Here is a 288358-nt window from a genome sequence, read left to right on the forward strand (position 1 = left end):
CCACACTCATTCTCTCTCAGAAATTGTAAGGAAGGGAGAAGATGAAAGAAATGCAGCATGTGACAGATCAGATTCATGGCTAGTGGTCATGCTTATTCTAGTGCCTGCCAGGTCCTAGGTGGTTTTTACCAGTGTTATCCCATTTTATCTTCTGAGATCAGTGTGAAATGGGTATTATTGGTCCCACCTGACAGGTAAGGGCAATAAGGCTCAGATCAAGCAGCTCACACAATCATGCTTATGGTAGGTAGCAGACAAGGGATTTGAATGCTGGTCTCCAAGTGGCCTACATTTAATCTTTATATAATGCTGCCAACCCACTCATCATTCCCAGTGCCCGGAAGTAAGAGGCAGTAATCTATAAGAAGTATTATATGTAAAAGTATCCATAAATGGGAATACTGTAACAAAACACTAGTAAATAAGTATGGTTCTATTTGCACACCAATCTGTACTTCCTTTACTTTTCTATGTAAGAACCTGTTCTTTGATTATATTTTTCAGCTCAGATAGTGTCTGATAAACCTATGATCCTTGCTATGGAGTGCAAGGCAAATTTTCATTTAGTGACTTACAATAAATAGTAGATCTGTTTTATAAAAACAAATCGTTGGACCCATGATATTACTGTAACTAGAACTAGAGTCCATAAATTAGCTAATTATGTTCTCTGAGGTCTCTGGAAAGACGATAACCAATTCTGTGACCCATCTCTGAGGCTCTCATCATCTTTGACGTTTCTGTCAATTTATTCTTCTCTGTATCTGTCAACATGGAGATCAAACAGAAGAGTGTGGACTTTATATTGCTTTCAGAACTTCATGAGTGGATAAGGACATTTAGACAATGGAATATGTTACCGAAGCACGTTATGAAGATTTTTTTTTTCCAAGAGGCTGAGCTGTCATTTGCCTGGGATGGTTCAGGACAGTTCTGCCTGGAGGCAGGACTATGGACTCATTAACCTTCTAGCCCTGCAACTCTGTCAATCTCAATTCTCTCCACAGTTTCAATCAGATACAGCTGCCTCTAGTTTCCTCCTGGTTGGTTCAGTGTGGCTGTGTGCTGTTGCAATTTTCCATATTGCAGGAGAAAAAAGCATCTTCAATATATGTCTGTAGCTGTGCACGAGGCAGTGTGCATGGTGGCTCTTTCCTCACCCAAAGTCTCAGCGTAAACTATATTGATGAGCCCACAGGGATATAGAAAAGCACCATGGGCCAAATATAGATGATTCTTATTATTTCTCTTTGCATATAGATGAGTACACAGCTGCGGTGCTCTCAGGAGGCCTAGGAGTCAACTTGGTCCAAAGGAATGACTGTGCTATTTTTGCACTTTCCCTCATATTATTTCTCAAGGCTTGAGGGAATTTAAATGTGACTTACTTGGCAATGACAAGTCTCTGTCCCCTCGGTACCTCCAGAATGAGCTCATTTACACAAGTCACTTCACCATAGCTCATTCTGTTTCTTCATAGAAAAACAGTATCACTTGGATGGAATCTAAAGGAAGGATGGGTTTTTTTCCCCTTAAAAATGACTGCTTTTAAAACATGTTACTATTAAATTCATGGTACTTGTGTGGTGATTAATATGTTTTCTTGAAAGAGACAAGAATCATTTCACAGAAGCTTAGTATTACTAGTGAAGGGAATGAGGCTCTGAGAAGTTGAATGACTTGGATACTGTCTCCCCATAAACTGGAGGCATCACCAGGACTAGAATCCAGCTCTCTGGTGCCCAGGTCCAGAGTTCAAACCTCACTGCCTTCCTCAAGACTCTCTCCACTCCTGAATGAAACTGATCTTAACAATAAAATCTCTCTTCAATTTAGTGCTACACTACTTTTATCATGAAGTAGAATTTTGAAACAAGTGAATGTACTTATTAGTACACATAATGCCTATTGCTATGATTCTTACAGAATTTTATTTATGAAACAATGAAAGAATTTTATTTACGAAACAATGAAACTTGTCTATTCTTTTGTGAAAATCCATTAAAAGGGAGACAGTAATCAAGTCAAGCTTAAAATGCACAATGAATTCAAATTTGGAGAAAAGGGCCATTCGGAGTCTTTCTCTGTAGAGGGAATAATGGAAGGCCTTGGAGGAGGTGGTGACTTGATTACAGCCATGGTGCTTTACAGAGTGGGCACTTAGGGTTTTAAAATAATAAATGAACTTGCTTATAGGAATTTCTAAGCTTGTAAGGGACTTTTACAAATACTATGGACAATTCCTGTGCTTTTTAATATATTGATGTGTATTTCTGATAGAATATGTTTAAATGGAAATCAAGACAACTTTGAACAAACTTAACCTAAATGATCAAAATTCTTTCTCTAGAATTTCAGGGACTCCTACAATAGCTGTGTCAAGATTAAGGTTTCATCATTATCATGCTGTCAATACAATTGGCTGTCACTATTTTCTTACATTTGTAGGGAGGTGGATCAATATTTCTAATGAGAGAGAGAAATTCAAATGATATATTTCTCACTTAGCCAAGATTTTAAAAAGCAATTTACTGACTTGCTCATTCATTCTTTCAACAAATGCTTAACATTGCATGCCTAGTATGATAGGCAATATAGGAAAGTGAGGACTCTGAAGTCAGAGTACCTGGGTTTTATATTCTGGTTTTCTATTTACTAGATGTGATCTTGAGTAATCTGTTCCTCAACATCCTCATTTGTAAGAATGGAGGTAATAATTATACCTATTATTATAGATTAAATGATATTAGAATGTTTAGAAGAGCAAATGGTAAGGACGAAATACCTGTTAGCTGCTGCAGTTATGTATTATGGACTATGGATGGAGGATAAACAGGATAGATATGGGTTTTCCCTTATGGAGAACAAAAGTTAATAATGGGAAAATAATCAATAAATAACTGGATAAATAACTCAAACTACAATTGTGTTAAGTGATAAGGAAAATATAATGTGAATAATACCACATGGATATAACATCTCTAAAGGGTCATATGTCATTTTCTTCTGCATTGCAACCCAGAGAAACCACACTTCGCTTTTCTTCTCCACACTTTGGTGACTGAGCCTTGAAATTGTTATTTCTAGGGTAAATCATACCCTTTCAAACAAGTAGCAAATGGAGTTTCACATCAGGACCATGGTGTTGGGCAGACATCCTCAGAATAACTTATTTTCCCACTTTTTCTTTATGACCATTTAAAGGTTTAAGAAAGCAATCCTAATTTTGTTTTGCTGTACTTAAGGCGTAAATCTCTGTGGTGCTGCAGAGACCTTTGTCCTAGTGAAGACAAGTACTTCTGGCAAGACATGAAAAGACCAACTGCCGGTGTTTGTTGAAGAGGAACCCAGTTCCTCCCATTGTGCAGCAGGTGGCATAGACAGCCTGAGAGCCGAGGAGGAAACATACAGTCCCATTCTCCCAAACATCCTTATCTCACTCCGCACTACTGTGCCGTAATTACCTAGTCCCGTCTCTTCTTTTTCTGCGTCTATTCTCAGCCTTCTAGGAGTGAGCTGATTTGGATAATCTGCAACAGTATTAACCAGATATCCCTAAATACATTTGGCATTTTTGGCCCCCACTCAGATGTTTGAGGCAGATTTTAAATTCATATTTAAATGACCGTCAGCTTGTTCCACAGATAGCTCATCTAGACAATGGTTTAAAAAAAGAAAGGAAAGTTGTCAAAGATTCTGTAAGAAATCAGACTTATTTTTCTGATTAAAAAAAAAAGATTCTCATATTAGGATTCCCAATATCAGGACTGGACAGAATGAGCGAAAATCCCAGGGTTACTAAAAATGACTTAATCTTATTTTTAGACAAGGTTTTTGAGATCACCTCTAAAATACAGGGGTCATCAAAATATTTTATTTCTCTTCTGGCCACAACATGGATATTCTTTATGCTAGGTGAACAGGAAACTTTGGACTCACCCTTTAAGTTAAGAAGACCCAGATAACATAAGCACGGGCCGCCTGCTAGGAGGGAAGGTGCAGTCCAGGGCTGCCATGGTTATACAGTGAAGTGTTAAAGCATTTCTGCCCTGTGGTACTTGAGTGCACTAAAAATAGGCAACCCTGAACTATACTGCAGTTGAAGGACAAGATAAAAATAGGAAATAACTTGAAAAATAATTGTATAAATAGAGTGCTGGGATTAACATCTTAACCCACAGGATTGAATTCACTAATAAAATTTATTTTTATTGAATGTAGGAAAGAGAATACCATTTAAATATTGGTTGTAGAAGTATATTCAGAATTTTTAAATAATTGACATCCAAGCAGTGGATTGACACTCATTTGGAATAGTTTCAGTTTTTCAGCTGAGCAGTCTCTTTATATCTTTTAATGGTACTCCTTCCATTATAGAAACAAAAACACACACACAAAAAAATCACCTAAATTTGGTTAATATGCATCAGCTAGATAGACATAACTAATCTAGCAGGGATAACCAGAACCCAGCAGTGGTTTGTGGCGTCACAGCTTTGCGCTTGAGTTCAATTCCCAGTGAATATTAAGTACTGGGAAGGACCCAAGAAATGGAGGCAGTTTATTTAGCATAAACTTAGCCATTATTGAGACAGCATCAAACAATTTAAAATTCTTTATGCCTCCTTAGAAGACTATACTTTAAATGTTGATTTCAAAAATTCCATTATGGAAAACTTGTCCTGGTTGATTAACTCTCGGCCTCGTACTTCCATCCTCTCATTTTCGCCTTCTGTATTGCCACCAGGAATGCTATCAATACTTAGCCCTGTTTCTCTTTCCTTCCTTCTCTTTATCTTCTTGTGCCACTGCCATGACTGTAGGACCAGAACTCGATCAGTTCACAAAGGAGACTTCTGAATTTCTACTTTTGTCCTCTTCCAGCAAATTCACTTAAACGTATAATGATGTCACTCTTCTGCTCAAAAACTTCAGAAGCTAACTTGCAGGATAAATTTGAAACTCTTAGCCTGGAATTCCAGAGTTCCTAAACTCGCTTTTATGATTTAACATTAATCAATTACACATCTGTTTCTAATTAACACATTTTAAAATTAATTTAACCCCTGAATCCACCATCTACTTCATAACAGGGTAATATTACCAATAACCTACCCATGTCTTCCTGCCTACCCTAATTCTACCCTTCATCCTCCCTTTCAGACGTAACCACTGTCCTAAATTTAGTGTTTATCATGCCTCACTTTTTAAAAGTTTTAACACATATGGTCTTTAATTTTATAAAAATGTTATGCTGTATTTTGCCTTCTATGACTTTCTTAAAATTTTTTTCTCAACATTTGGTTACTAAAACTCATCTGTGTTGCTATATGTGGGTATAGGTGATTAATTTTCACTTTTGTGTAATAACAGGCTGGGCAAATACATCACAATGGCTTTGGGCTGTCCTCCTCCTCTCCCCGCACGTGTTTGTTTCTTGTTTGTTTGTTTGTTTTTGCTATTACCAAAGTGTGCCAAGTGTATTGCAAACATTCTTGAACATGTCTCCTGGAAAGCATCTCTGCTTTTGGTTTCTCTTGGGTATATGCCTGAGTGAAATTGTTGAGTACCAATCAGGGTCCTGGCAGGAAGGAACAAGGTCAAATTGTGTAATTGAGGAAAGTTTAATAAAGGAACTATTACGGGATAATGAAGCATGCTAGCACTAGCAAGGGCAAGGAGCCATAACCATCCCCATCTCTGAAGAGGCAAGGAGCTGCAGCTGTGGGAGAGGATTACCCAATAGCTCTAGCTTTTAGTAGAAGTCAGACAATCAGCAGCCTGGCACAGAGGGAGCTGATCTCACTAAAACCCTGACTTCGCTCTCAACCCTTCTCTCCAGTGTTTTGTGAAGGTCTCTCTTTGGCTCAACCCGACCAGAAGCCAGAATGCAAGAGAGCCCACTGAAAAAGTCTAGAAAGGTCAGCTTCCACAGACACAGAGCAGGATAGAGAAGGCTGTTGACTGGAGGTAGAGAGGTAACAAGATATATGCAAATGTTAAATATTATATAATCCCATCCTTTTTTCCAAAGTATTTGTACCAATTTATACTCCCACCAGAGTATATGAAAGATTCTGCTGATCCATATTCTCTCCAGAACTTAGTCGTCTTAAACTTCTGAATGTTTGTCAGTAGGGTCAAATGATACCCCTTGTGATCATGAGTTACATTCCTTCCATTACTGATGAAACCAAGCTATTCTTCATGGTCATTAGCCAGACACATTAATACTTTTATAAAATTTCCATTCAAGTGTTGTGTAACTTAACAAGTTTATTCCAAAATTTATAGAGAAAGCAAAGAGCCAAAAATAGCCAAGATATTTCTGAATGAGAGAAAAAAGCAGTGACTTCCCTTCAACTTATAAAGGCTTATTATAAAGGTATTGTCACAAAGACAGTGTGATTTTGGTGCAGGAATAAGCATCTTGACCAATGGAACAGAAAAAAAGAGCCCCCAAACAGACCTATTAATTAAAAATAGTAGAGTTGGTGTATTAGATCATTGGGGAAAGGAATGGTTATAACAAATATAGCTTAGAAAAACCTGATTTCATATAGGGGGTAAAAGTAGAAATAGATTACTATCTCAAATCATACCAAAAATCAGCCTCAGTTGCATTCAGAGCTTAAATTTAAGATACAAAACTTTACATTTTTCAGAATAAAATATCAGTGAGAACCCCTTTCTAACCTTAGGGGATGGAAGGACTTCTTGGTTTTTTTTTTTTTTTTCCTAATTCATTCTTCCTAATAGAAGATTCTTTAAATTCTATAGTGTTTTACAATTTCCAAAAGTTTCACACACATGATTTCATTTAATTCCATAATAACCCTTTGTGCCCCTCTCCTTTCCCTCTCCCCACTGGTAACCATTAGTCTGTCCTCTAGTCTGTAAGTCTGCTTCTTTTTTGTTTTATTCTCTAGTTTGTTATACTTTTTAGATCCCGCATATAAGTGATATCATACTATTTATCTTTCTCTGACTTATTTCACCTAGCATAATGCCCTCCCAAGTTCATCTATGTTGCTGCAAATGGCAAAATTTCGTTCTTTTTTGTGGCTGAGTAGTATTCCACCATGTGTATGTATGCGTGTGTGTGTGTGTGTGTGTATACACATACATACACACACACACACACATATACTTATACATATATATATACACATATATCCATCTTCTTTATCCATTCAATTGTTGACGGACACTTAGATGCTTCCATACCTTGGCAATTGTAAATAGTGCTGCTATGAACATTGCGGTGCATGTGGCTTTTCGAATTAGTGTCCAAGAGTGGATTTCCCGGGTCATGTGGTAGTTCTATTTTTAACTTTTTGAGAAACCTCCATACTGTTTTCCAAAGTGGCTGCACCAATTTACATTCCCACCAACAGTGTGAGGTTTCTCGTTTCTCCTCATCCTTGCCAACCTTTGTTATTTGTGTTCTTTTTGATGATAGACATTCTGACAGGTGTGAGGTAATATCTCGTGCTTTTGATTTGCATTTCCCTGATGATTAGCAATGTTGAGCATCTTTTTATAGGCCTGTTGGACATCTGCATTTCCTCTTTGGAAAAATGTCTATTCAGTTCTTTTGCCCATTTTTTAATCAGGTTGTTCCTTTTTTTGAAGTTGAGTTGTATAAGCTGTTTATGTATGTTGGATAATAACCCCTTATCAGGCGTATAATTTGCAAGTATTTTTTCCCACTCAGTAGGTTGTCTTTTTGTTTCAGTGATGGCTTCGTTTTCTGTGCAAAAGCCTTTAAGTTTAATTAGGTCCCATTTGTTTCTTTTGCTTGTACCACAAAGTGCGGTCTATGTTTTCCTCTAGGAGTTTTATAGTATCTGGTCTTACATTTAGGTCTTTAACCCATTTTGACTTTTTGTATATGGTGTTAGATACTATTCCAACTTCATGCTTTTACATGTAGCTGTCAGGTTTTCCCAGCACCACTTATTGAAGAGATTATCTTCTCTCCATTGTATATTCGTTCTTCCTTTGTCATAGATTAATTGATCATGAGTGTATAGGTTAATTTTGGGCTCTCTATTCTGTTCCATGGATCTATGTGTCTGTTTATGTGACAATACCATACTGTTTTGATTACTGTAGCATTAATATAATCTGAAGTCAGGGAGCAAGATTCCTCCAGCTCTGTTCTTTCTCAAAATTGTTTGGCTATTTGGAGTCTTGTGTTTTCATACAAATTTTAAAATTATTTGTCAAATTCTGTGAAAAATGCCATTGATATTTTGATGGGGATTGCATTGAATTTGCAGATTGCCTTAGGTAGTTTGGTCATTTTAACAATACAGATTCTTCCAGTCCAAGAACACAGTATATCTTTCCATCTGTTATGTCAACTTCTTCTGTTTCTTTCATCAACATCTTACAATTTTCAGAGTATAGATCTTTTGCCTCTTTAGGTAAGTTTTTTCCCAGGTATTTTGTTCCTTTTGATGTGATGGTAAATGAGATTGTTTCCTTAATTTCTCTTTATGATAGTTCACTTTAGTGTATAGAAATGCAACAGATTTCTGTATATTAATTTTCTATCTTGCAACCTTACTGAATTCATTGATGAGCTCTAGTAGTTTTCTGGTAGAGTCTTTAGGGTTTTCTATGTATAGTATCATGTCATCTGCAAACTGATAGTTTTACTTTTTACTCTCCAATTTCGATTCTTTTTATTTCTTTGTCTTCTATGATTGCTGTGGCTAGAACTTCCTAAAGTGTGATGAATAAATGTGGTGAGACTGGAAATCCTTGTCTTGTTCCTGATCTTAGAGGAAATGCCTTCAGCTTTTCACTGTTGAGTATGATGTTAGCTGTGGGTTTGTCATGTATGGCCTTTGTTATGTTGAGGTGTCTTCCCTCTATGCCCACTTTCTGGATTTTTTTCTTCATTGTAAATGGATTCTGAATTTTGTCAAAACCTTTTTCTGCATCTATTGTAATGATTATTTGGTTTTTATTCTTTGGTAATTTGTTAATGTGGTATATCGCATTGAATGATTTGCAGATATTAAACTCTTGTATCCCTGGGATAAATCCCTACTTAATCATGGTGTATGATCCTTTTAATGTATTGTTGGATTTTGTTTACTAATATTTTGTTGAAGATTTTTGCATCTATGTTCATCAGTGATATTTGCCTGTAATTTTCTTTGTGTGTATGTGTGTGTGTGATAGGTTTGTCTGGTTTTGGTACCAGTGTGATGCTGTCATCTTAGAATGACTTTGGAAGTGTTACTTCCTCTGCAGCTTTTTGAAATAGTTTGAGAAGGATAGGTATTAACAATGTTTCTCTTCTCTAAATGTTTGGTAGAATTCACCTGTGAAGCCATCTGGTCCTGGACTTCTGTTGGGAGTTTTCAAATTACTGATTCAATTTCATTACTGATAATTAGTCTCTATATATTTTCTATTTCTTCCTGGTTCAGTCTTGGGAGATGGTACTTTTCTAAGAATTTGTCCATTTTTTCTAGGTTGTCCATTTTACTGCATATAGTTGTTCATAGTTGTCTCTTATGATTCTTTGTATTTCTGTGGTTTTGATTGTAACTTCTCCTTTTTCATTTCTGATTTTATTGATTTGTGCCCTCTCACTTTTTTTCTTGATGAGTCTGGCTAAAGGTTTATCAATTTTGTTTTTCTTGAAGAACCAGCTGTTAGTTTCATTGATCTTTCTATTTTTTTGTTTCTATTTCATTTACTTCTGCTCTGATCTTTATGATTTCTTTCCTTCTACTAACTTAGTTTATTCTTCTTTCTCTAGTCCCTTTAGTTGTAAGGTTAGGTTGTTTATTTGAGATTTTTCTTGTTTCCTTAGGTAAGCTTGTATTGCTATAAACTTCCCTCTTAGAACTGTTTTTGCTGCATCCCAAATGTTTTGGATCATTGTGTTTTCATTTTCATTTGTCTCTAGGTATTTATTTAATTTCCTTTTTGATTTCTTCAGTGATTCATTGGTTGTTTAGTAGCATATTGTTTAGTCTCCATTTGTTTTTGTTTATTGCTGGTTTCTTCTTGTAATTGATAGCTATGTCTCATAGCATCATGGTTGAAAAAGATACTTGTTATGATTTCAATTTTCTTAAATTTATTGAGGCTCATTTTGTGGCCTCACTTGTGATCTATTTTGGAGAATATTCCGTATGCACTTGAAAAGAATGTGTATTCTGCTTCTTTCAGATGGAATGCTCCATATATATGAATTAAGTCCATTTGGTCTAAAGTGTTATTTAAGGCCTTTGTTTCCTTTTGATTTTCTGTCTGGATGATCTGTCCATTGATATGAGAGGGGTGTTAAAGTTCCCTACTATTATTGTGCTACTGTCGATCTCTCCTTTTATGCCTTAATATTTTATAAAAGCATAATAATAAATTATAATTAATACATTAAATTATTAAAAAGATCTGTTAATATTTGCTTTACATATTTAGGTGCTCTTATGTTGGGTACCTATATTAACAATTGTTATATCTTCTTCTTGGATTGATCCTTTGATCATTATGTAGTATCCTTCTTTGTCTCTTCAATAGTCTTCATTTTAAAGTCTATTTTGTCTGATAGAAGTATTGTTACCCCAGCTTTCTTCTGATTTTCATTTGCATGGAATATTTTTTCCTTCCCCTCACTGTAGTCTGTGTGTGTCTCTCACTCTGAAGTGAGTCTCTTGTAGGCAGTATGTATGCAGCTCTTGTTTTGTATCCATTCAGCCACTCTGTCTTTTGTTTGGAGCATTTTGTCCATTTAGATTTAAGGTAATTATCAATATGTATGTTCTTATTGCTATTTTGTTAATTGTTTTGGGTTTGTTTTTATAGGTCTTTTTTTCCCCCTTTCTTTTGTTCTCTTGTGATTTGATGACTGTATTTAGTGTTATGTTTGGATTACTTTTCCTTTCTTGTGTGTAAATCTATTATAGATTTTTGGTTTGTGGTTACCATGGTTTTGTAGTCTATATATATTTGCAGTCTATATATAATATATAAATATAATTTATTTATATATACATAATCTATATATATAATTGTTCCAAGTTGCTGCTCTCTTAATTTCAAGTGCATTTTAAAAACCCTGCATTTGTACTCTCCTCCTCTCATGATTACTTTTTGATATCTTATTTTATATTTAATTGTTTTGTGTATCCCTTAACTGCTTATTGTGGATATAGATGATTTTACTACTTTTGTCATTTGACCTCCCTCCTGGCTTTGTGTGTCAGTGATTTCCTACCTTTACTGTATGTTTGCCTTTACCAGTGTGCTTTTTCATTTAGTAATTTTCTAGTTTTCTAGTGTGGTCTTTTCCTTTCCTTTCCTTCTTTCTTTCCTTTCTCCCTCTTTCTTTTTCTTTCTTTCTTTTTTCGCCTAGAGAAGTTCCTTTACCACTTGTTGTGAAGTTGGTTTGGTGATGCTGAACTCTTTTAGTTTTTGCTTATCTGTAACACTTCTAATCTCTCCATGAAATTTGAAAGAGAGCCTTGCTAGGTAGAGTATTCTTGGTTGTAGCTTTTCCCTTTTATCACTTTGAATATATCATGTTACTCCCTTCTGACCTGCAGTTTCTGCTGAAAAATAAGCTGATAGCCCTATGAGAGTTCCCTTGTATATAATTTTTTTTTGCTTTTCCCTTGCTGCTTTTTCATGTTCTCTTTATGTTTAATTTTTGTCATTTTAATTACAGTGTGTCTTCTTGTATTCCTTTTTGGGTTCATCCTGTATGGGAATCCTTGTGCTTCCTGGACGTGGGTAACTGTTTATTTTCCCTGGCTAGGGAAGTTTTCAGCTATTATGTTTTCAGATATGTTCTCAGCCCCTTTGTTTCTCTATTCTCCTTCTGGGACCCCTAAAACACGAATATTAATGTGCTTGATATTGTCCCAGAGATTTCTTAAGCTGTTCTCATTTCTTTTCTTTTCTTTTCTTTTTTCAGTTCAGTGGCAGTGATTTCCACTACTGTCTTCTAGCTCACTGACCCATTCTTCTGTATCATTTAGTCTCTTCTTGATTCCTTCTAGTGTATTTTTCATTTCAGGTTGTTGTATTCCTCCTTTCTGTTTGATTGTTCTTTATATTTTCTAATGCTTTGTTAAAACTTTGACTTCTTGTTCTGTGCACCTGTTCTTCTCCTGAGTTCTTTCATCATCTTTACAATCATTACTCTGAATTCTTTCTTGGGTAGATGGCCTATCTTCACTTCAGTTAGTCCTTGTTCTGGTTTCATCGTGTTTCTTTGTCTGGAACATGTTCCTCTGCCACATCATTTTGTCTAAGTTGTTATTTATATTTTTATGTATGTGTTGGGTTAGTTATGTTTCTTGACCTTGGAGAAATGGCTTCTGTAGGATGAGTCCTATGCATCCCAGCAGCACACTCCCCTCTCGTCATACAAGCTATATGCTCTAGAGATTTCCCTTAAGAAGGCTTGTGGGTCCTTCTGTGGTGACAGGCTGACTATGTGGATGGTCTTTTAGGATTGATTGTCCCCTGGCCCGATTGGTTGCCATGCCCTGCCTTGTGTGGAGGCAGTTGGCTGCTGGTCAGTGGAGCCTGGTCACTAGGTAGCTGACTGCAGAACCCCAGGGGACCCTGGGGCCAGTGCTGGCTCACTGGTGGGCAGAGGTCAGGGTCCAGAAGACTCCAGGGCTCTTGCTCCTCACTGTTGGGTGAAGCCAGGTCCTGGGGTTAGTGCTGGGCTACTGGCAGGCAGAGCTGGGTTTTGGAGTCTGGCTGCAGGGCCCAGGACCCCAGAGCTGGTGTCAGATCACTGGGGGGGGGGGGGGGTTGACACATTTGGCTATGGGGTCCAGGGCGTCCCAAAGCTTGTGTTTGTCTGCTGTTGGGCAGGGCCGAGGCCCAGCTGGTCCCAGCGTAGGGTCTGGCCTGCTGTGAGTGGGCTGGGTCTGCAGGCTGCTGGATTGTGGTTTTCTTGCATCTGGTGTCTACCGCCTGGTGCATGAGGTTGGTCTAGAGGCTAGTGCAGGCTTCCTGGATGGCAGAGCCGGCACCTGCCCACTGTTGGCTAGAGCTGAGTCTTGGCTCTCTGGTGGGCAGCACCATGTGTAGAGGCCTGTCTAGAGGCAGTTGCAGGCTCAGGAAGACTCTAGATAGCCTGTCAGCTGATGGATGGTGCTATGTCCCCACCTAATTAGTTCTTTGGCCTGAGGCATCTCAGTACTGGTGCCTACATGCTGTTGGGTGGAGCCAGGTTATTGGTGCTAATGGGCTAGAGGGAGGATCCCAAAATGGCAGCCATCAGCGCTAGCTTTTGTGTGGTAGAAAGAGCTCCCAAATATTTCTGCCACCGGTGTCTATGCCCCCAGGGTGAGTGGCAGCCACCACTGCACCTCTCTGGGAAACTCTCCAAGACCAGCATGTATGTCTGGCCCAGGATCCTACCAAATTCCTGCTTTTGCCCTGGGTCCTAGCGTACATGAGAGTCTATGTGCACCCTTTAAGAGTATGGTCTCTATTTCCCACAATTCTTTGGGTCTCCTGACGTTAAGCCCCTCTGACCTTCAAGGTCAAATGCTCTCGGGGCTTGTCTTCCTGGTGCAAGACCCCTGGGCTGGGGAGCCCGACATGGGGCTCAGAACTCTCATTCTTGCAGGAGAACCTCTGCAGTATAAATATTCCCCAGTTTGTGGGTCACCCACTTGGTGATATAGGACTTGATTATATCATGAGTCTGCCTCTCCTACCTATCTTGTTGTGGTTCCTTCTGTATGTCTTTAGTTGTAGAAGATCTTTTCTGGTATGCTTCAGTCTTTTTCATGGATGGTTGTTCTGCAGATAGTTGTGGTTGTGGTGTGCTCCTGAGAGGAGGTGACCTCAGGATCTTTCTACTCGGCCATCTTTATCTCATCTTCAGTGCTTTCTTCCTCCAAGTGCAAAACGGTTTTCTCATGGGTAGAATATTTGAGCTTTGCTAGTCAAGAGGTGGCTATTTGTCATACAGCAAGTTTCCTTGTTGTTGTTATTGCTGTCTTTTTTACAGTCCAGAAATATGTTTAGCAGTTTGTTAAAGGTTATGATAAAGGATACAGATGAACATCCAATGGAAAAGATGGATATCACAAGGTATAGGGAAGGAGCACAGAACTTCCATGCCCTCTCCAGGCACACAAATCTGTCCATATCTCTACTTGCTCACCAACCCAGAAGTTCCAGGATTTCTTAAATATAATACAAAAGAACTTAAGCATGAAATAAAATATTGATATATTCAATTACTTAACAAGAACTTTTCATTAAAAACACAAATAATGGGAATAGCAAGCTACAAATATGAAGAAATTTGCAGGGGGGAAGGTATAGCTCAAGTGGTAGAGTCCTGGGTTCAATCCCCAGTATGTCCTCTAAAAATAAACAAATAAATAAACCTAATTATCCCCCCCCAAAAAAAGAGATTTGCAATGCATATAACCAACAGTGGGCTAGTATCAAAAATACATATAGGAAAAAAATCAAAAAGGAAAAAGTCAAATAACCTGGTAGAAAAGTGGGCAACTTAATTTTCTAGCATAGTTTTCTTTATGACCGTATTTCATGAACTCTCATTAGTTTATAATGCTTAGAGGGACTAGACTTGTGTCTTATTTATCTTTGTTTCCTTATCACCCAGCACGGTGCCTGGTGGAAAGAAAATTGTCAACAAATACATGCTCATTGAGTAAAGGAACAAACTTGCCACTCTAGAATAGGGTACACACTGTTAACATAATTCACCATAAGCGCACCACTCTCAGAGACTTTGTTCCCATTCTCAATGTAAACATTTTCCCTCCTATGCTCACATTACCAACTCCTATCCATCTTTGAAAGTGCAGATCAGAATTTCCACTTTACGTCCTGAAGTCTTCACTGCCTCTTACATCTACCAGATGTTCCTCTGGGACATCTCAATGCAGTGTTGAGTTGTTTACCCCATATTTCTGCTTCTGTACCACTTCTCTCTGGCTTAGATTCTAAACTCCTTGAGGGCAGGGATGTACCCTTTTAAAGTACTTAGCACAGTTCTAGGAGGTGCTCAATTAATAGTCACTGGGAATGTGTCACAACACCTAGTACAAATTAACAACCATACTTTCTGTTTCAAAATGGCAGAATGACTGGTCTCAGAGAAATATTGGTCACTTTGTTTTGATCCCCCCCCGCCCCCCCCCCAGGTTCAGACAGTTGAGATCAGGTTACAAAGGCCAAGGATGTGCTCTGTAAGAAATACTCATTGCAAAGAAAAACAAAACTTTTTGAAGATTGGTTGTTCAGTACAAATTTATGACTGGAAAAAGGCAGCAGCCCCTAGTGGAAAAAATGGGGGCATGGAATCAAGTATCCATATTCAATCTCTGTATCCCTGGGGTGAGTTCCTTAGCTGCTCTGAGCCTCATGTGTAAAAGGGGATGACAAAACCTACCTCAAAGATGACCTAGCAGGGTAAATGGTGCATAGGTAGTACTTAAATTTCATTTTCCTTATTTCTCTCCTCCATCTTACAAATAATGCTATATTCAATCAAATCATGCTATGTTCAATCAAATCATGCAGTTTTTTTAGTTAAGACTTAACCATAAAACCCTTCAATAAACTTTGCTAACAGCAAGTTGCTTTTGCCAGACCCATACTTGCATCACATCATCTCCTCTGACGTGCCTAAAATTCTTCATTGGTGGAAATGAAACAAATGACCACAGATTAAATCTCCCTCCCAACATGTGAATAGTGCAGCTGGTTGCTATAAGGGGAGTGTCTCAGTTTATTTCCCAGCTTTGTTATGAATAATTTCAAACATGCAGGTAAGTTAAAAATCATGTATAATTATAACCCACATACCTCCCACCTAGTTTAGCAATTGTTACAATAAAATTGTTACAATAATTTTCATAATAATGATGTTGAGGTTAATGAAACATTAGCAGAATTTCTTAAGTATATCATTTCCCGATGAGTTGAAGGTATCTGAAGCCTACCAGCAGAAGTCATCCAAAGGGTTTCTTGACTGTAAACTCTTCAGTGAACCTTTTCCCACTTACTATACGAGGGTTTCTCTAATGGTGAACAATCAAAGAGAACAAGGGTTGAGCCACTCTTTTTCACAACGCTGCTTTCTGGTTTCTTGATTGACCTGGCCTGTGCCTGATCTCTTCTCTCTTTTGCACCTGGTGGGTGCTGCTTCTTGATTCATTTACTCCTTCCAGATTTTCTTGAAATGGTAAGGCTGCAAGATTTAGCAAAGAAAAATACAGGATGTCCAGATAAATTTGAATTTCAGATAAATGATTACTTTTTAGTATAAGTAGATCCCAAATATTGCATTGGCCATACCTATACTAAAAAGCAACTCACTGTTTCTCTTTGAAATTCAAATTCAGCTGGGAAGTCTGTATTTTAGCTTGCAACTATATGAAATAGACAAGTCCAAAGAGCCTCTGAGGGGGCTGTGGATCTCTTTGATAGTTGAGCTCTCATGCTCCCACTTCTGAAGATAAAATAGGAAAAGAGGGAAAGGGGAAGAAAATATTTCTGCACCACAATTAATAAAGGAATTATTAAGTTAGAATTGTTCTGAGCTAGTTGGGAGCTAGGCAGAGTCTGAGGTATATTTGTGTTGGACTTAGGAAATAAGTCTGTGGGACTCAGGGAAGCAGGGTGTGTGGGCCTGAACAGATTGAGTGAATTTTGATTTGGGTAGAGTCATAAATACATGTGTTTGTTTGAGAGGCTGTATTGCATCCATTGCCACATTAGTGCTGTCTAACCACCAATCATGGAATGACTGACTGCTCACACACCAGAGCCAGCTATGGGTGGCCGTGTGGACCTGCTGATCTTGACTGAACTTGCTCGTGTCTGGGGCAGGGGAGTGGGGGGCGGGTGGGGTCTGTTAAATGCTCCAGGCTGACCTCGGTTGGGAGCCCTGCTCCGTACACCTCTCATCCTCAGATCATTCAGCCAACTCCGAGGTGTTTCTCACCGCAGCATTTTAGGCACAGGAAGAGCAAGCAAAAACATGCAAACTTTGAGATCTAGTCTCAGAACTGGCATTTTCATCTCATTCTATTTGTCACAAAACCTGCTTCTATGGGTTGCGAAATGGGCTCTATCTCTTTAGTGGGAGGAAGTGCAGTCATGTGGCAAAAGGTGTGGATGCAGGTGAGGTGAAGAATCAGGGCCATCACTGTCATCTGCACAAGGGGTGGGTAAGAATAAATTGGGAGGGAAAGAAGTTGCTTGTTTCAAAACTGTAAGTTTGGAATTGTAGCACTTCCTCTTCAAGATGAGTAATTTGCAAGACTTCCAAGTGAATTTCTCCAGTTTGTGAAGCAGAAATGCCAACAGTTCTACACAAATTACCAGAATGTTTCACAATTCCTCTCAAAATACCTGTCAGAAAAGCTCTTTTGAGAGAGCACATGGTGGCATTTTTTCTTGCCATAAACAAAATCTATCTACCCCTATAAAGAGTCTGAGGTGTTAAGGATAAAAACTTGCAGGAAAGTGGTAACATTTAAGAGAAAAGGAAAACCAACTGAAGATCCAGAACAAGTAGGTTACTATTTAAGTATCCCTTGAAATCAAGCACCATTTTCTCCAGCTTTTGCAAAGTTTGGCCATCGGAAAGAGCAGACTGGAAATCAGATGTGGGGTTCTGCCACTTGTCTGGTTGCGTGACCTTTGTAAAGTAGCAATTTCTTTGTGTACTTTTTTATTGTTCCCTGTGTGGATCACATAACAAAAATTCTGTGTAAACTCTAAAACGCCAGATTAGCAATTCTTACATCAAAAATAATCTAAGAAAAACATTCAATCCATGGAAATCTTTGTTGTGACCCCTGATTGCAAAGCTCCCTTTTTTTTCATTTATCAAAGTCAGTAGATTTTAAAATGAGTTTGATTCTTAGCGCTTGTGTGTGTGTGTGTGTGTGTGTTGTGTTTTGTTTTTTGTCTCTACTGGTGGTGGACAGAAATGAACTGGCACAAGGCAAATAACTATCAGTGGGACTCTTTTAAGTATCAGTGATACTCTGGTCTCATTCAAGGACTTGGAGCTAGAAGCAGAGTGTGGATTCTGCTATCTCAGGTGGCCAAGGCCAAATCCGATCTTAAAATGGGAGGGAAGGTCACTCTTCAGGAGGATGGGAAATATATTAGATAAATAGTACCTGTTTGCTTATGGTACTATTAAAAATAGGTAGCTTTTTAAAATGAGCTATGTGCCAAACAACTAACCAATAGAATCTGGATAATTTGAAAATATGTACTATAAGAAAAAAAGGATAAGCAAGATGCTTAGATGCCAAAAATTAAATACGGAAATTTAAAGTTGATTCTAAATCAATCCTTGTCTTAATTTTGCTATTACTTAAGGACATGAGTAGTGAAAACTATGTCTCAAATTTCTTTCCCAATTGAGTAGAGGGAAGTTTTCCTACTGAAATACTGTGGCTAAGGCAACTTTTTCAGAATGTATGTGTATTAATGGTTTATGTGCATATCCCCCTAATCCTGTGTGACCTTTAAAAGACATTTTAATTACAAACTATCGCAAGTATGCTAAAATCTGGAGTAAAACTTGTGTTTAAACCACTGTTTATAAAAAGAAAATACTGCCAACACAGTTGATGACTCCCGTAAATCTCCCCAATCCAATCTTCATTTCTTGATTCCCACTAGTAAACCTGTTTATTTTTTCTATATTTACAGTCATAATATATAGTGTCACTTTGCGTATTTTATATTTTATACAACTGGTATCATAAAAAAAAGCATTGTTCCACAACTTGCTTTTCTTATTATTTTTGAGATGTATCCATTTGAGATGTTGTTATGCATAGTTCTAGTTTGTTCAATTTTAACTGTTGTACAGAAATCTGTTATATAAATATAGTACCAACATTGACTGCTGGTTAGGACTCCTTTCTGGTCTTTTAAAAATATTCATGGCAGCCTTGAATCTGTCTCCTTAAGTACATACATAAGTACTTCTGTAAGGTAACAAGGTAAGAGATCTTTAAGCTTGCTAGATGTTGCAAATTTGATGGTTGTGCTGTGTATTTTCCCCACTAACAATGAGTTTGTTTTGTTGTCCTTGACAAGTTGTCATTTTGAAACTTACATTTTTACTAATTTGATGGGTGTGATATAATATACTTCCTTTTGTTTTTATCTTGTATTTCCTTGATTATTAGTGAAGAGTATTTTTTCCAGATGTTTGGCCTTTCAGATTTCCTCTTGTAAGGAATAACTCTTCTTTTTTCAGTGTGTGCATATTTCTATTGGATAGACTTCTCATGAGTTTTAGGAATTTTTACATTTTCACAAATTAACCCTTGTATATATTAAAAACATCTTACTTATAACCTTTCACTTTTATAGTACTTAATATACATATAAATTTTAAATTTTAATATTTTTAAATGTATCAAATCTTTTATTACTGTGTCTTTTTGCCCTATTTAAATAGTTTTCCTGTGCTAAGGTACGAAAAATGTTGAATATATCCATCTAAGTTTTTAAAGTACTATTTTTAAGAGTTGTCTTTAACTCAAATATTTATTTATGGTTTGAGGTAGAGGTTCAAATTTACTTTCCAAGTGGATAATCAAACACAGTTTTTTAAGAAGTTGCCACTTTTCCTATTGGTTTATAATGACATAACATAGGTTTCAATATATGAGGTTCTTCAAGTCTGATTCAAGAAACTAGCAGCAACATGTAACTTTTAATGTGTACTTGCCATGTGTCAGGAACTCTGCTAAGCATTTTACATGCTTAGATCATAAATTGTGGAGTTAGAACGCCTGGCTTATGTACACTAGAAGCGCTGATAAATGGTAGGTCTTACTATTACTTGTTTATTTAGTGGCTGATAGAGATGTATTCATCAGGTGAAATACACAAATATACTGATAGACACAAACTGCATTTTAAAAAAAAGCATCCCAAATATATAACTTGCTTTTATTAAACAGGGGGAAAAAAATCAAGACATTTTTCCAAAGAGGCAGATATCCCAGTAGCTTTAGTAAAAACCAACCTAACATCGGTTTGTTTGTTTGACAAAGCTTTTAGAACAAGTGAGCAATTAGATTCTTAAAGCAGGAACAGAACATCAACAAGCTCTAGGCCCCAGAACAAGTTATAAGCCAACAAATCAGGCATTGTTTTCCTTAACAGTTTTAGCTTTAATGTAAATATATATTATTATTTAGAATATTAGCGTTTGAACTGCATAGTTTTATCACTGTAATTAAAACCAGGATTCCTAAAACCTCCAAGTAGCCTTTGAAGTTTTCCAATATGGACATTAACCCCTATTGCTCCCTACATATCGAATTTGAAATAATTGTCACAAAATATCAACATTTTCACAAGAAGATTTTTAAGGCTTCTGGCACATAAAATGTGTAATCTGTGTGACAATAATATCGTAATTATATACAGAAAATATTTAAAATTCTCCTTGTGCAATTTAAGTTCTAAAGATTAAAAAACTAAGTGTGTCCATGTTAATAAAATATTAAAATAGTATGAATTTCTATAAACTTGACACTGATTTTGTAATTACATAAAGAACACACAAGATAAGACTTGTTCACTAAGTGATTCATCACTGAAATTAACTGTTAAACTGAATATGCTTGATCATTAGTTTTCTAGATCATACTTTCAGCACAAAGAGGCTTTAAATATAACTTAAACATTTCCAATTAAACTGTAACATTGAGGCAGCAAATGTCAGATCTATGCCTAGCTATTTATGTGTCACACAAATAGAAGTCTATGAATCTTAATTTATCCTTTTGTCTAAGTCACCATTGTAGAGAATATGTCAATAAGTGAAATCAACAAAAGGTAACTATTTCTCTTTTGAAAAAAATGAAAGTCCTTAACACCTTGTCTTAAAGTTCTAAAGCAGCATATTCAGCTCTTAAGGCAAAAAAAGGCCAAAAACATTATTATAAATTATAAATTCTAGTAATTCTTCCTCTGGCATTAGAAGCCACAACACAAATTCTTATGCTTTAATAGATAATATATTAGTGTACATCTGAATATACATTTGCCAACATTCTCCGTTAGTATGAAGCTGTTCTGTGAAGGAGAGGTGCTGAAGTGCAGTATGGTGGGGCAAATTTTAATGGCCATCCTGGGCACCAGAAGACATGGAATGGCTGAGTCTTGACCTTCCGTTCACAGATACTGTAGTTGAGGGAACAGTAACCTGAGAAGGAAGAAACACACTTTGCACACATCAATTTAACATGGGAGAGCTGTCTGATTTTCAGTTTTCAACAATTACATTTTAACTTTTGCTTAATGGTAAATGCTAACATTTAGTATTTATTATTCAACAAATTTCAAATAATCAAGGATAAATGTTCATTCTACCATGAAATTAAAAATGAGAGAATTGTTATTTCCACAACAAACAAGTTAAATAATCCATTAACACATCTTAGTCTTTACAAAATTACCAAATCAACTCAAAGGACAAGAGCACAAACAGACTGCAGGCCAAGCTGTTAAAGTGCATTTTTAGCTAGATTAATTCTGGCTTCCCCAAAGTACCGAGGAGAATGCAGAAAAAGAAAGTGAATTCCACAAAGCAGTGAATTCTGCAGTTTTTGTATTGATGACACATATTAACTTGAAGTTACCGTCCCAGGTACCTCTTATGTATAAGAAAAAATAGCTTTGGTTTTTAAAATGCCTTCCTAAAGGGCTAAAAAAAAGTCAAATCTATAACTGCTATGCCAAAACAACTGCAGGATGGAAAGGAGGTTTCTTCCCTAGTAAATAAACCATCTTCCAAACTTCTACGGCAAAGTTTCCTATTGACAAACTATAAGTGAACAAAAACCCTAAAATAAAATTTCCTAAATAGCTTGAAATTCCAAGAATGTAAAAGAAAATCATCTTGATTCTGAATAGTAAATAGGTATAATATTTTGAAATATATATATAAAGTATGACCTTATTTTAAGAAAAACGGTTTATGTCTAGATTATATTTTGACTTAGTTTAGTTTTATAACCAAACATTATCCTCTTCCCACCACAAGAAAACTGAAGTACAAAAAGCCACAGATTCTGCTAGCAAGGGAGTAAGTTAGTGAAAAGGAAAAGAAAACTGGCAAATTTAGTTTGGCTTTGGTTTCCTGGTGCTTCAGTTCTTGCCTTTTACTAAACAAAGATTGTTCATCTTAACTAACCAATTTTCTTGACTGTCTTATGAAACTGGGATGGAGCAGAGCAGAGTGGCTGACACTATCCACCTGAAAGAAAATAGCTAAGAAGAAAAGTTGCCAACAGTATCTGCACCCTGTTCAGTATTCATGTGGGGTTTCTTTCCAAGTACAGTCGACAAACTGACAGGTAATGACTTTTTGTTATGTAACACTGGTCCAAAAATTCTATGCGTGAGGGGTTCTTTTTGTAATTCTTGCCAACATTACAGTTTTCATATTCTTTGTCAAGTAAAAGAGAGAAAATTTGGTTTAAGCTTTTCAAAAACATTCTGATGGTTCTAAATGTCTAGAAGTAGCACCATTTATAGAGTGAAAAACTAGAATCCAGTTAAAAGTCTACCAATATAGAACAAATAAGCTATAGTTCATTCACATAGTCAAATACTATGTAGTCTTAAAAGAACAGGATAGATATGTATGTAATGAAATGGGAAGTTTCCAAGAGACATGTTTATGAATGTTTTACAGAAGATTCCATTTTTATTAGAAAAACTAAATATTTATATATTACAAAAGCGGTCCAAAAGGTCACACTGTACTCTATCAAAAGCAATTACTCTGGGGGGAAGTGGTATTTTGTTTGATGTTTAAGAAATCGTTTACTTAACTTTCAAACACGAGAAGATATCATTAGAATATTATTCTATGAATTTTTTGAGGTCAGAGAACTTGCTATTTTAATGCCACTTTGTACCCACTTCATACTCATGTTTACTTTAGTGCCTGGCACAGTGTAGTTCAATGACTATTTCTTGAACGGAATAAGGTAAGTTTTTATGAACATTTATAAAGTAAAAAAGTATTGCTTGAATTTTTAGAACAATGATTACTGGACACTCGTAATAAAGATATTTTTAAAAACTAACATTTAAGAATTTACTGCTGTGAGCATCTTCTAGTTGACTATCTACCCTTGAAGTTTAAGGAATTTTCAGGAATATTCACATAGCTTTCATACTCCCATAAGGAGCAATAACTATGAAACTATCCTTTATTTTTACTTTAAAAATATATAGAAAGAAGAAAATATATATAGAAAGAGCTGCCAACCTGAAACACTTGGATTGCTCAAATTCAAACCAAAGAACTACGAATAAAAAGCAGACTAATTAAACAAACAAAACAAGCCAGCAAGATTCTGGGTGACTTACCCAGGTTTCTTCTTCCCTTCAGATTTCTATCTAAAGATAAATTTCACTTTCTGAGGAAACACTCAATACCAAGTACTAACTATCATTTGTCAGTTTATTTTCAGACTTTATTTTTACAAACTTTTATTCTCCTTGTAATAGTGGAATAACCTGAGTAAATGAAGCACCATCAAGAACTGAAAACAGCCAAAGAAATTCTTATGTCAACACAAGTCAATGATAATAGATGACTTAGTCTGTCTTCCTCTCTGAAAACAATTTTGCTGATTCATATACACCTGAACATCAAACACAAAAATACTGTGCTAGATTTATGGATGCTTTATATGAAGACAAGACAAATCACTGTGACTATATGGGTGTCGAGTCAGGGTAAGGTATGAGGAAAAAGCTTTAAGAAACATGAAAAAACATGGCATGTTCATGACTGCATTTACACCAGAGCAATCAACTAGACAGTTGATTCATATTAGAACAATTATTATAATGAAGGTTAATTGCTTGGGTATGAACAAGAGCCATAAGGCAGGTTGGTACCTGGAGTTAAATTGAACATTTGGGTGCCAAAATACAGGGAAACACGGAGCCAACTTTCTGATGAACAATCTAAACTCACTGTCAAAATCACTGGAGATTTTATTTGGCACCGTAACTGTTGTTCTATAAAAGAAATGTTAGAATTTAAAACAAACCAGGAGAAATGTTCAGTACAGGACAGAAATATGAGGCTTAAGCAGAGATCACAAGAAATGAGACCTTTCTTGTGTCCATTCCTACAACATTCTGCAATTTTTTGAAATATAATAATGCATGCATTACCAAATAATATTAGTTAGTTTTGCATGTATATTTTTATGTCTCTATCTACATTGTTTAGTGTATTTTTTCAGATTTATTGCTACTTGATAGTCCATTCTCTGAATATACTACTATTCTATTTTTGGATAATATTATGGTTATCTGTGTTGGGAGCTATTATAAACAACCTTCCACGAATATTCTTGTATGTGAGTCTCGGTACATAACAACGCATCTGTAGGGCATATAACTAGAGGTGAAGGTGCTGATCATGGAGTGTGGATATCATGAACTTTACTGGACCCTGAGTCTACCTTTAGTGGAAGAAAAGGGATTATGTAATGAGTTTTCATTAAACAGAATTTAGGAGCTGGCATTATGTAGAGTCAGAACTATCAATAACCTCCTACTGAAAGAAAATTTAGACTCAATAGAACCTAAAGTAATGAGTTATAAACAGGATACAATTATAGGATCATCACTTAGTGCCTGCTTTCTGTTGTTGATTCACATCCAGCTCTTTCTGGAAGCACTGTGAGTTTTATATGTGAAGAGGCTGCCAAATCAGCCCATAACACACCAAGCATACAGCTGCTTGCCAGTACAATACTGTTGGCCGGAAAGGCATGTCCAACTTAATGCACTGTTTTCTGCAATTAGTTCATTGAAACTGATTATTAAATCCACTGACTTAATACAAAGATACTGAGATTATTTTCTGTTCTCCTGTGGGCTGGATGTACCACTGTTTCTCAGTCCCAGACTATAAACAACCAGAAGGTAGAGGCTTCATTTTATTCAATTTTGTATCCCTGGTAATGTTTGGTGTTTTTTTGCATTAAGAAAAGATGCTTATCAAATTTACTGAATTGAGAAAACTTTAAACTGGAAGTGACTGGTTTGAACCTTATCCTTAATTTACAATATTATAAATAATTATTTTCATAAATGAGGATGTACAATGTTTTTTTTTTACAGGGGCATATAGTCCCCACAAAAATATAAATCTCATGACCTGTGAAATACCAAATTTTTTTTGCTGCCTGGCACCTAAATTCAAACTCTACAACCAATCTATGAAATTCATACTTAATCCCCTAAATTATTCCTTCATGTTTCCTCCACTCCTAAGAGCAAGCAATCTCTTGCCTTGTCTCTTGTCTCTATGTGGGCCCAGATGGGAGTGCCAAGTCCTCCATGAAAACGGCTGTCATTCACAGCTCCACCGAAACCTACGTGGGATGCTGGCTAGCCAGGCAAGGCTGGCCGTGTAGATGTGCCCGGAGGCCTTCCCCTTTCTATCTTTGCAGCATTCCTGTTCCTTCGCAGATTTCATTTCTGTTGAGTTCAGTGTTTTGCTCAACAAGTCTCTTACTCTTCTCTAAATAGCTTCTAAAATGATTAGAAAAGCAATTCACAAAATGAAATGCCTAGGGAGTCAGTGAAATAATAAGTACTTTTCTTGTCTCGGGTGTTGAGGAAATTGCAACCAAGATGACTAAGGGAAGAACAAGAAAGACATTTAGGGAGACATAGCCTCTGGGCAGTCCAAGTGATGATGCCAGACGCAGGGCTTTACCACGTCCTCTTTCAGAGGATGGAGGCGACAAAGGGAGGAAATTCATCTACAGATAATTCCCTGTGATGCTTTTTGGTGTTTGCCCAAGAAGGAGCACACCTCCTTGCTCTCCTACATCTCAGGAAGGAGAATCTGGACTCCTGCAGGGCATTATTAAGATCTGAATCTCTGCATTAGGTCTCATCTGAATTCTCTAGATTTTCCCTACATTTTTTGGATTAACCTATAAAACTCCCCACCCGCACTGCAACCACTCACTCCCACGTACGGTCATAACTTGGATCACTGGGAGCTATGACTGAAAACTTGCAGACTCCTACAATAGCGCAGCTTTTCTGGAATAAAGGAGGGATTTTCTTTTGCACAGAATCTCTCTTGCTGTGGTAACACAATTTCTTAAAATAAGAGTCCAGAGCACTGTCTATATATAGTTAGATAATAACGAGCAAAACTCGTGTTCTGCACCTGGCCTATGTTTTGGAAAATAGACCTGACATATTTTTAAGTATGTGTAATACTCTGGACTCTCTCAGCTTATACTTCAAAAATGACCGCTTGACATAAAAGAGTACCTTCTGGCATATTCCCTATTCAGATTTAAAAGCCAGAAAACAATTCCCCCTAAGTATTAGTTTGACAGTGTTGAAAATAAACCCCCTGTCACCCATCTGATAAAGAAAACTTACCCTTTTCAATTTGGCAGCAGCCTCTCCAGAACGAATTGCAGTCAGCAAACTCTGTCGGATCTGTTCTGGGTCAGAGCTTTGGAATGTTGAAGAATTTTGTCTCTTAAGGGTGAACGATGGGCAGTCAGTTGGAGATGGTATTTGGGGATTCTGTTCATTATGTGTAGAATTATTTTCCTATAAAAATAAATGTGAAATATTTATACGAACACCAAGTGAAGAATGGGCCATTATTCAAAACATTTTCATCATCAAAAGCTCTAAGCATCACTATTTGCCACAGTGGTGTTTTAGGCACAGCTCTATTTCCTCTTCCACTGAGTTATCTCTGCTGCCAGAGCTCAGCTGGAAGATGAAGGCATTATTTGCCTTCATTTGAACTCAAGAGGCTAAGGAAGAAAAGTGATACCTCTCATTGTTTCATGAATACAGTGGTAATTTTACTGTCTTTGAGTCAAATAATGCTGATATCTCCAATGGAGTTGGCTAGAAGAGCCAAAGTAATAATAAACAATTGAACAGTCTAAAAAATAACCGATTTGCATAATGCCAATATATTAGGGTTGTGAAATTATTTTTGACCATACAAATGGACCAATATTGGCAATTCATATTGGAGGAATCTAACATATCTTCTAATAAAGGAATATTAATGACTATGTCACATGTAACAGCTTATTTTGTGTTTCTGGAAGTCACGTGAACTCAGTGATAGCCACGTTTTATTTCTCCCATGAGACTAAAAATAAATATTAGGAATTTCCAAATTTAAGAATCAAAAATTTAATTAAACTTCATAGGAAGGAATATTTAGTAACTGATTTTACTGGCAACTGTATTCAAACTTAAAAATGTCTTTTTCAAACTGCCAAGTAAATATCTTTACAAAAGATGAGCTAAACAGAGCTCAGACAATGGCTCAAAAACTATTATCTAAATCAAGCTTCTGTTGTTTAGAAATGATATTCCATTCTAAGAAAAACTACAGGCTTTATTCCCAAGAATTAATCTCTATATCATATATCTCTCCCGGACATTATATTAAAGTAATAAACATAAATGTGAAATATATGAAGCAACATTCTTCAAGGTAGATACTGCTTTAAAATTATGGGAAAATCTTTACTTGGCAATATGGTTAATGCTCTGTTACTCTGGGAATGTTTGAAAAAATAGTAAAAATACTTCTGGAACTGTCATACAAATATGAAAGTATTCTTTAAACACTATCAGAGTAAAAGTATACAATGTAAGTATTTTTTTAAGAAATTGCATGGGGGTTATCATAATTCGTACTGGGAATTTCATCATTTCCTTTCACTATTTGAATCTAGCACATCATATCACTCAGTTGACCAAACACAAAGTCAACAAACCCCCCGTTTTTTTGTACCTTACTAAGGTTAGATGGTGGCTAAGGGATATTTTGGTCAACATACATATAACTTGAAAGTTGACACTGAATTAATAAAATGGGGAATTAAGAAAATTACATATTTAAACTCTGGTTTCAATTTAAAATATTTATATATAACAATGGTAAGCTAAGGTTGAGTGTATACGATAGAAAACATGTAGCTGAGAAATGTTTGGTTATTTTATCTAGTCTGATGTTGCTATGTTTCTTTTAATTAAAACTATTTTATTATGGAGACTTGGAGAAGAAAATAAACCAGAATATCCAGAAGAGTCTTAAATAAATTGAGATAAGCAAAACAGAAAAATAGAGTTTAAACTAGAACCCTATACACATTTACAAGCAAAGAAACTTTAAAATATTTGCTAAAACTGCAATTATATAATGATGCTCTTATAGTAATGATCAAGTTACATGAGTTATAGTAATTCTGAGTAAATAATCAGATTCTATGTATTACCACTCTTTTTTTTTAACAGTAGCTTGATAGTGGATTAATATGAATTCAGAGTTAAGTTACAAACATACCAACAAACATACTTGTTAACCCCATTTAAACCCTGTTCTGTAAGACTCCCTTATTTTTAAAAAGGTTACATTTACCTTATCACTCACACCTAGTTGTGGGACGTCCACAAGTGTATGTACGGAAGGAATCTTCCCTTCCTCTGAGTCAGTTGGAGTTTGCGAGTGTGCGCCCCAGGCCTCTTCACTGCACGACTCCTTACGGGCTTTGCTGAAAGACTGTGACCGTTTCACCACAGCGAGGGCAAACGGTGAAGGAGCAGAGCCGGAATATGGTCGAGGGGTACAAAACGTTTTCAGAGCCTTCAGATTCAGTGCTGCTGACTGACTCCCAGGAAGAGGAACAGGTTTGGGAGCTACTGGAGGGGGAGAGGCTACGGGTGGGGGAGAGGCTGCGGGAGGAGGAGAGGCTGCGAGAGGAAGAGAGGCTACGGGAGGGGGAAACGCCATGGGAGGGGGAGACGCCATGGGAGGGGGAGAGGCTTCAGTAGTCTGACTGCTGTCAACTGTGTGTTTAATGTGGGGCTGTGGAGGACAGTGAGTTGTTTTACTTAAGGGGGAAAGAGCTGGCTCTGGAGGAGGTATTGTATCCCTTTCCACCTCTTTCTTTGTTAATTCTTTTGGTGTAGGATTAGGCACAGGTTGAACACTCTTGGCAGCTGCAGATGTCACATAGTGACCTGAAACTCTCTTTTGCATCTGCAAGAAAAAAGAACTTGGTTTGGCCTGGGGATTTGAAACCCGAGATTTACGTTTTGACTCCAAAATATTGTTTATATCTTCCAAGTTTGGCACAAAAGGAGCCGTGCCGGTGTCTCTCATCATTCTAGGAGTAGGTTTCAGAGGATTCGCCATCATGCTGAGAGGCATGCTCTCCACGCTTTGCACCTGATGTTCTGTTTTTAGGGTAGGCTTTGGTTTCAGGTCTGCCTGTGGCTCCTTTGGGCTTTCAGAAATGACCAGATCTTCTGTTTGGATTGCAGTTTCCTTCACATTCTCATGAGTGTCCTTTTTCCCTAAAGCATGTATTTCTTGATCATTTTTATACCCTATGGTTTCAGATTCCCAATCTTTTGATATTTCTAGGGATCTGGGAGGCACTATTTTATAAGTAGTCATCCCAATTTTGGGTATGTACTCTCTTGTAATTTCATTCGAAGGTTTTGGCTTGGGATTGTAGTCTTGTCTGTAAAGTGGATAATTCTTTATATAAGAAGCAGCTGAATTTTTATCAGTCCCATCTACAGGAGGCAAAAGGTCATCATTACCATGTGCATAAACTGGATCTTTTATGGCTAGTTGATCTTCTGAATGTACAATTAGTGGGCCCTGACACTTGAATTCTCTTGAGGTATCTACAGAATCTTGAGGACTTAAAGATGAGTGTTGAGTTGACTTGTTGTTACTTGAAGTTTGTACACTTTCATCAACTTTGATGTCAGACGAATTATGATCTTGGTGATTCCCACTGAAACTGTCACAGGAAGGGACTGTCTGAATTGCTGCATCTTGCACTTTTGTCTTTTCGGCACTAGGTTGATTCAGTTTTTGATCTGGTATTGATGAAACAGCAAGATGATCTTCCTTGTAACTTCTAGCAGTATCAGTTTTATGTGCCTGATAGTTTGGTAGTCTGTTAACTTCCATGTCCACGTTGTTATTTTTGGCGACACCTCTTACATTGATTTCTGTTCTCACTCCATTTTTCATATTATCTTCTGTGTTTGTTGGAATGACAGTTATTTCATCTTGGTCTACTGAGAGAAAAAATGGTGAAGTATGTGAAAAGAGATAGAAAAACTTAAAGGTTTCAATGCCTGCCTCCCCCACACTGAAAAAGATTGGTTTGAATTCTACAGATAATTTTCAACTCACTAATTTTACAGAAATTACACAGGTAGTGGCATACAGAGAAAACAGCATGGGCTTTGCTATCGAGACTGAGTCTGGGATCTGGCTTGATTAATTACAACCTATGTGGCCATATCATGTTATTACTTAACCTCTCTGAGCCTCAGTTTGCTCAGATGTAAAAAGTGAAAATGTGTATTATATATATTATTTATTTAACATGCTTATTAGGATAGCATATTGCCCAGGAGACAGCTATGTTTCTTATTATAAGTAAAGACCGTATTTCAGTCATTGTTAAACATAACAAAAGACATTGACAAATTCAAAAAATGTATTTTTATTCTTCTGTTTTTTTCATTTTAATATACTGTCTTTTCTATAACCCCTACTTTATTTATATTTCATATCCAACATTAAAAGGGGAACAATCCCAGCAAATGCTATCCATTTTAATTAAGGCAGACAACAGAACCTTCCCTTTTAAGAGCTGAAATAAAAACAGAACCTAAGTTTACTGTTTTGTGTATTAGGTGTCCTGCTAGAGACTTTTAGAGAACTTTGTTTTCAGTCACAATATGGGTAGTTTCAACTACATGAAACAATCACGTGGGTTTTGATTTTTCTCTGCAAGAAAAAGTATCCTTATTTTTCTCATGACAGAATCCAGGTAGAGAAAACAAGCTCCCTCTCCCCAGCACTACTTTTCCTCTTAATTCTAATTCAGAACTCTTGAAAAGGAAACTCACTTGCCAGTGTCTAGGTTAACAAAGCAACAGTTGCCAGCCAATAGCATGATGGCAAAGAGTTGGACTGAGGCATCTGGAAGGAAACGCAGCTTTATGAACGTGCACGCGTGTCTTGTATTGAGCCAGGTGATTTATGTACTGTGCTCCTCTTGTCAAATGCCCTGAGGAATCCATTTTCCTGAATAACCAACTAGCCCTCATCTTCAAAATTCTCAGTGGCCTCTGCTTTCAGATATGAAAGTTTGCACAGCACAAGTGAAATGTGGGCCTTGGAAAACAAATTGTGAAAGGATATCAAGTATTTCTGTGTAGTTTTGTCATTAGTTTCATCTATAAGATAAAGTTCACTGCCTAAAATGTCATGAGCTATTTAAAATAGTTCCTTTATTCAAAAAAGAAGAAAAAAAAAAAAGGAAAAAAGGAAGATATGCATGCAAATAAAAATCATGTTGCCAGGTAAATTTGGATACAAATAATTTTTTAAAAGATCCTCATATTTTAAAACCCTGAGTAACTGCACAATTATTTGATTATGGTGGTTATATTTTATATTATGTTGCAAGGTTCCTGTATTAAATACATAATTCTAAAATGGAACTTTTATTCTTCCCAAATGAAATGCAACTGGATTATCAGAATATATATTGTCTATACAAGTGATTTCTTTTCTCAATGACTAATAATTATTAACTTCTGTGATTTATAAAATTAAGGACATGTGATTAGGAACCATGAAAGAGGCACAATTCTGCCCATGCTCTTATTTACTTGGTTCATAAGTGTTTTTAACACCTGTATGGAAATTAGTACACTCAATGCTGATATGAGCACAAAAGAAATTTAAAAAGTGGTCCCTGGCATCAGGAAATGGCCTAACTGTATTTCCTTCTCTCTTATTTCTAATTTTCTACCGAATATAGGTATTTTCCAAAAGAAAGTAAATCAACATAAAAAAAATATTTTAAATTAAATCCCCTGTAACAAACCCTAATTTGTTGGGGTTTTTTAGTTCTGAAGTTTTATTTTTCACACTTTCTGTGGGTTACACCTTCTTTACCATTGTCTAACTCTGAATTTCTCATCAAAATTTCAAAATTCTCAGTGATGTCAGGCCTGGACACCTAGAATCACTACTGAGTTTATTAGCTAGTCTATCCTCCTACAAACCTGATAATAATGCTAGAAATGTCCGTGGATAGGTCATTTTTCAGGAATGGCCAGTAGAGGGAGAAGGTATAGTTTGTACTATCCTGTCCTTCCTCCTACTCAAAACTGACACCAACATCAAAACCAGATGAAAGGATGGTTTGGGTAAGTGTACAGGGTAGGTTAAAAAAAGGAGAAAGACAAACAAAACCAGTTTAAGGATAACAAATTATTTTTAAAAATTACAAAACGTTGACAAACGTCATTGCAAATCAAGTGCAAATCAAAAGAAATGTTATTACAGAAATGTACTTGTGACCCTAGCACTAACATGATGCTTTAAAATCTTAGCAAAAATGATTTCATTTGACTATTTTAAAAAGGACACAGCTTTTAAATTATGATTTCTCAACAGAAATGCTATTGCCATCATAATATATACTGTTAAAAAAAATTGAGTCAAGAAGAAAAAAGGGGGAAATTATGTACAAATATGTAAGTTAGATCCTTGTGTCTCAGGATGGTATTGACCAAGGGAAAAATGAATCAGAGACCTACATATTCGAATTAACCAACTCATACCACATATATAAGATGATATATATCTATATCTATATTTACGTTTGGAAAAAAACATGGATTAGCCCAATATCACAAATACGAATATATATATTTCCCTATATTTTAACCTAGTTTTATATATTAACATACTAGATTGGACTATGAGAACTCATAAGCCACTTCCGTCATATTCCCTTATACAATTGTATACGTCTTGCACCTTCTATTTGTATAGCATCATTTATCTGAAATTCAATCCTAAATATATATATTTAACAATATCTCAGTATTCTGCTAGGTGCTATAAGGAATTCAAACAAAGTATCAGATATAAATTCTCCGATCCAAGACTGTCCAATCTAGTTGAGGAATCGAAACCAAAGAACTACATGGTTTCTAGTCATCAAGTAACAAAATAAGTGAAGTGGCAGGATTTGGATAACAGTTGAATGGCTGAAGATAGGTGGAAATGTATTTCCCAGGCAAAGATAAAAATGAGCATAGGCCTAACGACAGAACTGAGTGAAAGATACCATGAGAAAGAGAATAAACTCTTGGTTTGGGGGTGGGTAGTGGGAAATATTGGTACATAATGTTACATAAATTGATGGTTTGGGTCTGAAAAAAATCAGGCAGACAAGTTTCACCCAAGGTATAGCAAGTTGACTAGGAAGTAAAACAGGCTTGGACTAGGGAGTCAGTAGAAGAAAAAAAGAGAAATAGACCACAAGTGTGCACGGGGCATACATCTTTAAGACCTAAGTGAGATACCTTCTAAGATTTAACAACAGCAATGAAATTAGTACACATAGTGGTAAAAAGCACATTTTGGAGTGAACACATATAGAACACATACTGCCTGAGTTCAAATCTAAGGTCTGGATTGTGAGACCTCAACTGAGTTACACAGTATCTTTGTGGCTCAATCATCTGTAAAATGGGACTAAAGTGATAATACCCATAGCTGAGTTAATATACAAGATTACGTGAATTGACATATGTAAAGTGTTTAAGAAAGGTCCTTGGCACATAGTAAGTGCTATGAAAGTGTTAGCGATTAGTGCTTATAGAACTCACCGTTCTCCTGGTTTGGGCCCAGTGACTTCAAGTTTCTTACACTGTCAACCACCCTCTCTTCATTGCTTGCATTATACACCGTGATGTGCGGTCCACTGCAAAATATGACTATATGTTATACATTGATACTATTCAGACGCACATACACGTACATGATGAGAAAACAGGCAATAATTTCCAAAGACAGATGGGCTGAAATAATCATCTTTTTCTGCCAAATACTGGAAATTTAATGGCAAAGAAAAAAATACAACTGAGAGGAAATTCTGCTATGAAACATTAGTTTTCATATGGTGGCCCTGTTACAAAGAAAGATGTAAGAAGCTTGGTAAAATGGACATTTTCCCCAAAAGTGTCTTTTTGTTATTATTAATTATTTTTTAAAGAAAAAGGAACTACATGCAGTTTACCTTTAAAGACATTTTTCTTGCATCTGGCAAGGGCAGCTTCTGGCAAGTCAGAATGGATTGACCTCATTGTGTTTTTTGGTGATAGAAGAGTTTAATTTGGAGACAATCCCATGCATGTTATAGTAAAACCTTGATGAAAATAGTTTATTTTGCCTACTTGATTTCATCTTTATTCATGGTGTGGCATTTGTAACCTAATGTTAAGTGTACTGTACTATGACTTTTGATTCCTAGGACCAAGGGGAAAAAGCATTCTCTGCATCATAAAGTTGACTGTAAAAATAACATTAGTGATTTAACATCGTGTTCTAACAGGCAGAATTGTTTTGTATACCAGTTAGTAAAAATTCTTCAGGAGCATTTGGTGAAAATTGAAATCAAATAGTTAATTTAGGCCAAAAAGGTAATAAGCAAAACAAACACAACACAAAAACTCTAATATTCATAAAAAATAACTACATGTTGTGGTTTATCTAACACAGGGATACCAGAACTGGTAGCTTTGATTTTATTTTATTTTAAAACAATCACATATAAATAGATACTTTATGAATAAACATTTTTATAATGATGGTAAAAGGGTAACATACAAACTAAAGAAATGATTATGTTTGTGTTTAAAATATCAGTTGTATATTTCAGAAGACTAGTATCAATTAAACAAACCACCACCGGACACTTCTGGCATACAGACTACTTACTGTCCATCTGTGTTTCTAGTTTCTTGTTTTTCTTCTTTGGAGTTCTGTGAGGACTCTCCAGTATCACTGCCAAGGGCTGAGTCAGGATCGTTTTTCAGTGGACTTATTATATCAGTAGATCCAGTGGGAACGTCTGGCGACTTCACAGAAGTATGTTCAGTCTCATCCTTAGGCACTTCACTCAGTTCTTCCTTTTCATCTATCTCTTCAAGGCTGTAATCAGAGTTCATTCCAGCTGCAAAGAAATGAAGATATAGTCCTAAATATTAATTTTCCTCATTCGTCCTATGCAATCCTGGCAAGGAAGGAATTTTTAAAATAATAATTAGTTGGACTCTTAAATTCTGATTCAAAGCTAATATAGTAAAATACTTTTCTAATGGTGAATAAGTATGTTAAAATATAATCAGATTATCTCAGACATACATTTCTAAAAATAATATGGTGTCACTCTAAGTTTTATTTGTGGTAGGAAAGAAGAGGTTATTTAAGCTTATAAGCTTCAAGTTACATATCTCATTTAAGAATCTTTCAATTTAAATTATTTTACACTCATGTAGTAGCTTTAAATGTAAGTAACAAGTACACAAGATTTTTGTATCGGCTACAAGTGTACTTATATAAAGTTTGACTCAGTAGTTACCAGTATGCCTATGATTGAGAATTATCTGAGCATCTTTTAAAAATACTGATGCTCACACTCTACTCCACGTTTGTTAAATCAGAATCTCTGAAGGGTAGCACCAAGTTTTAAGGTTCTTCAGGTGATTCTAGTGTGCAACCGGGGTTAAAAGCCACTTACTTGGATGCTTAATATAATTTTAAAGATACAAGTCTACTTGTATCTTTAAGTATCTACTTGTATTCTATAAGAATTATACAATGAAGAATAATTTTAATTTCCACTCAGTTAGCTTCTCAGAGGCAACTTCCCTTAACAGTTTTTTCCTCTACATTATCAGAAAGTATAATGAGCAGATACGCATACTCACGTTTCCTTCTCTCTTTCTCTCTTGGTGGTTTATTTAATGTAAACGGAACTATACTATACCTGATGATTTCCACCAACTTTGTTTTCTCCACTTAACTGTATCTTAAAGATCGTCCCATATCAGAGTGTGTGTGTGTGTCTCTTTTCAATAGCTGTGGTTAATATTTCATTGTATAAAAATGTTTTATCATTATTTCTTAGCACTGACAACAAATGGCCAACTGGGTAAAAGAGAGGGAGACCTCCTAAGCAGTTAGTGTCCACAGTAGCTGTGAAAGTAAATTTAAACCAAAGAATGAGGTTCTGGATCTTTGCTTACGTATAATTCAATACTTCCACCTACATAATAGCAACTGAATGAAGTTTAATTTTACTACAACAGAGGGGGACAAAAGGTGGTATGGCCCTAGATTATAGTGATAAGCCCAGTTAGAAAATGTAATAAAAAGTTTGACATATTTGAAGAATATCTGAAATACTTAAAATGTCTTTAATCTTATTTTTAGGATCTTATTATAGATAAAAAAGTATGCTATTGGGCTTTATAATAAACAAATATGGGGAATTTTAATGACATTGTTGTAAATAAAAATAGATTCATATAAAAATATTAAAGAATTTGACTTTAATATATATAAATCTTTGACTTTATATATGTAAATCTTGTTTTATCATGACATGTGAAATAGGCATTTTGATACCAATGTATAATATTATGTCTTTATAATAAGTAGCCTATTGTACCTATATAGTAAGAGTATATTTATGTAACTTGAAATCTGTGTATTGAGAAAAATGAAAGGTAACTATAGTTTAGATGCAAATGTGTTTTATAAATGGCTCCTTGGTATATATTAAGCTCTTTTGAAAATTATAGTAACCTAGGTAACATTTAGCAAATTATCGATCTTTCTTCTGATTTCTCTCTTGACCATCACAAATGTTATAGAGATATACAACTTTAAGTATGAGGTCCTCTCTAAGAAACTGGTCTCAATTATTTAAAATATGAAGAATGAGTCACATTCTTCAAAAACCTTTTCAAATTACTTTTCTGGGGTTTTATAACTTAGTAGTTACAAGCATCATACAGAATTCTCTAAATATATATATATTTGAAATACATTCCTATCATTAAAGGTCTTACATAAGGCTGTGATTCTTCTAAAAAATTCTAATCATCCCAGAGAACTTTCACACTTTGCTGTTTGACTAGTTCAGATTTTCCCAAGCTTTATTAAATCAAGTTGGTTTTGTATGTGTTAACAGACTTATTCTATGGCCAAGTTTTAGGACTACAGCAACAACAAAAAGAAGTGGGGCTGTGAACACTGAATAATTTTCACAAATGTTATGTCGCAACTGTAATATTCCAGCTTCATATGTTCTAAAGGAAGAAAATTCACTTCTAAAGAACACAGAGTATCCAAAATCTTAGTGTAGTTTTAAGATATAACAACTTCAAAAGTATGTTTAAAAATTTTTAAAAAATCATTTGAAAGTGTAATTATTGAAATTCTTTTACAATTACTTAGCTTTATTTGAATATTTTTTATCTTAATTTTTCAGTCCCTCTAAAAGATTTGACTGAAACAAAAAATGAAATTAAAAAATTATTTAAAACTCACAAAATACAATATGTATAAAAGAAATTTAAATAATTAAACTTTCCAAAGATGTCTTTGTTAAGTTTGTAGCACTTGTAAGTTGTTAAAGCTTAAAATTGCACTAAGCCTTTTGGAATAGCTTGTATATTTTTCTTGGAGATGGTCAAAAGGGCTAAATTGTCTGACAAATACTACTCTTTGCTAAAACAGAATTGTTTTAAATCTAAACTCTGGTGAACTACTTTTTAACCAATTCATTCATTCAAAAAAAATGTTCACTGTGTCAGACACTATTATAGTTGCTGCCAGAGTTGTTTTCTCTTTCATTTTTAAAAACTGAGGTACAACTTATATTCAGTAAAATTCACCACTTTTGGAATACTTTATGGAATGTCCAGTTTTGATACACACACACATATGTCAAATACATATATGTCAAAACTTTGTGTGACCACCACACATAGATACAGAATAATTCCATCAGCCTCCAAAATCCCCCATGCCTCTTGGTAATCAGCTCCACCTTCTAACCCCTGTCAACAGTCATCCCTCTAGTTGTGCCTTTGCAAGAGTGTCATGTGAATGAAATATACCATGTAGCCATTGAAGTCTGGATTCCTTCACTTAACATAATGCATTTCAGATTCATCTATGTTGTTGTGTGTATTAATTATTTGTTGCTTTTTATGGGTAGGTTTTAGTATTCCAGTCTATGGACATACTACATTTTGTTTATCCATTCCTCAGTTTAGGAACATTAGATTATTTCTCATTTTAAGCAATTACAAATAAAAACTCTATAAAGACTCACATGGTGTTTGTATGCACATTGGTTTTCATTTCTCTTGGGAAAATTATTAGGAGTGGGATTTGTGGGTCATGTAGAAAATGAATCCTTGTTTTTATTTTTTTTAAAAACTCCTAAACTATTTTCTGAACTGGCCACACAATTCTTCATTCCTATAAGGGGTGTGTGATAGTATACTAATTTTAAATAACTGGTTTGAGATGATGAGGACCCCTTTCTGAGTCACTGAAAAATTGAGCGAAGTCACTTCTGATTGAATTCAAGTATTACCTAACTATAACGCTCTGCAATCTGGTAACAAAATAAGTCTAATAATTAAAATATAAAAATACCAATGTAAAGCAATACCATAGAAAATAAGCTGCATCTAGATAACAAAAGAGTAGTCCTATAAAGAAAAGATATATATGCATTTTTATATTTATATAGTTATACACTGAAAATCATAAAATTCAAACAGTTTTGCCAAAAAGCAAGCCAATAGAAGAGAAGCTGAAATCCTTCAGAGCCACTGATTTTACTCATTTTATATGTTGCCATATTTATCCACTATATGATTAGGAAAACATCAAACCCTAAAAAAAAGGTATAAAATGTCAAGTAAAAAGGGAGAGACTACTTTCGTTTTTTAACACAAGGAATCAACAAGTAACCAAGTCTGTATGTGATGACATCTGTCTGTCTTCACCAAAGCAGGCGGGGAAGTCCAGGTCACCTACACGGCAGAGATGCGGCGGCTGCCTCGGGGGTTGCAGGCCACTCGGGGAGGGGCGCCCCCGCCGGCAGCGTGGGGACAGCGCTCTGCTCGCGACCGGGGAGCCCAGGGCCAGGGGAGGCTTCTGCCAAAGAAGTAAAAGCTGTGGAAATAGCACTTAGACAACAGGGTCAAGGCAAATAGAGATCTTGAAAAGGATTTTGGAAGAAATCAGATTTGTTAGCTCACCGTTAGCCACGCATGAAACAAGAAGCGGGAAAAGGGGAAAGAGGGAAGAGAAGGAGACATAGCTATCAAGCAAAGTGTTAACAGCAGCCACTTTTCTCTAATACTTCAGAACCTTGTCATTTCATTTACCTAGTTTGATATTATTTAGTAGATTTCCTTTGTGAAACAGAATGGTATCATCGATACTACTCTGGGTAAGACTTGAGAAAAATCATTACTCATCATCTAATAACAGTGTTTTTAATCACAGAGGAAAGGAGAATTCTATGTCAAATTTCTAAAATTTCTTAAATTTCTAAGTATCAACTAAGGGTTAAAGATTCAGGAGCATTTGGGTGCTTCTGAGTTTTCCTGTATTTGTGAATATGAATGATAAAAATGAGGTAGTTATATTAAGAAATTTTCCTACCTATCAAAATATCCCCTTGCTGAAGTATGATACAGTAATTTCTATTTTTGATTAAACATTAGGCTGTCATATTCATTTACATCTAACTTTAAGGATTAAGAAACTTTATCATACTTATTCTTAAAATAGTTACTAATAGCTATTATTAAAAAATTAGGAAATAGGATTAGATTCAATTTATTTTAAACTGGCGTTTCATGTATTTCGAGAGACTCTAAAACAAAACCATACAATAGAAAATACTGCATAATAAATACTTACCACGAGGTTAGTACACTATGAATTCATACCTAGGACAGTTGCAGAAAGGGTGCTTTACACCTCCATGTAAGGTTTCTCCTGAACACACCAAGGTACATTCCTAAGATGTGTCATTCCTCTTAGGTAGAAGGTTAGTGAATGGTGACCTGACACTGCATGCGGAAAAGCAGGAGACCATGTAGACCATGTAGGAAAAGTACTCAAGGAACATCACAGAACTGAACTTTTGATTTCTGTATCCAACATTCTGAACTTGGCTTGGGGGCGGGGGGGGGGGGGAGTTTACTTCATAATATACAACATTTGGGAAATGGAGTCAAAACATCTGTGTCTCTTTCATATTCAGAGCATTACAACTAGATTCATTCCTCATCTATCCCGGAAGTGCTTTCTCAGTAGGTACATGATGCGGAATAAAGGTGCCATACCCGGGCTAGACAGGCCCTCAGGAAGGCTGGCTTCCAAGACACTGTCTGTAGGAACTGCAGGTACTGACTGCCCAGCTAGAAGACAGAAGAAACACAACTTATGAGCAAGTCACATTCACAAATGAAACAATTCCTCAGTAGCTTAACTTAGTAATTTTTATATAATTCAGAAAGAGATAGCCGTAACCTTGTTAGAAGCCATTTTACTGTCCAGCTGTGATACAACTAAAATCTACTTTCCCCATTCCTACATTCCAATCCTGAAAGGCAGTATCTTTCTGAACAGATTCACAAATTATAACATGCTCATTTTAGGATAATGGAGCTGTACAATTTTTTCATTTTATTTTGTTACGTTGCAGATTTTAAAAAGAGAATAATCAAGGACTATCTAAATATTATTGTTGAAATCAATTAAAAGCCTAGGATTAAGTACTATTATTATTTAATAAAGAGGCTTAATTTATGATCTGTTATTTCTACTGTCTACTGTATATTAAAAAAAAACAGCAGAAACGTAATGTTAACGGGGAAAGTGCCATTACCAGTCACGTGACTATTTTCATCACTTTGTTGCAGAGGTATTTTGGAGGGTGGAGAAGGTGCTTTCCGCTTTGTCCTTTTCAAAGATGAATTCCCAGTGGATGTGCTACTGAGCTGCAGAGAGCCTGTCCTCACTCTGCTTGCTCTGCAGGGATTCTGTGGAAAACAAAATGACCAAACATAATCTCTATTTAGAAATGAACAGCAAACTTTAGAAAGACACTGACCTTTATATCAAACACATCATATGCCAATATGGAACACAATGGCCATTCATTCAAAAAGCATTTATGGAGTATCTGCCCTGTGCCAGAAATGGATATGTAAAGAAAAATAAAATATGGTCCTTCTCAAGAAAGGTAGGCTAGAGTGGGAGGCTGTCATGTCAACAACTAATTAAAATGTAGAAGACTCATGGGCAACACAGTTAAAAACTAACTTTCAAAGAAAAATCTGGAGAAAACATTGAATGTAAATTAAAAAGGGGAAGAATATTTGTACATTAAGACTGGTTTGATTAATCTTTATCTTTTAGCAAAGTATCTCAATGACAAACATTTCAAAAATCTATATGTCTACCCAAGGCAAGGTCATTTGAGGTTGTCGGCTCCGTACACAGTAACACTCACACTCATAGCATGTGACTGTCAGCAGGCTGGCGGGTGCCTCCTGGCCCACTGCCCTGTCACCTTGCTCTTTCCCTTTACAACAAACCTGCTTCAAAGAGTTATTCATAGCTTTTGTCTCCAGTTTCTCATCTTCCACTTGAAACCCTTCAGTCAGACTTTTCCCACCCTTTGATCCATTAAAACTGTTCCTATCTGTGAGATAACAGAAAATATACATTGGTTTCTGCCTCTAGTTCCCAGCACAGAGGACCCTTGCAATTTCCTAAGTGACAAGCACACAGGAGCATCTTTTATTCTCATGTTGGTCTTGGACCTCGGTTCCTGACACACAGCTCCTGAAACGCTTGTGACTTCCTGGGTAATAGGAGTGTCTTTTGTTCTAATGAGGCAACTCTGGATGGGCTCCTGGATGAGGTCTGGTCATGGGAAAGTCACAATGAGAAGCCTGGAATTTTCAGCCCTGCCCTCATTCTCATGAGAAAGGAGAAGGGCTGAAAATGGAGTTAACGACTGATCGTGCCTCCTTGATGAGGCTGCCATAAAATCACAGAAGTATGGAGTTCAGAAAGCTTCTAGCTCCATGAACACGTGGAGGAGCTGGGAGAGGTCGTGGACGCTCTGTGCCCCTTCCCAGATACTCTGCCCTATATATCTCTTCCATCTAGATATTCATCTATATCCTTTGTCATATCCCTTAAGAAACTGGTAAACGTAACCAAGTGTTTCCCTGAATTCTGTGAGCCGCTCTGACAAATTAATGGAACCTTAGGAAGAGGTCCAGGGAACCTTTGATTCATAACCAGTCAGTCAGAAGTATAGGTAACAACAGGGTCATGTTATTGGCACCTCAAGTCCAAGGAGGGGATCATTGGAACCTCCAATCTACATCCTGTTGGTCAGGAGCACAGGTGATGACGTGGGCTTGTGACTGGTGTCCGAAGTATATGTGGGGAAGGGAGGGCAGTCTTGTGGGACTGAGCCCTTAACCTGCAGAATCAGATGCTGTCTCTGGGTAGATGGTGTCAGAATTTAGTTGAATTCTTGGACAACCTGCTGGTGTCTAAAAATTGCATGGTGGTGTAGGGGAAAACCTCCACACGTTTGGTGACCAGAAGTGAAATGTTTTGTGTGAGTAGCAAAGGAGACTCACAGAGAAGAAACACACAGTAGGGAAGAACTGGGTTTCCCCTACATGGGTACAAATCTGTCTTTCCTTTACACTATCAAAGTCATCAGTGCCCTCCCCCATGACTAAGTCAGTGGTTACTTCTTAGAACGCATCTATTTGACCTATTAGCAGCATTAAACGGAGTTGACCACCCTCTAAAATCTTCTCTTTTTTACTTCCAGGATACTTCCTTGCTCTGCCTAGATCTGAACTCTGTTTTCTACGTTTCTTTCTGGTTCCTTTTCAGCTAGTCCTTGGACATACCCTCTTTGGTATCTGTACTCACTCTCTTATGTCTCCACTATTCTCTGGGTTTTATGTTTTATATGTTGATAATTTCCAAACTTCTGCCTCCACCATGGACCTCTGATCTCCATTTAATGTAGAAGGCCATTTCAAACTCAGCATGTCTAAAACTAAGATCCTGCCAATTCCTCCTTTCCTATACCCCATTAAAAATAGTCCTGCTCTTACAGTCTTCCCTGTATCAATCAAGAGACATTCTTCCATTTGTCCAGGCCAGAAACTTTGGGGTCACCACCCTCCCATACACACATATTCCCTATCACGTCCATCCTGTTGGCTCATCCGGTTCGACTGCTACCACAGTCTGAATCATCACTAAGAACTTTCTAACTGGATTATCTTTTTCCACATCGCTTCCCTACAGTCCTTCCTCAATAGAGCAGCACAAGATTCTGTTAAAACAAAAATCAGGTGAAGGCACATTGTTCAAAACCCACTAGTGGTTTCCCAATTGGCACAGAAAAGCCAAAGTCCTTGTAGTGACTTCTAAGGCCCGCGGCGACCTGGCCCCTAGGCCTCTCCAACCACCTCCTTCTCCCGGTGTGGACTGGAGGGAGCCTCCCTGGCCTTCGTGCAGCTCCTCAGATGTGCCGGGGCGTCCCCACCTCAGGGTGGCTGCCCTTGCTGTTCCCTGCCCCTGAAAGGCTCTTCTGATAATTTAACATCTTATCCCCTCATCTTCCTCAGGTCATTTCTCAAATGTCACCTTTTCAGTGAGCTCCTTGACCCCCAGTGCTTCCTGTCCCTCTTCTCAGCTTCATCTTTATGAGCAGCATTTAATAACTCTCTACCATACCACTAAGTTGGCTTATTTACCTTGTTTATTATTGCTTCCACCAGGTATGCTATAAGGGCAGGGATTTTTTTTTTTTCCTTCCTAATTTGCTCACTGCTTATCTCCAGAACAAAGTCTGGCTCATAGAAGTTTCTCACTAAACATCTGTTGAGTGAATGGAAGAAATGAACCAAACACCGCCTTCTTCATTTGCAAATAAAAGGCCTTGATAAACTTGGACTTAGAAGAGTATGTAAAGCTTGGCCATTTGATCTTACGAGACAATGTAAGTACAGCTAAGGGAAGCCGCCTCGTTCATAAGATGTTAATTAGTCATTATGTCGTGCAACACACCACAGAAAAATCTGGCCAATTTACTATTTTGTAATATTGTAATATCTTGGCCAGAGAAGAAGGGAAGCCTGTCCCCACAGAGCAAAGCCTGAGTTAGCTGCCCTCCCTGCCAGCCGTGGGAGGTACAGAAGAGGAAGGCAGCTCATCTCCGGGACAGAAGCAGGGTCAGGTCCACAGTTGGGGGGCTCTTGGCAGAACACACCTCTCACTAAGGTTAACTCATCTCAACAAGGGGGCTGGACAGGGTGGCACCAGGCTGACCTTCCTGGTAGTCAAAACATTAAACTGCTTCCATACCAAGTTGGTAAATATAGTTACCAACCTCCTCTCCTCTCATTACTCTGGTCCCTTCTACAGAACTCTTCAGCTGTCTCCATAATCCAGCATGAGAAGAGTTAAAGCCTGCCACCCAAACCTAGGTTTTGATTCAGAGTCACTAAAGCCAATTCCAACTGCATCTGAGGATCACCCCTCACCCCCGGCTCTGCCTGGGTGGGTGTATGGGTGGATCCTCAATTGCTGCTTGGCCCTTGAAATAATTAGGAAAAGGCCCTCGGTGATAAAGAGCTGAGAAAGAAATGCAGTGAGGGACTGGCAGTATTTAAATATCATTTTGAATAGAACACAGTTTAAATAAAAACCTTCATACTGATGATACGGCTCTATGTTCAGAAACTTTCACTTGCTATCTTATAAAAGCAACAAATTTAGGGATCGTTAGGGAGAAGGCCAAACATTCTCCTAAAACAATGTGGCACTTCACTTTTTGAAATACCGATCTAAAAACATCAAAAGCAGAAGATGTCATTTTAATATTTCTTGATGAGTTTACTTCTGTAAAGCCCTGTTCACACCTCACTCCTGTCACAGACCTGGTTTATCAGCAGGAACACAGTAAGTGATCAGTAAGTAAGTAGCGAAACATGAAGGCATGGCAGGATTTGCTTTTCTTTCTAACGCCGCGCTGAAAACGCGTTTCCCATGTTTAGACTGACTGCCTCCCTGCAGTCTACCACGGCAAGCCCTGTGCCCCTTTAGGTCAGGTTTCCAGTCACTGTCATTTAATTGGCCTCTTCTATTACCTGATAAAAACAGTCACAACATGAATTTCTCAAGACAATAGTATCTGTTTAGGAGTTAGAGCTCTTAAATTTTGGTTATAATATAATAAAGCAGATAGCATAGAAATAAAAAAGGGAGGAATTTATATACACTGACTCACAAACTTATATGGACCTAATAACTCAAAGACAGAATAAAAATAAACTCACATATTTCATTTATTACCCTAGAGGTCTTAAAATAAGCTAACTTTTTTTTTGTACAGGATATTTACATTTCTATAGATAAAGAATTTAAAATTTGTCAAAATACACATATTTCAGCGTTACAAATGCTAAAATATCTTTAATAGCAATTGTGGAGACAGTTGAGGGAGAGCACATTAGAAGGGCAAAGCCATGAACATCTTAGGGGAGCACATATGTTACAACCTTATTCTGCAGGACTGACCCCCTTACTGTATTGCACGGCGTATCATGAAAGCAAACAGACTTATATTTCTAGACCTGCAATTGGATCACAGAGACTAGGAACAAAGACATCAGAAGAGAACATACTTGTCAGTAGTGCCACCAGATAAACTCATGTTACCTGCATAACTGGATTCAAGGGTGTAATTAGTGGTTACAACTTATGAAGTTTATGACAAAAATATAACTTTAACAACTGACTTAAGATGGGCCAAGGCAGGAGTTTTCGAGGAATAAGAATGGTGAGTTTAGATTATCAACATAGATTAATAATAGGAATATAAGTTTGGTTCTGAGATACGAATGATATTAGTATTAGCATTCAAGGAAATAGCTTAATATACATTTCTTCTTGCCTATAAGACAGAGGCAGGAGTTTTTAAATTTATTGTGGGTGGGTGTGTTTTTAGAGACTGTTACAAAAGAATTTGAATCAGCTAAGCAGCAGCCAGGAGCAAGTCGAACTTGGAGTTACTCTGTGTTAACTAAAATGTCACTATTAATAATAAAATGGAGGAACGCCTGGAATCCTGTATCTACTGAAAACATCCTTCTCTTGGGTAAAAGTCTGCAGGAAAAGAAAGGGTATTTAGGTAGAAGACCTAGGTGTTCCTAAACAGACTGAAGCCAAGAAAACCAGTGTATATTGTGGGAGACATACAGAATAATACAAACCCAGCACACAAGTTTGCTAAAAACCAGACGTACTCAACTACCACAGTTATTTAAGTAAACACATCATGAGTTCCCATATAAAATGTTGAAAAAAAGAAAGGAGAAAGGTGAGAAGGCCACCAATGCATTCTTAAACCCTATTTTTTTTCCTGCACACTTCAGTAGTATGCTGCTTACCAGACTCCCAGTACTGCTGCTCTTGCATTAGTCAGGGCTGAGCTACCCCAGGTTTTGAGTATGAGTCTGTCTAACTGGAGTGAAGCTTACAGAGGGTTTGCAAGTTGGAAGGCAGCCAGTGTAATGGTTACCAAACACAGAAGCTTTGGAGTCAATGCCAGGGCTTAAACCAGGAAGCGTGGCATTTATTGTCCCTGCAACCTTCTGCCTCCTCACCCACAAAGCAGGAGAAGTAACAGTACCGACTTCACGGGGGCTGGATGCTTACGTGAAGCGACCTGCGTAAAGTCCTTAGTGCTGCACCTGGCATCAGTGCACACTCCATGAACAGTAGTTGATATTACCACGTGTAATTTGTCTATTTTCAAGTATGTGACAGCATAAATAAGATAAGCAAATGACAGTTATAATGTGGAGGTTAACGAATGTGGATAAAAGGAGGTATTCATCTGAGACTGCACTCTCTTCAGTGACGACGGTGGTAGGAGTCCTATGAGGGTCAGCCTGAGTTATAATCACCCCGACGCTACTGCACGGACTGGTGCTCAGTCCATGTGTAAGACACATTCGCTGTGTGTAGACTCCACCTGGAACTCACCTGAGGCAGTTTCATCCTACCTTAAAGGACTTTAATAAAAAGCTAAATATCTTACACCAGTTTGTTAAATCTTAGTGAAGGGTACAGGGAAGTGTATTAGAGTATACCAATTCGAAATATTCCATAAATTTAATGTGAACAATTAAAATGAAAAGAACTGCTTATGTGGCTTTGGTTTTTACCACTTAGCTAAGGTATACTGCCTTTGGTCAAAGTATGACTGAAACTTTTAAAAGGAGTTGTGATCAAATTATATTTAAGCCCAAACGATTTACAAAACAGGAAAATAGAGGGGTTTCTTCTCACTACGGGAAAAACACTTGGGTTAATGATTAGAGATATTCAATTATTTACTTTACTTAGAGTCACTAAGTCTGCCTGCCCTCAGTGAAAACTGCACCTCTAACAGGAATGCAAGTCATTGAATTTTACGGTCTGTGAAAAGAAAAACACTGCACAGAGAAACAGAAGTCACTAATGAAAGTGGCGAGGTCAAGCTGAAAACCATGCCAGATAGTTAATCCCTCATAATTCACATCCAGATCAGAACTCACTGGTTCAAAATGGAACTAAATTTAGCTGAAGAAAATAGAATTTAATGGCATTCAATAGATTTATTTAGTACTAGCTCTGTACTGGTTATCAGATCACTTTGTTAATCATAATTGAATTATAAGAGGTGAGTTATTCAAATCAATATATTCTGTATAAAAGAGTTAAAAGAATACAAAAAGAAAAATAATTTTTAAAAAAGACTATATCAAAGGATGGAAATTCAATGGCCCAACTTGTTAAATGGCATTGTTAAATGTTTGTATTAGAAGCTTTGGATTTTTGTTTGTTTATAATATGATTCACAATGTAGGGAGGGGTGGGGCTAAAGAGAACCTAAGCCATCTCTTAAAATTGTCTTAAAACTCATATAATTTTGTTTTCTTCTTAAGGGACAGGCTCCCATTATTCTTCTCCAACCTGGACATTCTCAATAAATGCTATAAAATATTATAAAATAACCTTACAATTAACCTGAGGTTTTCCTAATTTACTATGAATTGTAACCGAAGGACTGAACTTTCATATAACTGAAGGCCAAGCTTTAACTCTTAACTCTAGATGGAAGAATTCTGAAATAATTTTACACCTTAAACAAATAAATAAATTTTCTTAAACTTCAAAACATATACTTATTCTATCATAGTGAATGCAACATAAAAGTATAAGTAACATTTTATTGAATTTTCAAAATAGGCAAAGTTCTGAAGACAAGTTTTTTTAAAATTATAATGACATCAGTTTCATTACTGATTTGATTATAAAATTAGCACAATCTTCTACGAGACGCAAACAGTTCATACGTTGATGAGGAAAAAAAGAAAAATCACTGTAAATTCCAACAAATATAGGTCACCTCATAGAAGTCTTGGTGTCCAACCTTTCACAAATATCTCATATCTGTCCACACACACACACAAACACACGTGCACATATTTTGACTTGTATTAGATGAATGCATACATGCCAGTCTGTCTCCTTCTTTGTTTATGATGTTTTTTGCCCCCCTAACATGCTATCTTTTGGTGGGCCCAGGGTAGTTTATTTTGCTGCCCTAAATCTCCTTATTCTATACCCTTTGCTCCCCTGGGTAGCACTTCCTCCTGACTTCTAAAAATCCAAGACTTGTACACTCTCTTCTTATTCTCTCTGTAAACCAGTTTTAAGATCCTTGATTGAGAGCACTGGAAGTCTTAGCCTGTCTGAGTCAACTTAGATTTAAAAAAATCATACCAGTAAGGGGTGTAAAACATAGGGGTGACATTTCAGGTACCAGATTATTGTAATTGAGAAAGGAGAAACAGGGCAGTAGTATTAGAGCCCACCTATTCTACTAATTCTAAGGGTGTTTCTATCCATCTGCTGAAATAAATTCAATGAGAGGAAGCAATGCAGTTAGAGCTGGATTCACTTATAGGTGTCTAAATTATCATCACCAACTTGGGGTTACTAACAAAAGTTAGACCTCTTCAGAGGATTCTGAGTGACTGAGCTTGCTGCTAGATTTCTCTCAAAATCATCTAGTTTTAAACTCACCATTAGCCAATGATAACATCTGTGTTCTCTGGTTAATAAACTCATTAACCTGAACATATCTTCTTCAAGTTTTATATCTTTTACCTCTTTTTAGTAATGCCCAAAACACTTGTGTTGATTCTTGTGTTACAGTCAGGAGTTCAGGAAAAAAGGTGGTAGTCAATGTTTCATTTTGCTATTGTATTCTGGGGTTCAAAAATCTTTAGAGGAGTAATATCACAATTAGGTACAATATCTGGTTAACACTGATCAAACCAAAGGTCCCTGCAACAGAGCACTTTCATTTGTTAAAGGCCAATATGAGATAACCAAAACAATTGTGTACTAGCAGAGAAAGAAAGTCTTGAAAAAGACTTTTGGAAATTTAGCTACAAAACCTTATTCTACAGAGGAGAAACCCAAGCCATAAAGAAGTTCAATGGCTTGTTTTTCAAGGGAGAAGATGAAGAAGACAATGAGAGAAATGACCCAAAACAAAGAAGAATTATAATAGACCTATTATAGATCCAAGACTCTCTCAAGCCGGGCTCGGGTTTCTTCTGCCCCAATATAATTCTTTCCAGCCCTTCTCCACGCACATCAGAATAAAACCAGAACACACATTTTACAACCTGTGTCACACCCTTCCTTGCAAGGGTTTTATCTTTCACTTCCTGAGGTAATCTGCTTTCATGTCACCAACCCTACAGTACCTTGAGAAAGCATATAACCAAGTCTTATTGGTGATAATTCCTTCCTTAGAGCATTTTTTTTTTAAATTCCAAAAATGCTAACTCATAGTACATCTTGGATGAAAAAAGACAAGATGAACCAGGAGAAGGCAGAGCTCAGGATTCAGTTAAAAAGACAGAGGATGGCAGTAACCACGGTTCTCTCTGGTCACAGTGATCAAGACAGAGGGGTGTCTAGAGGCAGGAAGGAGAACACTCAATATCAACAGGTAACTAACTGATTTCGGCCCTGGACAAGTGGAAAGCAGCAATCAAGGGAACAAACTGCGGCCAACTCAGTTCCTCCCAGGAAGGGAGTCCAGGTTGCATGACAGGCATTATCCAAGTGACCTCACCGTTTTATCACTGTGGCTCCAAAAAGACGCTTGCTTCTCTCCACCCTGACCTCTGTTAATACATGCTGGTCACCAAAGAAAGGCATGTCTCCCCGTGAGGTCCCAAGTGTTACAGCGGTAGAAAGGCTAAGTAAACGTCATACTATGAGAACTTCTAAAGGAAGACTCCTAACACTGATTATTTTCAATGGTATGTTATTAACTCAGTATGTACTTCAGAGAGGTACAACTTTTATAAACTATTAGATAAGGAAGAGAAATCCACACTAATTCCATAAACGACCTATTGTTCTTTGAACAGTATTGTTCTTTAAAATTTAACAACTTTATAATAAGCACAGTTCTTTACATTTAGATCAGAGGTAAAGCTGGCAGAAACCTAAAAAGAAATTGCTCAGGGGATTTTCATGAACATTATATGGGTAACGTGGTTGAGCCCTGTCTGAAACATTAGGAAGTGCCATATAAGCATTAGTCATTATGTCTGCTCTTGTGTGATTATGACCCTTTGAAAAATCTGATGAAAACTGTAACGCAAATTGTGTCTCATACCTGGGAAAGCCTTAAAAGAGGAAGCATATTAAATATTATACCGTGCTGGTGCATTTCTCGACTGAATGAAACAAGTCATATTTTTGGAAGTACAGACAGCTGTATCCTGTATATCAAGCTGAAAATGCCATGGCAACCACTGTTCCTAGGCAATTGTGGAATTATGTGTGTGGTCCACTTTCTATATAATAACTATAAGTGGCGAGTGGAGGTGAAAATCAAATGTTATATGGTAACCTGGAGGAAAAACTAAAAAGTATATTTCTGAAAAATTATAGATACATGCTCTGTTACAACACCCTCAATGACTCTGCATAAAATGACTAGATGAAACTCATTAAGTGAAACTAAGATGACATGTACACTTGCACATTTCATAACATATGACAATCTATCATCTGCTTGTAAAGCATGATAAATATTAAAAGATAAAATTGGGTAAAAGATGAATAATGTCAAATATTTTTAAAAAAACACATCAGCTGTTAAAAAACTAACAGTCTAAGTATTAAATTTCACTTGCATAATACTGTATGGCAAAGAATTTCAGTTTCTCAACATCTGAATGTTTGTCTGCAGCAGAATGCAAAATGAGACCAAGTAACATGCCCAATCAAGAGGATTCCTTATTGTTTTTCCAACCAAAAGCCAACACCCTAAAGAAAACAAGGTACCTTGCTAGTAGCCTGGGAAAAGCAATTTGTTGTTGTAGTCACACATGACTCCCAGCAGCAAAGCCACCCCAAATGTACAAAAATGAATTCTCCAGAAGGTTCTGTGAATTCTATGGGTCAAGATTACCAACAGCTTCTGTCCAGCTCTTCTTCCTCTTCTTCAAATGTAAAAGAGGCTTAAAAGGCTAATTTGTCAATAATACTAGGACATCCTGTCGCCACTGACTTCGTTAAATGTGCTCTTCACAGATATTTGGTCAGCAGACGCAGTGCAGAAACTGGATTTCTGAACTTAGTTTCAATCCCAGAGTTCTAAGTCACTTTTAATTTAAGTCAATGTCATTGCATTTCTGACTTCTGTCACGTATGAAACAAATGACAATCTTATGTAAATAACTGTACACGTTTTATGCAGTAATACATGTGAGCTAGTCCATGTAAATGACAGCATGGGCCAGCCCTTACATATGCTGTTGCACAAATGACATTTCACATCTTCAGGCAGAATCATATTCACAAAATGCTTAAAAAGTACCAAGAAAAACTGCCAGAGAATTTCTAATTGGATGGTTTTCTCTTCCAAATGAGTATTTCTGTACAAGATGGTATATTCACCTTTATAAGGAAAATGACATAAGACCTGAAACTGTGAAAAGAATACAGGGAAATTTAGGGACATGCAAAGGACACTGTAGCAATGACAGTAAACTATGTATTCTTTTAAATATATTCTTTAGGTGGGTAGAAATCATTTTAGATGCAGAAATGTTCCCCCAAAAGGTCAGGATAAGTTATTTTACTAACTGGGATCATCATTGAATCCTCTTTGGAAACTGCACAATCAGTTGCCAAAATTAGCTCAGAAAATCAGTGGCCTTTTATGTGAATATTTTCAGTTTAAGCTCCAAAATCATTATCCAAATACCTTAATTTGCCAGTACTGAGAAATGCCTTTGAGGAATAAGGCAAATTATTAAATACAGACAGCCAAAATGTATAAAATAAATGTGGTTCACAACATTTTTCCAAGCTACTGATAGACTGACTTATCTGTAAGCCTGTCTAAGGCAAATATAATATCAATGTTACTTAAAAGAACATTAAAATAAAATCTCAAAATGAATAAAACTGTGCTAATTATAAACCACTTTTCATGCATTACTGTTATTTATCTCTCTAGTTCTGTTTTCTGGCACTTCACCCAAAAGAGATAAGCATTTGCCATTTCTAATATAATTTAACTATTTCCAACATTTTCTTTCTGCTTTATTCAAAGGTTGCTTTGGGGGAAAAAATTGGAAAAATCAGAATGCTGTACTTCTGTTAAACAGCGCGCCCTTGTGGTTTATTTTACCTCCTAAACAATAAAAATTACAGGATAAGAATGTATCCAAAATTCTTCATGGACTTGGAAATGATTATGTCTTTATTTTTTTCCCAGCTTGATATTATTTTTAATCAGTAAAAAACAGTGCCTTTTTATAATTTCAAATTCAAAACTAAATTGTTAAAATAGATATAAAACGTGGACAGTGATAATGACTATTTCGACAGTCTTCGATTTTAAATTTAAAAAAGCAAGCAGTAAAATAAGTAAAATTCATACATAACTGTATATGTTTTGCTGAATCTCCTAAATATTTTCATCTGGCTATGTAAAAATTTCAATTCAGGGATCATTTGATTTATTGCATTGTGTAATAATATACACTACATTTTAGTTGTTGGTCCTTAAGCTTTCAATATAACCTTGCCAAAATTCTGGCTTTTCTGTAAAAGCTTAAGAAAATTATTGTCAAGAATTACCTGGGCCAATTAATATAAAAGTAAATGTAAGCAATTTTTAAGTTATCCAAGTACTTCTGAAAATTTACCAAATCACATGTGAAATACTAAAATTTTGTTGGACTGACATTCTCATTGTATATATTGTACATGTGTGAAAGCTGTGGTTAAAGTTTACTTATCACTTAAACACCTACTATGTTGCAGAATTTTTCTGGGGAACACAATTCCTGCCCTCTGGTTGAGGGAGAAAAAAAAGGGGGGAGGAATTTAACAATGCTATAAAATTTAGACAATAAAATAACTTTAATGTTTATCTTTACAGGAGTAAATATTATGCAGCCTTTAAAAAGGGAAGCCCTTTATGTACTGATAAAGATATCCCAAATACATCATTCAGTACCAAAAAGTGACATATAACATAGTATATGTAACATATGACCATCAAGAAAGAAAATCATATGTAGGATGTATATTGGTTTGAACATGCATCGACTATGTCTGGAAGAATGCACAAGAAACTGTTAGTGGTTGCCTCTAGAAGAATTTGGCTGAGGGCAGGGTAGGAAAGGAGAATTTTTACTGTATTTTCCTTTTTATCTTTAGAAATAAATATCATATCAATATACTACCTACACATAAATATAAATTAAAATAAAAAGGCACAAGAGAGACAAATTCAGAGAAAGTAAGATCACCCCATGACAGCATCTTTACAAAATTCTCTGTGAAGCAGGTAAAAGAACAGGTAAAATTTGAGTGGGTAAGTAGGAATGAGGAAGATGGAGCTGGGTGGGGGGGGTCACTCTATTCTGAAAGGATAGGAAGCAGGGTCTTGCACAAGTGATGTCAAATCTTTTGGACAGAGTTAGAAGCATACTGAAAAGGATGAGTAATTTTTTTAATGGTGCTTTCGAACAGCACTAGAAACCAATAACAAAATGAAAAGGCAACCTGCAGAAAGGGAGATAATATTTGAAAATCATATGTGATAAAGGGTTAGTATCCAAAATAGAATTCATACAACTCAAGAGTGGGAAAAAAATGGGCAGAGGAACTGAATAAACATTTTTTCAAAGAAGATTTACAAATGACCAATAGGTACATGAAATGGTGTTCAACATAATTAATCATCAGGGAAGAGCAAATCAAAACTACAATGAGATACCACCTCATGCCTGTTAGAAAGGCTACCATCAAGAATATAAGGGGAAACTGCTGGCAAGAATGTGGAGAAAAGGGAACCCTTGTGCACTGTTGGTGGGAGTGTTAAATTCCTCCCCCCTTTTTTTCCCATGGTGCAGCCACCATGGAAAACAGTATGGAGGTTCATCAAAAAATTAAAAATAGAGCTACCACATAATCCAGCTACTGCACTTCTGAGGATGTATCCAAAGGAAATAAAAACAGGATATTGAAGAGATACCTGCACTCCTATATTTCGAATTGCAGCATTATTCACAATAGCCAAGATGCAGAAATGACCTAAATGTCCACATATGGATGAATGGACAAAGAAGATGTGAAATGTTAAATATATATATGTGTATGTCACACACACACACACACACACACACACACACACACACACACACACACACACAGAGGAATATTATTCAGCCATGAGAAACAAGGAAATCCTGCCATTTGTAACAAAATGGATGGACCTTGAAGGCATTACACTAAATGAAGTAAGCCAGACAAAGAAAGGCAAATACTGTATCGTATCACTTATATGTAGAATCTGAAAAAAAAGTCGAACTCATAGAAACAGCAGAAAAAGGTTGCCAAGGATGGGGAGCGGGGGTGGTGATGGGAGGAACAGAAAGCAGTTGGTAAAAGGGGGCTAACTTTCAGCTATAAGATGAATAAAGCCTAAGAATCTAATGTAAATGTAAAATGTGTTGATTACAGTTGACAACAATATATTATATAATTGAAATTTGCTAAGAGAGTAGAACTTGAATGTTCTTACAGAAAAGAAAAAAGAAAAAGATAATATGTGAGGTGATGGATATGTTAATTAAATAGATAGTGGGAATTCTTTCATAATGTATACGTATTTCAAATCACCACAATGTATACTTTAAATATCTTACAATTTTATTTGTCAATTATACCTCAGTAAAGCTGAAAAGAGAGGAAGGGAGGAAAAGAAGGAGGGAGGAAGGGAAGAAGGAAGCAAAGTAGCGCCTTCCACCCCCGCCCTCAAACTGTGATCAGTTTGCAGAGGGCCTTGAATGCCCAGAAAATAACAGCCAGCTATCCAAACTTTCTGAACGGGGAAGTGATGATTACAAAATATTTATGTGGCAACTTGTCAGACTCTTTGTGTTCTGAAGACAAGAAGGGGCAAGACAAGTTATGTACTGACCTTCCCCTTACCCCTCTGGCCCTGGGTTTCCCTGAGGCATGACTTTAGCAGAGGGAATGAAAGAAAGGGACATGGAGACACTGTGAAAGGATACTGGATGAAGGATTGATTGCTAATTGGATGTGAAAAGAAAAAACATCAAAGATGATCTTGAGCTTTTCCATCTGGGAGAAAATAAAAAAGGTGAGTTTGATTTTAAGTACGGTGATTTCCAGGTAGTGATGAGTCAACAAGCAAACATCAGTTCAAACTGCAGGTACAACAATATTGAAATTGGAACAGAGCTGATGTATTCGTTCCTAGGGCAGCTGTAACAAATTTCTGTGACTGGGCGGCTTCAAACTACAGAAGTTTATCCTGTCACAGTTCTGGAAGCTAGTAATCTGAAATCCAGGTGTCAGCAGGGCCATATCCCTCAGAAGGCACTAGGGGAGACTCCTTCTTTGCCTCTTCCAGCTTCTGGAGACTCCTGGCCTTCTTTGGCCTCTGGCAGCATCACTGCACCCTCGGTCTCTGCTGTCACAGGGCCATCTCCTTTGCAACTCTGTGCCTGTGTCTCCCCTCTTAAACCAACACCGCTCACTGGATTTGGGCCCAACTTAAGTCCAGGATTTTCTCATCTCTAGATCCTTGACTTGGACATATCTTTGCAGGGGATATTATCCAAAACACTACAGTGGAGAACTCAACAAAGCATAGATGTTTTCTCTCAAAGAGTAAATATAGGCTAAGACCATGGATCCAGGTACCTCCAAATTTACAAACTGGAAAAGGAACTGGTAGCAAAAGGAAGAGAGAGCTGAGCTATAACAAAGAAGACAGAAACATCAAGACCAAGGAGTGATCATTCTCTTAAAATATGGCCGAGATATTAAGGAAATAAGTGTTGGGATGCCTCGAGAGGCATGAATTCCTGTGAGCATGCACATGTGCGTGTACACACACACACACTCACTCACAATAACACACAGAACCACAGCCTGTTAAGAACTTCTGCAATGAATAAATTTTTTTAAAAGTTCCTCAGCTTCTCCAGGAAAAAAACAAATACTTCCAGGTCCTATTAAACAATGCAGAACTATCCAGATGTCCAGATCAAAGGAAACAATAATTAGAAAATTATATAAAGATGTCTAGTTTGCCAAAGGCAACACACTAAAAAAAAAAAAAAAAAAAAGATTAGTACTTAACATGGAGGCATTACCTGGTCATAGAGCAGAGGGTGAGAGTGAAAAGAAATGGCTTTTAGTGAGGTCACTGGTAGCAAGGCCTAGAATTAAGAAGCAGACTATCAGAAAGATAACGCAGACCCTTCAGGATTCAAACACAAGGGACATTTACTGGAATAGACTGGATGAAGTCATCGGGAATAAAGGCTTGTCAGCAGGGGCTAAGATTTATTTCTATATAAGAAAAAGACAGACTTTGGTAGCCACTCAAGAGTATAATAATTTATACTCTTACAGTGCAGTTTTATGGTTGTTAAAAACATAAAACAACCCCAAAAGTGCTACCTTTCAAATGACTTACTATGAAGAAATGCAAAGTAGTTTTGCTTACAAAATGAAGTCTTTGAGACCCTGACTTGGTCTCCGCTTATCTCACTCAGCTCCAGCCTCTGTCTCTTGCTCCTGCCCAGGCAAGTCGCAGTCTTCCCACTCCCTCATCTTTCAACAGGGTTCCTCTGGCCTGACTAATGCAATCCCACACGGTTTTTAAGATTGAACCCAACTACTACGCAGTTGCCCTGGAAAACTCTATAGTAACTGATTCTATAATTTGAAAAAAAAAAATTATCCTCCTGATTTGTATGATGAGATTTTATACCACAACCATTAGATAAGAAAGTCAATAGAAATAATAAGACAGCTTAATAGATGATTTTCCAAGTAGCTACTGAGTTTCAGTATTTTTGGTGGGGGGGGACTTCATTTTTATCTAATCCAGTTGCTATTTACTTTCTAAAGATGCATATGATAGTTTATACATTACCATTAAAAACTACAGTTAGGGGGAAGGGTGTAGCTCAGTGGTAGAGCTTGCGCTTAGCATGCACAAGGTCCTAGGTTCAATCCCCAGTACCTCCATTAAAAAAAAAAAAAAAAAAAAAAAAATATATATATATATATATATATATATAAAATTACCCCCTCAAAAAAACCCAAAAACAAATAAAATGCATGTGAAAATATTTTTAAAAAACTATACTTAAAATTTTTCTAAGGTTAAGGAAGTACAGAAATGTTTATTAATTGGTAAGGAAAGGTTAATTTACTTGAACATTGAATTTACTAAGCTTCCAAGGGGGAGATAAAATCCTTCAACTAGATACAAGAAAACTTCTCAGTGTCTCAAATATCTCAAAATAAAATTTGCTCTCAAAGCTATTTAAATCATTTGTCTGATTGCAAGCAACAAAGTATATGGTCTTATGTTCACTTATATTTACTTAAATTTTACTTATAATTCACATGAATAAAGCAAGGAATAGACAGACTTTACAGGCATGAAAAGTTGTTTGCAAATGGATTTCTACAAAACAGCATGTCCAGGAAAATTTGGGATTAAAGAGAAGCAACAGTAAGAATGTTTGGGGGAAAAGGTCCACCTAGAACAGCACCTTGAACATAAGAGTACATGATAGTAACTGCAATATATTCAACATAAAAAGACTTTTTTTTTTTTTTTTTTTACTATAAAGTATCTATGTACCAGGCAGGCACAAGGATTTTCTCGCCTGAGAATCTCAGAGTCAGGCCAAGAAGACCTGACTATATCTAATAGTTAGAAACGCAATGTAAAGATTGTGTTGCTGTTTAAAAAAAAAAAAAAAGTGGTATTCAAAAATAAGTATTTTCATTCCTAATACATGCATCAAGCAAGAACCTCTGGTTGGGCTAATAAACTAAGACTTCAAGGTTTATGGACGATTTATTTGCTTGTATATAAACAGACATATTTATTCTTAAAATGGATGTATTTATTCTTTACTGCACTGAAGAACTCTACCTATATAATCTCTCCACAGTACCAATTTATTAGTAACTAGTTATTCATCTTATTACATATTAGTAACTGTTACTAACCTTATTAGCAGCCTGTGTGGAAAAGTTAGGTAAGAGGAAAAACAGATGGTCCCCTGCCCCATACTAAAAACACAAAACAAAACAAATTTACACACCTCATCTGTTTCATCCATACTCGAGGATTTCATCAGACACGAGGCTGGCCTCTCCTGGATGTGAGCGAGGTCCTGGGGGGCGCTCTGGGACCCTGGCATTGGAGGCAATGGAGCGCGCCTCTTCTTGGGTGCGTCCGATGGCAGTGTGTTTGAAATATACTGCTTGGAAATGGTATTGTACCTTGTAAAAGCTGGACGATGCTTGCTTACTAAGGGAGTTGCAGGGGCACTTGCAGTCTAATGAAAAATTAAAAGGCAAAATCGACAGGTAATTTCAAGAGAAAAAAATACATGCAATTAAAAACAGATTAGAAGAATCTTCTAAAATGCTATATAAGAAAATACGTACCTGCTCCCGCTTTTTCTTACTGCGTTGAAAAAAGCTGAAAAACCCTTTATTTTCCTTATCCTTCATAATGTCTAGGTTTTGTGATATTTGGCAGGACTCTAAAAATAGAAGAAAAGCACCTTACTTTTGTACACGGGGTTGTATGTTCACCTCCAAGGTTTCTCTCAATTACTTTCCCTTCATTACTTCATCTAATGCTAAAAGCAACTCATTATGGTTTACTATGAACCATGCACTCTGCTAGGCATCTTATATCTTATCTAATTCTCAAAGCAATAAGGAAATTTAATATTATTGTTCCTATCCCAGAGCAGAGGAAACTGAAGCTTACAGAAACTAAGATACATAGGCCAACAGTCAGGAAATGACACGGGTAGGACATAAACCTAGTTCTTTGTGACTCAGAGTCTGTGTTCCCTACACAATTACCAACATTTCAGAGGTAAAAAGGACTTTCTAATTAAATGAGATATAAAGTTGCTATCATACAGTTTGTCCCTTTATTTTGAATTATAATTTTTCTCAGAGCTAAACTATTATGAAATATTTAATTCTCCAAAACATGATTCATTATAATTACTCGGCGCACTGTTAAACGTTTAAAAAACATGATTTCTTTAATCCAGTGGTTCTCAACTGGGGATGATTTTGCATCCACCCCTGGCCCCCTAGAGGACATTTAAAATGTCTGGGGACAATTTTGCTTGTTACAGTTGAGGGGAGGGTGAAGAGAATGTGCTACTGGCAACTACTGGGTAAAGGCTAGTGATGCTGCTGAACGCGCTACAGTGTGCAAGACAGCCCCTCCACAACAAAGAACCAGCTGGCCCCAAATGTCAATAGTGCTAAGATTAAACCACATTTCTATCAGAAAGGCAAACACCCAACCTCAAGGCTGTACACATAATACTTCATTTTTAAAGAAGTATTTCCTAATGTCCACTAAAAGAGATTACAAATCCAGCAGTGCTGAGTCATCCTGGCCCAGACTGCCTCTAAATACTATTTCCCACTCAAAGGAACCATTTCAGGAGCCAATCTGATATGGCTTCTCTTGGCTGAAGTCAGGACAATTTGGGCATCATAAGAATAATTCAATAAATTGAATCAGGGCACATATGTTTAACTCCATGAATTCATACTAAAACTAAAAAGATAACTGATCCTCATTGCCAATTATTGAAAAAAACTGAGTAAGAGAAAGAATCACACTTTTATCCTGCCTTTTCTGAATGGATTCTATCTACGGAAACAAAACAGCTGACATAGAGAAATTTGCTTTTTAAAGAAATATCTCAATTAATAATTAAAGGAATATTTGCAACAGATTATAATTATTTTCCAACTCCTAATTAACTAAGATAGAGCTAATGATTACTGATGGACAACATCAAAAAAAGATACCTTGTAATTACATGTCTGTTAATGGAAGAACACAATACCACCTGTGAAGTATTCTTGCCAAAAATATCTCACCCAACTCTGATCAAGTCTCTAGATTTAAGAATCAATTTGCCAGAAATAGCATAAAGAAACACAGTAAGCGGGACCACGGGTGCAATCAGCAAAATTCTGAACGTGGGAAACACTATAAGACAAACAACCTGGTTTCTTCAACAAATAAGTCACAAATTTAAAAAAGAGAGAGAGAAAGAAACACACACAATGAGTGGGGATCTGTACATTTTAAAAACATTTCACCTATGAAACACATGGGTTTTACAGTAAACCACAATATGATTTCAGTGACTCTGGAAACAAAGTACTGTACACTGAAATCTGTGGGATGGATCTATAGCAGAACTTAGAGCTCAATGTATACTCTTAAATACATACCCCTTTCTTAGGAGTAAATGTATAGTCTATCTATTTAAAAGAAATGTTAAGAAGAATAAATAAATTATGACAAAGTAGGGGCTAGTCGAGGGAAGCAAAATTGATGCCAATAAATATATTAACACAATGTGTCTCAATAAGACATTAAAAGAGAACCATATTTCACAAATTCAAACTTCATAAATCTGGTGCTTCAAATACTAAATAAGCAATATGAATTCCGTACAGTGAGCTAACTGACAATTAACAACTAGTAATAATAGACCTATGGACAGTAGTTTATGGTAAAAGATTTTTTCACATGCCTAATTCATTTCTTAGAACAATCCTGAGAGGTAGATATTACAAGTTGTTATTCTGAGCTCTTTTTCAAAGTTTGGGAATATAAAGAAATAAAAGCAGATGGCATCACCTCATTATGTGTCTCAGTCCTTGGTGATGGTGACCAAAGTGTTTGAGTAACTTACATCAAGACGCACAGACGTTAAATGGTAGAACTGAACCCAGTATCCATTTAAAGATGATGTATAACACCTCTAACTTATTCTTTTCTCTCTTTTTTTAAAAGAAATGCTACTATTTCGTTTTAAGATAGACACCTCCACTAATCGAATGTAGATATACAATTAAATTTAGTTGGAATAGTAGATAGAAAATTCATATGGTGGTGCAGTGCAGTAACTACAGGCAGAGTATTCACGTATTTATTTTTGGTAAAGCAATTTCCAGGCACCCAGGCATCTCCTCTACTAGTTAACTCCTTCTTCACTTAAAGCTCAACTTCATGGATCACTACAAGTCAGAGTTAAATACTAAGACAAAGACTTGAGCTTACTTAGAAAAGCAACTCAAATATTGTAGTTTCCTGTTTCCCGAAGGGAGGCTGTAAATTACACACGAAGTTCTAAGCCTTCTGATAACATCAGACAAAATAAGGAGACAGGAGCATTTACAACATTTGGATTGACCTTGTAGATTCTGACACTGTAAAAGGAAATTTTTTTAAAATTTCCCATTCCAGTTTCTTCATATTATGTTCACAACATGTAATACTCTGCATAAACCATATACTTTTCTTATCTGGAAGGGATATTAGAAATCAGTGCATTCAGCACCTTCACAGTAAGGCCAGTACCAGTAAGTTATGGAATTTGCTCTGGGTTATGTATGTACAGAGTGGCAAAGTTAGAAGCAAAAACCAAGGACAAGTAACAAAATGTTGTTGCTGGAAAGAATCAGAAAACACTTTTCCCCACCTCTTTATTATTATAGAAGTGGACGGTGAGCTCCAGACAGACAAAGCCCTTTGTCCTATCAGCTTGCCAAGTGAGCTTGACAGCTAATGCTGTATCAGAATTACAATGCCTATCTTCTGGTTATTAGCCAGTGCACACTTTAATACATCAAAAGAATTTTCAGCTCCTTTGATGAAGCTCATCTTCATGATATCCACCAAAAATAAATAGTCACACTATTACTTATTCTTGGCTTAATTCTTGGATTTGAGAGGTTCATTATGTTATGGAAAAATGAGAAGAGGTAAAGAAGGAAGATTCCAATAATCCAAGAACACATAATGAGTAAAGTTTATTACTTTTTTTTGTAGGGTGGTAATTATCATAGTAATCAATTACCTGTGCCTGTGCTTTTTTAATGGGAAAACAGACTTCCAGACTCTATTATTATTGGCTAATTTTTAATAAAATTTTCATCTATGAAAGTAATACATTTCCAATATAAAATTCTATCCTATAAAGAAAAGAATGAAAAAAGCCACCCATATAAAAATAATAATTAAATAATTAATTAATTTTTAAAAAGCCACCCATAGCCCTACCACCCAAAGGCATCCACTATTAAAATTCTTCTATATCTCTTTTCAGAAATTTCATGTAAAAGTTTTTTCAACACACTGTATGAAACATTTAAATGCTTCAGCAGCTGATTTTAGCATAAGCACTTTCCATGTTATTACAAAATATTCACAATTTAATGACTGCAAAAATTTCCCATGATAATAATACTCTGATTATTATGAATACTTGTTTCAATGAAAATAATCTGAGACCCTTCCATGGAACCACCAAACTGTAAGCATTTATACCCAATAAAGATTCTAGCAAAATCATTTTTACTTGTCTGAGAGTCAAGATATGTTTCTCACATTCTTAAGACAATATTGATTTCAAACAATTATTGAAATGTATTAATTGTATTAAATTCAGAAATCAAGGTAGAGAGCTTATAAACTCTTTTTTGGGGACATAAAAACCAAGGACTTTCTAAGTTAAAGTCTCTTATGGAATATACATAATAGTAATGTTAAGAAAACAAGTAAAATTAGAAGCTTATTTTCAATTTACCCAATAGAAACAATGATTTCATATTATAATTTGTTTCTATTTATTTCACATTATAATTTGTTCTGTTGTTTCATATGTCTTACCTTGTAAAGATGAGTTATTGAAGGTAGTAACAGAAGTGGCTATGGAAGGAGGGGGTAAAAGAGGTTAAACTGACTGTAAAGATAATGTTTGTTCAAGTATAAAACATCACTGAGTTGAAACAGTTGTCTATGGATTATATAAAGCCACAATCTCAGAATAGTTTGAAGTTCTCTATACACAAAGGACGTAATCATTTTTCACTAAACTTTTATTTCTCCTATTAAAACAGATTTGTGTTGAACAAATAAACTTGCATTTATCTATAAGAATCACTGTAAGAAACCAGTACTATATAAGGTCTATAAATTTTAATACATTGTTATTTTTATAGATTAGTACTCCAAGCTATTTCTTTTTAGAAAAATTTTCAAATTAGACTGATTTATAAGGCAGTTGATTTTGGATACGGAACTAAGAAAAAGATTTGTTGAAAAATTTCCAAGTTTGAAAGATAATAAGATTCAAACAAAACCACGGTGAGTGTATCATAGTTCACACTTCATCAGAACAGTGATGAATTTACATGTAAATTTTAATATTCTGTTTAAATCTCAAAGCCACAAAGAATTAAGTTAAATTACAGCCCAAAATATTCATAGGTAGATGGAAAATGTAAAATGTGGATCTCAGCTAAGAAGGATAAGTTTTTATTCCAATTTTAATAACTGAACTCAAGTTAAATTTTATTACATTTAGTTTTCTCATCTTATTCCCAATGACACATATTGACTTCTAGCTATAGGATCCATATATGTGCCATTATGAATTTGAAAACACTCATACATAAACACAAAACATGCACATATATGCACATCCTGTCAAATGAATAACATGAAAAGTCTTACTTACCTCTGCTGACATCCATGGCATATAATTCTCTTAGTCCCAGGTCATTAAGAGATTTTGTCAAGTCAAGGGGCTCCTGAGACTGATAATCCTTCAACAACAGTGTATGTGATGGATCAAACTCACATTTGCTGCATATAATGGGGACAAGTTCTTGAAGTGGTGCATGTGGGCTAACTCTTACTATTGTCTTCTGCGTTTTTTTAAAATTGATCACTACTCTCACAGTTTTCTGAAACACAGATAAAAGCCATAGTTATACCATAAGTCACTGAAACCAACTTTCTACAATGGTGTCTAGAATAATGAGATACTCTACAATTATATATTCATATTAAAAAAACAGTATTTTCTATTTTGGTATAAGATTTTCTTTTTGATTAATGTTACTTCCTAAATCCAAACCAGATTCTTGGAGTTTGCTTATTAAATAATTTAGATTAAATTCATGTAAAGTACTGAGTAGATTTAAATCCAAAAAGAAATATAAAAGCCTCATATCTAGCACAAAAAATAGATGTTTTTGCTTTATCCCTTAAAATATTTACTTAAAATTAGCAAACATACTTAATAATACAGAATTATACATGTTTTATTCTATTTTTAAGTTGAGGAATATTTATCTTTCTAATGGTTTGTCAGTTCTCAATGGAAAAAGGACTATTTTGTTTAAAACACTTAATTTTTTGTTAATATACTAGTAAACAATATTAAAATATTCCTTACTTAGACCTTGAATCCTACTAATTTAAAATTATTTGAGATGAATTTAAGCATCTCAACATGTTGTTGTGATTGAATTAAATCCTGTAGTAAATAGAGTTTAGGAACATGTGACTATGCTAAGTAAAACCTACAGACTGCAAATCCTCAGCATATATTCATAAAACTAAAACACCATATATAATCTCATGCTGTAGCATAGATAATACTATTTCGATCTAGATAAATAATAGCATACATCTTGAGAGAAAATAGCCCTATACCCCAGTTAATATTTAATATTCAATCACATTTTGTAGAAAGCAAACATGTTTTAGTATTGTTAAAAAAAAAAGCTAACCTTTTGTAAAAAAGCTTCAGAAGAATATAAAGAAAATGTGAGAATATATGTACTCATACATAAATGAACTAATTCAATATATAAAGCTTTACATATTTTCTGGAGTTAAAAATGGTTGATACTGTTCCTAATGAAAGAGCATCTCTAGAAACCCATAAACTTCTATCCCTGTTGCTTATAGAAATGGAAAAGATTTTATAAATAAAGGAGAATTGAAGATACTAGAATCACTATGGTTAAAATTTTTTGCTTAAAATTCACACATTACAGAAAACTGAGCCATTGTGTAACTCAAATTAACAATAATTTAGAAGTTAGTGAGTTACAACCACCACTTACTAAGTAGAGACGGCAAAAATTTATTTGAATAAACTCTTAAAGGAATTTTATTAAAAGATTATAAAACCTTTTTAAAAATAAATATATTTTTAAAGTAACTTAAAATACAGATCTTTGACACAACATTGTAAAATGATTATAAATCAATAAAAAATGTTAAAAAAAATAAAATACAGATCATTCATAATTGTCAGATCCTGATACTGTCATACAGATCATTTTAGAGCATCTAAAAATCTATATTCCTCAAATTCTAGTTAAATTCAAGGATAAATAACCAAGTGAATCCTAAACAAAGTGGCCCAGGAAAACATGATAACCACATTCACATCAAATTTGACAAGGAAAGGCAATTTTTGTTTCATTTACAATGAGCTGCAGATAATGACTAAAAAATCAGCTTAGTATTTTAGTCATAAGATATTAAAATCTACAGTGAGAATCTTACCTCTGGTATTAAAGGTGTAGGTTTTTTCTTATCCAAAATTTTTGGCTTTAAAATTACTTTCTCCACCTCCAACATTCCTATTGGTGTGTTTGGCTTAAATTTAATGGGGTTGTTTTCAGCTGATAGCAGATCAATTGTGTGACTTGATGGATTTAAGTGATACTGTGCACAGAGGAATACCAGCAAGTCCATCATAGGTTTACTGTAAAACAAGAGTAATGCTGATCATAGAACAATGTCATTAACTGTCAAAGTCACCGTTTCAAACATTTTTCTTAGGACCTCTTTTCAGTAGATAAAACAAAGCTACAAAATACTATTTGTGAAAGCAGCTTAAAAATCTAACTACAAGATATTTAAGCAGACAAAATTATAATAGTTTAGAAATTCTGAATAGTAGTCAAGAGAGCTTGGATCCCTGTGTTGGTTTAAATATTACATATATTTTATCTGCTAAATTGTCTTCATATTATAGATTTCAGGGAAGGAAAAGCCCTTTCCTTACCCAAAAACTGTCACTTAGATTAGCAGATGCTCCTTTATAGTATCATTTGGAATATGAGAAGTCTTCAGCTTGTGAACTAGTAATATTCCAAAGTTCCCATAAGAATGAAGCATTAAGAACCACCACCACCCTTTGGGCTTTAGACAGCTTAGACAGTATCTACGTGAGGAAGTACACAAAATCCTAAAGAAGAGTGTCCTACAGATGTCTTAATTCATTCGAGCAGCATTTAATATTTTCTGTGCATTGCCAGTACAAGTGTTCTGGCATACCTTCTCTCAGAGATCTAACACTCTGCTCGACGGACTAGACCAAGTGTCTGCAAACTATGGTCTGCAGGTCAAGGTGGGCCCACAGCCTGTGTTTGTAAATAAAGTTTTATTGGCACACAGCCATGCTCATTTGTTTACATAGCACCTAGGGCTGCTTTTGTGTTACAACGGCAGATTTGAGTAGACGTGACCGAGACTGTGTGGCCCGCAAAGCCGAATACTTTTTACTATCTGGTTCTAGACAGAGAAAGTTTATGGACTCCTGTGCTAGACAATGAAAAAATCACCAAGTAAATTATGAGATAATTTCAAATAGTGATTAAATGTTAAATGCTAATGGTAATACAGAACCTATTTCAATTGGAAGTTGCAAATCCAACTTGAGATTCAGAGGCACTTCCTAATTTTTGCTTCCCTTTCCACAGAGTCCAATTGTTGACGCAGACTTGTTTTCTCATTCACACCATCAACAGAACAATGTGGTCTCTGAATCTTTTTTAATTGTCAGCCTTTAAAGCACACCAAAAAATCTTTTGTATTATGTGCTTTCCTCAAATATCTGGAGATCCTGAGCTGTTAGTTCATATTTAAGACTCAAGCACTAAAACAGTATGTAAAAGTCCTATTTTCATGAATTGAGGCACATAGGTTGATGAGCTTCACTTGAGGGTAATCAGGTGGCTAGCTATTTTTTTTCCAATGGGAAATACAAACATCAATAAAAAAACAATTCTCCAATTTCTTGACTAGATACATGAACCTGGCTATTGGTTTTTTAGAAACTCGACAGGGAAGTGAGGCTAAAAATCTCACTGTTCAGTATGCCCCTTTTAATTTAGTACAATCTGTTTTCATATGCACCCCACCCCCACTCTCCTAAGTGGAGTTCCCAGGTCTGTAGCCTCTCTGGTTCTGCCTTTCCAGAGAGGCAATGTCTGCTGGGGACGAATGAGTTGTCTGACACCGTGGGATCTTCAGGTCAAACACTTCATATAAATTTTCAAACCATCCCCGACCTCAGCCTCACCATCTGTGGATCTTGCCCATTCTTAAGCCACCCAGTTTCTATGGGATAAAGAGGTAAATTTCATAATGGGACTCTCACCCCCTTTCTCTCTCCCACATACCAGTTGCACCCCCATTATACATATATCAAGAAAAACAAAGAGTAAGTCCCTCAGGAAAAAAAATGTTCTCTTGAATATGTTTCAGTCCCAAAAATATATTTCCTATGTCTTTATTAAATATTTGCACAGTAATATTTAGGAGTTTTATGTCCTTCTCTTGAGCTAGTATGCTCACATAAATTTTTTATAATTGCCCAAATTTTGGCTTTGGATAGTACACATTTAATTCCATGGAGAGAATGACTAGCATACTGTTATTATTGAAGTTCACTTTTTGGTAGCAGTACTCTATGACGGCAATTTGATGCTACATACCAATTCTAGATTTGGAAATGGTGCTTCTTTCTCCGATGGTAAAGTTAAGAAGGATTAAATAAGGTCTAGGTGAATACAATATAAGTACAGTTAAGCTGGAAGAGGAGAGAATTTTCACTGCCAACCAAATGGGAGCTGTCCACTGTGGTCTATGAGTAAACAGTAATATGTTCAGATTCTATTTCTCCTTCTCTCTATGTATAAATGTACTAATGAATGTAAAAACTCTAAACTTTACACTTCAAACATCTTTTATTTCTTAAATGTACAGTTCTTTAGACTCTCTGCCAGAAATATACACTAAAAGTTAACAAGACAAAAATAGTTATTCGTGTAAAGTTTTGTTTTTGTTTTGTTAATCCCTTTTTGTGCTACCATTTTTCATCCCTTTATGTACAAATGTATTAACTTTTAAGGAAAAAGATATTCAGAAAATTTTTAAGATAAAGACAATTTAATACTCTTTATACACACCTGTTATTTAACCCTTCTGCTATGCCTTAATGAATTACTGTATTTCTATATGTGATATATAAGTTTTCTAACTTAATAAGGGGTAGTGGGTAACAGGCCAAGAATATTCTAATAATGGCCTATTCCCTTAGTCAATTTGGTCTTCTATAACCTTTGCACACTATACCGGATTTCATAGCAAAAAAGTTTCATTCTGACTAGAGCCATGTCATGACCTTTGAACTCACTGTCTAAATGTTTTCTAATAAAAACGACTCTTGGAAAGGCAACTATGAGTCATAGAACTTTTTATGATCTTATTCTCTCACTCTATAATTCCAGTTTCAATTTTTAATTCAGTAATTCCAGATCCCAATTTTGTCTAGAAAATATTCCTAACTCCAGACAGATAAATGCAAAAGACTAGAAAGTTCTATTACAGATGTAAATACAGATGGGAATTTAATACTGCCTGTGATAATGATATTTCAAATTTCTGGGATAAGAACTGAATTTTCAACAATTGGTACTGGGAAAAATCTGATGAAAAATAAAAGTTATGTATCTACCTTATTCTTTATACTAAAGTAAGCCCAATGGACCAGATATATAAATATGAGAATATAACACTGAGGGGAAAAAACAGAAAAGAAATCCATCTTCATGTAGTTTCTGTTCTAGAGCAGTGTTGCCCAAGAGAACTTTCTGCAGTGACGGGGATTTGCTGTCTGTGTGCTGTCCAATAGAGTGGCCAGTCACGACATATGGCTGCTGAAAACCTGAAATACATTGAGCGAGTGGACCAAAAACCTGAATTTTTCATTTGAATTCACTTAAATTCAATCTAAATACTTTAAATGTACACGTGGTGAATGGCCACTCTATTGGACAGAGTAGCTCTAGTGCACTGATTCCCTAAGTGCGATTCACCAATCTGCAGCATCAGTATTGCTGGGAACTTGTTACCAATGCAAGTGCTCAAGTCCCAGTCCAGATCTTTGAATCAGATGCTCTAGGGATAAGGCAAGGGAAGCTGATTCTGACACATACTACAGTTTTCAAACCAGTGATGTGGGGAGAAGAGAATAAAGAAACAAGTAAATTGTACAGTAATCAGATAACAATAAATGCTGCAATGAAAAATAAGATAAGGAAGAAGATTCGAAAATGTCCTAATTGAAAAAACAACATTAGAACAGAGCCCTGAATGGAATGAGATACTGGGGAAAGAACAGACCAGGCAGGGTTGACAAATGCAAAGGCCCTAAGGCAGAAGTATGCTCCCTGTGTTTAAGGGAAAACAGAAACCAGTTTGCTGGGGTGAAAGCTGTAGACATGATATCTTATAGAGCTGAAGGGCCTAGTGAAAACTTTTCATGATTTTATGAACTGAGATAGAAAACCACATAAGGGTTCTGAGGAGTGATGCAAACTACTTTACATTTTAAAAGGATTATATCCTGATTGTTGTATTCAGAATAGTCTGGGGAGAAGTTACAAAGCTACTGCAAAAAATTTAGGTGAGAGATGGTGGTCACTTATACTAGTCAGATTCCAGATGTATTTTGTAGGGAGGTGACAGGACTGATTAAATTCTATGCAGGAAGGAAAGGGTAAAATTACTCAAAAGACAGAAAATGGAGCCAACCAGCAGAAAGAGGCCAGGATTGTAGAGACACTACCAAGTGGCAGGGTTGCTGAAAGGACTCAACAGGAAGCCTAAAATGCTAATTTAAGTTACTTGCTATGCGATATGCTTACTAACCTCTTCCTGGTGACCCACAAAGCATTGCTAAGGTCCTGGTAGCTTTAAGAGGGGTTAATCAAGGAGAGGGAAAAAAATTTCAAAAAATAGAGACTAGAAACTAAGAATCCAAAAATAAGGTATAAAGTCAGAGCCAAAGGTAGTTCCAAGAACATAAACCTTTGGGAATTTACAATAATATTACAAAGGGTATTTGTGGAACAGGGGTTCAGGTCAACATTTTGGAGACTGTAAGAGCAGAATGTTCTAAAGATGTCAACTGGGTTCCATTGATACCTAGACATGAATTCCTCTCTAGCAGGACCACCTCTTACAGTCTTTCTTCCCAGGGACATAGTAAGGTGAATGTCACTGAATAAGGAATTTATAGGAACCAATGATTATCTATTAGGTAATTCTGCTTCAACACCCATGAGCTCAAACATATAGCAGACAATATGCATTTGATTTGTCTGTACAGTGTCTGCATGCAAAGGAAAAATTGCTGAAAGAAGATTCACATGCTTTAAAGGAAACCACATAGGTGAGAAAGCTGCTTTGGTTTTTGTTTTTTAATGAACAAACTTGACTAGTAGCCTTGTTGTAGTACATCTGTACAGAGAGGTGGGACATAGCATTAAGCTGGGCTAAGACCTTTCCCCTAGACGCCTCAGACCAGTTTAACTGGTTGAAGCATTTAACTGAAGGCTCAGCATTTGGCACTAAAAGCACAGATGAGGTGACCTTGACCTTGCTGATTTTGAGGGTGGGAATTATTGACCAGCCAGCTCTACATAAAGGAGCCCTAATACTATAAAAGTAGGACATTAACTTTTAAGCAGGCTCCACAAGCAGTGGGGCTGCTTTTGGGATTAACTAGTCACAAAATGCTCCTACGGAAAACAGTCATCTCTTGAGTATGGTTTAGAATTATCCACCTGGATGCCAAGCTACTTCTACCAAAAACAACAATTTTGGTTTGAGGATAATTATCCTAAGCTGATGCACCTTGCAGCAGTTGGCTAAAAGGCTCGACACGGGGTCACCACAGGAAGGACGCATGTTTTCCTGTTTGCTAAGGTGGGAGCACAGGCCAGCGGTCCACCTGAAACCCAGCCAAATAATTAACAGTTGAAAAGGACTGGCTGAATTTGATCATCATTTCCTCATTCAAATAAGAAACAGTCTTCTCTATTTCACTACATTACTTTGGATTTTGGTTTATATTATTTAACAGAGTCCACTTTGTATTAATATTATTTATGGATTTTTTCTTCTCTTGTAAAGTAAAATGATTTCCTAGAGGGTAGATTTTTAAAAAAAAATTTCTTAACTCTTCTGTGAAATGGAAGAGACTGCTATGAGATTTCCTACTCCTTTTAGAAATAACAACCCCTTGTATTAATTTCAAATTTATTAACTCATCTGAGCTCACGACCACCACAAATCTACTCCCACTTTACGAATGAAAAACCTGTGGTTAGAGAAGTCACATGACCAGATTATGAAGGGCATGCATCATATGAGGGTGCAGTCAGGATTAAAACGTCTTGACTCTTCATCCACCTGCATCTTAGCCTAATGACCCCATAAATCAGGATTCAGGATAGGGCGGATGGTTTGCAACAGGCTATCTGCTGTCTGCTGCAGTTTTAGTTCATAGATTGATGACATCACTAAATTAGCCCCTAAATCCACCAGTGACCCTGGTGGGGTCATAGCACATATTAAGGGTAATTTTGTCCTAGCTTTATCACCTGCTAGATAAGACAAGACTTTCATTTTTGTGTTTTTAAGTATCAAAAGTCAAAGTCACAGTTCATCGAAGAGGTTTCAGAGGAGCTCCACATCTGCCTTGGTGAGTTTCCAAAAGGACTGCTATGTAATTTATCATCCAATTTGGGACACCTGAGAGCGAAAGGGGACCACCGTTGGGAATTACTCTGGGATGATAGGTACAAAGAGGGACTGTCATAGGAAAATGAGGATGCATGATGGTAAGTACTTGCTATGACTAGATGGATTTCAAGCATCTGATAAGGGGCTGAACTCTATGAATAAGATACTTCTTTAGTATGATCCTTTAAATCTGCCCCAGTAGCTGATAAAGTATTTTACCCAATTTCCTCAAAACTGAGTTGAGTTGAATTGGTTCTAGCTGTCCCTTACAAGTGCATACCAACAACCCAATTAAACTTATCAACAGCAATATGGGAATTTTTAGAACATTCCCCACTGTTACTGATGTTTGTTTATCTTAAGCTAACCCACTTAGTTCAATAATGAGTTCAGGAATCAAGTAACGCTCTCTAACCATACTTGTGTGCATGAAATGAAGTGGATCTGGTACATAAAACAAATAAACCTAACCTCAGAGTTGAGAGTGCTTACTGAATTATGCATTAGGAAACATTTTGAAGAGAGTAACACAGAATTAAAATTTGAAGACAATGACAGATCATAGTAGTATTAAATTGATAAAAGGCCTTAAATATGAAAAACAGATATTTCTCAATGTAAAAAAAAAATGAAATTCCCCATTTTCAACTAAACTCTACCTGATCATTTACCTTGGATGTTATTTTCAAGGTTAATTATAAATAATTATCTTCATAAAAATTGTGATTTAAGAACATATCTGTTAAACACACATACACACACCCCTTATAAAAACAGAAATACTACCAATATATCTCACTTCAGTTGGGGCAATTCAAATACGGACACAGAATAAGATAAAATTTTATTGACATGAAAGTTAGAAATCATTCACTGAAAAAAAAGGCAGGTTCCAAGACAGAATGTGCAATATGATACCACACTGGCAAAGAGAAAAGGGTGCCTATAGAGGCAGGTACGTAGATATACATTCGTGTGTGTGTGTGTCTGTGCACGTGTGTGTGGATAAAAGGTTAGAGACAACAATGTTAATAGTTGTAATCTGTCTGCTTAATAATGACATGGTGTTTTAAGGTTTTTTTGGCTTATCTGTATTTTCCTACTTTCTGTAATGTCCAACTAGTGCATTTATAGGCATAAAAATTAAAAATAAAATTAACAAGGGTCATTGTTATAAGGTGTAGATGCCAGAGAAGGGAAAGTGATGAGGATGACCCTCCTAGGAATGACACTGGAGGCATCTGTGTGTATTCTGTCACCCTTGCCCAACCAGGAGAGCAATCAGTCACCAGAGGCTTGCGTGCACCCTGGCTCCAGGCTGCTGGGGGCATTACCTGAGCCTTGAGTGCAGGATAACCATCAGGTAGAAACTCGGGCAGCACTTTACATTTAAATAAGCTACCAGTTAAAATCCCAACTTTAAGCAGCTTCAGTTGAATAAGTATCTAAATCAAAATTTAAGCATTCTTAGGGCGTTCAACGTGAGCGTGCCATGCAATAGATTCTCAGCAATGTGTTTTTAAAATCTACTAGCTTATTACATAATGTAATTACCCTACATGTCATCTGACTCTTCTCAATAAATAGAAGTATATATGAAATTCTGAAACACTTCTGAAATCCATATCGTCTTTGTATCACTATTTTTTTAAAACAAAAATTGACCCACATTGATCCAGTACTATCTTGTCACTTTTCATAGTCTACTTTTTCCCAGTAGGTGGCACTGTAGTCCATGTAAAACACTCCTGAGCTGGTTCTCTGACCCACCCAGTGCGAGTCAAAACTCTGGCCAGAAAGGCCAGAGAGGTGAGGCGGCTTGCTTGAGGTCATATAGCAAGTTATGGAATAAACTATAGAGCCTGAGGTTTCTAACTTCAAGTTCTGTGCTTTCTTTATTTGTGTTTTCATTCCTAGTACTCTCGGATTTGCTCAAATCAAAACTAATTCCTATTTATAGCATTCAGGGCAGAAAATATCATAAATTACAGGACAAGAGAGTATGCTAGTATAGCCATGAATACTCTCCTTCTAGGCAAACAAAGAGGATTCATGTCAATCTTCTATCAAATTTCCCAAATGAGAACTGCTTTTAAAGTGTTCCAGAAAAAGAAAGAGGAAAAAGGAACAAACACTTACTTGATGACAAAGGATTACGTACTGGGCAGACACCTGACTATAATGTAAGGCCCTGGAGGGATGTGCACACATACCAACATGTTTTCTTTTTCTCTTGTAGTGTCTGGAACAGGTCAGCCTATACGCTTCTTTTCATTAAAAATTATCTTTTCCCAAATCCTGGTAGGCACCACTGTTTATGCTGTTCTGCAGGTATGACATTTTCTGAGGACAGCCCTAGGCAGCTGGTCGCTAATGCTCACAAGCAGGATTCATTAACCCTCACTTTTAGTAAAGCAGACAGCTGCTCTGTCTGGTGAAAAAGGCCATTTACTCGACCAGCACACACACTTATATACACGTGTACACACATATCTACCTATACTACAGTATAATGGATATTACATTTAACTAAAGTGTTTTAATTCTCTTTCATTCAATCCTGTTATCCATGATAGCAGGACACAGAAATGCTCAAGAGTTTTCAGGCTGGCACTGCAGCTACCCTCCACTGTAAGCAAAAGATCACGAAAGCAGGATGGCAGACACAGGGGGAGTTTTGGTCATTAAAGAGGTGGTATCATTAAGCTCTGGTACCAAGAGATTGTTAAGCCTGCAGAAGGCTACTAACCTGATTCAGGATAATAAGTTTTTAGTCTCCCCCGGAGCACGTTGACTACCACCTCCAACCTTATTGTGTTCCCTAATCTGAATAAGCTCTCTGGTGAAAAAAAAAAAAAATCAATGTACAAACAAGTACATTCTTCTGAAGATCATGCTGTGCATTACATTCTCGCAAATGGAACATTCTGAGCATACCTCTGCATGAGCTGTACAATAAGAGAGAGGAAAGCTTGCTAAAATCTTCCCCAAGAATACATTTTGAGGAAAACAAAAGTCTGAAAAGTTAAATGAAGTATATCAGTTTTCTAAATATTTATTTCAGTCTAATATTGATATTATTCTTCAAAGGAAATATACATGTATAATGCCATCAAAATGAATATACAAGGAATATTTATACAAATCAAGAAGAGATGATCTCAAAAATTATATTAGAGAACTTTCACAGTGCCATATGGAACTCTGATTTATCTGAGAAAACCTCCAGTCCTTAAACTTACTTAAAATTACTCTTCCCGACGCCCCCACCAAATTCCTGTATCATTTTGTTGAAATTTTTCCTATTCCTATTGTTATTACAGTAACAAGACCATAAAGAAATTTAGGTTATCTATGTCATGGGTCTTCACATTCAGGAGCTAACATTTTCCAGAAAGAATGTATTTTTCTATTTATACATTTTTGTTGTTGATGTTATTGTTAAACACTGAGTTTTTAAAAAATGAGCCAGCATTTGCTGCAACATTCAAGATACCCCCAAATCACAGTCTTAAGGTATCATGAATAGCACTCTGAAATATCTAGAATCACTCCTAAGATATCCAGAATCACAGAACCACTTTAAATCATAAACACTAAAAATAAAAAAACAAGTCATAGTGTCTACAACTTGAGTCAGTCCTGAATGATGAAACTATTAGGAACAAAGTCCCTAAATCAAAGCCCCTAGTAAAAACACGGATATGAAACAAATTCTACTCTCAGAAGTTTTTGGGCCCCAAACAGAATTTTAAAAGCAATCAGAATTGGGGGCATTCTTGCCTTGCACTCTACCTGAAGAAAGTATCTTTATTTAAAAGCTCCTGGGAAAGCAACGAGGGCCTACCCAAATGCTGCTTCAAGACACACCATTTAAGCTGCTACTTCCATCTACATACAATAGTTTAGGGAGACATTCTGAATTTATTAAATGCCTACTACATTGCAAGAAACTGTGCTAAGCACTATGAAGAAAAGTAATGATACCTGCATAGAGCTTCTGGTTTATTTAAGAAATAAGACACACATATAAATTATAGGATAGGACAAGATGTGATAACCATTCCTGGTTTAAAGTTTCAGTAGAGTTTAGAAGTCAGAGCTAACAGTTCATTCTGGGGAGATCAGGGAGCCTATATAAAGTGTCCCTTGAGCTACATGACATAACTGGAGAAAATGTGGGTGGCAAGGTACTCCAGACGGAAAAACCTTCCCAAAAGTGTGGAGGTAGAAAAAGCAGTCTCTGTAGGATGGAAGAGTCACATGCAGCAGAAGCTTAAGATATTCAAAGGGCAGTAGGCAAGGAAAGCCTGCCTCACCTCAGAGGAGAAGAAAATAAGGTGACCCAGCGTCCAGGCTTGGTAGCTTGGACTTCCTTAATTTGGTGCTGACTTGCCGTCCCTGCAGTCTTTTATCAAAGGGAGTGCCACAAACAGAGGGGTGTTTCAGTCAGATTAACCTGAGGGTGGAGAGTAAGTGGAGAGAGCCCAGAGTTAAGAAAAACAATTCTCAATACAAAATGGAGGAGACCAATATGTGCCAGGCACTGATAATATTTCATTTAATCCCAACAACAATTCAGTTATAAAACATTTTTATAGATAAGAAAACTGAGGCAATTCAACAACAGTTGGCAGCCCAGAAACAAAAAGCTGACTGATAGAAAATTACTCTGGTTTAGGAACCTGGGAGGCAAACACACCGGAAGGTCAAAAGGGTGGGGAAAATCTGGGGTCCTCTTAAGTATAAATGCAGCAGGAATGACCGCTGCAGAATCCAAGTCAAATATGAAGAACAATGCAGCAATCTGAAGAGAGGTCAGGAATTAGACTTTTAAGGAGGATGAAGAACAAATCGATGTAAGAAAAAGTGGATATGCCAGATGTCAAAACGGTTGTGTCAAAGAGGGAGCCCTAACATCTCAGTATCAGAACAACTTCAGGGTGACAAGACACCACCGTCCAGGTGCACAGGGGGAAAGGACTATGGATGTAGCTTCCCAGAGTTAAGGAAACGGAAGAAAAGCTAGCTCAGGGTAGTATGTGGAAAAGTCTAAAGTAATTATGGGTGACAGGCTAGAGAGGAAAACCGTGATTCTAATACTGCAGTGACTGAGGTTGAAAAAAAAGAAATCTAAAGGACACAGAAGGCTGACAGTAGGGTAGACAGCAATATAAACAGATGACTGCTACATTCAAGAAATAATGTTAAGAAGTACTGATGATGAAACCATTGTTACCTGTCAGCATCAGTGGAGAACTTGGAAAAATACTGACTTTTTTTTTAAGTTACCTTGAATTCAGGGAACATAAGAAGAATTGCCTTTATCATCCCTAGCCATATCCATTATCATTATTACTTTAAAACCAGAGTAATGGTATGATTTCAAGGACTGAAGATGATATGATGGCCATTGTCCCTAACTTACAAGATGCCTTCCTCACCCAGAAGAGGCACAACCCAGGTGTTTAGCTGCATCTGAGGTAGAAAAACTCCAAAGTCAGTCACAGGGTTCTCAACCTCCTAAGTGTGGTTCAATGTGCGATCTCCAAAACTACTTTCAATACAAAATAAATGGCAAAATGCAACTTACCTAAATTTAATGAGAATTTAATACACAATGCTATGTACTGCCTGCTAACGCTGAACTGTTCTATATTCATGTACTTCCATAAAGTTATACATAATCTTAAGGGTAAATCTTAAGATTATCTTGAATGAGTTTCTTTTAGACAAAACCACATTGGAAAAATGCAATACCCAATATGTTGCTTACTTCTTCTTTTATTCTACACACACACACACACACACACACACACACGTAATACTAAGGTCAAAACAGCTTAAATTTCTAAAACAGGACTCAATAACAAACAGGTAGTTGAGGTGAAAGGTGGAACAAGACCAAGTATACAACTCACGTAACTTTCCACTTCGAAATGAAATGGAAAATTACACTTGGCTTTATTCCATTTTTCCAATTTTTAGTCAGGTGTTAAAAATATAAATCTCCTAAATCACATCCTCCCTTCTTGCTGGGTTAAAGTTTAATTTTACATTTCTGTTAAATGTATCCACACTTTTAATAAATTTATTAAGTCATTCAATGACATGAAAGATCCTGCTAGTTTTACAGATATATTTATCTGTTTTGATAAATGAGAGAGTATTACATTTTAAGAGTAGTTTGTAACTTCTGCAAAATCAAATTTGGAGAAGCAGCTTAAAAGAGAAAGAATGATTTGGAAAGGACAGGAAAGGGTTTCTTCATGGATCCCTGGATTGCTTTGTAAGTTTGACATACAAAATCAATGCAACTGATTATCATTCCTCTGGGAAAGGCTATTAAAAAAAAAACGTATTAAATGACTAACAAAATATAATAATATAGTTCCAAATTTCAAGAGTCACTTCACTGGTGTTCATAGATCTGATATTTCAAACACTGTTAGAAAAACTTTTAATACCCTGCAGCATTTACTTTTTTTTTACTGAGTGATGAATGAAGTATTCTGTCAAAGAAAAAAAATCAAGTATACAACAGAGGGTTTCAATTACAGAAGAAGAAAGGGAAGTCCTGGTATTTCATTCACCCCATCGTACCTGCCATGAACAGTAGTAGATTTGATAATATCCCCAGGTAGAACCACTAAGAGTTCAATGTCTTTATCTATCGTGTTTTCTTTCTGTTCCATGATAAAAGTAGAAGATTCTACAGAATTGTCAACTGAAGAGGCATCAAGGTATTTGGTCTCAGCTGGAGGAAGTGGTGCTTTGGCTTTTGGTTTTCTCCTAAAATAAAAACAAAACACAGAGCATAAAATACATGTATTTTAAAAATAACTTGCTCATATGATCTATTTAATAAAAACACAAATGTGTGTATATGTTTTTCACATCTAGGGAAAAAAAGCATCAAAATGTTAATTGTCAGTTTACTAGGGATGATGGAGTTAATTTTTTTTTTTTGCCTTTTTTAATCAGCATATTTTGTTTGTTTTCTACAATATGCCTGCATCACTTGGCAATACAAAGAAACATGATCACAAAGAGATTAGATACTGGCCTTCATTAAATTCAACTAGTGTGTGTTCACCATAGAAAAGCAAAAGTATAGCATTTTCTCTGATGTGACAAATTATAAAAACCCTTACTGTCTCAGGATGGAGATCAGTATCTCATTCCACACCTCATAATAGCTCTTACTTTTGTACCATTCACTCTATTATTTTCCAACCAAGCGAATTCTGCCTCTCTATCCAGATAAACTCTACCTATCCTTCAAAGTCTAGCTGAAACCACCCTCCTCCCACCCCTCCATATTGAGTGTCTCCTTATGTGGCACATACAGCAGATTCCTCAAATGTAACATATTCTTCCATTTCTCCCCCTGGGTACCAGTTTCATCTCTCTGCCTATGTTTATTACTCCCTGTAAGAAAGATGTATGCTGTGTTTCCCACTGTGCTTAGCAATGAACAATGAACTGTGATTGGTTATTTGATAAATTATGTTTCTGTTTCAATTAAAAATGTTATAAATAATTATTCCAATAAATAAGTTTGTCACTTACTAGGACAACCCCTTCACTAATTTATAACAAAACAGTAGTAGGCATTCTTTAAAAAGTCACATGGGCTAATTCAGTGATTTGATGGGTTGAAAAAAATGAGACATGATGAACATAAAGTAACTATAAGTAAGGATATGGACTTTTTTTAAGTATTGAAAATTAGAGCTTTTAATTATTTATTTCATAATTGGAGGTTTGTACCTCGTAATCCCCTTCACCTATTTTTGCCCATCCCCCGCTTGCTTCTGGGAGAACAAATACTCCTGCTTTATATTCAGAAGATATAAATTTTAATTTCTCCGTCTTCCCTCTCCTAGGCAAAAATATAAACCAAGCAAGATAAAAGGACTTCTTTGTAAGTAAATATGTAACATCCAGCCATTCAGTACTTTCAAAATTTAAGGTCTCACAAATCTAAGCATTTTTGTGCACTCAGCATCATGAAAAAGCAGAAACAAGTTTCCTACATTGCACATTAACTTACTAAACTAATAGGCCTCTAGTTTTTAGGACTATAAACTACATAGCTATATTATGCTTCAGAAAAAATTTATTTTACAATAGTGACAAAAATGAACTTTTGTAAGTGTTTGAATATATATGTTTATAAAATCTATATGAAGAAAAACTTTATCCAATTTCTAAATGTTTTTAATCTGCCAAAACTGACCACTCATCTATTCAACCAATATTTATCCTATAACAACAATCATGTAGCAGATTCAGTTAAACACTGGAGATGTAAAGACAGCAAGACCGGTTCTCCTACCCAAAAAGGACTGACAGATACATACAAAATTAGAATAATGTTTGATGATTGTTCCAATATAGGAACACAGATGGTATAGCTGAAGCTCATAGGAAGAGAAACTCCCTGGAATCCAGAAGTGTTTTACAGATGGGAAACATGAGTTGGGTTTGGGGGAATGAATAGAAACTCACAGGGAAAGACAAGAAATAATTGATATTTTAGGCAGAGGAAAGCAAATCGAGCCATGAAAGTGGTCCTTCTTAGGATTGAAGAGTTGGGTGAAATTCCACAGTGAAGTCAAAGGAGAAGAGAAATCAGTGAATCAATTTAAAAGCTTTCATAAATAAGAGAATTCAGTAAGGTGGCTTGGTACACGTGCCAACGTCAATAGCTATGTAAACATAAGCAAAAACCAGTCAAAGTATAATGAAAGAAAAAAACTTCTTCCACAGTAGCAACACAAATGAATTTTTTAAATTGTTACAATAAATATAACAAGAATTTTATAAAATCTATATGAAGAAAATCTTAAATGCCAAATATTCAGCTTGGATCTCTCCCTTCAACTCCAGATTTGTAAACCCAACGCCTACTTGACATCTGGACTCAGATGACTAACTGGAATCTCCAACTTAATTTAACTTCCAATTCCTCTTCCCTACTTTTCCAAACCACATTTTTTCCTCTCCAAATCTTCCCATCTCAGTAAATCATAATTCTTTCAGTTGCTTGGGCCAAAAATCTCCTCTCTCACACACATCCAATCCAATCCATTTGACAAGTCTGCCAGCTCTATATTATAAATAGACCCAGAACCCACTGACAACTTTGATTTACCAAACACCTCTGTTCAAGCTGCTGACCTGTCTTCCTGCTCCCAGCCTTGTCACTTTACACTCCGTTCTCAACACAGCAGCTGGAGTGATCCTCTTAAAATGGTAAGTCTGATCACCGAACTTCCTTTCCCACCTTCCACTGGCTTCTGACCTCACCCAAAATAAGTCTAGAGTTTTACAATCCATCCTCACTTACCTCTAGACTCTCCAGTCTCCTCTCTCCCACTTTCTCCCTGGGCTCACTGCACTCCAATCCTATGAACTCTTGTCTTTTCCTTGAACACTCTCAGAACAATCCTGACTCAGGTCCCCTCTACAGGGTCTGCTCCAGGCCTTAAGAAAACACCTCTGTTTCTCTGCTTTACTTTTGCCTGAGGGCTTATCAGCAACTGACATATTTGTTTATCACATCTCCTTCCATTAGAGTAATTGATCCCATAAGTATAGGGACTCGTCCCCACTGCCCAGTGTCACACGTTTGCTAATGTGTAGAATCTCTGGAACAATGTCTGCCACATAGCAGGCACTCATATTTAATGAATGAATGAATTTAATGAATACTTCCCACAAAAATGAGCTACTTAAGCATATAACTGGGAAGGAAAAAAGTTCTTACCACCACGCTACATATGGATTGCCTGTATTAGATTTTAGAAATGAATGTATTATGTTTTATTTTTATTTTATTTTACACTGGATTTATTAGCAAAGGATAATTGGGAACCTCAGGACTTTAGAAGAGTTTCATGGGAAAGGTCAGAAGACAAGCCCAAGTGCCGCGTGCAGGGAAGTAAAGCATCAAGAGCAACTTGCCCACGGGGGACTTGGCTTTCAGGAGGAGTGGCACCATGGAAGGTCTGACAGGCACTCCTGCTGCCACCGTCACCTTCCCGCCCCCTGCTTCCATCATCGGAGGCATATTCCCATTTCCAAGTGTTGCTCCTCTTTGAATGCCCTCCCCATCCTCTCTGCCTTTACACATATTATCTAACCCTCAAGGTCCAGATCAAATCACAGTTCCCTAGGACATTTTCCCTGTCTACTGCAGACTGCAACAAACAGTTTTAATGTTCTATGTATGTATGACTTACTTCCTAAAGTACTTTGAGTCTATGCTGAAAACCCACCTTAAATTACTTAAGATAAGCCAACTTAAAAAAAAAAAAAGGAAAGCAGAACAAAGCACAAGTTGAAATATTATTTACATAGAACTACTGGGAACAGCTTAGTGTTCCCCATTACTTTAAATAATAAAGCATTTGTCATCTTTGGTCCTGAAATTTGGAAAGCATAGTGGGTATTAGCCTAAGATCCTTCCATGATGAATTAGAAACCCAACAGTCAAAATGCAATGTGTAAGTAAGTAAACATCAAACACAAAGCAAGGAAAGAAGTGGCGTAAAACTGATGGGTAACCTTGAAATTTCAGAGCAATGAGAGCAAGTTGAAATGAGCTCTGTGGGGGAGTGAGGCAGGTACGGAGTTACACTTCAAAGAGAAGAGATATGTGACTCAGTTCTTCAAAGAAAAGAAGTATTTAGGCAGAGAGAGCCTGTAGGATCATTTATAAATTGGTTTCCAACTGTGATCTATTTACATTAAATTCAGGAATGTGTCTATCTAGTTAAAGTTTGTTTACTACATTGTGTAGTCTAGTAAAGAGAATACCAGGCAGAGGCCTGGATTGGGCCTGAATCCCAAGTACCTTTAAGACTTTGTTAACTTATTTGACCTTTTACTCACCAGCAAAATCTTTAAAATGCCTTTTACCTACCCACATCTTTACCAATACTTGAAGTTTTTTTGGTTGAGATGCTTTGAAGCAGTAACAAAATCACATATCACCCAAAGCCAAAGATATTGTGAAAGTAATCAAAGTTTTTAACAATCTAAATGCAGGAAATTCGGGTAATGAAATGTAAGAAATCAACATGCAATAACAACTACAATTTATGGATTAAGAATACTAGTTTTCATTAATATATTAAAATCACAGTGACCACCATTGAAGTGCCCCACCCCTTATAAATAGGAATGATGTTTGAGCCAGTTTTCTACTCAAGGGATTTTCACATAAGCTCTTCTTCACTAGTAGCCCAGTTTGACTCAGTTTCTGCTCCTCAGAGGCCACTACCTTCAACAGTAATAACAGCAAATTTTACACAAGGGTGGTGGAGAGAAGGTTAAACTGAAGATATTTGGGACAGAAAACATTTCTGTATCAAGGCAAAAATTCATTCATCAAGCCTTAAAAATTACAAGCCACACTAAATTACTGCTTAAGTAAAGCACTGTTTCGTTCATTAAAATTGTCAACATTATACTCCACTTTCATCATGAAAATTAAGGTACATTTTCATATTATGCACTATTGAATACCCAAATTTAACTTTAACACAAAATTCAAATGGTATCCTGCTACTACTACTGATTTTTTTTTTAACCACTTGATTTACAAAGCACTTCAAAATCATGTGTCCATTGTTATCACTACTCCATCCCTGTCAATATTAATATCCTTAAATTAAATGAAAAGGGATAAAACAGAAGCTCAGCAAAACAACAGAAATCTACTCAAATACCTCTTCTTAGCTTGAAAGAAAAAAGCTTTCAATTGTACATGAGGTATACTTGCATCCTTAATAAGCCACTCAAGTCCAGTGGGATCTCATCTGTTTGCTATATTTATGTCATATCCCTACAGATTCAGAGAACTACTACACAAAAATACCACTTTGATATTAAAGACAAAATATAAGAATGGAATTATAATTCTTAAGACAATAGGTTTTTAAAGTATTACATTCTAATGACTGGAAGGAAATTTAACAGCCACCCCCTCTCAGGGCAGAGGGCTCTCAAACATTAGATGCACTGTGGTCAGTGTTGAGGAAGCGGTCCTTCTGGCAATGCTTTCATGGCCCCTAATCTATCCATTTCAACAATAAAGTAGAGACCGATATCTCAAAACGATTTCTTAGAGTCTCTTTCTGGGTTTAATGAAACAAGAGAAAATTTTATTAAACAAAAATTTGCTCCAGTGGTAGGCATAACATTGTGCTACATGCCTGAAGGTATGCAAGTAAGAACAAAAGGTCCCTTTTCTGGATGAGCCTTATATCTAATCAGAATGAATATATATACAGTAGCCTTAAAAGTTAAGCAGTAATGAAAGGCAATGAGGGGAGACCCAAGGCATTATTTGACTCTCAACAGAGATTTCTCTTGTCAAGGTCACCAATCACCTATGTGCCCAAATCTAACAGACAAATTGTACATCTTGTCTGGGTCACATTTGAGTTAAGTTCCTAAATTCCAACAAGGACACATTTCACTGCTGCTCAAGCCCTCTGCTGGGGATTCTCTTCCCTTGGCTTCTTTGTGTGACAGTACAACCTGCTGTTTTCTTCCTTTCTCACTGCCACTCTTCAGTCTCAATGCCCTCATCTCCTTGCCTGATTTTTAAACGTTGGGGCACCCCAGGGCTCCTTGTCTGCTCCTTTCTCTTCTCTTTCTACAATCCTCACCCCCATGTAATCTCATGAAACTCCATGGCTTTAAACACCAACTATAAGTCTTAAATTCACGTCTCCAACCTGACCTGTTTATTGAGCTCTGTCTTACATGCCCCAAAATCTCATGGTCTTCTCCATCTGAATGTCCCATAGGCATCTCACAATCAGAACTCTTGATTCTCCTCTTTACATCCAATCCCCAAACGCATCCAAACCTCCCCCAGTATTTCCCATTCCTGCAAACGGTTCCCCACTAACCATCCTGTTACCTCAAGCAAACATCCTAGGTATATTTTGATGCCTCTCTGTCCCTATCTCCTATTCCCCGTCATCAAGTCCTGTGAGATTTTAACTCTAAAGCATATCCTGACTGTGTGCTTTTCACCAGCTCCTCTGCTACCACCCTGGCAATTAAGCCGTCATCTCTTGCTTGGATTGCGCCTGACTGGTCTCTCCCACTTCTCCTCTTGTCCCTCAAGACCTGTTCTTCTCTGCAGCAGTCAAGAGGGATCTTTTAAAAATGTCAGTCAGATCACATCACATCCTTGATGCTTCACTTGTCCCTCATTGTTTTGAGAATAAAACCCGAATCTCATCCCTGGTTTGCAAAGCCCTAGATGAGCCAGCCTGGTGATTCTCAAAGTCAGATTTCACAGCAGCAGCAGCAGCACCTGGGTCCTTGTTAGAAATGCAAATTCTCAGGCCACACCCCAGGCCTAAATAATCAGAAACACCGGGGATGGAGACCTGCAATTCACCTCTGATAACTCTCCAAGTGACTCTGATGTACACTAAAGCCTAAGAGATCACTGAGCCAGCCCCCGCCAACATCTGAGCGTCCCTCTAATGACTCAGCTTCAACTCTGCGTGTAATTCACACGGGCATTCTGTCCCTTCCTGAAACAGCAGGTTCCTCTGCATCTGAGGGTCATGCAGAGCTGCTCCCTCAGCCCACATGCCTTTAACCAAAGAACTTCAAACGCCTGCTCCTTCAGCTCAGACTTCAGATCCAGTATTTCTCCTCATGCAGGTATTCTCTGACCACTCAAAAGCAGTGCCAACACTCACCGCCACCCATCTCTTCACCCAGTGGTGCTCAAATCTGGCTACACAATGGACTCCCTTGCAGAGTCTTACAAAATGCTGAGGCCCAGGTCCCACTCCCAGAAATTTTGAGTTAACCAGCTGTGGGTTTGGCTTTTTATTTTTCAATCTCTCCAAGTGATTCTAAAGTGCAGCCAAGTTTGAGAACCACTGGTCCAGCATGACACCTGATGGACAGTAGGCATTCCATTAGAGTTAATTATTTACTTTCCTAAGAAATTTTGTAAACTCTGAAACACTGTCTGAAGGTTGCTACTTAGGTCAATCAAGTTCGTGTAAATTCAGGAAGGTCTCAGAATCCTTGACTATAACAAATCTTAAAAGTAGTCCAGAGTTTACTAATAACTTTTCTAAATTTAAATCCCCATTATATTTTTACTTTCTTTTATCTAAGAAGGAAATTCCTTATGAAAGGAAGGAAAACAAATTTCCCTTGTTACTTTTCAGAGTTATATAATTTACTTACAGAAAAATGTACAAATATAAGTGAATATATTTTTACATATGTATATACACACTCAAGGAACCTGCCCACAGACGAAGATATAGAGTAGGAAAATGTACCTATAAATTAAAAATTAAATTTCTCACATCTGTCTTATAAACGTTGCTGCAATTTCAGCTTGTCTCTGGGCTTTCCTAAGTATCTTAAGTGGGTTGTTTATTTTATTCAGAGTTAAGAAAGTCAAACATCAACAAGAGGAAAATGAGGAAAGCCTTCAGTAGAAATGAGCATATCAAAGGAGATAAAAAAATTTCATCAAAACAAATGAGCAAAGTTGACAAAACAGACTTGAAAGCAATATAAACAATGAGTCATGAGACAGTCAACAACTGGGCACCCACTGTGTGCTCAGTGCTGTAGAAAGAATCTGGGTAGATTAAAGAAATACCACATGCGGTCCTCTAATATCAGTAGCTTAAAAATGAAATGAGTCCGTTCAAACCATTTCAAAGATGTCCTAAACAGACCCCACAAAAACTAAATTAACTGAATGTTTATCTAGTTCCAGGACCTGTGCAAATGTTTTACACAGATAATCTTTTAACAAGTGCTTGCGTTAAAAAATATTTATCTTATTGAATTCATAAACATTTATAGAGATTAGCAAATTTCTCTCAAAAACAAACTGAAACTTCAAAACCATGACCCAGCAGAGCTCAGTTGCCACCACATTCACTGTGTGCAGAGCCTTCTGCCCAGTAAGTAATAAATGGCAGTAGCAACTGCACTCGGCATCATCTACTGAAAGCTTCCTCTGAACTTTCTATTTGATGCCTTGCAGACAATGTATATGGGAAAGCCAGTGCAGTTTATGAAAATTAGTCTGAAAAGGTAAGAAATATGATTTACAATACAATTCAAACATTCAAAAATGAATAACACACATACAGGGCGAGAGAACTGCAGAACTTCTTGGGCTTCTTTTTTCTTTGGCACATAAAAATTAAGTATAAAAAGCTTTATAAAGATATATTTCCACTTTTTCAAATGAGGTTAAATATGTATTAAATTTAAGACAAAAAAAGTCATCCACAATTGTTTTACTCAGTATGCTCTCTGAAAACATGAAAGAATAAATGTAAAGAAAGACATTTTCACCCCTAAAAGGATGTTAACATGTTCTTAGTTTGCAACCCAGATGTCCTTCAGTAGGTCAATGGACAAATAAACTATGGTACATCCAGACAATGGAATATTATTCCATTATTTCCATTTTTCCACTATAAAAGAAATAAGCTATCAAGCCATAAAAAAAAAATGGAGGAATCTTAAATGCATATTACTATGTGCAAGAAGCCATCTGAAAAGGCTGCATATTGGACAATTCCAACTATATTATGTTCTGGAAAGAGTGAAAATATGGAGACACTAAAAAGACCAGGGGTTGCCAGGAGTTGGAGGGAGGGATAGGTGGAACATGAAGGATTTTTAGAGCAGTGAAAATATCTTATATGACACTATAAAGATGAATACATATCATTATCTATTTGTCCAAACCTGAAGAATGTACAACATCGAGTGATGACTGGTGTAAACAATAGACTTTGGGTGTTTATGATTTGTCCGTGCAGGTTCATCAACTGTGACAAATGTACCACTCTGGGGGGATACTGATACTGTGGGAGGCTATGCAAACGTGGGGGGGAGGGTATATATGAAATCTCTGTATCTTCTGCTCAGTTTTGCTGTGAACCTAAAATTAATTGCTCTAAAAACATTTTCTTTAAAAAAAGTTCTTAGTTGGGATGCTTTTTTCAGTTTTCAAAAGAATGCTAGGTAAGGAACTATATAAAACATTAAATGTGGATGTTATAATTATTAAAATATATGTACATATGCATATTAAATGGTGGGAATGTATATGTCAGCCAAGCAAGCATACTGGTACATTAACCAACCATAAAATGAAAGCAAAAGTTGCTTTCAAGTCACAATCTCAATAATCTACTTTCCAAAATGTACTTTGGTAAATACTAAACAGCATTTAATCATTAGTCTCTGTAAAGTTTAAATCGATGTTGGGGAGTGGTGTGAGTTGGAGTAAACCATATTCAAAAGCATAACATTCACTGCATGTGGATAAAGAAAACTCCTTGACATAACTTTTCCAAATCAATTTTCCTAGCTACAAGTTTTGTTAAACACTGGCTAGAAAAACTACTTGGAGATAATGTCTCAGAGTTTAGAAATATTAAAATCTAAACTAATACTTTATACAAAAATTAACCTAAAGTTGATCTAAATGTAAAACAAATGTAAAATGTTTAGATCAAAACATAGGAGAAAACCCTTGGGACCAAGGCTTAGGCAAAAGGATCTCAGACATGACACCAAAGACATAATTAGTAAGATTTTTAAAAATATCAATAAACTGAACTTCAGCAAAAATTAAAACCTTTTGCTCTGTGAAAGACCCAGTTAAAAGGATTAAAAAGACAAGACACACACCGGGAGAAAATATTTGTGAGTAACACAGTTAACAAAAAGACTTATATCCAGAATATAGAGAGAACCTTCTAAACTCAATAGTAAGAAAACAAAGAATCCATTTATAAAATGGGCAAAGGTTTGAACTCTTTACCAAAGAGGATATAAGAATGGTAAACAGGCACATGAAAAAATGTTCAACATCATTATCCATTTAGGGAAATGCAAATTAAAGCTATCATGAGATACCACCACACACCTAAATCAAAAACTACTGATAGTATCAAGTGCAGACAAGAATGTGGAGAAACTAGATCTCTCATTTGTGGCTTATATAAGGTGAATGCAAAATGGTACAGTCACTTTGGGAAACAGTTTGTCAGTATAATATGAAGTTAAACATACACAAACTATACAACCTAGCAATCTACTCCTGGGTATTTACATGAGAGAAATGAAATTTTATGTTCACACAAACCTGTACATGAATGTTTACTGCAGCTCTCTTCATAACAAACCCAAATAGGGAACAACCCAAATGTGCTCCAAAATGAGAATGAGAAAACTGTGATGCATCTGTGCAATGGAATACTACTCAGCAATAAAAAGTAAGCCTTGATACACTCAACACCTTAGATGATCTCAAAGGCATTATGCTGAGGGAAAGAAGCCAGTCTCAAAAGGTTACATACTATATGGTTCCATTTACATGAGTCCCAAAGTGACAAACTTACAGTCTTAGAAAACAGATCACTGGCTGCCAGGGTTGGAGGCAGGGTGTAATTAGTAAGGTAACGTAAGGGATCCTTTGTGATAACGCAACAGTTCTGTATTCTGATTGTGGGAAGTCACACAAATCTACACATGTAATAAAATTCCATAGAATTATAAATCAAAACAAATTTTTAAAAGATACTGAATGCATGTAAAAGCTGCTGAAGTCTGAATAAGGTCAGTACCTCAGTTAACACTATTATACCAAATTCACTTCCCTGGTTTTGATAACGTACTACAGTTATGTAAGACATTCTTATTGGGGGAAGCTTGGGCAAAGGCAGAGGGAAACGTTCTGCACTGTTTTTGCAACTTCTTCCAAATCAAACTATTTAAAAATTTAAAAACTTACTATAAAAATATATCTTAAAGTAGTGATTCTCAAAATTAGATGGGCATTAGAATCACGTTTGGGTGATTCTAAATCACACTTGGGTGGCCCCACACTATACCTTTTTAAATAGAATCTGCATACGGGGTCCAGGTGATATATACTGGTGATCCAGTACATATAAACAGTTTGAGACCCAGTGGACCAAAATAAAGGCAAAGGTACTGGAAAGAAAAATGATGATTGCCATCAATGTATATTATTCCATTTGATGGCTAATTGCTAAAGAATCTATACAGAACCGCATTCACAGACTATCTTACTGAACCAAGAGGCTCTCATTTATACTCAGTGAAAGACATACAAATGAAAATAATTCTTAATCTATTTGAAAATCTATTTTGAAAATATCATTATTCATAACACAAATCTGATATATCAATACAGAAGTGAAAATGCTGGTATTAAAAAATAAACCTATGCTATTAAAACAGAGGCATATAGGGAAAACACATTCTCATTAAGAAACAAAGGTCACATGTTTAAATGTCTACTAAAGGTGCTTACTTGTGCTTCCATGTGAAAACAGTACTGTCAGCAAACTACACACATAAACATAAGCATTGAGGTATTTGATCTAAAAGCTTCTTTTGTTGGAAAATAAACCATTAAAAGATCAGCCTAGACATTACCCTATATACGACAAAATAAGACTTCAAACCCAAGAAGCCTGGCAAAACTTACTTCAGTTATTCCCACCTCAGAGGTCGTTCACTAAGTGACACAACTCTCAAACCCCAGACCCATGGTTTCTGCATTTATGTTGGGGGTCTCTGTGTCTAACATCTGCTAGTCCCCTTTCACCTTTTCCTCAGGGAGGAATTAAATCACTGTTTTCCACTGTCTTCTATCTGTCTTATTACCAGGGGAAATATAACAGAGAATAAATCAAGTTTTAGAACACCTTAGGCTGCTCATTTCTGGAAGAATGCTAAACTATCTTAAACAGTTGCTACAAACTCTTAAATGCTAGCTCACTTGCTCTCAGCTCCACAGAAAATTAAGTCTTTTGAATGAAAAATTAGTCATTTCCTGATTATGCTCAAATAGTTCAGCTGTTTAATATAATAATTAGCAAACATAATAATTAGCAAAATCTAGAATGTGGATAGTCTACAACTCAGTTCCTCTAACAAACTGACAATGTGGGGGAAAAGCTGGGCAGAAGGGAGGCAGGTAGGACTTACATAGAGTGAGAGATTTAAGTGACATAACTACCAAAGTAATGTGTGAAACGGAATCCAATTTGGACAAAGTGACTGTTACAGAAATTTAAATGAAAACTGGGTATTAGATGAAACGCAGAAGGAACCATTCATTCTGTTGGGTACAATAATACCATGGAAGGTATGTTTAAAAATAAAAGTTATTACTTATACATACATAATAAAATACTTATGAGTAAAATGGTTATGGGTGGGATTTTTCTTTAAAAGAAAAAAAAAGAAGAAAATGCAGAGAGGGAAGGAGCTAGCTAAAGCAAGAAAGGCAAACATTTTTGAAGCTGGATGACAAGTAATAAATACTCCCTCCTTTTGTGTTTAAGAATTACTAAAGTAAAACAAAAAAAATCTTATGTTCCATGGTACAACAGAACAAAAAAAAATTGAAAACAGTAACTGAAATAAAAGAAACTACTGAGGTAATCAAAATATATATTTAGAATATATTTAGATCAAATATATACTAATCTCCTAAATGAAGGTCATTTCTGCTGCCTTTTCATGTGTAAAATGAGAAGCTTTAGCAAAAAATGTGTGAGGTTTCTTCCACCTTAATATTCGTAGTAAGTGCCTGAAGTAAGTAAAGATCATTTTTCTTTCTAGTATCTTTGCACTAACCCTAACCCATTTCAAGCCCTAGGCAATTACTGCCAATTCTCACCAGGCATATGAAAAGTTTAAAGTCATGATTTCCCAAAGTTATTTGAAGTCACTGGCATTTAAAATTACCACATATTCATGAAAGACCAATAGATACTCAAAAATTATAAGCCACACAGACTATACAAAACACAGCTTCAGACACAAATTGATTATCCAAGAAACATTTTGATTATAATTAAAACAGCTCGAGGACCACAAGATTCTGCTTTTCCATTAAACCACTCTTCTTTCAATTACAGACCAAGGGGTTAGTACAAATATTAAATATACAATCACTATAATATAATTAAACATATTTGTTTTAAGACAAGATACAAAGTAGCAATCATTGAAGAGACTAACATATCTAACAAAGGAAGGGTAGTTTGTATAATGAAAACACAAAACAACTACATTTAACTTACACTGGATTCACTACCTAAACCCAAGAAAAGATAGGATCCCTCCGTAAGTACTGCTTACACAACAATGTGTAGTTCAAAATTGTACTTTTAAACTCACACACAAAACTGCATAAGTATTTTTAGTATTTTCTTATATATTTAAATTCATTTGGGGAAAGAAATCTGTTGAGTTTTTAAATATGTAAGTAGAATACATATTAATATTATCTTACAGAAAACAGTCTGAGAAGAGTGATTTAGGATAATGATCAAAAAGGAATGCAAATATACCAAAAACCCTTTAATATTTCTAATCAGTAGGTTACTTTAAAAAGCCATTTAAAGTGAGAAATCAAAAGTTCAAGTAAACCTTTAGCACTTTATTTTAATTTAAAATAAACAGATATATTTTAACTCATGGATCTCTGATGCAGAGTGAAATTTTTATATTTGAACTGTACTCACTGATTGGATTTTCACCTTGTCTTTCTGGCATAAGCAGCACACAAAGGCTCGCCTTCCTTTCCCCTTTTTCTTTCTTTTTTTTTTTTAAGTGAGCTAAAGATTTCAAGACACCTGCAAGCAATTTGAATGCAAATTCCTTGATTTTATCATTTTATTTCATTCTTTAGTTCTCTCATTCACATATAATTCAACAGTACGTCTTTTTTTTGGGGGGGGGGGTAGGCACAGGAGGCCTACTCACCAAAGATTCTTTCTGAAGTACTTAACTTTGCTTTTACAGAAACAACTCTCTTACTGAATTCAAATCGTATGTTTATAATATTTAGGTAAATTTCATTATTACAATAAGTAATGGTAAAAACAGGCCTTAACAGGTTAGGAAACAGTCAAAACAGATTTTTTATAAAAAAGGCATGTATGGGCAATCTAGAAAGTACCTTATAGGCTTTGGGGGTTCAATGTGCCAAGGACAGCCATTCGGCATATTTTACTGAGGGAATGGAAATTTTACTTGACTCAGTGAATGATTTCACTGAAGTTTAAAAGCTTCTACAATCTTACTAGACATAGCATTGCTAGAAAACTCTGATCCATACACTGACAGATCTTTAAGAAACTGCGGCCCAGAACTCAATTTTGTTAGTTCATCAACTTGAATACTAGCAGGCCAATCAAAAATCACATAAGCTGCCTCTTAATTTTGTAAGAAAGGTAGTAAAAAATGAAAACACTATGGATCAGATCACACGTCACAAATGATACGAATAATTCTCTCAATAGAATAATAATCTAAGCAGTATTAAGCTATAAATACGTAAGTATAACTCTCCAGAAACTATCATTTTTATCCTCCTGTAGAAACAATCCCTTTTATTCAGGGAAGAATGATCTGAAACAATCCCTTTCTTTCTGTCATGACTATTATTTTCAATCCCAAAGAAAATAACTTAATAAAAAGTATAAATAATCCATTTGAAATCTTATTTATGTCATCATAACTAAAACATCACAATGAAATTAAAAACCAAGTAATACTTACTGACAAAGAGCTAGGTATCTCTGTGAAAGAGTTTACCTTCCTATTTCCTTATTTTTAGGTACAAATGGCATACTAAGCAAAGAAATCTCAGCTTACATACTCTTTATTTTTCATCCAGCGACAGTAATGTTCATTGGCTTCTTATAAATGGTCACAATTCTGACCACTAATTAGTTCAGATTAGTGAATTCTAATTAATGAATGGAAGCTGAGACCAGCACTTTAACTCTCTGGTTTAATGCTGTGTTCTAAAGGATCTAGAATATTTTTCAGCACAAAGAAGATGCTTAATAAAATACTGTTGAATGAATGAATTCTCCAATGAATTCTTTTTTTCAGATACACACAACATATACAGAGTCAGGTCCTCAAATCTTTTCTCAATTTAAAAAAGAATTCTAATTTCTCTAATTCACTCCTATACAACAAGCATTTATTCAGCACCTACACTGGCTTTGGATAGAAAAATAAATACATCAGTTCCTGTACTGGAAAAATAGTTTATTATTATACAATTTTGCTCAATTATGCATAGAAAGCCCCAGATGTTACCTTGTTCTCCCTTTCTCTTTCGGTGTCTTCGGTTTGATCGGTCAGTGAGCACTGGTAGAGCACACGTAACAATGGACACTGCATGCTATTACACTACGATGTGGGGGAAGCTATGCAGGTATCACAGCTCATTCTTACAACAACCTTGTGAGTTGCTGTAATCTCTATTTTACAGCATAAGGAACACATCCCCAAGAGGAGAATTAACTTGTCCTCAGTCACAGTAAATTGCAGATCTAGGTTTGAAACCCAGGGAAGTTCATTTCCAAGCCCATCTCCTTTCCCCCATGGCATTCTATTGCTGAATCTCCAACTGTGGGCATCCAGCGCTGGTGAAATAGCAATAGGAGATCTGGAGTGACAGATCCAAAAACAAACAAACAAACAAAAAACAAAACAAAACAAAACAAAACAAAAAATACCCCCCAACATTGTGTGAACCTATTCAATAAATACAATGTATTATTATTTTCTCTGGAACAACATCTAAAAGAAGCACTGACTCACCAGAAGAAAACCGTGAGGCATGTGTGTGCTAAAGACTAATTCACTCATCAGAACCATGCCTTCGTGCTCTATAACAAGCAAAGGAAATCACCCACATTCTAAAAAGTAAATTTTGTGTCATCTGCCTGGTTTAAGCAACCTAAAATACCATTTCTGGCCCTCTCAACTACCATGTATTTCATTTCCACAGAAAGGTAGCTAATCTAGTGTAGAAATACTGTAAAATCTATTGCAATTCTTCCTCCCAAGAAACAACAGAAGGAAATTACAAAGAAATACACAGTAGTCTCATTTATACAAACTTTCCCTAAGGAAATAGGTGGAACTAGAAACAAAGCCATACATAACATGCCAAGTACTGATGGTCAATGCAGCACAAAGTCTTAGCAAAGATTTTGTTCAAAAATAGCCCTTAGAATATCAAAGCCATTAAAACAACTTTTTTTTTAAGCACAAGAAGTCTAGTATAATAGGTGTGTTCCTGTTATTACAAAAGCCAAGATAAAGAACTGAAATAATAATGACACATTCACTTTTTGATCCTAAAATAAAAACCAATTGGATATATTTACTGCAATGATCTCCCAAAAAGATCATTACATTCTCTTTTGTCCCCCCAAATTTCTTAAGCACCATTCTCATGTTATTCTTACTTTATTTTCTTAACCTCTTTCTACCATTTTTCTTAAGAAAAACTAAAAATGTAAAAAGTAAAAACTAGAAAAGATAAAAATGTTATAGTTTATCTCAAAAGCAAAACTAATCCTTTAACTATTTCTCTTTGATGGATTATTGCTTATTTTCATGAACTAGGTGAGATATCTTCCAATACATCTGCACTTCAAGAAAAGACAGCTACCTTTGATCAACTGTTTTTCCAATTCATTATGAAAATTGGAAAGTCATCTTCATGTGATTCCACAAAATTAATTCTCCAAAAAAACCCCACCTCAATCAAATGTAACTAGCCATCAATTTAAACTCTTTCCAATATTTGTTTATTTAGACAACAGTTAATTACATTGTTTTCCAAAGAGTTTCTCTTTGGGGGGAAAAAATGAGCTTGGGTACACTTGTACCCAAGTGAAAACTATTAACAAGTTACCCCAACAAATAGACTCATCAGTGGAGTATCCATATTTCTTGAGAGTTCAATGACACAATTGACAATAGATTGAAGTTTAAAAAAAGAGGGAGTGTGATAGGGTCAATAACAGGGACAGCATTGTGGGCAGGCTGAAAACAGTAGGATTTAGAAAAAACATGTTTCCAGTTTTATGTCTCCATATGTATAGCTTATGGATAATCACTGCAATCTTTGTATGAATAACTATCCTCTTTCCTTTGACAAGGTTATTGAGTGATAGGAAGACATCCACACACTCCATTTAAAGTCATATCTCCAAGACTACAGAAAATACTCAAAGTTAATTCTAAAGATTAACACATAATTATTTCAAATATGAAAATGGAATATAATTATACTCTTACTGTTGAATGTATAATGGGTTTGTGTTAAATAATTCTGTTACTCACCTTAGTTTTTCCCTTATTCCACCTGGTTCAGTAATTTGTTTTCTAAAGAACATATGCTTAGTGGAAGTAAACAAGACACCCCAGAAGTATATTCTCTTCTTCCTTATTAATGGCATCATTAAATCTGCCTATTTATAGTCTCAAGTATCTGACCTCATGGCCTACATGGATAAATGGATTTGTTTAGTTTTTAATCCTCAGTGTGTGCTTAGCAGCAGTTAATCAGAGGGAGATAATAACTTGATATATCTTTTTGATCTTTAAAATAAAAAATGGTGATATTACATTTTCTGTTGTTTTGACTTATATGAACTTTAAGTATGATAAAGTTTCTTTGTGAGTGAAATTTGAAAAATATAAATCTCATGTATTTATTTCTTTAGGAAGACTAAATTTGAATTATGCAAGTCAGATTTCTACAAGGTATTTAGAAACTTAGCCCTTGTTAATTTAATGTAACTACTCTGATTTTATTTAACAAATTATTTTCTGGATTTAAGACATATTTTATAATAGCAAGTTGATTTATAATTTAAACACATAAAATATTTCCTAGGCACAAATAATTATTACTTTTCCTCTACTCTAATTTTTTAAAAATCTTACCACTTCTAAGAAGATTTCTTTAAAAACTAAACAGCTATGTTACAGGAAATAATTTTATGCACTCTTGGTGGAACTGTAAATTGGCACAGCCACTATGGAAAACGGTATGGATGTGTCTCAAAAAATTAAATATAGCACTACCATATGATATAGCAATCCCACTTCTGGGTATATATCCAAAGGAAACAAAAAGAGGATATCAGATATCTGCACTCACATGTTCATTTCAACATTATTCACAAGAGCTAAGATATGGAAACAATCTAAGTGTCCATCAATGGATGAACAGTGAAAAAAGATGTTGTATATTACACACACACACACACACACACACACACAATGGAATGCTATTCAGCTATGAGAAAGAGAGAAATCCTGCCATTTGTGATTACACAGACGGACCCTGAGGGTATTGTGCTAAGTGAAATAAATCAATCAGAGGAAAACAAATACTGTATGATATCACTTACATGTGGAATCTAAAACAGCTGAACTCAGAGAATCAGAGTTACCAGGTTCCTGGGAGCTAAAAACTAGAGAAAATGGGAGATGTTGGTCAGAGAGTACAAACTTACAGTTATAAGATGAGTAAGTTCTGGAGAGCTAATGTATAGCACGGTGATTATAGTTAATAATACTGTATTATATACTTGAAAGGTGCTAAGAGAGATCTTAAATGTTCTCATCATAAAAAAAGAAATGGTAACTTAGTGCTATGGCAGCAACCATTTTGTAATATATAAGTGTATAAAGTCAACACACTGAACACCTAAAACTTATGCAATATTATGTCAATTATGTCTCATTTATATTGATATAATGTCAATTACATCTCAATAAAGCTGGAAAAAAATATTTTCCACCACAAGACAACGTTAGCTCACATTTTTCTTCATTTTATTATTTCTTTTAAGCCACTAAACCTCCAGATATTCCACCTCAAAATTTGAGCATATACAAAAAGACTCATTTTCATATTTCATCTATGATTACATAATATTAGGTATCTATTTAAGGGATGAGGTTAGTGTGGTCTTTAAAAAAAAATAGTGAAGTTCTGGGATACACATTTTTTAAAAAGAAGTACGTTACTCTAAGCAAAGTGATGAGTCAGGCTGTGACACATTTAATGTGTCAAGGAAAATAAACAATATACTCTCCAAATCAAAAAACCATAAATTCTTCAGCTTTTTCTATAAAAATTTTGATTAAATGAGTTCTCACACATGTTTAAAAGTGTTTAAGAGTAACAGTAGTTCAAAGTAAAACATGAGACCATTTTGAAAAGCAGACAATTAGAAAATATGAAATGCTTTAAAACCTTTTACAAGTCATATATACTTGCGATCCTTTCAGGAAGTCTCATGAAATAGTCCCGTTCCTTTCGCTCTTTACACTTGGAGAACGCTAAACCGTCTGTGCTGTTCTGCTGCTAACACTACTGTTTATCATGCGTGGAAGTGCCAGGCACTCCTTACCTCTGGCAAATGTGTAAAAGAAGGAATTCACTGGTCTTACAAAATCATTCCGGGAATGATCATGTAACATTTTCACAGGACCTTTTTCTGAAGAGAATGTGTTTTACACTGTCATTTTAAAAAAATAACTTACCAAGCAATTTAAAACCTGGAGAATTCAATGTTTCTGTCTCCTTTATGAAGTTAAAATGCTTGCCAATTCTCAACCTATACAATTTTTAAAAATTTTGAAGCAATATCTCACCAGATAACTTAATCATCAGATATTAGCATTAAGAAACATGCCTATATATAAAATTAGATTTAAAAAAGCAATGAATATATATATAAGCATGTATATGCACGACTGGGACATTGTACTGTACACCAGAAATTGACACACTGTAACTGACTATACTTCAATTTAAAAAGAAAAAGAAAAAAGAAACACGCCTATATGATATTAAAGAAAAATCTTAAATTATTTGTAGGTAGTTTGAAGAAAGCTGGGTATGTGAAAATCAGATTCAGAGAAAAGATCAGGTATTTAATTTTGTAAAGAGGCAAAGGAACCAGGTAAACTCCCTGCGGATGCTCCAACTGGTTCAAGACAAGCATCGTTTTATGGAAACCCCACTACAGCTAGTGGAGGCTGATGCTTGAGTTACATGGCTTCACCCCACTAGTCCGAACGATATGAGCCCCGATATGAATGAACTAGAGTCTGAAAGGCTAGATTTTACAGTCAGTCCTTTTATAAATCAATGTTCACCTTTGCAACAATTCTAGAAATGCTCACAATCAAGTATGGATTATTCAAATAAAAACAACAGAAACCCTGATCCAAAATTGCATGTCCCATTATTTTCACTAATAGAAGCAATATTTATTCTTCCACGTGCGCAATATTAAATCTGATGCAGCTTTAGCCTAAAATAAAATGAAAACTTCCCCTAGGATGTCCTTTCCGGTTTTGATGGAAGAGACTCAACGATCTCTTATAGAGCTCTGGATATTTTTCACCTACATCCCTCTCCACAACCAAACCTCTTTGAAAGGGTATATGTAGTTTCCATCTCTATTTCCTTACCTTGTATCTACTTATAAGTCCACACCCATCTCGCTGCCACCCATTAGCCCCAAGAAGATAAGGCTGTCCAGGATTTTGATTATCACCAATGACCCTCATGTTCTCTGTCCTTATCTCACTTGACTTCTTAGCAGTATTCTAAACAGCTGATACTGTCAATCCTGAAATCTTTGCCTGGAAGCAGATTCCCACTGTCATACATTCCAATTTTGCCAAGAGAGTCCCAGTTTGCCTCTGCTGTCCCAGCTTTAGTATTTAAAACCTAAATCCTACTCCACTTTCTTTCACTCTCAAAAATGTCCCTGCTTGCACAATCACATGGTCATCCTACCTGGGTATTAATGCCAATTTTTTTTACGTCTCCTCTTGACTGTCTAAACTTGACAATGCCAAAACATGAAACTTTAATCTCTGCCCTTTCCAAACTCAATAAACAGCCCCACTAAAGCCAAAAACCAAAGACTTAAACTTAAGTCTCTCTTCCCTTACTACCCGTATTCAGTTCAAAATAGACGCTGAATCCCTACACTTAATCTCCACTACAGCCATCCCAGGTCAACCCACCATCCCCTCCCACCTGCACCACCATTACAGTTTCCCGCCATCTGCACTCATGCTGCAATCCAATCTCCTCCAAAAACTTCCAGGATGATCATTTTAAAACGTAAACTCCATCAATTCATTCCCCGTTTTAAATCCTCCAAAGGTTTCCTCTGGCTCTAAGAATGAATCCCAAAAGCCTCATCCCAGTGAATGAATCCCAGCAAGCCTGGCCTCTCTGGCTCTCGCAGTGCCTGCATGAGCCCCTGGGCTCCGGCAACCCCGGCTTCCTGCTAGGGCTGCCTTCTATGAGCCCTCCCAGGCTCCCTGGCTCTGCCTTTGCTCTTCTCGCCTAGGATGCTCTTCCCCTTGAACTTTCCTCATCACTGAGATCTCAGCTTCTTGTCAAGACTTTCAGGGATGTCGTCTACGGTAGCAAACCAGTTAAAATAGGGCTATCACCTCACTCCATTTTAACTCTCTTTATAGCAAATATCACTGCCATTCTTTCATTTATTTTGTCAGTCTGACTGTCCTCCCCAGCCAGCTCCCCTCAGAATCTAAATTCTGACAAGAGATATCTTGTCAGTCTAGTCTTTTCACTTGCAGGACACCTCCCAGCCTCCCACAGACAGTCAGGCCCAGGCAGGCTGTCTCCTCAGAGCAGAGGGGTCCCTGGTGAGCACCGCTACCAACAAGGCCCCCAGCTCCTGCAACAGACTGCACAGACGAGGGTCCCTCCACCAGCCACTGGCCCAGGAGTTCAGTCTGGGAGGTAAGAAGAAGCATGTAGAGGGTAGAGCTCCACCAGCTTAGATGCAAAATTAAAAGCAGGTAAGAGATGTACAAGCGGGAAATGTGGGTCAGGCCTCCACCTGTGGAACGAATTCCTCCTGCAGGTAGGCCTGAAAGGAGGCCTCTTGAGAACAAAGCTTGCCTCCAGCACTTTTGTAAAACCATGATACGATTACTTTTACTCCTTTTGTAGCTTAGATACATAATTACAGCATCACTCCCCTGTCTTACAATAAGCAAAGTGCTACTTTTGCTCAATGTGGTGCAGTCCAGTAAGACAGAGCTGACACCTGGTCTGAGTCCCAGCTTAGCCATTAAGTGGCTGTGTGATCCAGAGCAAGTCACTTATCTTCACTCTGCCTTAGATCCTCATCTGCACAAGGGGGCGATAGAAATGTGCACTCAGGGGGTTACTGTGAAAATTTAGTACGTTAATAGAAGTTCACTCCTCAGCGCAGTGCCTGCAGCACTGACATAGCTAATACTTACTGAGTGTTCTAATGCCCCAAAAAGAACAGCAGCAGACCTTCACGGTAAACAATTTAGAAAGTGAAGTTGATTCTACTCAATACCCCCTTTTAAAAAAAGGTATATCAGTAAAAAAAAAAATTTATTTTCTAAGTGAAGTAAGCCAGAAAGAGAAAGAAAAATACCATATGAGATCACTCATATGTGGAATCTAAAAAAAAATGTGGAATTAAAAAAAAAAAAAAAGAACATAAATAATGAAACAGAAACAGACTCATAGACAGAATACAAATTTGTGGTTGCCAAGGGGGCGGGGGGTGAGAAGGGACAGACTGGGATTTCAAAATGTAGAATAGATAAACAAGATTATACTGTATAGCACAGGGAAATATATACAAGATTTTGTGGTAGCTCACAGTGAAAAAAACGTGACAATGAATATATGTTCATGTATAATTGAAAAATTGTACTCTACACTGGAGTTTGATACAACATTGTAAAATGACTATAACTCGATAAAAAATGTTTAAAAAAAGACTAACTCAATAAAAATGTAAAAAAATTAAATAAAATATTAAATTTTTTTTAGTTTAGTCAATTTAAACTTAAAGATGCACACAAGCAACTACACACACACACACACACTTTTTTTTTTTTTTTAAGGATTCTGAGTGAGTCTCATGGAAAATTTTTGAGATTTTTCATACGGGTTTTTCCTACACCAACTTTTTAGTGTGGTTTCCTCTTGAAAAACAATTAATCATTAAACATTAGTTAAAGAGTTAAATACTATTTTCCTTAACTCCCAGGACACTGGGTTATGAGCGCCACAAAGACAGAGACACCATCACCACAAAGTATGGACAGAAGCTGCACGATTCATATTGATTTAACAACCACTGCACTTCTGTTTATTTTCAGCTTCGTGCCTTATTTAGAAACCAAATACTGTTTGCCCTGGGCGGTGCTGCCGGTGTCTCTGCCCGGCCAAGTGGGAAGTCCAAAGGCAGGGCAGGCAAAGACACAGTGGAGATGCTATGTTTTCATGAAGACATGCTGCCCCTTTGTGAGGTCTCCGGGCAAGGGGTAAATATAATCCCCAGTCAACAATTTGCTCTTCCACTTGGTCAAACTCTAGAACAGACACCCTTTAAAAGTATCTTGCCTGTGATGCTCATATTTTCCCCTGGGTGTTTCTTTCATCTTGAAGAGAATATTAAATACACACACACATCCTACCAGAATTTCACCAGCAGTGAGTAATTTCCCCTGTAATTTAATTATTGTATTTTAGGATTGTAAAAGTTAGGTTGTATTTTAATTGTAAAAGTAATTTCCACTACTCTAAAATTGAAAACATGAAAATAAGATTCAACACCTTGAATCACCATGAATAACAGAGAAAACAGCCATTTATCTTCTTTGCATTAAGTTATTAGACCTTTTTTTCCTTTTAACCAAAAAGTCTTTTTTTGGGGGGGAGGGTAGCTCAAATCCATATGACAAAAACATTACAATAATGAATCCAAAGAAAAACAATATGCGAACACTTACGGAGAAGGGTTGGAACAGTTTTGTGAAAGTGAAATTCTTCCTCAGGAGTTGTAGAAGTGTGGGGTTAACATTTCAATTTTTAGATAAAAGCAGGCTTTGGCATCCCCCGGTCCCCAGCAGCAGCTCACACACACAGCACACTTACAGCAGCGCATGCTCTCGGGAGAGAGCCTCTCAGGCCCTCTTCCGTTCTCCCTGCCAACAGCCCACCAACAGGCCCTCTGCTTATTTGCAAGACACTCAGGGATAAGAACTGTGCAGAGAGGCGGTCACTCACTGACGTAGTACAATGAGGGGCAGGATGGGAACCTAAGTGGCCTGACTCCAGACCTGCACGCTTATCCGCTAAACTTAAAGTCAAATCTAATTCTTAAATGTGCTCCAAATTAAATCTTCCAACCCGATTTTGTTTCAAAGGGCTTAGCTGTGAAACAGCTTATCTATAAGCACTGTACTCAAAACGCTAAAAAAAAAAAAAAAAAAGCATAGGGGAACTAGGCGCACAGAGAAAACCAGTAAAATAGACCTACTTTCAACCAGTATCGAGAGCATAACAAGATATTCAAACATCATCACTGCTTTTTAAGGAAGATGTGCAAATGCTTTCCTAAATAAGTTGATGACATTATTCATTATCAACGTACATAATTTTTAAACCTGAACAAAGCCACATATTTTATAATGATATTTTTTCTTTAGCCTCAGAGAAGACTATCCAGTAGAAAAAAGGGAATTTTTATTCTTGTAATTTAGGACATGTTTCATTTAGATGATACTTTTAATTCCTCGGTTACTCTGCATGGCCTTTTACTTTCATGCTTTACAATTTCAGAATTCCACAGGTTACAGAAGTGTGAATAATCTTCACGGCTAGCATGGTTATAGTACTTAATTCTCAGTGTTATAAAAGCTAAAAGAAATGCCTGACCTACTTATTTCCAATTTCATGAGTTTTTTTTTTTTACTCCATTAATAAAATTACTAATGTTTTAATGTTAAAGAAAATTTCTAAAGTACAGCTGCACATCCCTAAGGAAACTCTGTGTTGCTGAATGTTTTTTTTCCTTTAAAAATACTCACATGATCAGAAAATGAGTCTAACACACTGAATAGAAAAGTATTATTATACCACTATAAAAACTGAGCAATAAAGACCAAACTTAAGTACTTCCATTATTCTGCAAACTATGACATCAAAGTATATACATTAAAAACCAAACGGAAAACAGGTTAGTGGTTGCCAGGAGCTGGGGGAGGGAAGATGTGGAGTGATTGCTTGACGGTTACGGGTTTCCTCTTGGGATGATGGAATGTTCTGGAACTGGATAGTTGTGGTTGCATAACATGACACATGTATTAAATGCTACAATGCTGTGCATGTTAAAATGGTTAAAACAGTAAATTTTATGTTATGTGTATTTTATCACAATTAAAAAAAAAGCCATATATTTTAAGACTGCTATTAACATAACAAGTAGATGTCTGATGAAAGACTTACACTCCATAACTGCAATTAGGATACAAAAGTAACATGTCTATTAATATATTACTTATTAAATAATAACAATATGTAATTACTTATTAAATAATAATAACTTATTTAACAAAATAATGTTTAGCTTGTCTGAAATAGTAAGAAAATCCATTGTGAGTTTTATCTTCTAAAAAATTGTAACTTCCCAAAGAAAGTTATATTTTAAACAAAATGGTTAGGTTTAAAATGTTATCAACAGTTGAGTAGATTGTCTTCTTTCCAACATTGTTTCTTATATTCTACAAAGGTAAGATTAAGTCTTCAGCATGTGATTATGATGACTATGTATTTTTGGACCTCCATAGCAATAATCCAACTATAAACACCAAAATTCCACAGGTCTTTCAGAAAGGCAGGATGCACACCTCTCATGTTGTGGGCTGTGGCCCTGACAAAGGCCATCCAATCAGAGAGTGCCAGAAACACATGTCCTGGCTGGGCTGGCCAGAATCAAACACTAAATGCTCCTCCTCCACCACAGACATTTCAGACACATCCAATATTTAGAGACAGTGGTATCGGACACTTTACTCTTGTAACAAAGAGGTAAGAATGAAGTTTAAACCATCAAACACTACTGATAGGACTGGATACTGTCATACTCTTTCTACAGTCACCAAACCAAGCCATAAAGAGGAGGTGGTAAGACCAGGGTCCAGGCAGGAGAAACAGCAGGTCTAAGTGGACCACTGTAACCTTCTCAGGCTTCTTTTCTCTCTTCAGGTCATGACAAGTTCTCTCATTTCACAGTGTTCACAGCACTTATCTCTAATTTCATTCATATTAACTTTATGGACAGACTAAAATGCTAAGTTTCCATTTATGCACGTTTTACACTTTCAAATAGACTTTAAGACCCTTGAAGAAGGGATTGCTATCACCACAGGCAGGGCAGGCAGAAGTCACACCACAAATACATGGAAAGCTTATAATCTAGACCATCTTATTGTTATATTTTCAGGTCTGCATTATGTATGTGAAACTAACTTTTAAATTCTATCCTTTAAAAATAATTCTTAGATATTTCTTTAGTCCCCCAAGTTCTTTACACACTGCTAAAGCATGCAGAAGGTGCTCGATTCACATACATAATTATTTTGCATGGCTGCTTCCATGAATTCCTTGGTGATATGCACATATACATTGTTCAGAGCATTGGTTCTAAAAGGCCAGTTCTAATATTAACTCCTCTAAAAAGACATCTCAAATACGTCCCCCTTCCTCCCTTTGGAAACTCCTAGCCCACTGTCCTGTGTTCACTAAGCACTCAGAGGAGGCCTCTCATGGGTAACCAGAGCACAAAAGCTCTATATGATACTTACTAGGCCTTTATCTATTCCCTTCCTACATTGTGGATTCTTTTAGGGTAGGAAATTTGTCATTTTCATTTGGTACTAGAAGAGTCAATGAATGATTTTTTAAAAGATGAATATAAAAAGTAAATGGATATAAAAATAAGGGTATTTGTGCATTCATGAGAAAACTTCTAGAACCTCATGAATGAAGTCAAAGATTTAGAGAGTTGGGTTGTGCGTGGTTTTGTTTGTGTTGTTTTGATTTTTAAAGCAAAAAAAAAAAAAAAAAAAAGACAATAGGCAAACCTCTTCCTGATGAAACAGGGAGAGAGTCACAACTGCCAGCAGGGGAAGTGACACCAAACAATTTCATGTGAGCTAGGAGCTCCAAAATGAGAGACAATGTAATTGCTAGCAGTTGCTATGGTAGCAAAAATAAACCTTATACAGATATTTCAGTCATCATTTAACTATGCTATCTATTTACTGGGGGGTTTTCAGTGGTGGTTGAAGCCAAGAAAGGAAAAAATAACATCTGAGGCTTATTCGCCAGGAAGAAAATAGGAAATTGATATGTGGGCAACAACTGAGGTCTTCTTCAATCAAAAAATAGCTGGAGGGAATCCTAATCCCCTCCCCACAAAGGGGGGACATTCTTACACAGACAGGCATAGAACAGGAGGCTAAAGGAAATAAAGGGATGGAAGTGAAGCAATGGCATAAAAAGGATAATAAATCTAACTTTTCAGATAAATGTCTTAAGTTCAATTTACAGTTTTCCTAAGTATAAGAATATTTCTTGTTAACAAAGTCGACCTTGTTGCATGGAGAAGTGAATCAAGAATATTTGAACACATGGATGGTAACTGCAAACTGGAGGGCACTTTCTATATAAAAGGGACTCCAAATGGAGTCCATATTCACAAAGGTGTTTTATACATATAAAGGGCAAGGCACTATGTTAGTACCGGAAATGTACTAAAATATGCAGTCCAGCCATAAATACACACAAAATAACATGGGTACAAAGCATCTTAAAAGTCATGACAAATAAAACAGACAGTATGTATCTGGGCAGAAGTATGAAGAAAAACATCCTGGAGGAGGTGAGGGCGGACATGGTCTCATGGGCTGTGGATGTTAGATGTTGAGATGGACTGATAGAGGCATTTTTTGAAAACTGAATGTAGGAACGAGGTGTAAGCAGAGGCAGGCATCAGTGGGGCTTTAAGAAAAGAAAGAAGCTTCATTTACGGGGTGGAGTAGGAGGAATGACTCAAGCAACCAACAGTAATAACACTTATAAAATAAAATAATAACTCATCTTGAATCACACCAGAGAGATCCTAATGAAGAGCCTTTATTTCACAGCTCCATCTCCCTTAGGTCCACAGTCCATAATCACTGCCTCGAGTGGCCTGAGTATCACTCTCCCCCGTTCTTTCTCACCAACCACATACCTGTCTATCATACCTTTGGAACTGCTATCCAATCCCCAAGAAGCATGGTACACCATTCTTAATATTTTCTACGAAGATTCCCTCTACTTCCTTGCCTTAATGTATGTTGCCTGTTCCTCGGTTACACCATCTCCATCATAAACGTCTCAAACTTGATTCTCACCTTGCCTCTGCAGATCAGGGAAAGGGAGCAGAGTCGCATTTTCCTGAATCCCTTCTGCACCGTGCATACTGATGGATGACTCTACTTTATTAACAACCATGCCTCTTCTTCCAATGGTCTCACCATCTAGGCACATTGCCATTTTATCCATGTTAGTCACTTAACTCCATGTTGCCTTCTACAAACATAGAGAAGTTTGATATTTGGCTCACAGCAAACTTCCCTGCCTTTTGCTGTCAGTACTCTGTAAACTTCAGTGTGCATACTGATGGTTCATTCAGCATCCTACCTAGTGAACTGGCCTCCTTACACCTGGACTGCATCACCACAGGACCTTGTCACTGCCTGAAAGCTTGCCACATCAGAAATACCAAACTTTAATACCCCATCCTCTGATTATAACTTCTTATGCCTTTTCCACTCCTGCATCCCCTGCTCTGTGAACTTGATCCCTCAAATACTGTAGCCTCGTTTACTTGCCATCCATCATAGAACAACTTGGCCAATCACCTGAGCTACACTTTCACCTACAATCTCAGTAACTTTGCATCTTTGATCTTTCAGCTTATGGCTCATAAAATCCCAACTTGGAATTACTGTAGTAATGCCTTCCCTACTCCCTTAAGAGACCTCTGAGGAAAGTAAACCCTACAAAATTGTTCTATTATTGATTTCAGACTGTCTTCTCTTATGAATTAGTCTTAATTTCTGTAACAAAATCTGAAATAAACTATTAGAACTTGAAAATGTAAGAAGCCCTTTCTTTACACTGAATAAAAATAACTGACTCTTGTCAGTTGCTTCCTTAGCACCCGTTTCCTACCTCTTGCACAGGTTAGCAGCTCCGGTGACTAGATGAGATTGATTCCATAAGCTTGCCACATAAGTGGTCCCTAACTGGCATAAAACAAGCAGCCAACTCTCACAGCCTTACTACTGCGACTGGCATTAACTGAAGCCCAAACCAATCTGAGGCTGGCATGACTCTGGCTATAGGAACTGTTATGGGGACTGCGGCTTAAAGCTGGTTCAGGGTGAGGCCCAGGAGTCTTCTTTGACAATCAGGGTCAGATAGACTTTCTTCCCCAAGAAAGACTGATGTGCAGATGAGACACTTGGAACTGCAGCATCTATTGCTCAATGGCCTGGGATCATCAGAAGGCCTGGGATCAAATCAACTTTGTAACTTTGTATCTTTTTTTTTTGATCTAGAAAAAGATGGTAACAGTAACTTCATGGAGGGTATGAAAATTACATGAGAGATATGCAAAGAATCTGCCGTCAGGTTACCCAGGCCCACTTTCTCCCTCCAGTAGCACCCACCAGCTGGAGAACTGAAATGGGAAGATAGTATAATTTAGGCTGATTCAGTTTTACAGCTGGAGGCATGTTGAGCAAAAGTTTGTCTAGGGAGAAGAGAAAACTTGAAATTGAGCCAGCTACTGAAGGGGGTTAAAATGACTGATCCTTGAGTTTAGATGAACAAAGAAATAAATGCATAAGAAGCCAGACAACTAAATAAAAATACATATATATAAATATCTGGGAGATGCAAAGAGCAGTACAATAGGTTTAGTAAGAAAGGGAGGAAGACAATTTGTAGAGTGAGTTAAATTCCTAAATGTATCATTTCAGAGGTACGCTAATGCCAGTCAGTGATGAGGGAGACGGATGGCAGGATGAGAGAGGAGGGGTTTTTTGTTTGTTTTTCTTTTTAAAATTAAAAAAAAACACACAAAACATTAAGATGGAGTACCAGGTGAGTCGAATACTCCAACTTAGTAGAAATCATGATGACAATTTAGAGAGGGCTGAGAAAAAACTGGTGAGGGCTGGGCAGCTATAAACGTGGTCAGGAGTGTTTGGCCAGCCGATATAAATCTCCAAGGTCGTGAGAATTCTTGCCTTTTTATATCCTGACAAGAGTATAGGATAATATGAAGCAAAATTAGAGCACAGGGAAAGATAGTATTAATATTACCACTTTGATCAGGAAAACATCTTCCAAAAGAAATGCCATGTTCTTGAAGACAACGAGTAACACAGGCAAGGAGAGGGAGGTGTGAGGTGGAAGTTGTGTTTGTCACCAAGCAGAGGTTCAGAGGGTTCCGCTGAATACTCAGCCAATCCACTAGCTCTCAAAAACCTACGTATTTTCAGCATTGTATTATTTCTATTCAGATTTCAGAATAGGTGAGAAGATTAATCTAATTCCTACTTAAATATCTACTTGAAAACCTATAATCAGCAAGCCTATTTCTCATATCAAACTCTAGATTGTAATTGCAGATAGTCTCTCTGCAATTACCCCTTTTACAGGACGTTTTCAAAAATAAGTAATAATTGAGTACAACTGGATAATTCTCAGCTAAGATTACTACTTACTTTCCTGCCCTTAAATTGATGGATGTTTTATACATATTGGGCCAGTTACATAATCATGAATACTTCCAAAACAGCCAGCTGTTTTGTTTTTTTTAGCTTACCAGTTGTTTTTTTCTTATACTCAAATGCATTGAGAGGAAACAGATGAAGGTGATAAAAATATAAATACAAATTCTCTATAATTAAATGTGAACCAAAGACTGCCATTCTTATTCAATTTTTTTTCTTTTAACTTATAAACTGGTATCTTATATTTGCTCACTAAGTATAAAAACTTTTTAAGAAGGTAAGAAAAAATTAAAAAGGAAAGACTACGCAAGGAGCTCCAAAAAGAAAACATGGTTTACATAACACGGCCTCGATCACTGACGGAAGGGCTTGGAGGACACGCTACTTCTCTCTGGAAGCCAATTCAGCTTTTGACAGTTTTAGGCACCTGATCTAAAACAAGGCCAAAAGACACAATTCTAGCTTAGGAATAACTTCCTTCCTTCCCACGCTTCTGCATAACTTAAACTATCGCCTTATAATATGCTCTCCAAAAGGTAACTCCCATCAGAAATCTCCAGGAAAATCCACATCTAAATTACTTGCCATTCAGAAAAAAAGGTGCATACACATTTAAGTTTCTACTGTATACACACTTGATTCTCCGCAGCTTACCTTTGAAAAAGTACTCGGCAGAATACTCTCTCGGAGACATAATAGATTTAGGACACTTTCCTAGAGTTACGTTGCTAAATGCTTTTTTCTCGTACTTTGGAATTAAGAGATAAGAGTTTAGCTCTGGCATCTCTCGTCCCACTTTTTATAATGTCCAACCTCTCAAAATTAAAGAAAAAAGTATAACTGCACATATTAACCAAATATTTCTTTTAATAGTATTCATTCACTGAAACAGTTCCTAATGGCATGGTTTAAAAAGTATCTTTGTGTTTACCAGAGGAGGAAGTGGGAGGAAGGAGAATTGGATGAAGGTGGTCAAAGGTACAAACTTCCAGTTATAAGATCAACTCTACGCATGTAATGTACAACATGATGGATATAATTAACACTGCTGTATATTACATATGAAAGTTGTCAAGAAGGGAAATCTTAAGAGTTCTCATCCCAAGAAAAAAAAATTTTCTTTCTTTTCTTTAGTCTGTATGAGATGATGGATGCTCACTAAACTTACTGTGGTAATCATTTCATGATATATGTAAGGTTGATTATTATGCTGTACACCTGAAACTTACATGGTGCTGTATGTCAATTATATCTCAATAAAACTGCAAGGAAAAAAATGAACACACATCCTAACACCAAACAGATTATATCTAGGAGCTGCTAATACATTATGATGGCAGTTTCTCAGAAATTATTTTGTTAAAAAGAAAAAAAACTCATCATCTGTATGTATACCCACTCAAAACACTGGAAAGGAAAAGTCAAAAAATATTCCACTGGACCAGAAAGGCCAAAGGTGGCATTTTAATGAGGGTCAGAGGTGAGGACGGTCAGGAAATGTGGTCATGGAAAAGAAAGCAAGGTCTCCTCCATCGCAGGGATTCCTCGGTAATGGTATGGTGGGTATAGTGAACTGGCACTCAACCTCCATACCAACTACCTTCCTGTATGCCTTCCTGTATGACGGAGGCCAAAACCCAATACATTATTTTTTCCAGGCTCCCTCGAAACTAGGGGGCTGCTAATCACATATGCAGGCATGAGATCAGGAAGAAGAAGGTGGACTAAGCAAAGTCATGAGACACTGGGCTTTGCTGCCCAGCACCCCATTGCCCAGGAACTAATTTCATGAGTATGAAAAAGCAAAGCAAACCCTGGGACACTTTTTTTTTTTTTTTTTTTTTGCCCCCTGGGATGAATGCACAATGCACACAGTGGTTTCTGAGCCACATTTGCAGTGACATCATGGTGATTCCTGGTTCCCAGCTACACTCTGAGGGCAGCTTCTGACTGTCACAGAGGCAGCAGTGTGTCTGGCAGGCCAGACAAACAGTGTGACCACATCTGAAGGCCCAGCCTAGGTCCTGCTGCTCCAAACTGCCAACATTTTTATAAGTTTTATTCCCTTTTCTGTTTAAAATTGCGAGTTTTTCTTTTATGCTCTGAAACTGAAAATTGATCCCACACATTTATATTAAAATACTTAAAAAGATAAGTGCTCAATTATTTTATTTTTTTAATCCAAATCCTTCTCTGATAAACACCTAAGGGAGGTTATTTTAAGGAGTAGGTTCACTTCTGGAACGAATTCCCATTGGCTCCAGAAAGAAGATTGGCTCCAGAAAGAAGAGATAGGATCTCAGTTATCTTATAATTGAAAATGGTCAGCTTTTTAACAACAGGATCATGACTAAGAAACACCTACTGCAAGTTTAAAAGACCTAGGGCCCAATTCAGACTCACTATGTGACCTTGAGCAAATTATTTCATCTCTGTAAGCCTCAATTTCCTCAACCGTCAAATGGACCAATACCAACCACACAGAAACACTACTAAACACTGTGTATTAAAATTACACATGTAACATACCTTAACAAGCACTAGACATCGTGAGGGAGAAAAAAAAATTCCCTTTTCAAGTCTCTTAAAAGTTCTTTAGGCTCAGTAAGACTTTCAGAAAACATTTAAATTTTTGAAACATCTATTTTTACTCTTGATTTGTGTATGGAGAGAAGACTCATAAGCATATGCGCTAAATCCTGCCCTAAAATCAGCACTCAGAAACACTAAGTGACCCAGTGCTGCTCCACCCCAGGGTTAATCCTATGGTGTCCTGGATCTCTCCTTGGAGTAGACATTCCAGTGGGAGACACACCCTGCAGTTCCCACCCATAAACATTCTTACCACACAACTCCACTGAATTTCTAATCAGGGATCACTACTCATCCTGGGGTAAAAAGAATCATCAAGTTTATCTTCTGCTTCTAAATTCCAAAATGAAGTCCTGAGATAATAAGCTCCTAGATCCCCCACGAGGGGCAGAAATTCTGAAATTTGCCCTTATGAGCCAGACCCACCCCTTGTAGGATGTGATTCAAATCTCTAAAATACTCAATTTATCCCTTCCCAGGGTGACTTGTAGACTAAATTGTAGAAATAAATGGAACTTTTTTTCAGCAGCAACAAAACTCTGCTACATGATAGTGGTTTATAAACCCTTTTAAAGGAAGGGTTTGGTCTTTTCTTTAAAAAAAATAAAAATAACAAAGGCTTATACCATCTTAGATTTCCAGCACTAGTAAAACTGAACCTTTTACAAATGTGACATATTTTAGTTAACAAGACTTAATTTCAAGTATTTTCGCATGTGATTTTGACGTACATTTTATTTTGCCAGAAAATACCAGAGGAAAAGAAGTAAGAGACTTTTATGACAATGTTTCACCCTAATTAATCTTTGTTCTTGCATCAGATCCTTATGACTCAGATCGTTAGTGACCAGGAAACATGTACCTTGACAGATTTTTGTTTTTATAGCTTCCATGTTAAGTTCGATGTGAAATCTCCTTCCAGTATTAATGGGTCTATATGTGATGAGGAATACAATGCAAAAAAAAAAAAAAAAAATCCTAGTATGTCATAGAGTAAGAAGACATTTGCATGAGGAAGCATTCAGCAATTCAAAACCAAGTATACGTGCATATTTTACAGCAGGCTGAGATTAGCATCATCTTGCTTACCTGCAAAACTAGTAAGATAAGTATTCTCCTTTGTAAAGGGTTATAAAGAATGAAAATCATTAGGGTCACTTATTAGAAAAGCAATTTTCAATTACAGATGAGAGATTTGTGTGTCTATCTTAAAATTCATAATTTGAAAAACTTTGCAAGATGGTTAAAGCAGCTTTGACACAACTTATTTAATTATTCAGTCACAGTTAGGACCTTGCCCTCCCCCACTATCACATGGTTTTCCATTACAAGCACCAGGTCACAAATACTTAGAAGAAGAATGAATTTGAAGGAAGTAACAGCAGAACTGCCTTTTTAATGCACCAATTACTTTAAAAGGAAAAATTCAAACCTCAAAACTGAAGTTGAGCCACAGGCTTCTCATCTGTATCCTGGTGAGAGTAGTACCTATTCTTACCTGTTATTATAAGGCTTAAATTATGTATATGTAAATTATTCCATGGATGTAAAATCAAAGAAAACTGCCCTTGTCTAAATGCTACATATGAAGGGTGGGAGGAATGTCTTTGAGTTTTAGGGCTATCTTATACTAGGGGGAGGTCCGGATAAGAATTTTCAGAAGTATACAAATAAAAGTTCATTTCAGGTGATCTGAGGGAGGGGTTGGGGTGAGGCAGGTAAAGAAGACAAAAATCAGGTGAGGGATATGCAGACATCCTTAAAAGTTGTACGATACCATACTTAGAATTCTGACATTTCAGTGACGCTTTACTTTAGGTACCATGATGGCTCAGCAAATTTCATACCATTTGGCAAATTCCATTGTTGAGTCAAGTGCATGCTCCTGAACAGTACAGTCAGAGATGAAGGGAGGAGAAAGAACAGGACTAACTGGGGCTCGGGACAGACATGGCACAGGTACTTAAACTCCCCAGGAGTCACAAGGCAATTTCACCCCCAACACACACACATATACCAAGTGCTTTGGTTCAAAGACGCAGACACCCCTCCCAGCACCCCAGCCCTTTCTCCACCCTCCCTGCCTTGGGTTGCTCGAGTGTTTTCTTATTCAGCCAATATCATTTATACGCAAAAAAAAAGGCATTGTTAAACTCACAAATCCTTTCCCCACCCAACAAGTACTAGTGTTTAAGACCTAGTATTGTTCAGAAAAGCCAAGAATATGAATTCCTAAGCCTCCTAAATCAACGCCAACAGCAAAAGCCAATACAAACAGAAGTGAATGGTGAGAAATACTTATCACAGTCACCAGTCTTCACTAAGCCCACTTCCTTCTAGGACTCTCCTCATCTTCGTCTCTAGGGAAAAGCTGCTTCCACATATCAAGGAATCAAATGTGTTTATTTTGAAAGGGAAACTACCCAAGATGTTTCTTGTCAAGTTACTCCTTCATAACAACATCCTAAAAGGAGAGCCTTTACATTTTTTTTAAAAAGTGGCACAGTATTTTGAAGCATTGACAAGGCTGAAAGGATATAAGCTGAAAAGTCTTCAACAGAAGGGGATTTGTTACGCATATATGTGTGTATGTTTATGTATATGTGTATACACACATAGAGAGATAGATGGAGACAGGCAGAAGAAAGTACAGAAGGAAAATGACAGTTTTTACTTTTTGATAAAAATACACAATTCCCTCAGGGTTTAGAAAATTAAAATGAATTCAATGCCACTTAAATGTTTTTCATGTCATTACTACTAATCATTTCCACTTATTCCATATTATATTTTATTAAACTTACCATTGCAAATTTGTACTAACCCCTTCTTGCACCAGGAGTAGTTAGACTGCCCAATGACCACCTCCCCATAAAATAACCTCTCTCCAGGACTTCATGCAAAGAAAGCTGAGCCTGAGCTTGATGGCAGAAACCCAATGACTTCTCAGGATTCTTCCAATGGGCTGATCGACTTCAACAAGTAGCATGAGGCCAGCAGCCGAGAAACTCATGCCCAGCCGCAGTCTCTGCTGTGACTGGTCCTAGTCCTTCCTGCCCCGAGTCCACACTGCATGACCCTGCCCAGCGTACCCTGTGGTTTCAGGCCTGGATGACAAGCCCTTTGGAGAAAGCTGGTCTGGAATTCTACCATTCTCTCTCCATGTCTGTGCCCCCTCTGTTTTAAAACTGGTTCGAGTGTTTCAGTGTAGCTGATTTTTCCGACCCGTGTTCACATTGTTCATATACCAGGTAGAAAAATAAAGATGTCACAAAGGAGAAAAGAAAAGGGGGGGGGGGCTTTAAATTGCCATAATATCTTATTAAAAAAATCACACAGAACAAACATCTAAAATACCTAAGATGCTTCAGTATTTTCTTGAGACCGAATTTCCTACATTAAGAAGTCTAAAATAATACATGCTTAATTTTAGAGAAAGATCTGAAAAGCAAATAGTGTACTGACAACCTTAAAAATCATTTCAAAGTTTCTCCCGAGACAATGAAGAAAAGAACTTTGAGAAGAAATGTATAAAGGTTTTTATCGTGCTGAAACATTATGATCTTCCATATGCAATAAAGCCAAATACAAGAAATAGAAGCCGGCAGACTAAGAAAGCAGCAACGGCACTGTGGTCCAAAGAGCACGATGCCACATGAATGACGGTCATTCTGGACACTGTGCCTCCTAATGAGACAAACTACGGAATATATGCCATCGACAATATCTTCTAGTCCAAAACCACTCAACTTGAATCCATGTTGCCTAGATTTAACTTTTCCATACAGAGAGATTTAAGAACAAGCGAACACCACTAAAAGGAAGCAACAGAAAATGCAATATTTTGTAGGACAAATGGCTAGGTCCTTTCAAAAGTCAGTGTCATTACTTGAGAAGCTTATAGGACACAACCAGACGCAAAACAAAGTCCCAGATTAGATCCTAATTAGAACAAAGTATGTAAATGTTTTAGAGACAATTGAGCTAACGTGAGAATGGACCAGGTATCACACAAACTGAAAATGTACCAGCGTGGAAAGGTGAAGAGCACTAACAGAAAAAAAGCAGTTGATAAACCAGCATGACCAAAACAGCATTTCATCTGGGTAGGAACAGATGTGTGTGGGAATAAACAGATCTTGAATTCTACACATTGAAGGGTACATAGAGATAATCTCCAGATAGAAGAATGCATAATGTCTAGATTTGATACGCTGGCATAACCCCTCATAACCCTGTGAGTTATCAATTTAGTGCCTCTCAGTTCCAAATGCACTCTTCAATGCCCTGAGATAAACAACAGAATTCCTTTTAAGCATCCCTCCTTTAAAGTGGGCATGATACTAAGCTTTCATTTAGAGAGCATTGGGACACTGAAGAGGAAGGGGTTTCCTAGAATTTCCAGCCTGGTCTGGGGAGTCTGGGGTGCAGAGGTGAAGACATCTGGTAGACCCAGCCATGGGCATAGACCATCCCGGCATTACCTTGCTGCCTCCTTCTGAGGCTCCTTGCTGAGCACACCCCCCTAACCCAGACCAAATGTACTGAAGATCTCTTGCCTATGCTGGTGTCTGATTCTCTGGGCAAAGCCCCTCATGGCCTGCACACAGTCACCTGTGTGACTAACAACTCAACCTCCCCAACCCTTCACCACCCTCCCTATTCCCACCATCCCAGGCACTGGGAAGGACTTCTGCCCCCTCCAGCACTCAGACTCCCACTGCCAGTCCACACCTGCTCCACACCTACACTGTGAAGAGTAGCTTATTGCTTATCTAGAAACTCCAGAGCAGCTCCAGCTAGGCTAAACCAGCAAGCGTCTCCGCTCTCCAGGGACTGATCCACATCTTCAAGGAAGTCTGACCCCTTTGCTAGCTTGTCCTTCCTTGGTGACTCTCCCTCTGCCCTACAGTACTACAGAGTGTGCCCTTGTATTATACTCTTTGTTCATAGTTAATAATTCTTTATATTAAACTTCCCATTTAACCTACTGTGAGGTTTGTATCTCCTTTGGGGACCCACACAGATGCTAATTAATAGGGTCAGTTTTCTCAGGCACATGTAGTGAAAAACTCATACAATCACCACTTGACTTATGATGTTTTATTCTGCAACTTATTCTCCTATCAGTCTAATACCTTCACAAGCTCACCTGGTTGACAAAAATGTCCAAATAAATCCTGTGGGATCTTTCTGACCCCAGAGTCTATGCACCTTCCTTTCATCATGGCCATCTACCCAGTCCTCCCTTTAGACGCCCATCCTTCCTCAAAATGAGGCATAACTGAAATATTTGGTCAGCTAGACTTTTCAAGATGTTTCGATTATATTTTTTGAACCAACGTACATTTCTCTTCCAAGAAAAGCAGGAGAGAATATAGAGGATTCTTTGCCCACTTTTGAAAAAGCAAATGAATACTTCCTTCCCCCACCAAAGAACTGGCCTCTCCTTTGTTTTTTCTTTTTCGCCATCTGCTATAACAGACACAAATGTTACTAAGTATTTTCAGTTTCAGGGAAATCAGATTGAAACTGAAACTATATACTTTTATTCCTAAATGATTATGCTTGACTACAGAATTATTAAAATTTATAATGAAAGGATCTATTATTACTGGAGATGAGGTCAAGAATCCATGGTTGTATTGGTTTGTGCTTGGCACACCAAAAACAAACTTTAAACACAAAAATAGCCAACAAATTTAAAAGAAAATGTATTTGCACTAATTTCAACACAAAAATTGCTAAAACTCTTACTGCAGAATTTCTGGATAAACTAGCTGTTTTTTAAAGCAGTGAATGAAAAGTAAATAAAATCTGAAATGTTTATGCAAATTAAAGAAGTTCATCCTTCTCTAAAATATACGCCTCTACATCTCATTATTTCTATAAATTTTTTAAAATGTATAACATCAAATTTCCCACAATTTGTTTTATACACATAGATTTATTTTTAAAATATCAATTCTCCAATCCCTTCTAAAGTTTGCCAAGACTGCCAGCATAAGCAGTCTTAAACAACTCAAATATAATTTCTCATGACTTGTCTTCCTTAAGGAAAATTGTCATAAATATGTTACTCTGACATCACATATTCAATTCCAATTATTTAAGCCAAAAATGTTATATTTTCCTTTAGTAAATACTTTAAGAATATAAATATGAGTTGGGTATTCAGAGTTGGGAAAAGAGTTGTGCTGTAATTTTCCTAACAGAGAGTAGACAAAGGAGAAATGTTACAAGATCTCAACACACAGATGGACTGCCTGCTAATAACAAACAAAATTTGATATGTGATACTAAAAACACTTAATTACAGTCACTTCAAGAGAAACTGGTCTCGGTTCTAGTTGTAGGGAAAATGAGGTAAGCACACTCTACTGTCTTTCCAAGAAAATACCACTATGAAACTTGGACAGAATGCATGAAGCAACAGTTGGAGGATTCTGAGAGTAAACTGGAGCAGGTAGACTGAAGAAGACCAGAAGTCAAAGTACCATTGAATTGGCAATGAGTTAACCACTTTTTCCCATCAGTATTCCCCAGCCAGGACTCAAAGCAGCCCAAAACTCAGAAGCAGATAATGGATGCAAAAAGAGAGTGCAAGGAGAAGCCCCGTAGTTCAGGGTCAAGGATCAGGGAAGGAGTCTCTTAATGCAAAGAAGGAAAGTTATCTTTTTGTAATTTCCTTTTGCAAAAATAAAAAATGTTTCTATTTAATAGCCAAGAAAAATTTACAATATCACAATAATGAACTACTTGGTTATAATTCCATAAAAATCTACATAGGATCTATATTCTGAAACCTGTATGCTACTGATAAAAGAAATAAAAGAAGACCTAACTAAATGGAGACGCATACAATTTTCATGGATTAGAAGACTCAAAACTGTAAAAAGGTCAATTTTTCCCAAACTCATCCATACATTTAACACCATTCCAGTCAAAACTCCAATGGACTGTTTGTAGCTATAGACAAGCTGATTGTAAAATACGTAGTAAGGCAAAGGAATGAGAATAGAAACAATTTTGAAAAAGAAAAGAAAGCTAGAGAACTTGTATTACCCAACTTTGATCTTACTATAAAGCTACAGTAATCAAGACAGTGTGATATTGACAAATGGACAGACACACAGATCAACAAAACACAATAGAGAGTCTAGAAATAGAGCCACACCAATAGGAAGAACTTATTTTTGACATAGGATCAAATTCAATAGAGAAAGGATAGTCTTTTCAACAAATGATGTTTGAATAATAGGACATACATATGCTAAAAAAAAAAAAAACCCAAAACCTAAATTTTATACTTTTAACAAAAATTAACTCAAAATGAATAATAGATCTAGTTACAAATGAAAAGCTGTAAGGCTTAAAACACACACACACAAAGGAAAGTATCTTCATGAACTGGGTACCAAGTTCTTAGACAAGACACCAAGAAACAATCTGTAAAAGAAAAATATTGACAAATTGGACCTTATGAAAATAAGATATTTTTACTCTCTAAAATACACTGTTAAGAGAATAAAGGACAAACCACAGCCTGGGAGAAAATATTTGCAACTCACATTAGACAAAGTACTTATATCCAGAATATACAAACAACTCTTACTATTCAGCAATAAGAAAATAATCCAGTTTTTAAAAATCAACAAAGGACCTAAATAGGAAGTTTACTAAAGAGGATCAACAAAAGGCAAATAAGCATATGAAAAGCTCTTCAACATCTAGCACCATTAAGGAATTGTAGATTAAAAACAAAATGAGCTATCATTACACACCTATTAGAATGACTAAAGTAAATATGGCCAATACAAGTGCTGACGAGGATGCAGAGCAAACAAAACTCTCATGCATTGTTGGTGGAACACAAAATGGTACAACCACTCTGGAAAATGGTTTGGAAGTTTCTCACAAAGTTAAGCATACACTTACCATATGACCCAGCAATCACTTTCCTAGATAGAAGAGAAATGAAAACCTACGATTTACATGAAAACCTGTACATGATGGTATCCTTAGTTGTCCAAAAGCTTTTAAGTTTAATTAGATCTATTTTTTAACTTTTGCTTTTATTTCCATTACCCCAGGAACTGGTTCAAAAAATATATTGCTGTGATTTATGTCCAAGAGTGTTCTGCCTATGTTTTCCTCTAGAAGTTTTATAGTATCTAGTCTTACATTTAAGTCTTCAATCCATTTTGAGTATATTTTTTTGTATGGTGTTAGAGAATGTTCTAATTTCAGTCTTTTACAGGTAGCTGTCCAGTTTTCCCAGAATCACCTATTAAAGAGGCTGTCTTTTCTCCATTATATATTCTTGCCTCCTTTGTCATAGATTAATTGACAAGAAGGCATGGGTTTATTTCTGGACTTTCTATCCTGTTCCATTGATCTACGTGTCTATGCTCAACATCACTAATTGTTAGAGAAATGCAAATCAAAACTACAATGAGACATCACCTCACACCAGCCAGAATGGCCATCATTAAAAAATCTACAAATGATAAATGCTGGAGAGGGTGTGGAGAAAAAGGAACCCTCCTACACTGTTGGTGAGAATGTAAATTGGTGCAGCCACTATGGATGACAATATGGAGATTCCTTTAAAAACTAAAAATAGGCTTAGCATATGATCCAGCAATCCCACTCCTGGGCATATAACCAGAGAAAAATATAATTCAAAAAGACACATGCACCCCAATGTTCACAGCAGCATTATTTACAATAGCCAAGACATGGAAACAACCCAAATGTCCATCAACAGACTGGATATACTACTCAGCCAAAAAAAAGAATAAAATAATGCCATTTGCAGCAAAGTGGATGGACCTGGATATTGTCATTCCAAGTGAGGTAAGCCAGAAAGAGAAAGAAAAATGCCATATGATATCACTTACATGTGGAATCTGAAAAAAAAAAAAAGACACAAACGAACTTATTATTTATAACTTAGATGACTGATTTCTTGAATATGTGTAAGCACTTCTGACTGTTCTTTATGATTGGATTACTGCATTCTGTTGATTCTTATTTTGTGGTTAGATTTATTCCTTTGGTAACTATGTAAGTATAAAAAGCTAAAGCTCTAAACTGTTCTTAGAAACGATGAACAGTACATACATGTAAATTTAAAAAAACCAACTGTACAAGAGTGTTCTCTTCACAGCAACTCATAACTGAAAGCAACTCAAATAGCATTCAATGGGTGAATGAATAAACACACTTGTAGTACATCCATACCCCATAATATTACACAGAGCAATAAAAAGGCACACTTAAAAATTGGATGACTCTCAAAGGCTTATACTGAGTGAAAGAAGACGGTCTCAAAAGGTTATGATTCCATTTTAATGACACTCTTAAAAAGCTAAACTATAGTGAGAGAGAACAGATCAGTGGTCACCAGGTGTCAGTCATGGGGGAGGCTGTAACTACAAAGAGTTTTTCTGGAAGGATGGAACTGCTCTGTGTCCTGACTGTGGTGGTGTATTCATGACTCTGTGCATGGGTCAAAATTCCTAGAATTGTACGCCCAATAAATGTGAATTTTACTTATGTTAATCAAAAATCATTAATGGCTTTTACTGATATCCAGACTGCCACATAATTTTTTATCTGTTCCTGCCTCCACTCCACTTTAAAGTAAAAACATCCACGCCAGGAGAAGTAATTGCACAATTAAACAGCACATTTACTTCCCTTACCTGTGAACGTGCAGTAGATTTCTAGCATAATGATGGCTCTGGAGGCTGAAGAGAAACTTAGCTACAGTACACACTCTTACAGACACTGCCAGTCATTTGAACCACACGTTTTAGTTCCTGTGCACTCAAAAAGAAAAATAAAAAGGACAATATATTTTCCTGATTCTTTGTAGCTACACTTGAAGTAGGTGTGAGAGCTCATTTTAGCTTGGAACCTGGAAATACAGAGTTTAGGAACTAAACAAAAATGTATGCAAAAAAGGACAAAATATTTAACGTCTTTTATATTTATTAGTTACAGTCAATGCTCAATTATGTAGACAGAAGATGAAACACAGAAACTAGTAACAAAACAGAAAAGCTGTGGGGAAATTAAAGAATCTACAAAAAAAGTAAAAGACTTACATTTTTGCGACCTCACAGCATTCAGCACAGTATCTGGCACATGGGAAGCACTCACTAATTCCACCAGGTGCCATGTAATGAAAAGGAATATCCAACATAAAGCCCACAGATCAAAGACGTCCCTCTACGTTGAAGGCTAATCTTTAAATTTTTGTGCTTTTAAATGTGTGGGAGCAGCTGCCAGTAATAAATTTGGGGGCAGGGAATGATTTGAATGTGGAAAAACTGAGTTACTTGGCCCAGAACAGCAGGAAAAAGCAAGGAATGGGGGTGACTGAAGTCAGGAGAAGGCTGTACGCTCAGCTTCAACTGCACCACACATCAGACAACGCTGTCTGACTTTCCAAGTAAGGTGCACTGGAGGATGTGGTAGAGGAAGTTAGAGCAGCGTACGTATGTTCAGAGACGTAGGCTATAGGAAATTTCAGCAAATTAAAGTAAAATTCTGAGATAGTTTTATTTTAATACTAACAGCTTTCATTCTTTAACATACCAGTATTTTGATATATAACTGCTTTTTAAAGTCTATACCATTCTAGAAATATCCAATTATATTTACTATCAACAAGTTGGGAATACCATTTAAAAATCAAACATAAAATAAGGGGGTCAGGAAGGAAAGGGAGGGAAGAGAGACACAGGCAAACAGAGAAATGAATAATTAAGGGAAGACATGATACTGTCCAAAATCAAACAATAATCAGACAACATTACATTATAGAACTAACTGGTCCTCCCCTTTCTGAAGAATAGAAGTTGCCACTTCGATCAAGGACTAAAGGTTGCAATATACTAGGGGAGGGAAGGGGATTCCTCTACAATAAACTGTTTTAAACCAAGGAGGGAAAGAAGGGTAATATCCAAAGGATCAGGAGACACGTACTATGATCACTAATACTGAGAAGTAATCGTGTGGAAAGCAGCCCCAAACAGTATGAAAAATATTGCCACACCTCACCACATACTCCTAGAAGCCCAGCCTCTACTAGTATTTAGTTTTATGAGCAATCAATTCTAACTCATGCAGCAGAGACTCAACTCCACAGACCAAGGGCCCTCCAAGAACCGGATTAAAGAAGCTCCTATGGCTGCAAGTTTCCACCAAGAGCTCCAAGACGCATCAGACTCAAAAACACACATTCTTAAGCGAGGTCCCACCTCCACACACAAAAGAGTGCTTTCCTGAAAACATCAGGTACGGGAATGGGGTTGGGGGGAGAGAGAGAAACGTCCATCTGTTTGTCCATTTGTCCATTCCTCTTTGTAGAACCCAGAAAATAACCCACCCCCCAAAATGTCATATTTACCTTCTGGTCATCAGCCACGCAGCTTTTCCCACAATGTAGGTTTAATTTAGTTTTTATGATGTAAATATCTCCTTAAACATAAGAAAAAAAAACTCCCACCATCTAAAGCCTTAGTGATCCTTATCATAGATCGTAAAACTGGTCACAAAGACCAACACTTTCGGAGGAAGTTAGAAAGTAACTTTTAACTATTTTACACTAAGTTAATTTATTGCACATTTCGCTGCCTTTCAATACATGTATTATTAGTAACAATACGTGATGTTACCTTTAAAAAGTTATCATAAGAGTTAAGAATCAAAGTTTGGCAAAAAAAATAGCATTTTTTATAATCCTTCATCTAACATATTTTAGATGAAGGGATAAAGAAGCTTATATCTTTTATCAATTAATTACCAGTGTACAAAGTCCTTTTCCCCCATCATTTTCCTTCTAAAACAGGCTTTAATGAACTTATCTACTCATATGTGTTACATACACTGGAACAGTCATGGTGGTAAGTCCTGAAGATCCTTGCTGAAGTTTGTCACAATGGAGACAAGCAAACAGCAACAGTCTAGACCAAGCAGATGGGGCAATGGGCTGCCTGAGGGTGTACCTCACCTGGTTTAGGGATTAAAAAAAGGTCTCTTGGAAGAAGTGACAGCTCAACATGCCCAAATAAATAGAAAGATAGAGCCTATTGAAGGGAGAGACGAAAGTCGTCTAGACAGGACCCCCATATCAGCGTATCTTACAGAACTGAAGTTGGCCCTTAGCATAAAACACAGAAATAAACTGTTTCAAGCAAGAAATTGATAGAATCAGAGTTACATTTTAGAATGCTTTCCCTGGCTGATATGGAGAACAGATTGAAGAAAAGCAAGACCAGAGGCAGGAAAGCCAGGCAGACTAACCCAGAGCAGCAATCTCCAAGGGAATCTGATCACAGAACTCTATCAGTGAAAGGAAAGAGCTGACTCCAGTGCTCATAACTGTAAATAACATATGCTATTGTATTCATGGGTACTTTTTCAAAATTGAAATTGAAATGTATGATAAAGTGAAACAAACATTTTATACGTTTTAGCTATTAATGGTATATTATTAGTAAAAGTAGATGTAAATCTTTATTTCAAGTAGTCTGATAACTTCTTTTGGGGCTCCAATTCTTATCAGATCTCATTGTGTCTTACAACATGGCTGACAAAAAGCTTACACTAAGACCATAACTGTCGACTTTGCTATTTTCTTGTAGTTCATGGTGCTTATATTTTTATCATAGTCAATGTGCAATGTCTTTGCAGATATGCACACCTTCCCACCATGAAGATTAGTTTATAAATAACATGACATGTACAACAGCATGAGGCTAGCAAGGGGGCCCCAGCCCGGCAAGCTCATACTCTCCTCCCTCAGCACGACTCCTGCACCACACAGACTCTGTGACCCAAAAAACTGAGTGATATCCTCAATGCCTATTCATGCTTTAAATATTGGAAAAAAATCCTTTTTTTAAAAAAATTACACACTAACAGACATTCTAATATTTTCTTTCTCACACCAGTGAGTCATCTATTCCCCCGTCCCCTGCAGACTGCACTGATCTGGAAGCAGATGATGGTGGCCTAAAATGGCTAAGAGGCAAAGATGCAGATTTTTTCCATATTAAATTTTTTAGTTAACAGACTTTTTAAAAAACAATTTAAGTTAGATTTATAGAAAAACTGATCAGACGTAGAGTTCTCATGTCTCCTGTGACCCTCTCCTCTCCCGATTCCCCTATTATTTACATCTCACATTAGTGAGGTACGTTTGTTACAACTGATGAACTAATATTGATAAATTATTATTAACATTATTAAAGTCTGTAGTTTACATTAGGGTTCACTCTTTGGGTTGTGCAGTTCTATGGGCTTCAAAAAAACATAATGACGTGTCCATTATTACTACATCATACAGAATATTTTCACTGCCCTACAAAATCCTATGCTCCACTTTATCTTTCCTCCTTCCCCATCCCAAACTTCTAACAGCTGATTTTTTTTTTCATTGTCTCATTGTTTTGCCTTTTCTGGAATGCCATATAGTTAAAATAATACTGGATGTAGCCTTTTCAGACTGGCTCCTTTCACTAAGCAATATACATTTATATTTCCCCCATAACCGTTCATGGCTTAATTAACTCATTTCTTTTCATCCTTGAACAAAATTGTACGGGTATACCACAGTTTGTTTATCCATTCACCTATTGAAAGAAATCTTGTTTGCTTCCAAGTTTTGACATTTATGAATAAAGCTGATCCGAACAATCTTGTGAAGATTTTTGTATGAATATAAAGTTTCAACTCAGGAGTGTGATGACTGGATTGTATGGTTAAGAATATGTTTAGTTTTACAAGAAACTGCCCACCTGAGGTACTATTTTGCATTCCCAACAGCAATGAATGAGGGTTCCTACTGTTCTATACCCTTGCCTGCATTTGGTGTTATCAGGGTTTTGAATTTTAATCATTCTAACAGGTGTGTGCATACTAACTTTTATACCCAGACAACTTTCTAAAATTTTTCCTTAGTTTTAAATGTTTTCCACTGATAATTTTAGATTTTAGGTAGCTTACTTACCAAAGAGGGAAAAGAAAGAAGGAAAAAAAGAGGTTGGGGAGGGAAAAAAGCATACTCCTTTGAAATTTGTGTAACTCTCATTGCCCTATCTTATCTAATGGCACTAGCTAGAGCTTTCAGGAAAAGTTATATAGTAATGGTAATGGCAGGCATCTTTGACTCATTCCTGATTTCAATAAAACAGCATATATTTCATCATTAACTATAATGTATTTTATTGGCTTAACAAACATATTATTTAATCAATTGTTTAATCAGTATCCCTCCATGTCTAGGTTTCTGAGTTTTTAATTTTCCATCATCTTTTGAGAAAAGCTATTCAGTGGTGGAAGGACCAGACTTAATGCTTTATCTCTTTAGAGAAAAATTATATTTAACTATATGTATGTAACTGTATATAACTATAAAGCAGAAGCTATAAAGACACACAGACACACTTCAGTTCCATAAAAAATACTGTTCTCACTGTCTGAGCTCCCAATTATACCATATGATCTTTCCCAATCTTTGTTTCCTTTCAAGGTTTTCCCCATATTAGTGGAATATTAATGTTTTATTTATGTATTTTACTCAATTTAACTTTTTATTTTAAGCAGTAACGCATCAAATCCAAGAACTGATAGATACTATTTTCTAATATAGAATAAAAATGACCATTAAAAGGAAACAATTACATCCTCTCAAAACTAGTTTCTTACAGTATGGAGAAGTATTGATAGTCCAGGAACTTTTTCAGTAAAGAACCTTTGTCTCCCCAGATACGAACACAATGGCTGGTCCTGAGCAGACACTCAGTAATCACTCACAGGACAAATGGACAATATGCAGTCAGGAACCTAGACTGGATCAGAAGATTGTATGCCTCTTCTCTTGGAGCTATTTCAGCAAGAGAGAGGAGATAAAACTGGGAGATAGGGCACGGAGATAAAACTGGGAGACAGGGCAAGGTAGATGAACTCAGAGAAGTCTAGGATAAGTGTTTTAACTTGTAAGGAGAAATAAGAGTGACTTCCCAGGGATGAACAGTGACTGGCTGACTTTTGCATCACAAAACTGAGTTTGACACCTAGTTCTGCCACTTATAAACTATGCAACCTTGAACATGACTTTCCCCTGATTTACTAGTGTGATATATAGTTTCTAACTATAAGCCATTTTTTAATTCCTATAATAATCCTACTTTGTGACAGTTAAATTTTATTATTTTATTATTTACTTATTTTATTACTAAAGATTCTTTTATTATTTTATTTTGAATTTTTATAGTTACACTTATAAGAGAGGATGGCCTCTTTCATTTTGTGGGATTTCTTTGTAAAACATCAGTCAAGATGTACTCATCACATAAAAATAAACACAGAAGCTACATAGTTTTTTCTATGCTTTGTAAATCTTTAAAGAATGTTATCTGTTCCTTAGAAGAACAAATTAGCTTGTCTCCTTGACTAATCCCAGAGCCTTTTGGAGGACAGCCCTTTAATAACATTTTTCTTATTTTTTAATAATAGTTTGATTCAACAGCTCTAATTCTTGATTAAAATTTTAATTTATGTATTTTCTAAATGGTCATGCATTTCATCTGGAATTTCAAACCTACTACCATAATTTTTTTCTTTTAACTTAAAAACTCTTCGATTCTATATTTTTGTTCTCTTTTTCTTTAAAATCCTAAAAGAGCTGTGTTGCCCTCCCCCACTCATAAAAACCTAGTTTTTCAATTCTGTATTTGTTCAATCACTAATTTCTGCTTATTTATGTGTTATTTACTTCCTCATCCTTTCATGTTTTGTTTTAGCATCATGAGTTAAGTTCTTACTTCATGCTCTTTCATTTTCCAGTTTGATAATGAAAATGCAGTATAAAAATACTTAAGTGTTTGCTTCCGAATATAATTTATTAATATATTAGTATTTGTTTTTCTAATAGTCAATAACTGTTATTTTGATTTCTTCTTTGTAACCCGAAGAGCTTATGAGAATTTGATTATTATTTCTATGTGGTTAAGTGGTTCTTGTTTGAGCTTTATTTTAAATAGTATCTTTGGGTCAAGGAATGTCTCTGTACAATTCATACTTATGGAAATAAACTAGGTTTTCCTTCTGGTCCAGCCTATAATTAGTTTTACAACCTCCTTAAGTACAAAAAGCACATTTTACCTTAGTTTGATGCCTTATGGTCTCTTTTAACTTGGTAAATATTATTTTCATTGCTCTACCTTGCTGGATTACATAACACTTCGGGGGCTTACCCATACGTGTGGACCCTCACGGTAAGGTCTGCAGAGTCCTCGAGTCCAGGTCTAGTAGGTTTTGTCTCTTTCAGCCATCACCATTCGCTACCAGTGTGTCACACCTGTGGTAGTCTACCTTCACTATTCTAAATCACTACTTCTAGCATCTGCATTTGGTTTTGAAATCAAAGAGGCTTATCTGTTAGCATCAAATGTTAAATAAAATTTGATAAAGTTGGAGTAAGGAATCTGTCAGTGCCATTAGAGAAAAATGCTTGACTTTTGTGACATCTGCCTTTAGCTACTTTGACCTCATATTTACTTAAGTCCTTATTCCCAGTTTAGTTTTCTAAGGTACAGTGTAACTTTAACTAGTATTTGAAGTTTAGTAAAATACTTTAAAGTACTCGGGTACTTTATTTTTAAAGATTTTACAAGTACTTAAGTACATTGAAAAAATAAAATACTACACATTATTTTTTTAAATTTTGTGTTTAAGTATAGAGCACAAAGGTCCACAGTACTTTAAAAGTAGTGTTTTCTATAAAACTGCATTTGAAAGACACTTATCACTAAGTGAAATTGATTCAAACCAGAAACAGCTGGTTTGTTGTCCCACTCTTTAAAAATAAGAACAGTATTTCTTTTTATAGCGAAACAATGTGGTACTTTCTACAACATTCACTGAATAGCCTCAGTGTACCTACGTGAGAGAACAGCACTAGACCAGATTTTTAATTCTTCAATCATCAGACTATGCCATCCTCAAAAAATAACAATAATTAAGAAGCTCATATTCCCATTTTGTCTAAAACTGTATACTCTGACTTAGAGAATAAATTTTGTCATTTCAGTTGGGTACAAATAAAATTTATACTTTATGAATTTCAAGAAAAGAAGTAACCTTCAGCATTCTATTCCCACATATGTATGGAAACCACAAAGTTGAAAGATATATGCAGTTTATACATTTTAATATTCTGATAAGTATATTTAATAATATTCATATAAACCATGTGGTATAAGTACCCAACTACAAAGGAAATAAATATTCACCATTAAATAATAAATCTGATGATGAATTATCTACATTGCATAATCAAAATTTCCCTGGACAGCAAAATTCCTGTTCCTGAGAAAGTCATGCTGGGGGTCCCTATTTCTCATCTATAAGATCAGAAGATTAACATGAAAATAACTTTGTGGTCTAAAATTCTACAGGATTAGTTGCTTAAGGTAAATGTAAAACACCTCAATAGTACAGAATTGGTCTTTCAAAAACTAATAGCCAAGGCTCAGAGTATGAAGAAATGACAATATTTAACCTTTACATTATTAGTTACTAATGACTTCATCAGTAAATTACAAATTTGGGGGCTCTAAAGAACATAAATAGTGACAAAACAAACTTGCAGTTCTTTCATTCAGAGATCTGTCACTTATTATCAACTTTAGATAGTAATGTATTGATGTATTTATAATAGGACACAGCATATTCTTGGACTGTTACAAAATTGAACCTCATCAATACATACAAAAAAACCTTAAGTATCTGAATAACTCATCGAATTACAGACTAATACTCAATCATTTTTATTAAATATAACACAAAATTATTTTTACTTTTGAAACACCTAGAGTCAGTATTTTTGTAGTATTGTGAGTTGTTCCGATTATGATATATAATCTTTCAAACCTAGGTACCGTTACACACCTCAGCTCAAAATTTCATGCAGTAAATATATTCACATGACATTCATATCATATAACTAGAATTTTGTATTCAGAGTCACAATTCTAGAAATACTCACTTAAACTCTCTAGTAAACAATTTTAACAAAAAAGTTGTCTTTAAAATAAAAGCTAAATAGCATCTATCTCACTTTACTTTGAGATGTTCAGAAAATTTTACTTAATCTCAGAAAAAAGTAAAACATCAGATTTATACCACTAGATATATTTTCATACACATGAAAGAGAAATATATCGCTGTATAAGAAAAAAATTCACTTTCATAGATCTCAACCTAAATCTATATCATCTTTCAGTTATAAGATTTTTAGCAACTATATGTCTCATGAAAAATAAACATATTTTTGGATGCCTGCCTATGGAACATTTTCCTTTTCTGGTATTTGAAATATATTCAGTTCAAGATTTTTTTTCTTAAAAAGAGATTTGAAAATTGGATTGAGGGAGGGGTTATGTTTTAAAAATATAAATATGTCACACATCATGTTTCCAGAGCAAATATTTATCAGGAAATCTTATTTTTAAAAAAGGTTGATTCTGCATTGTGCTGTACACCAGAAATTGACACAACATTGTAAACTGACTATACTTCAATTAAAAAAAAGTAAAAAAAAAAAAAAAGTTGATTTCTAAATATGAGTTATTAGCAAATAATCTAAAAGTAATTATATAACAAATGAGCCACATAAGAGTTAAATAAATGATACAATAATGCAATTGAATATGATATAGTTATTAAAGTTTTGATGAAGATTGGAGCAATACAGAAGTATTTATGACTGTCATAAAAACACAGGATCAAAAAAATTTAAAACAGCTAAAGGAAACACCCTAAAATTCAAATTTTTTTTGGATAATTGTTTATTATCTATGCTCTGAATAGATTTTAAAAACTGATAATTTTCCAAATCACCAATGCTCAAAACTCTTACAGTTGATTTTATGCAGTTCTCCAAATGGAATTCAGATGTCAGAGATCGAGTTCACAGTAGAAGCTTTAAAAAATAATATCTATCCTAAGCAAAAGTTGTTTGAAAAGAAATATAAAGAAAAATACAGAAATATATGAAAAGGGTGTATCAGCTAAGTAAACTGTAAAAGCATCCAATATTATGTATTTCTTACACTTACATAAATATAAAAATTAGATCAGAAATAAGCACACCATTAACCCATTTCGGTCACTTCTTGGAAGGTGAATAGAACAGGAGTGGTGCTTAAAGAGGACTTTATCTGTAATGTTTTCAGCCCTAAAAAAAGTTGGTAAAATGATATGAAAAAATGCTCAATGATTTCTGGGTGGTGAAAATTTGAATGAGTTTTATAACTTCTAAAATTCATCTGTGTTCAATTTGCAAAACAAAATACAGAGAGCAAAGCAACACAAAATCCTTTAAACTTCTGGGCAGTCCTATGCTGAAGTGACTTCTTGAATTGGGGAGCTGCCATGACTTGTGGAAGGAACTACCAAGGGTATATTTCATGTCAGTGGTCAAACTCATGGATTTTTCTGTCATAGCAGAACACATTACACACACAGGGACCGCAGAATTTCAGAAGATGATAGAGAAGCTTAAAATTCTCAAGGGTTATAAACCATAGATTTTGGGACAATAGATTTAATTTCATACAAAGGAAGAAAGTGTGGAGAGAAGAGAATAATATTTTTTGATGCTAAAAAAAGAGAAGTAATATGTCCAATCTTTTATGCAAGTATTCACTAATCACACAATTCTCTGAAGTAGGTATCATCATCACCCCATTTCTCAGATGAGAAAAATGAGAGACAGGGAATAACAATAACTTCCAGAGTCACAAGTTTGTAAGTGCAGAATCAGAATGCGAACAATCCCTCTGTCTGAACACCAAGTCAATACTTTTGCTACCACATCAACCTCCTGTTAGATCAAAGCATCTCACCCAGAGGTATTATGAAAAGAACTTCGAACTAGCAGGCAGAAACCCAGTGTCTGGCCCCAGCTTTGCTCCCAAAGATCTCTAAGACCCTAAACTAATCCCTGTGTACTTCAATTTCCTCATGCATAAAAATACGCAGTGGTGTACATAAAACTATATTTTGCCAATTTTAGTCCACACTTTTTTCACTTTTTAACAAACATGAAATCTAGTTGTGTCTTATACTCACTGGCGTCTTACACTTGCTGTTGGCCAGATGAGAGTCATGATACAGGTATGCCCACATGCCTTCCCAGGCATTCATGTTTTTTCAATCCCAAGGAATTACATGCACAGATGCAGTTACACATTTGGTATTGCCAGCCAAGCAAAACAATAAGAGGTAGTGAAACTGCCAAATCTCTTGGAGAAGATGAAGATATTTGAAAGCAACTAACGGCTGATGAAACCGTTAATGCATCCAGCAAGACTAACATTAAGGCTTCAAGCATCAATTTGTGTGAAAGTTCCTACCGACTTTAAACAGAATCTGCTTAACTTCCAGTGACATATTACCCACTAAGGAAAAAACAAAACCTAGAGTTAGTCAGATAAGGAAATGGTAGCAGAAACTTATGTAATGGACATAATCAACTTGAAAGAAAACCCCAGGAGCAATAGTAGAATATGTTTCCAGAAGTGCTGTATCATTGTCCACCTTCTGGATTGCAGAGGACAAGACTGAGTGAAGTAACACTCACTGACAACTCTGAGTTCAAAAGAAGAACCAGAATATGAAGTTTAAGGAAAAAAATTTTTTGATTATTTTGTTTATATGTTCCTTTATACGACTGCACAAGAATAATATAACAAAAATGTGTCAAATTAATTTAAAATCTCTTTCAATTTCATTAAATATAATACAAAAACTAAATGGTAATACATTGTGTATGGATTTTTTTCTATATCTCAGTTTTGATGGTGGTTGTGATGGTGTGTTATGACTGCAGTTGTCAAAACTTTCAGAACTAAACATTAAACTAAGTAAATTTTACCATATATAAATTATGCCTTAATTTAAAAAATTAAGAACATTGTACTAGTTTAATTGGCAGTGTTTTTTTTCTTTTAGTGGCACATAAAATAATGCTGAATCTAAAATTTGATTGCATTTTACATTCAATGAAATACAGTGTATCTAAAGACTATTAGAGGGCTAAAAGCCATCATGTGTGACCAGTGTTCTATACTGAGTTAGACTTCCCATACCCAAATGCAAATATGTGCACCAGTTTCTCTCTCAATTTCTTGCCCGTCTGACTACTGATTTTAAAGAGATATTCTGAAAAAAAGATATGCTAGAAAAAAATTAACGTTGTATGTTAAAAAATCCTTATCTGAAAGACATAAAGGATGAATCAACAAATTTAAAAAATGGTACACCTGAAAAGTTTAAGTACAAGTGTCTGTCAAGTTAAGGCTAAGAATAAATCAAGAATCTGAACAGTCTCCAAAAATTCAGGAAAAGAACAGTTTTTGTTTATAGTTTCCAAGTCAAACTCTAGACATCTACTCACAACTATTAATATAAATTTATAATCCTCTGTGGTAGCATTTTTGCAAGACATCGCAACTATCTAGAGGTACTCTGAGACTTATTTTTACCAACAACCAGCACCACAAATAAAAGAGAATAAAACCATTATAATTTCTGGCATTCGTGGTATCATATAAGAAACTAGACCAGTCAGTCAAGAACACTGAATGCCTTTATCGTGAAAGCCTGTTTTACAGAAAAAAATTTAACTCACTATACATATATAATTTTTTACATTACCATTCCACAAAAATGTATTTTAACTGATTTAATTTTTAGAAATCAGTCATCTGGCCTACTGTGTGGTAGGCATTTGTGATCTATGCAGAGAAGTAGGTGAGGCATACCTCCCTGTAGTCCGAACATTTTATAATCTACTTAGTTCCCATCTATTACCTATCTACTTATATTCTAGAATAAAATATTAAAGATAAATTTCATGTAAATAGAAAAAATCTTCATAAAATGGTGAACATTTGTGTCAATACCACAGAAGCATTGGTGACTAGTGGTTGAGAGGGTGAACAAGTCCCTGTCACTGCTTCTACCATCTTCTATGTCTCTAACCTTGACAAGATCTCTCTTTTCTCTGCCTAAAGTCCTCCAGTTGTTAAACAAGCATCTTAGCACCCACCTCTGAGTTGCTACAAAAATAAAATACATGCTAAGCTCTTGGTGCAATGCCTGGCTTACAGTCAGTACACACTTGGTAATTGTTAGCTGGGTTTTGTTAAAAAGTAGCACCCTGATTTATTTTAACACAAAATAGACCTTATAAAAAGAAAGTCATGGTTTAAGTTTTATTATGCAGTTACAACCCATTGTGTACCAAGATAGAAAAAAATCTTTTTTGTATTTTCCTAATAAGTATGGCATAACCCAGTAAGGTTCATTTATGCAAATTCAAATTAATTAAGGCTTGCTTATTCCCCTCACCCAAAATTTCACCGTTGATTCCTTTAAACAACTTCTTTCAGTACATATACAACCAAAAATTAAATTTCCAAATTAACAAAAACTACTTTTAAACAACTTTTCCAGAATTATATTTTAGAAAGTGACAGATACTTCTAGTTATGAGTCATATAGGTATATGATCAAATGGATTGGTATATGTGATTAAATTAATACAGTATTACACTTCTTCACTGTAGTCAGCTGCTACTTTAAATCCAGCTTTTCAAGACAGCTAAACAGAACAATATGCTAAAGAAAGTCCACACTGTCATATGACATCGTTGTTTAATCAACAACAAAGATTTCGTAATCATGCATTTACTTTAACTACTGGGTAAACAACCAAGTACCTTGAAAAGATCTCACGGCAGTAACCAAATGTTACAAAATTATAAAGTCAAACTGGGCACTCAAGAAGCTTATCTGTGAGGAAAGTTTTTTTTTTTTTTTTCTAGAATTATGGTGGTTTAGTTTAGCTTAAGAGATAGAAACAGTCTTATTCCCATTATGTAACTGACTCCCACCATCCAAACAGAGCATCGAGGGTGTGGATTATTTCTCTTTGCCTGACTGCAGAGTCGGTAGCCCTTTCAAGCATCAACAAGTAGTAAAAAGTCATGAGGTAATTATTAAATGAAAGCATTTCCGTCCCTCTTAAAATAAGAAATGGACAGCAAAGTAGCAAACTAAACACAGGACTTCCAATTTCTAGCCCAATATTTTCTTTCCAACATCACAACTAAACTTACTGGGTTGCTGGAACGCCTCAAGTTGTTTACAAGAAAACTGTTAGTGCTCAAGGTAAAAAAAATCAGTACTATCTTTTTCATATGGTTTCATAATTGTGTTGAGCCATTTTACGAAAAAGTAAGAGAGAAAAAGAATGGGAATTAAGATTTTAGGGTCCTACTACCTTGTGCTTTTACACACACATGAAAATGTGTTTTAACCCCCATTTTATGGGCAAAGGAACAGAGGCTCTGAGAGGTTAAGCAACTTGCCCAAGGTTACCCAGTTAGAGAATGTCACATCTTCAATTCAGACCCAAGTCCATGTGACAAACTTAGAACAGGCAGATGGAATGTTATTTTTAAAGAAGTTTTGGAAAACTAATCTCTGGAGAAAGTCACATGGTGTATACTAAAATCACATAGATGTGAATGGCTGGATCACAGTAGCAAGGCAGCAAGTGTAATCTTGGAGAAGTTGCTTTCTCTTCTCATTGTCTCGGGTTTTGTTTTGTTTTGTTTTTTCATTTGATAAATAAAGACAAAGGCTCAGTATCTCTCACACAGGGTTGTTATAAAGACAAATGCTCTAACATATTTAACAAACTTAGCATTAAGACCAAGTGTCTAATAAGGTCTTAACAAATGCTGCTCAATTTTTGTACATTCCTCTTGTTGTCATATGTAAACTTAAAGAGTCTTTATCCTTTGCTGGGTCACCACTTATAAAGTCTCTGAGGAAGTCACTGGGCCTGTCTTATTCCCTGTCCTAACAGAGTCTAGAATATAGTAAGTGCTCAACAGACATTGAATAAATCACCTAATCATTTCCCATTCACTTTTATCTCAGTGCATAAATATTAATGGATAGTAAAATAATATGGTATCCTTTTTGCTGGTTTCTTTTTCCCCACAATGATGTCTTGATTCAGAAGTTCTCTGAGGACAAATGGTCCTTCACAGGAAGTCCTACTTGGTCAAAGAGGGGAAAGAAAGAAAAAAAAAAAAAAAACCCAGAACTTCCACATATTATATAAAGAAACACTAAGCATACATACATCCAAAAAGGATCTCAATTCATAGCTTTTCCTGCTCCACTTGAAAGTAATCACTCCAAACTCTAGAAAAATGTGTAAGTTCTCATTATCTTCTGAAATCTACCATCATCCAATAGGATCTAATTACCAGTCCTCTAATCATACAGCAAAGAAGGAAAAGCCAAAAATCTTTTTTGTGTGTGTTTGTCCACTGACTGACTTTATATGATAAATGTCTTTGAATTAATATTTACATTTTAAACTTATCTTCTGTATAACTGAATCCGATAGGTTAATTTACCTTGCTGACACCGTAAGCATCTATAAGCTGATAAGCACTAGTTTGGAGAAGGGCACACACTGAAATCATTTTTTCCACTGCGAGCTGATCTTGAAGCTGAACTTGATTTGATCTCTGCCACAGGAAGGTGGGGTCAGAAATGCATACTCTCAAATGTCCAGGTAGAGCAGGACAGTACAGTAAAGAAGAACATAGACTTTGCAATCAGACAGACCTGACATGAAAACCAGGTGCTGTCCCTTCCTTAATCTCAGTTAAGAAAACTGTATGAGCCTCAGAGTGTCCTCCTGGGTAAAGGGGATGAAACGTGAACCCACATGTTTGTTGGGAGGATTAGGTGAGCCAGTGCATGTGAATGTGCTGGCACAGTACTTGGGTTTAACAGTATCAGTAAATAGTAAGAATTTGATCTATTTTCAATCACCTTTCAAAGACAGCATGACAATTTCCTTAATTAGTTAAAGGTCAATGGGGAGTGTTCCCACACTATTTCTTTTACAGCCTCAAGCATTCACCCAGATTCCTGTAGCTGACACGTACAAGAGGGAGAAAAGGGGAAGGACAGGTTAGAAGATACAGGCAACTACTGGAAAAACACAAATTCTTCCACTGCACCCCTCTCTGCAAAAAGGAAAGTTTCTTAGACTACCAAAATCCTAATGTGGACAAAGCAATCACTAAAAGCCCACAGTGAACAAAACTATGTGAGCAAGTGCTAGTGTGGATAAAAATATGAATAAATCTCACTCTGAAGCTTACAACTTATAGAGAAAAAATCTCATAAACAAAAATAGAAGACAGTAGTAACACATGCTCTGATGGAGTTAGAGGCAAAGAACCATGAAAGCAAAAGGGAAGAAGTATATCTGGCTCAAGGATCTATAAAAACTTAGAGGGGAAAGTGGAATTTGCAGCTGAGCCTTGAAAAAACTGTGTGGATTGCTCTGTGCAGTGAGCTGGGCCAGTAGAATTCCACCCTGAAAACACTAGACAAAGGCAAGGAGGCTGAAACTTCCTGGTATTCAGGAGATGCCACAATTTGCCTCCCAGGTCTGAAAAGAATGCGGGTGGAAAGAGATGGTGGGAGACAAGGCCAGAAAGGAAGGTTAGGACCAGGCACTTGTGCATTCCCAGTGCCGACTGCAGAGTCTGGCCTCCACTGTACGAGCAACAAAGACCTTCCAGATGAGAGCGCAGGAGCTTGATACCAACTGTCTCATGGTTTGGAAATATCCCTACAGTATATTAAATTCTAAAAAATAAAACCTCAGAGCAAGAAGGGGCTATCAAAATAGCCCAGAACTAAAACAGAGCATCAAGAAATGGAAATTGAAAAGGACATTATATGTGTGTGTGTGTGTTTTTAAACGGAGGTACTAGGGTTGAACCGAGGACCTCGTGCAAACTAAGCATGCGCTCTTCCACTGAGCTATTTTCCTCCCCGCAGGACGTTATATTGTAAGAGTCCACAGGATTTAGCAATTTCTAATCCTTATAATGTACAAACACATTTCTTCCACTCAGGATAAAAGTTAATAGTGGGCTAAGCGGAGCTGGGATGAGAGGGGCTGACCAGCATGTTGAGACCAAAAGTCCAAATAAACCCCAAAAGCTGCTGAGTACAAGTTCAATATTGGTTATAAGGGTATCTATACTATAGTAAAGGGGTATCCACTGGTGGATGAAACATAATAGCCAGGTCTCAAAGCACTTGTGGAACATCTAAAAGTCAGGTTGAGGATGTGGCAAGGTTCCTGGTGGGTCTCTCTGGTTATAGCAAGCTCACGGTTAGTTAGTGAGGCTACAAAAATCTAGGCCCCAAGAGAAAAAGATTAGCTAGCCAGGGAGTCAGGACCCAGACAAATGGCCTGAAGTTCAAGGCAGGACTCCAGTGAGGTCTAAGAAACATCCATGGGCTCAGTGGGGGAAGCCCTGGGTATATGGATGTCAAGAGCACACAAACATGGCAAGTTAGGCAGCAAGAATAAGTCTAGACCACACCCACTGGTGGAAGAGGCTTTGTCTAAACTACTTTTAAACTACTAACCAACTTTTAAACCCACAAGTTGAAAGCCTCTAATACTGAGAAAGGCTAACTAGAACCCACATTAAAATTGTGTTATATGAACATGAACTTGTAACACAAATATTCTTCTGAACTCAACCTAAGTTCCTTATGAATGTAATGGTATAGGTTACAAAAAAAAAAGATGAAGACCTACCACCAACTGAGAACTTCCACCCAAAAACAAGACAAAATATTAAAACAAAAAGCCTTTAAGTCCACCATAATCTTGGGAGAATTTGCACAATGGGGCCCAGCTTCGCCGGTAGCCTCTCCTGCCCCTGCCCAGCCCATATGCTTTACTCACACTGGACTCCTCTACATTCTCCAATATTCAAGGCCTCCTGGTCTATGTAAATCTCCATTTACAATGTCCCTCTTCCTTTTCTGGTTTGGCAACTCCCATTCATCTTTAAGACACCTTCACTGTAAGAACCCTGGTGCCATGCATCAGAACTAATCACTGGGGGAGTTCTTACAGCATTTTCTACATACCTCTCCTGGAGTATAATCTACCTGTCTTTCAAGATCACCTCAAGAGTTCCCTCTTCCAGGAGGCCTCAGGGCTCTCACAGCCATCCACGTGTCCATTTATTCTTAGCCTTGCCACCAACAGTATCACATCAACTGGCTATTTCTACTACCCAATCATGAGCCACTTATAAGCTATCCCTAAATCTTAATCATTTTATGCTTACTACTTAGTCCAGTTTCTGGCATAAAGTCATTCCATTCACCAATATGTTGAATAAATTAACATATTTCCAGTTTCCCAATAATTGATAAGGTTTTATATATTTGCTTACGTTTGTATCTTATTAATCTCTACCATTTGAATGAAGATATGAATCCTCATTTCACTTGTGTACCCTAGCTATCCTTCCATAAATTTCTTAGAAATTTGCTACAATAGATTTTTTTAAACTAAAGAAATATGGCAAGTTTTATTTCATTCAATGTAACAGTGGAACTGTAATAATTTAATCCTACACATATCGTTAAGATGGAATTCGGGGACTTCAGTAATAGTAGGCTATTGTGTCCACCCACTTAAAAGGCACGAACCCTTAACAAGACTGAAAGTGTTTATCCTCACCACCCCACACCAGGAATTTTTATGCCCTTCTTGGCATCATGCATTATCTAGAACCCATCAAAACCAGCAACACCCCTTGCTGTCCAGACCTTTCCCTCCATCCCTAGACACCACCACTACTGTGCAATACTCACACAGTGCACTCCTTTCAGCCCTTATTAGAAAGGAATCAAATAACAATGATAGCTACTCAGCATCTATACCCTTTGCTTATGGGCACATATAATACTTATATATACAGATGAGGATAAGCAGCCTTAAATATACAAGTAACTTACCCAAAAATTTCATTGGACTAACAGCTTAGAGTGGAAATTTATAGCTCAGTTGACCCTTGAATGAAACAGAGGCAGGGGGACTGACCCTCCACAAAGTTGAAACTCCAGGCATAAATTTACAGCCAGCTCTCTGTGTCCTTGGTTCCACCTCCATAGATTCAACCAACCAGAGATCAAGTATTACTATAGTACGTATTTAGTGACAAATGTTCACATACAAGTGGATCCACACAGTTCAAATCTGTGTTGTTCAAGGGTCAGCTGTATGACTCCAAAGCTATGCTCTATCCACTACACCAGTTCTCAACCTTTCCCAGGAGTTAGAATCACATGGAGGGCATATTAAAAAAGACTGCTGGGCTCCACCCTCAGACTTTCTGATTAAGCAGGTCTAAGAAATTGCATTTCTATCAAGTTCCCAGTTGACAGATCCTGCTGATCAGAGACCACACTTGAAAACCACTGCACTACACCATAATGATCAAGTAACTTACTTAATTGAAGACAGCTGGTCAGTTCAGTAGCCCTCAAGATGATCTGCTATCAACAGAGGGCACCTGAGAAGGCATACCTCCCTAACAGTAAAATCTACTGTTCTGTGAGAGAGAGGTGAGAAGTCAGGGGAAGAAAATAGTGCTGGGGACATGTTCCTGAATGAGAAAATTTGACAGAGTAGCAACATTAACTCCCTAAAAATTTTATGAAAACTGAATACAAGTAATCAATTCTCATTCCCAATGCTAAATTCAACATGGAAAAACAAATGCCTGAGAGCAGCCAGGAGAATTTCTAAAAAGAAAATTGACCATTAAGACTTACCTAACCAGATCATTATAACATACTAAAGAGACACTTAACACATTCAAGTAAAACATTCTGGATTGATAGAAAAGCAGAAAAATCAATGGGGCTGAATAGAAAGCCCATTAACAAATACAGGAATAAAAATAAATTTAGTACATAATAATGGTGCCATTTCAAATTAATGGGAAAAGATCAATTGTTTAGTAGACAGTGTTGAGGAAATAACTTTTCAAAAAAAATTTAAACCCTATTTCATACCATTAAAGAATAAACTTTGGTTTGTTTCTGTCAAATATTTCAGCTATCATAAATTTAAGATAAAGGAGTTAAAGACTCAGAATGTATTTCTAAGAAAGTACACTCATTTCCAAGCAAGACAAAGGAAAATGCATGGAATTGTCTCTCAAATAATAAGAAACCAGAATGCTAAAAATGCTTCCATAAACAAAGCTACATGATAAATGATAAAAATGAGGAAATATTTAGAACTTAAGACATAAAAAGTCAGTAAGTTTTCCATATTGAGAGCAAAATACATATTAAGAGCTTTTACAAAATCAATGAGAAAGATGAATACAGAAACATAAATGAGATAAACGATACGAAATAGACTTTTAGGAGAAAAGTGAACGAAAATTAAACATTTTAAGAGTTCTTCAAACATCATGAATACATGATATATGAAATATAAATTTAAAATACCCATAATCAGGAAAAGGGTGATCATAATCAGGAAAAAGTATATTTATATATATGTATAACTGAATCACTTTGCTGTACATCTAAAACATTGTAAATCTACTATACTTCAATGAAAAAATAAAAATTTCAAAAAGCGAAATAATCACAATCATTTTCCCCTATTTGACTGAAAACCATTAAGTTTTGACAATGTAGAAAGTGATTTGTTTTTTAATCAAACTGAAAACTGGAAAAAATGCAGTGAAGGCTCAGTGATGTCAGAAAAGATGCCAAACTGTCAAACACGAAGTGAATATTAAGTAGAGAAGGAAACAATTGCTCAGAAACTTGATAGGTGTCTTCTGTTTATAATCTTGAGACCAGGTTTCCACTAACTCCCATTTAAAGTATGTCCTTGAATCTAAAAAATAAAAGATTTTTAAAGGTTTTTGTTTAGTTATTTCAGAAGGGGTTGGGGGAGGAACGGCTAGTTTTGCTCTTTTTTTTATTAATTAAAGTATAGTTGATTTACAATATTATATTAGTTTCAGGTGTACAACACAATGATTCAATATTTTTATAGATTATACTTAATTTAAAGTTATTATAAAATATAGCTATATCCCCTGTGCTGCACAATACATCCTTGGTTCTTATTTATTTTATACATGGCTCTTGATTTTTTTTTTAACTTCATGAACTCCTTCTGTACCTGGTACAGTTTAGTGCCAAGAGCAAGATGCTGTTATTTTCATAAAATATACAAGTACTGTCAGCAAACTCAATGATGCTTGACAAATCTTTAAGAATGCCAATTTCTTTGAAATCACAAAATAGTAATGTGCTACAAGTATTCATACTGTTCAGACAGAGTCAGTTTAAATAAGAACATGTACATTTTTAGAAAACACACCAGTCAAAATGTGAACACACTATAGTGTGCTACGTTCTTCCATGATCATACCTTCTTTCTTCATGACCTTGAGGGGTCTCACCAGTTCTCAATAGTTCATGACCAGTAGTAACCTGGTTGGGATACCTTAACAAGAAAAAAAACGCAGCTGTTTGCTTTACGACCAAAGTCATAATCTTCCTTCCTTCAGAAGTGGCACTGACAATTTTTAATTGAATGCGTATCCATGTGGAAATGAAACTGGCAATGACATAAATATGGCATGAACAAGCAGGATGAGAAGGAACACCTTCTCGCTCCACACCCAGCAGAATTTGTGCTGTCAAGAGAACTAACCCTATCAAGAATTTAGAAAGGAAATGCATCATCTATTCAAACAATTTACTTCAAGACTTGTATCATCAACAAACAATTCATAAGCGGTTCTCATCCAAATATAATTTTTCATGTAAAGGGGTAATTTATAGTTTACAGATGTGCAAAGCATGTGACCATGTAGTAAGAAGTAGTAAGACAATGTGTGACCTGTATTCTGCTACTGCAGCTCCTGAAAAAAAAAGGATGAAACCCAAGCAGTGGATAGGGAAGGTCCAAAATATTAATCTAGTCTTCTTATACATGAGAGGACTGACTGTCTTGTGGTCTTAAAGACTTGTGGTCTTTTCATTGGGAAACACTGCCTACAATAAAGTCCAGTGAAAGAACATATTTGGTTAGTTGGTTACTTTTTTGTGAAGGAAAAAGAATAAAGGTTTACAATATACACATTGTGTGCTCACTATCTCCACATCTTACCAGGTAGAGGCTTTTCTACTGATTGTAAAGGGTCAGAACACCTGCTTACAGAGAATCACATTCTATGAACAAATGAGTTACAAAACAACATTATTTATATCTGGGGAAAAATGGTCCTTAACCAAATACTAATTTACTTGTTAGAAACCAAGAGTTGGCAGCTTAAAACAATCTTAGGAACTTTTCATGTGGCTGATGTTCAAAAACCTTAGTAATTTAGCTACAGACATTTACTTGTGAAATTCAAATCACAGTCAATGAATTTTATTATTCATCAATATTTCATAATTTCACATATAAATACTCCCAATTAATCCTAGTCATGGGCCTATGAGGTAGGTATCTTCATTTTCAAAAAAGAAAAAAGATAACAGAAAAAAAAGAGAAACAGAGGCAAAGAGGTGAGATAATTTGTCCAAAATTTCCTAACTGTTCAGTGACTGAGCTAGTGTTCAATACCAGATCTCCCTGAAATGCCATGCCTTTGTCCCTTAGACTATTCCCAATGCTTCTTGATTGTCACTTCACACAGATAAGTCACATGTTTAAGGCAACAAAGGTGACTGCTGGAGTCTGGTCAAATAAAGAACAAACTCCACTGTTGCCTGATGTCAAACTGGCAGCTCTGCCCGGTGCCTGCTGAGCTGGGGGCCCCGGGAACCCCTGGCAGGGAAAAAATAGGCCAGAGTCAACCACCTCTTGCTGCCATAGCAACAATCCGAGAGCCTCCTGGGTTGCTGGATATTCCTTTTAGGAATTTTCCCTTTGGCACCTTACCAAGCCTTGAGGTCCACTGCCCTGGTGAGGGCAGCATTCTCCAGTCTTGCCATCAATAATCCCAGCTGAGAAAGATAGTTTTGATATTCAGTCCTGACTAAGAAAAGTCAATGCTAAGAAGTTCCCAGAGTCCACTGTGAAGAACTAATCTCAGGGAGAATTTTCATGGGGGTAGGGAGAGGGCACATTCACATCTACACGTTCTATATTCAGGAAAAGCTGAAACTGGATAGTAACTGGCATTTCAGAGATTCAGACTTCCCTTATTTTAAAACAGAGAGGGTACTGTTTACACTGCCTTGGAGGTTGTTCAAAGATGTGTATTTTTTAATAAGATTGAATCATATTTTCATTCCAGCCCAAGTGACTGTATTCTATGAATATAACTTCCATGTACTGTATATTTTCAATACAATTAACTGCCAATGCCCAGCCCAAAACCTGACACACAGTTAGCCTTCAATAAGTACCTGTTGAATTAAAAAAAAAATCAATGAATTGTTGATTCTTTCTTGGAGATTTCTTGTTCTCCTTGTTGTTACAATGGGTTATCTATAAAGTAGCTTCAACCCCAAAGCTCTCCAACTAATCCAAGTTTAAAACTACCCCTTCTCACAATTCAAACCTGTCCACAAGACCAGTTTTGCCACTCTTCAAAGAAGCCTGAGACTCCCAGCCCTCTCACCCTCTGTGACCCCAGCAAAGATTAATAACCAGAACTCCCCATGTGCCCAGGCTCCCCCAGTGCTGCTGGGAGGAGACCACATCTGGCCTGGGGACCACACAGGCTGCACTTGAAGAAATGCATACTTCCAAACCAAGAGAGGAATTACACACACAGACACCTAACTTCCCAGCCCGTTCTAGTAACTGACTACTCCTATTTCCTCCTAAGAGTGTCCTTTCTTTGGCACGTCTCCCTCAGATGGCAAGTCATAGGGCCATCCACACAGATTTCTCTGAAACTTATAATGGCTTTCACAGTGTCCAGCTGTAACAAACCCTGGGCTGGTTTTCTCACTGCTACAGATTTTGCAGTCTTTTAGTCCTGGAATCACGTTCACCCAGATCTGAAACTCCAACCCTCTCAAGGTTAATGATTTCTTTGGAAATAGCCCACATGTTTAACAATGGATGAAAGATTAAAAAAAAAAAAAATGCAAACACACACAGGCACACACATGGTTTCTTATACAACTATTTCAAAAAGCATTTTAAAATGAGTTTTAAATAACTGAAATAACCTATAATACAAAATCCTGGAGAAAAGGAATATAAAAATAGTATTTCTACTTAAAAATGTAAATGTTTAATCAAAAGTCCAGAAGGATATGTTCTACCTAAATTATATCTGAAAGAACACTGATTTCAAGATACAAATCAGTATTCTTCTGATAAATAAATTTGGAAAATAGTACTTTCCATGTTTCCATTCTGGAAGTGCATTATGCACATTAGCATAATACAGACTCTGAGAAGACGTATAAGGAAGAAAACAGTTTAATTTGTTTAACCCAAACTTTCCCCAAATTATTTGACCATGGAAGTTGTTCTTACGGAAAACATGTTAACTTGTGTCCTATGCAGAAAGCACCTTAGAAAATGCTAAAATGCAAATCATATTAACAGTGGTTATCTCCAGGTGGCCTAGATACTGATATGTTTTCTTTACATATTCCTATTGTTTTCACATATTCTATGGTAAGCATGTCAATTTAATAATCAGAGTAAAATAAAAAACAGCAAAAAAAAGGTTCAGTCCCATTTAACATCACTCTACTATTACCAATTACATTGGCTTTGTCACCCCTAGGGGAGAGAGGGAGGGAGGGGAGCAGAACGTAAAGTGGTCAAAGCAATGACATGTGGGTCCCACACTCAGATCTGCCACTGCCTGGCCACGTGACCCTGGACAGGTTACACGCTAAGCCTCAGCTTCCTCTTCTGCACAACCTGGGTAACAACTACACTGATTTTATAGAATGGTTGTTGACTGTTGAATGCAGTAGCGCATGTCACGCATTTAACACAGAACCTGGTGAACATCAGTGTTCCATAAATGCTCATTGCTTGTATGACCAGAGTCACTCAAGCCCTCATCCACTGCTCTTTAGCAACTGTGACCCTGATCCTTTTAATTAGTGGAAATCTGAATGAATTTACATTCATTCAACCTCTAAAGCAATTGAGGCTTCATATGTATGATTTCACATACTATCTTGTAAAACATGTTATTTGAAAGTAAATTTACCAGAACACCTTACTGCTCAAGAAACCTTCCAAGTGCAGAGTCTGTGAATAGGTATAATTTATTCTTGTAAAACACGTTATTTGAAAGTAAATTTACCAGAACACCTTACTGCTCAAGAAACTTTTCAAGTGCAGAGTCTGTGAATAGGTGTAATTTATTCTGCCTGAAAATTTTCATTATACTTACAAAGAAAAAGTGGATATTACATTAAGAAATTTTAAATTAGTCTTTCCTCTTTGACATTAAAACTTACCTCCAAGAATATAGAAAATATTCCTATATTACATAAAAAAGTGAATCCAGAGAAACAAATAGGGCTAATTTAACTGTATTTTCTGTACTTCAGGCTTTTAGTCAAGGGTGCCGCTGGGTTAATTTTCAGACTATGTATCATGCTGCCATGAGACCCTAAAAAGTTACAATATTACACAACCTGGATAAATGCTACCCACTGCCTTCTCTGTGCCAAATGATGTGGTCACAGTCACCCTTAAGGCGGAGAGTCAACAGTTACAGATCCCTCTTCCTCTTACCAATAACTAAAGGCAATTCCTAGATTGCCATTTCATTCTGCAGCATTGGTGGTAAGGTGTAATGGCTCAATTTCTTGTTTCCAGGAGGTGAAAGATCTTATTTTAATCTCTGAAAAAAAAATTCTCTTCAATACATGACAGCCTATGATTGGAATGGTGTCTCAAATTCTGACTCCCTCTTTTGAATAATGATGTTCTTGTGTATGATACTACAACTGAACATTTTCAGTCACTGCATATCAGTCCTAACAAAATCAAAGAAATGCAGTTAGAGTTACTGTCATCTCACACAGGAGAAAAGTGCCATAGTAAAAGGTAAGGCAATTCCCACGATGGTGAGGCGAGGAACCAATGAGAGTTACAATCACCTTGGCAGCATATTCCTAATCTCAGAGAGGGCATTTCTCGCCTCTAAAAGGGAACGGGGTTTTCACTAAGATTAGTGCCCATTTTGTACTCAGCCTTCCAAGAACAACTCCCCTGAATGTGTCACAGAGACCTTCACAGTGGACTTAGGGAAAAAACTAACCCCATCACCCAGTTCTGGGAGAGGAAAATAAGAACAGAGCATGTTCCCTCATTCCTTGGTCTCCAATTAGCATAATGATGCCAGTATTACAAAAGGCTGTTTCCCAGCAATGCAGATAATATTTAAAATTTAATAGACATAAACTGAATGCCTGGTGTGTGCTGGTGTTACTTCCACACTTTTGTTCTGTGCCATCATCTCCTTCCACCACAGAGGAAATGAGGCTCAATGAGAGGAAAGAAAGTGCCTCAGCCAGTGAGTGGCAGAGCAGAGATTCGGTTCCATGTCTTCTGCCTCCAAGTCCATTCGACAACAGCTGCCTGCCAAGCGCTTATTCTGACTTCTGGCTGGACCAGCTCTATTTGAAACCAAAACCAAATGCTGTTAAATGCCAGAGAGCCAAGTGTACTGGTTCGCTGCTTCAAACAACAGTGAGCTAGATTGCTGAGTTAAATGGAGAGTATCCAGCTTGCTTAAAATGCTTTATGGAATGTTCTATCACCTGCCCATGCATTAAATGGTCACTCTTTAGCTAAAGGTTTTTTTTTTTTCTGATGAGTTCTGCCTTAGAATTTCATCTTATTTTGGAACAATGTAAAATGCCAATTTGTTGCCAAAAGCATTCTTAGGGGAAAAAAATGCATAAACTTCTTTTCCACTATAGTATTTGCAGCTCTGTACCCATTTTGAAGTGTAAGTCTCAAAAACACTGGGAGAAGGAGCACTCACACTGATTTTCCTTTCCTAAGTGCCTTTGTGACAACGTAATTTCCTTCATTCATGATACTTCTAAATTCTCAATCTCTTCTTTTGTGAACTGGAAGAATACACCCTCTATTATTTGGTCTCCCTTTTCAGCTACCACTGTTCACAGCAAAAGGCTAATTTCTTCTACCAATTCAAGAACTGAATCAAAACAGCAGCTCTTGACAATTTAGATTTCAGGGTGTTGGCACAAATGAGGAGAAATCTCATGCACTAATTAATTATATAATGACTAATTGCTTCACTCTCAAAACCTATGACCTATTCTGTAAATCAAATGTTACTCAGCCATCACTATTGAAATAGGACTATTTAGGCTGCAAATAATAATACGGCACTTACATCCTGTTAAACAACTCTACCCAAGATGGCCAAAGTTTTTGTCTTCTAAAAGTGTAAGATGGCACTGTCATCACTGGGAATTTTCACTTATACTACTAATGAAATGCATATATCTCTTATAAATACCACTGCAGGGGTTAACGCTAAAAGAGAACCTCAAACCAAGAACAAGAGTTTTGAGGTAGAGTGCTAAGAGACAGTGGTTCCTACGGGAAGTACTGACTACAAGAGAGCACGAGGGAGGTCTCTAAGGTCCCACAAGTATTCTATATCTTGATCTGGTTGGTGATTACATGTTTGCATATATAGAAATTCATTGAGCTGTTTATGATTCCTGCACGTTACTGTGTACAATTTTCTTAAGTCCTATCAAAATTTTTTTAAAAAGAATATGGTCTCTGCTTTTTAGGGTCTCACAATCTGGTTAATTTAATCAAACATACAGGAAAGAGCATTAGTGCAACAGATTGTACACTGCTAAAAGGATGCTAAAGTGACCACTTAATAGCAGCAAACGGGAGAAATAAATCCAAGTATCCATCGATAGGGAGACTGGTTATATAAAGTATGGTTCATTCTTATGGACATAATACACACCCATGGGGGAAAAAGAGCCCTTTATATAATAAAATGGAATAATAACCAAGTTATATTATTAAGGGAAAAATCAAGGTGCAAAGTATTACCAACTGTGCATAAAGAGTAAGAAATAATACACATACACACATTCATTTGCTCCTAACTGTAAGGAAATGCTCTGTCCAGTGGAGTAGCCACCAGCAACATGAGGCTTTTCAGCTCTAAAGATGTGTCTGAGGTGACTAAGAACCTGAAATTTAAATGTTACTTTATTTATTTAAATTGCAAATCTGACAGTATCAAATAATTTTTCTGTTAAAGACAACTTCATTGTTTTATAGAACTAGAAGCATGTTAACCACTGCATCATGTAATGTATCATTTAAATGGAATTTTTCAATCTGTCTCCCAGAAAATTTAAAATTGCATTTGTGGCTGAAGTTTATTTCCATTGGACAGCACTGGTATAGAGTATCCTATGAGGATTTACAAGAACCAGTAGCACTACCTGCCTCTGGGAGAAAACCTGGATGATTAAAACCAAGGGGCATGGGGAAGGGAGAGCTCTCACTGTTTTGTCATTTTTCTCATTTGAATGTTGTGTCATTTGAATATATTGCCTATTAGGAAAGTAATGAATAAATGATGTAAACTATAAACACCACTGTAGAAAATGATTGCCACTGGCATAATCACCAATTAATTTTGGATGGAATCTCTCCCCCCAAAAAGCATACATGGTATTTCTGAAGAGGTTATATATGGTTTTTGGCAGAAAATGTTTTGTAATAACCTAAGATCGCAGAAGTGTTTCACCAACCAACAGTACCAGAGTTACCAACTGAACATGAGAGATTAGACTTCACACCTCGAAGTGCCGTTTCAGTGCCAGCACAGTCCAGCAGTTTTTCACCACTGCCTTTTCTTCCACCATCAGAGACTCTTCCGTTTTTCATTTTTCCATCATTGACTGTATTTTGCCTGTTTTCCTGTTCCTTTCTTCATCTACATCCCCAAATAAATTTTTAATTATCACTACATTTCCATTTAGCACAGCATGCATGTACTTGGCTAACCAAAGCAGGATAAATGCCAGAAAAATTCTCCCCTTCACAACCCATGAAATTAATTTTTTTTTCAGGAAGCAGTAGTATACAAACATAAGCAGATCACAAGAGGCCCAAGGAAAGGGAGTAAATCAGTATTATATAGACAGCTGAGATACACTTAATGTATTTAAATATAAAATTAAAAATCAAATTGCATATGTACAGGGTATTACCATTTCTCCGAAAATTTTCCCATTTTATTTTAAAAATAAACACTCAACATTTTTCAGCTTTGATATAGCCAATTTGGGGACTTCAAATGCATCTATCAATGAAAACTGTTTCTCATTAGCAGTGTTAATTTGAAGCTGATTGGTTCTCTACGATTCAGGAAGGAAAAAAAAAACCTCCATTCTCAACTCCTAAGAGCTCCCCTCCTTTTTTGCTCACTCACCTACCGCTTCCACAAGAATGGCTGACACAGGGCTGCATTGGCGAGTATCATTCTAAGGAAATACTCCTAGGGCCACAGAGATAATGTGTGCAAAGCTCAGCCCCTGAGACAGGTCCTCACTAGTCACACAAATCATGTGCCAGAATGAACAGTCATGACAATAAACAACGGCTTTGACTAGGTCTGATTGGAGAGTGAAGCATTCTAAATAGCTTTAACTATTAAAACAAAATGGCTAAGTGCCAGAATTTTTAAAAATTGCTTCTTGACAGGAAATTGTATGCTATCCTCTGCAAAGACCGATAAAGTGGTGAAGATGTCGATGATGGAATCAAATAGCCAACAGTGTACTTACTCCCTGCCTCCTAAACTATGCATGCCTTCAGCATGGCCCATCATTTCTGCGTGCTCCAAGGCTATTCCTTTAATACCAATGATACGTGGGGTATTTTTTTTGTATTCAAACCATTACAACTATCTATGGGGTTCCAGAAACTTGGTCTCTACCTTGCCTAGGTGATAAAAGGAAACTGTGAATGCCCTAAGTCCATGATGTTCAAAGATTCATGACAACCAACTTCAACTTTTGATGTGCTTAATACCTGGAAGAATACAAAAATTACAGCAAATATTCATTCAACATCTTTAGATAACTTTTAAAATTGCTACTAAATTGAGCTTGCATAATCTGCTTAGTGTCCTAAATAACTATCATCCACACAAAAATGAAAATCCCAAGTGATGCACCAAATATATATATAATACATGTATATGAAATCCTGAATTTGATTAGAAAACTCTGAAAATGCCCGTAAGTAGGTACATTCTAGGTTTTACCACTTATAAGCACTACGTTAGTTGGGAGCACGTTCCTAGGCTTCACAAAGTTACCAGCACAAACTTCAGGACTGCACTGTCTTGGCATCATCTTGGAGCCAATTTCCTATGTATTTCTACATACATACAGAATCACAAACAAATATGAACTACTCTTAGACATTGCTCCTTCAGACCAGACTGTATTTCAAAAATAAAACTGTGGTAAACTAGAGTAGATTACAGGTTGGACTAGGTTCTAGATACAAAAGTTGCCCTAATTAAACATGAGGGGGAAATCCGTATTATTTCCGCTTTCAGATCACTAGCGTTAAATATTTTTCATTCAAAGGAAGTCACACCTAACTTTCCTAGAAGAGGGGAAAAGTTCATAGGAAATAAACTAACACAGTAAAACTTACCCCATTTCAGCAAAAGAGAAAACTGAAGAAGACTGGAATCATAGGATCGCAACACGGAATGTAAAACTTAGTTTCCTTCCACCTGCTAAGATTCTTTGCCACTGTCAGGGCTGCTCTCCTGAAGCACAGCAAAAATGATTCTTGCTTTAAGTTAAAGCATCTAACTGCTTTCTGGGAATGACCACCTTATATGGAAACAAAAGACAGGAAGAAATCACTCGCATAACCTGGTAGGACACTCTGCTCAGTAGTTTTGCTGCCAACTACTAACCGAATCATGGACACCTGGGAATAATGAGCACTGCCTGAGACCATGTAACACAGATGTTGTCTGTAAGACAAGGACCCTGTCTCTTTACTGGAGCAGTGATACTTGCCTATCGGGCATAAAAGAAGAGACAAACAAACGGTTGCTCCTCTCTTTGCCACTTCCACTTTGTATATAACATGCATCCACTTTAGCACAAAGAAGAAAATCAATTCAATGGTTGTTATAATTTTCTTGGCTATTGTGGACTCAATTGGTCTAGAAACTACAGCACATCCATCAGACCTGGGAATGGCAAGGTGGTAGCCATTTTCAGACTTAGTAACTCAATTTCCTGTTTTTCCAGCACAACTAAATTGATACACGACTCTAGCAGCTGTTAAAACTCTGGGTATTCCCCTTGGGGTTATCTAATACTTCCTCACTTCCATCTCTCCAGAAATAATAGCATGTGTGTGTGTGCATGTGCATGAAACTGCAGGTGTTCAGGTTAGAGAGACACAAGTCCACAAGGACTGGTGATAAATGTCCCACCTAGATTTGAGCATCTTAACTACCTCCTTACACATATATCTCAGCATAAGAACAGAGGCCGCAATGGTAGGCTACAAAGTGAAATAGTGTATTTAATTTTTTAAAATACACCAGAATGTGTACAAATTAGTGTTAATCTCTCAAATTAATTACACTGAGAAACAATGCATTTTCTAATTATATCATCATTTAAAAAATATTCTGATTCCTCTGACATTCAATCCTATCTAAAGTCAACCTACACCCCACACACAAGAAAATCAGAATTATTGTTTTAAAAGCACAACCAGATTTTGGGATCAAACTATTGTACCTCAGGTTCTTTTTTGACCCCACTTCAGAGGCTTGCCTCTGAACCACTTGTTATTTTTAAAAAGCAAATCCCCCCAAATATGGATGGTATTTTCACTCTTTTAATTCTATCCAAAGTAATCTTCTACAAGCCTGAGGCAATTAGAAAGGAAAACCTCTGTCCTATTAACCCATAGTCTATTTTAAAAAATAATTATTTGTATTATCTCTAAAGCTCTGACTTCAATGAGGGAGGGCATTCAACAGGAAGGGAACAAGAGTAACTAAAAGAAATTAAAATGAGTGATTTCAGAGATCATTCTTCTCCCTGTTCACCTAGCACCTCCATTCTCATCATCTCACAACCACAAACCTGAAAGACTTGATGGGACTACACTTTTTTTTTTCCTAGAGAGTAGGCAGTTAAGAAAACGACTCAGTTCTGCAGTGCACAGTCCTCCCACCAAATTCCTGAAGGCCTGCCTCTGAGCCACACAGCATGAGAAGGCACAGCTATAATCAGGACATTGCCCAATGTGGGGCACCGCACATGCTGGAAACCCGAACACCTTCATTTTATTTCCTGTGAAACATGGAAATTCGGATCTCTGTATAGACTTGTAACTATTTAAAATACGTTAAAAGCTACAAATAGTACCATTTTCATCTTTCTATATATGAGATAACCATCCCAACTAAAGCATTTTCTTTGTCAAACTACTCCACAATTCAACTCCCCGGCTTTCTTATTTTAATGTCTGAAGTCAATAAATAGTTTTAATGTATTTAAATTTATAAACAGCATTGTGAACTTAAAATATATGAAAAAAAGAAGCTCACTCTTTCATTCTTCTAAAGACTAGTCAGTCTTTGAGATTCTTTTCCAAGGGATTCATTCCTCAGATATGAAGTCTTAACGAAAACTGAAGACATTTGGCCCTTTATAAATAGTCATGGGAAACTTCTTTCTCCCATACTTTTAGTTTGTTTTTACTGTAACAGATGGGGAAAAAATTTAGCAAGGTCATTAAAAAAAAAAAAGGTCTTATATAACAACTATCACCCTAATGATAGAGCTCTAAAAGCTTAAGGATTTGAAATATCTTTAACAGCAACAACAAAAACACTTGCTGAAAATTTTAAAGACAGTTTGCTTAACTCATAAAATAGGCATAAACTGAAAAAGGCTAGACAGGAATTCCTTCTACCTTTAGTCCAGCTTTTCTCAGGCACATTTGTTTCTAACACCTTAACCATACATCGGTCATTTTTCATGAAAGTGTCTTCAAGACAGAAGTTCAGAATTTCTCTTTAAGGTATATTCTGATATCATATAAATGTTAAACTTTTACAATACTTGCCAGCAGGCCAAGCCTACGTCTTTACTTTGGGGAGGGGTTAAAAAGAGACCACTAATCATCATTCTGCAAAATCTCTTACTGTAAGATATATCTTGCTTTATGTAAACAAAACATCATTTTGTTCCAATTTATACTTAAGTTCAATATTTGGACACCCCTTATAAACAAATTTTGTATAAATAATAACTACTTCATTACCAATTTCATAAATTAGCCCATGGGGTTAGCAAACATTTTCTGTATATGGACAGAGGGCAAATAGTTTTAGCTTTGAAGGCCATAATATCTGTGTCTGGACTACTCAACTATATTATGAAAGCAGCCATAAACAATATGCAAATGAGTGGGACTGGCCATGTGCCAAGAATACTCTTTATGAAAACAAGTAAAGGATAAGGGATTAATATCCAGAATATGTAGAGAAACTCCTAAAACTCAACAACCAAAAAATCAAACCCAACTGAAACACAGGCAAAGGACTTAACAAACATTTCTCAAAAAGAAGATTTACAAATGGCCAATAAGCACAATTAATAATGCTCAACTAACTAATCATAGGGAAATACAAATCAAAACTACAATGAGATACCACCTCACATTTATTAGGATGGCTGCCATCAAAAATAAATAAATAAATAGGAAGTGTTGGCAAAGATGTGAAGAAATCGGAAGACTTGTGCACTGTTTTCAGTAATGTAAAATGGTACAGTCGCTATGGAAAACAGTATGGGGGTTCTCAAAAAAATTAAAAATAGAATTACCATATGATCCAGTAATTCTACTTCAAAAGAACTGAAAGCAACTACTATATACAAAATAGATAAACAACAAGTTTCTACTGTATAGACAGGGAACTATATTCAATATCTTATTATAGTAACCTATAAGGAAAAAGAATGGGAAAACAAATACATGTATATGTATGACTGAAACATTATGCTGTACACCAGAAATTGACACAACATTGTAAACTGACTATACTTCAATAAAAAAGAATGCAAAAAAAAAAAAACTGAAAGCAGAGTCTCAGAGATATTTGAACGCATGTTCCTAGCCATATTATTCATAATAACTAAAATACAGCCTGTGTCTATTGATAGATAAATGGATCTAAGTAAATGTGCAACACTATTTAGCCTCAAAAAGTAAGGAAATTCTGATATGTGATACAATGTGAATGAACCCTGAGAACACTATGATAAGTCAAATAAGCCAGTCACAAAAAGACAAAGACTTATATAAAGTAACCAGAGTAGTCAAAAATCATAGAGATAGAAAGGAGAAGAGCAGTTGCTAGGGAGCACAGGGGAGAGGGAGTCACTGTTTAATGGGTACAGTTTCAGTTATGCAAGATGAAAAGTTTTGGAGATGAATGGTGATGATTGTTGCACAACAATATGAATGTACCTACTACCACTGAACTACACACTTAAAAATGGTTAAGCTGGTAAATTTTATGTCTATTATACCACAATAAAAACAATGGGAGAAAAGAAGAGAAAAGATAAACAGGTGGAGGGCCCGTTTCAACCTTCTAGACATAGTTTGCTCAGCCAAAGTTTGCTGACAAGTGAGCTAGGATATTACATTTTAAGTTCTAAGCATAGCTATAATACTTTTAAAGTTAATGTCAAACTACCACTTCTATACAATATCCCCTTCCTTTGTTTTTTCCCTTCATAGTTAGTTTTTTTTTTAGTAAAGCTCTTAATATCAGGAGCCAATCTCTCAGTGCCTAGAAAAACATGTTTTATATAAAATAAGGGCTCACAAGTTTTGACTGATTAATTATATAAAAGCAGCTGTCTCAATAACATGAAGCTTGACAATTATTATTATATAAATATACCTGGCACTTCAATAATGAGGTTAAGTGACAATGTTATTCAATTATCCTTTAACACATTCAGGGGAAACTAGACTTTGAACAAAATGTCTAGAATTGTCTTAATAAACAATTTCATTTTTCTTATTTGGTAGTCAAAAACCCACTTTCGGAATTATGCTATAATAAATTTAATAGCCGCCAAAGAGCAAAAATAAGTACAGATATGACTGTCATCTGACAAAAGAAGGCTGTCAATTTACTGAGTAAAATTAAATCATACCAAACACGTGAGAATGTTAAATACGACTTTAAAGACATAAACCAAATATTTAAGCTCCTTTCAAATGCAAGGCACTGGGCTTTTTCTTATGCATTTGAGTATGTAGGAGGTTTCTTTTTTTTATTATGCTATGAACATGATTTTAAGAAGAATCAAGACAATGCATCTATAAAGCCACTTTGAATAATACATTCAGTATAGTCCGTGGTAGCAAACATACTGGGTGACAGGCCTAGTGAAGAGCATAGGTTTTGGGATCAGACCTAATTTCTATTACTCTTGCATCCCTTAGCATTGTATGACCTTGCGTATGTTAATTAAGCTGAGTCCCAGTTCCAAAATTGTAAAATGGAGTTAATATATTTCCTCAAAAGAGAGTAAAAAAAAAAAAATTAAACAATACTGTAAAGCACCTAAATGGAATCTTTTAAAAACTAAAATAAAGCTGAAAGTTAGACTCTTGAGTTTCGGAAAACTGATTAATACCAACCTCCACTCCATTTACAGCTTCATCTTTACCCCAGCTGTTGAAATCGACTTAATCAACAGTTTGGTTCGCAGAGCTGGTTGCATATTAGAATCACCTAGCAGCATTTTAACCCCCACCACCCCCCATGCCCTTGTCCCCGCCCAGGCCAATTAAAATTAGAATAGATAGGGGTGTGAGAGCTTGGGTGTTAGTTTTAAAGATACCCAAGTAATGTTGAAACCTCAGCTAAGGCATTCAACTTTTAAGTAGTGAATAAATGTTAGTCAAGAAGTACTCAAGTTTATACAACCAGTAAAACTTTAGAACCAATAATGCATCCAAATAAAAGCTTAAGACAGTGGCTGAAATGAAATCATTTCTTAATTTTTACTATGTCTTCAATCAACTCCATAGTGCCAGTGCTGCAAAATTATTTTAAAAAACAGGCTCTTTTACCCTAACCCATTTCTGAAAATTTGTTTCAGAATCAACACTAAAGGCCCTCAAAACAAGGTCAACTACACTTTTGACATTTAAATTTCATAGGGTTAAATATATACATATGTATTCTTGGGCAAGAAAAACCAGTACTAGTAGTTCTAAAGATAAGGTTCCCAACTGACTCTGAAATTTATCATATTGTGGTTAGGAAAAGATTAAATGCAGTTAACGCAATGAACTGGGCAACTAAAGTCCTGGGTTTTCCTTCAGGTTTTGCCACTAATTTGCTCCAGGACTTCAGTTAAATCACTGCGTCTCGGCTTCAGATTCTCATTTGTAAATTAAGGAGTTGAACTAAATTCCTTCAAGGTGACCTGTTACAACGATGTAAAACTTGGAAAATTACACACAGAGGGATTCTTCAGAACAGTAATATCCAAGGATTAGGACTAAACTAGGCCTCATAGACTACTGGAGTAATAAGTCATGATTTAATTAGTTTTATAGTACGGAATTTACTTTCCAAACCTAACAATTTATTATAACATATTGACTGGATTTCCTCTGCCACCTCCCAAATACCTGTATCTAGGATAATTTTTTTCCCCACAATTAAAACCTTTTTAATGTTCTGGGGTTCTGAGAAAAAGAACAAAAACAACACTGAATACTGAACAGTCAACAAATATTATATAATAGGCACCTGGAATATGCCAAGAGACAAGACAGACAAGTAAAAGAAAAAGTAGAGAGGAAACTCTTTTTTACGTTTATACCTTTCCGATATTGTTAACTTCTCCGGATAGAATAATGCAAAGTAAAATGATACATTAAGGAGGTGGTATTTTAGATAAGATGTTGAAGCATTTTTCCAGATGTCCTTCCTTAAATTTTGAAAGGGCAAGGCAAAATTCCTAAAAAGTATTTCCTTCATATTTGAGAAATTAGATAAAGCAGTTTTGTACATTCTTTTGAAGCAAAGAATTTATCAGTTTAACCTTTAAATTCTCAAAAGCAAAATCTGACATATCTTACTACAGTCATGATCATCACTAGAAAGCTCTTTCCGTTTCCTTTATCTCAGAACCATCTGATCTCACTTGACTATTTCACTCAAAAGTATTATTTAATTTCTGAACAACCTGTAAGTGTATTAGTGTATTTTGTGTATGTGTGTATGCTGGGTCCTTTTTTTTTTTTTAACAGTACCTTAACCTAATCCATCTTCAAATCCACCAATTTAATACTATCTTATTTTGGGGTACCTGAATACATCTGGGTTCCATTTGCAGGTCCTTGCTTTTATGATTAATATGTTTCTGCCAATATATGTCTTTCCTCATAATCCTAATGTGACAATATATGAAAGAATATATAATATCTAAAAAATGAAAAAACTGAGGGAAGAATAGGAACGAAAGTCAACAGAAACACAGCTATTTGCAGAGGGGAGAAGATAACTAATTGGAACAAAATGAAAGAATTAATTCATACACTACATGTTTCCTCTACGTAAGCATTATTATAAATATCTTTTACATTAGTCATGTTGCTTTGAGACTTTTCCATGTTTCCTCTAGACAACTGCCAATATTCGCATGGTCTCTGATGAATAAACATGCTGTGACTTGCTTCTAAGGAAACACGTGTCATGTTCCAGGGAAAAATGACTTCTCTACTCTTAAATCAGGAAAACTGTATAACTCTCATTGATTAGTTACAAAGTCGATTTTTCCTTAGCGTTTCTTTTCTGAAAAACTCATATTTTCTTTAGGGCATTTCTGTGTTCCGATTAACTATCAGAAAAGAAATTGAGTTGGGGGGACACTTGCAGAGAAACGTTACACCTCCTCAAAGGGGTTTCCCACTTCGGAAGCTCATCTAGCGCCCATGTTAAGTGTTCACTGTTTACCAAGACCAAGGTTATATTCAGGTTCTCCCCTTCTCCTGCAGAACTACCTGTTCTCATTACTGTTTACCCAAACGCTTAGCAAGTGATTATTAGCATATCTGGCAGGAAGAAGTGCTTCATTTAATATTAACTCACCATGTGACAGCCCCTTCCCCTCCAATCTCCTCTAAACACGTGAGGATACGATGAAAACTATTGCTTGTAGTCTGACTCTGCGCTGGGCTTTGGCACCAGCAATTGGCCACAAGCACACACACCCCCAGTCAGAGGCGCGCACCCGGCCCGGTCCCGGAACTGTCATGCGGGCTGACAGCTGGCACACCTTCCTGTTGCCCTCCACCCGCTCGCAGAAAGCCCCTTCCCAGCAGTCACCCTGACACTGCTCACCTGCTGGGCCTCAGCCCTCGGCCAAGGAAACTTTTCTCCCCCTTCCCAGGAGCTCACTTACAGGTATCCTCCTCTGCTCTCCCAGAGCCCCAACAAGGAGCTCTTTGTTACCATTTTTGCTCTCGGACTCCTCGCTCAATTCCTGGCATTCAGCTGCCCTTAGGCAACTCACAGCAGCCCGGGTAGGAAAGCAATCGAAAATGACCCGAGCCCCGACCCCGGGCAGCCTCGGAGGAGGCCGGGAGGAAGCAGCCTCGTCGGTCGCGTGTCCCGCGGAGGGAGAATCAGGCCACCGGCGGGGCGGCGAACTGCCAGCCAGGTGACCGGCTGGAGGCCCGGCTGCCCTCGCCCTCCCCGTCCCCGGTGATCGGCGGCGCGGAGCGGGAGGCTTACCCTGCGGGGGCCGCCGGCTGGGGAGCCGGCGGGGAGTCCTGAGCGCGCGGGGCTCTGCCGTCCATCGCCCTGCGGGGCGCTGCGCGGGCTCCGGTTCTGAGGCGGCGCGTCACTGCTGGAGTGGGAGAGGCCGGCGGGTCAGGGCGGGACGCGCGCCTTCCCGAGGACTGAGCGGGGCTGGCCGCACGTCAGCAGCCCGCCCGAGCCGCCCCAGCCTCGGGCCCGCCCGTCTCCCGGGTGCGCTTCCACCTGCGGGCCCGGCTCCCAACCCGCGGGCGCGCCGCCGCCGGGTCTAGCGGCTGCCCGGAGCGGCGGCGGCGGCGGCGGCGGGAGGCGGCGCTGCAGCCCCCGCCCCGTGGGGTTACTGGGTAGCCATTTGGCGCCTCGTGGGGAGGGAGCGGAGCTGCCCTGGCTGGAAGGAGGAGGAGCGGGGCGAGGGGCGAGGCGCACAGGCACCTCCGCCACGCCGGCAGTGCGATCCCGGGCTCCTCCGGCCGAGTTTGCACAAGCAAAACGCCCTGGGAAAACTTTTCGCGAGGAAAAGTTGGGAAGGCTCCTACTTTCTTTTCAAAAGGAGACAGTGGCTCCCTGTTCTCTCCCGCGGCTTCCTCTCCCACTCCTCCCTCCCCCGGCCAGCGCGCTCGCTTTTGGCTCTCAAGCCGCGACTGGAAGGAAGGGGAGAGCGTCAGCCTTTCCGAGGCTCAGCCCGGTGCCCGGCCGGCCGAGGCAGCGCCTCTCCTTGCCCCGCGGGCGGCTGCCGGGCCTCTCCCCGGGTCGGCTCACTCACCCTGCCCCATTTCCCTGTCCAGAGCCCGGGAGCTCGCAGCCGCCTCCGCCGGACGGCCACCCAGAAGTGGCGACCGGGCTCGGTGGCATCGGAGCGAGACAGGCAGCGAGCCGGAGAGAGAAACGGGGCGGGAGTGGGCGAGAACCGAGTGGTAATTTCCTTCCCCCAGGGCTTGGGGGCTTTTGGGTCCAGCGAGGGAAGCCGAACGGAAAGGAGGCTCCCACGCGGAGTGTTCCCATTCCCACCGCTAGGGCGTCGCTTCGGGAAGCCCGACGCTCCCCGGCCGCACAGGTGGGGAGGAAGGGAGGGCACCTGCCCTGCGAGCAGCTGAGGGGAGGACCCCGGCGGCCGCGGAAGTGCCTGCAGAAACTCGCAGAACGGGGCCTACAGCTTGCCCTCCCTGCGGGCTGACCTTCCTCGTCCGGGGTGGTGGTGTGTTTTTATTTTTCAAACCTGACCTCTAAGGTGGCTGTTCTGTTAAAAGCATACCTTTGACACTGTAATCAGGGGCAGGTTTAAGCTTGCCCCGTTTTTAAAGGCATATATATATATATTTTAAGCCTATAATAGCTGTGACATGAGGACTGAACAATATTATGTCTGATGACAGTCTATAAACTAAGAATCGAATGATAGATTTTATTCACCTCAAGTTTTACAGGAAGAAAGGAATCACAAACACAACCGTGTACTTGTTTGTACGTTTTAGTTCCCACGTGCCTGGTCTTTAGGTGTTCTTTACACCTGACAAACTGGTATATTTGCATATCTTGTATGTTATTATAAGTGCCAATTCTTGTCAGGTGCAAGCCATTTTTGATGGGCCCAAAGCTTGCATTCAGAAAAGTAATGTGAAATTAATTAAGAAATTAACTTTACAGTTTAAAAATATTTCAATAAACTGTAGTAGAGAGGTTAGGTGAAGGAGCATCCTAAAGCAGGCCTCTACTGTGGTATTAGTATCAAGTAACACATCTGTGTTAGCCAATTCACCCTTAGTAGAGTAACACATGGTAGGTGGTAAAAATTAAATTGATACTTAGAACCAGTGCTTGACTAACTACTCCTTGTAGCAACCAAAAAGATTGCTGAAACTAATGTAGGAAGTACCTAGTAATATACCATTTGTCTCTTATGGACAGTCATTATTATTTATTCCTTCTTGTGCATAATATACTCCTTTCAGTGTATCTCTCCCTATGAAAAGAAAAAAGTGGTTTATTTGGGTTAAAATATTGGAACCACATGAGAAAAAGTTGCTTTTTAATATTTTACATAATATTAATATCTAATCAATTCCTTTATCTCCATCTGGGTTTTATTAAACACAGGTTAAACAATTCATGAATCAGTTATGCCTCTAAATGACTAGTTTTTACAGTTGCTCACACAGACAATAATGTAAACATTGAGTAATAGTGAAACTACTTAAAGTCTGTAACTTTCCATCACCAGATGAAGATTAAACATTTGTTAGTTTCCACCTTAATTTATGACATGCTAGTAATTTTATTGACTCCATTAGTCTAATCTGAAACATAAAACATTACCATAACATTTCATAACTGCTGAAGGCATTTTTGAGTGCTCACCAATCTCTCCTGCTCTCCTTTGAGTTTTAGGCATACGGGAGGATTATACTCTTCACCCCACTGAAATTAGGCATGGTGACGTAACTTGCTTTGGTAAGTAAATGTGAGCAGGTATAAAATCTTTCATTACCTGGTAGAATCACTTAAGGGCCAGTGCTTGACAGTCTATACTCTCCTCTCCTGCTGCTGCAATCATGGAAGTTTATACTAAGATGAAGGTGGTTCAGGACTGAGGGATCCTGTACAATTGTACTATTACCCTGAGCACAGCTGCCCTGGAGAGCCGCAGAACCTACAGCAGAATCTGTATAAAGCAAGAAATAAACTTGGGTTAAGCTACTAAAATATAGAGTGGTGTGTTGTCTGGCATTCCTTAGCCTACCCTAGATATAATTATGTTTGACAACTTTCAGAATCCCTAATAGGGTAGGCTTGGTGTTCTCATATGGCGGGCACTAAACTGTCTCCCCTGTAATCTGCTGCTTACATAGTTCATTAGCAAAATAGCAATGGACGTTGTTATAAATCTTTGTACATAATAGTGGGAAACTACCCCACCCCCAAACACACACACATCCTTCCCACTCATTGTGCTGAACTGTTGCAAAATTGCCCAAGTTTCCAACATTCTGCTCAAATTCTCTGTTTGGAAATCTCCCCTCCCCCACTCCATCCAGTCATTTTTAATGCTTGTGCTTAGGTGTTATCTCCTCTGGAAGATTTTCTGGACTGTACATGGAGAATCAGTCCTTCCCTTTCTTAGCCTGCTTTAGATTCTGCCAGGTGGGGCCAGGCCCCATGACACTTTGTTTTAGTTATTCATTTACACAGTAACAGAGTTGGACGGCTTAAGGGGCCACTCTCATCCTTTGTGTCCTAAAAGGATAGCCCAGAACACAGGAAGCTCTCTGCCCATATTTGTGGAATGAATTAAAGAGTGAGGGAATCTTTTAAAAACTCCCCTCCTCAGAAGACTTGTAAGAGGCAAGTGGGACCTCATGTCAGAGAACAATTGAAAGCAGCTGGTAGACCATTTTAAATGGAACAGATAAAAGTTGAGTTTATCCTGCTAGGGAGAGAAGATTTATTGTCCACATGGTTACCTTATGGATTTAATTTCAAAATCACCAGGTAGAGAAAAGGTCTATTTAGCTATATATGTCTCTGGATGATAATCTAGGTTTCAGATTTCTGCTGGAGAATATTAAAAAATAAACCGGTTTATATACTTAGCAAATACATATGTATTTATATAAAAAGCAGACATCCACAGGTTCAAGTGGGCAATGCAAAACTTGTTAGAAAATGAAATTGGGGTATGTCTAAATATTTTGTAAACTTTGGAACGATGAAAACCTTTTTAATGTTCAAGTATGCTTTTCTTCAAGTAAAAGTGCCACTGAAAAGATTTATTATTTGAAGTGGAAAAAAAAGATCACACTTCTGAGGTGGTGAATGTCCTCCTATGCATTTCATTTCTACATATTACAACATAAAGGAAGTGATTATTTTATATCTTCCTAGATTGTGTGTGTGTGTGTGTGTGTGTGTGTGTGTGTGTGTGTGTGTGTGTGTGTGTGTGTGTGGCTTTCCATAGCAAGATCAGAGAAGTTGCAAGGTAGGATTCAATTTTAATGGACTTCTTCATTCAGACTTCGTATTTCTAGAAGCTACTTAATCTCAGGCAAGCATGTGTATCATTAAGGTATTTATGCATAAGTTTATTTATGACAACAGGGAGCTAAAAACTGGGGTTGTGGCTTTATTCCCAGGTCTGGAATATATCCATAATAGTTTATTATCATTTCATCTTCATTTAGCGTTTTATAATTTACAGAGTCCAAAAAATAGGTTAAAATTTTGCAAGTGTTGCTAACATTCAATGTTCCCTATATAAATGCTCCATGAGAAAGTTTTACATGTTCTATGAGAAAGCTTTATCTCAAAGTACCAAAAATCTTTCTTTTTCTTAGCTACCAGGAATCCTGGGCCAGGGTTTTTATTTGGTCACTACCGCCTCTCTCTGTCGTTGGCATATCTGCTTTTCCCTCTTCTCTCATTCTTATTTATAATTTTATTTACTTATTTATTGTATATATATATATTTTTTTTATTGAGGTATAATCAGTTTACAATGTTGTGTCAATTTCTGGTGTACAGCATAATGCTTCAGTAATACATGAAAATACATATATTCATTTTCATATAATTTTATTTTAATATCCTTTACTTTAAAACTGTCCAACAATTGTTTCATAGGTGAAAATAAATAAATTCACTAGATATAATTTTTTGCAATAATATGATTTCTTTAATACAGAAAGCACCATTTTATGAAAAACTTTCTTAATTTCTTTTATTGGAAAACTTTTTTCCTTTTTACATTGAAGACAGAAATATACACAGGAAAATTTTTAAAAAATTAATTTTTTAAATGATTTCATGTTTAGTATAATGTCTAGTGTATGTGATTATAAGAACTTACAGAATTCACTTTGTCCATTGAAATTAGTTCAAGAGCAATTTTTTTTTAAGAGCAATTGCTAATTAAATTTATTTTAAGGGAAATACAATACCTAAAAGCCCTATTGTTTATATAGCTTTTAATAATCATGGTAATCATAGTTATTTTTATATGTAAAGAATGCTCATGACATTTATATGTGAAATACATGACATACTTGAATGAAGTGTTGATACAAATCTTCAGGTTATCAAGTATTTACTATAATGTATGCCTCCTCTTTATTGCATACCACATGTATGTTTTTGAAGGGTCAGTGTGGAAGATATTACACTTTTTATACTGTTAAGTAGAAGAAAGAGAAGTTGTATTTGGCTATTATATTCCTAAAATACAAGTAAAACCCTTTTTTCTCTAAAAAAAATTAATATTTACTTATATCAAGTTTAAAGAAAATAAGAACAATACTGTCTATCAAGTAAAAATGTAAATTACACTTTCCATGGCCCTATGTTTAGAATATAATTATATTATCATGTTATGCCTTTTATCTTTTGGAAGCTCACTTATAACCAAGCATTCTAGAGATTAAAGGTACAGAAATACATGCGCTTTCTGGTTAATTTTAATGTGCTTTTAATTCATCAGACTTTATATTTTGAAACTTAGACAATCACCGAACATTTTCTTAAAACAGACTTTCCAAGTAGATTGCATATTCATAAATTAAATTTTATTTCAATAAAGGGACTATTTACTGAATGTCTGCAATATAAGCATTGTCCCCGGGGAACAAAGATGGCAAAGATATTGCCACTGCCCTGGAGGGGCTCACAGGCCACTGGGATCATCAATAATATTTTTGTGGCCCTCAACCAAGTGAAAATTAAAGGAAATTGGTCAGTAATCAGTGTAGAATCCTCTACCTCTCTTCAAAAAGATAAATGTATTTTCAGTCCTATATATCAAAAGAAAAAATACCTAGTTTAGTATGCTATGTCTCTTATAAATGGCACTGTAGTTCTATATTATCATACCCATTTCTAGGCAAAGGCTCTCCTATTCCCATGCCCACATTCCAGGACAGAGGTGAAGCCTACAGAAACGTGCACAGGCACGCAGGCGTGTAAATATTCAGTACAGTGGACTTGCAGGAGGGCTTAGTTTTCAGTACCCATCCACAGTCTAAGCTACAGATTCTGATATGTCAGCATTAAGTTGTCTAAAATTCTCCTTCTCTCTTTAAGGTGTCCTTTTGCCAAAGTGAATTTCTGTTTCTGGATTATATAATCTGTTCCTGGTTGGCAGTAAATTTCTTACTCGCTGGAAGAGAATAAGCCCTTTTATGTCACTGAAGTATCAGCGTTGTTAAAAAAAAAAATACCCTTGTGATTTAAAGTTTAAACATCATTCAAATATGTATATTTCCTTGCTTGAAAAAAAGGCTAAGGATGAAAAATTAATTCGAGTTATATTTATTTGATATAATAAACCTAACAAAATCTTGATGGTTAGCATTTTAATATTGCCTATTGAGTTGTAACTATAATTAGGAGCTACATTTCTCCCTTTGTAAGTCTTAAAGAGCTTGGTAAACTCTTAATTGCTTGTCAGTTTCCATGTATGTCAAAATGTACAATTTTGAGCCAGGCAGCCACCGACTCTGGCTTTCCAGGCATAAAAGCTAACAAGTCTCAGCATATTTCCTTCTGGCAGGGCTCGCCACCCCTTCCTCCGTCTTTTCTCATAGGAGGCTGAGCATGTGTGTGGTTAACTAAGTTCCACAGCAGTTAAGAGCTCAGGATCTGGAGCCAGATAGATTTGAGTTCACATCCCTGGCTTGGCTGCTTATTGTCTGGGTGACATGAGGTGAGTTACTATTCCTGGCAAAGAAAAACCACCAGTGAAAACAGAGTAAGTGTCCAGTGAGGGTAATGGAGACCCTTTTCTTAAAGAATGTTACAGATGGGAGCCCTCTGTGTCTTGGTTAAGGCTCGGTCTATGAAGCAGTTGTCTTTCTGCTCCAAACTGAGAGTTCTGGCTTCTTGTACTTATGATGATCTTGATCAAATGACTCAGCTAGGGAATCTTCCATTTCCTTTATCTCTATAATGAGTCTATAAATATTCTATGATCTCTGAGTTCTTTTTGTCTCTGTGTTGAGTAATCAATCTCACTGTGTCAAAAACTATTGAATTTATATACATGGATGATTACTAATAAGACTTTGCATTGTAACACCTTGCAAAACACTTTCATTCACTGAGTCTAGTTTGAGCCCTTCAAGAGCTTGTGGAGATAGACACTCGTATCCCTACTTTACAATTCTAGGAACTGAAGCAAATGGACTGCCTAAAGCCACAACACTGGGTTTGAAAGTTCCTTCTTCTGGTGTCTATTTTTTTATTTTTTTAGTGACACTACAGCTACCTTGCTGCATGGATAGCATTGTTTAAAGTTACTCCACAGCAAATTAATGTTATTGCATAAAGAACATGCAGAACATCTTTTCCCATCCTTGAACTCTAGGTCAGTGTTAAAGATACTGGCTACCTAAACCTGTCTTGTCCCAAAGAACCCACGTTGGCCTGGGGAGACGTGGAGATTGTGGATGTTTCCAGTTTCATCCAAGGAATATGAAGGTCCGGGAGGCAAAACACAAAAAGTTCAATGATCAGAAATTCAGGTGCATCCTGGAGTGAGCTACCTACCCTTGACCAAACGAAGATCTAAGGCACTTATAAAATGTAGAATTTTGTTATTAATAATCCATGCTCTACCGTGGGATGACAGAACCATGCAAGACACTCTGAAAACTGTACAGAACAAGTGTAAGTTGAATTAGATCCCTCTGTATTCTTAGCAAGATCCATCCTGTGAAAATTTTTCAGCTAAATTAATTACACTGCGTATTTTCCTCTACTTACAAGGAGAAAAGATCTCTCTGGGAACATGAAAGGCAGCCAGACAAGGAAAATAAATTACAAAATGTATATTTAGGATACTGATAGTTGGATGGAAAGCACGTACTACCACAAGTCCATCTTGTGTATAGAAATTACCATGTCTAACACACGTCAGGTATGGTGGGGTTTTTTTTTTAACATTAATTATTGGCTATTTTAGCTAATTCTCTCTAGTAACTATAGGAGAAGTGGAAAGATATGATAGGAAAGCAGAAAAAGATGGAGTTATAAACTGGTTTATGTATGTGAGTGTGTCAACTTTGAGGCTTTTTTTTTAAAGCTTATTTAGTAAATGGGAAAAATAATACCCATTTCATTAAGACTTAGTGGAAAGTCTAGCCTATACAGAGAAGCAGCTCTGGCCATACCAGTCTAAGTCTGCAATTTAAAAAGATACAAGAAGGACCTCTGTAGATCACTGTTGACTGAACTATTTTCTCCTGAGTTTACAGTATTTATCAGACATCAGAAGACAAGTAGATAGAAGATAAGATTACTTGAATAAAGTGATTTTCCTTATTAGGTATGTTTTTATATGATTACATATTTACATGAGCTTCTGTATAAATTTCAGGGATAATAATACATATTTCCTAGATCTTTACTATTTCCTGTTGTAATAAATAAAGTGAATGATTTTGGTCAGAAAGGAACAAATATTCTCATACAGAGATCTGGGAATGTTCTAAGTAAATATAGAGTTATTTTTGGAATAAAAATATGAAAATGGGATTAAGATGTTCTTTCTGAGGCTGCTAATGAAAATGATATACAACCCTATCAGTTGTAACCTCTTAATTCCCTGACTGCATAGGAACTACTTACGATAATCAGTGACCTTTTATTTGGAGTGTTACTCAAATAGAGTTTTACACATGGCAAATGTAAGGCTACCTTTCTCTCTATATATTTTGATTTGGATTAAGTGTTGTCTCATAACTCCAGGCATGATTCTTATGCATGTTATAAATTTTGCAGTCTGTCAATGCTATCGAACAGGCTGAGCTATTGCTAACACTGCTATTTCAACACCCAAGAGCTTCCTTCCAATTCTTTCTGAAAGATCTCACCTTTTTTTTTTACCCCAACGTTAGAGGAAGTTGACGAATTTAAGAGTAAGTTGGTGGAACACAGTAAATGGTAGTTTTGGAATACAATCCTTCTGTTTAAACTTGAAAGTCAAGTCAGTTCAGTGAAGCTAGTAATTTTATAATTATAATAGTTTTATTAGTGAGAGTTCAAATCCCATATATGAAGGAAGTTTTGGAAAATAATTTTGTAATTTTTAGTTTGTTCATCAAGCAGATGGTGATAAATTAGTATCATATTCTATGTTGCAAGATTTGAATTAAGAATAAATATTTTTTTAAAGTCTAACCATAATAGATAGGGATCATACAGTGTTAAATCTGAGAAAGACTAGAGATTATTCACTCAAAGCATCCATTACATTTATTAGAAAACATAAATAGGTTGCCAGATTCAGTAACTACAAATACAGGATGCCCAGTTAAATTTGAATTTCAGATAAACAATAAATAATTTGGGGGATAAGTATATCCTATGCAATATTTAATTATACTAAATAATTATTTGTTTTGCCTTTGAAATTCAAATTTAACTCAGTGTCCTGTATTTTATCTGGCAGCCCTACCCACAGAGGTGTCATAATTCTTTTCAAAGGGTATATAGCTAACTATACACTAATGAAGAAATAGAATATGAATAGTTAAGGGGTTTACACATAACTCTTACAAAGAATTAAGTTCTATAGTAGAATATTTTAGAAAAGCAAAATGACCGTATGTCATACCCATAATTTTATAAGAAACTGGAAACAATTGAATCATTTAATTGGAAACCTTTGATTCTGTCGACTCCAGTTACTAAGCTCTGAATTACTTCATCCTCTTAGAATTTGAAAAGTGTTCACATTTAAAAATCAGAGTTTCTTCTTGTATTTTTGCTAAGACATGAATAACTCAATGGGTCATCAATGTGAACCAGAGCTGAATAGCAGCTATTCCTGTAGGCATATTTTCTGAATACTTCAAGTTAATGATTAATTTTTAAGGGTAGTAAAATCTTAGCTATGAAAAACTAAGAATGAGAATGATTTAGTATCATCTTCTAGCTCTATTCTAATATAAACTTGATGGTTTAGATTGTTATCGCTTATTTTATAATGTATTTTTTTTTCATCACAAGCTACCTTTATTCATTTTTGTGTGTAACTTACAACAAATCCAAGACTTTAGCACTGGCATGCTGGTATATTAACCAGCCTCAGTTACAGAGCAGTAGACAGGAATGTCGCATGGGGAGCTTTCTGGAAACTGATGCAGGGCTCTTGAGTTGCCTTACCTAGTGATGGCATGTGCACCAAAGCTCTTATTTAGGCTTCTCCTTTTCTCCTTGTCTAAATTTATCTTTTTCATATAAATGTATAATATAATCACTTCATAAATTTTCAAAATTATCAACATAAAGTTGATAATACTCTATTTGTTTAGTCTTGAAAAAAGCTGTAATTGTCACATTTTTTCATTCCAAATGCATTTACTTATGTCTTCTCTTTTATTATTGTTAGTCTTGCCAGAAGTGTAACAATTTTATAAGACTTTTAAAATAATTGGCTTTTGACTTTGTTGATCTCCACTGCATGTTCTTTTTCCCAAAATTTTTAGATGCAATGCATTGCTCTGGGAAATGGTCCCTGGAAAAAGGTCAAATTGGGGTTAAAAGTCAGTTTATCAGGCAGGTTATAGAGAGGATACTTGCTATGAGTGGGAAGTTAGGCCAATATTTTAGCTATCCTCCAAATCTAAGAATCTATGTTGTTTAGCAAGAGTAGTAGTTGTAGCTAACTCCAAATTATAATTTTCTTTTATAAACATATTCCTTAGAAATATGAAGTAAGAAAATATGGTTTAAAAAGATCTTAAAATTTATAAAGGAGATTTTATTAAGAATGCAAACTATAACACCATGGTGCCTTTCAGCAAACCATAAAGAAAGAAAATCTCGGGCTAATATTATAGTAATAATACATTTGATATTTGTTATATTTACTTGCAAGGTAGTAAAGCGCTCTATATATTTTAAAGGTGTAATTAATTCTTGCAACATGCTTATAAGGCAAAGAGAAGGCATAATTATTCTTATTTTAAAGAGAAATAAAATGCAGCTCAAATTTATTGTAGGATTACCCCAAGGACACACAAATTAGTGGAAGAGTAGTGCTGGAGTCTCCACTTCTCAGTAAAGAACACAGTACATTAGCTTACCTTAACACCAGGAACCATTTTTAAATTACTTAAGGAATATAACATTATTTTCAGTATTTTAATATTAGATTAAGGTTATTCTAATTAATAATAATAATATTAGAATCACTGTATAAATAACAAAGTAGAGTGAAAATGGATTGGAATGGCCTTCACATTTCTCCTTAAAATAATCAGTCATGCCAGGATGGCATTATCCAAAAGTACCACTTTATAAGAAAAGTACAATATAAAAAGTGTTTTAAACTGTAAAATGCCCCTCAAAGTAACTATATACTTAGAAATCCTTTAAGAAAGAATGAATGGGTAAATTGTTTTTAAAAAGCATTCATCAAAATGCTGTTCCCTTTTGTCATATAACCTTCCTAAATAGATAGCACGTTTAGAGGAACAATCTTTTTCTATAGTTATCTGAATTCAAGTTTACTAAAGCTATCCTTACTGGGTAAAAGCTCATAGGAGATGATAAATACCTAGTAATTTGGGGGAATTTTTGGTTGCTAAATGTGGAGAGGTTGAGAAGCTGTTAAAACAACAGCTGAGTGGTGAATGGGAATATTTGCAGAGCCCAGTATTAAATAGCATTATACACTTTGTTTAATTTGTACACTTCATATTATTTATAAATTTAAGTATTATAATAGTGTTACACATCTACTATTTAGTATTATACATTTACTATTTACTTATGTTTATTTATACTTATTTTTATCTACATATATTATTTAGGTTTTTAATAAAAATATATTTATGAAAATTAATATTTAGACCTAAACAAAATGTGGTATTTGATAAATGCCTCCTCTAATGATTTACACCAATAAACAATTGAAAGGGAGCAGGACGCTGTGGGACACCCCCCACCCCTGCCTCTTGTTTATAGAAAAGCTGAAGTCTCCCAGGCCTCCCTGAGTCAGAGAAGAACAGGCCCCAGCAGCTGATTAGGACAAACTTGAAGGCATTAGATGATGGCAACAACTCTGACCACCTATCTCACGATTAACTGAGATTATTCTTCATTTCCCTTTAAAACTTTCATGGCTGAAAAGAATCTTTGGAAATGGTGTTTTGGGGGGATGCTGATCCACTAGATTACAGGCATTCTGGTTAAAAGCAATTTTCCCTTTTGTTACCAAGACTCTTACCCCCAGGATCATACCCCTGCTTCTCCCTCAAATAAAAAAAAAAAAAATGATTATTCTTATCCAAGTGTTAGGAGGCAGCTGCAGAGAAGAAACAAGAATGGGTTAGGACCCACCCAGACCAAGATGGTGGAGGATTTATATTGTATTAGCGTGCTAAGTGACACACCCACCAGCACCATGACAGTTGACAGTTGCCATAACAACAGCCAGAAAAGACTGAAAAACTGGAACAAGGACTGATTGGCTCATCATACCCAGAAGAAGACATGATGGCAGAAGCCTCCCATAAAAGTCTATGTGGCCCAACCTGGGCTGAGCTGTCCCTATGGCCCATCTTGGCTGACAGCTCTCAGCTCAAGTGCCTCTTCCCTGCTTGAGTGCTTTTATTCCCTTCTCCCTGCTTGAGCACTTTCCTTCCATTTCCCCTTCTGAGCAATAAAGCAGCTGTTCACTTCATCCCTCTGCCTCTTCTTTGCTGTGTTAATTCTTTCACAGCCCGTGGCAAGAACCCACACTTTGGTGCGCTTCTTAATTTAGGAGTCCCTCCATCTGCTAACACAATGTTGAGATTCAAATATAATTGACAAAAATCCTGCAGGATTTCCTTTAGTCTAATCCCCATTTCTACTCTCTAAGAGTTTAAGATTCTATGTCCGAACTTCTAGCTTAAAGGGAAGAGCAATATAAATTCAAAATGTTTAATTTATCATCAGCCACTAATTATGTTAACAAAATCCTGCTTAAAGCAGAGGTTAAAAGAAGTATATAGATAAGGGTAACTACTGGAGTTCAGTAATTCTGTGACACTTCTAGGATTTGGTCTTTATCAATGGCAGAGGATTTTATACTGGCTGAGCAACAGAATCCCTGAGTATACATGTTACAAATATTGATTCCTAGTCTTCTCATCCTCTCTCACCCTGCCCTTCCAGCCCAAGTATAAAGTACACCTCAAAATATGAGAACCTTTGAGGTAAACCATTTTAAAAAATCTTTTATTGCCCCTTATTTGTCTCTACTGAGACCAAAATTGGAGGATATACTGAGTAACTGTGAGATTCCTAACTGTACCTAGAAATTCTTAAGGATGACAGTATCCCCAGTGTTTAGCATAGAGTTTAGTATGCATAAGGTCAATCAGACATTTACTGGGCATGGTTAGAGTTAGACACATGAGCCAATAGAGGCACACAAATATATCCCTATGTGCAAAACAGGTGGCTCAGAAAGCTAGTGCTCCAGAAGTTCTGAGTTGGAAGAAATCTGTGGAAGGCTTTGTTAACAGATATAAATTTGGATCAGTAAAATTCGGGTGCAAAAGTATTCCTCACTGTGAAACAGCTTGGCCTAATGTGTGGCAATTGAAATAAGTTCTCAATTTGAGATTCAACATGGACCCGGACCGGGAGGGCATTTGTTGTTAGAAAACTGAAGAATAAAATGTTGTCAAAACTAAAGGGGAACTTTGAATTCAATGGTAGGATGTGTATATCATATCAAAGGCCAAATTCCTTTGATAAGTGATAATTTTAAGAATGTGTAACTGAGCGACTATTCAGGAGACAGTCTTGAGAGTTTTACACACAACCAGGAGAGGACAAAGGGAAATTGCTGGCTTCCCAAAGCAGGCTTTTTGGGAGAGGGAAACGATGTTGTCCTTTTTGCCTGTGTACACTAATGTTTAGAAGTGGTGAGACAAAGTTCAGAATTCTGACATTTCTAATGAGTTTCTATTGTCATGTATGTTTTGGTTGAAATGAAAAGAAAGTGCACTTTAAAGTGCCTTAAAAAGAAATTGATGTGCTCCGTAATGTTTTTGAATCTCTCATTCTTCAGATCTTTTCTCATCTCAATGTCTCTGTCAAGTGTTAACATTTGCTGTTTTACGTAGCATCTCTGGATCACCGTTGACTGCTACCTAAGCAAACTGCTCCATAAGATGACCCACAGGAGGCACAAATTCACATTTTCTTTACCACAAGATGTTAAAAACCAGCCACATAGACTCTGCAAAGATTTTCTCTCTTGAAATTGAAATGAACTTGATGCTAAGACAGGCAGTAGCCTGCATGTATGAGTTTTGAGTCAAGTTACACAATGATTCCCGGGGGAAAAGTTTTAAGAAAAGAAAGCAAACCCATTTTTCACAAAAATCTTATTTCTTGGCTATCACTGTCATCATTTTGAAAACGTGGGAAAAAAATAATGGAGAATTTTCACTTAAGACATTTTCATTTAAGTTCAACCAATTGCCACAGCTGTGACTCTATTAATGAATTCAGACTTGTCCTCCTTGGCCAGCTCTGTGTCACAGATTGTGGATGCACTCAGGGAACTCTGGATTGGCACTTGAAAGAATTGCTTGTAGAAACAGACAGCTCTGATGCAACCGTGAACAATACAAATGCATAGTGAATTGTAATAGATAGTGCCAGCCAGCGCCAGGGAGGATGGAACTCTAAAAAAGATTATTTAAATCGTCCAAGGTGGCTTCTCTGCAGTCACTTTTGAAGCAGTCTTTCAGATTTCTTCAAACAAACAATCTCAAGTTCTGTATCTTCTGCAGAAAAGCCAAGAAAACAATAGCAACTAATTACCATATATTTAAGACTTATTGGAGTTCCAGGCATTGTGTGAAGCACTTTGTAGACATTATTTAAGAGTCTTAAAAACACAGTGTGGTTAACATTATTGCCTTCATTTTACTGATAAGAAATCTCACAATCATTATTGCAAAAAGCATTTCATCATATTATAGTATAATGAGGATGAGCCACTAGTATCTCTTTCACAAGTGTAATGCAGGTAGCACAGGGCTGTAACAGGCTCTTATTAGAAGATGCTACTGATTTTCTATTTAAATAGTAATATTGACTCAGAGCATTTCACCTTCAAGGAAAATAAGCCAAGGCCTATGATCGACAAATAAAGGACAGACCCTTCACTAGGCTTTTTCATTTCTGTCTCTCACTCATTCAAATGTGCTTTTATTAAATATCCATGATTGCCTTTACATAAGATATTTAAATAAAGGAAGTACTGATCAGACAAAATGGAAAGGAATAACATTTATTCTTTTCCAACTTCTTTTTAAATTAAATATGTCATTGAACTTGTGTAATTCTAGGCTAGTGTCCTCACATTAGTTCTCTACTGTCTGATTTTAACTGAACATACCCCACACTTGTGCTGTGGGGTAAGTTTAAAGGTTGTCCAAAGAAAAATTTCTGGGAGGTCTGCATTTGCACTGAATTATTAATCAAATTGTTAATCTTTATTAGAGCTAGGCCTAGCCTTTTTAAACTACCATGTAAGATAGATGTTTGTTGGACTTCTGTTACCAAGATTTGTCTCACATTTCAGCCACTGGACCTGTATAGTTATAGGAAATTATGTTCTTTTATTTTGTAGCTGTAGTTATAGATTTCTTCCTAACACAAACAAAAAGCCATGCAGATACCTTCTCTTTTATTTGTAATTTTTACTTTTCTTTTCATTGTTACTTTCATTGAGGAAATAATACTCATAATAATTATTATTCTGCTCATTAAAAAAGCAACATTCATTCGAGGAAAAAAAATACATAAATGACTTTACCTGTACAATCATTTTAGGTACGTATGAGACATGAGTTGTCCTTCCTTGAGAGAGATCATGATCACCTTTCTCTATGTTGTCCTGCAGCACATGAGGTATTTATCTACTGTCTACTTTAGAGAGCAAAGTTGTACAATTGTTGTTTTATATTTATTGTTTATACTTAATACATAAGCCCAAGTGTCTAGCTTTCACGATCCATCATAGATTAAAAATAAAGTCAAGCTAAATTGAGGTAGGTGCTTCTGACTGAACTTTAACACCCTGTATTTCTGCCAACTTAAACATTTCCCTCCACCAAAAGACTCTTGCTGTATGCAAGTTACGTGTGAAAACAAATCATGGTCATGCCACTACTGATTTGTACCTGCCAATTTATGATTACTGGTGTTTAACATAATTATGAATAATCATGATTCAGAATATGGAAAGTCACACAAGGGAAACGGGCCAATTCCGATAGGTATCATGTGTAACCAAGACAACCAGTCTTGTTTGCCTGCTGGTTATGAAAATGTTTACTCCATAAATGACTCTAATACAGCCAACAGCTAACCTTGGTATAACTTTAACTGCAGTTTGGGGTAATACTCTCTCCCATAACAATTATCTACATTGTTTAGTTCTGAACTTCTTACAGAATTAAAACTGGAGATTCAATTCAGCCAAAATCAGGCAACTAGTCTATACCATATGTATTTACAATATATTTACTTAAAGAATGTATATGGCATGTAATCATACCTGCAACTTTTAGATACTCTATCCTGGTTTAAGCTCAATTTTTCAGTCTATCTTATAAAAACAAGTACAACAAACAGCATGAGAAAGTGACTTACAGTTTAGATAACTACTATGTCTTAGGACTGTTGACTGTGTAATTGTGCTGTTATGTATAAAGATGAAATAATCAACAAACCAATGAAGCAAAAACAGCCAGTGGCACTGGGAAATTGTCTTCCAGATCAGATGGCTTAAAGCGTCTTGTGTATCTCAGTGTTTTTTCTTTTAATGTTAATTATTGCACATTTATATAAAACTAGGTATAAAATCAGCCTAATAATAGTACAGTTAATCACTCTGTCATAAACTGAATACCCCCTGAAGTCTTCTGCCACTTTTCCATAATCCCACACCTGGCCCTTGATGGGATAGAAGAATTCATAGTCTAGGACACACACGAGATAAATTAACTCTGTACTTCTACAAAATCACCCTTCCCATATTTTCCTCTCTTTGGTGTCCCTCCATCAGCTTCATTTCAAACTCCTTCAGCTACAGAGCACCTGGAATTTAATCCCTATTGAACTATAGATTATGCTGGAAACTTTTAAGCGCCTTCAACAGAAATACTATATTTGACGTAATACACCAACGTATCTCCGTGCTTAGTCATCTTGAGAGCTAGGGTGACAGCAGCTTGCATTTCAAGCACATGTCTGGTATGCCCAGGTCTTAAGGTTTCTTCTTCCGCTGAGGAGAGAAACACAACACCTACCATTAAGGCTAAGCCAACAGGCTAAGGGATCCATGAAGAAGGAGGCTGTTACTAAATTGACGTACTTCCAGAGAGGAAGGGCAAGTAGAGAAAAGCTTTTCCAGTCTAAGGGAGTAGGTAAGAAAAACTGACAGAGCCAGGGAAAAATCTGTGCATCCTCATCTCCCCTCTTCAAAGGTGGAAAGTCCAGAAAAAAAACTGTATTAGAAAAACTCAGATGAGTGTAAGATAACCTGAGAACACAAAAATGTGTGGCCTGCATCCTGAGGCCTCTGGTAGGAGCCAGCTTGGTGACATACAAATATGGCACAATGGTGAGAGGGGTGGGTGGAGAAGATTGGTGAGATCAGTAAGATCAACACGGTGCTCCTTCCATCATGCTGTCTTCTTTGGCCAGGAGCTCTTAGAAGGTGTTGAGAGAGCCGGGGGGCTGATACAGGCTGGCCTGGGATCTTGACAGAGCACTAGGGCTTGAGGATGCCTTGAATGCAATAAGCATCCTGTTGCATCATAGTGGTAACCAGTACAGGAACCATCCCGACCCAGCAGGATCCAGAACATGGCACATGTGTGGATTTTTGACACCATTATCCCTTTCCTCCATGAGTTCACAGAAGTCCCTATATGCCCAGAAGCCACACTGTAGAGATAGAAATCTACAAAACTGAACCTTACTTGAAAGAGACTGAATCATTTCAAAGTGATACACAGAGCAGCATGATTACTTCATCACCTCCTGCCATGTTACTCTCAGATGAGGGCGTAGGAGGATCAGAATGACTTGACCATCCTTCCATTCAGTACACAGAGGCTTCAAACAGAATAGACTAATTCTTTACAGCAAAAGGGACAATCAACCACTGCTTGCTTCAGTCTGGAGAGAGAATTGAGAGTGAGGAAATTGGTACCCAACCTTCTGATTCTGTATGGTTATTTCCATTCTCACCCTCCTTTTAAAACTGTCCTCTTTCCACTTGACATGGTTTGGCTGGCAGTAAACTGGGAGAGGTTTGGCTGACAAGGCAGGGGTGGCTCTCTTTTGATGTCTTTGGTTATTAAAGTTTTTTTTAGTGAAGAAACACTCCAGCAGCTGCCAGCTTCTTACCAAAAAACAAAACCACAAAACCAAGATGCCATTTTTCAACAACTGTATGAATCATTCCTTTTTCCTTTTTATTCTAAACTCTGTCTAAAGCTACTTTTTGTCTTCTTACATTGCCATTTTTTTCTCTTAAAAAAAAAAACAAAAACATTGCACCTATAAGAACTTGCCTGGGCAAAGGAAAGAGGGAGTTGTATTACAGTTAGTTCTAATTAACTAGACAAAAAAAAATCTGTAAAGTAATAGATGATCTGTATCATTCCATAATCCATTAAAACCTAATCTATATTTACAATCCACTAAACCCAAGAAATGCAAAATACACATTTTCAAGTACATGTGGAGTGTTCACTAGTTTAGGGCATTTGCTGAGCTATGAAACAAAACTCAGTATATTTTAAAAGATTTGCAATCATACAGCATATACTCTCTAACTGCAATGGAATCAAACAAGAAATTAGTAACAATCAGATATTTAGAGAAAATCTTAAGTACTTGGAAATTAACACACTTCTAAATAGTTCATGGGTGAAAAAAAATAAACCACTAGGGAAATTAGAAAACATTTCAAACTATGTTAATGGAAATACATCATAGGAATATTTGTTGAATGCTAACATAGTGCTTAAGGGAAATTAAAATTGTTACTTACTGTTGCATAACTTAGGGTTGGTTAGCTACCTTGTCTAAGTTAGAGAAAAATGTCAGTGGAAATGTAAGCAAATCTTGAGAATGTATGTGATATGTGTGTAGAGAGGGATTTTTAAAGTAAATGCTAGGATTAAATGTGCTGTAACAATATTTTGGGATAAACTTTCTTCAGTGATTAAGTATCTCTGAAATATCACTATAAGGCAATGAGAAGATGTGATGTTATACCCTGATGTTTGTTTTTTGAGAGCATTTAATGGCATTCATCTAATGCATAAAGCAAAGTTAAATATACGATATACAGATGAAAACCTTACCTACTTACATAGCACCTAGTTTATTACTGTTGTTTGGTACAAACATCCCCTTAGAGTTAGAGCTTCTTACATACTAAGTATTCACAGCACAGATTGAAACACAGTAGAAGTATTGTTCGGATGGAAATTCATTGGTTTAGAGACTGGATTGAATTGAAGGGAGAAGTAGATGGATTTTTCTGGGTGTAATAATTAGTAAATGCTGCTAATTTTTATAAATGCACGGAGGCTTTTCAGGGCTTTTAGGGTAACTGGAATACTTTTTGTGCTTTCTGACATTTGAGTTCACGGATTATTAGTGGATAAGTATCATTTGTTAAGAGAAGAGGGGATTTGGACATGTGCACAGGGTTTGTTTTTTAATGCAGCTTCATTAGCTGCATTATAACCAGAATGTCCTTGTTCAATATTTAACACTGATATTGTTCTCCTCCTATAAGCCCTCCTTCAGGCAGCCTTCACTGAAAGCCAGTCCGGATCCCCAAGCGGAGGAGCTCTTGCCTTCCTGCCTAGTCTCTTAGTTACTTATGTCTGGTCCTGTCTTTATTTGTGCTTCCCATGTTCCTTTTTGATATATATATTCACAAAGCCTAAAATACTCACTATCTGGCTCTTTTCAGAAAAGTTTGCCAATCCCTGATATAGTAGGTTATCATGTCAATATGTCATATCAAATTTTCTCTTTAACATTTATATTGTGTAACTCTGATAAAAAAAAATCTAGGCAGATTTTCACACTAAGTGAAGTAAGCCAGAAAAAGAAAGAAAAATACCATATGATATTACTTATAGGTGAAATCTAAAAAAAATGAGGCAAATGAACTTATTTACAAAATAGGCTCACAGACATAGAAAACAAACTTATGGTTACCAGGGGGAAAAAAGAGGGACAGTGAAGGGATAAATTGCAAGTTTGTGATTTGCAGATACTAACTACTATAAATAAACCAGATAAACAGCAAGGCCCTACTGTATACCTTGTAATAGCCTGTAATATAAGGAATATGAAAAATTACATCTATATACGTTAAAAACTGAATCACTATACTGTATAACAGAAATTAATACAACATTGTAAACCAACTATACTTCAATTTAAAAAAAATCTAGGCAGAGTTATTTGAAATATACTTTTCTGGGGAAAGACAACGAACACATCCAGTGCTGCATGTATTTGAGTAGGCTACAGATTCTACCTCTCCTGGACTACTTTGTTTCATGATCTCTAACTTCACAGTGAATTTTGGATAGCAATCATAAAAATATAGAATATAAAACTGTAAGTGGATTTGTGTAATTTCATCAGCACTGAGTAATAATTTACTGTTGTCTGGACAGTAAATTAATTACTGAGAGCAATTAATACCATCATCTTTGGGAACAGAAATGACACCTTTTTTTGAAGCACCTCTGACCTTGTGGGCTCTCAGTAAATATGAGCAATTCAAATATCTTTAAAGCCCTTAAAAATAATACAGCAGTATTTGTTCTCTTCTAATGCAGGGAACTGTGTACTTTGTGGATGATGAGGAGGGACAATACAATTGTGAATCAAAAATGAGAGACAGGGACAAGAAGAGAATAATGGACTATAAGACAGGAGCTTGAGGAACAACGCTTCTTCCTTTTAACAAAGAAGCTTGTCCATAACAGAAATTGTTATTACCTGGTTGGTTTTTCAAAAGAAAATAATGTTTTGCTATGACTGGCGGCAAGAATTCAAAGGAAAAGAAAATGGTGGGTAGCTAAATCTTTAACTCCTTTTTTCTCTTTTAAAGTCTTTTGTGGGGGTGACAGAAAAAGGCTGGGGGAGGGAAGCTGTGAATTGGGAAAGAGGTTCATACTCAAACCCAGCATCTTCCATGAGGTAGAGAGAAGTTTAAGAACGATGTGAAATGATGTGTAAAAATCTCCCACACTAGTATTTTTTAATGACTCTGACTGCTCTGAAAATATTTAGATAAGGATAGATAGGGAGTATTGAGCATGAAATTAGGCCACAGTCTGCTTTTGTGAAGTTGTCCTCTTCAGAGCTAAAAAGAGTATCGAAATTCCAGACTCAGTCTTTTAGTACCATCTGACAGTCTAAGCGGTGACAGTTTATGATCCACATTCTACACCTGTTAAGTCTATATCCTGAAATATTAACAGCCCACTAGAGAAGACCAAAGGTGAAACCAATACTCATAAAACAGTCCCAGAATATTGGCCTGATATTCATTTTAGAGCTTTCAGGCTGTAAATTATGTCACTCCTTGGTAGGCCAAATAGCTCATTGTATTTTAGGGACCTTGAAGCAAGAAGAATTTACCCAAATTTATAGATCTTAACAGGTGAACTTTGTTGAGGTGAATTTCTTGATTTTGTTTTCTTAGTCTCAAATAAAACAGTCAATAAAAGCATTTTAAAAACTGTATCTGCAATAATAGAGCCTATTGAAAATACAATCTGAGATTCTTTGGGGGGGGGGGCCTGACCCAGGCCTCAGAAAGAGGCTGCTTTATTGGAAGCTATTCTGACATCATTTTTCAGACTGCCTTGCAGTCTTGGGACCAGGGATGGGAGTTGTCTTGTAACTATGGGGTGTGGATAAGGGTCTCCCATGCCCGGGGCTCAGTTGAGGGTGCTCCTGCCAGTGGCAGATGTGGTCCTAATGGAATAGGCCTTGAGGGCTCTGGGCCCTCCGCCACTGGAGAATCTCAGGGCATTGCTGCCCATGGTTCCCCCGAAGGTCAGCTGACTGCCAGCACTGCCGGTGGAATTCACCACAGAGATGTTCATGGCTCCCACTCCATCTTCGGTCAACCTGCTCTCCTCGCCCTCCAGCAATTTGCGGTAGGTGGCAATCCCGATGTCCAGGGCCAGCTTGATATTCATCAGCTCCTGGTACTCCCGGAGCTGCCGGGCCATGTCCTGCTTGGCCCGTTGCAGGGCAGCCTCCAGGTCTTCCTGCTTGGCGCGTGCATCCTTGAGTGCCATTTCCCCACGCTCCTCAGCCTCAGAGATGGCAGCCTCCAACTTGGCACGCTGGTTCTTGATGCTGTCGATTTCAGCCTGCAGCCTCTGGACAGCCCGGTTCATCTCCGCAATCTCATTTCGGGTATTCCGGAGTCCATCCCCGTGCTTCCCAGCCTGTGCCTGGGGGTCTCAAACTTGGTCTGGTACAAGGTCTCGGCCTCGGCCCGGCTGCGGTTGGCGATCTCCTCATACTGGGCCTTGACCTCGGCGATGATGCCGTCCAGGTCCAGGAAGCGGCTGTTGTCCATGGACAGGACCACGGACATGTCTGAGACCTCGGACTGCAGCTCTTTAAACTCCTCCTCGTAGAGAGTCCTGAGGAAGTTGATCTTGTCTTTCAAGGCGTCCACCTTGGCCTCCAATTCCACCTTGTTCATGTAGGCAACATCTACACCCTTCTTCAACACCAGGAACTCATTCTCGGCAGCCATGCTACGGTTAATTTCATCTTCGTACTTATTCTTGAATTCTTCCACGATGTCCTGCATGTTCCGAAGCTCCACCTCCAGGCGGCCCCCATCCAGCTGCAGCGTCTCAAGCTGCTTCCACAGGCAGGCAATGTAGGCCTCAAAGATGCCCGGGAGGCGGCTGCTCTTGGTCGACTTCTGCTCCTGAAGCAGCTCCCACTTGGTCTCCAGCAGCCTGTTCTGCTGCTCCAGGAACCACACCTTGTAGATGAAGGAGGCGAACGTGTTGTTGAGGGTCTTGATCTGCTCGCGCTCCTCCTGGCGCACCTGCTGGATGGAGGGTTCGATGTCCACCTGCAGCGGGGTCAGCAGGCTCTGATTGATGGTGACCTCGCGGATGCCGGCGCCCACGGGGCCCCCGTAGGATGAGTGCATGGCCACGCGCGGCCTCAAGGCTCCCAGGCTGTAGAGGCGGCAGCGGCTGCGGCGGCTGCTGCGGCTGCTGCTGCCGCTGCTGCTGCCGCCGCCGCCGCCGCCGCCGCCGAAGCCGCCGGGGCATATCGAGCTCAGGCGCACCTGGGTGCCGCGCCCCGGGAAGGCGGCGGAGAGGGAGCTGAAGTGGAAGTACATGCTGGCTGGACTGGGCTGGGCTGAACGGCGGGCGACAGGGGGCCGAACTCCCAATCTGAGATTCTTTATGAAATTTTTACAAAAGTTAATTTTCTGGCCTGGATAGTTGTTCAATGCTATTTGGCTGTAGAGGAGCTGAACTCAGCGAGGAGGCTTATAGTTAATTATCTCCTCCTGCTATACTCACATGTCAAAATGAAATAAGACAAGCCTCCTTTTATTTTATTTTATGATCCAGGGATAATATTTGGGGATCATTTGTTTTGTGTTTGTTTGTTTGTATATTTGTGAGTTCAGATGAAATTGGAACATACTTTACATCCACTAAAAAGAACAAGTTTTTGAGATCTGGACTGGTAATTTTTGGTATTTCTGACTCTGGAACCAGATTTAACATCTTGTTTCCTTAATTAATGAGCTAAGTAAATCTTTGACGCATGTTTATTCTTTTGCAGACAAAAAAAATATTGCCTGCCATTCTGATAAACAATAAGAGTTGCCCACCATCAAGCCGTTAGCCACAGCAGCCACCAGGACGGTGAGGCCTGGAGGAAGTTCAGGATGGAGGAAAACAGGATATTGGCCCTAGATAGTTAAGATGCATATCTAAGGAATAATTTCAATGAGCCCAAACTCTTGCTTCTACTCATGCATAGAAAAGCAACAAAGTCATTAACTTGAAATGTCTGTCTTTTGTGATCGGCAATAATCTTCTGGTGTTTGACTACATTTTTTTTTTCTAGCAAAAACTCTGATGTATCCTGGCTCCTCCCTCTTCTTTGAAGCGATTCCTCAGAGCCGTCTGAAAGCCTGTCTCCCAGACTATAGTACGCAGTAAGTACTCTATGAATAACACATAAATTGCAACTTCTAGGTTATGTGTTTTTCTTCAGTTAACACTATATTTGTATTACAGTCATGTTTTCAACTTTTAAAAAGTGATATATGATCAAAAATATAATTAAATCTACTTTAGGTTTCATACTTAACTTTTTATAATTTTATTCTGATAATTTTTTCACTTTGAAATTTTACTCCAACATGTTGTTTTAATTTTCTTTTTAAACCATTAGCTTTTAAAAATCTTAAAATGGCAACATTTGATGATTACTTTGCTCTTGGTCCTGGAAATTTCTGTTAAATGAGAGGAAAATATTAAATTTCTCTAAATCAGCTAATTAATTTAGGTTATCACTCTGTTTGAACATAAAAATCACTGGGTCTATTTCTTGGTAATTTATCATTGTCTTACTTGTGTTAAATTTGCAACAGTATTTTCCAATCAGTAAATTCATTGATAGCTTTGATATCTACATTCCCTTCTAGTCATTCCTATACTAAAGAAAGCTGAGAGAATATGCATTTTGACTATGATATGCTACTTATTTAGGAACAACTGTGACTGAGTGAGTGAGAGCTGGAACTGAAGGAAGAGGAGTAAATATCAATGGTTGAGTGTAGAATGTGGTCAGTAGGAGTAATAGGAAGATAGTGGTATTAACAGTGAAAAAAATTTATTTTTAAATTATTTTTCATAAGGAACATGAGCTAATTATTTTTAGTAAATTGCACATGGAAAAAGAACAATGAAATATGTATATATTTTGCTTTACCTTTGGATTTCTTATAGAATGACTTTCATTTTTATGTACACATTGAAACCAGTTACAGTATTTTAAATGACTTGAAAACCAGGATCAAATTATATTTTGTCAAATAATATTTAAATTATTCTTGCCTGCCTTATTCTGGAGATTTTATAAGCTGGATAGAATAGTTGGTCTTGGTTAGTCAATAAGTCTTCATGACCATCAATTTTCTTCAGTAGGTCTTGGATACCAATCTATAATTTAAGTAATTACTATGGTATTAGCTTAATTGCTTAGCCAGGAAACTCTTCCTAACCAGTTACTGACAAACAAAAACAACAACAGGATATAACTCCTATTTTTATTTCAAAAATAGCAATTAAATTCAGCAAATGACAGGTTCAACTTCTTTATTACATGATCAATGCAAAAGCTGAGATCCTGTTACAGATGACACTGAACTAGTCTTTTCCAGATAAACACAGAGTTAAAGGAAGAAATTGCCATTAAATAAAAATAAGATATTTTATATTATTTTCAAGGAAAATACTTTCATTCATAAGTATTACATTTATTAAAGGATATCCTAATTTGTACTTTTTACCTGCAGTCACAGGACCATATATTTGGGTGGTGTTCCATTTAGAAACACTTTAGGGTGTCAGTTCCTACTTTATGTGTTGGTTGACTGCATGATGAATATACAGAAAATATATCTGAATTTCATTGGAACCATGGGAGAAGAAGAAAAGAGACTTAACTATGTGTGTATTTTTTTCTACATATATATTTTTACATTTGATACATTCCAGATTATGTTGAGAGCCAACATTTCCATTACTGTGAAAGCTTATTTTTCTTGTCTTTAAGTGTAGACTCTAAGACTCTGGACAGAGTTGAAATTCTATCCTGTCCCTATAATTATTGGTATGAAGTAATGTATGAAGAATTGATTAATTAGGTTCATTTTGGATCGACCATAGTATTTTAATTTCTGGTCAGGTAGGTAAGGGATGATGCTTCTGCTTTGTAGGGTAGAAAATTCATTATTACAGGGATGTACCCAAAAAATGTGTGTGGCTTTTTATTTACCTATAATGGATACAATTCATCTGAGACCTCAATAATTCAGTGGGGATAACTGGGGTGGGGAGAACTTCAATTTGCAAATTCAAAGTATATCATTTTCTTTCAGCGTAGATAGTTTCTTTCTAGTTGAAACAATTTAATTAGATAAACCATTGGTCAATTCAAAAATCAACTTTTTTTAGTCAGGACTATGTGTCCTGTGCCTGTCTCCTTTATAAGAGGGCATCAAGATGAAGCGGAAATTTAGGGTCCTCATTGGAGGGATGGAGTGCCCCATTATGGTTTTGTGCTGGTTTGGATTTGCAATGGTTGATGGCTGACATCCATCGACTTGTCTGACCCAGTCTGATCCAATCCATGTGTGTCTTGTTGGTGTTCATCAGTGAAATCTATGGCTAGGAAATTATGGTCTATTTGTATTGACTAGGGCAGAACCTAATTATTTTCCCTCTTACTGCATGCTATCTTGATCTTAGATGGCACTACAAATCCCTTATTTGTTCTAGTTGTGTCTTTCACTTGCTCCCTGGTACCTGCCTTGAAGTTCTTTGCTTTGAGGAATGCACTGATTTCCTCATTGTAACTACCTTTTTAACCATTTCCACCCACTGCCTCAATCAACACTGTTACAACTCTCCTCTCCCTGCCCCAGCGAGAGGATGGTCTCACGGTACCTACTGGTCCCAGAGTACAAAGTGAAAGATAGGGCCAAAGCTCCTGCTTCCAGTTCTCCCTTCAACTCAACTAGTACCTATCTCCCATGATTTTCAGCCTGAGAGGTGTAGGTAGATCATAATACACATCTGGAAGGTTATTTTCTCTGCCTCTCCTTTCCTTCCCAGTATCACCTCTTCAGGAAGAGAAAGGCTTTCTGCTCTTTCCTCCTTTCTGAAAGAAAGTTGCTGATGCCAAATCATGGGTTCATGGTTTGTAATAAAACCCTGCCATGCAATTTGCTCAAACCTATTCTTAATACATTAATGGGAGCTAAAGAAATTTGTAAAATATTTTGTTTCTTAACATATTTTGACATTGAAGCCTATTGACTAGCTGAAAAATTACACCTTGGTTGTCAAAAGCTGAATGTTTTCTTTTTCCCTGGATTTCTACTGTCATCTTCATAACTATCCTGGAGGCAAATGGATGTCTCTGAAACTATTTGTTTATTCTTTTATTTGGCAAAAAATTTTTTGAGCATACATTATGTGCTTGGCACTGTGTCAGGTGCTTATGTGGTAGTGGTGGAGGCAGACAATAAGTCAGAGATAAGGAAGGTATTAGAAAGTGACAAATGCTAAGGAGGAGAGTGAAGCAAAGAAGGGCAACTGGAAGTGTTGGGCGGGAAATTTGTGCTAGTCCTCAAGCTGGGGCTAGGAGTGGGGAGTGAGTGGGAGGTGGGGTCAGGGGGCACTGAGAATATGACATTTGAGAAAAATCTGAAGGAACTGAAGAACATCATTATTCAATATCTGGGGGAAGACCATTTCAGACAGGAAAAATAGCAAGTTCAAAGGCTTAAGGGCAGGCATTGTATCTGCTTGGATCAAGAAAGGAGTTGGAGATGAGGTCAGAGAGGTAATGAGTAATCAGAACATACAAGACCTTGCAGTCAGAGATGGACTTTGGCTTTTGTATGGGTCAGGAGGACACTTTAGCCTTTGAAGTGAGGAATGACATGATCTGAAGCAAATTTTCACAGTCTGTAGGAGAGTAACGGGGAAGTAAGGAGACAGTCGGAAGTGATTGTGGTAATAAAAGTAAGGGATGATGGTGGCTTAAACCAAGCCCCTGGCTAGGAGGAAGTGGCTAAATTCTGCATCTATTTTGAAATATAGAAACATGTGTTTTGAAATGATTTAATAACAAGCCAGATATGGAAATTAAAGGAAAGAAAAGAAACAAGGATGGCACCAAGATTATGGTACTGAAAACTTGAAAAAATGGAATTGTACTGACCTGAAAAGTAAAATGAGTACATTTGCAGTGAGGAGGACATCAGGAGTTTAATTTTGGACTTGATAAGTTTGACATGTCTATGGGATATGCCAGTGGAGATGCTAAGCCCGCAATTAGATCTGCAGGTCTGGAATCAAGGGAGAGGTTCTGGGTTGGAAACATTCTTTACATTATGACCGTGTTGTTCTTAATTCCTTACCTAAGAGTGATAAAAGGTTGCCTTATTTGACATGAAAGAAACAAAAACAGAATAAATTGAAAGAAGTTAATGGAATGCCTAAAAACCAAACCAAAATTTTGGTTAATAATGGATTTGCATGAACACTTAAAATCCACCTCTCACCCCCTCAACCAGAAATACTAAAGTAAAAAGATCATAGATGGAAATTATTCAACAGTTCTTAATAATTGATAGTACTCAGATTATGTTTAAGTTACAGTTATCTCTGTGGCTTGTTCCTTCACCTCCTTCAGGTCATTGCTTCAATCACTTTCCTCTTAATGAGGGCTACCCTGATCAATGTATCTAAGTTTCAGACTAATTTTTTCAATCCTTCCATTACAAACCTCCTTAAAATGCTTTATTTTATTTTTTGTTTACCAATAGCATTTGTCACTTTCTCAATTACTATGCGATTTACTATTGTTTGTTCATTGTTGCAGTGAACACAGTTTGTGCAAAGCTCTCCATTCTGCTGGCCTCACCTATGATTCCAGCTTTGGCCATGGGCACTGGTTCCCTGAGGGCTTTGACCAGCTTCAGATAGCTTGTCTGAAATCTGACCCTGCCTCATTGTAGACTCACATCTTAAATTCCGGCCTTAGGGCTTCTTTGCAGACTTCCTTTGGGAATCAGCTGGGTACAAAATCAGTGTAACCTGAAGGTGGGGGAGTTAATCTTGTAGGGCTACCATTGGCCAATGGGAGGTGAGCATTTTCTTCCCTCAGGCAGATGTTCCTGGACGCTTTTCATAAAGTATCCCAAGGGACAGAACAGTACTCAACCAGAGAGGTGGCCAACTTAGTGCATCCATTAATTGATTCTTCCACCATTCTTCTTTTATCCCAGCCTCATCCCACATCTAACTCCTGTCCACTGAGATCATATTCCTAAATTAACCACTTACACTTAATTAACCCTTGGTCACAGGCTTTGCTTTATGGAGAATTCAGGCAAAGAATTTTTTTTTTTTCTGTCTTCTACCACTTCATCTGTCCAAAGGTAGCTGATAAATCCTAAGCATCCAGAAGACTGGCATCTGACAGGTTCTCAGCAAGTATGTGTTGAAATGAATTGAATGTAATTTGGTTCTCTAATTACTAAATCAGGTAGAGAATAGGAGTTTGGGACCCCAGTGCTGAAGTACAACTATCAAAGTGATCTATTGCCTCATAAGTCATTGAACTTCACTGTAGGGGAGTTCGAACTGGTACAGCAACAGAGAGTAGGGTTAAAGGGTCTGCATTCAGAGGCACGCTGCTTGGGTTGTGTGTCACTTGCTACATGTGTAGGCTTGGAAAGTTCTTGAACTTTCTGTGTGATGCAACTTCCCCATCTCTAAAATGGAGACAATGGAAATCTCTAAATCAACTAGTTGTGAGAAATAAGTAGGTTAATATATATAGAACATACATGGCAGGTAGTAACATGTTTGAGTATATAAAACATACATGTTTTCTATTATTATTATTATTATTATTATTATTATTATTATTATTATTATTATTATTATTATTAAATTTTCACCACACATATTAGGGAGACCCAGCATCAAATTAAAACAAGAGGACAATGCCAAGTTTTAAAGAAATCTAACCAAAGGTCACCATTTTCCTATATTTTACTTGTTTTAGTTACAATTAATATTTACTCTGATAAACATTTAAACAAAATGGAAATATATAAAGTTCCACAATATGTTCCACTGCCATAGCCCTGCTAAAGTTTCATTTTATTCAAGTATAAATTTATTTGTTTGCTAATACTATCAGCCCGGTTTATAAATTAATTAACCAATTCATGATAAATACTAAAATTTTATCATATACTACCTTTTATTTGGGCCCCAATGCCAGAAGCAGACAATGTCAACTGATTTTGCTACTCTGAAGCTTATGGATAAGACATCACACTATGTTTCAGAATCCTGAAATTTCATCATTTGTGAAGTGGAGATTGCCATGCCTACCCCACCATGTTTGAGGGAATATTAGGTGTCACCGTGTTCATGAAGGGGTCAAGCACAGCCTCTGACATGTAGTTGAAGATCAACAGCATTAACTGAAATCAGAAATAATTGGAATAAAACTGCTTGGAATCCCATCCACGTCCCCACACTTCTCTGAGTCTAGAGCTGTGATTTTTCTTAAGAATTCAAACACAATGTTTGAGTCCTACACATGTCTCATTAGTACTTGGCAAATGGAATATTTCCATGAAAATAAATGTTCTGGAGATGAGTATTTGAAATAGAAATCTTTTCATTAGTCATAACAGCAGCACCAGTGACAGAGTTATTTCAGCTGTATTTCAATTTGCAATTTAATCTAGTAGGTCATAATGAGAATTACTAAAAGCAACCAAATCTGAGTTCTTTAAATTCTTTTAACTCAGCATTATGTGCTGAGCAAATGCGCTTATTAAACAAGCTGCTTATAAGGCATGATACCTTGGTTCAGATACTAACTTATATGCTGAGTGTGATTTTTAAGGTAATAAAAATAAGGTAATAAATGGAACATTAGACTTGTGTTAAAAAATTAATCTCTAACTGGATGACCTTGACTTAACCCTTACTTTTTAAGTCTATAAAATATGTGGTTATGGCAATGTAGAAGAAGATTGTAACAGATAGCTCCTATTTCCTACATTGGCATTTTTGCCAAAAATTCTGCATGGAAGGTCCTGTGTACCTTTGAGACATTGTTCCTTTAGCAGTTGGAAACCTCAGAGTGAGATTCAAAGACTGAGTATCTCCATGAATCTGAAGGAGGAAAGAAATCTGCTTAGTTTTGTTGCAGATGGCTGCCAACTTCAGGATGTGCCACAGACTTTTTCTACTATCAGGTGATTTATGAATATCAGCTAATACCCAGGTTAGCACTTTTACTGCTTTTAGGTTAAGTGCCATAAGTTCATGGGTTCTGTAACCTCACATGTAATAAAAATCAAAAAGATGAGAAAAACATGATTTTTAATCCATCCACCCTCTAATGTGAATTTATTTATGATCACTTTGACTCCTGAAACTATTCAGTCCTAATCACACATTATTAGTGAGATGATTTAGCATAATAAAATTGTGCCTTTTTACATCAGTGCTAATTAAGTGCCTGAGGCACAACAGGTACTAAATTAAATACTGTAAATTTAATTTACTGTAGTAAATTCCTGTGGAGTTTCATTCAGGGAGAAATGATTATTACTAAAGTAAACCATAATACTGAAAGAAAACCCATATGATGACATTTTTTAAAGGAGTTTCTGTTAAAATGAACTAACATTTTACTTGAAATAATAATGAATAATTAATGAAAAGGATTGCAGCTGTATAAAAGCTTTCACTAAAATCATTTTCAGAATAACTCTTCAAAATTATGATTCTAGAATCTAATTATCCCTTTCTGCAGCCTTAAGAATGTATTTAGATGATTTGAGGCTACATACAATGTTAAATCTCAATAACCAAAAATCCCAGACATGGAGATGAAAGCATTCTATTAACTCTAAACTGGGATTATCATTTTTCAAAGGTCTTTCCTGCCTAGTTTTAAATGTCTGGCGCTAAAAATGATAAGCAAACAATTCTGTCAATAGACCTCTTGTGTTCCTTAGTCTGTTCTTCTCAAAGTGACAAAGTGCCTTGATTCCAGCAGCGATTCTGCAGTCTGCTTTCTCCTTGGGTTTCCATTGTGACCGTTTAACTGCTGAAACGGAGCCCAGAATGGAGAATCAATCATACAATCTGAACATTGCAAGTGATACCGAAGAGGTAAATGAACTCATCCCTCTGCCTCGAGGAAGGACAAACTGTGCCCAAATATTTCCAGAGGCATAACTTTGCATCCTAATGAGAGAGAAAAACTAAGGAGTGGGAATTCCTCAGGAACCCGTTTGCATGCTTTTGGTCTATTTCTATGCTAATCCAGTTGGCAAGTACTGTTCTAAAGTGTACAGGGTGGAGCTCCCGGTGCAGCCAGATTAGCACGTGACTAGGATTAGGCATCTAGCTGGTGCAGATTCATTCATTTGCCTGAGAAAATTCTTTTTACAGATTAAACAACCACATAGAATACAACTACTTTTATACATTTTACTTTACATGGATAAACATTTCTGTTCTCAGTACTTTTCCATCTCTCCCCTCCCTTCAATTCCCTCTCCATTCTTTCACTTTTAAATTTGGTCTTCTTTCTCCCTGGCCTGCTCTTTGACGCTCCACCCTGGGTAATGACACCACTAAACTGGAAGTTTAGCTCACTACCTTGGCACCATCTTTTTTTCTGACCGTTTATATCCTACTGGATGCCAAACTCTGTCATTAGTGCTTTAAAAATGACACCTGCATCAGTCTCTCTTTTCCATTTTGTTGCTACTATCTTACTTCAGGCTTTTATTACGTTTTGCTTGGATACAAATTAATTTCCCTGCTCTTCCCCTTGCTTTGATTTCTCTCCAGCTCCTAAGTATCTTATACATCGCTGTCTGGGTGGTCAGGATAAAGCACAGCTTGGACTTTAATCTTGGATTGAAACCTTCAGAGATTCCTCACTATCTTCCCAGACATCCAAACTCCTTGACCTGGCTCTTACACCCCTGTCCCCGCCACTGCCAACATTCATCTTATGACCCAGTTCCAACCTAACTTTCTAGCTTGACCATCCACTGTTTCTCTTTCACATGGGTGAGTCTTCCTAAACTACACAAACTTTTCTCAACACACTCTAGATTTTCTTATGTATTTTACCTAATTCCACGTTTTTGGCATCTTGCTTCCTTCATCTGAAATTTCATTTTTCCAATATTTACCTACTGAAATCTGACTCCTCCTTCAGTTCCTAATCAACATAGCAACTAACCAGCCAACCAACCAAACAGTAATAAAAGCAGCTGCATGTGACCCTGTGCTGCTACCATATCAGGACCATCCTAAATATATAAACTCTAATCCCTACCCAAATGCCGACTAGGAAGATATTATTATAACCAGTTCACAGGTGAAGAAACTGACATTCAGAAGTGTTAGTAATTTGTACACTGGCTGCACAACTAATAAGTGGTATGTGGCATATCCAGGTAGTTACTAACCTAATACTTTCTTCCTTTTTTTTCCTTTAGCAGAACCCTGATTTTTTGGGGGGGAAAGGGTAAAACAGTGTGACTAACTAAAACAAAAAAGAAAGCAAGAAACTATGTATCTCAACCTCTCTTGTAGCAAAAAGTGAGCTTTCTAATGTCATTCTAGCCAAGAAGATTTAGGTGGCAGTCTGCTAGGCATTTTGGCAATATTGTGTTGTCTCTTCCATGTCCCTTCTTCCCTCCTTATTCTTTAGGAAGTAGGGCTGAGAAGCCTGGGGAAGCAGGGACCATCTTGGGACTACCAGGTTGAGAGTCTAACACTAAAATCGGTAGAGAAAAACGAGAGGAGCCTGGGACTCTGATGGTACTGGGAAGGAGATTCTGCACTGTCAGCTGTCCAGAAATTCTTGCTGGGTAAAAAGACCAAAGCTTAATTTATACCTTGGGGTTTCTGTTGCTTATACCTGAACACAATTCCTAACTGGTACACGATAGAAATGGATTTCATACCTGCATCTGTGTTACCTGGTTTCTCCTTTATACTACACCAGCACTACATCCCTCACAGGTCCACTTAAATCTTACCTGAATCCCCATCTCAGAAACACATTTTTCTTTTTTCTGCGCTCCCATAAAATTCTGGGCTACTTTCAAGGGCCTTATGATGTCCTCTTTTTATTTGGAGTTTTTACTATAGACTGCGAATTTCTCAAGAACACAGGCTACAACTTCCTTCTTTTCCTATACTTAGAAAACACTGAACAAATGTTTACAGTGTTTGATTAAAATTCAGAAAATTCACTGTGTGGTTTCCTATTGTCTGAGTCTTCTACAAATTTGTTTTAATCTTCTTTAAATTTGTTAGGGACACATGTAACCCAAACCAGACTGATCTGGGTTCCCAACGAGTCTGCCAGAAATGAGCTCCCTCAGCTCTTCTTGTGAATTTCTCGGTTTACTGCCCTAGGGGTGCTTAGAAACAAAGCCCTCCAGTTGGCTCATCTGCCAGGTCTCCTCATTCCCCCCCCCCCCCCCAGGGGCTGCTCTGGGGCTGCTCTGAGGCTGCTGAGACCACCACTGTGCCCATTCCAGACTTAGGGGAGGAAATGCTGCTCTTAGAACCTTTTTACTCCATACTGAACACAGATCTTTTCCTAATTACTCATTGCACAACTGAGACCAGGCTATGTCTCAAAGAAAACAGCAAAGAGAGTTGTGAATGATGCAATGGGAGCACACAGATTACATTCTGGATACTGTACGTCATAACTGGTTTCCAACAGCTGATGAATTTTCTTAGTATTGTAACAGCATTATTGCCAATTTTGTCAATTGCTAGAGATACAGGGGAATTGTCACTAATTTTAACAAATAACAGTTGAAATTTTTTAATGTGGTGATAAAGTCTTGATTTCAAGTATTTTAAAGAGCTAGGAAGTGAGTGTAGATATGTTTTTAAGGTACTTTGTGGAAAAAGGAAAGGAGTGAATAGCAGGACTGGGGTTGGAACTTAAGGAAGTGTTACAGACCAGGTTTTTTGCTAAATAAAGAAACATAAGAAGAAGGAAGAGGGAGACTGAAAGGAAGAGAAGTAGAATTAGAAAGGCGAATGATTTAATTAAAGACCTGTGAGTAATATCCTGGTATTCTCCTACGTAGTGTACAGACAGTGCTCTGTGCTGTTGATCGGAAGAAGAGGCTCAGGAGATATGTCTTTGGAGAAAAATTACTTAGGAATTAATGTGGAAAGAATTTAAAATCAAATATTTTTTTCAGGCCCAAAAGCAATATAATTAAGCCAAGTCCTTTTATACACAGCTAATACTCTATACCAGACATATATTTTCACAACTTTCTCTTAGTCAGTTTCTAACTTTGTAATACTTTTTGATGTTTTATTATCAGCTTCAAACTGAGGTAGACTTTGATTACACATCCTGATTTTAAACTACTGCAGTAGAGCATTGTAAAATCTATTATTATTTTAAATCTTTAAAAATAGGACATGCCAAGTGCGCTCCACCGGACTGAGGCTGATGCAACAAGGAATTGCAGAGCTGTTTGGCCTTGGGATTCAGTCGTTAAGAAGAGCTGCCAACTCTGCCTGACCAGCGGGAGTGAGTTTGTTCACTCTTCTCTGGCCTCCAGCACGGAAGGCGGGCTGTCTGCAGCCTCTGTGAAACTTAAGGTAGTTCTTCCCTCGGAGTTGGGTTGAGACCCTCACTTGCTGTTTGATCACTTTCTGGAATCTTAAGGTGACACAGACTAACAGGAAAACAAGTAATGAAGAGATACTAAGGAATGCAGCTTAATGATGAGTTTTATAGATGAATTAATGATTATTGGTTGGCTTATAGACTTTCCTGGTTGGCTAAATGACAGATGTGATAAACTCTACATTCTTTCAAGTTCTAGAATATTTTATATTTTTTGAGGTAAGTTCTTTCAAATTGAGTGATTCTTGTATATTTAATTATTTATATTTTTGAGGTCTTTGGGATTTATCAATTACCATGAAGAATACAATTGGTAAGATTTAATTACAGCCACGTGAGCTGGTATTCTTATATACAATGTACAAAGAATGTTCTACGCACATGGATAACAAGACAAAGGTCAAGAGTGTCTCTGAAGAGAAATTATTTAGGAATTAAGGTGGAATATGAGGTTGCATACCTCAGTGTATTTCAAAGGAATATATCTATTCTGCCCCTGGAAGGAACGATCTCTCTCTCTCTGTATTTTCTTGTTCATCTGAGCAGAAAGCTCCTGGATTACAGAGCCTGCTTGTTCCTCCTTAGTAACTGTCACCGCCTCCTGCTGGTCTTTCATTCAGCAGACAAGGGGTTCAAAAGAGTCTTAATAAATCCTCATTCCTTTCCTCCCCACCTCTCTCAAACTCTGCTATCATAGAATTAATGTTAAGTTGGTATCTATGCTCTCTTAAATAGCTCAGATCTAACAAACTGAAATTTAATTGGTTAAATATGAATACTGCTTCCCCTTGTGCCCTACCCTAAGCACTATTGTCAAGTACCCAAGTACAATACAGGAAAGGTATATTAATAGTAACTAATAAAAAAGGTTTTATTTTTGACTCTTCTCTGTTTTTTTTTTCTCTAAAATAAGTGGCTATTATCTTTATAACAAAAGTTTAGGCATTATTTAAAATTATTGTGGAAGCTCATGGTAGATAAAGTATTCCCCTTGCCATCCACCTATGAGATTTCGTGCCTCCGAATGTTTATGTAATTCTATGAATAGCGGGCTCTGATCTTTGCCAATGTGTTCTGCTTTATCAACTCCATGAATATACTGACGCCATGAATGTTCTATCATTCAGCATCTTGCCAGGAAAACAGAAACCACCCTCAAACTTTCAAATAATAGGATTAATACAGGGACTTGATTACCGAGGTGACAGAAAACAGAGAAGCTAGACAAGGGTTAGTGAAGGCAACTCAGAGAAGTTCTGACCACCTTCAGACTGTAGGACATATGAATGTGTGGTTACCAGGAACCAGCAGCTGGACTCAGAGGAGACCCAGCACCATGCTAAGTGGTGGCACAGTGATCGCCGGGCAAGGGGTGAGGGTGCTACTAGCAAGAGCTGGAGCCGTGGAAGAGACATGGGCACTATCAGAGATCCTGTAGGACTCAAGGAGAGAAGGGAAGAAATACTCTAATTTCTCCCTGCAAGGATAACTCTGTTAGGATAACAAAATCTTGCTTGTGTCTTTCAAAGGCTCCCGTGTTTTGACTCTGAGGGCAGGAATCAGCCATGAGCTAAACTGAATTTTGTTCAATAGAGACATTCATAGTGCTGCAAGGCCAGAGTCAGTAATTAGGAGGACTAGCTCATCACAGATCAGATATTTACCAGTGCAGTAAAGCAAGGTTGTCTTTTTATCCTTCACGTTATATTAGAGTGACTGAAAGACTTTGATTTATGCCCTCCCATTTGTCACTTTGTAATAAAGTTAATAATAATGGCTGTATTTATTTGTACTCTACATGTAAAACCCTGTTCCGAGAGCTTTATAGGTATTGATATTTTTCATTCTCAAAATAACCTCATAGGCAAAAGTACTACTATTAGCTATTATTTTATGGAAGAGAAAATTGAAGCCTGGAGGGGCTAGCTAATAGACACAGTGTTATACAGAGATAACACAGCTGTATTCGGGGGTGGCCTTTGTGATAAGCTCTGCTATATGATTATTGCCACAAAGAAGGTCCTCAGAGAAACTCTTCTGAACTGGAGCACTGTTTTCCTATTGACATTGCCCACATGCCAGTCCCTCAGACCAAGCCACCATCTTCTCTTACCTACACCACTACAGTGGACGCTGGACTCATCCCCTCACTTCCATTCTTGTCCTCTTTGATCTGTATTCTATAGAGCAGCCAGAATAACCTTTTAAAAACACATCTCCTCTTCTCAAAGCCCTCTGGTGGTTTTCCATTGTTATTTAATAAAGTCCTACGTGACTTAAAAATATTACACCATGGGTTTTAGTGGACAGGCATAACCCAGTGCATCTGGAGTCCTGTTGCTTTTCTGGTGAGACTAGGCAGCCACTTATTTACCTACCTGGCTCCTCTTGAAGGGACATTGTCTCTGCTTCTCATATACTCAGACAGAGACCCATAGGCAAGCTTGGTAAACGAGCCAGAAAAGTCATCCTGAAATTATCTTCACCTCCTACCTACAAGAAGAGCATTGATCCATAGCAGCAGAGAGCTCCAGAAAGTCTGGAGATTTGTATATGAGGCTCAGCTCACCCCTAGAAACCCCCTGAGGGCTTGTGAGTCTGCTGGAGCCCCTGGCAAAGTGACAGACATTTTGTAATGTCTGTCAATGGTGCTATTTGTTTTGGCCTTTCCAGGGTAAATTTGGTGGGAAGCCAGGGCAACAAAGGACACTCCTCAGACTAGAGTTGGAAGAGGCAGCTAGGGTGAATCTCTAAGTAGTCGAGAGAAGTGCAGGGCAAAGGAAACTTGCCAAGGACAAATATGAACTAAATTCACTACTTGCTTATATACTTGCTTGTATTGAACAGACAGCAAAAGCTAAAAGAATGTTACAACGGGCCTTAACATGCTGGAAAAAAAGCTTGGTCCCTGGGGTGCTCTACATTTCATCCCTGTGGCAGTGAACCATGCCAGGATTTCAACCTAAGTGCTACACTTCACTAGCAAAATCTCTTAGGTGTTTCATACGTGTGATTAATAAATAAGGGGCTGTGTGAAAAGCTTGGCACTGTCTTTGGCCCATCCAGTTGCATTCATACTTCTGAGAACTAAGGTAGAAGATTAATTGATATGTAAATATAAGGAATATTTACTGGCTGGTAAATAAAGGGCCTGACAAAGTATCTTAGAAGAAAATGTATGTTCTCATACACTAGTTATAGCTGATCAAAATTACTAGAATAACTATAGAAAAAGTTTTTGGTTTTCTTTTTAGTTGCTTCACAAAGTTGGTGAAGGTGGATTGTGCATGATGACTACAGCCAGAATAATCTTTCTACTGGTTGTTATATTTTAATTTAAATACGTAGCTATGATTCTTCCCAACACTTCACTGCTTATAAATTGTGTTGAGTCCTATGGGTTCTGTAAAAATCTTTGGAACTTCTTTCTTGGCTTTGGACTTTATTCAGCCGAAATAATTACTGGGGCCATTTCAACCTGCCTTTTTTTTTTTTTCCCCAATTCAAAGGTTGTTCACACTGACTTCTCTTGCTTTGAATTCATGTAAGATATCATTAACTACGCGTGCTCTTCAAATGTTAACTCTCCCTTCAGATACTTCAGTAATGTATATGTGTGTAAGTATTTATATATACTTTAATCTGAATCCATGAAAGTACCTCTTAGGTGAAGAAAAGCTTGTTTTACTGCACCTTAATTGCAAGACATCACATACATATTTTTCCTTCTGAAATCATTGCCTGGAAAATCAATTTTTCCGGTTTCACTTTTTCCATAAAGCTAAAGCTGTAGAGGTCAAATTTTGTAGATGACACAGAAGAGTTTCGTCCATGAATAATCACAAGATCATGCTATTAGAAAGGTCTTCAAGAAATGACACAGTTCAGCCTGAATCCAAATGGGTCCACCACACACTGACAGTTCTTCTATTGTTCAGACCCCTGAGACAGACTACCCAGAGCCTCTTGCTATGGTAGCCTAGCTGTTGCATGGTAATTGTCCTTTTTTTCTGGAGGGGATGGGGTGGAGTGTTTGTTCTACTAAGCTTTTTCTTTTTTCTAAGCTTTTTCTTTTTTATTTCTTTTACCAAGAATTATGTTCATTCTTACTATGGTTTTTCTCTTGGCAGACAGAACAGCTGAACGAAAGAAATGCTATGATAGTGATTCCTGAGTGAAAATTAAGTGGGAGCTAAAGTTTGGTGATCTTTACTATTTTAGATGTTTTAGTGCTTTTGAGTGTTGTTATAGAGATGTCACACATTTAATTTATTGGAAACAAATTTAAGGGAAGAATAATTGTGCAACCTCTCCTACAAATGACTGAAATTCTTACATCAACACTAAGTCATTTTTTATCTCCTGTTGATATGAGAAAACTCTTTTCTCAATAGAAGGGCTCTATTTCTTAAATTAGCACCATAAATCTCAACATTCTTTCCAATGTATTAGGACAAGTTGGCATTTGAAGTATGAGGACTCTGAAATTGAAGTCAAAGTGACTCAACAGTATATAAAGCACTTTCTAGACCAAAAGTTTAGTTTTGTTAGGACTGGTATTAAAAGCAGTGACTAAATCTGTAAAATGATAGCCAGATTATCAATGAGTGTCAATCTCCAACACAAATCATTACTTTGCATTTAGGGAAGACAAACATTAAGCTCTTGTATCTTGCTTCTGCTGAATGTTCAACCTGCTTATGTAAACAGGTTTTTCCTTGATTAAGGGCTTTTACATGTGGATATGAATTCTGAATCTCTATATGTTATATAAGCACCAAAAAAAAAAAAAAAAACCAAACTTGCCTCATACCCTAGTGATGCTCATTGTGACATATCTTGCTTAATCAGTTAATGAACGCAAAGCTAAATAAAAGCTTTTTCACCATAAAATATAATTTATTTGGCAAACATGAATTGTGCTCTAGTATTAGGCAATCTACTAAGTGGAGAAATCATAGCTTGTGATTTCCAATATAAACCACCATAATCTAGAATATTTTCTTTGTGGCTTAGTAAAGGAGATGTCTTTAAAAAATCTATGAAAATTATGTGAGCTTACATATTTTTAGAAGTTTTGTTTTTTAAACATTTCTATTTTCTTTGATTTTATGCCTAGTTGTATTTAAAATTTATCATTATGAAAATATTCTCATGATAATAATCTCAAAAATACGGACAAGTAGAAAAAAGAAAATATCCTAACATAAATATAGCATTTTGGAGTATTTCCCTCCAGATTTTTTACACATAGTTGAAAAAATGTTTATAATGTATTATATTCATAATTTAGAAACATCAGAAAAACTAAAATTAAGGTAAATTTATTCACCATAAAAATGTCTGTTCATTAATATATTTTTTGATGTATTTAAAATTTTATTTGTAACAAAAAAAGCTTTAAGGATATAACATTAAGTGAAAAAATTCAAATTATGAACTTTATGTACCTGGTTACAAGGTTTAAATATTTTATAATAAACTTAGAAAGGCATTAGGGTTTGACTTATAAACCAAATTAATTGTGTGAAATGGCTTCTGGAGCTGATCATATTTCTGAACCATGTGGTATAAAGAAAAATAACCCAAAATATTTGGGAGCAAAAATACAAGTCAAGAGATTGTATTCAGGTTACTATATGGATAAACTAAAATCCGTCTCTTTTCTGTCTAATTTATACTTAAAAAAATCCCACATAAATATTGATTCTTAAAAATATGAAAATTGAACTGAATTGAATATGAAATATGAAAATATGGGTCTTTTAAAAAGCCAATACCCAAGAAAATAATATAATATGAAAAATTAGCAGGGGATAATTTTACCTTTAGAGTTTTGGGAGGCTAGAATGGAGGTACAATCTTTCTCCTCCCAAATTTTGGTAAATCTCCCAAATTTGGATCACTTTTACAGAATTCAGGGGATTGTTTGTAATTAAATGTTGGCTTTTTTATGGCATGGACCAGTTTGAATTCTTCAGAAGCTGACCTTGAGATGAGGATTGATGTATCAATTTTCAAGATTTAGGAGGTGCTCCAGGGAGAAGCAGGTAAGGAAGTGGAGAAAGCAGAACTGAAAGGGGGGAAGAAGGCAACAAGAGAGAAATTTCTGGTGATTTCTCAGCCTTAGATTCCATGAGGTGCTCTGGATCCTAAGTGACATCTTAGATTTGTCCCACTTTGAGGCAAACGATAGGCTGTCCAACCGGCACACAGGTCAGTACTTGGCTGTAACTTTTCCCAGGAATGCAGTGCCCCTCAGGAGCTTCTGCTTCACTCTACAGAGAGCAAATGCAGAAGGGGCTCCACAGCTCACGGTCAGCTCTCAGGATCCACATGGTTCGGGGTGATCCCCAGGGATGTGTGCTACACGTGGCTGTCACAAAACTGCCATTTAAGTTGGGAAACAGAATTCTGCACAGTTTGCTGGGCCAAAGCATCTGTGATAAGGACTCAACTGTGAGGCAGAAGTTACAATTACAAGGATGCATCTAGAGCTTGGGATTTTCAGAGAAGCTTCGATTAGAATTTAGAGTGGAGGGTGGTGGTGGGGAATCCTTAGGTGTATGTATCAGGAGTAGAAGGAAGAGGAGAACACAAGTTCTTTAAAATTTTGAAACATAGGAGGAAGAGAGGAAAAATGTAAAACAATTAAGAGGAAACCCAGAACGTACTGATTGAGAGGATGCTTAACTCAGGAAACTGTATCTTTGCCCAGACTCCAGAGGAAGTTTGGTCAGAAAATTCTCAGCTCCTATTTGGAGCTACTAGAACAGTTCTCCCAAGAGTGCAGAGAGCTTGACTTGGACCCCTGCCTGGAAAGGAGCCTGGTTCTCTAACGATCTAGGAAATCTGTAGAAGTAAAACTCAGAGGAGGCCTGGGATGATGGTAGGTCTATCAAGAAAGGACAGTGACCCTGGGTCAAGGCCAAAGGAGGAGCCAGCTGCCTGTAAGGGGAATAAAAGTGAAGCCGTCCAAGAACAGACTGTTTAAGGCTTTAAACTTGTGTCAAGTTTACTGAGGAATGTGAGACAGTGTACTTGAAAATTACCTCAACACTATGTAACCTGTATTCTGAAATTCTCTCCTATTGTAATAGAGATTCGGAGCCTTTTCGAATGATTTAGTCTCTGATTCTAGGTTCCTAAATGAGTTGTGTTAAGTTATGTACCCAGAGGGAGTTGTGCTCCTGTGGACAGCACGAGGGTTGGGCATTGCTGGGAAGAAATGTAGAAAAAGAAAAAAACGGTGATCTTCCCTGTGTGGTCTTGAGAGGAGCTATCCCGGCTGTGATTACCCAGAAACTTGTCTGAAGCAAGTGTCAGAGGGAACTCATTGAGGAGAGACTTATTTATGCCTTATGTTTGAGTGCACCATCTGGAAACTGTATGTCTTTTAGTCACATTTGTATACAGGCAAACTATGTTTACCAAAAAAAAAAAAAAATCACAGCAGACAATAATTATAAATCTACAACACAGAGGGTAAGCTTGCTTATTCTATATTCTAGCCAACTACATTTGTAACATTAATAATAGAGAGCTACGAAAAAATACTTGATGATCTTTTCACTTCCATTTCATTTTCCTCTTTTTTTCACTTCCATTTCATTTTGAAAATAGGGAAATGAAGTATTACTAATTACTATCATTTGGGTTCCAAGAACTAACTCTATCATCTTATACTCCTTTAAGTTGGGCACGGATAACATTTCTTTCACAAGGACCAGAAGATTATGAGCTCACATGGTTTTGTTGTGTGTGTTTGAGTGTCTGTGTGTGTGTGTGTGTGTATGTGTACCATGTTTTATTTATTCATTCAGCAATTTATAGATATTTGGGTTATTGTGAATAACGCTGCTATAAACACCAGCACACAAATATCTATTCATGTCCCCACTTAAAATTCGAGTGTTTTGTCATGATTTCCCCCTCTGTATCACACAATTTTTTAATACTCAACAAAAATAGTTCCCGAAGAGGTTCAAACTATTTTGTATAAAATAAGCTATAAGGGTAAAGTGTACAACATAAGGAATATAACCAATATTTTATAATAATTATAAATAGAGCATAACCTTTAAAAATTGTGAATCACTATGTTGTACACCTGTAACTTATATAATATGGTACATCAACTATACTTCAATTTAAAAAATTAGTTCCTAAAAGGGTCAGACTATGCAATTTCTTCCCTATAGGCCTGGAAAGTTATTTGTGATTAGATTCATTCCCTCTTCTCCCCTCATGGGGGATACTCCAAGTGTTTTGTTCTTTTAAAAGTATTTTTATTGTGGAAAATTTCTAACACATACAAAAGGAGAAAATAGCATAACAAATGCCCATGTCCCTGTCACCTATTTATAGAAAAATGATCACTTAATGGACAATCTTGTTTCATTTATACCTTCATCCACTATTTTTACCCAGTGGATTATTTTGAGGCAAATCTCAGATATTTCACCAATAAACAGTTACGTGCATATCCATTGAAGATGAGGTTCATTATGTCTCATGTTTTATTCAATTGATAGTCTCTCTTCCCTTCTCCCCCGTATCTCTCTTCCCCTCTCCCTATTCTTGCCTTTCTTCTCCTCCCTTCCTTTTTTCTCTGCTCCCCCTTTTTAGTTTATTTCTTGAAGAAACTGAGTCATTTGCTCTGTAGAATTTTCCATGTCTGAATTTTGCCATTTGTATTCCAGTGATGTCATAACAGATTTCTCTGTCCTTCTTTTCTAAAAATTAGAAGTTAGATTTAGAGGCTTGATAATTTGAGTTTGATTTTTTTTTCTGGACTATTTGATAGGGGGGATTGCAGTTTTCCATTGGTAACAAACAACATTGGGTTATTTTGATGTTAGAAGCTATTAATGATCAATGCTTATATTTATTCAGTCATCAGGAGTCAAAGAATGGGGATATTTTCATTCTATCATTCCCTTTTCATTTACTATTTTACTATTTCATTTACTATATTAATATTTTAATAAAGAGAAACTTCCTTTCATCAGTTCTTTGATTACCTAGTAGTACAGACTGTAAAGACTATAAAAATGCTTGATTTTCCTCTTATTTAGTAGCGTTCAAATAATGCACTGGTTCCTTTGAATCCTCCAAAGATGATGAATGAGTTTTTTTTAAATTTGAGCACATACAGGATTCATTTTAAACCACTGCTATTATTATCCTGATTGATGCTCATATTGTCCTATCAAATTTTTTCAAGCTGACTTCCATGTTTTTTTGATGGTTCTGCTTTGTTTTTTGTCATCCATTTTTTATCTTGCACATCTTTTTCCCACTTCTGCATTGAGCTGTTTCTTCAAAGAGCCTTGGTTCCTTTTAGTGGGAAAGGTATTTGGAGCCCACAGTTTTGGCATTGCTGTGCTCAATATATTACACATTGGTCATTGCTTCTAGGCTTTTCCAGTGGACAGAGACAAAAAATGTTTTTAATTCTTTAAAGATAACATAGTTTTTGAATTTGTACAGATATTTTCAATTCAATTTTAGGGCTACAGAAATTTTATAAAATTTTATAGATGTTACATCTGCATCCCATGTCCAAAAATCCTGATTTTTAAGGACATCATTATAATTATGCATTTGCCTTAAGCCACAATACCCAGGTAAGAGCCTTGGACTAACAATGCCTACATTACCAAAAATGCCATCAATAAAGTTATATAAAAGAGTGGAGTTTTATTAATGTTCTTTTTGTTTTTAAAGCAAATCCTTTTAGGGATGTACAAAGTAGTCAAAATATTGTTTTAAAGTCATTTAGAATAGCTCTTCTCTAGTGGTTAACAGGTTTAAATGGTAATATATAGTGTTAATGTGTGGCAAAATGGAACTTCATGTACAACTGTGAAATTTTAGCTTACCTAGATTTCAATTCTGCAGCAAGAAAAAAAAGTTGCCTTAAAAATACTCATATTATTTAACTCAATAATTCTATTCCTAGAAATTTATCTTAAGGATATAATGAAATGTGGTGCAGTTTCACATTAAAGAATGCCCATTAATGTTATTTACAACAAAAATGAGAAACACCCTAAAAACAGAACAGGAGAATAAATATGGGAACATATGAAATGTGGAGTATTATGTAGCTGTTAAAAATCATGTTTACTTTATGACAAGAGAAAATACTCATAATATTATATATTAAAAATTAGGCCTCAGACTTAATAGATAGCTTAAGGAAAACCTGCTTCTCTGATAACACTTCTTTAGTCACCAAATATATGAGTCTTTTTCTCCACACTGACCAATTCCCTGATGCCAGATTGGTGTCCTACATTTCAATTCAATTCTGACACTATCCACTTGGAGTTAGCATCAGATCCCACAAATAAAAAGCTCAGTCTCGTAAGATCACCCCTACTTTAGATTCTAATCACAAGTCCAGAACCTCTGTATTTCCGACTGACCCCCTATATATCACGAGTTTCCACAATTCCCTCCTCAGTGAGATAATTTGCAAGAATGGTCACAGAACTCAGGAACACAGTCTACTATTACTAACTTATTATGAAGATACAACTCAGGAACAGCCAACTGGGAGAGATGCATAGGGCTGGTGGGTGGCACCAAGCCTCCATGCCCTCTCCACGTACGCCACTTGCCGAGGAGGAAGCTCTCAGAAGCCTGTTGTTTAGCTTTTGGGAGAGTCCATTACTTAAGAATGACTGATTAAATCACTGACCATTGGTGATTAATTCTATCTCCAACCCCACTCCCCTTCCACACTTATCTTTCTAGAGATGCCAAGGGTCTTAAAGGCTCTTATGTCAGGAATTTGGGTCAAAGACCAACTCTTAGGACAAAAGATACCTCTAGAACCCTGTTACTTAGAAAATTGCAATGGTTTTAGCAGCTCTGTGTGAGGAACTGTAGATAGAAACCAAATATATATCCAAATATATATTTCTTGCTATGTCACAATAGCATTATCCCAACCTTGGAGAAAATATACATAGAAAAATGGCTGTATGGTAATAAACCAAAATATTAACAGTGTGGTGATTTAAATTTTCCCTTCATGCTGTTATTCCATTTTAATTTACAATGTGTGCTTTCTAATTTTATAATAAAAGTATTTTAAAAGACATTAGTGAACTATAATTCAAAACTAGAAGATTTGTGTAAAGTATTACCCTAGATCTTCCTCAGCTTATGATGGGGTTAAGTCCTGATAAACCCAACCTAAGGTGAAAATAGTGCAAGTCGAAATGCATTTACTACACCTAACCTACACCTGAACATCATAGCGGAGCTGAGCCTATCTTCAATGTGCTCAGAACACTTATATTCGCCTACAGCTGGGCAAAATCATCTAAACACAAAGCCTATTTTATAATAAAGTGTTGAATATCTCATATGGTTTATTGAATACTGTACTGAAAGTGAAGAACAGAGTGCTTGTACGGGTACAGAATGCTTGTAAGTGTACTGGTTGTTTACCCTCCTGCTCATATGGCTGACTCGGAGCCTTTGCTACACTCAGCATCACCAGAAGGATCGTCCTGCACAGGGCTACCCTGAGAAAAGTTCAAAATTCACAATTCAAAGTACAGTTTCTACCGAATTTTTTTCACTTTGGCATAAAGTCAAAAAATTATAAGTCAGAACTAGTATGAATCAGGGGACTGTCTGTACATTTGAGTAGAACAACTTTTACAAAAACTATTTAAAAATATATTTGGCTATATAAAGCAAAAAACCTCATCAGGTAAATAATCAATCACAAAATTAAAAGATAAATACTAAATATTGTTTAAGTTACTGAACACATTATTCACAAAGGCATGTCATCAAGTCATCAAGAAAAAAGCAACTCCAATGGGAGAAAATAAGTAAATGAAATACAGTAGATAGTCATTCGAATGATCAATAAATGTAGGAAAAGCTCTCACAGAAACCCAGGATATTGTGATTTCATTTTACTTTTCATTTATTACATTATTAGATTTCATTTGCTTACTTGGAAAAGGACAAGGTTGAGATACATCCTTCTAACCTTGGACTCAGACCTCAAGCCTTGTCACACTGGTGACTGAGGAAACCCAGTGGCCCTCACCTGGCTATGACCTTTGGTTCTTGCAGTCAGAATGAGGAATATTCTCCCTTCTCTGGTTACCAGACCCTCACTAAATTTAAATTGTGTGACTCACTTACTGCTTAGTTCTAAATAGAGCATACTTCTTCCATAAAGTTTTTAATGTTGACAAAGTAATTGCACGTTCATCTTTATTGAACAAATTTTAAGCTGCTTTTCAGTCTAATTAAAGAGCACATCTTATGATAGTGAATATTTTGTTTAATCAGCTACTTAATCTAGAAGCAACAGAAAGAGTACTTTTGATGACTTTCATAATTTATTGAGTTGTCCTCTTTATGCATTCAAATATAAATATTATGCTCAGGCTTTAAACATTTATTGCCCATTATATTCCTGACTCCATTCTCTCTCCCCTCATTTGTTTGATGACAGATGTAAACTCAAAGCACATTTCTATGCTAAAAACTTTCTGACTTACTCATTAGGGTTCTTTACATACAAACTAGAATCCAAAAGGATGTCTTAAGTTTTCTTCATTTGTAGCATTGTTTCTATCTTAGTTACAAAAACAAAAACAACATTATGATCTAAAGAAAATGTATGGCTAGTGTGTTTAACTTTTAGACAGTTTTGGAAAATCTTTTTTAAAATGCTTGATTATTCTGAAAAAAACACAATAAACAGAAATGGGCTTAATTTTTATTGCCACAAATCAATGATTTACAGTTGTTTTCCTCCCCAAAGTCCCAGAAATGTGTTATCACACATTCTCATCAGTAACAGAAGTCCTGACGTGGGCATAACAGACTCTCTGGGAGGTGGTTTTGTATTTCACTAAGTTTCCTAGCTTATTCTGATAATCCCCTTCACAAGGACATGGCCACCTGTACACTAGTGCTTTTCAAACTTGAACATGAATAACCTGGTGCTCTTACTATAATGCAGATTCTGTTCCAGTTGATTTGGAATGGGGCCTGACTGAGATTCTGCATTTCTTTCTCTCTTTTTATTTTAACAGAGCTACTGGGGATTGAATCCAGGACCTCATACATGCTAAGCATGTGCTTTACCACTGAGCTCTATCCCTCCCAGTCCCCCGATTCTGCAGTTCTAAAGAGCTCCCAGGTGATGCCAATGCTGCTGGTCCACAGACCGAACTTCCTGGGCAGGGCAGTATATCCACCTCCCGGCTCTTAACCACCAATAGATGCTGTACATTTGTGAACCCAGTTATGGGTTTGATGCATTTGTCTATGTCTTGTCCGTGGTTGGTTTCTGGTCTGCTTTTAGAGAATTTCCTCCAATTCAAAGGGGGAAATCAAAGAATTTACAGATCTATTTGCAACAATTATTAAATAGTTTGTTTAGTGTCTATTGCAAATATCTTCCCCATAAATTGAAAACCAGGAATGATGATGAAGAAGAGGATGAGTATTGGTCTCACATGCTCATCAGCAGTGGCAGCACTAATTCCTGCCCAGACCTGATGGTAGAAGACATGAAGCTGTTGAAGGAGCCCTCTAACTCTCTGTGAGCTCTTGTTCTTCAGTGGAACCTAATTCCTAGAAATTTGGAGCTTGGTGGTGCTGCTTCAGATCTGCTTTATCTTCTCCAGGTTGTCCTTCCTTCCCTTTCTTAACCTCCTTTCAAAACCAGCTTTTATGGTTTAATCCAGAAATTTTTCTGATTAGGTAATTTGTGCAAGGTGGTCTAAGCACTGAAAAGTTATGATTGACCACTTTTTAAAAGATGTTTACTATTTATTTAGAAAAAAAAAGACATGCAAAAATAAGTAATGAAGGAATTCCAGAAAAGCTTTTTATTTTATTTGATCAGAGGACACAAGGCAGTACCCAGAAGCTCAGCATTTAAGGGGAGACATTAAAGATTGTCAAGTTCAGTTTTTATCCAGCACATGAACTGCCCCCACCACCTACCACATTGTGAGCAATTGTTCATCTAACTTCTAAGTTGTTCCAGGCACAGAAGGATCACTAGGTCCCAGGGTAGCCCATACAAACAGCAGTTACCTCCACTGTCAAAAAGTTCTTGTTTACACTGGATTGTTCTTTCTTTTAATCGTCAGATATATACCCATTGTCTTGCAGAAGAAGAAAAGTTACAGCCTGCTAGAAAAGGCTGGGAGAACTTTCAGAGTGTTACCGAACACAAGTTCATGTGCCTGATGCACAGTGAGACCAAACAAACCCAAACACCAGAGTTTGGAGCAGAGAAAAGTTTATTACAGGGCTGAACAAGGACAAGTTGGTGGTGGTGGGGTCATGTCCAAGAATATCCCGAACTCCTTGAATGGTTTCAGCTGAGCATTTTTAAAGGCCAGTTGAGGGAGGGGCAGCCCAGGGTATGTGATAAGCTGTGCACAATTCTGGTTGGTGGTGATCAGTACTTAGGCACCAGAGGTCTGGGGGCTATGTGTTCACGATCATCAAGTAGATAATTTCTTCCATTTGGTGGTGGTTTTTAGCACTTGAAAAACTCAGAAAATATGCATAAGGTACTATTATCTGGGTACTTCAGAGAGGAGCTACAACAGAGGATATGGGGGAGGGGCCTGTCCCAGGAAGGCCCCATAGGGTCCTGCTTGGTTATAATTCCCTCCTTTTCTTGGATACTCCTCATTCTTGAAGAGATCAGGTGTTGGACAAGAAAGGGAATAATATTTTGGATAGAAAGGTTAATCATAAATGTGGCAGAGGAACCCGATTTTAGGGGAACTGAATTTCAATCTATAATCCTGTTTCATCTGCTCCATCTTTCAAGGAATGAAGCAGTGACAACTCTGGCTACTTCGTGCTGAAATGGGGCTGTAATCCTGCCTCAGTTTGGGGAATGGACACTGAACTGGGAAATATTCCTGAGTTCCAAGTCCTGGGTCCAAGTCTTGCATGATTAAGATCTCATTCCCTAAGGAATTCAGGAGAATAAGCCTGAAAACCAGTCTGGACTTGGCACTTTGAGGGAGACCTGTAGCCAGGTGGCCAGTGGCCTACTTTTATCTGAGTAGGTTTTAACTTTTGATGTGGTATTAACATATATATGAAGAGCTGTTGGCCACTACACATCTCTCCTTTTTTCTGCTAAAATTTGATCTAAAGAATTTTATTGTCTAAATTTAATAGTTACAGGAAGAGACCTTGAGGTCATGAGATTGTAGCTGCTACTTGCCAGCAGACACTGCTTTGAGAATGGCTGGTGGCATATGGAATACAACACAGGCCAGAAAATTAGAGTTCTCAACAATATGGTATCATGTCTGAAATCACATCCACAAGGGCCACCTAGCTTTACCTTTGATGTCTGAAGCACAGCTGCTCCATTTTGACTTTCAAATACATTCCCCTCCTCAAGGCTAAGGCAGATGTACAATGCATGTCCAAAAGGCCATAAAACAGGCATCGTTGGTCAGTAAAGTTTAAGTCAAACCATGCATAAGCCAGAATAACTTCCCCATACCTCAGTATGTGCAGATTTCCCCATCTATTTTCTCTTTTGATTATAAATCTTTTAATAGAAAGCACTGATGATCAAAATCTATCCCTCTGTGCTGGGGAGGTGGCTCCAGCCCCAGGTTCAGATCATATCCCTGGTCCTAGGGCTCCTTTATATTTGCCTAGTTATCCACATTGGGGGAATATGAATCAGGTATCCTGAGCAGGCTTGGAAGTACGTTAGTGGTGAAATACTTTATAGGCCATACATTTTATCACTTATACCAAATTGTTACACAGCATCATACATGTGCTTTTAGCAGGAGACTTAAAGCAAGCATTGTTATACATCACGAATTGTTGTACTCTGTGAAAACGCCATTATCTTACCCAACTCTGCTGTATGATTTAAAAGAAACCTATACTTGTCAAGAAGTTCTTTTTATGAATCTTCTTGAAGATGAAGCAGTTTTGCAAAGCATTCTTAACTGTCTATGAATATCAAAAGACCCAAAAAGGGAAGGTAAACTATCCAATTACAATGTTTTGGCAAAGAAGCTTGATCAAGTTGCTGCGACGTACAACAGTCCAAGATAACAACTAGAATGACTGACAGCATTATACCAGGACATAACCAAATTTCAGAAACTCCACATAATTTCTAGAATACCTATACTGACAACATTTATCCATATCATATAATCTGAGGAGGCTTATCATTCATTTGACAATGCTCCTTATGTAATTAAACATACCATCCAATCCCAGTTAGTTTAATGTTTTTCTCTGCGATGTCTCAGGGACCCTCTGAAGCATCCCAAAGCCAGCAGAAGTCAAAAGAAATTTATTTAGGACTTGATGGGAAGTTTGTCAAAAATATCAAAGTTTTACACAATCTGTCGTCAGAAGCACTCTAAGTAAACTTGTTCTCTTCACAGAGAGGAATGAAATCCAGTCCTATACCAGCTCACTTTTAATAACAAAGTCCATTTACCTAATTAAGTTTAATCTAATCTCAGCCTACCACACAGAACTCCTGTTTTAGGGCTCTCCTTCTACAAACATTCTACAATTTTCTGTATCCATATTAATTTGTCCCTTATTTTTTTTCCATCTAGAATCAACCAATTCTAGGATGAAGTTACTTTCTTTCTCTTTAAACAAAATGCAATTCCATTCCTCATACTTTTTTTACTCAAAACATATATCCTACTTTTCTACTGTATGCCAAAATGTTTCCTTTATTACTTCTAATAGCCGTAATTACATATTTAAATTAGAACCCTCAATCCTTAAAAATCTTAACTTCTAGTGAATATTTCAGTGTCTTATTTTGTTTGGAAATGAACTAGCTATTTAACTATTCAATAAATTTCCATCATTTAACCCAATCCAGCACAATTTTAAAATTTCAAGTCACCAAATACCTGGAGAGAGAGATCACCTTTAAGAAGACATCTCCAAAACATAATCATTTCCAAAGAGTTTACCCAAAATCTCTTATCCCACATGCATTCAATTCACCCATAAGAATTTCATCACACCAAGCTAATTTTTTTGTTGTTGTTGAAAAACTCTGTAAAAGAAACATGACCTTAATGACCTTCAGTAAATCTAGGTACAGTAAAAGACATGTCTGTATTGATTATACCAACAAGCTTAAGCTACTTTTAATACTGATATTAATTCAGTATTGAATAATCCCCAGATCACATGAATCTGAAATTTGTTGCCTAGCTTCTTTTAAACTTAGAATTATTTAATTTATATAATTTGCAAGCACTTACTTTTAAGTCGATTAAATAGAGCTCATTTACAAGTTAATTTTCTAAGGCAAAGACAGACAGAACCAGAGATCTCACAGTATTTCCAGGTTTTTAAAAAACCTTGTGTTTTTTCCTTGAGAGTCCAGGTAGATCAGCTACATCTCAAAGGCTTAGGAACAGAAACGCAAATTCCTCCTCTAAGTGCTTTTATAAAACCCTACTATCTTGACTATTTTTAGGGATTGTTGTTTTCAGTTCCCAAATATCCACTTCAGTTTAAAGAAATAATAGTAATAGACAATAATATATGTATCATTCGCTTGCATCACATGTCTCATTTTCAGCAAAACCAGGAAGAGAGAACAGGACTTGGATTCAGGTACTGAGATACTCACACACACACCCAAAATAAAAGCCAAATTGCAAATGTCCCACTTTGACATAATAGCAGAGCCATTAGGGAACATTGTTCACCAGATCTCAAGGAGTATTGAGCTCACACAGCATTGCAATAAAAAATATTTTCTTTCATTTATAGGAGCATAGCTGAAGATCTCCCAGTTTTGCAAAATATACCGTAGGGGGACTATGAATTATTCAAGGTCGATGTTATCAAATATCAAGCAAATAAAAATTCAAAAATGATCTCTCAGGGTCCCAGTTCCCCAGCCCAAAAGAGAGATTTCCAACTGTGAACGAAAATACTGCAATGTGAGTGAAAATACTGCAAACATATCAGTAAACAAAGAATGCTGAAACCAAGTCATCAGCAGCTGCTGCCACCCCCCAGTGGGGACAGGCCTGCACTCCAGCCTCTGCAGCCACTCACAATGGTGCACTCTAAGCGGACTCAGAAAAAGAAAGGACAGGATACTGGCCCTAGATAGCTAGGTGCTTGTCAAAGGAATGAATTCAGTGGGCCCAAATGTTTGCTTCCTCCCATACATAGAAAAGCACTAAATTCTTTAACTTGAGATGCCTGGTTTTCTTTAGATAGCAAGTAATCTTTTATTGTTCCTGGTCTTTGTTGTAAAGCTCCTATATATCCTAGCTCCTCCCCTACCTCTTCGGAGCAGTCCCTCAGGGCGATCTGAGAGGCTGTCATCCTGGCTCGAGTCCTCCCGCCAAATAAAACATAACTCTTAACTTTTAGGCCGCACGTTTATTTCAGTCGACACAACCAATGCCCCATCAATCCAAAAGGGGAGAACCCCAACCAATGCCCCATCAGAGATGAAGCTGAATGAATGACCAAGGCTAGTCCTAAAAGGGAAAATCCCAACCAAAGGCATAAGGCAGTGCAATAGGGAAGGACACGCTGGTGTCTTCACACATCAGCCCCGTTACTCACCAAAGACCTCTCAACTAGCCAAAGCACACACACACAAACAACACTACCAGATGGAGACCTCCAGAGCAGCATGGCTCCTGAAAGACAGCAGACCCAGAGTGGCTCCCAATGAGCCCAGAAGGACTCACTCCCTGAAAGGGAATGAGCCCAGGTGAAGTGCGTATAATTTCCCCATCCTGCTCAAGCCAGAGTGGTTCACCTCCTATGTGACACACACAAAAACACAAACAATAAATAAGCTATGGTTGCACAGACAATCAGAGGAGGTGTAGTCTAAAATGCCACTTCCACTCCCAGACATGCCTCCAAACAAACGGGCCCAGCTCTCGAAAGAGAATGGAACCAGAGTGGTTCACCTCCCGGTGGGATTGAGCCCACATGGAGTGGAGGGAATTCCCAGCCTGCGCTGAGCTGGAGGGACTCACCTCGAGGCGACACCGAATGGGGACCACAACTCCCAATGTTTCTGGGCTCCAACAGCCTCCGGCCACGGGGCAGCCATGCCTGTTGGGGAGAGTCCCTCCCAGTTCACGGGAGCAAAGTGAGCTCCTGCAGCTGCTGGGACCCAGGGAAGGGGATGCCTCTGGCCAGAGTTGACCTGCCATAGGCACAGACTCCTGTGCTTGTTACCAAATGCAAGTTCACATGCCTTACACACAGTGAGGCCAAACAAACCTAAACGCCACAGTTTGGAGCAGAGAAAGAATTACTGCAAGGCCGAGTAAGGAACAGCGGGGTTGAGGGTGGGGAGCGGCTCATATTCAAGAAAACCCTGAATGCCCCTAGGCGGTTTCAGCTGATCCTTTTTAAAGACCAAATGAGGGAGGGGCAGCCCAGGGTACATGATCAGCTGTGCACAATTCTCTGATCGGTTATCAATACTTAGGAGCCAGAAGTTCTGGGGGTTACTTGCTCACAATCATCAAATAGTTAATTTCTTAGATTTTGTGGTGGTTTTTAACACCTGAAAAACTAAGGAAGTATGTATGAGATACTATTGTCTGGGCACTTCAGAGAGGGGCTACAGCAGAGGATATGGGGGAGGCCTGCTCAGTTATAAGAGGAGGAAGTATTTGGGCAAAATCTTGAAGTGCTGCTGGAATTTAGGGAGGCAGAGAGAACTGCAGAGAGCAACATTCTCATCCTCTTAGAGCTACACTTTCTAATTGTTTATCTGGATCCTCTAGTTAATGCCCCAGTGTTAAGGGATGTCTCTATTATAATTAATGTAGATTAATCAACAATATATCTAATACCATAGTATCATTTACACAAGATATTTGAGAAAATGAGTAGAGAGACTTTTCAGACTCTCCTCCCTTATAAAGCAGATGATTACCCACCCACTACAGCTGGACCTGCTCTAAGCTATTTCAAAAGGCCAGTTTTATCCAACGTGCAAAGGAAGTAGGTAGACACCCATCTGTTGCTTGGAGAACAGTACAGGTGATAACTACAATGGCTAGAAATACACATTAGGGGCCCACGGGAACACAACTGTAAGCTACGTGTGTTCGCTATGTTGGGAAACCACAGCAGAACTGGTCAAGTTTCTGTAACCCATTTGGATGGAATAGTTCCTATTTGAAGCCATGAACCCAAATTTTCATTTTATGCAAGGCAGAAGTCTTCTGGTCTTCTCTTTTTATGGAATGTGAAGTCACCAGAAGTATAATTCATAATATAAATGGCAGAGTACATATTTGTAAGGAAATGGAAAAATATGAATATGCTGACAGCTTTCACCTGAATTCTTCCTAGGAAGAGAATGTTATTAGTGTTGAAAAAAATACAGTGACAAGTATGGGGTAAAGTGGCATAAGGAGGGGTCTTCTAGAGGCCTGGAGGTGCTGGCACCTCACTGGGGATGTCAGAGGGAGACAGATGCTTGTTCATCTGGAGAAAGAGATGAAAAATAAGGAATAAAGGAGGAGTTTAGAAGGCGAAACCTAATGATTGGTCAACGCTTCCTTCTAAGTACTCTAAATCTGCAGAAGATGCAACAACAATACAAAATACACTCACTGCTTGATGTGAATAGATTTTGATGGAAATTGATGAAGGGATTGTATTTCACATCTGGAGTATTTTGGAGTTTTTCAGACACAGAGCAAAAGAACACTGGCTTTTAGTGGCATAGAGAAGCGTGAGAAAGTAAGCCAGACTAATCTGCTGAAATTGTGGAGTAGGCTCCTGAGTGCGGAATGGGGTTTAAGATCAAGTTTAACCAGTTCACTTGGGGGTGAGGAGTCCCCAGCTGGCATTTAGGTTACACATTTAAAAGCATTTGTTCCAAGAAAATTTCCACCCAAAAGAAGCTAATATTTTAAAATTTCTTAATCCCTTGTTTAAAATGTCTACTTTGAAAATTCAGATTGTCTTCTAGAACAGGAAGCATCTTCCACTGTGTGCAATCAAGTAGCCTCTTCTACAAAACCCAAGAGTTTTCTAAGCCCTATTTTCCTAAATGTTTACATTTCCTTCCCTGATTATTCTTGCAGTGTTTAAAACAAATCTAAATTCATTTTGAAATGCTTTGAAACATTCAGCACATAAAACTCAAGGTCGTATTACTCAGCTTCCAGTTTGTCTACCTCTTGCACGTGGAGAAACAACAATTAAAAAGTGTAACTTAGAAAATTCTTTTTAAGACTTTACAAGAATGCAAAATTGTGTAAGAAAAGTCAGAAGTTATCCAAAGGGTGCTGTTTTGGGATAAAATAATTTTTCTTTTTTTCTTAGAAGACGTTTTACTATTTTTTTTTTCTCAGAGCCTAAAGAATTAAAGAACAATATTGTTATGAGACAAACCTGATTATAAGGAGCCTGGACTGGATTTGTTTTTCTGGAACTGGCTTTGTTGTCCTCTGACAAAACAAAATTAAAAAATGATAAATACATAGCTGCCACTGTGCCTTGGAAATAAAATTTTTCAGTCTTTCAAATTTTAAACTGCAAACTCATATGTTGCCTGAGGTGTTTTTCTTAAATTGCTGCCTGTGTGTTCCTAAACCACCTCTTCTTTTCAGTGCTCTGTCAAATTACTGAGCTGCCTGCTGAGATTCAACAAGGTGATAATTGTATCTGAACCATAAACACATTGTGCTTTAAAGTTTTGACTGTTTCTTTAGAAATAATAGTAAATGAAGGAGTTAATGTAAGTTTTTCTGGTAAATTGTAAATTTTAGTTAAATGTATCTAAATAAGGTAAATTCATGTCATCAAATGTTTAACAAGGATCTTGAATGAGTAAGATATATGAGCATACACTGGCAAAAAAAGAAAACTATATATGACATGGTCTTAAATCTCAAGGAACTTATAATTAAGAAAGGGATAAGTAAATTTTTATTTAGCAGACGAAAGTGAAAAGATACGTGCTGATTGGTATGCACTTGAAGAGTCCTTTTAAGAATATTCCAAATAATTTCTCTGAAGGTTCTATGGTAATAAAGCAAAACAAGACACCCAACTTAATTATCTAAACCGGCTGATTGGATAAATGACTGTATCACATTAAGTTGCTACTTTACCAAATGACAATCATTGTAGCTGAAAAAATCCAGTAAAACAATATGTATGGCCATTGGTACAATCAGCCATTTTCCCTTTTATACCATCAATCTCCTTCAAATACTTAAGTGTTCACAACATTCAAGGCACCATGCCATGGGCTACGAAGAGTAAAAAGAGGCTTTAAAACACACTGTCCTCAAGGAAATTTTAGTCTAGTTGGCTGGACATGGTTTCTTCATATAACATAACTACAAGAATTACAGAATTCCAAAGGAGGAAGAACTAACTTGCAGCTAGACTTGTCAGGGATGGCACAGGGAGACTGAAGGATTGAGAGAATTTTGATGGAGGTAGGGGAAAAGGGTTTGGATATTTCAGGTGAGAGAATGGCGCAAATTCAAGTGTAATGCAAAAGGGGCAGAGAGCAATTTTAGTGTAAAGCGATGCTTTTGTGAATGTTAGAAAAAAGGGTTCCTTCCAGCAGTCATGGGAGATGAGGCCAGAGTGAATGCTGAGGCCATATTATAAAAGCTTTGAATACAGGCCGGGAAGTTTGTACTTTATTCTATAAGCACAAGAGTTTCATGGAAAGCTTTTGAGCAGTCAAGTGGTGTTATCAAAGCATCTGTTTAAGAAGATGTTTCCTGGAGTGATGCACAAATCATTTTGAAGACAGGACAGTCTGAGGGCAGAATGGTCAGGTAAGAGGCCGTGGCATCAGTCTGGGTGTGAGTTGGTAAGGACCAGAATCAGGTAGGAGTTAGGAATTAAGGACAGGCGAAATCTGTATGTGCCTTTGTTTTTTGTTTTGTTTTTTTTCTTTTAACGGAACATTTAGCATATGACTATAAATGGACAACATCATAAAAATTCCAAAGCTAATTTTTTCATAATCTTCATTGTCAATGAGCAAACATTAGTGGAATGATTATTGGAGTGTCCTGTAAAAAAGTTACATGCAGTCTTTTATCTGCATGATGTTATTATAAGTATAACCCAGTTTTACTCATGTTCCAAGTAAGATTTGTTTTCCAAGTAAGACATTTTGTTGAGTTTAGTGCTAGGAAAACTTGGTGTCCTTTTGAGGATCTGGTATATTTTCTTCCTTCTCATAAGAGCTATGAAGCTCATGCAGCCTTCCCTGAATGCCTGTAGGTTCCAAACCAGACTTTCAGCTTAACCACTGCAGCTGTGTTGATTTTAGACCGTAATCTCTGTTTTCTTCTTTGTTAGGGCTCTTCCCCTCCCTTGTCATTACTCTTCACTAATCTTACTGTCTTGGTTTCTCCTCTCCTCTCTGTAAGCGCCAAATGATTTTTCAAAGAGACAAAGGATATGTACATTCCATATGCCAATAGCTCTCCCTCCTGTCTCCACTCAGTTTCTTCCCTGAACTCCAGCATGGCATTTCTACACCTCGCTTGCATTTTTGCACAGCCTCTAAAGAGATGGCCCCATCTAGCATCTCTCTTATGTCCAATCTCCATCCTTATCCAAATGTGATCTTTCAAGCAACAGCGGCCGCATCCCCTGGGGACTTTCAACAAAAATGCAAATTCTTCGGCCTCAACCCAGAGTACCGAACCAGAAACACTGCAGGTGGGGCCCAGCACTCTGTGTGTAAGCAAGCTCTCCAATGACTCTGAAACATGTTGAAGTTTGTGGACCCCTGCTCTACAGAAAGACTGCACTCTTTTCTTTCTCTCCCGGTCTATGTGTTCTCTAGCTCACGGTGTCTCTTGTCCACTCTGCAGGTCTACTCTGTTATCCGGGCAAATCCTTTATACACTTCTTAGAATCATTACAAGTTCTTAAAGGAGTTTATCTGATTACTATAGCTAATAATTACCTCCACCAAAGTCAGTTAAGCATTTATGGATACCTTACCTCATGGTCACTGGCTGGTCCATGCTTGAGAATACCTGACAACACCTGGTCCTGTCAGTGGCCAGCTCTTGAAAAACAGACCAGCACCACTGCCCTGGGAAGACTGCAGCAGATAAACCAGAAGAAGGCTGGTTCCTGTCCAATGAATTAATCTTTAATTAGGTAGATGTGTGCAGTATGTCTTCAGCAGAGGACTGGTTAGGATTTTCCTAGTGGGATCACTTGGATTTGAGTCCTTTGAGGAGAAACAAGAGGCAACAATTATTGTTTGATACCACTGGAGCCAGTCAGATGCAAGGCAGGCTACCTGTTGTGATATTTGAAGATGGTTCAAGTTAGGGTTGAGATGAAAGATTCTATTGTACATGACATGAACAAGGGCCCAATTTATAAGTTATACAGATGCCATCCAATCTATATCTTTAAAGAAAATGTATTGCTAGGCTAGATGTTTACATCCGCGTGTGAAGATACTATTCCTTTCCCTCCTTTTGTAAATTAAGAAAATCTTTATAAAGTCAAATGTAGTGACAATTTCAAAAACTGGATTAAAGATTCAAATTGCTCTGTCAGGGGCAAGAAGTAGCAGGGAGGGAATGAGCTTCAGTGGAAATCTCTTATTAAATTGAGGCAGAAAATAGATGGGGGAGGTTCTTGAAGTTCTGCATGTTGGTAACATAAAAAACAAGTATTCTTGCAAAACAGATGGGAGTTTCTAACATTTATTATATCATAATTTGAAAGATGTTGGTAATCCTTGTAGCTAATAACTAGGTCGAAGGTAGTCTTGTCCTACAGTGAGTCTGGAAAACACACACACACACACACAGAACAAATATTTATTAGGCTTTAATGCATCACTCAGTTCCTATCAGGAGCTTTTCACTTACTTCAGTCAAGGTTAATGTATCTGAAGCAATACCAAAAGTACAAGATAATAGAAGGTTAAGTACTAAATTACGTTATCCTTGACGTACTTCTCTTTGTACACCCTTGCAAATCTCATCTCTCATGACTTTATCTAACAACTATGTGGGTCAGTGTTTCTCAGTCCTGAGTAATGTAGGGATGGACAGCTGCAAAAATGTCTCATATTCTGCCAGGAGGGAATGAAATGATAATGAATTATTATTATTACTTTACCAAAACATGTATCAGTCTAAAAATGGACATGAATTACTTAACCTTATGATTCTTAAATGACTATAAAAAACCCACAGTTCTACAGATTAAATACAGAAAAGCTATACAGCCAACAGAATTTAAATTAATTTAGTGGCATGGATGATGTTTTGTTGAAGCAAGTATCACCACTCAAAGCCTGAGAGTGGCCCTGCAAAGGGAGCTTTCAATAGGCCTTTCTTATTGGGAGTCACATGACAACTCAGCTCTCACCACTTCTTTATTCCAACTGCTGTGAAACTATCCTTCTACAGATCCTGTGGGATTATTTTTCTTTTTTTGCCTGTGATTTGTACAAACACATTACATGTGTATTAGCTCTGCTGGTGATATTTTCTCATGATTTGACAACAACTAATACAGTACTATGGATTGCCAACTTGATTGAAATACAAATGAAAGGTGAGAAGTGAAATCTTGGATGATACTTGATTTAAGGGAGCCACGCAGATGGTTCCAAATTTTCTTGTGACTTTGAAAAAATTGTCATAGATATGAAAACATGAAAGCTCATTAAGAGACATAAAAAATCCTCATTATAAAATGAGGCAAGCTGTGGAGGACACAGCTGTGCCTCCCGAATCCTCTACAAAGAAGCAATGGTGCCCCAGCCACCAGCAGACCACCTTCAGCTCTCAGTTCCTTTAGGGTTTGCTCAGCTGCAAAGAGCTGCCCACATTCAAGGACTGATGGAGGCAGCGGTATGAAAACTTGGCTATTTCATTTGAACTGGGACAAATCTGAGGGGCCATGCATGCTCGAGACTCCTTGCGGACTTGACAGAGGCTTTGTCAGCCTGCACTGAAGTTCCGTGTTCCTTGCCCAATCCCGCTTCCCCCTCCCTCCCATTTTCTCCCTCCTTCCTTTATAATCCCTCATATATAGCCCCCATGCCAAACTCTGTCTTAATGTCTGCTTCTGGAGAACCTAGTTAACAAGAGCTCCCAGGAATCTCGAGGATCCCCAGGAGCAGTGAGAATGCCACTTTGGTAGCCCTGATTCTTCCTGCAAGCTTCCAGTCTAGAGCTCAGCTTCCGAAGATAATTCATGCCAGCACTTCACATTCAACAGGTGCAAAGCTGATGCATAACTGATCTCTTGAGCTTGTGCCTCACAACATCTTATGGTTTTTCCTTGCTTTATAATATATTTAATGGCACTACCATCATATTCCCACAGGATCAAAACCTGAGAGGTAGTTTTGATTCCTCACACACCTTACTCTCTACATCCAGTCTATTATTCATGCTTCGTAACATGGGAAGAAGTTTACTTATTTCTCCAGGGATCCAGTACCCTCTAAACAAGGAATGCAGCTGAAATTATAATGGAGAGCTTACTTTGCTCCTGAGATGTCTAGTCTCATTAATAGCTTTGAGTTTTCCTTCCCTTTGATTACACAGACTTTAAAAGACAAAAAGCACATTTTTCTCATAAAGGACACATACACAAAATTCCAACCCACAACCATCCACTTATTTTAGACAATATATTAGCTCACATATTACATAGAGAATAATGCTTTGAGAGGACGGCAGCAAATGCCAGAGGCTTCACTCTTCCTTCTGCATTTAAGATTAGTTAGTGCAGTGCATTAAAGCGTTTATTTTGTCCCAGTTTAAGATAAAAATACATTCAATTTTCTTTGCCTTTTTAATTTTTACACTGGACTAAAGAGTAAAGAAAACCAAGTCTTCACCAATGCCCCAGTAACAACTGTATAATATAGAGACTAAAACATGTGTTAATGTTATTATGCAGTTTAAAAGTCTACGAAAAATCCATGTCTTTTAAAGCAGTCACCTCACTGAAAGGTACTGATGTTTAGAATGGGAGGTTGTGTTGTCAGTTGAAAGTGAGACACTGAGATGTTTGTGAGGGAGGAATTGTCGGGAAAGCAGTAGAACATCTCCTGCCCGTGGGTGCAGTCTTGAGGGTTTGTGACGGCCATGACGAACCCAACAATCATCACCACAGCACCGATAGGAAGCATGACACACGACATAATCTTATCTGAGTGTGTCCTCCGTTCTTCAGACAGTTTCAGATAACATGCTGATGGGATGATAAAAATCAGGGGAGCTGCACACAGCACACCCTGGGTATTGAAAACAAGAGACAAGATAATGTTACCATTTAGAGCATTCCTTGGACAGTTTTAAAAAATATTTACAAAATGTATTTATCATTGTACATGCTAAAAGTCTGATAGGTTCAGTTAAATCAAATGAAGGAGAGAAAAATAATTCCAAGAAAGACTTAGGAATAGGTTTTTCCCTTTTGGATGGTATATTTATAAATGGGAAAAGTTAAATAATATACTAGTAAACTAGACTAGAGAAAAATAATCAGAAAAAATATAGAAAATAAAGCAGATGGTAAGACTGACTCCTGGCAAACTCTTAAAATTTCCCATATTTTCAGTCACATTCTATTTCCTTATAATCTTCATTCCAAATTGCTATGTATCTACCATGTCATTCACATCAGAGAGATCTGTTTATCAATTGTGAACAAAAAGGGACTACTGAGAGGTGCATGTAGGCCTTATGACTTCTCTCTCCTTTACTTGAGTTTCTGTGAAAGGAGGTGCCTGGCTGTATGAGGAAGGAAAACTGTAACCCTAAGGGCACTTAGCATGAAAAAGCATTTCTAAATCCTCTTTCAAGTCAAACTAAACACATTAATTACCCTAGAAAATTGACAGCAGAACTAAATAACTATGATTCATTCACCATCCCCCACACTAGCTATGGATAAGTCCAACCTGAGGGGGGAATGTCAGACTGAAAATTATGGGGAGTAGTGTTGTCTATTATAAAAAGACCATGAGTTATTCACTTCAAAGGGAAAGAGACTTTCCCCTTGAGGAGGCCAAATCTGCACTAGCAGCTTTGCAAAAAGAATAATGTTGAAATTTAATCCATTGTAGGTAATATAGTTTTCTTTTTATGTTAAATATTAATTATATAGTAAACAAAATATAACATATTAGCAAAGTATATTACATATAATCATATGACAAATAATACTTTCTTAAATCATAAAACATAAGTTTTTTAAAACAGATACAATAACAAATATATGGTTTAGAATTAAAAGGAAATCTTCCATAAAATACGTATTGTCCATATTTTAAAAAGTTATCACAGAAGTTTGTAAATACTCAGAATAGTAGGAAGAATAGAATAATAAAATCTTATACACCAATCATCTATACTTTGAAAGGTTTTTGACACATTATTTTGGTAGACTGTCCCCAGGGAAAAATCATAGAAAACTGATTTTGAAATTGGATGATTAAAAGAACACATTATATAAAAATAGTTTTAAAAGAAAGATTTTTAAAGTATCATCACATACTAAATTTATTGTGTTTTATACTAAGTACTATTCTCATGCCAGAAATATACAATTATGATTTTAAAAATATAACTTTCTTATTGTTTATAGAAACAGCAAAAGTCCAGAGAGATACCAATTAAGGTGGGGCACACTTAAATCAGACTAGCCTGGCAGCATCTAAAAATCTGGGGAAGAATAAAAGGGATCATACTTAATGGAAAATATTTCTACCGAGATCAAATGTGAGAAAATACTAAGAAGCACTAGTTTAAAATATATAGACAATATAATTTTGCCATTCACAGCACCTGAATACAAACGAATACCTACAAAGTTACACAGTGCATAAAGGATTAATTTTCATATGGCTGGAATTCAATGAATTATGGATTCCTTAGGCTCCATCATGACACTTGAAATTGATAATGGTTTTAAAATTATGCAAAATATTGTAGAACTCAATCTGTGCTTATAATATTTATTATCCTCTTAATTCTATGAAATAATTCTGAAAACAATAATAAAAACATATATGTAAGTGTGTGTGTTGAGTGTGTGCGTGCATGTGTGTGTAGGGAGTGTCTTCTCTTCACAGGAGCTAACATGTGAAGCTATGTCATCTGGACCTGTGGAGTGTGAAAGTGCTATCAGGATGAAAACTGCCACCAGCTGCTGCTAAGAAGCTGCCATCAGTCAGCATCCTGGGACTCTTCCAAACCTAACTTGCTGGGCAGTGCAGAGCATTGGGTGTTCTGTTTACGTCGTAATTCTTAAGTTGAGAAAGTAGCAATTAGTGGGAAAACTATATAGCTGATGTTTGTACTGGAAGAAGTCCAGTTGAGTATCTTGTCTAGAGAGCGGTTACTTTCCTAATATTTGAAAGCTCCGTCTTGCTAGAGATTGTTGTTAGGATCCAAGATCATTAATAAAATGATAGAACAGTTCCATCTGCTCTATTCTCTATAAATTAGTCCGACTAATTTGACCTGTTTAATCTAGCTTTGCCAAGGATATACCACTGGTTTTGGAGTAATTTTTGAAATTTCTTGACAGGACATAAATACCATAGCTGTTTATTAAAAAGACAGTAAAATGTAGCCTTATTTATAAAGTCAGGGTAGCACTGTCCCTTGATAATAACACTACTGATGCCTGGATATTTTGCAGTTTGCAAGAGGGAAATAAACAGAAGGTGTCAAAGATTTTTACTGGCAGTACAGAGTAGAACAGTATCTGAATTCTCCTACCTGAATAGCAACCTCTCAAATGATGCAAGGAAGCTGAAAACTAAAAGAATGCTATACATCTTTAAAATTTTTACTTTGTAGTCAATCTGGACTCATGAAATGTGTTCCTATACCTTAAAAAGCAACTCTAGCTCAGGAGGTCTTTGACAGCCAAAGCCACAGCTTGCTCACTCTGTATGTGGGCTCTCGCTGGGTACCTGGTCTGCTTCCTTCCTTCCCCTGCAAGCTGCACACGGCACTGATTGGGCTGGTTACTCTGGCCACAGGCACCAGCTGCTTCATCTGTTCTCTTTGTACTGCTGCAAGCAGAGACCCATAGGGCCCAATTACTGCAGGTGCCTCTTTTTTCTAACAGCAACACTAGTGCTGAGGGGCTGGATTCTTATTGCTCAGAATGGAACTTAGATTTATTTTATTTGTTTCTAAAATGAATCCTTTAAAATGGAAGGTGTGTTTGCCTTAGAAAATATGTCACTGTTGTCTGCAGCCATGAAAACAATGAAATAAAAGGGAAGCTAAGTTCTAAATGGGGTTTGGCTTCTTAGTAAATAACTAATATAACCCTGAATAATTTATATTATTTTAGTTATGCTAAGTATAGCATTTCCCTAACTTTGCAAGTTGAAGGTCTGATTCTATTACATGTTTCATCTGTAAATATCCTTATTCTACTTAGTCATGATTCAGAAGCCACAATAGAAAAGAATTCCTAAAGTACTACAATTATTAACTAAGGTAAAAGCTATTAGCTAAAAATTATGAACTTAGATGAGAAACTTTTGATTTCATCTCTTCGTATTTATTTTAACCCATTATTAAAGTCTATGCCTATATTTTATGAATTATTCTTAACCTCACTTACGGGTAAACTCAATGCATAGATTTTTTTAACTTAAAAATGCGTAGAGAAATAAACACACATTTTACACAGTTTAAAGCCTTAGGAAACCTCAGACTAGCATAATGATTAAAAATGTGGGCTAGAGGGTTCAAAAGCCTGCATTCACATCCTGATTCTACCACTTAGTGTGACCTACTTAAGTGTCCATTAACAGATGAATGGATAAAGAAGAAAATGTGGTGTGTGTATATACAGAGAGAGAGAATGGAATATTACTCAGCCATAAAAAGAATGAAATCTGCCATTTGTAACAATGTGGATGGACCAATAGAGCATTATGCTTAGTGAAATAAGTCAAACATAGAAAGACAAATACTGTATGCTATCACTTATATGTGGAATCTAAAAAAAAAAAAAACCAGTGGGTATAACAAAAAAGAAACAGAGTCATAGATACAGAAGATAAACTAGTGGTTCCGTGTGGGGAGAGGGAAAGAGGCAGGGGCAAGATAGGGGTAGGGAATTAAGAGGTACAAACTACTATGTATAACATAGTAAGCTACAAGGGTATATTGTATAACATTGCAAAATATACCCATTATTTTGTAATAACTTTAAATGGAGTATAATCTATAAAATGTTGAATCACTAAGTTATATACCTGAAAGTAACATAACATTGTAAATCAACTAATTTCAATTAAAAAAAGAAAACTAGTGTGACCTATTTAATCACTCTAATCACTCTGTGCCTCAGTTTCTTCATCTGTAAAATTAATGCGATTAAGGAAGATAATGCATGCAAAACACTTGTCACATAGTAAATACTCCACACACGTTAGCTCACACTATTGTTCAGAAGCGAAACACCACATGCTTTAGTTATTCTAAAGTGTCGCATGACCTGGCTTGCATTACCGACAGACATGATGCTTGATCTGGCTTTATTAAATATGACAAATGCCCACACAAAATGGAGTTGAATAAAGACCTGAATATGACATTGTACATACCAAAAGACTGGAAAAATACACACTCAGGTAGTCTTGAAGAGAATGGAAATCTTAGATTTTATTACTTCCTACAAAGTGCTTTAAAACTAGTGTAATTGAGTTATTAGATGATGACAATTTAGCACCTTCCCTGTATTTTACGAATGTTTATATTACCAGGTTTTAAAAGAATCTAAGGACCTAGAATCATGTTTTAAATGCTTAAAAATAGTTCTCCAAAGCCAGCTCAGATCTTGACTTTATAACAGGTATTAACCAAATATTTTTCTTTGATTACTCTACAATACCAGAATACCATCTTAACCACAAAACATTTTCAACATAACTGTAACAGGGAATAGTTAATGTGATTATGTGCTTATAATTTTGTTTCCCAAGTGTCAGGAAGATTCACAATTGACAGAGTAATGGTCAAATTTACAAAAACATATCATTCCTGGAAAATAAGCAACATGTGTATGCTTGGTTAACTTAAAGGGAACAAAAAAATTCTTTAGGCTATCAAAATAGTGAGTGGTAAAGCAGCTGATAATCATATTTTCTCTCATGTCAAAGTCCTACAATATTCCAACAAAGATGCAAACTCAAATGAGACATTACACAAAACAAGAAATAACAGAGCTGGGAATCATGCTGATCATCTCCTCAGCATAATTAAAGGATTACCATTATTATTATCAACACCAACAATTTTTTGTAACACTTAATTTCCTGGTGCTACACTAAAGAATGTCTCTGATGTCTAGTAGCATTTGTAGAAAGAGTTCCTCAGCTGTGTTCCCAAGGGGCAATTGCCCACATGGTAATTTGAACACTGTGTTCTCAGCCCTGTGCTATATACTGAAGAGGATAGAGAAGGCAGCTAGGTACCATTCCTGTCTTCAAAGAACTTGCACTTTGGTAGGGAAGGCAAGTGTATGGACAGCCCAAATAATACATGATACAAGATAATACAAAAATCATGTTAGTGCATTAAGTTAGCCATTATCCATTTACCTAGATCAAGGTTGGAACATGAAATGATTCTGAGTGACCCTACTAACCTATGCAAAATTAGGAGGCAGGTAAATGTTACCTTTGATAATTGGCCATCCCTTCTATGAGCTTTCTATCTGTTGCTGGTGGAATAGATGTCTCCCTTATCCTCTGTGGTTTGGGGAAGCTGCCTACTCCCTACGTTCCACATATGCTGCGGCAAGAAAATTCCCAATAGTGTGTTCCTGACTGAATCTCCCACTGCCTTTGTTGAGAACTTCAAATCCAAAGGACATTGGGAGGAAATAATATCTTGCGCCCTGACAATAATACCTTCACCTACCCCTTAACTCTCAATGGAGTGAATAAATGATAACTTGGGATCCCATTTGTAAAAGCCTGCCCTCCCTGTGTGCATGATTAACAAATGCTAAGTGGTGTGATTCTGAGTAGAATTCCATGAGGACTGTTGAAAGGGAAGATTAAAGACTATAAAGTGGGAGATTCACTTCTATTCATGTTTCACCAAATGGCATCATTATCTTGCTTCCACAAAGCAGAACTAAGGAGTCACTCTGTTTTGGGTCACTTTTAAAAACTGAAACACAGTTGACATACAATATTATGTTAGTTTCAGGTGACCTGACATTTACATACTTTATAAAATGATCATTTTAGTAAGTCTAGTAACCATCTGTCCCCATACAAAGTGACTGCAATATTACTGACCATATTTCTTATGCTGCATATTACATACACAAGGCTTATTTATTTTATGAATGGAGCTTTGTACCTCTTAATCTCCTTGACCTATTTCACCCTGCTCCCCACCTTCCCTCTGGCAACCACTCGTTTGTTCTCTGTATCTATGAGTCTGTTTCCGTTTTGCTTGTTTTTTTTTTTTATTTTTTTAAGATTCCACATATAACTAAGATATTACAGTCTTTGTCTTTCTCTGTCTGACTTATTTCACTTAGCGTAATACTCTCTGGATCCAACCATATTGCTGCAAATGAAAAGATTTCATTTTTGTGGCTGAGTAACATTCCACTGCACGTGTATACCATATTTTCTTTATTCATTCATCTATCGATAAACACAGTTTGCTTTCATATCTTGGCTACTGTAAACAATGCTGCATTGAACTTCAGGGTACATACATATTTTCAAATTAGTGTTTTCATTTTCTTTGGATAGAGGAATTGCTGAATTCCAAAAAGTCGTTCTTGATGTGTCTCTCTATCCCCTTGTCCTCTCAATTAAATCTGTTGCCAAATTCTGCAATCTCTTCTCAAAAATGTCTTTTAGGAGTCCACCTACTTCCCTTTGTCTTCTTCATTGCCTATATGGTGGCTGAACTTTTAAGTTTATTTGTGAGATTGTAAGCTCCAAGAAAGCATGGATCTTTTCTGACTTCCATCCTTGTGACTCTACTATGTAGCACATAGTATAATTGACCCTTAAACAACGCGGGGGTTAGGGAGTTTCTGAGCAGTTGGAAATCCATGTATAATTTATAGCCAGCCCGCCACATACTCAGTTCTTCCATATCTGTGGATTCAACCAACTGAGGATCATGTAGTACATAGTTATCGAAAACAATGTGTATAAGTGGACCCGCACAGCACAAACCCATGTTGTTCAAGGGTCAACTGTAATTATTCATTATATATCTGATCAACAAATAAACAAGTTAGCAGTTGCCCTAGACTTTAAATCTTTGTAAGATTTGAACAGAAATGAAAGGAAAATAATAATTATAGGAAAGGATAAACATAAACTGAAGGATAAAAGAAAGAATTAATATGGCTTACTTATAGGTCAAAAGTAAGACTGACTAGAGCTGAGGGTAGATTTTGGGAAGTCAATGGTAAATAATTTTCCATAGAAGGCAGATTATAGAAGCAATAGAGTTTATGCTTATTGGGAGGAAAGTGGAGATTTTTAAGCAAGATGGTGATAAATTGGAAGCAGAACTTAAATATCTGCTAGTTGAAGCAAAATGCCAGCATTAATTCAGATGTGATATGATGAGGACCTGGATTTGGGGGGTAGAAGTAAGGATTACAAGGGAATGGCCTAGAGAGAGTAAAAAACATTTTAAAGAAAAATAACTTGGGCCAGGGTAGGTGAATGTGGGGTATGGATATAAATCTCTTGACGGGGGGGGGGGGGGGTGCAAAATTTCCCCCACTGGAGAACCATTGCTCTAAAATTATACAGTCCTATAAAGTACACAATATCATCATTATAAATATTTACTATAATATAACAAACACATTTTTATTCCACATCAGAAAGTGATACCTTTCTTAAGGAAAAAAATATACCTTTTGTTGAATATAAACATTATTTTAAATGGGGTTTTTAGAAGGGAAAGAGTAATCTTCAAATGTACTTACATTAAGCTCTAAAACTATTCCAAGGCAATCAATCAGCAATGACACCAGTGTGGCTACAGTGATGATAATCACTGTTATGATTATGTGGAAAAACAGTGAAAGATTCCCACCAAAAAACACGTTGGCAATTACCTGCCAAATATAAACAGATTATTTAGAGAGGGATTCTCAGAGTCATGCAGGATTGATTAAGAGAGTATTTCATATTATAGTAGTCAGGACTGTATAAAATACTACCAGTAAGGCAATCAATCAAATCTTAAGCCATATGAATAAATATTCTATCTTTTCCAAAGTAATTACACATACACACACAGATATCAATAACAAATATTCTTTGTTGAACTATTAGACAGGCAGTGGATTATATTACACACACAGAACATGTCATAATAATGTGTGAATAAATACATTTCTCAAGAGAGACCTTGGGAAGTCAGCTTATCTTTCTTCTTTGAGTCCAACAAGGTTACCACTAACTACAGACGCTATTTAGATTGTTTGAATGGTCTCTAAGGAAGGAGTTACCACAATATCCTTTAATAATAATGGATGTGTAATATCCTTTACTAACAGGAAATTAATTTCATATAATCTAAATCTTATTTGATACAAGCTAAGCCTACCTTATCTTGCCTTTCCTCAACAAAAATGGAGAAGAGTTGATTACCATTTTCCATTGACACTCAGATTAGGAAAACGATCAACAGTTACCTGTTTAATGTGTCCCACACTGTGTTATGTTTTGCTAAGAGAAAATGTCTAGGAGATGGTTCCTATTTTCAGGAATTAACATCCTAATTGGAGAGAGCCAACTAATCTAATGAAACAAACAGTGATCAATTTTTGACAGGATAAAAAAGATCAAATACAATGTAGAACTAGAAGGAGCTTTAGTTATCTAGATCTGTCTCCCTGAGAGTAATCAGCTCTACAGCATTCCTTAAACGTGCTTGCCTTACCTTGACTGGAGGCAGGGCTTGAAACATGGATGGGATTTAGACCAGAATAACAGACTGCAGCAACAGTGTGAAAAAGAGCAAAGAGGTAAGAACAGGAAAAATACCCTAGGGGGACAAGGAGGAGACAGTCTGAATAGGGTGGTGATTGTGCAAAAGAACCACAAGACGAGAAGCGAAAACAGCAGGAGAGGGTCAGATGCTGGGGGACCTTAATGAAGCCAACTCTACAAGCTGTGCTAAGAAACATTCCTAAGTGAGCAACATTCCCCACAGCCTGGATGCTGTCTAACTCTGTGAATAATTTACTGGGGATACTAATCACTTTTACTCAGTTATGGTTTTACAATTGGTAATATCCTTCCAAATATTATCTTATCTAAAGTTCATTCTTACGGATGCTTCTAAGATATGATTGTAATCATACCTTAGTGGAAGATCACTTAATGGGGCAGGCTAGTGAGAGATACTTATTAGGGGTAAACAGGCTTTCTGGCTCCCTTGTACATGGCCGGCTACTTGACCTATGAATAGAAATGGCTTTGATTATATTTATGCCAACTGTATATTTGTGTGTGTGTGTGTGTGTGTGTGTGTGTGTAGAAAGGAGAGAAAGAAAAAGGAAGTGAGTGGGTGAGGTATATACAAAGTTCCTCTGCCTAGTATTTGTTATCATGGCAGAGATCTTGATTTAGTTCTGTCTTCCTGTCATGGCAGCTAGAAAGGAAACACAAGTTCCAAGTACTGAAGACATAAGCTGTGCAGGTGGAGTGACTCAGACCATCTACGAGCAGTTCACCAGAAACCACAGGAGAATGCACCATCTGTTATTGCTGATCTAGAGGTCAGATTTGAACTTAAAGTGCTGGGCAGAAGCTAAAATAGAACCATTTCCTGCATCTAACAATAGTTAGCAAAATTTTTAAAAGTGCTTAGATTTAAAAAATATTCATAAAGTTCAATCTACGTCTCCCTGTGTTCCAGGAGGAGAGCTGTCCTGTGAGTTACGCATTTGTACGTGGGGACAAGTGCTAACTGTAGAGGATGCTCATAGGGCTGAACATTTCCTTATTCCTTTTCCCTGTGCAGTTGCCTATCCTCAGAATCGGCATAAAAGGTAACCACTGGTTTGCCTCTAGAAGCCTGCCCATTAGTTAGTGAATCTGAAGCTCTGTAGGCATTTCACTTCACACGTGAGACCCAAGGACGTGGTGCGCTGTGTAAACAGCCTTTAGGAATAGATCCTAAGACTAAGCCTTTTCAGTGCAATTCCTGAAAGAACCACTATGAAGCAGGATCATGTTTTCTGCTAACTTGCGCAGTATATTTTTAGCTTACTGCAGCAGGGCTTCCTGACAAGCCATGTCATCCAATTTTACACAGAAATAATTAGTTCTCTTTTACCTAATCTTCCTCCACAAGTCTAGGTGGACTATATAAAATAACTTGGAGGTGACTTTATAAGTACAAATATTGATATATAGATGTAAATAAATAACATACTCTTTATATTATTTTATATGGTATATAAATATAAATAAACATTTATATACACATACAAGTAAATATGTGTAAATATATAAATAAATATATCTATATAAATAAATATATAAATGAAATATATCTATAAAACTAATGGTTTAAATTGAATTTTAGTTTTTCATGAAAAATAAGGTATTTTAGTTTTTTAAAAATAATAAAACTGATCAGAATCTGTTATATGGTGCCTTTAATACATACTGACTTATAAAATATCTTAGCAAAAAGACAATTTTGTAAAACATACTTTAAATCGTAGTACTTACTTTTTTTGAAAGAACGCTTAAAAAAACATTTTGACTCTATTAAAGGCTGGCATTCATTCTGGAATGCATTGTATAAATATTTATACTTAATATAAACTAAACCACCAAACATGATTTTCAAATCCAACTTTTGAAAGCTTATCTTGTAAACATTTCAATATTACTTACCACGTGCTTGGGAATTTGCAGAATCAAATTATTTGTGAATCTTCCTAAGTTAATGTAGTAGAGAGATCACCTAGGTAAAGTGTCGGAGAGAAACTATGCTTACCTCTCTGGTCACAAAGCATTCAATTGGGTACGTCAAAATGACAGTGACGCCATAACAAAACCTTCCAAATGTTACCAGGTCATCATTTCTGCAATAATTTTCAAATAAGTCTCCTAGAGAATAATATAAAATAGATTTATTTTAACAGCTACTGGGTATTTGAAATAAATACCTGATAAATGAGATACTGGATATTTATTAGATAAGAGAAGCTACATAAATGTCATTTAATTTAATTAATAGAATGTAAATGTCATTTAATTTAATTAATAGAATAGACTGCCAAGTCTAAATATAAGTTTTGCATTCAATAACTATGTAATTACTGCTGGATATTAAGACTAGCACAAGTTCAACTTGAAAGTGAATTCATCAGTTTTTCTCTTCTTCTTCTTGTTTGTTTTTAGTAGATAGCCTTAAATTTGTATCAACTTCTGAAAAATACTTTTATCCATTGTCTTCTTACTCAAACCAGAATCAACTCCCTAAATTCTTGTGCATTGGTTTTATAAACTTGCTTCTGGTCTTTGTTTCTCGTAAGTAAGTGACTTCATTATTAAAAAAAAAAAAAGTCTGTTAAAATAAACAAATTTCCTTTTGAAATGTTATTCTTAGATCAAGGACAATCCTGAAAGGAAGAGTAGACTACTGCAGGTGGGGAGCTGAGTTTCCTGTATATCATGCTATAGGGTTTAATCACAAACTCAGGGCGACAGCGAGGAATTACAAACATGCAGGATCTTCCATGGTCTCTGATGAACCCAAGTGTAAATGCACTGATTCAAAACTCTGAAAATATGGTTATTTCCCAGGCAGAGTATTATATTTCATCAGTTCCAAACTAAACGATGAACCATGTATGTGAACCTTGAACTGATTCTTATTTAAGACTGTATTTTCTTGGATTCCTATAAAGAAATACAGGATCCTAGTGAGGGCACAGAGGTCATGTCAGTAAAAAACTTCCCCATGTGGAAACAAAAGATATTTGGGACTGTTTATTTCCTAAATATAACATGCTTACATTTTAAAGTGTTGTTCATATTTTTCAGTTAGACTGAATAGAAAATTAGATAAAAGCCACACTACTACACTGTTTACAAAGAAAACAAAACAACAATACTTTTCTACTTTTTTTTCATTAAAAAGCTAAATGACCTGCCTCTTCCAAAGACTAACTTTGAGTGACTATTTTCCCCTTCCCTTATTAACTGGAGTAAATGTACATTAGTTTCTAGCACCCTTTTGGGCAGAATAAGCTTCAACCACAAAGCAGTAGTGACAGAGGCCCGCTTAAAGGTTAATTCAAAGGGTTCCAACACTCTGAGAAGAAAAGAACTCAAGCTCTGTGTTCACTAACCTCCACTAAACAATGGGCCTGAACCTTTTCAAAAGTCATTGGGAAATCAAGAACAATCTAGAGTTCTTATTGCCTCACAAGCCGGAATTCATGTGATGAAAGGGAAAAGCAGCATGCCGTTTACACAAACAAGACTAGATCTGCCTGAGGCAAAGTGGCCTGAAGAACCATGTCAGCTTATTCTAGCTTGAGTCTGAGTGTATTTTAGGTAATTACAGCTAGAGAGAGAGAAAAAAGAAAGACAATTAAAACCAACCTGTCAGCTTTGTTATATAAAGACTTAACTATATTTGAACAATTGCCGATAAAAACACCAGGAAGGTGTGACTAAGAGAGTTTATGTCTCACAGAAAAGGCTTTTAAAACCAAGATTCTGTACAGCCTGGAGCCTATAGGCCATCGTCTTTGCAAACTATGTAGCAATAGTGATACATGGCTATCTTTTGAAATACAATTTTTATCAAGATTTTCAAGGTCACTTCATTACTGCCTTCTAACAATACACACATGTATTATGTTTTTGATGGCACTACAATTATGTTATCAATCTTTTCTGAAGCCATCTTTCTTTATTTCTTGAGCAATCTGTCCCTATAATCATAGTCACCTATAACCTCCACTTGGCACAGTGCACCATCCACCCAAGAGTACCACCTCAATGTCATCTGAAAAATAAGCTAAGAAGAACTAGAGCCTAAGAGACAGCTTTTAATGGGTCATACGTGACCAAAACGGGGTAGACAGCAAGATGGAACGTCAAGAAAACGGGACTGAACGTCAGGAGACTTGATTTCTACTTTGTCACCAGCCAGCTTGGGCAAGTTACTTCACCTCTCTGTGTTTAAGCAGGGGGTAAAACTAGTTATTCCACTTACCTTCCTAGGGTTGTCTGAAGGACACATGAGATAATAGACCCGCACAAGCTGTGAAATGCATGAACCAGCGCATTTAGCAAGCTGTCCAAATACCCTACCACACCACATAGATGAGTGAGTGTAAGGGTCAAGGACATAGAAGAGATGACCACTAAGTTGTTGGGCCGGGATTAACGGAAGAAAAAAGAGGTGTATTCAGTGTGGGGCACTGCCATGAGGGTGGGGGCGGGGAGAGAAGAGGCTGGTTTTGTGGGAAAGATTGTTTTGTGTTTAAGGCAAGACTGGAACAACTAAGTACAAATGTCCTGTAGGCAAGAGGCTGGAGATGAAAAGAAAGTTCTAAACTACAGTTAAAACAATAAAAATTCCCAGAGAATTTACTGAGAGAAAAAAGCCAGCTTGCCCGAGCCAGTTAATGAGGTGGAAGGGTGGGGGAGAGGAGGTAAGAGAGAGCAAAGATGACTCACTGAGAGAAAAAAATTATTAAGGGAGTGAACGATGGGACGGTACTGCTCTTTCTCTATGTGAGGAAAGAAAGAACGTTCAGGATTGTTACGTGATTCAGGGAGGTCCATAAGAATCAGAACCCAGAAAAAGACCATTAGCTTTGAAGACTGAGAGAACATTGGTGTCTTTGGAAGGGGCACCTCAGTGGACTAGCAGAGGGGGAAGCCAGGAGGAGTGTGCTCTGAAGTGAACTCATGGAAGGAGAGAGCATGGTTGACAGAAAAAAGTTCAGCAGTTTCAAAAGGAGGAAATTAGGAAAATTAGGAGAGTCAGCAAGGTAGGGAGAGAAAGGGTTCTACTTTGAAGCAGAACATGGGGTATAATTGTACTTAAAATGAGAAGTGAAAGCACCACTCCACATGAGCACCGAAGTATGATAAGATTGACTCTCTCATTTTACCTTGGGTGAAGCCGGTAAACGTTAAGTATCCACATGTAGCAAAGAGAATACTGATAAATACGGAAATCAAAGTGGACACATGGATGATGCGGGACCACTTAGCTACTGTGGGTTCTTCCAAAGAACCATAAACTAAGAAGCAGTTATGGTGGCAAATAAATGCTGCAATACAAGAAAAAAAAAGCATTGTTAAGGCAAGCACCAGGGTTCTCTTTTTACTTCTGAAAATTCAGAGATCTATGCTACCTTGAAAACACTAATGAACTGAAATTCAACTATACTAATTTACTAGATATGTCAGAAATAATCTTTCTCACAACTCTAGAAATGAGAGATTTCATACACATTAGGCTTATGTGATCTCTTCATGTCACTCTTGATATAAACCAGGCCTATCCAACTTTCTCTCCCATTTTCCATTTCTTAGTGGCCTTTCCAATCTTAAAGGAAATCTAAACAACACCATATTTCCAGTCCTAGACTTCCTTTCCCATCTGGGATATAACAGACTTGCTTTAGATGTCTGGCCAATTCACAATACTTCATGTGCAAGGTTTTGAAGAAGTCCGTAACACATGCTAGAATTTCAAGTTAAGAAACAAGATGACTTTAGTTGAATTTTCTGCATGAGCAAAAGCCTGGTCCAAATTGAAGCAAATTTTAGTGATGAGTGAGAAAAGTTTGAGACTAATTTTATATTGGCACAAACTAGATCATATGCTGCTAATAGGAAGTCTAAAACTTAGGACATCTGCTCTCCAGACACAAATATGAAACACAGCACTTTTTCATGGCACAGAAGACTCCATATTGAGAAAGGGCCTTTGAAACCATGTACTCACCAAACGACATCACACCTACAGCCTGAATCGCATTGGGTTTTGCAAAGATCCAGGCATCTTCTGTTTTTGGTCTAGAAGAGAAAGCAGTTAATTTGATGAATGATTAAATGAATGCAAGCATAAGCACATAAAAGAACAAGAAATGATGCCACAGTACAAACTGAGTATCTTTAAGTCAGATTTTAATAAGGGGCCCCTATTAATCTTTTTTAATTGTAAGTAAATTTCTGAGGAATATCAACGTTATCTGTTCACTCCAGTCCTCAAAAATGCATCTCAAACACTTGGAAAGACTCTTAATTCTACATATTTAAAACTGATGACAATTCTGTGACTTCATTTGCTTACCAACTTAACAACAAACATTTGTTATGCACTCATCAGTTGAGATATTCATTGAGGAAGATTCAAAAATTAATAATGCAATGTTCTTCCTCAACTAATCAGTGCTGCCCTTTATTTCGCTTTAACTCATTCTTCCAGGCTCATCCTACCCAAGGGAGATTCATAGTTGGCACTACTCTTTATTGAGAAAGGTAGACATGAACTAATATTAACTGAAGAAGTACTTTGTGTTCCAAGAGCTAGCTCATGCCATCTTAATCATCGCAATAGCACAAGTATTATTATCAGCATTTAATTTACTAGGAAAGTCAAGCTCTGGGTGGTGACATAGCTTGTCAAGCTTCCACAAATAGTAAGTAAAGAAGTTGAGATTTGTCTCTTTGATCTGTCCATCTCTCCTGTACTGGACTGCCAGTCATCTCAAATTCCCAGCTGTGGATACACTTCTCAAAGAAGTTTTGGAAATACATACACTTTAAATAGCTTAAATAAGCCTCTCTCTTAGTGGAATTAAAATGTTTGCCAACCTGTCTCTAGGCAGGGATTGGTCTCCCTGATCAACACATCCCTAGGTAATAGTGAAGAGCACAGGCTCCAAGGTCAGAAAGTCTGTGTTGGTCTTCTGTCCCCAACCACTTATTAGCTGTATGATCTTAGGCAAATTACTTAACCTTTCTGTGCTTCAGTTTTGATATCTATAATATGGGGATAATAATAATAGTACCTAATTCATTGAGTTAGTGTGTAAATTAAGTGAAAAAAATATGTAAAACTTTGGAAGAGAGCCTAGCATACAGCAAGTGTTCAATAAATGGTCACTAGTATTAACAGCTTATGTATTAATATTGTTATTATTATCCACTATTATTTAATAAAAGGTAGCAAAATGTTCAAAAGTATGGCCAGCTTCTCTGAAAAGGAAAGGCTTGAGTGAGACCCAGAAGAATACACGAAGATAGGAGAGGAGGACAGGGAATACAGGTCCTAGAAAGCATAAAGGCACAAGGTATAAACCCATCTATTTCAGAAGTTTGTTATTCATTCTCAAAGTAGACACAAGAAAGTCTCATTTGTTTTGTCAGAGTTAGTGGCGTTTATGCATTATATCATTTCTTCCCATATTTGAAATGAGCAGTTACAGGCACAAAGGAACTAAGTAGCCCAAAGAGAGGCATCCTGCTGTTACAAGGTTTGCTCAGAGTCTCGCAGTTTTTTGAGTGGGAGCTGCTGCCACCTGCTGCCTCCTCTACTCCTGTTGCAGTGAACTCCTATCACAGCATACCTGTCCAATCGCTCCTCTATATGTGTTTTTGTGCTGATGGAAATGTTCTATATCTGCGCTGTCCAATATGGTGACCACTAGACATGTGGCTATTGAGTATTTAAAATTATGGCTACAGCAACTGAGGAATATTTTTAATTTTAATTAATTTTATCTAATTTAGATAGTCTCAGGCGGCTGATTGCTGCTGTATTGGACAGCACAGATCTAAAAGGAGTCCTACAGGTAATTTTTGTTGCAGAAACACTAATTATCTTCTAATGGTCTAAAGTTGTTAAAGAAACTACTTAAAGGTGTTTCATTTTTCCTACAGTGTAGCCTATGCCCTAAGTTTCAGCTACTATTTACCACTTGGACTTTCTGAGAAGCAAGTAGAAGAATGAGTTGAGTATGGCCATGAACAAGAAGAGTACTTGGTTAACTTATAAAAGACCATGGTTACTAGGGAATCTGCATGTAAAAAAAAAGAAGAATGAAAAAAGCAACAGACTAGGAGAAACAAATAGACATTGTCATTATGAATAAAGACACGGGAAAAACAGTACACACTAGTCATATTGAAATACTACAAAATATGAATCAACTAAAAACTTTGTTATTACAAACTATAGGATCAGCATTTCCTTTTTTAAATTTTAAAGAATAATTTACCTGTAAAGAAGAAATGGTTTTCAAATAATTTTTCAAAATCAAACATCTTAACTAACCTACAGAAGTATTTCTTTTGTACAAACAGAAGCTAGTTTTCTTCTGAAGAAACTAAATAAGAGCCACTGTCCAATTTCTTTTTGTTTTAGATTCTTCTGTTGCCACAGTCAAAGTTCATGTCCCTGAGGAACTGAAACCAACTGCATTCATTGGTATGTGTCTAGAGTTTGCAATGGAAGCCAGTAGTTCTGAAATTAGCCGTCTGCTGTCCACAGCATCTTTTCAGCAAGTGTTAATGGACCAGCTCTTTACCCTCCTTTGGCTCCTACCTGCTTCTTTAATTTAATGGGATTATTTGCTGGCTACAGGTCAAACTGTGGTTGGTATTACCAATAAGTGACAACTAGGACAATAATGAATTTAACTTCCATTGTGAAGGACAACTTTTGTCTTGACTAAGAAAAAAATATATGGAATATAGCAAGCTGAAATGGGAAAAAGTAATGGGCTTTGGGGTCAGACAGACTTGGATTCACATTTTAACTTTATGATATACTAGCAGGGTGACTTTGGGCAGACTACCTAACGACAATGGTCTCAGTTTTTTCTGCTGTAGAACAGAGACAATATTAATAATTCTATTTTTAGACAGAAGGCTTATGAGCCAATTAATGACAGAGTGGTGTATACTGGACAATCAGTGTTGGACGGGACAGCCTTCTACTTTTTCCCTTTCCTTATGTTATCATTAAAATAACAATACAGGTCTTAGTCTGGGTGTAAGGACCTGCAAGTACATGAAATGCAATCTTCATCATGGTGTGCATATTCTTCTAGAGAACGAAGGGACCTTGGGAAAGGCAATTTATCTTATTTTAAATAAGTGAATAATTAATCTTGATAACAGATCACACACATCCAAGCAAAAGGGTAGCCTTTGGGTTTTGATAATGAAAAAGACAAAAAGGTTCACTTATGCTTTGGATAGTCACAGCAAATATTCAGTGCTACTCTAATCCACACCTCATGTCCCAAACAATTTTCTGCATAACTGTGTCTATCAAGTGGGTGCAAATTCCAGCTGCATAAAGCCACTTAGAGAATCTCAGCGTTTTCGGAGCTTCTCACCTCATTCCAGGGTTTGTGTCTTGGCCCAGCCATCAGTTTTCTCAGCAAGGCTGTAGCTGCTCTGTGGTGATATGATAAGTTTTGCTATACTGGTGTGCAGATCACCACCAATGGAAGATAATTAAACGTTTGAATAAAAGAAGGCACTCATTAAACCTTAAGATATTTGACATCTAAAATGGATAGAGAGGCAAATTGCCTGATTATTTAATCACTGGATAACGTCTTAGACTAATCACTTGAAAGGAAAAAAAAGTATAAAATTAACCTTTTACATTTTTAAGATCCTATCTATACACACACACATAAATTAAGGGTTATTCTTGTTACTAATTTTTTGTTATATAATTTTCTGATTATAGAAAGGGTTTTATTCTGTCCATACTGCAAAGATAAAATGTCTTTCTTTTGTATTTCATCACAGGGAAATATTATGAAAGGATATTTTTATATTTTATCTTTGAAATCATTAAATGTAAGTACTGGGACATTCAAGTTCACTTCTTGAACACTTAACACTACCTTATTACAGAGAGACAGAAGCTACCTTACTTGATTAGGAAACATTCACTTTCAGGAATTATTTTCAGGTCCTGTATTTTGTTTTAATAAGGTGAAATGGCCTTGCACCTATTATAAAATCTTGAGGTGTGTGTATCTGTGTTTGTTTCATTGCCTTTGGAAGCAATGTAAAATTAATCTTTCATGATTTTTACCAAATTGAAGACACAGTAACTTTCACCAAATGCATAAATAACAGGCAGGAGTAATCAATTCCCAATTTTGGGTGTTAAATAAAGAAACAGCTTGCAAAACAAGGTGACATTGTATTTCAGTCATTGTTTTTCACAGGTATCTCTTCACAAGCTTTCAATTAAGTACTAATACAGGTAGTGCTTGTTCTTTTCTCTTCCTAATCTCTCAGTCAAGTAGACAGCAATAGCAGCTGTAAACTAAGAGGCAAAGAAGGGCACTAGATAATTCAAAATTGGATAAATTTTAATAATTCTCAAACTATCCTCCATGGCATAGTGCAAGCCCCACAAACAATGAAATAACTTCCTTAAAGATGAAAATATGTTTTAAATAAAATACTTGAATTTGTACTTTAGTCTGCAGGCAAATTAAAAATCAAGTGTTAAACTTGGACATCCAGTTCAACATGGTGGACGGGACACATACATTTATCTGATTTCTCCTCAGATCTCACTAGGATGCTCTGATGGAATTTAAAAGGGGGCTAAATCCACAGGGAATAGGTTAGTAGAAGAAGAGACATCAGTGGAGAAGACATTTTGAAAATAGGAAATCAGATGTTTACAAAGTAACTGCTGAGAAGAGAAGTTACAACAACACAGAGGGAGCTATGATGTGAAATTCACCTCACTAACCCCCTGTGTGTGTAGGACTCAGAGACACCACATACTCAGATGTCCAGCAAAAGGAGAAAATAAAGAAAAAAGAAAGACCCGAGAAACTAGATACAGGGTATCTAACACAAAAAAGAGGTGAAAGGAAGTCCTAGAATGGGGCAGCAAACTGAGAAATCACTCTGTCCAAAAAGGAGCAAGAGGAAAAAGGCTCAGAGAGGGAAAAAAAAGCTCCAGGAAAAATATTAAGATTAGTAGATTTTCTTATATGTTTGAGCATTTGGAAAAGGAGTAATAGAAACAATCAAAATCAAAGACTAAACTAGGAGAAAATATTTACAAAAGACACATCTCATGAAAGACTCATCTATCTCCAAAATATACAAAGAACATGTAAAAGTCGACAATAAGAACACAAACGACCCAATTTTAAAATGGCTAAAGATCCACTGACACCTAACAGACCCCTCACCAAGGAAGATACTCTGAGAGCATCAAGCATAGGAAAAGATACTCCACATCATATGCCACCAGGGAAATGCAAATTAAAACAACACTGAGATAGTACAACATACCTTGAAAGAAAAAAGTACAACTACTAGAATGGCCAAAATCTAGAACACTGACTATTCCAAATGTTGGTGAGGATGTGGAGCAACAGGAACTCCCATTCACTGCCAGTGGGAATGCAAAATGGTACAGCCACTTTGGAAGACAGTTTGATGGCTTCTTACAAAACTAAACATAATCTTACCATAGGATCTAGCAATCACACAGCTTGGTCTGTACCCAAAGAATTTGAAAACATATGTTCCACACAAAAACCTGCCACATGGATGTTTATAGCAGCTTTATTCATAACTGTCAAAACTTGGAAGGAATCAAGCTATCCTTCAGTAGGTGAATGGCTAAATAAACTCTGGTATATCCATATGATAGAATATTACTCAGTACTAAAAACAGATGAGCCATCAAACCATGAAAAGACATGGGCAAACTTTAAATGCACATTACTAAGTGCAAGAAGCCAATCTGAAAAGACTACACATGGTACGATTTCAATCAGATTTTATTTGGGAAAAGGCAAAACCATGGAGAGAGTAAAAAGATCAGTAGTTGCCAGGGGTTTGGGGTAGGGGACAGGATGAATGGGGAAACACATGGGATTTTTAGGGCAGTGAAAATACATTGCATGACAACATAATGATGGATACATATCATTATACATTTGTCCAAACCCACAGAATGTACAACACCATGTGTGAACTATAATGTAAACTATGGACTTTGGGGGATTATGATGTACTGATTGAGATTCATCAGTTGTAACCAAGGTACCACTCGAGTAGGGGATGTTGATCACGGGCGAGGCTATGCATGTGTGAGGGCAGAGGGTTTATGGGAAATCTTTGTACTTTCCTCACAACTTTGCCTGAACTCAAAACTGCTTTAAATATATATATATATATATTTTAAAAAAGCTAGACTGGACATCCAGGTAAACATGATTAAAAGCAAAAACAGAAGCAAGTCTTAATTCTAGAAAAAAAATGTACAGAAAGGGAAATAGAATTTTGAAGGTTGTGTTATGTCTTCACATATTGATATGGTAGAAGAGGAAGAATAATCTGAGAGAGCTAGATCCTCATCTACTATATGACAGCAGTGAGAATCCAGAAATAGTAGTTACAAGCATATTCCCTAGAAGTAAAAAAGTAAATGCCAAAAGATACAGCTGAAATAGGAAAGGATTTGGTAGAAGGCAGCTCTATTTCATTATCATCATACTTAGTGAAGTGAGCCAGAAAGAGAAAGAAAAATACCATATGATATCGCTTATATGTGGAATCTAAAAAAAAAAAAAAAAAAAAAAAGGACACAAATGAACTTATTTATAAAATAGAGACAGACTCCCAGACACAGAAAACAAACTTATGGTTACCAGGGGGGAAAGGGGGTGGGGAGGGGTTAATTAGGAGTTTGGGATTTGTAGATACTAACTGCCATGTATAAGATAAACAAGGTCCTACTGTATAGCACAGGGAACTATATTCAATACCTTGTAATAGCCTATAATGAAAAAGAATATGAAAAGGGATATGTGTGTATATATATATATACATATATATATATGAATTACTATGATGTACACCAGAAATGAACACAACATTGCAAATGGACTATACTTCAATAAAAAATAAAATAAAGCAATTTGAAATACTTGGTCATGTAAAAATACGTGAATATTCTTTTCAGGAAAATAAATCCAAATGAAAGCAATATTAGGAAGAGGCAGGGTCTTTTAAAATGTCTTACAAAACGTCAAATAGATCATGGCGACATAACGGAGGCTTACTATAAGGTTCAGATCATTTAAGGAGCAATGCTTCCAGTGTCCTAACCTATTTGAATACTAACAAAAAAAGAGACTGCCTTGTAGCAGTTTGCAGCCTTGGTATGACAAATAATTTAAAAAGAGTGATTGCTTTTCTAACTTTGAAAAAATCCAGACAGATGCTTAGTTATAAAAAATTTAGAAGCCTTTTCCTTATGTGTGTGAGGTGGGAGTGGGGAGGTTTTGGGGGATTAAATTCATTTTGCAAAATTATCTCATTTGGATTCCTAGATTCAGGCATTGCATCCTGTCTGGAAAGACACACTTTTCCTTATCTTTATAATAGCTAAGTAGTAATAAGGCAGAGCCGTAGGAAGTAAGTCCTACCAAATATATCGCCAGTCCTCACAGACTGGGGAAAACAAGCCTCAGGGGGACTGCTTCTAATCACCAGAACATTACACCTCTGATCAGGAGGACAGGACATCACGTCTCTGTTGTAATTGCCCAAACTCTTTTCGGCTAAACACAGGCACCTTCCAAATCAGACAATCTCGACAGAGCCTGCATTTTTGTTAAGAGAGCCTTACATATTAACCTCTTCAATCAGATACATCCGGGAATTAAGTGCTGTGGCTGGCACACACACAAAGGCTCCACATTTCCTGTCACACCACAAGCTATTAGTGACATCAGCAGACCTGCCCACTTCCCAGCTCGGCCTCAGCTGACAGCTCTCTGCCATTTCCTCACTCCCAGATCACTTTTCTTCTGAGTCTTCTACACACAGCTGTGGTCTGTTAGGAACACATACAGTACAGCTGTTGAGGAAAATTCTCCTTGGGTATCACTAAACATCAAAACTGATCCTTTTGTTTTTAAACACAAGTGCTCAAGGTTTATATTAAAACAAATGTAATTTCAGATGTGAACTTCAGATAATTATAGTTGACCCTTGAACAATGCAGGGGTTAGGGGCACTGACCCTTAGGGCAGTTGAAAATATGAGTATAACTTAAATTCACCCTCCTTGAGTTCTGCGTCCACAGATTCAATCAATTGTGATTGTGTAGTACTGTAGAATTTACTATTGAAAGAGAATCTAAATGGACCTGAGCAGTTTAAACCTGCACTGTTCAAGGGTCAAGAGTGTTTACCACTGAGGTTCCACTTGGGTTGTACCTCTCTTCACCTTATATGCTGTCCCTGTGCAATCCTGGCCATACCAGACTCTCCCTAAATGCCAGACTGGCATTTTTGAAACTCATTCTTCTTCCTCGCTCTCCACTCCAATGGTTACTAAAAATTGATATTAAAATATTAAAAACATGTTTTTCCCAGATCTGTGTCCTCTTTTATCCTTGTTAACAACTTACAAGAAGCTGGATTTGCAGATATTAACTACTTTATATAAAACAGATTAAACAACAAGGTCCTACTGTATAGCACAGGGGACTACATTCAATACCTTGTAATAGCCTATAATGAAAAAGAATATGAAAAGGAATATGTGTGTATATATATATGTAACTGAATCACTGTGCCGTACACCAGAAATTAACACAGCATTGTAAATCAGCTATACTTCAATAAAAAAGCTGGGGTTTTTCCTCTATGTTCCCATCAACACCCTGCTCATAATTCTGTTAGTCTTTTGAAGTTATCTTTTTTATGTTTATCCACCTCTCCTTGTCCCCAGTAAGTTGTAAGAGCCCTGCAGTAAGGGAGTGTGCTATATTGACCTTCAGAGCCCCAGCACCTAGAAAAGTGACTGGCCCAGTAAGCATTCAGTCAATACTAACTGACTAAACAGACTGTCTCATTTTCTCATGTTGATGGGGAGTTCTGGACCATCTACCGTTCTGGTTGTCCAGGCTGGAGACCTTAGCAACACCCTCCTCTTTTTCCTCTTCTTCTTTTTGACCAACCTTGCCTTTATATTGTTCCAGTTGCCTTCTGCCTGGACACTTGCTATAGATCACCTCCTCGCAGGTCTTTATACCCCCATCTACCCTCATCTCTGCTGCAAGAGAAGTCCAAAATGGAGATGCGCTCTGGTTACTGTCCTGCTGAAGAACTTTTAATGCCCCATCAACCAAAGAACAAATGCAACTTTCTCAGCAGTACACATGAAGCTTTCCTTCCATGTTGCTCTCCACCAGCCTCTCTACAATCATTTCTTTGTTCACTGTAGCCAAACTTTCAACTCAGAATCACCAACACTCAAGTTACTTCCTAAACACAGAAGGTGGTGATGGGAGAGCAGAGGTCAGTGGATTAGGAAAGCACCCTATTTGGCAATTTTTTCAAAAGAGATAATATGGAGACATGATCATTGTTAAAACTATGATAAAAAATATATTTGAGGAGAAACATAAAAGCAAGATAGTGTTTTGAGAAAATTCTCCAGGGAGACACCTTTATTTTATTTGACAGTTCCCCTAAATAATGGCAGTGTCCCTCCTCTTCAAGTCCCTCCTAGTGCTAAAACTTTCCATCATTATATATTTCACACCTCTGGGCCTCACTCACTTCCGCAAACAAGAGCTTCCCAGCCCTCCCTCTTCTTCTTTTTTGACCCAACTAATGCCAGCTCATTTTTTGAAAGCAGATCACATACTGTCATATCTTGAAATATTACCTGCCGTCCCAGGTGGGCTAAGGACTCTTCCTGTTTCCACTGCACTTTGCCATAATTCTATTAAATGTTATATTAAGATTGAATGTCTATTCTCCTCATCCAAAACTATAAATATTTGAGGTCAGGGACTGTGCTCTATTAATCTTTGTAGCCTCAATACCTAGAAGAGTAGCTGGCATCAGCTAGACATTTAATAAATGCTTATTGGCCAAAAGAACAGGCTACTCTATTTTCGCTCTTTGGTTGTTACTTTACTTTGGAGGCCAGTCTGGCTTTTAATTGGAAATAACAGGCAGGTGGCAAGCTTCATTCACTAAGGCAGCCATTTATAAAAAATAATGGATGATGAGTGGAATGAATTCTTATCATTGAGAAGCCTAGGCTGCTCCTCCAGCTCCACTAACACAGGGACTGGACTAATGTTCTCTGAGAGTAGATTGTCTTGCTGCTGTTCTTTTAATTTTCACGTAGATTCAATTCAAACAATGGTTCTATATGTTGATTCCCCACAGCAATTGGTCTGGGAAAACAAAGCTGTCTCTAGTAGGGCTGCAGAACTTGGAGTCAAATGGTCTTCTAGCAAATGAGTTAGCAAATTTTGCTAGTATGGAAGTAGACTTAGGAAAATTTACTTCAACAGAGAATGTTTCCATATGAAATTTTTATTGTCCTAAGATCGTTTTTATTATCCCATTACTTCAATCCTCTCCAAGGATTATTCTACATAATAAATTTCAACTTTTCAAGATCTCCTGGGGGACTTTGGCTCCATCTTTTGGCTTAGTCTACAACACGTTCCGTATCTCCCACGGTAAAAAAGGTATGCTTTAGATTTCTTACTGTCTTAATCCACTCTTATGTCATGTGGTTTTTCATTCATTGATGCTCTTAAAAAACAAAGGAGGGATTATGTCAAATTCACTTAGTCTTAATTCTCTCTAATCATTTGGTAGGTGAATGTCCTGACGGTTACCAGTAACGTCCTATCACCTGAAGTGCACAACTGTAGTTCGCATCATGCAAAGGCTACTCCCTTTTCTCCTGGTGTCATTGCCTTGAGTTCCTTTGGGACACCTTTCCCTCTACTCATAGTATGTGCTTTAGTTGAGCTGATCTTATCCTTAGCATCACGGGTAGGCATGTAACCTAAATGTAAGCAACTCAATGCAAGCCATGATCGTCGGGCGTCCTTATTAGAGTCAATCCGAATTAATACTGGAAGTGAGGTTTGAGGTAAAATTAAAGAGAAAGCTCTTTCTCTTTTTATGGACTTGGACTTGAATAGATGTAGGCTGGAACTGCTATTGCCATCTTGTTACAATGAGGGGAAAATCTTTCAGAAACTAGAGCCAAAACAGGAAGCAAAGCCAAAAGATGAAAAAAGAGAAACTATGATTTCATTGATTGAGTTCCTAAATCCAATCAAATCCAATAACAGGAATACTCTTGAACTTTATAGCTGTGTGAGTTCAACCAGTTATGGTTTTATGGTTGTTGTCATTTACAAGAAAAAAGGCAGTAATTTATGCACCATCAAAAAAATCAGTGGCTAGTATTTGCCAAAGCTAATCACTCCCTTTTTAAAATATGCACCATTTCTCTGTCCTTACCCATTTTTTTCTCATCTTTCTTTTATGCCCTCTAATTTGTCTTTATATATTGCTACAATTGTAGAATTTCAGGGTTAGAATGAATAAGGGATAACAAAGCCAACATGTATTGAGATCCTTGGAAAAGGCACAGTTTATATGGATAAATATCTGTTAAAGTATAGATACATTTAAAAAATTATGTTTGGGATACTACACTATTGATTGACTATATGCTATAAAAGAGATGTTATATGAAGAGAAAATAGGTGTAAATTTGGACTGCATGCTATCATTTCCATCCTGAATGTAAAGAACTGAATATTAATGAGGCAGAGAATGGGAAGTTTTCACAGGGATAATGTCTCTGAATGCAGTTTGAAAAAAAATGGGAGAACTATGTTATTGCATTTTGATACTAGCACTTTCTGGAAAGCAATTAAATTGGTTTGCCACCTCAGTTTTTAGAAAGCAAAAGGTTAGAAAATACAATAAAACTGAACATTTCAGTTCCAAAAAGAACTGAAAGTCATTGGGCTGTGAGATATTTCAAATCATATCCAAAAGCAGGATTTATGGCCCTATGAGTTATGGAAAAGGAAATTGAATTGTATGTTTTATTTTTAAAATACAACTACTAAAAAGGTGTTTCCATGGTAACAAGGTCAGTACCAGTAGCCATTGCAGACCTTCCTCCTTTCTGATAGTGGATTTAAAGATCTTTTTCAAATACCACTTTAAAAGCCCTATGAAAAAGTACAGCTTTTCTGATCATTCATCTGAACGAAAAAATGAGTATTGAATTTTTCATGTTTTATGGATGATAAGCATTCATGGTTGTCATATTTTCAGAAAGAAGTCTGCCTAACTAGCTACTATGCCAACCCCTGAACGTGGGATTTGATTAGCCTGATTGTAGATCTGGACAAACAGAAGTTGTTTGCAATAGTATTCAAACAGAAATAAAAGGCAGCACAGTATTAAAAAAACACAATTCTTTAACATCTAAATATTGAAAGAGCTAAGTAAATAATCCTTGTTATTAAAAAAAAATTCAGACTCAGATAAAATTTGATACCAGCACTAGAGGAAGGTCAAAAAGATACAGGCCACATTTTGTTTACAACAGAAATAAACAGCTCTTTGGCCATAAAAATCAGTTCATTTAGCACCACCAGGAAGTGGTCTCTCCTTCCCCTTTCCTTTGTATCAAGATACACTGCCTATATGACAGTCATTTGTAGCATCTTATCTTCCCCACTGAACTGAGAGCCCCTCAGAGCAGAGGTATTTTTTTCTCTGTATTCACAGAAGTATCTCAAATACATTTTGCGTACAGAAGATACTGAAAAAAATAAGTGAAGACTGAATCATGAAAAATAATGATATAAGGATAACTAAGATAACAAAATCTTCAGTCTGTTTTTAGAAATGTGTTAGTTAAAATGTGCACTAATGACTTTAATCTTCAATCCAAGAGTAGATCTAGACCCTTGTTCACAGACTCACAAATGTTAAATAATAAATCCAAACGCCTGGCCCCTAGACCAATTCCTTCAGAATCGCTGCAGGTAGGTCCCTGGCATCAATGTTTTTAAAAGCTCATCAGGTAATTCTAATGTGAAGCCAGAGTTGACAATCATTGCATTAAACTGTTCTGCTGGGGCTCAATTAATGACTTATTTATTTACCTCCAACTTTCAGCTACTTGCTTCTTTTCCCCTCAATATTGTCTCATAATACCCTATTAACCAAATCTATAACACTTTTTATTATAACTTAATGATTTATTCTCCAGAATCACTTTTCCTGAGAAAAGCTTCAATTAAAATAGTTGTCTTATACAATTAAAAATTTTAACCAAAAATTATTATTTATTGTATTCTATTCAATATACTTATTAGCCTTTTGTTTCTATGAATTGAAAACCAGAGCTGAATACAGCACCAATATAACAAGTGCTCAATAAATGTCAGTAGAATTTAATATATGTGTTTGTGCTTCTATGCTTATCTTTCCCAGGCCTGCAAGGCCTTTTTACACCCTTAACTCTCTGGAAAAATTCAGATCCATCTTTCCAAACGCCCATATCATATTTCTCTTCCTCTAGGAAGCTCTCCTTAATTCAGACTATTAAGGACTCTCTTCTTTGGTGCTGCCACGGCCCCTCACTTATGCTTCTATTTGGTACTTCTAATACTGTACTGTCATTTCTTTTTCTTTTCTGTTTTAAAAATAAATCCATTCTCCATTCTTGGTTGTGAACAACTTGCAGTAAGTGCTGGCTTATGCCTCTCTGCTCTTTTTCTTTCAGGGCACAGCACAATGGTTAGAAACAATAGGCATTCAGTAAGTGTTTACTAAATGAAAGAATAAATGGCCATGTTGAAGTGAACTAGGTACATTTCAAAAGTACTATCACTATGGACTGAACTGTCCCCCCCCTAAATTCATATGTTGAAGCCCTAACCACCCAATGTGATGGTATCTGGAGATGCGACTTTGAGAAATAATTAGGTTTAGATGAGGTCGTAAGAGTGGGACACTCTTGATGGGATTAGTGCCTTTATAAGAAGATACCAGAGAGCTTGCTGTCTCTCTCACTCTCTGCAATGTGAAGACATAGCAGGACATTAGCCCTCTGCAAGTCAGGAAAAATCCCTCAACAGAATATGACCATGCTGGCAGCCTCCAGAACTATGAGAAAATAAAATCTGTTGTTTAAGTCACCCAGTCTACAGTATTTTGTTCCAGCAGGCCAAGCTGAATAGTTCAACTGTGAACTAGGATTACATTATTCAAAGAGAACATTAATATAAACATGATAGATATTTATACTTTTCCCTTTTATCAAAATTCTTACAAAATAAGTGTTTTTCAAAGAAAAGACTATATGAAATGCAATTAGTCTAGATATTTTATATTTCCTTTCAAATAAATCTAAGGCATACTTTTTGGTATTTTCCTGCTAAATTAAGAAGCCAGATATAAGCATATATAGTGGAACATGAAATGATTTTGCAGAACAACAATTAAGCAACAGGGAAAAGTAAGTTACCTTAGGGACGGCATTATCAATGTTAGCTATTTACCAGGTTTTTTTCTTTCTTCATGGATAACATTAATTGAAGACCCAGCATGTTCCTTGTACTGTTTTATGTTATAAGTTAATTTTATTTGAGTAATTTAGGATAAAGAAAATATTATTTAAGGTCTCATGGAAACTCCATAACGTATTATTTATTTCAACAAATACTTATTGTGCATTGTGTGAATTCAATTTTGTGTTTAAAGCCAATTAAGGTAGTTTCATTCCAGCATTCTCTTGGGAATGTGGATATAAACAACCCAAGCCTTACCTGGGTTGTCAAAGCATAAAAACTGTGTAGTTTAGATCAGCAGTGCCCCCACTTTGAATTTCTTGGATAAGCAACATTTTAAAAATCTGGGGAGCCAATACCAAGTTCGCAGCATTTTATTTGGCTGAATAATAACATAAAAAACAAATAAATACCACTATCAACTATTACCAGCAGTTCACAAATGACAAAGTACTTTAACACAAAATGAAGAATATAATCTTAGCAGAGAATCAAGGGTTTTCAAAGTGATTGCATTTCTTTTAATGGAGAAAAACATGCATTATATTCTTAATTCTTCTCATTTCAGCCTAGACTGGTGAAAACTTTGCTAAGAACAAACCCATCTCTGGGACAGATACAGAAATTTCTGCCATCTACCACTTCTCCTTCTGCTGTCTACCACTGCTCTACTTTGTTCCTATTTTTCACTATTCAAAATCCCTTCCTTATTTTAATTCTTCCAGCAGGCCATTAAAATAATAAAGTTTAATCCCATCAGCCATGCAGGGTCCAGGTGAAAAATACAGGTCTACTTAAACTTAATCACTTCTCATTTTGTCAAATATTAAAGATAAATGATTCTTCTGGTACCATCATTACTTTATATTTCTGTATTTATAATGTGTTATATAAACATCTAAATGATGAGTATAAATCAAATGAAGCAACAAAACTTACATGTGTGGACTCAGTGAAACTACCCTTGCCATTACAATTCCAAGAATCAGAGTTGTTAAAACTGTGGAAACAAGAGAGATCTGCAAAGGAAAATGTAAAGATGTACTGTAAGTAGAACAGACATTATTTTATTGAACATATGAGGTGATTTGCTTTTTACTTGAGTAAACTTACATACAGTTTTAAAAATAAAATTCTTTAGTTGTTTATTGCTATAGATTAGTGTTGATAATCTCAGGCATGTAACTTTTTTGTTCTTAAATTGAAGTATAGTTGACTTATAGTGTTTCAGGTGTACAGCAAAGTGATTCAGCCATATATATATATATATATATATATATATATATATACACACACACACACGTATGTATACATATTTATATACAAATTCTTTTTCAGATTCTTTTCCATTATAGGTTATTATAAGAAATTACAAGAACGTAGTTCCCTGTGCTATACAGTAGGACCTTGTGGTTTATCTATTTTATATATAGTAATGTGTATCTGTTAATCCTAAACTCTTAATTTATCCCTCCCTGATCTTTCCCCTTTAGTAGCCATAAATTTGTTTTCCATGCCTTGGAGTCTCTTTCTATTTTGTAAATAAGTTCATTTGTATCATTTTTTTTCAGATTTCACATATAAGTGATATCATATGATACTTGACTTTCAGGCATGTAACTTTTTGTCAGAATCATAGTCTTAGTTTTTTCCCCCATAATAGAACAAGTAACAAATATGACTATTTCATAAAGAGAAATTATGTTTTCTTTTTCCTTCAGATTCTGGTTCAGTGTTAACTTGTGCTTTTTTTCCTCTCTCTATAATTGCTTCTTTAGCTTCTGTCTGTATCTTACCCTGCTCCTTCCAACACATGGCCCCACATCCACCCACTCACACATACTTTTGTGGTGCCCTGCTTTTTTCTTTATGCTTTCTACCTCTATTAGTCTATTTTTCCTATGTGGGTTTTCCCTTTGGTCTTTGTTTCTAAAGTCTTTGCTTCTTCCTCTCTCCTCTGTCACTATTTCAACTGGTTAAAATATAAACTGGTCTGTGTGTTATGTGTTCTGTGCACTCATTACATTAGATCTGCATTGCTACTCAATTTTTTAATGGATAAGCATATTTTAGAATTTTTTGTCTGATAAGAAAAATATAATGTACAAAATTGCATTTATTCATTTGATTGTCATTAATTTTGTTCCCTAGGATGTTAGTTTTTAACTAGAAAGAAGGTTCTATTACGAGTCCTCTAATCCAATGAGATATTAGGAAAGAATCTCAAAGTCATACTGCTAGGAAGTGGCTCAGGGGAGCCCAATGTGCAGCCTGACTCTGGATCAGGGTTCCTAACCCCTCCACTTCACTCACTGGGAGATTTATTTAGATACTTCAATATGATATTTTTAAGGGACATTTAGGGATAAAATGTTCAGTTATTAATAATATGATAGATTATTAGCTTTCTTTTCATAGATTCTTGCCTTCTGCTCTCAGAAGAAAGCATTTATGTCTACATTAACCATGTGAAATGGAAAATAGTTCAGACATTTCAGATAATTCACCAAAAAAATGCCTCTTAATACACTCTGGTTTATTTCTGTGTGCCTGTTAGGGAAGGAAGGCAGAGTGGTCAGAAAACTTTGGAAGACCATCTCCACACTCAGCTCTACCTGAGGGACTTCACAACTGTGGATACACATGAAATATCACAGTGAAAAGTAAAATTAATCAACTGTTGAATTTTTCAAAATAGGATATAAAAAAAATACATGAATAACTCTTTAAATTTTGTTTCACTAGAATACTTGGCATAATGTAGATGCAACACCAATAATATTTTGAGTAAATACAAACATTCCATGAGTAAGAAAATAAAATACAGTCAGATAAATGCTAATGCATGAAGATAAGCATATGTGGTAAGCTGAATATTTATTTGGGTGGTTTCATTAGAAATAAATCATCATTTCTCTTTAGCAAATAAGAATCATAAGTATTGGCCAGACTCTTAACAATTAATTAATCAACATATTGACATTTAAATTCACAGGATAAAAAACGGGCACAATAGACACTGTAATTTATAAAAAAATTTTAAGCCAATGAAGTGATTAATTCTTACTTCTTAAAGTTAATTTAATTTTAAATTGTTTACTATCTATAAAAATGACAGAACTTTTTTAGTAAATTAGACTTGGTTTAAGTAGAGTTCTTTATATCTTCTAAATTTAGTGTGCTGTCTAACATCAGAGAATCTACCTTAAAAAGGAAAAGAAAGGACATATTTATTTCATATTCATCAATTAGTTAACCATCAGTTTCCTAAAATAAAATATCAAACATAGTTCACTCTAATATAATTATAAGTAAACTAAACGAAACTAAAGATGAATACTGTAATTAAGAACTTGGCCATATAGACAGCAGTTTGACAGAATTAACACAGGTAACAAAGTACATTTCTGTGCCTATTTAAAATGTAAAAATTACCTTTCCAAGCTTTGCTATATCTCGATACAAGGACAAAGGCAGAGTAAAGGCAATGGTGGAAAGCACAATAATGAAATGGCGACCAATAAGCAAGTTTTCAGGATCAACTAAAAACACAATAAATATTATAAAGTGTTAATAGATACGAGTAACACACCAGTGACACAAGAAAACAGTCAAATATTTAATTATAAAAATGACTTAAATAATATAAAATGCTACATAAGTGACAACAATTTTGGGTAAATAAATTTCATAAAACTGTGTAAAAATAGAAATAATTCACAAAAATGTAAATACAAAATAACTTACGGATGAACCTACAGTTCAAATAATGTTATCATATTTTGCATTCAAATTATTTAATAGCCTCCCAGTCAGTTTTCCTGCTTTTATCTTCCTTTGTCCCCTTAGAGTATATTTTTAACCTAGAAATTACAGAGATCCTTTCCAAAGGCTAAAACCATTATGTCACTCCTTGTCCCAAACCCTCTAAGGGCAAAGCCCTTCAGTCAGAAAGTAAGCTACATGAGGACAGAATATATTCTGAGGCTTTTTTTTTTTTTTAACTTCTGTGTCCCAGAAAGATTTGAAGAGTCAAATTTTAAATTTCACAAATCAAGGTTTAGACAAAAATATTCACTATCTTTACATCCTTCTGCTGAGAAAGAAGTGAAGGAAAGTAGACAGAGCAACTTTTTGGATAGGGAAGATGTCATAGGAAAGCTGCTGAAACCTGGCGTACATTGCAGACTCCTGGCTTTAATAACAAGGAAATTATAATAGAGTGTGAGTGTGAGAGTGTGTGTGTGTGATCAAATATAAATAAAAGTAAACACAAAATAAAACATATTTACAAGGATTTATGTATTTTTAAAGCTGGCTAGTCACAGCTTTAAATGAAGCTAACCAATGAAGACACCATTGTTTAATTTTTTTAGCTCATATTAAATTCCTTCAGAGTTCATGTCATTTATTTTTGAAATGTTCTCAGTGGTACCAAGTCTGTGTGCATTAGTTTCTGCAGACTCTGAAGTCTGTAGAAGCCAAGTCTGTCAAATAAGTGAGTGTGGTAAAAAACAAAAACAAAAGAGTTATTACTCTGAGAAGTGAGACTGATTTTCTTAAATGGTCAATACACTAACGTACAAGGAAGTTCCAAGATGGGAACTTCAATGTGGCATAAATTTCACACACACACGCGTGTGTACACACACAGACACACAGACACACACACACACGTATATACCAGAATGGAAATAATTTACCGTGGGTATTCATTCAATTCAGCCATAACTAAACAATCATCTTAACATTGTGAATCAAAACAATAAAACAGGAAGTTCAAGTTCCAAAAACCTTGAACTCAATTATTTACATAGTTCTCAGTGAACATAATTTGAATTAAATTATTTGTGTATCTGGTCTTTGTATCCCTTCAAACCATTTGCTCTACAAATATGTTTGGTAGAAAATATATTTCCTTCTACTGGGAAAATTCACAGCCCTAGAGCACGGAGGAGCCCAGTAACTGAGGGTCTCCATCAGCATAAAGGACTTTTTTCACTAACAATCCAATGCTGAGATCTATTACCTACATGTGTCTTTTAACAGAAATGTGCCTGAACAAGGATTTTAAATGTTTAAACAATAGTAAAGAAAATTGAACATTGAAATTTTTGAAAAATTTCAAAATTATCTACACACACTACTTCTAATAATTATTTCTCATTACTTTAACTTGTATCAAGAACCAAGGCTTTGGTTATCTGAGAAAAGCAAAAGCAACTGTCCACTTACCAGTCTAAGACATTGGTGATATATTTCAGGGGAAAAATATGACTTTGCTAAGGATTTTCCTTACTTCCAAAAATAATTTGGCTTTACAAGACATACAAACAAAGCACACATGATAAAATATCCCATTTAACAACTATGAGAAAACTGTGATAAGAATCAAGTGTGCTCTTTGTTATGTGACTTACTTTTTTAAAAGTCATTTTTGATGATTATAAAACTAACAACCAGGAAGGGGGTTTCAAAGGAAACTTTAGATTTCTCTATGATGTTTTATTTTTATGAAGAGTATGTATTCATATATTATTTGTGAAATTAAAAATCAGTAAGTGATCAAAATGTTTCAGAGAAAATTAAATTAATTGTGGTCTATCTCACTTGTACAGTAGATACTACATAGAATACTGAACTACCGTTAAAGTAAATAGGACAGATCCCTATATTTTGATATGAGAATGTGAAGAGGCATGTTATAACACAAGACATATAGTGTTATTTATAAGAATGTCTGAAGTTTCATGCGTCCTTAAAACTCTGAAAGCATACATTAAAAAGGAAGAAAAAAGGAAAGAAGGAATGAACTCTTAGAAGGATTGTCCCTCCTTGGTTGTCTCAAAAAAAGGAGATTATGAGTATGTCCTGTCTTCTCTATTTTGCTTAGCTGTGTTTTCTAATATTGTCCTCACACTATTGTATTACTTCTCAAATAAGAAAATAAGGTGATAAAAAGCTTTTTTCTAAATCATAATGCTTTTTTGAAAAACTGAAAAATAACAAAGAAAATAAAAATCCCATGTGTCCCACAATTAAAAGATAACCACAGTTTATATGTGAATATATTTTTCTTATTTTGTCCTTATTTATGGAAATAGATATTTTACATAACTGACATTATTTTGTATATAAGGTATATATTCTTCTCATTTTCTTTCATATTCTATCCGCTCACATGATCTCAGTTTATGAAAACATGATTTGGAGGTTGGGGGCAAGGACAGCAACTACAGACGACAGGGAACGATGCTGGGTAAGCCTTCCCTTTGCAAGGCCTTGTTTGTGTTGTCTCTCCTGTTTCACACATTAATTCTATGAAGCAGGTGATACTCTAATTCATAATTTAGTGAAGAGGGGCTAGAACTCAGAGAGGGCATTAGCCTTCTCAAGGTCACACAGCTAGCAAGTAGTAGGTCTGTGATTTGATGCTCAAATGTCCCTGGTTTTAGTTTCCACTTAACTCTGTGAGAGGAATAGGTTTTAGGTTTTGTTTTACTCTGTTTGGATGTCTCTAGAATGAGTGATTCATGCACTAAGAGGAAAGGTGTTTTTGCATCAGTTTCAACGATAAAACAACTATCGAGTTAAGTCACTATGAAATGGGGATTATGTGGCTTGGATGAAGAACTCTTCAAAGAAAAAGACTCATGATCTCTGAATTATTCCAATAGCCCATGATATGGTAAAAGGGCCAACAGGGAATGGGGTAGCGGCATGCTGAAAAGTTCTGCTTGAAATGTTCGTGGCAGCTTTTTCTTTGTTTTTAATAGAAGTACAGTCGACTTACAGTGTTGTGTTAATTTCTGGTGTGCAGCATAGTGATTCAGTTGCACATATATATCTTCCTTTTCATAGTCTCTTTCATTATAGGCTATTACAAGGTATTGAATATAGTTTCTTCCCTGCATAGTAGCTTTTTCATAATTACATGAACCTGGAAACAATCTCAGTGTCCCTCAACTGGATGACAGGTAAACTGTATTCATCCACATAGTGGAATATTCCTCAGCAATGAAAGATAAAAGAGCAAACTACTGATACACCCCAAAACATGGATGAATCTCAAATGGACTATACTAAGTGAGTGAGGTCAAGCTGCAAAGGCTACCTTCTATATGATGCCATTTATTAGGCATTCAGGGAAAAGCCAAAGTAGGAAGAAAAATCAGATCAGTGGCTTCCAGGGGCTGGAGATGTGGGTAACTTTGATTGTAAAGGGGAACAAGGAAATTTGGGGGGCGGGATAATGGAATTGTACTGTATTTTGATTGTGGCCATGGTTGTATGACTGTATGCATTTGCCAAAACTCACAGCACTACACATTAAAAAAGGCTAATTTTACAATATTAAATATCTTAATACAAATTGTGGGGACAAAGGTCAGTTTGCTTATTTAAGAAATGGTGTAGCACAAATAGTACCTATGTAGCATAAAATATTAAAAAATAAAGTATTCAAAGTATATAAATAATAATTTATTAAACAGCTAAATAAGAACAAAACTATATCTAAAAGGAGATTAATACTTTAGTATCAGACTGGATCATAGATGTTACTAGATATTTGAAGTCACTCAATTGCAACATTTGCAAATATTTTACTTTAAAATTATTATGAAAAAAATTTATTATGGACCACATTAACTGTGAATAACTATATAAAATAAATTCATTGACTTACCTACAGGGATTCTTTGGAAAACTTTGCTCAAAGTATCTCCAGTTATTATGTTATAACTTATCATAGCTAAAAACATAATTAAAATAATACAGTCACCAACAAGCCATCACATATTTCATCTTGAATATTTTGAAAGTAATCTGTTATCAATTCCCAAATATTGGCATAATCTTACTTTCAAGTATATATTATAATAACAATTATGTACAACTTTAAAAATAACTAGACAACAGATTATGGGATAATATCAACTTGTATTACAAAAAGATTTTCATTTTACAAATCGATTCTTTCAGAATCAATCTTTAAATAATAGTGAGTTTTGGTAGTCATTTAAAATGGAATTTGTTTTGTCATGAAATCTCAGTTTCTAAACACGGTTTTAGGAACACATGTATTGCTCAAAGTGAGGAACAACAATAGAAAATTGTGAAGGCTCCAAAATATCCCCTCAGTTAAAAAAAGTAAGATTTGGGGAAGATATATCCTTAGCCTTCTGTGTAGACAGAAGGAACCAGTGGTTTGAACAATAGCTTCTGCGTTACTAATTTTAAAATGAAGTCAATTTGGCCATTGGTGAATGTTAACATTTTACTTATTTAAGAAGTACTAGGTGCAAACTATAAATAGCCTGTTGACCTTGTACATCATGTCCACAGATCCTTAGGTTTTCGAAAAATATTTCAGCCCCAGAAGAAATCTATTATTTCTTTCATTCAGTGTAATACCAGCTCATTCTATTTTTCACCAAACTAGGGAATTACAACCATTAACTGAATGAAAATCACCCTCATTTTATTTCAATGAAATACGTAGAAAACCAACCAAAAGAACCAGAAAACAAGGGGAAAACGGCTAAAGATAAACACTTCACGTGGAAAATATTTCAACCGCTAGTATTCTTTAATGACTATTTAATGACTATTAAAACTATTCTATTCAGAAATGGCTGTGTGTTTATGCAAATAATTACAATATTCATTTTTGCATTCATCTTACCTATGAAAGGATACAAAAATTGTAGAACAGAGAGTAGGAGATATCCTGGAAAGCCAAAAGTTTTATTGACCAAAGACTGGTAAGTGTCTGTTCCAGAGAGGGCCCCTCCTTTTATCAATAAAACAAGGGAAAAGTCTGTGGCAAAAATAACCATTAAACAAATGTCAGATTATATTTAATATAAAGGTTTTCTTTTTATGTTTTGACTTAAAGAAAAAGAGAAACTTTAAAGAAGGATTTAATGCTACAGTAATTTAGCATGGAAAGGCTTACTTTCTTTTCATAAAACATTATGTTTCATGAAACTGTACTGTTTCCAGTTATATGTTTTCAACTGAGATGCAAAGATACGTAACATATCCATGCAATGAACTGGACAGAAGAGGGTATGAAGACCAGAGTTAAAGCTTCGGTTTCTCATTTTACTTTCCTAACCTAACCAGAGCAATGACTATTAACAAGACGTGGCTCAACTGTCCAAGCAATAGAAAGTAGTTATTAATCCAATATTTCACAGGCATTCAACGCTTAAAGACTGAAAATAAAAAATGCTGTAGGCATTCAGAAAAAAAAAAGATTTAAAAGAATCAAGTCGTGTGTTTATAACAAAGTACTACTAGTAACTTTATTTTATAGTTATTATGGTTAAGAGAGCACTCTAAGAATTGTTTTTTAATTTACATTTAGATGTTTAAGTTCCAGTTTTGGAGTTTAAGCTGAAGATACAAATATACAGATATTATATAATTAAAAGTTTATCTCTCTCTCTTTTTTCATTTAACTCGGTGTTTTTTGAACACCAACTGCTGTATTGGGTACACAGTTACTGCTTTTTATTTTTTCTCACTCACACTTCCAAAATTCACAGCTGAATTTTTGATCCTTTAAGTTATTTGGAAATGTATTTGAAGACAAAGAAGAAAAGACAAATTATGAGTCCCCCCTGCTTCACTGAAACTTCTTTCACCAAGTTCATCCATGAGCTCCCAGTTGATAAATCCAACTGATACCTCCTAAATCTCAATCATATTTGCTTTCAGGAGCATTTTTCCTCTTTACCATTCAATCCCTCTTTCTCAATCATCCTCCCTTGGCCTTTGTGACATCACTTCCTCTTGGATTTCCTCCTACATTTTGGGCCAATTATACTCAGTTTTTCTCCAGTTTCTTTAACTCTCTTCAAACCCTGGATTCTTGGACTTTTTCCTCATTTTTCAAGATATGCTACTGTGATCTTAGTCATGCCTGTGGTTTCAATTTTCATACAGATGTTAGTAACCCCCAAATTTGTATCTTCTGCCCAGATTCCTCCAAAACTCCAGATTTCTACATCTAGCTGTCTAATAAACATTTTACCTTGGAGATCTCATAGGCATCTTGATTTTAAATGTCCAACTTCTAATTTATATATTTGTTCAGGAACCTGCTTCTGTATCCATATTTCTCCAAACTGTGAATAATATCAACAGAAACCTGAGAATCGCCCTAGAGTTCTCATTATCCATCACCTTCGATATTCCTTTAGTCACCAAGTTCATTAACTACTGCATCATAAATTATTCAACTCTGTCTCCTCATTTCCAATCTCTAACCTGCTTAATCTTAGGGCTTAGGCCTTTATCACTTCTTACCTGGATTACTGCAAAAACTCCTAATAGTTCTCTCCACCAATCTGGCCCCCGATCAAGAAACTTGTGACATCTCCTCCCAAGAGTTTCTTGACATTCTCCCTCTATCAGATGAATCTGACCACAGCATTAATCTCACCTTGCCTTCTGCTTAAAATCCTCCTGGGGAATCCTCTGATGCCTCTGGATAAAAATCAACTCCTTTTCATATTTTTTTTCAGAAAAAAATCATTTATTTGCTGTGGGATCTTGGGTGAAGGACTTGACTTTCCTCAGTCTCACATGCAAAGTAAGGCAATAGCCCAGCCTTGAAGAGTCTGTGTGCAGGATGATGTTTAAATGCCCACCACTATGCCTGGCATGCTCTAGAGGCTAAAGGAATGAGAACTTGTGCTATTCTTGGTTATTATCTATAGGCTGCAAATGGTGGTGGAAAAAGCCTTGTATTTGAAGTCCGATGGTAATGGTAAAGCACTAGCAAATACTTCACAACAGTTTTTGTGCGTCAGGCCTTTTCCTAAATGCTTTATGTATATTAACTTGTTTAATCTTCACAACAACCCTAGGTAGGTGCTATTATGATGTCCCATTTAGGAAGAGTCCTGGCAGTCTAGCCCCAGAATCCATGCACTTAACCAAAACCTCAACTCTGCTGCCAGTAACTGCAGACTTTGGGCAAATCATTTTAACTTATTAAAGTCTCAATTTCCTCCTCCATAAAAATTAGAACATGAATACCTACTTCATGGAGTCAGGAGATAAAGTATAGTGGCTGCATTATGCTCAGCATTGAGCTAGTCCTCAGGAAATGGTAATGATTATCATTACATGGGAACCTTCATAAATGCCTCTGCAAACCTAACTTCGTCTCTTTCCACTTACGAACATCAGCCCTACACTTTGGCCAGACTGAATCACTTCTACAGTTCTCTTCTGCATTTCCACATTTCCATCTGCTTAGAGTACCCTTTCATCTTCTTTGCTCACTCACATTTTTCCATTAACAGTCAGCGAAGGTGTCTCTTTCTCCTCCAAATATGCCTGCACCCTTAAAGCTGGGTTAAATGCCAGTATCCCTATTGTGCACATATTTGTATTATGGTATTTTTCATGAAATATTATAATTATGTGGGTTTTTTTCCTGCCTCACATACTACAGTGTGAGCTTCATGCAGGCAGGAATAATGGTCTTCATTGCTATAATGGCAGCAGTGTCAGTGAATATTTGTTGAATGAATCTATGATCAGTATAGCAAGATGGCTAGACGTCTACATATCTGATTCAGATTTAACATGATAAATGACCTAATAAATATATTTTAAAATATTCTGCAAGCACAAATGGCATAGTAATTAATTCTATGTTCTTTGTTCAAAACTAAGAAAAGCTACACAGAAGAGCTGAGGAGTGCTTTGAAATACTTCAAACAGGTTTTCACCAGGTAGTGAAGTAAAAAAAATGTCAAGCAGGGGGACTGTCCATGGAACGTCAGTGTGAAGGCATATTCTACATGTGGGGAATGGAATAGTCCAGAACGGCTAAAACATAAATCCCACACATCGCAGTGTTGGTGACAGGGTGAAAGAAGTCAGATTAGTGGGGAGATGAGACAAAAAATGTAGACAGTGGCTGAAACATGCGAGAATTTAAATGCAATATATTTTTTTCTGTTGTCATTATAGGGTGTTGACATGTCTTGAGTGGGGGCGTAACAGAGACCATGCTGAAGTTTTACAAAGATAACTCCTGCAACAATATGGAGGACAGATCAGGAAGTAGACAGATGCTAAAGGCAGGAAAACTCAACAGCAACTTAATGGCCGAAGAAGAGAATCAATGAGGCCTTGAGTAACAGGAGCTAACCAGTTTCATAGATATTGTAAAGTTTTGGTGAAGAACTGTATGCTTGGGATGAGAATGCTTAACTTTATAAAAGTTCAAAATGTATTGCTTAAAGTTAACAACTTGGTAAGAATTTGGTTAATAATAAATGTTTTCATCTACTTGTTAAATATGAGCTATAAATAAATTTCTTTAAAAAGTTTTAAGAATCTCAAAATCAATCCCTGTAACATTTTGATCTCACTTTAAATATATTTTATGAAAATCTTAGATAATCTGTGAATGAATCTGTGTTATTTAAGAGGGAAATTTTCTTTTCCATCATTATGTATGCTTGGACAATAAAAATTATTTTACTCTAATCAACAAATATGAGAATCTTAAAGCAAATTAAAATAAAACTATTTGGTGTAAATATTTACAATTCTTCCTCGTTCCCCAACATTTCACAAACATGAAAACAGAACTTAGAAACACTACTTGTTGAACTGGACATATCTCATTTAAAAAGCCAAAGACTTTAGAAAGACAAAAGAATAATTGTAGAAACAAACCACTGTATAATTATAGCATCAATTTAAAGAACAATTCAGTATTATACCCCAATTTGTAGATTTTGCTCTTAAAAGCCTAATTTCGAAATAAAATAAAAAAAAAAGAAAAAAATGAATCATAGTCTACAATTTTTTTTTGCATCTGTGTGGTCATCCTTTATTCATCAAAATCATTTAAGGATTTTTATCTTGCAGCTTAATTAATAAGAGTAACTAACTTCCATGGATTAGTAATTTTGCAATATATGGCTTTGCAAAGAATTGCTCATAGTCATTGCTGTAGGTTTATGTATAGCATCAGCTGAAAAAGTTATTCATATTGTGATCTATGGATGTATAATGTGACTTGGCTTTAAGAAGCTATTCATTCTCCTCAAGTATTGATTGAATCCTTAGGTGGTATATATTTTAAAATTTTCTCTATCTAATGGTTTACAATGTGCATAAATGTTTACAATGCACTTAGATAAACCCTGGTTATTACACTTGGGGGGAAATGAATTATTTGTCAGTGCTGATTGACTGGGAAACAGGAAATTAAAAATGACAACAGCAAATCCTTGAATGAAATTTTTAGTGTAATAAATGCTCTCATGAATAAAATGCAATTCTTAAATACCAGCAACTCTGAATAAGCACTAAGTAATGGGTTCCATGTTACCAAGTTATGGGTCTTAAGCTACAAATTAAGAGCTGTAAAAACTAAAAGCAGCTCAGGTTTGGGGAGTCAGGGTGGTGAGAAGAATCAGGGAGGAAGGGAGCCAGGGTCTCTGCAGCTCTGACTTTGCTATCTACCACATGCTTTACTTTCTTTCTCAGCCTAAGGAAAAACAGCCAAATTACAGGCTGCATTTGGAAACCTGAGGTTTTGTGAGGGATGGTATCTTGGTCAGGGTCTTCAGAAGCAGAGCTGAGGCAGAGATTCTTAGGTGAGGGATTTGAGGGAGCACTCCCAGGAGAAGGGGAGTAAAGGGACAGGGCAGGGAGAGAGCTCAGCAGGGATGTGGTCTTGGGTGGAGACCAGCTGCAGCCTTGCCCAGCATGGTAGAGGCGCCCTGAGCTCCAAGTGCACCACACATTGGTTCCTCCTGGAGGCAGGGAAGCCAGCTTTGGGGCTTCTCCCAGTCAGTCTTTGACTGAAGGCTGTGGGGAAATGGTGGCTGGGGTTCATGACCCCACAGGAAGGTGATATCACTGAGGTCCAGGTCCCCACTCTGGAGAGGGAGACAGCAGAGGTGTTCTGCATTCCCTGGGGACAGACATCAAGGTGGTCCCACACAGCGGCCACCACTGCAGGGGCGTGTCTCTTTGTGATTGCTGTACACACATACGCACACACACACAGACACACATACACACACAGTGATTCTAAGGTAGAGGAAAGAACTTGCATTTGTCATGAGGTGAGCTGGTGGGATGACGGGGCAGGGGTGAGAACATCAGGAGGGGAGATGATTGGGAGTTGTAACGCCTGCACTTAAACGGTGGAGTGGCCAAATCTGGGTGTGAATGAACATGTTGCATGAAAAGTGAGAAGCAGAACAGAAGAAAGGATACCGAAGCACCTTACTGCTGCACTTGAAGACGGTGGTAGGCAGGGAGCCCGGGCAGACAAGGGCTGGGTGGGGAGGGAGTGGTGACCCAGGCTGGCTGAGCACCAGGGCTCTCGGTGCCCCCTGCACCAACAGAGCTGGAAAAGGTTGTTCATTAGTGTGCGTCTGCCCACGGTTTTTTCAGGAAAGGAGTCCCTGAAGTCTACATTTTGAGAGGAGAGTCTCAGCTTTAATCAATCTTTAAAATGACTCCCTCATCTACCACGTTCTGCATAAAGTGAAAAAGGCACATGAAAAGGATTTGGGTCTGGTAATATATAATGCTTTTCTAATCTGTTCAGAGGATTAGCAAGAAAAGAAAATCTCTTCAGACATAAATGTCTAAATTCTTTAGGATCCTTTGATGCACTTTTTAATTGGAAAATTCAGTTACAGGATGTGTGTGTGTGTGTGTGTGGGTGGGTGTAGGTGTGTGTGCATGTAAAACAATTCTTGCACAATTTAAGTTGCAGGAATAAGCAATTAAATAGTATTTTACCTGTGATATATGAAACCCAAAATAGAAGCAATATTCCCAGAGGAAAGCCAGCTTGGTTCATCGAATAAGGCAATCCTGCAAAAAACATAAAATACCCCACCTGTCACATTAATAAAATATACAGAAATACAGATATTTCCCCCCAATTCCTATACATAATAGGCTAAGTAAATTGGCACGCTTATATCACATAGTCACAAACAGTGCATAGGAATACTAAAGTTAAATGTTAGCATATTAATACCTATTTCAGAATAAAATGTTGTAAGTTAAGGACTTGTCAAGAGAGCAAGTTGATAAAATGGAAGAATAAGAATTAGAAAGCATCAGATGAATAACAGATGCCAGTTCACATGAGAAATGTTCACTTCAGGGTCAGGGGGACAAACAACCTAGAATCTGTGGAGGGTAATGACCCAGGGCTGTCCTTGCTCTCTTCACATGCTGGCTGGAAAAGCAGAGCTGGTAATGAGAGGGTAGAAGGGTTATGAGATATGAGGAAAGACCAACTCTGGGGTCAAAATGGGCAACCCTGTAGGAAAAGGAGAGGCAAAAATATATTTTATAAAGCTGATGGGGGTAAGTAACATTATTTCTTATGAAGTTCTCTGGAAATGGGCAATTTTAGATTAATGACAATATAATATTTAAAATAAAACATCTTTAAAATATTTCCATCCAGGATTTGTATTCTCTGAAAAATTCCCCCCGAAAAAATCTGCTGAGCCTAATTAAGAGGTACTTTTTAAAGTTGCTGACATGGATCAGCTTAAATTGTTCATATTAGGAATGAGCTCTAGAGTTCTGCCCAAACCTCCGTGGTACATAGAGGCAGAATTTCAAACAAGCCTTTGCCAGTACTTCCTACTACTTTGCCTCAGGTTCCTAAATTTTATCCACCATTTGAAAAACAAATTGTCTATATATGGAAAGTAAAATCAAGAAACACATCAACTTGTGAAAGTTAAGAAAAGTAATACTATTTAATTGCTTATTCTTGCAACTTAAATTGTGCAATAATTGTTTTATATGCACACACACCCACACCCACAGTCAACCCAGATGACTGTGACTAAAATGTCAAAACTTTATAGGAAAAAGTAATATTCTCAATGAATATTTATAGGGTTTTGTTTTGTCTCTGCTTTTTCTAAAATCGGATGTTTTCAAATAATAAAAAGAATAATAAGCACTAAAAAAACAACTGCCTTTATTATTATAATGCCATGCACTTAATTTTGTCAGAATTTTTCCCTTGCTTCAATTTGGGAAAATATGAGCTGCTCATTTCTTTCAATTCTGACTATTTGTGTCCTTTATTTAAAAAAAAAAAACATTTAACCAATTTCTATGTATTGATTACATGATATTTAAAATTAATGTATCATAGTAAGTTTGTACTTTAAAGTTTAACACTACATAAATGGGTAAGGAAATACTGCACAGATTTAATTTTTCACAAGATTGTTATGTTTTCACATTAAATTTTTGTACCTCCAATACTTCCAAATACCTGGAGGTTTTACACTTCTAGAAGGTCATACAGAGGTGATTCAAGCAATGGTGGTCACTCCAGGAAAAGGGGAAAAAAATAAATTAGGTAACATTATCAATTGATCATGAAGCCTATGGAAAAAAAAATCAGCATCTCCCATTGTCAGCTTCACCTTAATCTACCACATGTGGAGGATGCTCTGAAACGTGGAAAGAGTATGAATCACAACCCTCAGCAGAAAAGACTGATGTGTGCACATTGTTACATTGGAAGAAAGGAAAGACGTTTATGGGGAAAAAAATTACCGATTTTATAATTTAAGATTTTTTCCTTTAAAAATAATCTAAGAATACTACCAACACAATAAATGTTTTAAACTGAGACTTGTTACTTAAAAAAAAAAAACAAAAACAAAAAACAAAAAACTTACCTATGATACCAGATCCTATAATAGAGTTGACAACATTAAAAACAGCAGCAGACTGACGACAAGTTTCCCCTCTGTGCTTATGTTCCGAAACGAGGGTTTCTCTGTCATCTAGATCGCTCTATATATAAAATGGCAATTAAATACATATTGACTAGCTCAAAAAATCATAAAATTGTAAGACAAATACGCAGTGTAAGAGACTAACACGAAATCAGTAGTAATAAGTAATCTCAATAATGATAAGAAAATAATGATGAGGATGATAATGAAGAGTAACAATAATATCTAGTAATTCAACAGAACTTTATAAATAAACGCCATCCTAAAGTGCCCTGATCACAAGCTGCGCCAAGTACTCGGACTGCTGCATGAAATCCTTGAGTACAGGATCTCTGAGGAACCAGTGATGTGATTTTGCGAAATTAAAGGGGTTATATGGAAAAACGCCCGCCAAGAAAAAGAAAAAAGTCATATCAAGGCAAAACTTTTTCTCCTGGAGAACCTTCCGTGGTGCTAAATCAAGACACCAAATGAAGACAGCTAAACTCTGTTGTAGGGTGAATGAAACTTGAAGGGACCTGCCTTCACAACCCGCCCGTCTCCAGCGTTACCTGCGGCGGGACGACCTGGCGCTGCCCCTGGTAGCCCATGTTTGCACCTGCGCCCTCGTAGGTGGAAGGTTCGCGGCCCCGGGTGCTGGACGCTGGCGGGAAAAGCCTCCTCCGCGACCTCCCAGGCCGGGGTCAGCGCGCGGCCGGAGAGTCGGGTTGAGAGGCTGCGCGGGCGCCCCCGCCCCCTCCTCCGCGGGCTGCGCGGGCTGCGCGGGCTGCGCGGGCTGCGCGGGCTGCGCGGGCTGCCGCCGGAGCTCCCTTGGCTCGAGCAGCCCTCCGCAGTTTTTCTGGGGAGCTTGCGGAGCCACGGGCACCTTTCTCCTCAGGCGGAGATGCTACAGGGTGTGTCTGATCCGGCAGCCCTCTCTCCCCGCACCCCTGCCTGATTTTACCCTCCCTCCCAACCTCCAGCGGCAAAGTACGGTTTGTTCCGCCCACGCTGACCTGCCCAGATTGTACACAGAGTTAAGACGGACTCATTTAGTCCATCCCAAGTTAGCTGCTCCTTGGCTGGAGTCTGATGTCCAGGTAAGATCGCAGTAGCACCCCTGCTCCCACGGAGCGTCTCTATTACCACCTCCTCGTGCTCCTTACACCTCTTTTATGTCAGAGATAACAGATGAAAATGTAGAACTTTTAAATGGAAAATGAAAAACTTGTCTAGAGTTTTAGCAAACCTGATTACTAAGCATGCTTTGGTCAAATGTTTCCAGGTGACTTTTCAGAAAAGGAGATTTACACAAAGGAAAGGAAGATGGATTGATAATGGAATCACATAACGAAACTTAAAAGCCGGCGGAGTGGGGTGTCAGGGGATGGAAAGGGAAAGGCATTTAGGTATCTGAACTACAAAGAATCTTAAATGACCCCTTTTTCACCCGTCTTACCTTAAAGATGAGGAAACAGGCCCAGAGAATATTCAATCACAAAGAGGCAGAATACATAAAGAACAGTTTCAGGGATAGTAAGAGGTGTAATAAAACATCTACTTATCAAATAATTAAAGAAGTTTTTTTCATAAACATTTATTTAAAATGATGAAACATGCAAAAACCAGAGAAAAACCTAAAGAGAATTATAAACTTCATATATTCTCCACTGTCGAAGTAACAAATATTAATATTTTGTCAGACTTTCTTCAAAATTGCTTCTAATAAACTGCAGATGATGAAAGCGACATGTGTAATCTCTGATACTAAGTCATTAAAGTCGTTGTGGTTTCTACCTTGTTCACTTTCAGACCTCTTGCTCTGGGCAAAGCCAGCTGCAGTGTCACGAGGACATTCAAGGCTCCTGCAGCAAGAAACTGAGTCTACTGCCAACGCCTTGTGAGTAAAACATGTTGAAAAATGATCCTTTAACCCTAGTCAACCCTTCAGATGACTACAGCCCCAGCCAACATTCCAAATGCAGCCTGAGCCAGGGCCACCCAACCAAGCTATCCCTTCCTGATCCACAAAAGTGAAATAAAAAATGTCTATTGTTGTTCTAGACCACTAGTTTTGGGGGTATTTGTTACACAACGAAGGAAAACTAAGATAGGATTTCTGTACTTTTTTGGGGAAGTGTTTAGTCTTTACTAATTAAGTTTTAAAAATTGAATTTATTTTATTTTGAGCGGCTTTAGGTTCACTGCAGCATTGAGCAGAAGGTACAGAGATTTCCCATTTACCCTTTGTCTCCATACATCCAGAGCCTCCGCCATTAATAATATTCTCCACTAGAGTTGTACATTTATTACAGCTGATGACCCTACATTGACACATCATCACCCACAGTTCATAATTTACATTATGGTTTGCTCTTTGTGTTGTTACATTTGATGGGTTTGGACAAATGTGAAATGGTATGTTTCTACCACTGTAGTATCATACAGAATAGTTCACTGCCTTAAATATCCTGTGTTGAGCTGATTTATCCCTCCCCTAATCCCTGACAACCACTGATATTTTTACTGTCTCCATAGTTTTGTCTTTTCTAGAATGTCATATAGTTGGAATCCTATAGTATGTGGCCTTTTCAGATTGGCTTATTTCACTTAGTAATATGCATTTAAGTTTCCTCCATTTCTTTTCATGGTTTGATAGCTCATTTCTTTTTAGCATTAAATAATACTCCATTGTACCACAGTTTACTTATCCATTCACCTACTGAAGGATATCTTGGTTGCTTCCAAGTTTTGACAATTATTGATAAAGCTACTATAAATACCTGTGTGTAGGTTTTTGTGTAGATGTAAGTTTTCAGCGCCTTTGGGCAAATGCCAACAAGCACAATTGCTGGGTCCTTTGGTAAGTGTTTACTTTTGTAAGAAACCACCGAATTGTCTTTCAAAGTGGCTATACCATTTTGTATTGAATGATACAATGAATGAATGAGAGTTCCTGCCAGTGTTTGGTGTTGTCAGTGTTGTACATTTTGGCCTTTCTAATAGTATACACTATGCATATATGATTGAATATATCATTGCTATTATTATTTTGAACAAACTGTTATCTGTTAGATCAATTAAGAATAAGAAAAAGAAATGTTTTTATTTTACCTTCACTTACTCCTCCTTTAATGCTTTTCTTTTGTTTACGTAGATCTAAGTTTCTGACTTATATAATTTTCCTTCTCCTTAAATAACTTAATTTAATATTTTGAAATGCACTTCTGTTGGTAACAAATTCCCTCAATTTTTGTTTGTCTGAGAAAGTCTTTATTTCTCCTTCACTTTTGAAGGATATTTTTTACAGGGTACAGAATTCTTCTAAGTAGGTGGTTTTTTCTCTTAACACTTTAAATATTTCACTTCATTTTTTTGTTTACATGGTTTCTGAGGAGAAGTTGGATATAATTCTTACTTTTCTTTGTTCATCTATAGGTCAGGTGTTTTTGTTTTTTTCCCATTTTTTCCCCCAGAACTTTATCTTTGATTTTCTGTAGTTTGAAAATGATATTTGTTACGTGTAGTATATTTTTGCATTCCTCCAGCTTGGTGTTTTCTGAGCTTCTTGGATCTGTGATTTGGTATCTGATATTAATTTGAGGCAATTTTTATTGTTTTTTCAAATATTTGTTCTGTTTCTCTCTCTTCTTCTTTGGGTATTACTGTTGGGCATGTATTACACTTTTTGTAGTTGTCCCACAGTTTGGGGATATCCTATTCCGGGATTGGAGTTTTTTCTTTGCAGTCTTTTTTTTTTTTTTTTTGGCTTTTCATTTTTGGAGGTTTCTATTTAGATATCTTCAAGCTCAGAACTTCTTTCTTCAGCCATATCTGGTCTATAAATAAGCCCATCAAGGCATTTGTATTTGTTAGAGAGTGTTTTTTACCCATAGCATTTTATTTTGGTTCTTAGGATTTCTATCTGTCTGCTTACATTGCCTGTCTGTTCTTGTATGTTGTCTAGCCATTAGAATAGTTAGCGACTTAATCAGAGTTTTTAAAATTCCTTGTCTGTTAGTTCCAACGTGCCTCCTGCATCACAGTCTGGTTCTAATGCCTGCTCTGTCTCTTTAGACTGTATTTTTTATCTTTTAGTACGTCTTATAACTTTTCCTTGATAGCTGGACATGAGGTAATGGGAACAAGGAACTGCTGTAAATAGACCTTTAGAAACATGATGGTGAAGAGGAGGGAGAGGAAGCATTCGCTGGTCCTACGAGTAGATCTCAGTCCTTTAGTGAGCTGGTACCCCTGGATTGTGAACTCCACACATGCTTCTCAGGACTCCTCTCCTCCTTAGGTGGAACAGAATGGTTATAGTAGGCTGGGGTTATGTATTTTCTTCCCCCAGGTCAGTTAAGCTCTGATAAAATGTCAGCAGGTTAGGCTCTGGTTAAATAGTTTCTCCTAAGGGCAGACCATCATAAGAAGAACAGAATGCTCTCGAGTGTTTAAAAATGGTTCCTTTCCCCTCCTCCTGCAAGAAGCAAGAGGAGATTTTTCTCCAGTATATACTGTGAGAGCTTGATTGAGCTCCTGGAGGTAAAATTCACAGAAGTGTGGGGGCCCCTGATGACTCGGTACAAATTCATCAGTTTCAGCTCAGGTTTCCCTACCTGGCACTGGTTCCCATGGAGGTTTGTGGCTTCCTGTATTTGTCTGATGATCTGTGTAATTTTGGAGGCAGTAGTTTGCCCTGTGATCTCACTTCTCTGTAGGGTCTAAGAGGAGTTGTTGATTTTTCAGTTTGGTTAGCTTTTTACTTCTTGTTTAAGACAGAGTGGCATATTCCAGCTTCTTATAGGCTGGACCAGAAACAGAAATTTCTTAATATATAATTTAATGATCTTTCTTAAAGACCTTTTTTTTTTTCTAATTTCAAAAGTATAATTTAATACAATTTCAAAAGTACTATATTCTCAATGAAAAACCACGAAGAAGAAAGAATAGAACACATAATCATTGGAAATCCCTCCATGCAGAGGTAAACACAGTTAACATTTTAGAACCTTACAGTTTACTCAGATTATACAGTGTTGGATGTGGAGGATAAGTGCATATTCATGTGCATGTCAGCAGTTTTATTGAGTCTGTCTTAGCCCCAGATAAAGGCTATGGAAGCCAGACTTTCAGGGATGTAGAGAGCCTAAATTTGAACTTCTAGCAGATTGTACAATTATGTAAATAGTACACTATGCTCATGTAGAATTATTACTTTTCTTCAGTATTTGGTTACAGTCCAGATGAGGTGACCTCTAAGAGCACCTAGGTCTCTTAGAAATAAACAGAGAAGACTCTATCTTGGCAGAAGTCTGAATTTACAAAGCTCTTCCTGATGGCTAATCTGACTTCTTTCTGACATTGTTAAGGTTCAAGTTTGCATGAGACTAGAGACAACAATTTTCAACTCACCTCCCTGGGGAAGTTAACTTTTTCTTCAACTTTGGAAAGGAGTCTAGAAGGGGGTAATTTTTTTTTTAAATAAAAATGTATGCTTAATATTCTCCACGGTATTAGATTATTAATTCTGCTAGCATCAGTAGAGCCTTCACATGCAGAGTCGCAAACAAGATAAACCTTTTTTCCCACTTTTTTAACTTTCCGGAGGTGGGGGTGTTCAGTTTTTAGAGGTCTGGAAGAGTTACTCAGATGCTTTTGGCTAAATAATCAATAATGTATTCTTTCTTTTTGTGGATTTATCATCTTACAAAATTATTTTTGTAGCTATCTGCTGTGGTCTCTATACTGCTCATTATCAAGGAATATCTTATTTTTGTGGTACCATGTTATTATTACTGCATAGTTAAGGTTTTTGATGTTTTCTAACATAATCGAATTTTGTATAGCCACTATAATGACATTTCTGGTTAGGAGTCAGGGTGGGTGGAACACTCTGGAGTGAGTTAAAATTAGTGGAATTGTAAGCCCTGGTTTGCCCAAGATAGTCCTGGTTTAGGCTTCTTGTTCCACTGTAATTACGAATAGCATCATTTTCATTCTTGAAAGTGTCCCAGTTTGTAGGAAAAGTTACAGCATCATGCTGCAAAGGCACCTACCTGGGGGATAGTAATACCATTTAATATTTGCTAGCACTTCATAATTTTTTCTAGTGGTGCCCAAGCTGGGAAGGGATGGAAGATTTAAAAAACAAGGGCTTTTGGTTAATTCCTTAGTTAGTATCGCAGATTAGGAGTTGCAGGTCTGGAATCAGAAAAACCTAGGGGACTTTCAAAACTCAATGGATCTTGGCTTGTTGCATAACTTTTTGAGCCTTAAGTTCCTTATTTGTAAAAAGCGAAGAATAACAGAATAACATGCCATAATAACATAGAATAACATGCTATGAATACCTCTTACATAGCAGTAGTTGTGGGAATTAAATGAGATAACCTCTTTGTGTTAGGTTCCTATGGCTGCTGTAACAAAGTACCAGAAACTGAGTGACTTAAAACAGCAGAGATTTATTTTCACCATTCTGGAAGCTAGAAGTTCTAAATCAAGGTATCATTGGGGCCACGCTCCCTCTGAAACATGCAAAGAAATCCTTTCTTGCCTCGTTCTGCCTTCTGGTGGTTTACTGAGTCTTCGGTGTTCCTTGGTGTGTAGATGCATCGCTTCAGTGCTCCATCTTCACATGGTAGTCTCTCTGTGACTCTTTACTCACTCTTCCCTCTGTGCATGTCTGTGTCGGTGTCCAAGTTCACCTTTTTATAAGGATGCCAACAATATTGGATAAGGGTCCACCCTAATGACCTCATCTTAACTTGACTACACCTGGAAAAACCCTATTTCCAAATAAGATCACCTTCTAAGGTATTTGGGTTAGGATTTCAACATATCTTAATTGGGGGACACAATTAAAGGTTTTAATTAAGTGCTTGACACAGAATATGCTCTCAGTAAATGTTTGCTGCTGCTTTATCCAAACAGAAATGTAATTTGTCAGGCCAAAGTCATATAAGGTAGAGGGAATTTTGGCTACTGAGGCAGGAACTGCTGTTCGGCTCTAAATACCCATTCTCCATTCTTCCACCATGGTGGAGTCTCTGATTTTTGTCTGGACCATGGCCACTTACAAAGAGGAATAAAATTCACATTTTCACTTGCAGCTGGTTGTGGCTAAGTCATGGCCAAGAATGTAGGTGGAATATAATCCTTAACGAGAAGGGTAATGCCTTTACCTCTATTTTGCTCCTTCCTACTGGCTGGAGTGCAGAGACATGATGGATGAAACTGGAGCTTTATCCTGGACCAACCACCTGTTGGAAACTTCATATTGAAGATGTCTGAGTAACAAGATAGAAGGGACCTGGTCTTGCCAGATCTGGATTGTTCAGGTGGTGTGAAATGGAGGTAAACTTTGATCATGTTTAAAGTACTATTATTTGTGATTTGTCATTTACAGAAAAATTGAATCTTTATTAATGCTCCTTCTCTGAGTACAAAGCTATGATTATAATAGTCAAATAAGATTCATTCAATCCAGATATTTCTTTATTATAGCACCTAATGTGGTTCTTTAACTGAATTCCTTGTAGAAGTAATAGGAGAATTTATTTTGCTTAATTAAACACTGTGTGTTATACATATACATATATATATACACACAGTTTACTATTACATGCATATATAATAAACTATAAATTGTTAGATTTTGACATTTTTAGTTTTGCCTTACTAATGAACTGGTAATAAGCCTTGGCTAATATGTCTGGGAAATATGCTTTCTTCAATATGATGTGGGTCCCCTTCCCTGTGTCTTGTGTTGATCTTATCCTTAGATCCTCGGGTGCCTGGGAAGCACTGGTTGTCTGTGTCTTGTTTCAGGGTCTGCATCACTCATCACAGAGATTCTTTGCCTTTAGTCATTATCCTGAAGACTGACCCAGCAAAACGGCAGCTCTAACTCTGACATGAGTGTACGCTCAGCTTCTTCCCCTCTACTGCTTGTACTCTCTGCATACGTTGGCTAAGACTTAAGATTCTTAATGGAAGTATGTCTCTCTATTAGGAATCTTAACTTAAATTTGATCCCTCATATTTGCACCTCACGATATTTACTTTGTAAAATCAGAACCATTTCCCAAGTTCCGGAAGCTGGAGGTGAATGGCTCTTACAGCTTAGTCACTTCATGTCCACTACAAGGTGGATAACATAATTCATGACTAAGGTGAGAAACTGAGATTTATAATCAAAGAGTATCAGTGTTTATCACCCGATAATAAATATGCCCACATTTTTGGGTGAGGAAACACTTACAGTGACAGGGTTGAAGAAATGAAATTGAGTGTGTGTGCCTGTTCATGCCTTTCAGGCAAGGTAATCTATGAAGGTTACACTAAAATAAGGAAGGACTCATTTACCTATGTTGATCTTTCTTCTTTTGTTTTAATTAAGCTTCATTTGCAATATTTCAGCCCTGTATCAGTTGAATTAGACTGAGAGAAAGGGCTGGATAGGAAGATCAGAGACTCGTCAGGACAGTACTTTGGACTAAATCAGCCCAAGAACTTGCAGGACTGGAGCAAAGAGTGGGGTGCAGTTTTGGCAGCAGAAGTGTTAGCAACAACTGTGACTGTGTTTCCTCTCCCAGCATTGCTTTCTCATGCTTGATGTGTGTCGGAAATAACCTTTTCTCACCAAGAATGGCAAGTGGGGTTAAAATCAGGAAGTGAGAGCAAAGGGACCAAAAAGAACTTTATTACTAGTGCCAGGATTGCCCATACTGTAGAAATATGGAGCTGGCAAACTTTCCAAATCTCTAATCTGATTGATGTCTCCTTTCTGGTCTCATGTAGTTTTGTTTATTCCTAAAATACAATACCCAGTCCTTTACTTTGTGCTGTTGGTAATTGCGGACTCATCTTTGGGAATGGTAAGCTCCTTGATGGAGAGGATCACATTGATTTCGTTCTGTCAGTGATGTTGTTTTTTTCTTCACTGAACCTAGTATGGTGATTCATACAGTTCCTGCTGCTCGTTAAAAATGTACCAAATGGAAGAAACAATCTCAAGAGGAATCAGCTTGTAAAACGCCTTGTTGTTAAGTGAGAATAAGTTTAATGTGGCCAGAAATAAGGGCCATCAGGAGAATATTTCCGTGATGAAATTGTGATGCTCATTTGCCTCGAGGGCCTCTGTGCAATTGAGAAAGGTCTGGCTCATCTCCATTTATTAATGCAACCAGAATATTGGAAAAAATAAAAAAATTATGGAGCAGAGTGACACAAAGTTGTGATGTGGTCTTAAATGTTTCCACTTAACAAATCAATTCTTTGCCTTTAACTCCAAAATACAGTGTATTATCATTCTGTGATTCATACAATAATTATAAGGATATATTAAAATATATTTATTCATAATGCATAAAGATGAAGTGCTGTTTTAATAGGACATGATTTTGAAATTTCTTGTGAGTGATGTAATTTAATCTCTTTATTGTATCTCTATAGCTGTATGTACAACTTCATGTAGAGTTAATGTCTAAATCTGAGAATTTTCAAACATTGACAAATCAAGCCGTTTCAACACCTCTGACAGGTGCTGTCTTGTAAATGTTTACTAGAAATATTTTAAATAGATGCAAAGGACATCCAAAATACTAACAGCTGAAGGTAAAAATTTTCAAGAGGATTATCCTCTCATCTTCCAAAATGAAGGGAAAGAATGTTCTAGGCTCCCTTGCCCAGACCTACTCGAATCACATATCTGGAAGCTCACAGACATTGACCAGAAAAGCAGTGTAAGACCTACTGGATATGTTCACAATATTCATTTTTTATTATTATTACTATTTGCAAATAAGGTTTTTGAGTATAGCTCTTGCTAGTTTCTGAAAACAAGATATATCAGCTCTATACTTTAGAGTCAACCTTTATTAAAGGATAAATGACTTGATTAAGTGGTATGAGTGATGCACCAAATGAGTGAAATAGATGTATTTGCTGGAGCAATACAGAGGATCAAGTGATTATAAAAGGCTGGAGTCAGTGGTCAGAGACATTTGATGGAAGACTAGAAACTGATAAAATTTAGCCTAGCAAAGATAAAATTTAACTTACAAACTTAACATCCTGATCTTGGAGCTAAAAACCCACTACATAGGCCCATGGTAGGGGGGACATGTGGGTTATCTGAAACTCATTTAAAAATGAGTTTTTAGTGCTTTTGGCTAACAGTAAGTTTAAAATAATTTAACAATGTCATTGAAAAAAAGTCTTAGCCAATAGTTCTTGAAATATATTACACAGAACAAGGAAAGTGGTAGTCCAGGCCATCTGTTTTGGTCATACCACACATGGACTATTGTTTTCAGCTATGGAAGCCACAGTTTGGGAAATTTATGAATACACTGCAACATTTTCAGAAGAGAGTAATCAGAATAATGAACAGCTCTATGAAGATTTAAATAACTGGATAATATAAGATTCAGGGGAATAAAGCTTCACTCAGTATAAGAAATGGCTCTGTAATCTAATTTCCTAGAGATACTGGGATAATTTGAGTGTTTAACTTCTACTGGAGATACTTAAACGTGAGCATGATCACTGGGCAGGGGTGTTGTATGATAGAGTGCTGTGGGGGGTGATGAAGGATAGGAAGGATGCTGGTTGTTCTTTGCTTGCAAGTAACAGAAATTTACTTGGGCTTCTTTAGGAATGAGGAGAGGTGGTTATTAGAAGAATTTACATAGTGGATTTAGCACTGGAAAATCTGAAAGGGTTCTCAATAGCCCTGGATGTTTGCCTTCTGTCTTTCATGGCCAGTGTGACCTTTAGTTCATGGAATTTTGGCTTCTCCCTGTGGATCTATCCATGCTTCTATTGCAACTGACCAGCTAGCTACTCAATTTTCCTGGACAAATTCTGGAGGAAGTGAATTTGACAGGTTCACTAAATACCTTCACCTCCATTGAGCACAGCCTTTTGAACCACACCTCCTCCTGGGAAGCTGCGAGCCCAGGGATGAGTTCTCTTTTGGGTTGAGCTCCAATCTTTCATACAGTCAATGGCCAGACCTTTCACTGGACCAGCTACTGTGGCTTTCCTGCCAAGCACTGGGGAATAGGGTTGAGGAAAACAATTTGAGCTAAAGGTGGACCTAGGCCGTGGCCTGAATCATGACTAGAATAAGTGGAAACGCTAGATGGTCTTAAGTGTCCTCTGGAATCTGATATTCACCAATTCCATGATGTGAGGTGGGATTTGAGTTGGACCTTGATCATGAAAAGTAAGATGGGAGGAGGATTATGCCAATTCCCAATATGAGGAATAAAGTGCAACCAGGTCTTATTCGAGTAAATAAAATAAGAAAGAGAAAGGAGTGTCTGGAACTAGGTAAAAGCAGATTTTAGTTAGCTTTATTATTAATTCTCATTACTTCTTAGTTTGTAATATTGACCTTTACTAAATACTTTCTTCCTGTTACCTGTGGAGGTACCACACATATACTACTGAACAAAAAGTAGACAAGGTACTCAATTTGCCAAGATATAAGATTTTTTAAAAAAATATGAAGCCCCATGAGTATTTTATAAAGTTAGAAATAACATGTTTTAATAAGTAGCTTCATTCTTGCTAGTGGCTGATTCTTCTGTATTGAGAGCCATGTGGGAAAGTGAAGTGAAAGCAAGAATGAAACAAAGCATTTTTTCACTTGAGCCTTTTATTTCTTTTTTATTTAAAAGGCAATCATTTTTTAATTTCAGTTCATTTTGCTTTAATTTTCCCATTCTCAGCTGTGTTTTTTTTTTTTTTCCCACAGCTATTCCAACCTATCTCCTTCTCAGTAAGAGACTCTAAGATGTTTTCTAGAAAAATGTCAGTGTAAGCAAAGTGGCCTCTTGCCACATAGCCAGTCAGGAGCTAAGCCCAATTATAAAAAGAAGTTTTAAAGTAGTATGGGCAAGAATGATAAAAATCTGTGTGTATTTGTTCTAAATACTACTACCTTCTTCAACTTAGTGTCCAAAAGGACCTGTATGTCTCTAAGGGCTAAGAAAAGAGCAGTGCAGACAGCGGTCACATTCTCACGACCTTGCTTTGCAGGGACCTGACCCAGATGTGGTGAGAAACACTGGACAGCAAAGCCCATACTGAATCTTTGTATGCGTCATGTAGCCCTGGCCTTAAGTGTTCCTACTACAAAGGCAGAAAAAAATGGTAATTTAGAATGTAAAACATACTGCAATTAAAGTGTAAATTATCTAAAGGGAAGAAACCATGGAGTTAACAATTGGAAATGTGAAATAGTAGCAACAACCAAGGCAAGCAGGCCATAAGAAGACAGTGTGTGTGCAAGTATGTGGGTGTGGGTGTGTGGGTGTGAGTGTGTGGGAAAATTTAATGTACAAATCAGATAACTTTTTTGGTATGAAGTATATCCTACTAAAAACCCTACAAATCTTCTCTATGGGTGACTTCTAAGGAAAAAAAAGAGCAAGCTAATAAGTTGAATGCATCCCTTTCGCCAAAGACATAACACACACACACCAAATTAAATTAAATGGAATGAAATGAAAATAAATCATGTACACTTTTGCCCTTTTCTGCCTTTTCCCCATATGGGGAATTGGCACAACCCGGCCTTATCTTACGTTTAATGATCAAGGTCCAACTTGAATCCTTCCTCATATCATAGAATGGGGAATTACAGGTTCCAGAGGACACTTAAGGCCATCTAGTGTTTCCATCTATCCTGGTCATGGTTCAGGCCATGGCCCAGGCCCACCTTTAGCTAGAACTATTTTCCTCAACCCCAATCCCTAGTGCTTGGCAGGAAAGCCACAGTAGTTGGTCCAATGGTCTGGCCATTGACTGGTTGACAGATTAGAACCTACCCTAGTGATTATCAGGGCACATTAACTCTTCATTGATTCAGCTAAAGAGAAAAACAACCACATTTTTTTCATATATACATTTTTCTGTATCCTAATTAGAAGATAAAGCTCCCTTTTAGAAATTCTTTTGAAGTCATTTTCTATTTTAAGTATCATGTGACTATACATACTTGTTTTATATAAGTCTCTTGCTATCTACTCAAATATTATGGTAAAGGTAGGATTTAAAATAATGTGAAAAGTGAAATGGAAAATGCAACAAACTCTGAAATTATTATTGTTCCATAATCCATTTGTGATACGTTTCTGTATTGGTTCAAATGATCTCTAATCATTTTTCTGGTAAGCCAGTAACTGACATCTTTTTGTGGGTGATGTGTCTGCTGATAAAATTCAAGAGAGGCAACTCCTTCACTGATTGCAGTGATAACAAAAATGTTTACAGTCAGAGAAACTTAGTCTTTGGTGGTTAAATGATTCATAATTCATTTTGCAAGGTCCCATGATCTAGTCCTTAAAGAAGTAGGAAGCCCAGCTCCTGGGATCAGTATTGTGGGGACCTCAGACCATCCAGACTTTTATGTGGTGAATTTGGCTACAGCATCTCCAAAGAGTTGTGTTTGGGGTCCAGAGGATGATACAAACATTAAAAAAATTTTCTCATCATGTCACCAGTAGCCCAAGTAGAATCTACCTCAGAAATCTGAGAATTTTCCTTTTTTTTTTTTCCCACTCTCTCTCTCTCTTTTTTTTTCAAATTTCTTCCTTCTACCAATTTCCTCAATCCATTCTTCCCTCCTCTTTCTTCCCAGAGGCTAGCTTCCAGCCTGGCTGTAGTGACGTCAAGTCTTCATTGTCTCGGGGCAGAAGAACTTAGGTCCTTCTTATTGCGCACAGTGGAGCAAGAAAAGGCTAACTGTGTTAACTGTTACTTGTAGCCTAAATTTTGTGGCTACAAAGCACAGTTCCCTTATATGCTCTTTTTAAGATTCTCCTCTTACCATTTTAATTTTTAATACCTACACACGTTTCAAAGAGAGGAACAGCAGCATCTGCATTTTAGTAAAATGACTCTGTTCCCAGTTGTAACTGATTGACTGAGTGATGGAAGCGTCAAGATTTTCTCAGCGTTCTGTTGAGAACCAGCGATGAGGAGGCTGGGGGTCGGGGATGGTTGGTCATGTTACCTTGCTTGTTTCCAAGTCACTTTGGCATAGCAAACCTTGTGATTAGAACATAACTTTATTTTTGTTCCTTGATTCTCCCCTTAAAATTTATTCATTAGGAAAATGTTCCCTCATTACCAAATGGTATTTTCAACAGCACCCATGACGTTTAGGTAACAAACTCTTATGGTCTCAATTCAGTAATTGAAGCTTTCCAGGGAAGCAGATGGGCACTGGTTGTCTGGGAGCCAGAGTGAGGACTTGTTGGCTTCCTCTGTCTTCCTTGACCCCTCTGCTCTCTTCATTTTGCCAAACAGATTTTGGCAGCTCTGGCATTTGAAAGTCTAGGAAAGGCTTCTCTTTCAAGCTCATACAAGACTGGTGTTACTGTAAACAGGCTTCTCCTCTTTGGATTTAAACGATGAAAGTGTTCTCTTCTCTTGTGGATTGATTTCATGGGCTCTGCATATTCCTCCTCCATTCCTGGGAGTCTCTCAATTCAAGTACGTTTTACTTTACCCCAAAGGTTGTTCACTCCCTCAGAAGCCCCTGGCAATCTGGCCATCCATATTTTAAGTGTATGCTCAGAGTTTGGAAAAAGACATATATTCTTGTAACCATTTTTCCAGTCAGGATATAGAATATTCCCATTGTGAGTTTCCTTGTGCATTTTTACAGTCAATCCTCCTCCACCCCTGAGCTCAGGCAACTTCTTATATGCTTTCTGTTGTTGCAGATTAGCTTTTTCATTGTAAAATTTCATGCAAATGAAATCATATAGTATGTATTCATTTGTGTCTGGCTTCAGTAACTTAGGATAATGATTTTGAGATTCTTTTGTGTCAATGAGTATATTGTTAATTCATTCCTTTTTTTTGCTCAGTAGTATTCCACTAATTGACAGAGAATACTTTATCAATTTACTTGTATAGTTGAGTTATTTCCAGTTTTCAGCTATTCTGAATAAAGCTACTATGAACATTTATGAATATGGAGAATTGTTTTCTCTTGGTGAACACTTGGTGGTATTTTTGGGTAATGTGGTAAGTGTATGTTTAGCTTCATAAATGATGCACAGTTTTACCCTCCCATCAGCAACGTATGAGTCTTCCAGTTGCTCTGTATCCTTCTCCGTATTTGATATTGACAGCTTTAAAATATTGGACAAACTGATGGATATATAGTGATGGCTCATTATGATTTTAATTTGCATTTTAATGATGACTGGTGATTTAAGCATCCTATATCATCTTTTATGAAGTATCTTTTAAAATATTTTGTTTAGACACAGTACCCACAATTCAAAAGCCCCTCAAAAAATATTTGTTGAACTTACACAAACTGAATATAGAAAATGCAGCTCATCTGAGGAACTGAGTCAAGTCTAAATCATTCTCTAGTATTTATCAGTTACTGAACAAGTTATCAAAGGAGAGAACTAAAGCTAATTCTCAAGAATTTAAAAGAAATTGTACAATTTTTTGTGTCTATCAAATATGATCCCCAGGCAGTTTGCTCAGGGCCACATAGGTAGTGGCAGAACAAAGATTAGAAACCACATTTTCTCATCCTCAATTTAATTCTCTTTATATTTAAATCAGGATAAATTTAAAACATTGATTTTTCTATACCATTTTATTGAATTTATGTTTTATTCAATTACTGTTTTGCCACATTTATTTCTTCCTGCTGTCATCACTCAAAATTTACTTCCCTTCATGAAAATGTATTACAAGTTTTAGATAACTTATTTTAAAAATGAACCTTTAAACCAGTATGTATTTGGGGAGACCAACATATTAGGTGGTATCTTTGTTTCCTAAAAAAAAGATGTTTTATCATCTTTTACTAAATTATTTTATAAGCATTTCAGAGGTGAATTGTCTAAAAAAGATAGTCCTCTGTGTATCAGCTCTGAGTTCTGTAACTGCATTTAGCCTTGTCTCATATGAGCTGTATGTGTGCTCTGTGCAGCCAACTGTTAGGCTGGAATGCTCCGTCACACAACTGAGGGCATCAGTCTGTTTCAATGCTTTGTTGACATTAAGTAGCCAGTGAGAAACAATTCAATAAAAGTCCCTGGTTTCTACACACAGAAGTTCAGCAAAAAGTTGCCTGAAGCAAAATTCTATTTAGACAAGGAAATACAGGAAATAGAGCATTATAATGAGGCTCAGATGTCAAGAACAGGAAACTCCTATAAGCATCATTCATCTGGCCATTTTGATTGAATTGTTTACCCTCATGCCCCCTCCTTTGTAGTATTCTTTAACAGAAGAAAATCTCACTTAGCCCTTGAGGCATATTTTAATTATTATTCCTCTCTAACATTTCACATTACATTGACAGCTCATTTTAAGTCTGAGTTTTTCTTATTCTGAAGTACTTGCTTTGTGTAAGCTAGTTTTTTCATTGAATTATAGTGTACAATTAGAAGTGGCCTCTCAAATCACCAGAGGGAATATGTAATCATCAGTTTAATTTGTAGTCAATGTTCGTTATTCTTCTAAGATTCTTCACTTTGGTAGCTTAATCACAGCTCTTAACAACTGCTTTGAAATTTAGAGATAAAAATAATGTCTAATTTTGGTATTCTTAGTCACAAAGAATCTATCTATAGACTAAAATAAATGGATGAGCCCTCAGATATCCTGTTTTTATTGGTTGAAGAAAATTTCTTAAACTGTCCCTATTTCTCCTTACATTTATTAGGAGTTTGGGTTGGGTTGAGGAAAAGGGGAGGTAAGGATTAACTAATGGGTGTTTGGTTTCTGGTCAGTGCTTTACAGGTATATAACTTCACACGTATATAACTTTACTGTTGCATCCTGGATCATCTTCACGTGGGGGTTGTTAACTTATTGAATGTAATTGAATAGATTTATTTATTGTTTATAATATATCTGAAGAGTGAGTAATACCATCCCTGATTTAGAGAGAGCAGATTTTCTTTTCTCCTTAACGGAGGCACTAGGGATTGAACCCGGGACCTCATGCATGCCAAGCAATGCTCTGTCACTGAGCTATACCCCCCACCCTCAAGGCAGATTACCATCCCCAATTTAGAAATGTTGGTGATGAAGCTCTTCACTTTACGTAGATGATTATCCAAGGCTATACAATATGTGCTTTGTTAAGCTGGTAAACCCTTTTGGAGAATTCCAAAGTTCATACTTTGGCCAATACTCCATTGCAAAAACTTATATACAGTATCTAATGAAATGAGACATTTAACAATTGGGAAATCCATAAGAATTTATGATTTAATATTCATGAAGACCTCTGAAAATCCATAATAGAGTAGATTTTTAGTTATCAACACCCTATAAAATTGTGTTTTACAAAAGGAATAATTTAAAATATTTACGTAGCATTTAAATATTTAAAATAGGCTGTTAAAATTCATTTGGCTTAAGTTAATCACCTTTATATATGATTATACTGTAAGGTGTGGGAGCCCATGATTGGGCTAACAAATTGTAACAGACCCCAGCCGCTTGTCTCCTTAAAGAAGAGCAAATGTGCTTAGTAACTGCCTTGCTTGCATAGTTGAGGTTTTAGATAGCACTCTGCTCCTTTCAAAGCAATGACCCAGGCCCTGGGCTATAAACGCTGGGCGTACCTGCTGTTAGACAGTCTTCTATCCCCAAAGCAAGGAACTGGCTGGGCTGGTGGTCTGCTTTAACATATCTATAAGAATGTATCTTGCTCCCCTCTTCCCATGACTTCCCTAAAGGTAAACTGTAGGCCCCCCAAAGGAACAAGTCTTGGGCTGGAATGGTAAACAAGTTATAAAAAGCTGCAGACTCAGAGGTGAGAAGGCTGGTTAGCCACTGATGGGTAAGATCCCCAGAGCGGGGCAACCTAAGACAGGCACAGCCGCCTGAGTCCAAGAAAAATGTTAAGCAGCTGCTTCTCACATGTTCTGCCCTGATAAGCTGTAAGGCTCGCTGATGCCAACACGAACATGATTTACCAAAACATAAAGGGTCTTCTGACCTTGAGCCAAACTCTACAATCTTGATCCCACCCTGTCTTTCCCTAAATTCCTGCACTCCATCACACAACTGTCAGTGATTTCTCCTTTGACTGTACACAATAAATGTGGGAGCATTTGAGAGGTTCGTGGAGTTGGCTCCTGACTCCCTCTCGCTCTCTTGACTTTTTCCACAGAGTCTTGAATAATTCATTCCGTCTCGGTGGGACTTCTGCCAGCCAGAACCCACAACTGGTGACGAACCCACAGTAAAGTCAGTGATATTTTGGTATTTTAGATTATATACATACATATTGGAAGATTAAAACCATACCATTATATTGAATACTAGTTGGTAAAAAAGATATCATTAACTTACACATACTCTACAAATAAAAAATATATATATTATGAAATGGTTATCCTTAATTTACAGAGATTTGAGTATCTTATTTGGGGGTAAATGCAGTTATTTTGGTGTCTGGAGTAGGGCATCAGAAAACTTACCATGTAGGAAGTCAGACAGAAACTTCTAAATATGATCTTCCTCTTTCTTTGTTGCTGTGCTAAGTGTTATGAGTTTCTAGAGAAGAGATTTCCACTTTCACTTTAGCTTGTATGCAATCTATGAGTGAATAAATTCTACAATACGCTTGAAAGACTCAGAAATATGGTAGCAGAAAACCGCAAGGGTTTTTTTTGTTGTTGTTGTTAATAAAATAATATGGAATCTGTTTTAAATCCTTTTTGTAACAATGTAGAGGTATAAATAAATAATTCAAATAACATGGTTTTTCACACTTTATGCAAAAGAGCCTACAAGAGTTTGATCTTTTTTTTTGTCCTGGTTGGCCTAAAGTAATCTTACCTGTACATGAAAGAAATTCTAGACATCAGAGTGACCTGGCTAAAATCACACAGTTTATGGTGGAACTCTTGGAATAAAGCCTAGCTAATTTATTCTTTCGCCACATGTTGTCCTTTGGCTTCTAG

The 288358-nt window shown here is 36.7% G+C and overlaps 3 protein-coding genes and 1 long non-coding RNA gene across 13 annotated transcripts; 1 reads left to right on the forward strand and 3 right to left on the reverse strand.

Annotated features, from left to right (window-relative positions):
- Nucleotides 1–19953: 19953 nt before the first annotated feature.
- COBLL1 (cordon-bleu WH2 repeat protein like 1) lies at nucleotides 19954–161539 on the reverse strand. Of its 9 annotated transcripts, none has more exons than XM_032479597.1 (17): nucleotides 161298–161539; nucleotides 160511–160625; nucleotides 143086–143160; nucleotides 79086–79274; nucleotides 66168–66369; nucleotides 64321–64549; nucleotides 63471–63509; nucleotides 59189–59286; nucleotides 58840–59076; nucleotides 40908–41061; nucleotides 40363–40437; nucleotides 39041–39160; nucleotides 34916–35150; nucleotides 33805–33899; nucleotides 28499–30177; nucleotides 26479–26655; nucleotides 19954–21238 (listed from the first exon to the last, which is right to left on the reverse strand). In XM_032479597.1, the coding sequence occupies exons 1-17, from the start codon at nucleotides 161305–161307 to the stop codon at nucleotides 21152–21154; spliced, it is 3816 nt and encodes a 1271-aa protein (XP_032335488.1). In that variant the 5' UTR covers nucleotides 161308–161539; the 3' UTR covers nucleotides 19954–21151. The 9 variants fall into 9 exon arrangements, with proteins under 9 accessions (XP_032335488.1, XP_032335481.1, XP_032335483.1 ...); XM_032479590.1 differs by having other exon boundaries at nucleotides 28499–30174; nucleotides 161298–161456; XM_032479592.1 differs by lacking the exon at nucleotides 143086–143160 and having other exon boundaries at nucleotides 161298–161453.
- A 39-nt stretch (nucleotides 161540–161578) lies between these two features.
- On the forward strand, nucleotides 161579–197001 carry LOC116663643. Of its 2 annotated transcripts, XR_004319896.1 has the most exons (4): nucleotides 161579–162982; nucleotides 181420–181653; nucleotides 184715–184805; nucleotides 195907–197001. It is a non-coding gene; the product is annotated as an uncharacterized LOC116663643 (long non-coding RNA). The 2 variants fall into 2 exon arrangements; XR_004319897.1 differs by lacking the exon at nucleotides 181420–181653.
- Nucleotides 182391–183971, reverse strand: LOC102503495 (keratin, type II cytoskeletal 7-like). Its single transcript, XM_032479599.1, is given in 2 exon segments — nucleotides 182391–183059; nucleotides 183062–183971. Coding segments are annotated over 2 exon segments (1440 nt in total). The 3' UTR covers nucleotides 182391–182529.
- A 25233-nt stretch (nucleotides 197002–222234) lies between the features above and the next one.
- On the reverse strand, nucleotides 222235–270355 carry SLC38A11 (solute carrier family 38 member 11). Its single transcript, XM_006182591.2, has 12 exons — nucleotides 269954–270355; nucleotides 269343–269460; nucleotides 267418–267492; nucleotides 261302–261436; nucleotides 260303–260368; nucleotides 256051–256157; nucleotides 253555–253634; nucleotides 238177–238247; nucleotides 237335–237496; nucleotides 234193–234305; nucleotides 231158–231289; nucleotides 222235–223433 (listed from the first exon to the last, which is right to left on the reverse strand). Exons 1-12 carry the CDS (start codon nucleotides 269990–269992, stop codon nucleotides 223140–223142), a joined length of 1392 nt encoding a protein of 463 aa, XP_006182653.1. The 5' UTR covers nucleotides 269993–270355; the 3' UTR covers nucleotides 222235–223139.
- Between the last annotated feature and the right edge of the window lie 18003 nt (nucleotides 270356–288358).

Source organism: Camelus ferus, chromosome 5 (genome assembly GCF_009834535.1).
Source record: "Camelus ferus isolate YT-003-E chromosome 5, BCGSAC_Cfer_1.0, whole genome shotgun sequence".
NCBI classification, from domain to species: Eukaryota; Metazoa; Chordata; class Mammalia; order Artiodactyla; family Camelidae; genus Camelus; species Camelus ferus.

Bases quoted from the DNA above. Each gene is read 5' to 3' on its own strand.
- COBLL1 (XM_032479597.1), bottom strand. The intron at 143,161-160,510 runs GTAAGCCTCCCG...TTTCTTGTTAAG, and splicing joins CAGCCGGCGGCCCCCGCAGG to GTATCCCAACCAGGTTACTA. The intron at 41,062-58,839 runs GTGTGTAAATTT...TGTTTTCCACAG, and splicing joins GTATGGATGAAACAGATGAG to AATCCCTGCAGAGCAAGCAG.
- SLC38A11 (XM_006182591.2), bottom strand. From the start codon at position 269,992: ATGGGCTACCAGGGGCAGCGCCAGGTCGTCCCGCCGCAG. The intron at 256,158-260,302 runs GTAAGTCAATGA...TTGTGTTTTTAG, and splicing joins TTTCCAAAGAATCCCTGTAG to TTGATCCTGAAAACTTGCTT. The intron at 231,290-234,192 runs GTAAGCATAGTT...TATATTTGGCAG, and splicing joins AATGCTTTGTGACCAGAGAG to GTAATTGCCAACGTGTTTTT.